This window comes from Adiantum capillus-veneris, chromosome 6 (genome assembly GCF_014529385.1).
Source record: "Adiantum capillus-veneris isolate H3 chromosome 6, ASM1452938v2, whole genome shotgun sequence".
Taxonomy (NCBI): Eukaryota; Viridiplantae; Streptophyta; class Polypodiopsida; order Polypodiales; family Pteridaceae; genus Adiantum; species Adiantum capillus-veneris.
The window spans coordinates 127342405-127630762 of record NC_140936.1 but is presented as its reverse complement, the minus strand read 5'-3'; the positions used below and the strand labels follow the sequence as shown (position 1 = coordinate 127630762).

Sequence of the window (288358 nt, the reverse complement as noted above, 5' to 3'; positions counted from 1 at the left end):
CCTAGGCTACATAAACCCTAGAAGTAGGAACAGCCTATCCGCATGCACATAGGGTTAGGCGTACACGTGACATCCTCCCCTTTTCAAGGTGAGGGACTAGTACCGAGCTGTATGGCGTCCGTAGAGTCCACCAACAACTCCTACGATCCTATGAAGCACTCTTAGCTGGCCCACTCTGCTGCGTGGTCTGCAATGCTTGCTTCGTTGGGCCGCGTCGAAAGCGACACATAATAATCTATTGCGGCTCTAATGCTATAACTTCTTCTATGGCCGCGGTCCACCTTCTTCAAGAAAATCCATCGAGGAATATCCCTAAAACTACTTAAAACACAAAACCATAAACATATATGTTCCATGTCAAGTGACTCGAAAAAGACTATTCTTCCTAAATGATTATAGATGAATCGTAAACGAACAATGTGGCCAAGTCCCAAACCATTCACCAAACACATGCCAAAAGTGAGATCAAAACTTGACTTTCCCGACCTAAAGCTATCAATTGTGGCAAGGCACAACAGAATTGTCAATGTTTGATGGAATTCCGTAATTTGCAGTGACTACTTTTTATGGCAGATTTCAGACCAGATGCTTTTCGAGTTGACTGGTTTTGAGCTTAATTGCTTTTGGGGCTCTACTTTTGGGGCATCCCTTGTAAGAATAAATAGACCCTTTTGGGCCTCACTCTTCAGAGCATCTGGACGCAGAGTCTGAGAGCAGAGGTCCCTCGGGTGTTGTTTTTTTCTCAAGCATTAATATAAAATAAATACCGAAAGGGGCGCTAGATTTTGGGGCCGATACCTCTGGGCACAGAACTACGTCGGACAGGACTAGAGGATAGACGATACGAATGCTGACGTGGACAAGCTGTATGATTTTTTTGTGATCTGCACTAACTGCTAACATGGCTGCCATACGGATTTTTGCATTATGCGTTGCAGCTGATGACATGGCAAGCTGTACAAAATTTCATAATTTGTGTTGGATGCTTTTTGGGTAGATTTTAAACAAGATGCTTTTTGGAATTGATTGCTTTTGAGTTAGATTGCTTTTGGGGCTTTGTGCATCCTTTGTAAGAATAAATAGGGGCCTAGACGCAAAGTCTAAGAGCAGAGGTTCCCTCGGGTGTTGTACTTTGCTCAAGCATTAATCTAAAAATAAATCCAAAAGGGGCACCAGATTTCAGGGTCAATATCTCTGGGCATGAAAGTCGGGCTGTGTCGACTCAAATTTTGAAGTTGTGAAGTAATTCAAGTGAGTATCTCGTGTGTTGTGCCAGATTTTCGACTTGGGGTGCCCAACTCTAACCTATGATTTCAAAATAACTCTAGAATGGCTTAAAAACACATGATTTGAACCTACTCGGTCGAAATTCATAAAACCCATTAATTTAAGCTTGAGATTCCGATGGAATCTACAAATTTGAGAGCAAAAGGGGTGCCTTGTCCCGATCAGCGCCTGCGACGACAGTGCTGGCTTGGTATCCTTGCCGTTCGTCGCCATCATTTGCTAGCGACCATCGCCATCGCGCCCTCCGTGCTCTGCTTTCGTTGCTCTACTACAGTAGGTCGCCATCTCGCAGAACCCTTCTCTCGCTCTCAGCAAGCACTCCCTCTGGTCCCGTTTTGCAGAAGATCGCCATCACAGAACCCTCCTACGCCATCTCGCAGAACCCTTCTCTCGCTCTCAGCAAGCACTCCCTCTGGTCCCGTTTTGCAGAAGATCGCCATCACAGAACCCTCCCATCGCTCTCAGCGAGAGGAGGGTTCAGCGAGCCATGCCAACACTCCCTCTGTCGTCCTGCAGACAATGGCAACACATTCTCTCTCTCTCTCTCTCTCTCTCTCTCTCTCTAGCCTGCTCGTCGTTGCCCTGCATGCAGCTCGTCTGCCTCCTCCTTGCATCTTTGCACGCTCCGTCGGGTCCATCCAGCTCCTGCAAGTAGCTTGGCCTTCCAGTCCACTCGTAAAACGGACAGAGATGTGTTGTGCATCACGAGCAATGAGGAGGGCACAGAGTTTGTTTTCGGCATCTCTCTTTGCATCCGTGGTGTCGGCATTTGTGCCTTTGCCAACTGTATTGGAGCGGATTCCTACGCGAGCCAGCTGGCCCTGTGCAGAATTACCCCTCCACCCCCACCTGTCTCTTGTCGTCGATTCCTCCCCCCACCCACCTCCCCGTGCCTGCATGCATCCAGTCTGCCTGAGAGAGAGAGAGAGAGAGAGAGAGAGAGAGATGCCTGCCTCCATGCGCTCAATTGGGAGAGCGAAAGAGAGTGCAAGCCATCTGCAGGCGATGCTCCTCATAAAAGCTCACTGGTCCTCCCTTTCCTCGTCCCGTCCGGCATAGCCTTCTCTTACGCCTCCTCCTGCCCCTCTTGCAATGCACAGCTTCAACAGAGACAGCCTTGCCTGACTGCAGATGCTCACCGCAACAATTCTAATGCATCTCCATTGCATCCTCCTTCCACTGCCTCTGCATCCTCTCGGTGGCACTCGTCCTTGGTTTTACCTTGCGACAGAGAGAGAGACCGGTAGACACCAAGAGAGAGAAATATCGCCAAAGTCTAGAGAGCGAGAGAGACACGTGATGGTGAAACACTTTTTCCTAACACTTTCTTCTATCCACCTAGTTCTACTTGTTCTCTCCTCTCCTCTCTCCTCCATGTGCCCCTTTCCCCTTTTTAACTTCGAGGAGATGGAAGCATCTGCGCTTGATTCCCCTTATTAAACCCTTATGCAAAATTGGTTGGGCCTACTCACTTTTAGAGCACCAAACAAGTATGAAAATCGTAGAAATAAAAAACGCTCAAGGAGAGAAATTTTTTCTGCATAATAAAGCAAACATTTTACTCATAAAAAAACTTCTTCAAATTCTCATTTGAAAGCGTATGAAACTTATCTGCAAAATAAGTACTCAACAAAGAGAAAAGAATTTAGGACAATTTTTAATCAAAATGAACTTTGCTTATGGACATTAAACATTGTAAAACATGATTCGAAACATTTACTCCATGAAGATATCAAAAAAGTGAGTTATCATACTACTCGGTCTACGCTGCTATTTAAGGGGAATCTTCCCAAATTCGGCCGCCCCTCTCTCTCCTCTCTCCTCCATCAATCCTCCCTTTGCGCCTTGCACACACACACACATAGACGCACGCGCACGCATTGGTCTGCTCTTCTGGCTCCCATGGCGGCATAAGCTAGATTGCTCCTTTCTCAAACAAGCCCATTCGCGTGCCCTGCACGGACCTCTACATCTCCACTATCACCTGAAGCATCCGAAGGCCCGCGGGATGCAAAACTCCAAAAGAGAGAGAGAGAGAGAGAGAGCCCTGAACATGGCCAACCCACTCCTTGGTTGCCAAAAGAATCCTCTTCTGGTTGCTTGCACTTCCTATCAGCAGCCTGGAGCTCGCCCTTGTCGCATTTGCGCTTCTACGAATACTGCAGTGATGCAACCTCTCTCTCTCTCTCATAACACACCTTGAGTAACTGTCCTCGTCGGATATTTCTCACGACGTTAAAGTTCTCGTCTTCTTCTCTCTCTCTCTCTCTCTACCACGTGCCCCCCCCCACCCCTCTTTTCCCTCAAACCCTTAAGAGCATCTACTCATATTCCCTTTAATTCACCCCAAACTAAAATTGGGCACTCCTACTAGCCTATTACGCACACCACTAGAATAAAGTATATGCCATATCTTGGTATATTAGGATATCATCGTTACAATCATCATTCAATATTTGAACTCCTAGTCCAAATTCATAATAGTATCATCATCATATCTTTATCATAAATCAAATCCAAATCTTAATCAATATAATACAAATACTTCTCATCACATACCCAATCATCATATATCCAAATTGACAAAATCATAATAGTAGTAGTGGTGGTTAGTGAATGCAATATGATTTTGTAATCAGTGTTACTTAAACTTACAAATCGACACCAATTAGGTATGCTACCTAAACAAACGACAAGAATCTATGTTGTCGAGAGACCAATCATGCATCTCGCTCGGCTATCAAATTTTGGACTTTTGTAACTACTTGTTACCAAGGACAAAGACATATCTCTGATACCACCACTATAAACAAATGCATGAAGTCCTTGCAAATACACAAAATAACATAGCATACGAGCAATATAATCAATAATCATGCATACTTGGTGAGTCATGTATATACACACACAATTAAATGTTGCATATAATCAGAGAGAGATAGACAGAAAAGAAGCGTGTGCATGTACACATGTCAGAGTGAAGTCCTATGCATATTGTGAGCAAGAAGAGGAGAGAGCAAAACATCAATAGCAAACAAGGGCAAAGCCTACTTCCCTCACATGGGTCTCTCAATAAACTCATGTGAACCCATTTAAAAATTTCAGAAGCCCTCCAAGAATAGAGAGAGAGAGAGAGAGAGAGAAAGAGAGTTTATCTTTCATGAGCATCTGATATCCACCATTAGATAATTTAATGATTTAAAAGTTGCTTCCCACTTGTCATCCATACAACAAATATCTATTAATACACAATAATGAAATACCGTTATGTTAATGGTTCTTCTCTATACCTCGTTGAAAGTATTTATGCATCTCTTGGGATGTCCTTGGTTATTATAATGAGGATATCAATTGAGGATACTATTTATGACACCTCTTCCTCTAACTTTATCTAGATTTTAGATTTTATATAGGGTGCAATCGCTCATTTTCTACCTTTGTGTAAATCAATCCATTCTTATGTTTGCTCAATTCTCCCATCACTAAGTGCATCAACTGGCTCATGATGTGGCTAATACTCATTTCCGTTTGCAATAGGCATATCTAAGATTGTATGTCATATATAATGAGCAACATAGGTTTGTTTTACTTTTAGTCTTGAGAAGGAGAGAGTAATCACAAAAGTTCACGTGATTGTCTTCATATAAACATGCAACGCTGACATTTTCAGTCATTATCTTTACTTGGTAGCCATATATGAGAGTAAAGCTTCATTTGGATTGCATAATTGAAGCTCAATCTTTGGCCCCACATTCCTATGACATTGATTTCTTACTCCTCGTGCTCATGTTTTAGGACATATCTCCTCAATGAATTGTATTTCTTCAATGAATCGTAGTGATAGTGTCTATTGTGGCTTCTCCCTCTCTAAGTGAATTTCTAAGTGAAGACATAATTATTTTTGTCACACTTGTGCATTCTCTAGACTTTCTTGCTTTTGTAATGTATTTTCTAGGCATACTTGTTGTGTGGAGCTGTGTGTCTGTGTGTGTGTGTACACGAGGGGGGTATGTCCAACATAGTAAATATACCATAAAAGAGCTAACATTTCTAAGACATACTTGACCAAAGATGAAGAAACAGATGTACAAAATCTTATGTGCTATGAATTTTTGTAAAATTTGTATTAAAATGGATGTATAGATTATCTTTTTTCTCCCTGTTGCTTTGAGCAATAAAAATATCCAAGCAATAAGAAAGGAGGGTCCTCATTGTTGGGATGCGGGCATTGTTACATCTCATTCGAAATCTTTCCATGTCATGTGGTTATGTGTAAGCCATGTAAACAAAACCCATGTGATTTGTGTAGCCACCACTGATAAATTCTTTAATTTCAATTTTTACATCAACCAAAAGTTTCATTTTGCATCATAGGCGGTTGTGGGTCTTAAGGGCGCAAACCGCTTACAAAGCCAACTCTCAACTATAGCACATGATACTTATCCAAAGCTAGCAAAGCCGTCAAAACCATTGATCAATAATTTTTTAGTATCAAATCACACAAAAACAGAGCTTTCTAAGCCTCGATATCTCCAACAAAATATCTTAACCAATGGCATTTCTTGAAGAAGCTAGTTTCGACAATATCTTCATAGCTCTAGCAAAATTTTGGTGTACTCTCCTTTTTGGTTTATTTTTGTGCATTGTTGTTGTGCTTGCATATTCGCACACCCACAATCCACCAAAATACACTAGAAAGGACTATGCTACTTGCATATTTTGTGCAATAGCAATGTTTTCAAGAAAAAGGTCGATAAAACATTTGCCTAAGAGTCTACAGAAAATTTTGGCCGAACTTATTAATTCAAAACTGCATGTAATAGCCATTGGCATCTTTAACACTATTCTCTCAATCAATTCATCATCTCCGATTCTACGGCTGAACAAGGCATGAATCGATCAAAAACACTAGAGCCAATACTTTTATTGGTTGTGTGCAGAGTGTTTCTTATGATCATTTTTATCACTCTATGATATTAAAAGTCTTGTCTAAGTAAGAAGGCTTTCATACACAATTACAACAACTTGTATAATTTTCTTGGAGAGATTTAATGGAACAAGTGAAATTTAGAAATATTGGAGTGAAGCTCATTATTTGGTGGCTTTTCCCAGCAAGAAACAAGGATCATTATTCAAAGAATTTTTCCAAAGCGGATAGTTGTTATCATTATTAAGTAAGTATTTGTGTTGGTAAGAACATTCTTATTGGAAACACTACTAAGGACATCAAATGTTATGCACACCCTGCCTATCAAGGCATCGTGTGCTATAACACTACCCATGACTAGACCATTAAAAACATCATGTTGGTAAGAACATTCTTATTGGAAACACTACTAAGGAAATCAAATGATATGCATGCCATGCCTCTCAAGGAATGGCATGCAGATGATGACTATCAAGGCATGACTAGACCACTAAAATCATCAACCAACAAAAAACATAAGACATAATTAACAACATGAAGAAAACATTGAACAAGAACCAAGACCTAGCAACAAACCACACCTACTACATGGCAATAGTTCTAACCATAGCAAACAATGAAAACAAGTTGAAGACATTAGTATGAAGGATTCAGCCTACAACAAAAAATAAACCCATGTGTATGTGGAGCACTCTAATGTGTCCAACCCTCATTGTGTAGAGGAGGAATGTGCCCCTCAACCCTAATTATGAGTAGGGGAGGACTATGAGTCCCTTCACCTATTTGTGATCAAGGGGAGACATGTGATAGTGTACCTTACCCTTTGTGTGTTTGAGGGAAAGATTGTTTAGTGCTTACAACAAAACCTACAAGGGAGTATTCTTAGGGTGTCAGCTTTGTTGTATCTCACATGAAACCCATTTCCATGTCATGTGCTGATATGTAAGCCATCTAATAAACCCTAACATGTGAAATGCTTAGAATGTGCCACCTTTTGTGATGTGCAACCACCTATTATACTCTAACTAGCCCTACAAAAAAGCAACCTTTGTACACACAAAAATATGCAATAATCTATTTTCTATTTGGTTGTGAGTTTCTTCATTAAGTTTGTTAAGCTATTTATTTAGTCATATATTATCCATGAGTGTCTCACTATATTATCCACCTATGATTCATATTACTCACCTACATCCATACAGCCAAGAAAAATTAGTTTGTCAAGATTGAAAGTGTGCTACAACAGGTGTCTAGAAAACCTACCAACTGTTATTCATGTCTCCAAATCAACTATTGTACAAATAAAACTAAAAGTGAACTTAGTATATCATCCCAAGTATTAATTTATAAATATAAAAAATTTTAAGGATTAGAAACTCAGTGAAAAAACCTCCAAAATTTGAGAAACTCTTTTCCAAACTTATAGACCCTTCAGATCTAGAGTTGGCCAAAAGCAAATGATGTTGTTCCATTTTGTTACTATGCATTTTTAATCTTTAATGAGTAGTATAAGAGACATTATGATTACCCATTAGCTATAAATTAATGTCCAAAGAACCCTGCTTATTTTCTAAGTGCAAAATTTCTCACAATGGAATAAAATTTTTGAGGTCTCGCTTTAATGAATACGGCAAGACTAGAATGTCCACATATTACCTTTTGAAGTAAATCATTGTGTCTAAAGAAAGGTCAGTTAGACCCCAAAAAGATTTAGATCAAATTTTATTTAAATTATATTGAATTATTATAAATTTACAAGATTTCCATCAAATTTAATTCAAAGTATATTGATTTATTACTAATTTTCAAGAGCGCCATCAAAATTTAGTTACCATCTCCACATTGTTTTTAAAAAACATTCAAAAAGAAAAATTCCAAAAATCATTCAACTTGTAAATTTTCCAAAAACAACTATTTCCAAACACACATATAAAATCTTATACTCATTGGAGAGGTGAGGTTTAATATTCATCTAATACATACCCTGATAGTATCAACAAAATGCAATAAAAGTAATTTAGTTTACATTTAATTTGAAAGAAGAGCTAAAGTTGAAACTAACAAGGTGGCTTGAAGATGGGATCATTTCTCTGAGGCCTCAATGGAGTAGAGGAGGTGAAGGAAGGGGAAGCGGGAGGGGGGTCACTATATAGGATGCTTGAGAAAATATATTCTAAGGAGCTAGGTATGCATGAGGAAAATGGGAGCCCTAAAGGAAATTGGGATTACAAGGGTGGACATGATTTTATGGCAAGCGTTTTTTGGAATTTGACGAGCAAATTTCAAAGATTATTTTTGTGTGGGAGGGATAACAAGGATTACCATCAACTTTGCAAGACATAGACGAACTTATCGTAAATGGAACTTCACCTTAAAACAAGTTACTCTCATGTGTTCAATTTGAAAAAAAACTTTCACAACCTTCAATATATGGAAGAATGTGTAAACAACATTAGCTTAACATTGAGATAGGTAAAACATACCCATATAGTAATGTGAAAGGCCTTTAAAGTATAGTAAAAGGAAGAGTAATGAGTGAAACCGGAGTGAAACCAACCAGTGCAGTGAAACCAAAAGGCTGTAAGTTTTACATCTTTATTTTAATTACATTAGCATAGAGTGGTAAAATGAATTTTTCATTGCTGTCTCACTAGTGTCATTGTCATTATTATTGTTATTGTTATTTCCATTGTTGGCTCCACGAGCCTTTTGTCCCTTTGAAAGAAAACTATGTGCTTCACACTTGCACCTAAGCCTCCACATGCCTTTTAAAGGTTGCACACTCGCTTACACTATGATATCCAAGATCTCTAGTTCATAGCGACATTGTGGGCACGAGCAATAAATTGCAGACTTTCAACACAATTTAGCTCATACATAGTGTAGATAGAAATTTTGTTAACTCTCATGCACATTGTTGTCACCTACGACAGACGCCGTATTATTTATTTGGTAGAGTCAAGGACCGGGTTTGTCGGTCCAATAGGAAAAGGGTAAGAGTGATCGCCGATGAGAGGCGCATTCTAACAGGAACATTCAAGGGTTAGTTGGCTAACTATGGGCGTCCAAGTGTGAATGGGGCGGGCTCGTATAAAAGTCACTTAAACCTAAAAATCATTCATTCTTTCATTTGTGCAATTGAAGAGTGTTCTTGCTCCATCTCCATCTTCTTCTTCTTTATCTCTTTGTGTACGTGTGTATGCGTGAGAAAGAGAGAGAAGAGAGTGTAGGTGATCGACCATTGTGACGACGGCATGGCGGCGGCGAAGCGGTTGAGCACAGCGCAGCGGCGGCTCCTTCTTCTTCGCCGCGAGGAATCCTCCACAAAGGCGGCGTAGGGCGGTGAGTGACACACCCTTGCTTTCTTGAGCTTGCTAGATTCGTTAAGTTGTGTGCTTGGAGCCATTTGTGGCTCGCACACAGTGTATTGGCAAGTCCCTTGCATTGACACGTGCAACAGACGTGCACATTTTTGGCGTCGTTGTCGGCGAATGCCTTGCATTAAGCTTGAGTAGCACTCTACACTACTTTGTGGTGCATTTTGAAATGTAGGAAAGGTAGAGAAGGAAGGTGTGTGTGTTGAGAAGGAGTTTGTTTTGTTGCTGTGTATTGTTTTGTTAATAAGGTATTAAAAGGTACAATGTTTTTTCTGTTCATAAGGTGTTTTCTCTATGATAAGGTGTTAGGATTAAGGTAGTAGATCCATAATGTTAGTTATGTGTAAAGTACAGTAAGTAGTTATGTTAGCTAATGAGTTGTTGTAGTAGTGTGTTAGTGTGTAATGGTAGCTATGTTAGTTGTAAGTAGGTAGGTTGGGTGTGTGTGTGCTCGCGCGCACAGCGCGGCGACGACGACCTTATACAAAAAAAAAATTGAAAATTGAAAATTTTAAAGGTAAGATCGGGATCGGAAATATCCCCCAGACCCAAGCCCAAGCTCACACTCAAGCTTAGGCCTCAGTCACCCTTTAAAATTACATATTTTAGCCTCACACATAGCTAAAAATTGACCTTTTTGAGGACCAACGAAGCTTCAGGTAACTGAACGTTGTGCTGTAAAGCACACCACCACCCTCTGAGTGATATGCTCGTTTTGAGCTATCACACACTTTAATTATAAAAACGATCATTAAAAACATTAAAAAACATCAAAAACGAGTGAAAATGGGGTGCAAGACGCCTAGAAAAGTAAGCGGTTAATCTTCAAGGTTATTTGTCGACGCTTGTAGGGTGCCAAAGGCACATGCATCTGCGCTTTGGTCGTGTGCTAGAGGTTGAGAAACTAGAGAGCATTTCGACTTACGCGAGTTCTCAATATCCACTTACCTTAGGTTTCGGGCCCTCGACGGGAACCCAAGGTAGTACAAACCAAGACCCAAACATAGCGTCTAGTGACTCTTCCTCTGACTACGACATCATGGAGGGTTTCCCAATGCCTAATCCCGATAGCTCAAGCCAAGACATGCATGCCATGGGTCCACAGTCTGGGCCGAGCGTGCTTAGCTTTGAAGGAAACCTTTAGTAGAGCCACTCGCTCCGAACATGGAGCTAACGATGTAAATGAGGGGGGTGGGGAAGTAAATTCACCATTCATGACCAATGTAGACTCTATGCTCTTAGAGAGTGTGCATGTGAATACTCCATTCACTACACCCCCTGACTCTTCAGAGCTATTTCCCTCCGAGATTATATTACCTGATGGTAGAATCCTTGCCGAAGTGCAAGAAGTTGAGCGATATATCATTGCGGCTAGGGAAAAGGAAATTGAGAGCTTACGCAAGGCGGAGCAACGAAGAAAGTTAAAAGCAAAATCTCCTATGTCAATATCCTTGCTAGGAGAGCAATCGAGTGCTCTTGACTTAGTAGCCACTAAGGGTCAAATAGAGAGCCACATTGCATCTAGTTCAAAGGACACCCCTAGCACCTCAAGCCTAGATGGAGCATTCCTAAATGACAACTGGGAGTACAAACTATAAACGAAAACTCTAACCGACCTATATATAGGTCATACCTATCACGTGGGTTGGTTAGATGTTCTAAAATCCACAAAGGGTGTTGTGAGTACGGAGGATCAACAAAAAAGAGTTTGTGAGGTCATCCATAGGGTTATTGAGCTAGAGAGAGAGAACAACGGGATCCACATGCCTTCAATGGGTCTCATGAGATTCTTGGGTACAGGAAAGGCTAAACAACCAACCTTATTGCAAATGGAGACTCCCTCAGTAAGTCTGATGGATCCCCCATATGTTGTTTCGCCAGGGGTCTCAGTGCAATCTGAGCCCACCAGTGATAGCTTTACTTTTCCAAGTCTAGCTCATCTTTCCCTTAATGACACCACGGCTACCATGCCTACCCAAATGATGGGCATGCCAAGAAACACGCCATGGACCTCATTTGTTAGTAAAGCACCACTACATGTTAGCTCAATGCCTGCAACAGTACCTACAAGTACCAATCGTATATACCTATAGGTCCTCGTACTCATGTAGTCGCTACCCCTCCCATTATTTCAACTACCTATGCTCCACAACCACAATACCCAAGATCTTATTTCCATGGGACCATACCGGCTAGCATTAGCATGTCACATCCGACGTCTGCTATGCCTAGGGCCACACATATGAACTTTGGACCGCCACATGGCACAACACCATACCAAACGTGGAATCCAAGGGCTTCCTATGCACCAATCCCAATGCCAATACCTACTCCACATGTAGTCTCTGGAGCACCTCCACCTACGATTCTTGCTCACTTAGGTGACTTGGCAACATTTGCTCAAGCTACCGGTCGATCTATTGATGAGAATATATGTAACACGCCTGATAGAGAACCTAGAAGTAAGGCAGTACAAATAGCCAAGCTCACACAAAAATTTAGTGGAGACGGGGATGTGAGAAATCATATCAAAGTGTTTGAACAAATATGTGATTCTAGGAGAACACAATGACCTACATAAGAGTAATGCTTTAAGCCTAACCTTAAGTGGAAAGGCTGGGGATTGGTATAGAACCCTAAGGGTGGAAGAAAAAATGATTTACCCTACTCTTATGAGACTGTTCTTGAAAGAATACATACGAGAGGGAGTGCTTTGGGGTGTAGCCTCTTAGCTCCAGAAAGCCCAACGAGAGGAAGGAGAGTCGGTGAGAGACTTTATTAGTCGCTTGAAGCATTCGAATTCTCGTTGTAATCCAAATGAGCGCTTCAATAATAATCAATTGCTTGATAGATTCATTAGGGGATTACGAAACGAGGATATCTACAATGGCCTAGTCATTAGAGGTATCACCACTTGGAAAGCAGTCACCACCAATGCGATCCAATTGGAGGATAATTTAATGATTCAAGGACAAAGAGTGTCTGTTGAGCCTAAATCTATTAGCTCGCAAGCATCGGGGCATCAGCCAATGACCCTAAAGCCTATTGCTAAGGAGCCAAAGATATCTTAGATGACTCTAGCAGATCTCACCAAGGCCATTCAAGAGAGTCTTAGAGACAATCATGCTCCGCAAAACAATCATATGTATCCAAGAAGGGAGCAACAATGTTGCTCAGTATGCTATGGACCGCATAGTACCAGCGAATGCCCTACTTTTAGAGTAAAATTCAATGGGAACTGCAATGTCTGTGGGAGGTATGGTCATCAAGCTAAGGATTGCATAGTATTTAAGCGCGCGATGGCCAATAGACCAACTTTAACATGGACAGACACACCTCGAGTTCTTGCATTGATGCCGGCCCCACCTCTTGAACAAACATCACAACACATGGTCCCTAGGGCCCAAAATGTTGTTCAAACAACACCCTTACCACCTCCAGTGCTAGGACCACAACCATCACATCCAAGAATCACTTTTGTGAATCAAGTGGGTTGTGAGTCATCCATTGCTTGTTTGGAAGGCTGTGAGAAAGATATACACCCTAATATTGCCTATGGGATGGATGCGCTTGAAGAAAGTCCACAATACTACATGGAGGACTATTGGGGACAAGTCAAACCTGTCTATCAAGTAGCTGCTCTTGCTGCAAAAGGCCAAAATATCAATTACACTGCTAAGAGACCACCTCTTCAATGCTATGAGTGTGGAGGTCCACATCGTGTGACCGAGTGTCCTATTAGGCTACAAAAGAATGCCACACTAATGCAAACCAATCAAGCGAGCACGTCTACAATGCTGATACTCATGTGTAATCGATGTGGCATAGATCATTTGATTGCCCAATGTCCAAATAATCCAAATGCACCAAAGATCACGCCATTAAACTTGATTGAGGTTACCTAGGAGTCATCACAAAGTACACATGTGGTACCAATAAACGTACTCACACGATCGATGCTCCAAAAATGAAATTATATTCTTGAGGAAAGAGACATGGCATCAATAGCCCAATCTTAGAAAAAGAAGAAAACACGAAGGAAGAGATTGCAAAAAGCAGTGAAGTCAGACCCCAGTTCAAAGACCAACATAGGGACTGGTGACGACCCCGTATATATGAACGCCGCTGAAGAGGATTCTGATTCAGGTGAAACCATGGAGACCAAAACGACCACTAAGATAGAAACCAACAAGGAATATCTTCATGAGCCACAATGGCCAGGATCCAAGAAGAAGATAGGAACTTATCCAAACCCTACAGAGGAAATCGAGCGAGTCAAGCAATTAAGTAGTTTGATCGAAGATACCCAAAGGATCTAGAACTAGCACCTAGGCAGATCCAGATTACAAACACCGTGTTCCCTACGCAACAACAACCTCACCAAGTCCATAGAGCCTTAGCCATACCTAGTGTCATCCAAGAAGAAAGTGACTTAAAGTCATGGGAAAGTGGGCGTACTCACTTCTTGATGGAAAGAATGTTTACAAAGGGACTACCAGATCCTATCGAAGAAATGGAGATCCCATCTTCCCCAGGTCATGGGACTGAAGCCCAGAAGGTGTCGTTAAAGATTTCCAAATTGATGGATTTCATGTCTTCAAAAGTTAGAACCACAATCATGTCCAAACTATATAAAGACCCTGAGCTAGTCTTAGCTCTTTGAGCCTTTCTCAATGGAGAACTGAAGTTTGGGCTACCACAATTTGCACAGATGGATGGTGTTGGGGATATGCCAATAGAGGAGGAACACTTAGATCCACAACCCAACCTAGATGAGAGCCTTGTGATAAAAATACATGTTAACAAGTTGGGACAATACTTTGAGGGTGATGAATCCAATACGACCATACCAATCACTACTAAGGGATTAATTGTGAAGGGAATCCTTGATGGTGGCACTGGGGTTATCATTGTGACTAAAAATTGCTAGGAAACTATGGGAAGACCTCACCTTGTGACCACAACCATAGTAGTGAAGATGGCCAATGGGTCTATTGTCAAACCTATTGGGATGCTAGAAGATCTCAAGATCAAGGTCTTTGGACATAAAATAAGAGTTACCTTCATTGTTATGGATTTCTCCAAGCACACTATGGCATCAGAGATGATCTTAGGACGTCCTTTCATGAGGGAAGCAAAAATGGTGCATGACTGGTCTAAAAACCATGTCTACTTGCAGTTCCAAGATTTTGTCATTCGAGTGGATCTTGTAACAAGTCGAGCACATCCTCTAGGAAACAGGTTTATAATTGATCATAGCTCTGACACCATAGTTCACTCGGCCGCATTGCAGTATTGTTACACATGTAAAGCGGACACTGATGTTGGGAAAGATTCTCCTTATATGGACGTACTACTTGGGATGACTGAGTCAGACAATGTGGATTGGGTCCACCTAGAAGCAACCATAGACACTTGGGGAAACAGGGGAACAACCTGGGTAACACCTGAGGGGGATGAAATGCCACCACTCATACCCTTAAATATGCTAGAAGCAATGCATATAGCTTCTGACAAGACTCATCCTCATATAACAAATAAAGCATGCAAGTGGGTCCCTAAATCTTCTTTAGCGACCATGGTTGATGCTAAAAAATAGAAGCCTTGTAAGAAACGTCCCGCTCGCTCCAAGAAATGTAAGGAAACGTGGCATTGGATTCCTAAACGACTATTGGAAGCCCAAGGCTACTATCAAGGAAATGATCAAATCTGGGTGCCAAAACGTAAATTGTGTTCTTACCTGTCACCTGACCCATGTAAGCCCAATCCTGTAGCTCCAAAATGAATTGACGATCGCGGAAAGAAAAAAATCACAAAATGCTACACACCTGCTCCAGAGCTAGTTTGGGTTCCAAGGAAAAACCAATCTATTCGGCCTACCTCAGGAACAGGGAGGTCAAATGAAGCGTCTTACTCTTTGTGTAGTTCCTATACAGAAATAGAAGCTTTGACACACCCTCCACCCACCATTGTGCATATCCATACAAACAAGGAAGAGTTTGCACCTTCCGTTATAAGTTCACCACCTACAATAACGTTGCAAATAAAATCATGGGAGAGTACCTTACCACCCTTGCAACTAGATGAAACGCATAGGGCGGTCGAAAACTATTGGTTAAAGCCTTCACCCATAACAACTTGGAATAATTGGTTTCAAAAGGTGACGACGTCATTCCAAAAGGTCATGGTGATGGAGGGTAGGTAGGATTAGTACAATAGGAGTGTTTCTGTTTTAGTTTAGTGATTAGCAAAGTTCTTTTTTCCACTGATGTGCCTCCTAGAGGTATTCTTTGTGTTTCCTAGTGTGTATAGGAATGTGTTACTGTGGTTAGGATTTAGACATTCATGGAATCTTTCTCTCGTTCACTCTTCAAACCAAGCGCGATCATCAACACAAACAGGTTTTTTTGTCCATTAGCATTGTCCCTTATCTTTTTTGCATCTATGTTTGTCTGCTTTAATTGTGATTGGTAGCATAATATTCAGCGCATTTGCTTAGTACCAAACATTAAATTCAATGCAAATTTTTTTCATAATCACTTGTCTAGGTTTAAAAAGCAAGCAGTCCAACTAAGCTAGTTTGACCAAGCTAGGCGTTAGAGATCTTGTCTTAATACCATGGGGAATGCCTTTCTAATAATCTGTGGTTACGTAGGTTCTTAATCCCATTTAGGAAGCATTGTCTGAAATGTATTAGGGATTTCTAGTGGGCTTAGTCCCTATTGACCTTTAGCTTAAGTAATATAAAGGGAGTTTACTAATGTGATGAGCCTGGGGAGGGTAACAGTGTTATATGACCCCCAAAGTTACAAAGTTAAAATGCTGGAAACGAACGAACCAAAAAAAAAAATCAAAGTGCCACAATTGAAAATCTTAAGCTGGAAGAGAAATCTCAGCTTGATTTGGTACTTCACTCACATGTATCACCTATGGTATTGGAGCCCTAGAGGTTCCCAATGTGGACGCTTTTCCTTGAAAAGTAAAAAACCCAAGGTTTACAAAATAAGCACACACATCAAAATTGACTTTGGGGAGTCAAAGAAAAGGAAATAAGTCGGGCGATGATTTTATGAGCAATTCCTTTTATCGTAGCTTAACTACAAGGTCTTCTAGGTATAGCCTCTAGTCACAGCCTTCAGACATGAAATACTTGGCTCTCGCAATTAAACAACTTAATTGACCAGAGAAAATTGAGAAGCTTATCTATGGTATTAATAGTCGATCTTTAGTGCCTTTTGATCGTTAAATTAACGATCTTGAACGTGTTTAGTATTTTACCTTTACAAATGTTTATGCGTTTGATTATATTACAATTTAATGTTTATTGTTGTCAAATGGTTTAAAATTCTGTTACCCATCAATTTGTCTGACTACAACTGCATATGCTTTTTAATTGTATATGAGAATGCAATTACTATGCCAATGGTGACTGAACAAGGCTAAGGACGTTCATCTCAAATGCTCTTCCACTTCGACGAATGAGCTTCAATTGAATAGCTTCCGAGGACAGAATCTACATCAGGAAGGGGGGCATGTTAACCCTCACGCACATTCTTGTCGCCTACGACATACGCCGTATTATTTATTTGGTAGAGTCAGGGACCGGGCTTGTCGGTCCAATAAGAAAAGGGTAAGAGTGATCGCCGATGAGAGGCGCACTCTAACAACAACATTCAAGGGTTAGTTGGCTAAGTTTGGGCGCCCAAGTGTGAATGGGGCGAGCTCATATAAAAGTCACCTAATTAGGTAAAAATCATTCATTCTCTCATTTGTGCAATTGAAGAGTGCTCTTGCTCCATCTCCATCTTCTTCTTCTTCATCTCCTTTTGTGTGTTTGTATGCGTGAGAGAGAGAGAGAGAGAGAGAGAGAGAGAGAGAGAGAGAGAGAGAGAGAGAGAGAGAGAGAGAGAGAGATTGTGTGTGTGATCGAACATTGCGATGACGGCACCGTGGCGGTGAAGCAGTTGAGCGCAGCGAAGCGGCGGCTCCTTCTTCTTCGCGGCGAGGGATCCTCCAAGAAGGCGAGCGTAGAGCGGTGAGTGACACACCCTTGCTCTCTTGAGCTTGCTAGATTAGTCTAGTTGTGTGCTTGGAGCCATTTGTGGCTCACACACAGTGTATTGGCAAGTCCCTTGCATTTACACGTGCGACAAACGTGCACAGATTTCATGGTTTAGTTTTCAAGAAAAGCTGCTATGGTGTTGCATGCACTTTGTGTTTCACAAAATTTAACATTATATACGAAGTATCAAGCATACTCTTAGAGTGAGCATTGTTGATAGGGTCGACACATGGGGCATGTCGATCACGGTGAGAAATACATCCACATTTAGCAGCTTGCAGCACGTTGTCCACGGTTGCCTCTCAGCATGGTGAATATATTGAATCATGAAGAATGAAAGAAAAATTCAAGAGATGTTTCTTGTAAATAAGTGCGGAAAGAAATTACAAATGAATGAAATGTGTACCGAATTTTCCTTTTAAATAAAACCAAAGTTCCTTTACTTTTCAATGCCATTTAGACCATCACTTCTAACTTCTTTTTAAGAAAAACATCAGATCAAACAAGATGTCACTTTAAAAAATTTACACCATCAATTGAATTAAATTTAAAAATTCTCACATGCAGTGACAATTAAACCACTCACATGCAATAAACTCACATATCATGAAATTGATAGCAATCTTTCACAAAATTAAAGTACGTCGTGTGACAAATACAATTAGAGAATTTAAATCCACAGGCCATATAAAAGGAGTTTATAAGAAGAACATAATAGAAAGTATACATCATGGTTCATGTGGAGGTCATGATATCTGGGCAGGTGTTGGTGGAGGCCCCATGATAGAGAGAGGGAAAGAGTGGTCTATGGACTGGTGGGCCATGGTATAGCTAATCGGGCACTATTGATGGACATATACTTGGGGGTGGATAGAATCGCAGCAAAGGGTGATGGGGGTGCGATGGTTGTGACATGGGTGGCTGTCTCCATGGATTGTGACATATCACCAAAATGCACAGTCGACCCTAGCTCACTTGAAAGCTATTGTTATGGCATCACACATGCTCTCAACACACTATGCTCTCACTCAATGATGATGTAATGTCATAGTAGACTTTCACACTCTATTGCCGAGCCACTATATCTAGCAAGACAATTGAGGATTGCATCACGAACCCTCATAAATGTCCCTAAAATCCACTTAAAGAAGTCCACATATATCATTGGACACTGCACCGACGACTATAGTTTGTAGCTTGGATTGCTTTGCAACTTACCAAGCCAAGAACTTGCTCTTCTCGATGCCACGCTGAAAGGGTGATCCACAATGGTCGAGAGTCCATGGCACCATTTGGAATGGATCTTAAATCCTATTAGTGTCAGCATGAAAACCATCACCATCGAGTGCACCATCTCTAACATGATGATTGTAGAATGGAACCATTGGGATCCCATCACGATCGGGTACAAATATAGCTATCACCAAAGTCCCAACCTACAATATGATTTAGGGTTGCAATGGAAACAAAAATTTAATTATCTTTAGACATATAGAGGAATGATTTAGGGGTTACTAAATCGGCGAAATCATCGATAATGGTATATGTACACGAGATAATCCAAAGGAAAATGATGCAAAGATGGTGAAAGTGGCGCTTGTGAGCCTCTTAGATGACAATTGATAGATGGTATGCTTGATACACCACCACAACTACACCATCCATCAACAAAAGCTTTGCAACTAGGGCGAATACGCTCTCCATGATCTCTACAAAGAATACATTCCATTTAAGGGAAACAATGTCGATATCAGCACTCAATTCCTTGTGTGTCGATAAGTACACACATAGAAGTCAAATCTCTTTGAGCTATCATTCAGGGTCCATTAGGACAATGTGAGAGAGGGAGCGTTTAAAGTGATAGATCAATAGTAGGCTCTTGTGATGCAGAACATGATGCAATGATAGTCCAAGGTATGAAGTTTAGAAAATAGAAAGTAATGCATTCTTCACTCAAGAACGCTTTTTCAATCGAGAAGTGCCATCCGTAGATAGTCTACATTGACAAGCATATCAAGATATAGAAGAACCACTATAGTAACCCCAAGTTCCAACATGTTTGCATTTGAGTGTATCGAGGCTACGTTACATAAAAAACATAATCACGTTCAAAATCACTTTGGTTTTCATATCATGCATCGCACTCTATTTGTATTTCTTACCATGTTGAAAGGAACCAAGCATATCAGAAGCCCTTCTGCACTGATCGAAAGAAGGTTGGTTGCACTTTCTCTATCTAGTTGCCCTTGAGGTGGTGTGTATTGATCCCTTAGACCTCGACTCCCACAATGGACTCAACCTTTGTGATTCCAAGTGCTACTTGGAATCACGTCGCTCTAAATTTGAACTGCTACCTTGTTGTTGCTTCTCTCAGCCTGTTGCTCTCCTAGGGACTCATCTTATTCTTCAATGACTACTTAACCTCTCTTCTTTCCACTAGATGTTCCTCTTGATGTTGTTTTTGGGTTTGGTTGTGTTACTATACATGTGGTAGTGATGTGTGTGAAAACACTAAGGACCGCTGAGGCATTTTTTCTCTCACTAGGATGTTTTTTTCCCCATGCATTGTATATATGCCCATCACTCTAGGGCTAAGTAACATACTCTTTTTTGTGTGCCTTGAGCTTTGTTCATTCTCTCCAAGTTGTGTGTGTGTTTCCCTGCAACCCTATTTCCAACAATTGGTATCAGAGCAGGTTGTATCCTCTTGGGTTGAGTCACCAACATTTCCTGCACATACCTGTTCACTTTCTCATATTTCTTTGAGCTTTGGTGACGGTCATCATGTCAACAAATACTTTGAGATAGATCATAGAGCCTGGTCTGCTTGAAATGTCCATTTGGGCTCATTTTGGCCTCCGTTTCCACTACAGCCAGTGCTGCGTAGGTAATTTTGTCCTTTTGTGCAAAAAATTTGTCACTGTCGTTTTTTGCATAATAGGTCCCTTCGAGTCTTCTATGGGTTGTGCTATATAGCACGCATTATTTCCACTTTCTTTCTTCGCTTTTGGCGAGTTTTCACATCGTACAGGCATTCGCCATGGCTGCCAACAATGCAGATGTATTCAAGATATGTGTTGCTCATGATAAATTGGATGGGGACAATTACCCAATGTCGTCTTACATGATGCAACATGTTCTTGTGTCAAAGGGCATGTAGTTTCTACTGCTAGAGCTGATTTACCCACGGCTGAGCAGGCTCATTGGGACGTAAGAGATGCTCAGGCTCATGCATTGATTTCATTATCTGTGAAGTGCACTATTACTCCCCACATTCGTGTAGCTAAATTTGAAAAACAAGCTTGGGATATTATGGCTGGTCTTTATGCAAGTCGCAATGAACCTAATATTGCATTGCTACATAAAGAGTTGGAGTCAAAGATTATGCATGAGGAAGATGAAATGGACACTTTCCTTGTTGGTATCAAGGATATTAGCAAGCAACTTATTTCTCCAGGCAAAGTCATTTCTCACAACTCCCTTGTGCACATTGTTCTTGATGCTTTGCCAGATTCTTACCAGACTTTTGCTAGTACTTGGGAGACGTATGACCCAAGGAAATCTTGAAGTTGTCAAGTTTGATGCATTATGCACATTGTTGTTGCAAGAGTCACTTTCTAGGAAAAACGGGGCTAAATAGCGTGCAGTTGAACAAGCCTTTATTGCTGCTCAAAGAAAAACTGGTTCTTCTGCGAGTGAAAAGGCACATGTTCCTAATGACTCTAGTGGCAGCAATTTGTCTGCAAATTCCGGTGAAAAGGGAAAAAAGAAGATGCATTGACATTATTGTAAATCTAATGATCACTTGATCAAGTAGTGTCTGAAATTGAAGGCAAAAGAGGCTAAGAAGAAATAGGTTGGTTTGACTACAATGCAGCAACTATTGAATCTTTTGTGAAAGGAGATTGTGATGCTGATGTAGATGCAAAGTGGGATTTTAGTGTAGAGTGCACTTACAATCCTTCTGTCCATGATGCATATATGTTAGTTTTTGTAGTTGTTCATGTGTGGTACTTTGATAGTGGTGCTACAAAGCACATTACCTCTCATCGTGACTTGTTTACCTCTCTCAAGGATGTCCCTCATGGGAATAAAGTCACTTGTGCCAACAATGCCTCTCATTTTGGTTAAGGGAGTTGGAAAGATTGTGTTGACTGCTATAAATGGCAATTCTTTCACACTTGTTGATGCATTGTATGTACCTGGGATCAAAATGAACCTTTTGTCTCTATCTACACTTGTTAGACTTGGCCTTGTTGTGAAATTTTTGGATTACAAATGTACAATTCATGATCTCAATTTTGGTGATGAAATTGTTTCATCTAGCATTTTATGCCGTGGGCTATATAATTTCACTTTGTATGACATGCGTGGGAAGAATTTTGCAAATGCAATTGTGGAGTCAAAGGCTGTTTTAGATGCAAAACTTTGGCATGCACATTTTGGGCATTTGAATTTTTCCAATTTGCTACGTTTACAAAAATATGATATGGTTTCTTCTTTGCCCCCTCTTGAAGCACTTGTGAAACATGTTTGTTCAATGCTCCAGCTGTGTCTATGGATGTAGGTTCACCTTCATCAAGAATCTCCGAGGAGGAAAATTCTTGAAACCATGTCCAACACAAAGCCATAAACATACCCATTTCATGTAGAATAACTGGAAAATGTTACCATATACATGTGGTAGTGATGTGTGTGAACACACTAGGACCGCCGGGGCATTTTTTCCCTCTTTAGGAGGTTTTTTCCCCCGTGCATTGTATATACGCCCATCACTCTAGGGCTATCCATCTTTCCATTGCACACTAAGTAACACACTCTCTATTGTGTGCCTTGAGCTTCCTTCGTCTTCTCCAAGCTGTGTGTGTTTCTCTGCAACCCTAGTTCCAACAATTGGTATCAGAGCAGGTCACGTCCTCCCGGGCTTAGTCGCCAGCTGCTCCAGCACACGCCTGCTCACTTTCTCCGATTTCAGTGAGCTTTGGCAAGCGTTCGCAGGTCGACAAATATTTTGGGCGAGCTCGAAGAGCTCGGTCTGCTCAGAATTTTGATTTGGGCTCATTTCGGCCTCCGTTTCCACTACGGGCAGTACTGCACAGGTTATTTCGTCATTTTGTGCAGATTTTCTGTCAGTGCCGTTTTCTGCATAACAGGTGCCTTATAGTCTTCTACGGTTTGTGCTATATAGCACAAGTTGTTCCCGCTCCATTTCTCCTATTTTCGGGCAGTTTTCACATCAGGTGCAGCATTTACCATGGCTGACAACAACAACACAGATGTGTTCAAGATGTTTGCTGCTGAGGACAGGTTGGATGGGGACAACTACCCTATGTGGGCTTATATGATGCAACACGTTCTTGTGTCAAAAGGTGTCTGGAACATTGTGCAGGGCATTGATGTACGTCCTGGTTCTGAAGATGTAGGCGATATTGAGGATGTTGCAGGTCTTGCTGCAAGGATTGCAGCTGTTAGAGTTGTTTTGCCTACAGCAGAACAAGCTCGTTGGGATGTTAAGGATGCGCAGGCTCATGCATTGATTGCGTTGTCTGTGAAGCGCACCATTATTCCTCACATCCGTTCAGCAAAATCTGCAAAACAGGCTTGGGATATTCTAGCAGGTCTTTATGCAAGCCGCAATGAGGCTAAAATTGCTTTGCTGCGTAAAGAGCTAGAGTCGAAGATTATGCATGAGGAAGATGATATGGACACTTTCCTTGCTAGTGTCAAGGATATCAATGAGCAACTCATTTCTGCAGGTGAAGTCATTTCTGACAGTTCCCTTGTGCAGACTATTCTTGATGCCTTACCAGATTCCTACCAGACTTTTTCTAGTACTTGGAGACTGATGACCCAAGGAAATCCTGAAGTTGTCAAGTTTGATGCATTATGCACATTGCTGTTGCCAGAGTCACTTTCTAGAAAAAACAGGACTAGGCAGCGTGCAGTTGAACAGGCTTTTATTGCTTCTCAAAGAAAGGGTGGTAACAGTAATGCAGCCACTTCTTATGGTTCTGTTGCGAGTGGCAAAAATTCTGTTCCTAATGCTTCTGCTGGCAGCACTTCGTCTGGCAATTCTGGTGATAAGGGCAAAAAGAAGATGCGTTGCCATTATTGTAAAGCCAATGATCACTTGATCAAGTCGTGTCCTAAGTTGAAGGCCAAAGAGGCTAAGAAGAAAGAGAGTGGTTCCACTGCAAATGCTGGTTCCACTACAAATGCAGCCATTGTTGAGTCTTCTGTGAAAGGAGATTGTGATGCTGATGTTGATGCAGAATGGGCTTTTAGCGCAGAGTGCACTTACAATCCTGCTGTCCATGATGCATGCTTGTCAGTTGCTGCAGATTCACATGTGTGGTATTTCGACAGTTGCATCATTACTTGGGTATACAGTTTAAGCAGTGTGATGGTGGTATTGCCTTGTGTCAGAAAAGTTACATAGAGACATTGCTATGTAAGTTTGGACTTGAGGATTGCAAACCTATTGCCACTCCCATGGAAACAGGTTTGAAGTTGAGTCTACATGATGCTGGCGATCCTGCTGATGTCACTCTTTACCAAACTGCTGTTGGCTGCCTCATTTATGTATGCAACACGAGGCCAGATATTCAGTTTGCAGTCTCGCAGGTCAGCAGATTTATGCATAGCCCAGGGTCTAAGCATTGGCAGGCTGTCAAGAGGATTTTCCGCTACCTTAGTGGCACTTTACATCTTGGCTTGTTTTATCCCAAGGGGGGATCATTGCCGCCAGACTTACATGCTTTTTCGGACTCAGATTGAGCTGGTTGTTTTGACACGCGAGTGTCCACAAGTGGTTTTTGTTTCATGCTTGGCAGTTCATGTATATCATGGTTGAGCAAGAAGCAACCTACTGTGGCCACTTCGAGTTGTGAGGCTGAGTACAGGGCAGTCTTCACAGCTACGGTTGAGTGTGTATGGCTCAGACGCCTTATGGCTGACTTGGGTGTTGGACAGGACACTGCCAACACTATCTACACTGACAGTCAGAGCGCATTGGCAGCTGCGAGGAACCCAGTTTTTCATGCTCGCACAAAGCACATTGAGGTGCATTACCACTATGTCAGGGAGAGGCTCTCAGCAGGAGAGATCAGCTTGGCTTATGTGCCAACACAGGACAACCTTGCAGATCTTTTCACAAAGGCATTGTCTCGTGAGAAGCTTGAAGCTTTCCGCAAAGCTTTGGGCTTACTCCCCTTTGTGGACTGATCCTGTCCTCAGGGCATGGCACTTCCCTTTACTCATGTGCCAGCTCTCGTTCACCGCATCACTCCAGGGGGGATTTGTTACCATATACATGTGGTAGTGATGTGTGTGAACACACTAGGACCGCCGGGGCATTTTTTCCCTCTTTAGGAGGTTTTTTCCCCCGTGCATTGTATATACGCCCATCACTCTAGGGCTATCCATCTTTCCATTGCACACTAAGTAACACACTCTCTATTGTGTGCCTTGAGCTTCCTTCGTCTTCTCCAAGCTGTGTGTGTTTCTCTGCAACCCTAGTTCCAACAGAAAAAGACTATTCTTCCTAAAGGATTGTGCATGCAATGCAAATGAACAAAGTGACGGAGTGTCACACACTATTGTATTCATCCGGTTTTGGATATAAGCAATAAAATACTCACAGAAGGACAATAATTTAGACAATTAAGATGTTCTTTTTGGTTTCATTGAATCTCCTACTGAACAGTATAGGGCTGCACGGATTCTTGACTATCATGGTATCGGTCAAGTAGACAGTGGACCCGAGGGAGGTGCCACTATGGAAAATTTTAGTTTCTTTAAGAAAACTTTTTCACCTTTTTTGGAGGACAAAAACGCTTCTCCACAGGGGGGAGTAATTTAACGCCATCGTTCTCGAATGTTACTTTACTCCCCTTTTCAATTTCCACCAATAGATATGCATTCTCAACCAACACTGCAAGAATGGTTTCTCTTATGTTGGAATCAATACCTTGGTCATTGCAACATCATTCTTGGTCAATATGTCTACTAAATGACATTTCTTAAAAATGTTAAATTGATATAATGCTAGGTTAATTTGCTAAAACATAATCACATTCAAAAGTAAAGTATACTCACTGGTAGAGTTGATATGTGCACGTGCAACCTCAAATACTATGAAGGTGGCCATTTGGCACCCCTTCTCTCCTCAACCCACAAAGGAAATGCACTTTCAGAATAAATATGTTTTGTTCTTTGGTTTCACGATGAAAAAAAATTCCAACCCCTTTCTAACAAAGAAGCTCTTTAGCATTTAAAGCCATGGCATAGCTTACTATGTAATGTTCTTTTCTTGAAAAATACTCCCTTGTGTCTCTTGCTATGAGCAAGTTCTATGTTTTTTAGTGATACATTGCATCAAACTTCTCCTCCATTAGGCAACAAACAGGTAGATTAAAATCATCCCATGCATGTATACTATAAACTACACTCATCTTCCACAAAAGTTGGGTTAGCAAAGACATTGGAAGTCTAAGCTACATTGATCAATTCATGGTAGTGCCATGAAGAGCTCTTTTAGCTTTTGTTATGTCTTCTTCAGTGAATTTGTGCAACAAAGACTATGGTCCGCGAGTGATAACTTTTGCATCATAAAAATATCGTGCACGGTATTAATGCATTAGGAGAAATATGAACCCCAAAGGGGCCTTGTACAATCAGACTTCAATCAACAATAGGGCATAAAAGGGGGGCCATGGATAGCCCATATCTACATACCTTAAAACTATATCATGTAACATATCTATGGAAAGAGCTCAGCAATGCACACCAAATGTACTATTATCCAACAAATTTGAAGTTAAATTGCTCAAGTTATGGCCATTCCAAAAACTGCAAAAATTGTTGGACCGTGGCCACAAGCCCACTCTCATTTTTGTAGAGAGTATATTCCAAAAGCATCTTTGACCTTAAAGGACCCTTTTGGGGTTCATATTTTCCCTAATGGAGGGTACCTGAACTTGGATAACCTTAATTATTATCATAATAGGTATTGTTAAGTGACCATTTAAAGTTAGAGTACAGTGAAGCAAATCTAGAGAAACTTACTTATTGATTACGTTCAGAACAAATAAAAACTATGCTATCTCTTGAGAGTCAAACTTCATGAGTATGGACTCAACCTTACTGGTTGTGAATATATCAATTTGCTCATAAAATGCCCAATCTTTCCATGTGTGAAGCTAGTGGTTCCCATACCACATGATGAATAATTTTTCTTCCATATGACTGAGCTCAATGTCCTTAATCTAATCGTCAAAGTTGGAAGACCTGATGATCAACTCTCTCCCACGAACACTGCAGCTATCGAAAGATATGAAATATTGCACAAGGAATACTTCGGACATGCTAAAACGGGCCATCATAGGTTGATAGCTTCTTTCAACTATTGAAGTGGAGAGCTCTACAATATAGCTATTATTTGTTCTAATGATGGGATTAGCCAAAAGATGATGAAGAGAAATCTTAGGAAAAAGGTGGTTGTATGGCACAATATGTATGTCAATTCATCCAGTCAAAATGTGACTATCAACAACAAAACCAAAGAGGTCATTGAAAGGCCCATTTTCAATATTTTATGACTCTATGATTGTCAAACTCCTTGCACCCATCAATGGAGATACGTGTGCAACCATCACTACAGATGCAGCAAGCACAAGTATCATTGCTTGTGATGAACCACTCTCTTGAGTCATGTTAATTGAAATTTCATCTTGGCGATCAGCTCCGCTAGATATGGGAGAGAGAGAGAGAGAGAGAGAGAGAGAGAGAGAGAGAGAGAGAGAGAGAGAGAGAGAGAGAGGTAAGGGAGGAAGAGTGCAATCGAGAGAGGTGAGATTGAGGAAGGATGTGAGTGTGAGGGAGTTAAATGTTAGGCCAAAGGCTAGAGGCCAGGGGCCAATCTAAATCAAGCTCAATGGTTGCCTATATAAGGAACACAGGTTGCAAGGTGAGACAGATTGCAAACTCCCTGGTCTCGCAGTGGTGTTAGAGCGAAGTTAAGAAAATCAAGTCGTGGATCTATTTTTGGAAAAGCTTGCATGTGAAGGAGCTCTCTCTCTCTCTCTCTCTCTCTCTCTCTCTCTCTCTCTCTCTCTCTCTCTCTCTCCTCTATAATCCTTCTATGTGAAAATTATCTATCTCCATTAAGTAAACTACTCTAATATCTACTTAGCTACGTTTTATTTCTTAACAAATTGGTATCAAAGCAAGGTTTTCTTGGAGTAGCTGAAGTATCTTAAGGAACGGATTCCTCGAATTGAGTGGGAGTAATTCCGGAGGAAGGTAAGCTCAAGATCAGGAAGTTCAACGGTAAAAACTACCAACATTGGAAGATGCAGATTGAAGACTATCTCTATCAGAAAGACCTTTACTTGACACTAGGCGATCTTGCAAAGAAGCCCGCAACATTGGTAGATGAAGCATGGATTTTCCTTGACCGAAATGCATTAGGAACAATCCAGCTAAGATTGGCATCAATGGTGGCCTTCAATGTTTCAGAGATGAAGATCATGGAGGACTTGATGACGTCACTTAACAGCCTCTACGAAAAACCATCCAATAAGGTATTTCTCATGAAGAGCTTGTTCAATCTAAAAATGGCAGAGAGTGGTTTAGTTGTAGAACACCTAAACAACTTTAACACCAGCATAAGTCAACTTCGATTGATGAAGGTAAATTTCGACGATGAAGTGCGAGAACTCCTTATACTATCGTCTCCGATGGATAGTTGGGACAGCCTTGTGATGGTTGTAAGTAACTTTGTCTCTAACACAAAGACTCTTAAGTTTGAAGATGTTGTGGGTGTTCTCCTAAGTGAGGAAATGCGAAGGAGAAGAACATGTGAATCATCAAAGGAAGATCAAAGGAGAGGTTCAAAACCCAAAAGGGTCGTGATCACTCGAGGTGGAGCAAGTCATGCACAAAGTCAGCAAGGCATGCACAAAGTTAGTTCTTGAATGTTGGATCTATAAGAAGCGCCACGTCAAGAAGGATTGATGGTCCAAGAAGAAGGAGTTGGAGTCTCAAGACAATAAGCCACCCTCGGAGGCTAATGTGGCAAGTAAATTATAGAAAGCCGCTCTAATTCTCTCATTAGACAATGTGTCTAATTTTTGGATAGTACACTCCAGGGCTTCATTCCATGTGACATAGCACAAGCAACATTTCCAAGATTACACCAAAGGTAATTTTGGGTATGAGTCTTTTATGCACATAGGTAGAAGCCTAAGGTCAAAGCTAGATGCAAAGTCCAAAAAGTGTTTCTTCATTGGCTATGGAGAAGCTGAATTTGGGTATCACCTATGGAATCCTAAAGATGGTAAAATCTTCTGAAGTAGGGATGTGATTTTCAACAAACAAAATATGTGCAAAGATTACTTGGAAAGAAAACAAAAAATATATATAGGCGATGCGTACACGGAGCTTGAGGGCGGTGAAGACTCAAAGAGTACAAGCAGTGATAAAGTGCAACAACGTCAACCAAATGCGGAGCTTGAATCTATGCCCCAAAGATCTACGAGAGAAAGTATACCTCCAGAAAGGTTTGTTCCTTCCTCAACCGAAGAAGCTATGCAAATCAAATCCAAAGAAGAATGGATGAAGAGCATGCAAGTGGAGATAGAATCATTACATTGCAACCAAATATAGGAGTTGGTTGAGTTGGCTAAAGGTAAGCGAGCACTGCAGAACAAATAGATGTACAAGCTGAAAGAAGAAGAAGGTGGGAAGAAAAGGTACAAGTTCAGAATTGTGGTAAAAGGTTTTCTCTCAAAAGAAAGGTATTGACTTCAACGAAATATTTTCTCATGTTGTAAAAATAAACTCAATTAGGCTTGTCTTAACCCTTGTGGCTTCTCATGACTTAAATCTTGAGCAAATGGATGTAGTATGGCATTCCCTCACGGTGACTTAGAGGAGGAAATTTACATGCTTCAACCAAAGGGGTATGAAGTAATGGGTAAGGAGAAAATGGTTTGTAGATTAAAGGAGAGCTTTTATGGTCTAAAGCAAGCATCAAGATAGTGGTACTTGAAGTGTGATCTATGGATGATGGATCACGGATTCAAAAGATGCAACTCATATCACTATGTCTATACAAAGAATTTGGGAGATGGGAAGTGCATCATCCTAATGTTGTATGTTGATGTCATGTTGATTGCAAGTTCTACCATGTAGGATATCAAAGACCTAAAAGAGGAGCTCTCTAAATCTTTTTCAATGAAAGATTTAGGTGTTGCAAAGCAGATACTCGATATGAAGATATCAAGGGACAGGGCGAAGAAGATAGTAAAGCTATCTCAAGAGGATTACATCAAGAAGATACTAGAAAGGTTTGCAATGCAAGATGCAAAATTGGTTTCTCTACCTTTGGCTAGTCACTTTAAGCTAACCAAGGATATGTGTCCAAAGACACAAGAGGAGATAGCTTATATATCTAGAGTTCCATATGATGCAACCGTAGGTTCTCTAATGTATGATATGGTCTAGACAAGGCCAAATATTGCACATGCAGTGAGAGTTGTGAGTAGGTTCATGAATAATCTAGGTAAAGAGAATTGGCAAGTTGTGAAGTGGATACTTAAGCATCTAAAGGGGACAACCACGAATGCTTTGTATGTTGGAGGCACAGACATTATCTTGCAAGGGTATGCTGATGCAAATGTACGAGGTGACAAAGAGACTAGAATTAGCACTACTAGCTACGTCTTCATAGTTGGAGGCACAGCACTAAGTTGGGCTTCAAAGTTGCAGAAAGTGGTCTCACTTTCTACCACAGAAGCAGAATATATAGCAATGATGGAGGCAAGAAAAGAGATTATGTGGCTTCATAGATTCTTGGAGGAGCTTGGATACAAGCAAGACAATTGTGTCTTGTATAGTGACAGTCAAAGCGCCATTCATCCTACAAAGAATCCAGCCTTTAACTCAAGAACAAAGCACATTGAGGTGAGATATCACTTCATACATACTCTTTTGGAAGAGAGACAACTAAAGCTAAGGAATGTGCACACAAGTGAGGACGTGTTAACAAACGTGATTAACAAGGAGAAGTTGAGCTTTTGTTCATCCTCAATCGGCATTCAAGGATAAGAAGTCAGAATGGAAAGCAGTCGCAGGTTTGGTGTGGAGATCAGTCTCCAAGTGGGAGATTGTTAAGTATGGATCCTTATTTGCCCCTTGTAACTTTTAGTCTCAAAAATGCACATTTGTAAGGCTCCCATTATGAGGAGAAGTCATCGTGCGTAAGAAAAATCACTCACCAGAAAACCAAAAAATCATGCCCAGTCTTGGGCTTTGCTCAAGACTGGGTTCGTCGGAATATTATGGCTGGACAGCGGTCGGAATGCGATCGAAAAATGGTTGATTGAATGGTCGGTTGCTCGGTGGCCGATAGTCAATGGTTGATGGCCGATGGCCAATTTCTAAGTGGACTTATCTTCTCAAGGATGGTCACACATGAGCGCATGGGAGAATTCAACTCGGACTTGTCTACACAAGGGCAGCTACACACGACTGCCTCTCATGAGAGAGGGTAGCCCTTTTGGCCTATAAAAGTAGGCCTCTTCTACACACAAAATGCATTGTAAAGTTGATGAAACAAGGTCTATGTGAGGTGGTGAGAGCAAAGCAAGGCGGGAGTTCCATCAAGGGTATAATCCCTTTGTAACCTACTTATAGTTTGAAGTACTAAAGCCATTGAGTGGATGCTTTCCCGTGGGGGTAGCCCACATTGGGTGAACCACATATATCGTGCTCTCTCTCTCTCTCTCTCTCTCTCTCTCTCTCTCTCTCTCTCTCTCTCTCTCTCTCTCTCTCTCTCTCAATCCTGGATTTAGCAATAAGCAGCCACTTTTTTTTAAAGAAACTCCCACCATCCCTGATGTTGTAACCTTTGTTGAGCAAGTATGCCCAAAAATCCACAAGTATTTGTAAATTACTGACAAAAAATCAAGTGGTCTTGACAAATATATCTCTTTTGCTACATCTCTCTCTCTCTCTCTCTCTCTCTCTCTCTCTCTCTCTCTCTCTCTCTCTCTCTCTCTCTCTCTCTCTCTCTCTCTCTCTCTCTCTCTCTATCTATCTATCTATCTCTAAGATTTGAAAGCAACACCATCGGTTTTAACCCACATATTTTTCTATAGCCAAACTCTCTCTCTCTCATTAGTACAATGGGTTTAGTAACAAGGTTTTTCCCGCTCTCGCCTTTTCCCTGATTCTAGCTCTCTATCTAGGAGATCCTTTGTAAGTAACTGGTAACACAATTATAGACTTCTGTCTATCTTTCTCTCTCTCTCTCTCTCTCTCTCTCTCTCTCTCTCTCTCTCTCTCTCTCTCTCTCTCTCTCTCTCTCTCTCTCTCTCTCTCTCTCTCTCTCTCTTGCATGTAACCTAGCTCTTTAAAATTCGGTAGATACACCGATTTGGGCAAGGCTTAAAAAAGACTAACTCTTTAAAACTCAATAGCTACACCGATTTGGGCAAGGCTTAATATAGATTATACATATGGCTTATACACATGGTAGGCGTAAAGACGCCGCACTGGGCTGAGTGTATAAAATGAAGAGGACAACCTACAAAAGCAAAACAGTGCACGAATCCGTTTTTCTCTCTCTCTCTCTCTCTCTCTCTCACACACACACACACACACACACACTCGCGAGAAGTGTTGATCGGTTGTGTTCCTGATTAACAAATTTTCATAGTAACATCTAGTATCATACAGACACATGCACACTGGAGGGAAGTAGTGCCGGGGTCGTTCATACACAAGCTACACACACACACACACAGTCAGCAAATCTTTACAACAGGCTACCCCAGCACACAAGCGAGCAAGAATCATCAAGGCAAACAGGGCATTGGCAATACTACACGGTAAATAGCATTCTTGACTGTTTTTTAGTATTGTGATCCATACACATTGGGATTGCAGTTTCTGTGGTTTACATAAGCATGATATACAAAATTGTTTCTTGATTGGTTATTCATAATGTCGGAAAAAAGGCTGCTTTTTTAGTATATATATACAATGGTTTGCATAACCTAGATCGAGATAATGAGTCTGAAACAGTGTAAGAAGCATTCTTGACTGTGTTTTCAGTGTTGTTGATCCATATACATTGGGAGAGATTGTATGTTCTTTGGTTTGCATAAGCATGTTATACAAGGCTGTTTCTTGTTGGTTATTCATAATAGCATGAAAAAAATGCTTCTTTTCTAATATATAAGGGTTTACATAACCTAAACCAAGATGTAATACGATGTACTGACTCTGATGATTGGATATAAACAACATGTAGCTTAATCAAATGTTTTTATGCATAAAAGAGAACAGTGTTTACTTGAAGGGCAAACAATGGTGAACATCTTGTCATGGAATAGCATATTGAATGTTTTTTGGCAGCCATTCATCATAGTAACCGACAAGGTGCAGTGCCAACACATATTATGCAAATGACAACCTTGGGCTTTCAGGTACACTTCCAGTCTACTGAGAGAATGTTTAGCCTAAAGTTAGAATAGTTGGTTTTTTTTTTCAAAGAAACACTAAGTTTATAAAGCAAAGTAGCTTGTGTAATTGGTACTGGTAAAAGAAAAAAAAGGGATGGTCTTATACTTTAAGGTTCGATCAAATTACTTGGAAAGGAATTTGTTTTTATGCTTATTGATATAACCTTCGGGAAAGTGTTTCAAAATGGTTTTTTTCCCCTCATGTGAGGCTCCTCAGAGAGGAGGGCATGTTTATTTTTAAAAATAGGTCTAATTGCAAACAGAACTCTGCCAAAATTTTGACAAAAGAGAAAAGATGTTTCTTGATGTCAAAAGTTTGACATAAACGGGTCATTAAAAATGCGTACGTACTTTGTCAAGTAATTCTGGATGATTTTCAAAAACAAAAACCTCATGTGAGGCTCCTAATCAAGGAGGGCAAGCTTACTTTTTGAAAAATGAGTCTACTTACAAACAAAACTCTGCCAAAATTTTTGCAAAATACAGTAGTTCTTATTTAGTAGTAGGATATATCTTATAAACAACAACGTAAACCCAAAATGAAGGTTTATATGTCTTTTTCTGTCTGTCTCTCTCTCTCTTTATCCTCTCAGACTCTCACTCTATCGAATGGTGGGGTAGGTTTTTTTTTTAAAAAAGAAGTACACATATAAACACTATACAAGAAATGATTCAGGCTTAGCGTTCTACAGCTACTCTTAGAGTATATCATCAAGCATAGACCACTAATAGATAATATCTGGTTTATGAACTTGTAATACAGGGTATGATGCTTTCTATCGGAAGCCCAACTACGGGGAATATACCTTCCTTTGAGGATGCCAGCCCTAAAACTCGCAAGAGATGTTACTTATCCAATAAAAAGCCACGTCCCACCGACATACATGATTTTCCAGAAGGATGCAAATCTATCTTCCTCATCAAACCAAAAACAACTATTGTACAACCTCAAGCTTTGGTAGATAAAAATCTAGCCAACAAGCCCATTGTAGAAAACACCGTTGAAAAATGAATCATGCCCGATAGAGAAGCAAAGAAGAAACTCCCTTGAAATGCATATAAGGAGAGTAAAGAGGTTTAGGGCTATGGGACAGCAATAACAAGCAGAATAGACTATTTGGATACCTGTCTTCCCATCAAGGTTTCCCATGTTCTAACTGGCTGCTTGTGTTGGATGGTGACAGGTATAGGCCCATTCTTTCATGGGTTCTGAGGCTCAATTGTTCTCCTACCATAACGGGTTGTACCAAGATAAAGATAATGAAATTTGTCTTCTATCTATTTAATAGTGTCTTTTCTAGTATATTTTGGTCAAGTTTCAATACATGGTTCTCTAAGAGGGGATATCAAATTTAATCTCTCTCTTTTTATTTCCCAAGTTGTCCTTGGTCGAACAACTACCATATATTGAACTTACCTGCATTTTACACTATATATAATATTGTCTTTTAAAACATCCTTCAGGTTGGCTGGATTGTATCTCTTACATGTTTTGGATACTCCAACAATAAAAGGATTCATATGTCACCGATTGGTACACAATGCTTGCCCTCTTGCTTCAAAGGGATGGACTTTCATAAAAGTATTCTCGACTATGAGAAAAATGCAATACAAGAACAAGAGCTTTCTACTTTAAAAACAGCTTCGGTTAATGATTGGTTAAAACTCTTAGCCCTTGCCAAAAAAGATCCTGTACAGCTTATTAATGCACTTAGCTCTTTTTTATTATCACTATGCTTTATTGATGCTCAAGACTGCTTAGATTTAGACTTCTATTTCTCTTCACTACCTTCCATAGTTAATAAGATTTATTTCATTAATAATCTCCCTATCCTTCCTCTTGAAATTAAGCAATCTTGGGAGATTGTGAACCCCCTTTTACATCTAGAGCTCTTAGATCAAAAAGAAAAAGAAGCCCTAGGCCTAACTGACGACCCTTCTTTTCAAAAAAATGAAAGATCTATGCCCATACACTTTGTGAAGTCATTCCACCACTCCTTTTCAGACAGATTGAGCTCGACGTTGTTCGTCTCAAAAACAAACTCTAGGATTTTGAGATATTGAATCAATGTGCTCCATTCACTATTGATTCTTTAGCTCTTCTTTAAAGTCTACCGCCTGATGTAGTTGAACAATGCAAGACATCGGCACTTCAATCAAAACATCTACTATCACAAGATAAGCCTTTTACTCTAAAGCAGATAAAACTGTCAGACATTGACAATAAAAAGTGCTCTAACACTTCCATGGTGGCCCATACAAAGGGATTATCACTCAATGAAAAAGAAAACAACATTCGAAAGTTCTTGAAGAATTGTTCGAACACATACACACCATTCATCAAGTGCACTTGTAAGAAGAACCCTGGTTCAAACTCCCCAGCAACGATCATATGGTTTGACAACCTCCTCTGGTTTGTGTTTCAAAATCTCTCGAGGTTCTTTCCTTACTCCTCTAGACCCGCACAAGTGTATGCTTTCATTGGATGGGTAACATCTTTTCCCATTGAAGTTCGACATTCTGTAGTGGCTTTTTACGCTATTCATGAACACTTGATTGATGCAACAAAAGGTTTAGTACTATATACACCAGGAACTCCATTTCTCTCTGGAGTTCAACATCACCCAATTGGTCTCACCATCGACACTATTTTTAAACCCTTGAGAAGTAGGGAACAACTAAAGTGTATTGCTAACACACCAAGCAATACGGCATCATCATCAAAACAACCTCGATAATATCGTGGATCTGAGGACTTTGGCGAAACTCCAAGAATGTTAGAATACAATACAGATGACAAGGTACAACATTTAATTACTAGAACTAATGATTTACAATGGTTTAAATAAGGTTTAAAAAAGTAGATATCGCTTTATTCACCTAACTTTCATTAATAAATTTATGGAGTTTGTACACCCCCACGCTTTTTTTTTAGGAATTGCTAAAAGATATTGGAATCAAAAATAATCTTGAACACTTTCACATAAAATTTGGATGGAAATACACGAACAATATAGGCCAATATTTATACAAACCATTTGACACTTATGTTGTGCCTTTTGATTTGAATGACCTTGTGTGTGCCATACCCAGAAACGGTTTAAAAACTTCTTGAAAGATTTTGGCCATCTTGCTCTCCCTAGACTGGTAGTTGCCCTTGGGATTATGGTCTCATAAAAATCCCCTCCTTGGGAGGGCGTGAGGCTTTTCTCCTCCTTGGGAAGCAAGAAGCACAATAAGTCTCTTCCCCCCACTCTGTGCGTAGAGCCTACTACTCGCACCCCTCTGTGTGGCTGCACTATGCTCTTGCTCACTCCTAACACACAAACAAACAGGAGAGAGAGAGAGAGAGAGAGAGAGAGAGAGAGAGAGAGAGAGAGAGAGAGAGAGAGAAACAGAGAGAGGCATTCCTTGCGTGCTTCGAAAGGAAGGAGAGAGAGACAAAATCATATGAGACTCCTATCTTTTTTCTCCACACCTAATTCTCCTCTTTCGAGCCATGAGCTACAGAGATGGAACAATTTTCCCATAGATGATGGCTATCTACTCCACAAGGGAAGGCCTAAAAGCAAGAGGTCTTTTGTATCCATTGGAGATTCCTAATGGTAAATGGAAAACTATCTCAATGGGTTTCATTGTGGGTTTACCAACCATTGTACAAGGTCATGACTCCTTATGGATGGCTGCAGATTAGTTCAATAAACTTTGCAAATTTACTCCAACCAAGTCCGCAATTGAAACTTCAGAGTAAGCTAAGTTATTCGTTAACAATCTATATATGTTGTATGGGTTGCCTAACAATATTGTGAGTGATCGTGATCCAAGTTTAACAATCATTTTTGGAGGAGTATGTTTAAACAATTGGATACATAACTCAACATCAGGAATGTAAACATCTAGAAATGGATGGTCACACTAAATGTGTTAATCAAGTGCTAGAGGATATGCTAATAAGGAGATAATAAGAGAATATGCTAGCAAAATTCAATCTGATTGGGAAGATTATCTCTCTATTCTAGAGTTTGCTTACAATAATCCCAAGCATCTGACAATCGGATTTAGTCCTTTCATGCTTATGTATTGTTTTTAACCTAGGTCACCAGTTACTATGGGATTGACACAAGTGAGAAACTTTAGTAGTTCAAGTATATTCTCCAAGACCACATGGATATGTTGAAACTTGCTCGTCAAAATGTTCGACAAGCATAGGATCAATACAAAAGGTATGTTGGTCGACAAGTTATCTTCACGAGAGAGATAGATAGATAGATAGATAGATAGATTTTATTATCGTCCTCGGAGGTCAAATATGACCTATGGGACCAAAGTTACATGTGATGTAGTATGTGTATGGCTAATGAGTGACTCTCGATGCTCCAAAATTGTAGTGATGAGAGTCGCAATGGAGAGCCCACACTTTGGCTGGGAGAGGAAAGTGTGTAGGTCTAAGTTATGGCTGAAAATGTGAGAGAAGCAAGTTCGGATGTGATCAAAAGTTGAGCACTCTAGTAGTGTGTGGTACTCAGACTCTCGAACTTGCAGTGAGCATAATGTGCACAATTGATTTGACTCTTCTCCATTGCCCCAACGTCCTATCTTGCATCGAAGGAAATGGGAGCTAAGCCGAATTGCTGCGATAGTGCGTATCGCGGACAAGGGAATAGGCTCAAGCATGTAAGTGTGAGTACGGTTTCCTCTCTCAGCGAAGAACATGGTTTTTTAGTTGGGGGCAATATAGGTGGTGTAATGTATGAAGCGTGACCCACCGGATTCCTCCCAAGCCGTAATACATTGGCGTTGTAGAAAAGCTTCATTCACTTGAGAGTCAATTGAAGCATCATGTAGCAAGTGTAATGCATCCCATCTCCCAAACCACTTCTTTATGTCTTGCATCCATCCCGTGCTCAAGATCTTGCTTTTATGCGTCTTTTGAACTTTTTTGCTTGCTTCCCATGCAATTGTAGGAAGTCGATGTGAGGGGTTTTAACGCATCTTTATCATGTACTCCACAACCCTTTCCATGCCCATAACCTCAATTGGAAGAGATCCCGACTCAAGAAGTAGGAGCATATATGGTGTTTGTGCCTTAACTTGGAGAAAGTTTGTAAGAAAACGCTTTTGGACATTCTCAAACTCTTTCCAAGTAGACTTTGAGATGCTCCCGCCCCACACTTCAACTCCATAAAGAAGAACCGGTGGCACCAATGCATCAAAAAGATACTTCTTGAGAACCCAACACTTGATGTTTCCCGCATTACACATGTTCTCAAATGCATAATATGCTCTCTTTCCCGCTTCCAAACGAGGCATAGCACATTCATGCCACTTGTGATTGGATGGAACCTCAAGGCCAAGGTACTTAAAGCTCTCAACAACTTCAAGTGTCTCGTTGTTGTACACAATGCATGGCTTCTCCTTATGGTTGGTTTTCACAAGCATAACCTTTGTTTTGGATTCATTTACAATCAGCACACTATGCAAGCAAAAGTTATCAAGGACAACCATAAGCTTTTGTGCATCTTCTAAAGTGTGTGCTATAAGCACTACATCATCCGCATACAACAAAAGCATGATTACCGCATTGCAAATAGTGACCTCTTCAATGCCTTCTTCTTGCATAAATTCAAGTACCATTTGTTCCAATTGATCGATGCATAGACCAAAGAGAGTTGGTGACAATGGACATCCTTGTTTAACCCCAATAGTGCTTACAAAAATTTCTGAAATTTCTCTTCCCATGGGCAATTGACAAATCACCTTCTCATAGATTCGAGAAACCGCAAGCATAAACTCACTTGGCACTTGGAGTTCTTCCATCCTTCTCCACAAATTGTTACGTGGAATCATATCAAAGGCTTTCTTAAAGTCCACAAAACAACAATACAATCGTTTGCCTTTCAACCGACTTTCCTCCAAGCCGTTAATCCTTTGTGTATCATGCTCCCAAGTTTCAACAAGAAGTACAACATCAGCTTTGCTTGTTATTTCATCAATGCCAACCCCCGCATTCCATGGGTATCCACTACAATTCCAAAAGCATATTTTCAATTGTAACTCTGTCTCATAGGTCACGCATCCCTATTTGCTTGAGAGACTTGCCTCCTCCTTGGGCACATTTTCTTCATGAGAGATCTCCTTGTTTTTATTATTCTTTTCCTCATATGCCTTGCGACGCATATTTTGTTGCTTAATAGTGCGATCTTCACATACAAAACATTTTGTATCCCTCAAATAGATCCAACTATTATCAAGGATAATCTTTCGCTTGGTCTCATCCAGCATGGTGCATACAATTGGCCGTTCTCCCGAGCGAGGAGCTCCTTGCTTCCCCGCTCTATGTGATCCATAGACCATAACTCCGGACATGCCAACGTGGGTTTTGAAGAAATCTTCAATAACAATGGCAAGAGAAGGAGGTGTCTCTAACTTCTCTTCGGGAATTCCACGAATAACAATGTTCTTGGAACGTCGCTCCCGTTCCTTCAACTCCTCCACATCCACATTCTCAACATTCTTTGTTTGAACCATAGCTTGCATGAGTGAGGAATTAGAAACCACATTCAGAGTTATGGAAGGCGTTTCTGTAGTAGCATTTCCGAAGTGAACAGGTTCAACAAAATTGATTCTCATCTCCTATTTTACATACAATGTCTTCTGGCACTCGCAAGGGTTCTTCTTCTTCAACAAGGTCCACAACCATTGTGGAAAATGATCCAAAATCCCCTAAGTGTGGAGATAGCAACACAACCACCCAACCAACGACATCGAAAACCATGATCATGGCGTACTTGGTATCATTGCAAGAGACCGTAAACAAACAAGGCGAAGACTTACGAGCACTTGCAATGGAGAATGGCACACTAAGGGTACTTGTGGTTGAGAATGAGAATCTCAAGAGGACACTTGAGATGCAAACAACACGTTTGATGCAACTTGAAGAGGAAGTCAAGGAATGAAAACGCTCTCTTGTGGACTTGAATGCTTTGAAGGAGCGGATGAGCAAAGTAGAGCATGACCATGTATTGAAAGAGGAAAAATTTGACACTATGAGCCGGGATGTATGCGACATGAAAAATGTATGCACAAACAAGTCTTGGGCTGATGTATGTGTTAGCAATGTGGTTTCTAATTCCTCACTCATGCAAGCTATGGTTCAAACAAAGAATGTTGAGAATGTGGATGTGGAGGAGTTGAAGGAACGGGAGCGACGTTCCAAGAACATTGTTATTCGTGGAATTCCCGAAGAGAAGTTAGAGACACCTCCTTCTCTTGCCATTGTTATTGAAGATTTCTTCAAAACCCACTTTGGCATGTCCGGAGTTATGGTCTATGGAGCACATAGAGTGGGGAAGCAAGGAGCTCCTCGCTCAGGAGAACGGCCAATTGTATGCACCATGCCGGATGAGACCAAGCGAAAGATTATCCTTGATAATAGTTGGATCTATTTGAGGAATACAAAATGTTTTGTATGTGAAGATCGCACTATTAAGCAACAAAATATGCGTCGCAAGGCATATGAGGAAAAGAATAATAAAAACAAGGAGATCTCTCATGAAGAAAATGTGCCCAAGGAGGAGGCAAGTCTCTCAAGCAAATAGGGATGCGTGACCTATGAGACAGAGTTACAATTGAAAATATGCTTTTGGAATTGTAATGGATACCCATGGAATGCGGGGGTTGGCATTGATGAACTAACAAGCAAAGCCGATGTTGTACTTCTTGTTGAAACTTGGGAGCATGATACACAAAGGATTAACGGCTTGGAGGATTACAATGTACATTCATTGATGTGGTCAAAGAATCTCAAGCAACGAAGAGGACAAGGAGGGTTAGCATGTATGGTTAAGAAAGGATTGGAAGATTTTGTATCAATTGTGAAAGATGACAAGTACAAACGTTATGTATGGCTGAAAATTATGACACCAAAAAGAGCACCCATTTTTGTACCCGGTTGCTACATTCCTCATCATGATTCTCCCTTTTATGCTTGCATGGATAGAGATCAACCATTTTCTGATTTGGAAGAGGACATTGATTATTTCAAAGGTGAAGGTGATGTTATTGTATTTGGGGATATGAATGCTCGCACAAAAACATTGCAACATGATACTCAACAATTTGATATGCCATACATTTCAAGGGAGTTGGAGGAAGTTCACTTGTATGATCGTACTTCAATGGATGAGAAAGAGCCGGATCACTATGGAAAGTTACTTTTACACATGTGTAATAGCACGGGTATGCTCATTGCCAATGGTGTATCTTTGTGGAGTGGAACCAATGGATTTACATGTAGGAGACATAATGGGGATAGTGTGATTGACTATATGCTACTCTCTGAAGCCATCATGTATCGCATAAAGAGTTTTATGTTTGGTCAATGGACCCCGGAATCCGACCATCGCACCTTATGTATTGACCTTTCATGTGGAGAAGCAACTAAGCATGATAATCTCAGCCAAAGGAAAGAGAAGTTATCACTATGTATGGATTTCAAACGGGCACCAATGTACATTGAAATGGTTGAGCAAAAATTATGGATGACAAAGCTTCAATGTGATGCACCATTGTAAACTAAATGGGAAGCTTTCAAGAAAGCTATTTGTTCTTGTGCGGAAGAATGCTTTGCCATAAAGCATCTCCATGGTATCAACAAAGATAGATCACGCAAAAGGTGGTTTGATAAAGAATGTCAAGATGCTCGAAAGTCCTTGATAAAGCTTGATGCAACTATGGACAAAGACAACTATCAAAGTCATTTGCATACATACAAGGCATTGATTCAAAAGAAGAGAAGAAGATAGGAAGTAAAGCAACAAGAATTTCAAGTCCAAGAAAAGGCACATGCATGTGGAAGATTTTGGAGAAACTTGAGAGGCAAGCGGGTTGAGAATTTTGGTAACTTGAGTCTAGTGGATATGTACACACATTGTATGCAATTATATGAGCAAGCAAATACTGAAAAAATGCCATTTTATGGTTCACTCCCATGTATGCCGTCTTTTTTTACTATTGAGGATGTATGCGGTGGGCTTGAAAAGTTGGCCACTCGCAAAGCGGGAGATCTTCAAGGTATCAAGCCGGAGATGATCAAATGGACGGGAGATTTTATCCATGAGTGGATGTGTGATATGTTCAACCTTGCACTTCAACATGGTATGCCTTATGATTGGAGTACTAATTGGGTTAAGCCTTTGCATAAAGGAGGGGATGTAAAGAATGTAAGCAACTACCGGACTATAATAATTGGGTCTCTTATGGCAAAGTTGTTTGGGTGCATAATGGAGATGAAATTGAGTGATTGGGCTGAAGAGAATGACAAGCGTGCAAAGGGACAAGCGGGTTTTCGTCGATGCTATAGCACCATTGATCATCTTGTCACTCTTCGTGTTCTCATGGAGGAAAGTCGGTTGAAAGGCAAGCGATTGTATTGTTGTTTATTGAAAGGTAGTCATCACCCACCTGGCAAGCCACTCACGTGCAGCCATCACCCACCTGGCATGCCACATGGGTGGCTTGCTACCTATGTGTTGTGCCACGTGGTGATGGCTGCACCCGTGGCATGCCATGGGGCAACGCATCCCAATGGGATTCCATGTGGATTGCACTAGGCACTCATGCCTCATTGGCGCCAATATGGGTGCCCTAGGCTTGGCCTGCCTAGTGTGGCCACCCTTAGCTCACGGCATCCATGGAGTTAGTCCACGCCCTACATGGGTGTCCTTGGGGCCAAGGGTGAGGGGGGGGGGGGGGGGTAACAGAAAGAGGGAGGGGTTAGAAAGGAATAGGAGAGATAAGGGGAGAGAGATGGAGGAAGGGGAAGTTAGAGAGAGGGAAGAGGAGGGAGATTAGGCTAGAGAAAGAGAGAGAGAGAGAGAGAGAGAGAAAGAGAGAGAGGGTGCAAGGAGAGGTGTTAGAGAGAGAGTGAGGAGAGGAGCTTTGTCTACAGCAATAAGCAATACTGCATTAATTTATTCATCCTTTTTATGGTATAGCTAGAGAGGCCATGGTCTTCCCTATTGTTGTATATTTTGAACCAATAAAACTTTTAGAAATCCTATTCCTTTCATGTTATCTAGTATTGTCTAGAAGTAGGTGATACTGATTGGCATTTGAGATAACTTGCTAAATTTTGTGAAACTAACCGTTCATCATAAGTATATGATCTATATGGACTCAGCTATGTAATGTGTTGGTCATAAGATGATGGGTCCATTATGACCAACACAAATTAACAAATAAAGAGACCATGGTACCAAATTGTGCTAGTCTATTAAGACTAGCACAATTTGGTAGTTGTTATGGTGTGACACAAATAAAGAGACCATAGTACTTTATATGCTACATGGTTGTAGGTTTAGATTTCCCCTCATTGAAATTTTTTGCCTATATTCTTGCTAGTTCATGATCTTTTGAATGGACTTTTCTTGAATATATGGAATTTTTATTGGCAAGATGCAACGTCGGATTGATACTACATTCCTAGTACTATATAAGGAATGGGAATCCAAATGCTATACCATCCTAGAAAATTTAGTCTCAAATGTAGGCCTCGCAAGAAATGCCAAGTCATTTTCCTTTTAGGAAAGGGGGCTTCTGGATAACTATCCTTTGTATTGTCATAGCTATTTCATATAGCATATATTTGGAAAGATGCAATAAGAGGATTGTGCCAAACTTCAATGAATTTAGAGCTCATATGCAAAATTTATAGGTTTATCCCCTAGAATTATGAGAGGCCCAAAAGTGAGTCAAAACTTTCCCTAATTCATGGTATCTCATTCTCTTGACAAAATGTGTGATTTTTTATGTTTAAATTATTTTAATATTGATAAGGTTTTGAACATTAGAAAGCTGGACATATCTCCTATATAACTTATTGGTTTTTAATGACATAGTTGGAGAAAAGCCCGTGATCATGCTTTCAGATATTTTACATGCCTTTTTTTAATCTATTACAAACTTTGATTAGATGGTCCTATACAATTGAATGATGGATGGTATCTAGTGTGAATGATAGATGGTACTTGTGAATCAAAACAATAATGTCGGGCAGATACTAGAAAGGTAAAAAGAAAAATATTCTCACAGTTTAGAAATGCCACACAAAGCTAAATAGTTTGACAAGATTTCTTCGAAATCCATGGTCCAAGAGAGTACATCATTTGTCAGAATAGCTGGGGCCAGAACTGGGAATGTGGTAAGGTGCTGGTCGTACAGGTGCTGACCTTCCAAGTCACCACCAATGATGGTCGCACCCTCACCTCCGACAACGTAGCCCCATCTAGTTGGGACCGCTCAGCAAAACTAGATCGCTTAGCAGTTGCTTGAGTTTTGCGAGCTGCTTTTACAATTCAGATACAGGACATGAGCCTCAGAACCTTCCATTTCCGTTCTCATCGTCGTTCTGAGAGTGAGAGAGAGAAATGAAATGATATGTTATATTAAACGTCGTCAAAAGGCCAGAATGACCTATGAGAACAAACCGATACAAGCTTGGTGGATCTAAAACAATGTCTAGGTACAAAATGAAATTGAAGTAAAGTGAAGAACTAAAATCATCATCATCATCTTCTTCAATGCCCGAGGAGCCCGACATCCGGGAAAGTATTGCATCGGTTGCTAAAGAGCATCGTCATGTCAGTCCTTGTAAATATTCGTATTGGACGTCTCCCATGTCGTGCTAGAATAGTCTTGATCCTTTGATTGAGCCTCTCTTGATGTCGTGGTCACCATCATAGACATGGGCACCTAGCTCTCTCGAGCTCAATGGCACTGTCAACTAATATACCTTTGGTATAGGTGGGCTCTGAAGTCTGTTATGAAGCTTGTCCATCTGACTGTCGAGCCCCTGCTCTAGAGAAGTCAGTGATCTCCCTCTCTTAATGTCTCCCACTACTTGATCTCCTCAAGAAACTCTCCCTTTGTCTATGCAGCTCTAGCAAAAACAAACCGAGCATCTCTGATCTCTCTAAATAGACAATGAAAGCAGCCTCATACGATCTCATATATAGTATACCGGACGATAAAAAATGTGATGTAGCTTTGTCTCTGGCTCTATATGGCACAATTGAAAAATCCGGCCTATGTTGGTCCTCTCATAAATTTGTTGTAATCATGTTCACATCTCACCAATAACACATCATATCCCATTGGATAAATGAGTGTCCATATAAGCCGGTTTGATCACATATCCATCATCTATTAGTTGGAGAAGATGCTCTTTATAGAAAACCATCTTTGTGCCCAACTCTTGTGTCGGTTGTATCCATGTGCTCCTGGTATTGAGCTGAATCAGATCCTGACATATGAGTCTATTGATCTCTATCTGTGTGAAAGATAGAGAGGGTGGATGTAGCGTATCCATGGGACTCAAACCATGTCGAAACGATGTGACTGAAACCATGATGTCATCTATCCATACCAGCATGATGCATCTCCCTGTAGAGCTAGCTATCAGGAGGACTCAAGGGCTACTCGAGCATATCTATCTTTGGGGAGGTCCCATAAACAATGCATGAAGGATGTGATCTAGTAAATCCCTCGACCATGAGAGGAGAGGCAGCTAGCTCTGCTCGAATAATTTCATGCGGCACTCACGCCTTAGCCAGAATCATCTGATCATAAAGACTAAAGGCCTCTCCATCCATCCATCCCAAAGATCATAGACCATGAGAGGGAGACAGCTAGCTTGGCTTGAATAATCTCATGAGGCCTCAGCTCAAATCGTCCAAGAGATCATAGATAGTAAAGGCCATCCATCAGTGCTACCAAATCTGCCATGGTGGTCCACTAAGGGTCCCCTGTAAATCTAAACTCTGTAAAGCATAAGTAAAGCTACTATAGTGTCAAAAGGCCAGAGCTTTGTTTGAGGTTCCGCGTAGAGAGAGAGAGAGAGAGAGAGAGAGAGAGAGAGAGAGAGAGAGAGAGAGAGAGAGAGAGAGAGAGAGAGTATTCTTACATTTGCCTTTGCAATTGCTTTGGCAAAGCAAGATAGTCCTCAAGAATCCTGTAAAGATGTAAGAAAATGTATTATAAAAGAAAGGGAGTTTCCAAAGAGAGAAGGGGGGGGGGGGGGGGGGGGGGGGGAAGAGAGAGCGCAAACATGCAAGTGGGTTAAAAAGGTGAATTGAGGTCTTGTGACATGTAGAAGTAGGTAGTAGACATGCAAGTTGGCACACTAGGTAGACATGGGAGTCCAGTGTGGGAAATTAAAGGTGCAGAGTCCACATAGAGATATGAAATGAAATGAAATGATATTTTTACATCTTAGAGCCGAGTCCCATTGATGACTAGTAGCCTTAAACTTTTTCCTCGTAATAGTATGCATTGAAGGACAATTGCTCTTGTCCTAAATGATATTGGAAAATTTCATTATATTAAGTGGACAAATAGCATTACTTACCTATGAAAGACATATCCGGAAAGCAAACGATCTCATGCGGGACCTCTAAATCAAAAATATAGCAGTATTCTTACATTTGCCTTTGCAATTGCTTTGGAAAAGCAAGATAGTCCTCAAGAATCCTGTAAAGATGTAAGAAAATGTAATATAGAAGAAAGGGAGTTTCCAAAACGAGAGAGAGAGAGAGGGGGTCGGGGGGGGGAGGGGAGAGCGCAAACATGCAAGTGGGTTAAAAAGGTGAATTGAGGTCTTGTGACATGTAGAAGTAGGTAGTAGACATGCAAGTTGGCACACTAGGTAGACATGGGAGTCCAGTGTGGGAAATTAAAGGTGCAGAGTCCACATAGAGATATGAAATGAAATTAAACGATATTTTTACGTCTTAGAGCCGAGTCCCATTGATGACTAGTAGCCTTAGACTTTTTCCTTGTAATAGTATGCATTGAAGGACAATTGCTCTTGTCCTAAATGATATTGGAAAATTTCATTATATTAACTGGGCAAATAGCATTACTTACCTATGAAAGACATATCCAGAAAGCAAACAATTTCATGCGGGACCTCTAAATCAAAAATATACCAGTAATACATCAGCACATAGAGGGACTCTGCTCTAATAAAGATCAATCCGTTATAAACTCTTGAATCGTATACAACAAAAAAGAGAGATACTAAGAGTTGAGTCGCACTTGGCGCATAAGGAACTTACAATAATGCTTAACTTTGAACACGGAGTCAAAAAGATGATGTGGAGCCTAAAAAATCGTGAATGGTAGTGCATTGAAGCATTGCATGCATTGTAAGCACTAATTGGGACGTAGTTCTAAATTGAATCTAGAAGTGCTACTATCCAGCGGGAACTATGTGGAATAGGGATATAGGGGCATATGTGATTCTAATTTTTCTTATATCCGCATGCCATTTGTTATATCCCCTAGCCATCAAATCTGACATCCTTAAATCCATCTCTAGCTATGTACTTTGCATTTTTTGTCTCAAGGGTCCTCTTTAGCATGCCTTGATATAATGATGTTTGTTTTCTAACGATAATTAGAACATGCAATACCTTCCTAAACCATTCTCATGAAATAACTCGTACAATTAGTTTGTCTTCATTGATAGAGGGTTTTAGAACTTGGGAATTGCTCAACCATACTTTTGATGGGTTTCTATAAACTATCACTTATAGTTTTGTCTTCATAATTTGTAGAAGTCTTGATAGTGGTATGCTATTCATCTCAATAATGGAGAAGTTCGTTAAAAATGTTAATTTCTCAAAAAAAGCTTGCCAAAGGAAGCTCGCAAAAAAATCAAACCCGTCCAAGCTAAGCTTCATTCAACCATAGAGAGCCACGAGGTCCACCACTTGTCCAAACTAAGCTCCATTAGAGCATAGAGAGCCACAAGGTCCACCACTTGTCCAAACTAAACTCCATTTAAACATAGAGAGCCACAAGATTCACCACTTGTCCAATCTATGCTTTATTGAAGCATAGAGACACATAAGGTCCACCATTAAACATTTTGTGACTTGTGTCATTAGCACTAGGATTATACTAAACATGAATGCTACTAATCCTAAGCCACCCTAACACTAATCTTAATATTTGATATCAAAGCCTTACGAGAGCTAAACACTTCTTAGCCTAATCTAGATCTGTTAGGAAGTATCATTAGCTCTTATGCTACACCAAGTAATCAACTCTCTTATTGCTTGTCCTTAATCCCTTATCACATTTTCATGTAGTAATAATCCCCTAGTTTTAGGGTATTCCCCTTTTGTATATAGGTTGAGAGAGAGAGAGCCTTTTTAGGTCACGGTCACACGTATGCATTTATTGAGGACCCAACTTTGTAAGGCAGAGTCAGTCTTTTTGGTGAGGTGATGAGGTTTCAATTTTTGAGCCTCTTGCATCCCTTTTCTTGAGTGCTTCTCTCCGCTCCTGCGCAACTGGCATCAACGTGCTACACCTACCCCCCCTTGCAGCACTCCAATGCCATACTCCATTGTTCCTCCTTATAGTTTCGATTCCCTAGCTTGCCTGCGTCTACCTCCTGCAAGCTATGGGAGGTGTAATGAGCATGAGGACCCTCTATGTAGCTACAATGTTGTCCCCTGCATCGTCTTCACGCTCCTTGTCTTGCTGCCTTCTCGCGATCAGAGGATCCCTCAAGTAGCAGGGACGCAACACATCTAGTAGCACCTTGCACTACTGCCTTGACCTAAAGCGTTGCTCTAGCCATCGCCTTGTCCGTTATACAACACGCTGCACAGGGCGCTTGCTAATAGCATTTCAAACATAAGCTCCTTCAGATTCGCCCTTACCTTGATTGGCATGAGGAAGGAGCTGGAGCTTGGATGATAGTTAATTTGGGCTGTATTGCAGAATGGAGGTCATCCATGCAAGATAGAGACGATGAATGTGCATTGGCACACGTGCTAGACTTTGCTACCTCTATTGCCCTCGCCCACTTATGGTCATCGATGGCTTCCCAATGTAGAGTTCACACGTTTTTTTTGTTCGGCCATCGTAGGCTTTGGGCTCACTCACAATAATGGCATGTACGAATACCCAAGAAGAATTTAAAATTTTCTCATGTAGGAAAACGGACTTTTCCAATGTTTTTCATACAATGAATAACATCATGAGCTTCTGCTCGAGAGGCACCGCATACCTAGCTAGGTACAATTGGGGGTAGGGGATCGTCGGCCCCTCCACCGGGCCTGCGGTCCCCTGCCCCCAATCGTACCTAGCTAGGTATGTCGTGCCTCCCTCACAGAAGCTCATGATGTTGAGGTAAGTCACAATGTGGGAATTATTTGTCCAAAACTTCTTGTGATACATGCAGGCCAACCGTTGCACTGCTCCACTTTGTGGTTGCTTCAATAGTCTCTGATTGCCTCGAGTAGATGGGTCACCATTGTTGTCGTCGTGAGTATATTTGTTTTGAGACATGACGATCATGTTATATAGGAATCAACAGGAAGCATAATACACACCTTAAGCTCAAAGCTTCTGAAAAGAATAACATACACCTTAAGCTCAAAGCTTATGAAAAGAGTGTTCAATCAACATCAGCCACCAATAGCATTAGGGTTGAAAGCAGATCTTGGCATTCCATCCATTCATGCTCAAAGCTTTGGATTTCTAGGTTTTGATGTTGTTGTTGCAGTGATCCTTTTGTGTAGCTTCTGCATCTTTAGTTCTTCTTTGCTGCTCCTACTTGGCATGGCTCTGTTATGTCGAAGGATTGCATACTCTACCCCCAGTAGTTGTTGGAGCTAGATTTGGCTACTACTTTGGCCGCTCATCTCTCATCAAGGCTTGCAGATTTTGCAAATATATTTTAAGCCAGCTCATTCATGTAAGAACTAGGGGAAACTAAACTGGAGATCCCCCTCCCAACCTCCCATTATATAGGCGGGTTCCTAGCCCCTTGCCCTAGACGGATCCCCTGTCCACACTGTCTAACCCGACCCTTGGCCGTAGTCCATGACCATCCTAGTTCTTAGGTTACAGGACCCTTGTCCTGACATTACTCCCCCCTTAAGAAGAGTTTTCGTCCTCGAAAACAAAAGTGGGAAACTTCTTCTTAAGAACACTAATGTTTTCCCAAGTGGCACCTCTTCAACTCGGTCTTTCCACTTGATTAAGGCTTGTTATCGTACGTGATGTCGTGTACGTAACTCATGATAATCCATAACACGTTCAGGTTCATGCGGTAAGGTAGGAGGTTCAATGTAATCAACCAAAACCTGTTGGTCAATGACGTTGGCGTCCTTATGTAACCGCTTTCATAGACGGCTTACATGAAACACCGGATGAATGCGAGAATGTGATGGTAGTAATAGTTTGTAGGCACGATCACCGACTTGCTTGAGTATTTTGAAAGGCCCACAATATTGGGGAGATAATTTAGGTGTCTGTACTCCAGTTTTCAGACTTTCTGAATGTTCTGGCACACATAAAAATACTTCCTCCCCTTCTTCGAAGGTAACTTGCCGACGTTTCTCATCAGCGTATTTCTTATACTGATCATGTGCTTGCCGGACATTCTGACGAGCAAGTTTCAGCATATCCATGTGGTCTTGGAGAAAATCCTTAACCTGTTGGAGTTTTCGGTTTCCAACCCCACCGTAACTAGTGACCTAGGTTGAAACCCGTACATGAGCATGAAAGGACTAAAACCTGTTGTGACATGCTTGGAACTGTTGTAGGCAAACTCGAGAATAGGTAAGTATTCTTCCCAGTGCTCTTAGCATATCCTCTAGCACCTGGTTAACCCGTTCCGTTTGACCATCCGTTTCTAGATGATCAGCTGTACTGAGGTTGAGTTGTGTACCCAATCGTTTAAATACAGCTCTCCAAAAGTGGCTGTTAAACTTGGGATCACGGTCACTAACAATGTTACTTGGCAACCCATACAATTTGTATAGATTGTCCTCAAATAACTTTGCTAGTTCCGGTGTCTTAACCGTTGATTTGGTCGGAATAAACTTACATAGTTTAGTCAACCTGTCTACGACCACCCATACTGAGTCATGACCTCGTATAGTGGTTGGTAAACCTACAATGAAATCCATAGAGATACTTTCCCATTTTTCATTGGGAATTTCCAAAGGATGTAAGAGTCCTCCTGCTTTCAGGCGCTCTGCCTTGTTCACTTGACATTTTTGGCAATGCAAGACATAAGCTTAATAAAGCCATGTAGACCGGCCAGTAAAACTGTCGTCGTACGAGAGAATAAGTTTTTCTAATCCCCGGGTGCCCTGCACTTGGACTATCATGACATTCATAAAGAATTTGGCATCGAATGTCTGTGTCCATCGGTACACAAACTCTCTCCTTGTGGAGTAGGTACCCATTGTCGATGGTAAAATGCTTCCATCGCTGTAGTTCATCACTTGATAAAGGAGAACTAGGTGTGGAGGTTAACTGTACACTACCTGCATTGGAGTGAGAAGGATCTCTCTTTTGAACATGGCTCCACACTTTGGAATATGTTTCATCATGCTCATATTTGCCCTTGAGAGAATCTAGAAATTCACTACGAAGTTCCGTGAACAAGAGCGAATTGATCTCTGGCATGCGACTGAGAGCGTCTGCCACTACATTATATCGGCCTTTGCAATACCTTAATTTGGCGTCATATTCCTGAAGGATCTCGGCCCGCCTGGCTTTTCAACCCTTTAAATCTGTTTGTTGTGTAAATCATTTGATACTTTCATGGTCAAACAGAATCTCGAACTGATCACTATACAGATAGTGCCGCCATGTCTTTAAGGCAGACACTATGGCATAGAGTTCGCGTTCGTAAGCAGAATAGTTCTGCTGAGCTGCATCCAGCTTCTTCCTTTCAAATGCAATCGGCCGTCCGTCTTGTAACAGGACTGCTCCAATAGCACAATCACTGGCATTCGTTTCCAAAACGAATGGTTTCAAAGGATCTACAATAGCCAATATAGGAGCTGTAGCTAATGCGTCTTTGCGTGTTTCGAAACTGTGTTGTTGAGCGGAACCCCACTGAAAAGCTTTACCTTTGCCTTTTAGTTGGTCCGTCATAGGGACAGCAATGTGAGCATAGTTTTTAACGAACCTTCAGTGAAAACCGGCAAAGCCTAAAAAAATCTGTAATTCTTCTAGATTTTTAGGAGGTGGCCATTTCCGGATGGTATCCACTTTGGATTGATCCATGTATAGGTCATTAGCTGAAATAAAATGCCCTAAATAATGAATTCTCCTTGAGAAAATCACATTTAGATTCCTTGGCATATAACTTTTTTGTGCGTAACAACTCAAACACCTACCAGAGATGTTGTAAGTGTTCTTCTGCAGAAGCACTATAAACTAGAATGTCATCAAGGAACACAATGACAAATTTCCCCAAATATGGCTTCAAGACACTATCCATAAGTGTCATGAATGTTGCGGGCGCATTGGTTAACCCAAAGGGCATCACCAAAAACTCGTAATGTCCTAAGCGTGTTCGGAATGCAGTCTTAGGTATATCGGCAAGCCGAATACGGACTTGGTGATATCCTAACCGCAAGTCGATTTTCGTAAAAATTCGAGCATGAATTAGCTTATCAAATAACTCATCTACCCTTGGCAATGGGTATTTGTTTTTAACTGAAACCGCATTTAAGCCCCGGTAGTCTACGCATATGCGCATACTGTCATCCTTTTTCTTCACTAAAAGGATAGGCGAAGCCCATGGTGAAGAATTGGGTTGTAAAAACCCTCTTCTAAGGTAGTCAGCAAGCTGACATTCCACCTCTGCAGCCTCTGAGTAACTCATACGGTAAGGTGGTTTACTAACAGGTTTACAGCCTGCAGTCACGTCAATGCCATGTTGTACTGAGTGTGTCGGCGGTAATCCTGATGGCAAATCATTAGGAAAGACATCTTGAAATTCCTTTAATAATTTTTGTAATTGATTAGCAACGTTTGCTTGTGTAGAATTAGCAATTGGTGGAATAGAGGAGAGAGAAGCATGCGGCGTTGAGGAATGTTCAACAGACTTAATGTTAGAAAGAAAATGAGACAATGAGTAACACAAGAAAACCTGTTCTATTTCATTATCAGAAATAAGCTACATAAGCTCAGCAGTACAAATCAGTGATGATGAAGGCATATCCTTTTCTCCTAACAACAACACATGTGCGCCATAGGAATCAAACATCAAGCTGTTGTGCTCATAGCTACGCTTCAGTGATGGTCCTAGGCTATGCAACCACTCCCTACCAAGAACCACATCAGCCCTTTCCATGTTCATAACTTGAAAATCCAAACAAGTAGAGTACCCTTGTACTTCCAATGGAACAGCTCAGCATTGAGTATCCCATATTTCAGTATCATGTCCATTCATCAAGCTGTTGTGCTCATATCTACGCTTCAGTGATGGTCCTAGGCTATGCAACCACTCCCTACCAAGAACCACATCAGCCCTTTCCATGTTCATAACTTGAAAATCCAAACAAGTAGAGTACCCTTGTACTTCCAATGGAACAGCTCGGCATTGAGTATCCCATATTTCAGTATCATGTCCATTCATCATTGCTACCTTGTAGCGATGGGTACTCGGAGTTTGAGGCAGTTTGAGCTTTTTCATCAATCCATAATTGATGAAATTGTGAGTAGCACCGTCATCTACCAAGATGCGCACCTTGTGCCCTTGCAGATATCCATGCATACGTACTAACTCATGTGATCCAAAGGTTTGTTGCCACATGGAAGCTGTGAGACAACATTCATGCACCACCTCAGTGTGTGTTACTTCCATTGTGGAGAATTTTGAGTAAGACTCAAGAGGCAGTAGTTGCACCGTGTGCACTGCTTTCTTCTTCCCCTGAGCAACAGATTTCCCCTTGGGACAATCCTTTTTGCCATGGCCTCTTCCTAAACATTGAAAACATAGCTTCTCTTTCTTGGCCTTATCAAAATCCTCAGGAGAGAGAGGACCCCTAGACCCCTTGGGTTTTTCAGATGCATCTGAATTAGCAACTAGAAATTTTCTATTATTGTGCTCGTACTGAGTGCGTGTATTACCATGTATACTAGCAGGCATGTTACTATTATGTGTTTTCTTATCATCAGGGTCATCATGAATATGTGCTTTCACTATGGCTTCCTCAAGTGTTTTAGGGTCTTGGGTCTTGACATACTTCTTAAGTTCTTGAGTCGGACCTCGTATGAACCCTCGTACTTGTTGAAAGGTATCCAAGCCTTCCAACTTGAGGATGACGTCCTGATAGTGAGAGATATATTCAAGGAGTGATGGATATTGGCGCATGGAACATGTGTCCCAAGCGGTCCAATTCCAATCGGCCTCGTTCGTAGGCAAAAAATTCCTTGCTAAAAGTTGCTTCAAAGGCTGCCCAACTCCGTGGTATGATGTTCTTCTCCTTGAGAGACATCCACCATTTGTAGGCCTTGCCTTCCAGAGTTAAGCTCGTTTGCAGAGCTCTGACTGCATCCGGAGTACGCCGTAAGGCGTGAATTCCATGCCATTTACTGAGAAAGATGTTCATTGCATCCTTATTGCGGTCTCGGTCTTCGCCCTTGAAAATTGGTAATTTAAAGTTCTTTAGCAAGTCATCTACCTCTTTGGCAGTGAGAGTATGCAGTGTTTCATTAATTGGGCCTTGCCCTTGTGTTTCAACGTGCTCATGCATGTGGGTGTCAGCAGCAGGACTCTTAGTCTGTTGTTGCATTAATTGAATGACTAATGTGGAAGATTTAGTAACATTTTCATTTAAAGCCTTAAAATTTTCATCCATGATTGTCACACGTGTCTGAAGTGCACGAAATTCTTGAATATCGAGCAATTCATAAGTATCTTCTCCTGCCGTAGCATCGCAGGTACTCTCCTTGAGAGGATCCCGGCCGCAAGCCATCATTGGTAGGATCAGGAGTACTTTGCTAAAATTTGAATGTCATGTTGATATCCGAATCCATGGCAAAACAGTGCAGTGAAAGAAGTACTCAGAAAAAAAAATACCTAGTGTTGGTAGCACTTGCCAAGTATAGCTAACTCCACTTGTGCGTCGTAGCACCTGACTGTCGAAAAAAGAAGAACTTGCACAAGCGGCGTAAAAAACGAACTTCGTAAAATCGCCCGTGGCTCACAAGACGACTGAAATCGTGTAGTGTAGATGGTTGAAGCGCCGTTGTGAAGAAGCTTAATTATTGAAAGCTTTCTTAATCGACGAACGATTATGTTGCATGAACGCTGATTGAAACTATCATAATTGTAAAAATATGCAGGAATCTGGAATTTTCTGCAATACTGAGTTGAACCGTAAGCCATGAAACTCGAGGGAAAAGCCGAGATGGCTTGTTGCTTGCCCCGCACACGAAGGCTCTTGCTTGTGAGCCGCCTTGCTTGTGGGAAGGGCCGCCAAGAATGTCCAAGGCTTAAAATCGAATGTCAATTGGCCTTGGCATGTGAAAACAAACGATTTTTTGTGAGGAAAAAACGCAGGCAATGTGGAGTAGAAACGCGAGGAGAGAGAAGGTTGTGTGCGGCTTTCAGTGGCAGTATTTTGCCACGAGCTCTTGGAATCCCCCCTTCTTCCCCAGGGCGCCCCTGTCAAGCCCAAGCGCGCCGTTTTTCGTGCACCACACCTCCCCCTCCAAAACTGGAAACTTTCTCGATTTAGACAAGCTCTCTTACTAAAATTGGTAAAAGCCCTACAAAAGCCACCGTTCTCACCTCAAGGCCCTATTTTTAGGAGCAAAAAGTGACCACGCCTAGAGAGAGAGTGAAAGAGAGACTTCCTAGCTAACCTAAGCTCTGATACCAGTGTAAGAACTAGGGAAAACTAGACTGAAGATCTTCCTCCCAACCTCCCACTATATAGGCGGGCTCCTAGCCCCTTGCCCTAGACGATTCCCCTGTCCACACTGTCTAGCCTGACCCTTGGCCGTAGTCCATGACCATCCTAGTTCTTAGGTTACAGGACCCTTGTCCTGACAATTCATGCCTTGAATGATTGTATTCCCATTAAGGAGCTTTGCTCAAGGGGGGGATTTGTCTTGTGTTTTTCATTTTATCATATAGCAAGACACTACCATAGACATAGTATTTCTATTTGGTAAGTCCCGCATTGCATATTTTATAATTCCTAGAATTTTGCATCTTATGCATAACAAAGAATGAGCATCACTCTGTTACATGGAGATGATATGCTCTATATAATCTATGACTTATACAAAGACATGAACCAAGGAGATGATGAAGATGAAGATTACAAAGGACAAGAATTTGATGAAGATGTTGAACCCATATGGGACTCAAGGAGGAAGAAGACCACCATGACACATGGAGCAATATAATCTACACCACTTTTATGATTATGATTATTATGTACTCTAGAAATGAACCTAGGCATGATCAAATGGCCACCTTTATGAAACATAGAGTGACGAATCAAATTGAACCACTATGATGTATCAGTGTGCCATCACAAACTCTTGATGAATCACCGTAGAGTATCCATGACTAGTTCAAGGGGGAGTTTGTTGGATTGTCTTAGCCATGGAGTGCTATAGGAATACCCTCTCTCTCTCTCATGACATGGCAATACATATCCATGGGGCACACATGGTGCCATGACTACACATCCATCACCCATGTGACTCCATTATTCTAGAGCCCCATGATTCTCTCTCCCTAGGCACATTAAATGAAGATCAGTATGATTATACCTCATGCATTGCATCAACAGATGCTTCAATATTGTGCTATATAAGCACGCTCTCATTGTATACAAAGATAATTCTTGCATTTAGCAATCAACTCTACGCCTTCATTAGACACCTTGCGACTTGTGTCATTACCACTAGGATTAGACTAAGCATAAATTCTACTAATCCTAACCCACCTTAACACTAATCTTAACAAGAGGTCCATAACATCCAGGGATTTAATTAACGTATTCACGATCGTGTGATTACGTCAATAACTCTACAATTTACACAAGAAAATCACGTGATCATGGTAATTGTTAACGTAACTTTGATTATGACCTGCAAAAACCCATAGAGCCTGTTAGTCCGCCAGGGTTTTTAATTTTCCTTGCAAGGCCCGCCGCGCCTTTTCATTTTCCCGCCGGGCCCGCTGGGAAAATGAAAAATCCCTACGTGAGTAATTATATATAGTAAACAGTGTGCTAATCGTGGTCCTTTAGCTAGCAAATCCTTGGGCAGTGAGTGTCTCCGAGTGCTGGGTATAGTCATCTCCTTGTGAATTGACCTAAGGTTACAGTGTCATAGGTCCTTTTTTTGGGCCAAACGTGATTCTTAATTATGTAACCAATTCTAAAAAATTTTACTTTATTTACCAACATAGGTCCAAATGAGGGCTGTAATTGGTTTTAGAAGATGAGCATATGTTGTAATGGAATTGGCCTATTTAATTTGAGAGTAGCGGAAATTAATGAGAGTACTTTTGAGAAATGACTTTGTGAGCATAGCGGGTGAACATAATTGAAGATAGCAACATAATCATAGCAATTAGTTAACTTGGCATGAACAATACTTTTGCAAGAGAGAGAATTTAGAGAACATGACAACAGTTGAGGATCGGATTTATGTGGAGCCGGTCCCCCCTCCAATAGGCATTTGTATTATGATTTCTCCCATTAAGAGAGACTTGTTACAATACAATCTTTGTGTTCCTTGTGACCTAGGTGATGCAATGAAGATGGAAAGCTTCATGCATCACAAACATAACATAAACTTGAAGAAAGCTTTAACTATCCCAAGCCTCAGTCCCAAGACCTCAAACACCTTCGAACGTGGAGAGAGCTAGCAGGGAATGAGGGTAGGGAAGAGGAAGAAGAAACATTTCGTAGGAGAAAGAATTAGTTTCTCACTTATCATAACTCTTGTTGCTAGCATACATAAGAGCATAGTAATGAAGAAGAAGGAGATAGCAAGCTTAAGCATTGAAGCATGGCTCTTGGTTGGATTTGCTCTCCATTTCCAAGAGTGTTGGTGTAGGCTCTCAACCTCTACTTGCTTGGAGAAGGAGAGGGAGTTCTTGCACTTTGCATAGCACACAATGAGAGTGTTTGTGAGTGTGTGTGGGTGAGTATACCCCCTAAGCAACCCCCTAGCTTACTTGGGTCGACCCCCCCCTTGTAGCTCATGCTTGAAGCTCATTGGACCCCTCCAGGCCTAGCCAATCGCAAGCAGGAGAGAGGGCTAGATAAATGCTAAATCAATTAATTAAATCTCCTAAATTATTATTGGACCCCTTGGGTGGCCAACCAATAGGCTTCAGGCACACCATGAGGGCAACATGAGGAGGAACTTGACAAGTGTCCCTTTTGCTTTCTTTGTACCATGCATGCCTTATGTGAGTGTGTGGGTGTTCTCTCTCATCCCCCCTCATGTAGGGCTCGCCCCCTCCTTGTAGGAATTGAATCTTTGACTTTTTGACACCTCAAGCCCTTCATGCATAGGCCCAGTTCCCACCACAAGCTTGGCTCATAAGCACTTTAAGCTTGGGCTGGGTTCTCATCTCAAGTGCAACCCTAGCATCTCAAGCATGTCAAGCACCTCAAGCATCTCAATAATTAAGCACCTCAAGCATCTCAATCATCAAGAACCTCAAGCACCTTAGTCATCAAGCATGACAAGCAGGACAAGCACCTCGAGCTGGGTCGGGTTCCCGCGCCTCAAGCTCAGCCCTAGCTTACCTAAGGTCAAAGTCCTTTTACACACATTATTGGAGGTCTTCAATGAAGCTAACCCTAAGGTCTTATGCTCCATTGTTAGCCTTGCTCTTTGATAGACCATCTCTCATTTGGGCCCCTTTACCATTGGCCCCGTGTTGAGATAGATCTATAAGCACATGTCTATATCTTAACACTTGTTCCCGTTTATTCTCCCACATTAAGTGATCAATTTAATATGAGAAAATCATTTGGGTTGGTTAGATATTCGATATTAGATTTTATGACATTACCTCTCTCTTGAAATCATAGTCGTCCTCGACTATGAGGTAGAAGAGATAAAGCCTTAGTCATTAGTCAATTTTACTTAGCGGGTAGAGGATCCCTTTTTACCCTACGAAATCTTTCCAAGATGGATGACTAATCCATTTGGTGCTTGGGAGACATAGATGCCGCAAGCATGTCTGCTCTTTAGTTTCATTCTCCCAAGTAGAGTGACAAATTCTACTTGGTGTTTGAGAGACGTCGTTATCACAAACATGATTCTAAGCATGCATAGTAGTTAAATAATTTGTGCACAATTAAAAAGAGGACTAGTCTTATAAGACAAAAACATGAGTCATTTAAAAGAAATTTGTACATTTGCTTACTCTAATGTAGCATTGTAAGCATTGACAAGGTTCATACTATCCTTAAGCTGTATTCCTTGCATCCATCTAGCATCTTCAAAAGGATCATTTTTGAACTTAATAAGATACCGTCGGATAATCTTACCATGTCGTAGTACCTTGTCTTCATGCCGAAGAACAGCTTCGGGTTGTAGCACCTCTTCTTGGTCTTCAACTTCAGGAGGGTCTTCAATAATTGGTTCAGTTGGTGGCTCTCCTTTGTAGGGCTTATGTAGGCTTACATGAAAGGCATTGTGTATGAGCCAATGGTTGGGCAACTTGAGTTGATAAGCCGTCTCATTGATGGGCTTCAAGATTTGGAAAGGACCATAGTATCTTTTTGCTAGTTTAGCATAATACTTTTGATGGCCCGTAGGATTTTTGCCCGTCGTTTTCCTTAATCGAGCCTTAGGAAACTTGAGTAAGACCCAATCATTTTCTTTGAACATTAAGGCTCTTCTGTGCTTATCAGCAGCAGCTTTTTGCCTTTGTTGAGAGATGGATATAGCCTCCTTAATCTTTTGAAAATATTCTTGTAGGTCACGGCTATACTCATCGGCGGCCGGCGAAGATCTCCCCATGTACTTTGAGTAGCAAGGGACTTTTAGGTCTTCCCTCAATGATCTCAAAAGGTGCTTTTCCCATAGAACTATGTACAGTATTATTGTAGGCATACTCTACAAGAGGTAAGTACTTTTCCCATTGTGAGCGTTGATCTACTTCGGTAACATAAGTCTTGAGTAGATCGAGTATCGTAAGATTGGCTATCTCACTTTGGCCATCCGTTTGTGGGTGATAGGCCAAAGAGAAATTCAATCTTGTTCCTAGATTTTCAAAGAGACCTTTCCAGAAATTATTGGTCATTATAGGATCTCTATCTGACACGATGGATGTGGGTAATCCATGGTGCTTGAAAATTTGAGATATGACGAGAGTTGCCATTTGATGTGTCTTAATAGTCTTTTTGACAGGAATAAAATGTGCTTGCTTGCTAAACCTGTCAACTATTGTCCATATTCCTGTATTCCCATGGATAGACTTGGGTAATCCAAAGATGAAATCCATGGATATACTCTCCCATGGTGAATTTGGGATAGGCAATGGCTGGAGTAATCCAGGTTGCTTCCCTCTATCATACTTGGTCTTTTGGCATACTACACATTTTGAAACATACTCTTGTATGTCCACTTTCATGGTAGGCCAATAGAAGTACGTCTCTACTCCTCAGAGAGTAGGTTGAATACCTCTATGCCCCGCATATGGAGGAGCATGGGATTCATACATAACTTTCTCACGAAGGGAATGGGTAACACATAGCCTATTGCCGTGGAGAAGATAACCATCCTGCAAGGTGAATGGTTCCTCTTTCATCCCCAAAGCAAGGGCTGACATTATGTCTCTAAAGTCAGGGTCAGTAGCATACTCATCTATCATAGAGGATAGATCATTGTGAGTAGCTATAGACACCGCACTAACTTTGGGTCGTCGTGAAAGTGCATTGGCCACTTGATTGTGCTTACCAGCTATGTGAGCAATATGGAAATTAAATTGCGAAAGAAAATTTTTCCACCTCATTTGTTTGTCAGAAAGCTTGGTTTGCATCATGAAATACTTGAGACTTTGTTGGTCGGTTCGTAGGATAAATGGAGTCCCAAATAGGTAGTGCTTCCATGTGTCTAGGGCATGTAGAATAGCTAAAAGCTCTTTCTCATAAATGCCCAAGACTCGTTCATCAATATTGAGCCTTCGGCTCTCATATGCTGTGGCATGTCCTTCTTGAAGCAAAACTGCTCCAAGGCAATCACCACAAGCATCACATTGGACCTCAAATGGCTTTGAGAGATCCGGAAGCACGAGGACTGGTTGGGAAGTAAGCTTCTCTTTGAGCTTTTCAAAAGCATTTTGCTCCTTAGCAGTCCATACAAACTTAATGTTCTTCTTAGTTAAGTCGTGTAGTGGTCCTGCTACTTGAGAGAAGTTTGCTATGAAGCGTCTATAGTATGCGCACATACCAACAAAGCTTCTTAGCTCATGTAGATTTCTTGGGTTAGGCCATGCTTTTATTACTTCTAACTTTGATGGATCCATTTGGATACCATCTTTAGAGATATATGACCTAGGTATTGAATCTCTTGAAGGAAGAATTCACTTTTCTTTTAGTTGAGAAAAAGCTTGTTCTCCCTCAATGCTTGAAAAATCACTTGGAGATGTTGCTTATGTTCCTCCAAATACTTGGAGTAGATGATGATATCATCAAAGAACACTCCAGTGAATTTGCGGTATGGTCTAAAAATTTTCTCCATCAAACGATTGAACGTAGCTGGTGCATTAGTCAAGCCAAAAGGCATGACTAGATATTCATAAAGACCAAACGTTGTGCGAAACGCGGTCTTTAAGATATCTTCATCCACTATCCTTATTTGATGATAGCCACTCTTAAGGTCAGTCCTACTGAAGTAGGTAGAGCCTTGTAGCTTATCAAAAAGATCTTCTACCCGAGGTACGAGAAATCTGTTTTTGATAGTGATATTGTTTAGTGCTCGATAGTCCACACACATACGGTATGTACCATATTTCTTTTTCACTAAAAGGACTGCAGAACAAAAGGGAGAGGAACTAGGCCTAACCATCCCTTTGTCTACCAGCTCTTGTACTTGCCTCATGATCTCCTGTTGTTGAGCTTGTGAGACTCGATAAGGAGGCTTGTTAGGTGGTGAGCTTCCAGGAAGGAGCTCAATGCGATGGTCATCATCCCCTCGTTTTGGAGGTAAGTCCATAGGGATATCATCAATGAACGCATCTTGGAATCCTTTTAGAAAATTAGACAAGTCTAACTCTTCTTGATTCCTACCATTTACATTTGATGAAACATTAGTATCTCTTAGAGACTCTTTGACAAAAATCATGTACGCAGAAACCGAGCTCTTCATTGACTTATCAAAAGAAAGAGGATTTACAAGTGGAATAGTGCGACCACGCTCACTAGCATCTATATACATGTTCTTTCCCCTGTAGGTGAAGTAGATTCTCCTTTCAGGTAACTTCATGTTGGCAGCCATGCGATCAAACCATGGTGCCCCTAGGATAACATCCTCATGTTGGAGAGGAGAGATGAAGAAGTCTTCTTTGTCGACATAGATTTGGACATGAAGCCTCAACTTCCCAATCAAGGGAGTAATGGAGGCTTGTTGTCCCTTGAAAGTTCCATCAGCCACTACTATATCTCCCATCTCAAAAGCTTGAATGCCCAACTTGGTGGCCAACTCCATTGATATGAAGTTAAGAGTAGAGCCAGGGTCAAACAAGATGAAGGCATCATGCTCTCTTACCTTTCCCCAAGCATAGGAAAGTGATGATCCTTTGCAATGAGCATCCTCTTTTGGAGCTTTGATGGTGGAAGCCCTAGGAGTCTCATTGCGAGTATTCTTCTTGGGGTAAGCACGATAGCCATGTCCTTGCTCCCCACACTTGAAACACTTATTGTCCTTGCGAAAAGCTTCAAGCTCTTCAGGAGAGAGTTTGTTTTTACCTTTGTAAACTCCCTTCTCCTTGGACCGATTGTTGTTGTTGTTGGAATTGACTTGGGAAGTATTTTGAACATTGGTTTTCCCCTTTGCATCATTTTTGTCTTTGTTTTCCATGGGCTTGACATTACGTCTAGCCCCTTGATGGAAATTGATGCGTGAAGCAACCATGGTGTGATGGATTACTTAGCTAATAGTACCAGGTCGTTGAGAGTTGATGTATTCGGGCATCTCTTCAGGTAATCCCGCACAGAACTGCTGCCTTTGCTCAGCAAAGTCTATCTTTTGAAAGACAGTAGCCTTGAGATGTAAATCCCAAAACTTGTCTACATATTTGTGGATAGACTCATGGGAGAGGAGCTTCAAGCTGCACCATTCGGTAAGCACTTTGTCCTTTGCATCGCTTGCAAGGAATCGCTTCATGATGGAAACTCGTAGAGTTTTCCATGTCTTTGGGGCTTCACCATTTCCACGAAGGCTAGCCCACCATTGACGAGCTGATTTTTGGAAGTGCATAGCTACATGGCGTAGCTTAGAGAACTCTGTGAAGCCCTCATCTCCAAAGGCCGCATCAAATTGCTGCATGAAGGCCAATACTTTGTTGGTAGCACCGAAGGTGCCATCATAGGTAACAAAAGAGATACTCTTTCCTCCCTCCTTGAACTTCTTTAGCTTTTGTGACCTTCGCCATGCAGGAAATGATTTGCGATGTCCTCCCCTCTTGTATTCTCTAGGAGAATAACCATAACTTTCGTTAGAAGAGGAGGAAGGTGAAGAAGAAGGAGAAGAGGGTGACCTCTTCCTAGCCCTTTTCTTCCTTTGTTTCCTCTCTTGCCTTTCAGAGTGATGAGGAGAAGGACTATGTGTTGATCTTTTCCTCTTGGGAGGAGTGGGCGATTGTTTAGACCGCCGTCTTCGTGGAGCCACATCTTCAGAGGAACTTAAACTTTCATTGCTTTCTTGCTCTTTGGATTCCTCCTCTCGAATGGGAGAGAGTCTTCTTTTGGGGGTCTCTTCAAGAGGCCTCCTAAGCTCTCTCTCCTCTTGGAGAGGAAGGGAAATTCCATAGCATGAAGTTGTTGAGTAACTTCGGCTTGCAAAGCAGGGTTGCCCATAGCTTGCTGCAACCTAGTGACAAGATAATTCACAAACATGGGAGCATCATCATTAGCACCTTCATGTGCAAAATCAAAGCTATCAATGTTCATTCTACTCTCTTGCTTATTGTCAGCCATGTTAACAAAATTTATGTATGTACTTAGTGTATGCTTTGGAAATTCAAAACCTTAGTTGCCACTCCTCTTAGCCTTTGAAAATTGGCTCTTAAGTATCTACACCCACGGCTCAAAGTGGTTAATTATAGAGAGTAGAGGAGTAGGTCTAACATAGCAGAGTTGCCAAGGGCTAGCTCCTTTCGGACTTCTTATGGCTCAATAATGGTAAAGCCGTAGGCAAGTCTAAAAAGACTCCATTATTAAGTCCAAAGCTCCCGAGGTGTGCACCATCCCCCACATAGTGGGCTCAACAAAACCGATAATAGATCCTAGTTCCACTTACCCTAATATAATTAACAACATCAACCATTTATAGGCTACTTAAGGACCTCTCTTCTTAAGCAAGAACAGAGAAATGACTTTGTGAGCATAGCGGTAGCGTGAACATAATTGAAGATAGCAACATAATCATAGCAATTAGTTAACTTGGCATGAACAATACTTTTGCAAGAGAGAGAATTTAGAGAACATGACAACAGTTGAGGACCGGATTTATGTGGAGCCGGTCCCCCCTCCAATAGGCATTTGTATTATGATTTCTCCCATTAAGAGAGACTTGTTACAATACAATCTTTGTGTTCCTTGTGACCTAGGTGATGCAATGAAGATGGAAAGCTTCATGCATCACAAAAATAACATAAGCTTGAAGAAAGCTTTAACTATCCCAAGCCTCAGTCCCAAGACCTCAAACACCTTCGAACGTGGAGAGAGCTAGCAGGGAATGAGGGTAGGGAAGAGGAAGAAGAAACATTTCCTAGGAGAAAGAATTAGTTCCTCACTTATCATAACTCTTGTTGCTAGCATACATAATAGAATAGTAATGAAGAAGAAGGAGATGGAAAGCTTAAGCATTGAAGCATGGCTCTTGGTTGGATTTGCACTCCATATCCAAGAGTGTTGGTGTAGGCTCTCAACCTCTACTTGCTTGGAAAAGAAGAGGGAGTTCTTGCACTTTTCATAGCACACAATGAGAGTGTTTGTGAGTGTGTGTGGGTGAGTATACCCCCTAAGCAACCCCCTGGCTTGCTTGGGTCAACCCCCCCTTGTAGCTCATGCTTGAAGCTCATTGGACCCCTCCAGGCCTAGCCAATCACAAGCAGGAGGCATTACAAGCAGCAAGGGTAGCCTTGAGACAAGTGTCCCCTTTCCCCTTTGAGAGAGAGGGCTAGATAAATGCTAAATCATTTAATTAAATCTCCTAAATTATTATTGGACCCCTTGGGTGTCCAACCAATAGGCTTCAGGCACACCATGAGGGCAACATGAGGAAGAACTTGACAAGTGTCCCTTTTTCTTTCTTTGTACCATGCATACCTTGTGTGAGTGTGTGGGTGTTCTCTCTCATCCCCCCTCATGTAGGGCGCGCCCCCTCCTTGTAGGGATTGAATCTTTGACTTTTTGACACCTCAAGCCCCTCACGCATAGGCCCAGTTCCCACCACAAGCTTGGCTCATAAGCACTTTAAGCTCGGGCTGGGTTCTCATCTCAAGTGCAACCCTAGCATCTCAAGCATGTCAAGCACCTCAAGCATCTCAATAATTAAGCACTTCAAGCATCTCAAGAACCTCAATCATCAAGCACCTCAAGCACCTTAGTCATCAAGCATGACAAGCAGGACAAGCACCTCGAGCTGGGTCGGGTTCCCGTGCCTCAAGCTCAGCCCTAGCTTACCTAAGGTCAAAGGCCTTTTACACACATTATTGGAGGTCTTCAATGAAGCTAACCCTAAGGTCTTATGCTCCATTTTTTAGCCTTGCTCTTTGATAGACCATCTCTCATTTGGGCCCCTTTACCATGGGCCCCGTGTTGAGATAGATCTATAAGCACATGTCTATATCTTAAAACTTGTTCCCGTTTATTCTCCCACATTAAGTGATCAATTTAATATGAGAAAATCATTTGGGTTGGTTAGATATTAGATATTATATTTTATGACATATGTAAATGACGAGTCGATAGTCAAGGGTCGGATGTCCTGTGCTAGTGTACAGGACATATAAAGATCTTTGAAGTCTTGCATTTTTCACCATCATAGATTTGAGTTGATTTACACTTGTCACTCCACAATATAAGAGCTATAATCCTTCATTGGGTTAAAATAGCTTTTATATATTGAATTGGTTGCATGGGAGGGCTACAATCCTTCATTGGGTTCAAGTAGTCCTCAATTGAGTGATTATATTGAAGATTTATTTGTGTTAGTTCATGCATTGGTTTATACAGAGAGTGCATTATGTATTATGATAGATTATTAGTGCATGAAATGACCAATCATTTATTTTATTGCTTTTGTTTGTTTTTTGTAGCAATTGCAATTAGATGTGTCTTATTGTTTGCAAATCAAAGTGGACATATAAATAATCATTGCATTGAGAGATTCATAGTGTTGTAGTTATTATGCCGTGCATAGACTGTATTGCAATGTGTATGTTTGTTCACAATATAGGTGATCGTTATGTGGATTGACTAGCATGCATTGAAAATCTCATATTGTGCATCATGGTTACTTTCATATTGAATGGTTTTTAAATTTTAATATATATTGAAAATAAGAAAAATGTTTCAAAAACTGAACATCTTGTCTTTTGTCTTCAGTTTTAATTTAAAAGCAATGGAGCAAAATGTAGGTACAAGTGGTACGAAGAAGCCAAAGAATAAAAAAGCTCCTTGCAAAGAGTGGGATTATGCTCACAACATATGCGGCCGATATATGGAGTGGCAATGTAAATTTTATCACGCAAAAAAATAAGGTGGTGCACCATGTATTAGGGATCGTTTTTTGGGTAGCGTTAAAAAGAGTTGTAAGAAATGTGAACATCCTCAAGCACCTGCAGTTGTAAAGCATTTGAGAGAAGAGCTCGCCAAAAACGGTGGCAAGAGACAACAAATATATATCTCTGAGGCTTCGAGTCAAGAGTTCTCAAAGCCAAATATTAACTCCGTAGATCCTGCAGTGACGCCAACTAACCTTGGAGAACAACCTACCCAGGGAGAGAAAATTCTAGGCAGTGTTCCTTTTAAGCGTCACAATGAAGGTGGACTTAGTCAAATGCGTCAAAAATCATTACATCAAAGCTTTCGAGTACAGTCTCTAGAAGAAGCACAAACTGCACTCGCCAAAGCAATATTCTTTATTGGAAGTGCTTTGGTCATGGTAGACAGCAATCATTGGAAGGCTGCTTGGAAGAAAATCGACAGTGAGTTTGGCCCAGGATTTTCAGCTCCTTCTTATCACACTATACGAAATGTTTTCTTAGACAAATGTTACATCGAAGTCAAAGAGCGTGTTCGCAAAATAATACTTGGAAATATTTCGCTTTCAGGATGTACGATTGTGAGGGATGGCTAGTCAAATGTTCAAAGAAGACCGTTGATCAATGTAATGCTGGTTTGTCCAAGGGGAGAAACGTTTATAAAGGCGATTGATAGTTCTGTGCAATTAAAAGTGGCAAATAAATTTTTGAGGTCTTGATTAATGTAATTAAAGAAATTGGTGTTGAACATGTCGTTCAAGTAGTCATGGACAACACAAAGAATTGTAAAAACGTCAGTAAATTAATAAAGAAGTGCTTTCTACACATTTTTGCCAATGGTTGTAATACGCACAGATTAAACTTGGTGCTGAAAGATTGGTACACTAGCAAAAAAACCACATGGTTCGCCAAAATAATTGATACAACGCGTCAAGTTGTGAAATTTTTCTTGAAACGACAAAGAGTGCTCGATTTGTATAGGATGTGCATGTCAGTGATGTTGAAACTTCCTGCTGAAACTCGATTCTACACACACTTTTATACCTTGGAATCACTTCTCCACAATAAATGTGTTGTGATTGACACATTCAATTGTGCGGCCTTTGATGAATGGCAGCTTGAGCAGAAAGAAAAAGTGAAAGATAAAATTACATGTCTATGTGGCAATGTAAACAAGACTGCTTAGTGGAGGAGTGTAATGGATGCATACCATGTAATGATGTCCGTTATGTTTGCAATCCGCAATCTTAATCAAAGGGCGCCCAACTTGGGTAAAGTGTGGATGACATGGTGGTCAGTCCAGCAGAGTCTTGAAAATCCCGAAGAGCTGAAAGAGTCTATAGTAGAGAAGGAGTGGCGACTACCATTCTCTGGCAAACAATAAAAAAATTTGGCCAAGTATTTTCATGCAAGGTGGAAGAGCGCTCAGAGTCCACTCCATAGTGTTGGTTACATGCTCAATCCAGAGTATTGGAATTTAGATCTGATGTCCAATACAGAGGTGGTAAGAGATTTCTATCACGTGGTCAACACGTTCTACTCCAACGTTCAAGATCTAATTGATTGCACCAAAGAAATGAGTGCATTTAGATTAAAAGAAGATCCTTTTGTGAATGATTTTGTACAGGTAATGGCAAAAAAGCAACCTGCATGGAAGTGGTGGATGATGAATGGTGGAGAGCATTACTCTACCTTACCTCCCCTTGCAATGAAAGTACTGGCACAATTTGCAGCAAACTTAAGTTCAGAGAGAAAGTGGAGTATGTACAAGTATGTTCACAGCACTATTTGCAATAGACTATTAGCAGACAGAGCGGAAAAAGTAGTGTATATGTTTTGCAATGAAAATATATTGAATCACATCGAAAGTGCTGGCTACGAGGAGGAAATGCCAACCTGATTGTATGATTGTCAAAACGAAGACGAAGAAGAGTTCAATGTTGGTGTATCCCAATGCAATATAGAAGAAATAGAAGAGAATTTGATAATAAATGTGGAGGTTGAAATACAAGGAGAACCACAACACTCGGACTTAGAACCAGATAACAACTTTACATATTCAATATAGCTTGAGAGTAGAATGAAGATCGTGTCAAAAGCCATTGTAAAAGACCTTGTATTCAAATGTGTTTTGATCATATACAATGCTTCATATTTCGCGATTACACCTAGTTTGTCGATCTCAATTGTGTTGCTCTGAAGTAGCATCTTGTTCACCAAGTAGAATTCTAATTGTGCTAGGGGTATCTTGGCGGGCTTGCTTGAATTTATACTCATTTTCCATGCCAAACATAATATATATTCATTGTGGAATACCTTGTGAACAGATTGTGCATTGGCTACTATTTTGCATTAAACTAATAAGACAAATGAAGTGATAATAATGACCGCATGTCAATGTATAATATCCAGTCCATCCATCAAAATTCTTGTAGCAAACTCGACATTGGAAAGAAGAGGATGCATCTGAAGTAGACAAGGAGACCAAATCTGGATGCAAGACTAGGTGGCTGATGTGTGTCACTTGTACAGGTGTTGGATTCACTCGTTGTGTCAGATTTTGAACGTCCTGGCTTAAGTGGTGAATGCTTTTCTCCATCCGAACTTGTGAGGGTTGGGGTGTCTGGGTGGCTATAGAAAGCCGTGTTATTTTTGCATCTTTTAAGTCAACTGTGTCGTGTAAATATCCTTCTCTCTCTTTAACTGTAGGTCGGCACCTTCCACTATCAATGCCAGTTCATCTCGGGTGAAAGTGACACAACTCTCCCTTATATCATGAGTGGCAACAGTTGTCTCCTTTGACGAAAAGTCTACTAGTCACTGTTGCACAAAGTGAGCATATAATATTTTTGCAAAATATAGCGCACAATCTGCATTGTGCATGGGATGGCCATAAACTTCCAAGTAAATCCTCTCAGCGTTTTCTTTGATCACATCATGGTTGCACTTCAAAACGTTCCACCTTCCTTTCTTGATCTCTGCGTCCTGACATGGCCATATTGTCTTGATCATGTCCTTCGTCACTTCTTTATTGATCTCTTTTCATTGCATGTGGTTTGGATTTGCCCATTTTGAGAGTCGTTGAGCAGTGCACGTCGCTTGTTGTACCGACATACCATGTGCTAGAGACTTCATGCGCTGAAATGCATTAACAGCCGCTCATTGTTGATCATCGGGCACTGATTGGGTGCCAATATCTTGTTCTTCATTGGCCATTTTCTCTTGGAGCTGCAATCAACATATAGACAGATATTCAATATCAGTGGCAAATATATATTCTCACGATTGAACAGTCTCACAGATGCACAAGATAGCAACTTCTCATCCACTACATTAGACGTCAAAATCCATTAAATCAAACAACAACTAATGCGACTAATTGAACCACAAGGCAACTTTGAAATACCGACACTCAACACGACAAATTGAAATGACAAAAGATAATTGACTCAATTAGGTGAACCGCTTCAAAACAGATAATACACTTCAATAAAAAATAGAATACCCTGGACAAGACATGTATATCATAAAAATGTTTAGATCGGATAAAATGATGGTACAAGTTCAACAAGGGGATGTTGGAAAAGGTTAAGATTTGTCTTTAATTATTCTTTGAAAAATATCAGCACATCAGAAGCATTTCTTCTTTGTTCCCGCTCTTTTAACTTCATTCAACAATCTACTTTAATCCAAATAGCCCTTATAACATCTTCGTCCGGGTGGTGAAAAACTTCTTCTGGAAAATAAACTTTTCTGGCTGCACTCCAAAAATCTGTCAGCATGTCGAATAGATAGCCCAATGTATAAATGTCGCTCGCTTTTGTGTATGCATCTATGCATCGTGGATCGTATAGTTCTGGAGCAATCGATGGTCGCTAAGCCATCCAGCATCCCCTGCTCTCTGTGCCTCCAAAACTGTAGAGTCCGACTATGCACTTGGATGCAGATAATTAATTGTTGCGCGTTTAGCTAGCGTTCTAAGCATCATCCCCCAATCAATGATGCGACGCGGGGTTTATTGGTGCGAGTAAAGTCCAACATTATGTTGAACAGGTGCAGGTCACTGTGCACTATCCCGGTCGAGTGGGTAGCCGCAACGCCATCGATTAAGGCGTGACAAATGGCTAGCATCTACTCGATCACTGCTTTGATCCGCGCCGTGTCTATCTCTTGTATAGGAAGATTTACTGCAGGCAATGACCTCCGGCCGTGTTGTAGCCTGTGCATGTGTCATCTGAACAATCCGTGAGCGAATGGTAAGCGGCACATCATGTCGCCCACGGTACCCCCATTGTAGTATGGAAATATTGTGATCCAAGGAGCTTCGGTAGTAAAGCCAATGCACCTTACAATGGAGGGGTGAAGCGTTTGCATTCCTTGCTCTGTCTGAAAGCTGTCAAATTTCGTCTCACTCCCTCCCTTGTAACATTTTCCCACATATGTAATGTAGTCTGGGAAAAAAGAGATGCCTTTGATGGTGTACAATGTGCACACACCAAAGGACCCTGCTCAAACCCTCATACCTTCTACCAAGGCTTCGTGAGGGATGCCAACAAGATGAGTGCACTTGGCATTCAAAGCCGTGTGCATGATTGTGTCGATGCCGTTGGCATCGAATCAACCTTCCAAAGCTGCTTGCGTATCTTGGGCCATCTTCAATCTCTTGGGTAAGGCTGCTTGGTCCTACACTTTCACACGCTTCATCTTTACCTTCTGTTCTTCCCACAATTTATTCCAGCGCTCTAATTTTGACATGTCGCAAGCAGGCGGCATATCTTCCTTTAAGTCTCTGCAACATACTTTCATATTACCCAACATTGTCCTAACCTTGTGGTGGGGTTCAAATTCTCAAATCCCTGTTGGAATCAACAACTCGCATTGGCCTTCACCTCACAACTTGCGCTCTGTGTTCTCCCATATAGCACTAGTGAGGTCTTTGATGAAGACATCACTTTCACTAATCTGTTGTATGCGACCATTTGCACATGATGAGATTTCCAAAATACATTCTTTACGAATGGCACGCATAATACTTTTCTTTTGATCTGGCACCATATTTGCACTGGACAATAAAAAATAGCATATCAAATATAAATTCATGGTTGCGAATGACACTAACACTCTCACACTATTTCAGGCAAACCCTTAACCACGACTTGAAGACTTTAAGAAATGTGCAAGGAAATATTGATAAAATTTTTAAAACAATCTTCACTTAAAATTGCAATTTGTTACATGTGTAAAATTGAGATCAAACAAGTGGTTTATACGAACTTAATTCAGATCAAACAAGTGGTTTATACGAACTTAATTCAGATCAAACAATACATAATAATAGTCTGGCACATTTCAGCATATATTGAATTTTTAACTTATATTTTTCTCCGTGCGCACATACTAGTTCAAACAAAGCACACACCGACTTAAAGACTTCAAAAACATTTAAAACATTGGAAGTATACAAATCGGACTAAAAAATTGCAAAGAATGTCTTGCTCTTTAAAAAGATAGAAATAAATATTTAATATGCAAATTATGTTCACACACTTTTTTACATAGAATTTATGTAAATGTAGCATTCAAAATAGCGATGATAATTGATGCTCTTTAAAAGGATACAAAAATATATTTAACATGCAAATTGTGTGCAAATTCTTTTTTACAGAGAATTCATGTAAATGAAGAATTAAAAATAGCAATGATGCTTGAGGTCCTTTAAAAAGATAAAAAAGAATATTTAACATGCAAATTGTGTGCAAATACTTTTTTGCATATAATTTATATAAATGGAGCATTTAAAATAGTGATGATTGATTAATAAAGCATTCTTTTGAATATGATTAGATAGTATATAATTTCATATGGACATTTAAAAACAACAAAATTAAACAATTTAAACATTTGTATATGAAATACTCTTCACAGCCGTGTTACCGACCAAGTATTTCATATACTTAATATTTAAATTAATTGCACATGCGCATACAAATTATATGACGTTCGTACGGCCGGGTTAACGACCTGAACGCCACATTTATGCAAAAACAGATGCTTCTAACAAAAGACACTCTATTAGCCGCGTTATCGATAGAGTGTCATCTGAATCTAAGGAGAAATAATGGCTTGCATATGAACATCATATGGCCGCGTTATCAACCGATACCCATATGTTTTTTGGGAAAGGGGAAGGAAAGTTGACTTATCATAAGGATACTAGATTTGCCGCATTACTGGCGTATTACCCAGACAGTAAGCCAATACTTACCACAAGGACACCATCTTCCCTGCGTCACTGAGGTGATGCCCCCGTGGTAAGCATTGTCTGTAGAACAGCTTACACACACACTCCCATTGTGTGGTAAAGTACCTTATGAGTGACGTGCAATACGATAAAACGCACGCTACCACACAACGCATACATACACACACACACACACACACAACACATACCGGGATCGTGTGGTTAGGTACTCCGCTATTGCCGCGCACTGCAATGCAGCGCACGCTCCCACACGACCCCCTCTCTCCCTCTCTCCTCTCGACGTACCTACAAAGGCGATCGACGGGCTCTCTCTCTCTCTCTCTCTCTCTCTCTCTCTCTCTCTCTCTCTCTCTCTCTCTCTCTCTCTCTCTCTCTCTCTCTCTCTCTCTCTCTCTCTCTCTCTCTCTCTCTCTCTCAAGATGAAACAAAGAAATAACACCCAACGGGCCCAATCGGGCCCATATATATATAATTCTACGGGCCCGCCAAGCTTTCCACTATTCTCGACGAGCCCGCAGGGAAAATGAAAAAGCCCGGCAGGCCCACTAGGAATACTAGAAAGCCCAGCGGGATTTTAGTGGGTTTCCAGGTTGCCCTTAACTGGATTCTTTGTGATCATGTTTAGTGTAATCATGTAAATGGTCAATAAGACCTTGTGATCACACAAAATTTGTCGTAATTACGTAAATATTAAATCCCTAATAACATCCACTACTTGTACAAGCTATGCTCCATTGAAGCGTAGAGAGCCATAAGGTCCACCACTTGTCCAAGCTAAGCTCCATTGAAGCATAGAAACAGAGATAGACACACTACATGGCTACAAACTTCCATTATATCTTCAAATATCATCCCTAGTATCAATGATTCATTGATCTCAAGCTCCACTATATGCCTAACCACAAGTATCATGATTTATTTGGTCTCAAGCTCCACCACTTATCCAACCTAAAGTATCATGGATTATATGTTCTAAAGATCCATCACTTCTCTAACCTATAGTCTATTGTAGTACGTATATTGTGGTTTTAAGCTTCAACTTTTCTAACATTCTTTTGTATATAATTTTTATATAATTTCTCTATGATTTTGCATCTAACAATTTCATCTTTTTTATTTGCAGGGACGAACTTACAATTTAGGGAGGAAGTGCACATGTTATTTGACAATGAAATTGTTGGTGTTGGTTGTGTGTGTAGAACCGATGAAAATTCCACTTGTGGTGGTATAAAGTGTAAGAAATGCGGAATACAATAAGTATCTGGTAGCAAGGAGAGTAGAGAGGGATACGATGCAAAGTAAATTAGTGGAAAATTAAAAACTTTAGATTAGCACACTATTACAAAGTGATGGCATCATCCACCCATGCGTTCTCAAGGTAGAGCTTAGGTGGCGATTTAGACAACTAGAGCAAGTAGGAATACAAGGGATTAACAGTCCTTACACAAGGATGTGTTTTGTGCGTCAAGTGTGCACACCATTCTATCGAATTACTCATGAGAAGGCCTCCTTATTTAGATGAAAGGGAGCCTCTAGATGCCCATGTGCTGTCGCCCTTATGTAGCCAAGTTCGAGTTGGACTCTCCCATGCGCCCATGTGTAGCCGCTTTTGGGTAGACAAGTCTTCCTAAAACTCGACCACCGGCCAAAGACCACGGACCACCGGCCACTCCGGACGGCCCATTTTTTATTGTCTTCCGGGCCAAGATATTCCGACGAAAAGGAATATTTTGGCAAAAGGAATAAAAATTCTCGGGGGCTTCCATCCCCGAGGCCCCAAAGTTGGCCCTGAATTTACTTTGTATCATCCACGATCACAAGTAGAGATCTCATCAATGCAAAGTTGGAATCCACCAAATATGTGTGCACCATTGGCTCACCATTGGCTTCTCCTCATATGGGGGCCTTACAAACTGTGCAACATATATTGTGGTGGAAAAACTGAGAGAAGTGGGCATTGCAAGTATACCAACACCCCCCCTCAATGAACACCCGAAGATGCTCTATGTTGGCCGTGTGCCAACTCCAAGTTGATGAAAATGTCGAAGTAGCTGGTCTTTCCCTAGAGCTTTGGTAAAGATATCTCAATATGCTTTGTGCGTGCATGGAAGACGGGTTCTTGGCAATCGCCATGCAACTCTGGTTGTCGCATTGAAATGTTGTTGCTGAATCAAGAGAAACACCTACGTCCATGAGGACTCCCCTTAGCCAAACTGCTTCACAAGCTGCAAAACAAGCAGCTTTATACTCTACTTCTGTTGAAGAAAGAGCGACGGTTGGCTGCTTCTGCTAATCCAAGAAAACACTCCAGAACCAAGTGAGAAACAAATCCAGAAACTGACTTTCTAGAGTCACAATATCCTATCCAATCAGAGTCACAACACCCACTAAGAGTATTTATGCCAATGCCATAGGCAATGCCATGGCCCAAAGTACCTTTGATGTACTGAAGAACTCACATACCTACCTTCCAATGAGATTCTCTTGGCTCGTTGGAAAACCTGTTTAAAACACCTACTACAAAAGAAGTATCTGGCCTAGTGTTGCACAAGAAAATTAAGCTTCCCACAAGTTTTCTGTACTTTTTACTGTCGACTAAGGGAGAAGAATCTTCCATGGAGCGTTTTGCATTTACCTCCATTGGAGTGCTCACAGGTTTGCAATCCATCATGCCAAAAGCTTTATAGGATCTTTGTTGCATACTTTTGTTGAGAGATGAAGATGCCTTTTGAGGATTTCCAAACCTCAATCCGCAAACAATAATGCAACAAACCTAAGTCTGTCATTTCGAATTCACAACTCAAACTCTCACGAGTTTGTTGGATGAGCTCTTTGTGGTCACCCGTGATTATCAAGTCATCGACATACAAGATAATAATGACTTGTTTGCAATTCTCTCTAAGCACATATAAATTTGCTGTAGAAGCACTTCTTCTAAAGCCAAGTTTTTCTAAAAATTTATCAATTCTGACATACCATGCTCTTGGAGACTGTTTCAAGCCATATAAAGCCTTCTTCAATCTGCAAACCTTATGTTTTTAATGGGGCGTCTCAAACACCGGTGGTTGCTCAATATACACCTCCTCCTTGAGAATTCCATTCAAAAATGCAAACACAACATCCATTTGGTAAACAACCCATAAATAGATAGCAAGAGCAAGCATAAGATGAATAGTTGTCATTCGAGCTGTGGGAGCGAAGGTGTCACCAACATCAAACCCTTTGACTTGAGAGAATCCTTGTTCTACTAACCTGGCTTTGTACTTTTGCAGAGATCCATCAGCTTTATGCTTGAGCTTGTACACCCATTTTGTGCCGATGACTTTCTTCTTTGGAGGCCAATCCACTACTTCCCAAGTGTCATTCTTCGTGATGCTATCGTATTCAGACTGCATCGCTTCCTTCCACTTTGGATCGGCCATGATCTCGTCGACGGAGGCTGGCTCCTTCACAGAGCCCACAATTTTTGTCATGAGAGCCATGTTGACAATGTGTTTGGAGGCTCTCCTTTGCTCCTCTATTCTCTTTGATCGTCGCAAACCCCCCTTCTCTTCATGAGGACTGTGAACTTGAGGCTTTCGAGCGTCAAAAAGCTGTTGAGCACACTTTGGTAGTGGCTTTTCCTGTGATGCTGCAACAGGTTGGTTAGATTTATTTGAGTTGTCCTCATAGAAAAACTCCTCCTCTTGATTTTTTGCCCGACTTTGATCTGGCACATGGTGAGTTATTTTTTCATTTGATGAGAAAGTGGACGAACCTGGTTTCTCCACCGTATGTGGCCCTTCTTCAAATACCACATCCCGACTAGTGAGTATTTTCTTTGCCTCTGGATCATAGAGTCTATAAGCCTTAGACTCTTCACTGTATCTGAGAAATACGCACTTCTTGCTTTTGGCTTCTAACTTTGTTCTTTGTGAATCAGGAATATGTGCATAACAGAAACACCCAAATGTTTTGAAATGCAAGACCGAAGGTACCAAGGGAAGAATTTGACCCCATGATTGATGTGCAATAGGGTGACTTCGTAATGCTACTACCAAGTGATACGAAATATACCCTGTTTGGCTTATCATGGCTTTTTTAGACATTGACAAAGAACCTACATCACCAAAATATAGAAAGCTTTTCATTCAATATTGGTCAACTTGTGACAGATGTTCAAGTTTACACTAATTGTTGGAAGGGTTTTTGGGCTATAAACTATAGGGACTACTAAGTGTGGGAAAAGATGTAATTGTTTGGTCTTGGAGACCAAACAAACAAGGGACATTTTCTAAAATTAAAATCCTAAAAGGTATGCTCTAAAAGCCAAAGCAAGGCTGACCCGTGTACATCAACCATGTTTGAATCAAAGGCTTGATATTGCATCAAATGAGGAATAGATTTATGGGAGTTTATTTTCACTGTACTACTCAATTTCATAAACAAGAACGGTGGTTTTATCTTCTTTGATTGAATTAATTCATGGGTTACTTCTAATTCCACCCTATGTATTCACTTAAGTTTTGGTGTTTATCAACACCATAATTCATAGGATTATCATCTATAGCTACCAACCGTAGTTGAACATGATTACCTCATTTTTTCCCACTTTAAGTGGGAAATTCCAAAATTACATGAATATTCTTGATTTGGAGATTCCCATAATGCGAGATTTTTACCATAATACCTAATATGCTCTTAGCTGCTTTGTTGCGAGCAGTCTTAAAACCTATCTAATTGTGATTAATGATAAAGCCACTAGTCAAGCATAAAGGTTAAGGCATGGTCAAAAGCAATATGTTCTTCTATTAACATAACATAGTTTGTATCATGTGTAGATTGTTATAGAAAGAGGTCCTTCCAAGCTCCAACGATGCAAATACCTTTAAAATCTTTGTTCATGTAATCTGACAAAAGCCATCCTAATGCCTTTGAGACTACAACATACAAGAAGGGTCACAATGGAAAACCTTGCCTAATGGACTTCTAGAGAGCCATTAACAAAAGTTGTGGCCATGGATTTACCATGGACTTCTAGAGAGGGATAGGATCTATGAGAGTTCCATTAACAAAAGATGTGGCCATGGATTTATCAAACAAAAATGTGCACAAATATGATAAAAGACTTGACCAACTTCATGTCGTGGGCTCATCTTGGAGAGATTGAAAAATACAATGCCACTTCACTTGGTCATATGCCATATAAAAGGCAATGATAAAGATGCAATCTAATTAAGAGTCCTTTGCATGTTCAACCGCTTCCCACAAAGCAACTATAGAATGAAGGATGAATCTGCCTTCATTGAACTTCTTTTGTTCATTTAAAATGAAGTAGTCCTTCAGGGGAGATAATCTTCTAGCTAGAGAGAGGGAAAATATTTACTCACTTTCTTGTGTGGATGAGTTTCATACCCCCATATGGGATGTGAATAGGAAGAGTTCCTTGTCAAAGAGATTCTTACTAGACAAGTAATATATAAGAAATTGAAAATTCCCAATACATTATGTAGAGTTCATAAGGTAGTCATCAAGAACTAGACATTATTCCAAAGGCTCATCAAGAAGCCTAGCAATTTGAGGAGCCATAGTCTTCTTTCTTAGGCCGGTTACACACTACATCAACAGTGGCTATTGCATAACAACATAACCGATAATGTTCGACGAGCTCGGAAATAGGTGACTCAATTTTACTCGGTGCCAATTTAGGCAGAGTAGGTAGACTTTGTTGGTAGCCACATTAGTGCCAATTTTAGGAACTTTTGGATGGTAGGTCTTGATTGACCAAATGTAACGACTGCCTTGCCATTTGTAGTTGACAATTTCCATGGCCTTGCTGCCTGCATTGCTCTCAAGCTTTCATGCCTTGGCCCTCTGCTTACTATCTGAGTTGTGCTTGAGCTCCCATGGCTGCAACGCCTTGTCTTGGGAGAGTGTAACCCTATGCGGCGGCCATGTTTCATTTGCTACCATATTCTAGGCACTCAATTGTTTTTCACCATCAACACGAGGAAGGTAGCAGGGAGAACGATATACATATTTGTATATTTACAACCGGACTTGCTATACACATCACACCCACAAGCCATACATTGGGAACAAGTCTCCTAATGGATAGTTGGTAGCACCCATCATACACAACCCATGAACTTCAAACCCACAACCTTGGGGTTATATAGCGAAGGCTCAACCAACTCACTTAATGCTCGTTGGGTGGCACCCAAGTTTCATTTTTATTTATCATCATGAGCGTGAGGAAGGGAACAAGGAGAACTTTATACATATTTATTTACAACCATTATTAGATTGTCAAAGTCTAGGAGAGGGGTCGGCCAATCTGGGCTATCCATTTACTGGCAATCAAAATGCGTAATATGAGACCTGCATGCTCCGACGCTTGCCACCTCAGCACTTGGAACGTAAGCCTGCAACAACATGTACTACGTTGACACATCAACACATGCAAGCCCATGTGTCGTTGTCACAAGCCGGAATTTGCTCGAGGGTCATTGTCGCTATAGGGAATCGCTTCAACTGTCATTGTCTGGCCTCCGTCACCGTGGACATTTGACGGCCGGGAAAGGACACCTTCGTTCTTTTGAATTCCATATTTGTTTTTGTATGTCCGGACATGAGTCATGAGATATGGGATTGAGATGAGATTTTTACACGTTGGCAGATTTCAAGGTTACAAGTGTTATGGATCAGACGACTTCCATACAAAAGGGAGCAATTCGCCTATGTGGCGCATATCTCAATTCGGGCAAGAAGGTAGCCATAGCCAACACCAGACAGTTTCGGCATCGAGGAAGCTCTTCTTTTAGTGGGTTTTCAGGAGTCAAGAGTGATTATCAAAGATTAGCGGGTAATTAATCTCTGCATTCCCTGCATCATCATGCAAGGCGCAGCGCTGCTCACTAGCCCCGCTGCCACTGCTGCTGCATTGACTCCCTGTGCTGCATTCCTGCGCTACACCTCCACAAATGTGAGGTGTACCAGTCCCCTCCCCTTGTTTTCTTCAAGATCTCTGCAACAGAAGCGGCGCCCACTTCTTCGTGCACAGCAACAAGATCAGGATTATGTTACCTACGATGCGAAGAAATCGTATGTGATCAGTTTGGGACCATCAGCTCATTTTCTGGCTTTTCTGATGAGGATCCATTATTGATGCCATTTTGCTATGTCTGGCCATGTGTGCGTATTTGCAGGGTTTTCCCTGCTGAGGCTTGTGAAGAGCTCGGTGGTGAAGCATGTGAAGTTGATGGTGTTGGCCCTGAGGTGAAGGGCTCTGCCTCTGCTCCCAAGCAACAATCTTCGTCGAAGGCTGGGAGTGGTCCGGATCGGGAGTACGTGGATTACAAGGAAAACAAGAGGCTGTGTGTGTGGCGCATTCCTGTGTGTATTTTTACTTCGCTTCTGAGTTAGAGATTTTTGATGCAGTGTCTTTCCTGGAGAGGCTTGCGATGACCTCGGAGGTGAGTTTTGCGAGCCAGAGTACCAAACTGGTGTTTTCCCGGAGAAGGCAGCGGCCAAGAAGTGAAGTCAGGAACTGTTTGCTGTTGTTTGTTCAGCTCCTTATCAACAGTTTCTTAGCCAGGCAGATTATGCTGATTCACATACAAGATTGCGCAGCGTTTATGCGTGGAAGCTATCTGGCCAGATCTCTTCTTTGAATTATGAGTGGAAAACATGTCATCAAGGCCCCTTACTGCTGTGATTAAGCTGTGGAAGGGTGTATCATTGTTGTACTAAATGTGTAAGCATTCACTGTACTTGGCATTGGCGTACAGTTATGTGCTGTAAAATTGCCAGCTTGCAAGTTGTGGTGTCAACTTATATGTGCTTCTGTAACAGTTCTGTTTGTTTTCCTTCGACTTGTCGCTTTCGGCTTTGGATGTACTAACGTAGCTTTCTGGTCTCAGCTCTCCTCAATATGAGTCAGATGGTCCCTTTCAAGGTAACAATTAAGACCCCTTAAAGAATTTCTAAGTGTAGATGGCTTGATGAATATATCTTGTCCATAAACCTTTATAAAATGAATTTTTGTAATTTTGCCAAAATGGCAGTTATGTGTATTTTTTGGCGAATTAATCTTGCAAAACCATAGAAATTTGGAAGTTTTGGGCTTATCTTCAACGAATAATTTTCAAAAGAAAGTAACCATAGGGCAATAAGTAGCCCCAGAATTTTCTCTCTTAGTGAAATGCCCAAGATTAGCTTCTCTATGTATGTAGTGAATTGATATGGGTTGATAGTGCTTTGAAGGGGGATGTGAAAATGATCAGGCTTATGCACGAATTACCTTTCAAGGTAGTGTATGTAGTGAATTGATATGGGTTGATAGTGCTTTGAAGGGGGATGTGAAAATGATCAGGCTTATGCACAAATTACCTTGCGAGTCCTAGCCTAGCCAATGCAACAGTCTTGTGAGTTGATGTACTTGCTCCCTCAAAATGCGAGGAGGGCAAGTGCATCTTGCTAATTGTGCTTAAATGAAAATTCACTTGTCAATTAGTTATTCTGCTATTTTGTGTAGATGTAAAAATCTCCTCTATGTTGACATGGCACGTGCTTGTCTAGGTTTCTTTACGACTGGTTGTGTGTCTGATGTGGTATGTCAACCCTTTTGCACTTTGGTTTGTTGAGAAATAACTATCTCAGGAAGACTGGCCTCTTCGGTGGTAGTTGCTTCATAAATTGCAGGGTGTTCTTATCTTGCATTGCGGAATCTACATGTTCTTCCCTCGGTGTGGTGGCATGTGTTGTGGTAGCTACTTGAGCTTTGCTCAAATCCGCTTTAGTCGGTCAATTTTCTTTTGATATCTCTCCTCCCGCTGCATAAATCCGATGGAGAGTCATCTTCTTTGCATTTGCTCTAGCTTTAGCTCCATCTCAAGGTCTTTAACCTTTTGTTCCACTACTTTATATGCCTCACATGTGCCCAGTAATGTGGCTACTGTAGGGTTGTCCTTGAGCTAGTTTAGCAATGTATTTTTGCTCTTGGCATTTAGCTTTTGATTGTGCCAGCTGATTATTTGCAATGTTTAGCTAAATCTATAGTTGGCGGATTTGTGGAAGCAGACTCTTGTAGTGCCGAGGTGGCCACTGTGACTTGTTGCTCTTGCTGTTGATTCCTTGTCTAGAGAGCGTCCAAATCCGTTGCTGACTTTGAGTTAGTTTAGTAGTTCCTTGTCTTTCAATTCCATGGCTTCTTCAAGTACAATTTGACACAAACGTTGGCCATGTCGAGCCTTTCATCTGAGAGCCGCAGTCGTTTATACAAACTATGGAGATGTTGGTGGCGAGCATAGATCGCGTCTTTCATTTTGTCCACCACATCATGTGCATATTGGGCGTATTCATCTATGTCTTTCAGACTCTCCAACCTTCTTGTGTTGCTCACATCAGGTTGATCCGTTGATGCGTCATGAGCCTCGGTTATGATTGGCTCATCTGGTTGGTTGGCTTGAGTACTTGGTGTCTCTATTGGGATGACTCATTCATCCAATTTCTCATTGGTAGTTTCTTTGGGCAGTTCTAATTTTGGTTCCATATTGCTAGCAATGGGAGTGGTCTCCTCTGGTTGTGGTGGTGTTGTGTCCTCCGATTGTGGTGGTCCGCTTGGAAAAGAGAAGTGTGGAACCTCTTTAGCAGGGTTGACTTGTTCTTTAGGTGAGTCCTCTCTAGGCGGTGTATTGTCTTTTTCTTGTGCCTTGGCTTGCTCCCATTGACGTTCTTCTTGGTGATAGAGAAGTTATAAGCCGAGCGGCCCAAGGATCGTCCTTCATATCGAACATGGGGTGTTTGGTTCGAATTTTGATCCTTCTTGTAGATGGTTTCCATTTCTTCTTAAAATCCCCTTTGAGTCCTATCTCCAGCTCAAAAGCCGCCTCTCTCTTTCTACTCTTGCTGCTTTTTGGACTGGTTCCTCTACTACTATTGCAGGGCATGGCCGTTTTGTGGCTTTTGCATCATCTACCTTAGCTTTCCCTTTTTATCTCTTCTTTCTTTCAAGAGGAGTGTCTTCCTTCGCCGACTCTTCTTCTTCCTTGTCGCTTTTCGCAGCTCTTGTTGCAGTAGCTGCTTCATGGATGGGGACATTGACTTGTCTTGTCCTCAGTCTTGTCGCCACAAGTGGAGCTCTTGTCTGCACTTCTTCTTCATCAGCATTCTTGTTCAGTAGCCATAGATTTTGCTCCGGGGTAGGTGGTAGATGCTCTGCCTAGCCTACAGCATGGTAAGCAATCCGTGTTAGCACTTCTGGAGATCCCAAGAAGGTGATGTTCTCTGGCTTTTTCACATGAGTGAGAGTTGTGTAAATATATCGGGTGTGGTCGACTTCTGTCACTCCTTCTCTCTTAGAGGCATGTGTGAATGTGGAAGCCACAACATGATTTGGAAATGTGTACCTGGGAGGTCTTTTAGCAGTGAAATGAAAGTGTTGATGATAGAGCCGAAGTGTGCGCTCTATCTCTCTTTCCTTTAGATTCGAGAAGGAGGTTGACCGACTAGTGAAAATGCCAGATGTGGGAAATCCTCGGTCTCTCATGGGTTTTCCTCCTCTTTGCAGCTTTAGGGCTTCAGCAACTTAGTCCTCTGTGATGTGTGCACCTATATTGGAGAGTCATTTAAGTCTGAGATGGTTGCCCTTCCTTCTTCTGTGATGATATGTATGAGCTCATAATCCCTCTTGTAGTCCACACCACAAGGCTCCAGTTCAAGGTAGTCTTTAAGGCCAATTCTCTCCCATAGTAGCTTGGTTGACTCTTCTTTGACAAGATCTTGAACTTCCTTTGGCAACAATTGAACTTCCACTTTGGATCCTTGTGCTCTTTTGAATGAGCCATGGTATATAGTGACATACTGACTTTCTAGCAATTCTTTTGACAACCTGGTTACTTTTGCTTCCTTCAAGGAGTCTTCCTCTAACTAGTATGGTGAAATCTCGACAAATTTTTCCTTCATGGTTTTCTTCTTTGGAGCTCCTGAGGTAGGTGAGGATGAACCTGGCAAGGCATCATATAATTCATTGGTCAGACCAAGTCTAGCAAGTTCCAATCAAGTAGAAAACCAGTAAGGCAAAAATAAGCTCTAAAAAGCACAATCTTGGCAAAATTCATCTTAGGCACGCCTAAGATACAGATGGGTGTAGGTGCATGCAAATTGTTGTCAGAGAGAATGCATAGGAAGTGTATGGATTGTTGGTGATATGCAAAAAGTTTAATAGCTTTTGGACACTTGTGGTAAGAGTTGTGCACAAAGTTGTGGCCGCATTACCGCTTTTTGAGCTTTTAGTGATTGATAGAGTTATATTATGCCAAACTTGATGAAACTTGTCAAGGTGTTTTATTTGATCATTGTAGACACATTTGTGTCCTCAAATTGCAAGTCAGGTCCCCCCTTTAGAATTTCTATCTTAGGCACGCCTAATATAAGAATGATTGATTTGGGTTCATTTTGTGCTTCTGGCACCTTGATTGGTGGTGGAGGTTGATTCTTGATGGTTTATAAAAATGGGTTTTGATTTGACAGGTCAAATGTCAATTTTGGGCACTTGAGTCTATTTGGTGCAGTAGAGTGCATGTGAAAATAATTATGCATGAAAGGAGTGTACCTGTGTGATGTGGGCTTTGTGAGGGGTAGGGGAATCATGCAAATGTGAAAACGTGTGCAAAATATGCTTCCATCCTAGCATATTATCTTTGGCGCACCTAAGATAATTTTTACAAATTATTGCAATTTAGGCCCTAATCTTGCCCCATATAGCTTCTGCTAGGTTAATTATGAAGACTAAAGCCCTTGGCTGTGTTTCTTGCACTTGTTGTTGTGCTCGATTAGGTTGGTCATTAATCACTAGCTGTATGCTCACTAAAGGTTGGTGAATCTCCAAGTAAGGCATAGAGCACCCCCTTTGAGTTTGAGGTCAAACGGATAAATATTTTGCATTGTGGTGCAAAATGTCGCTTTACAGTAAAGATATGGTCCTTTTGTTGTTCATTGATGACTGGACCTCCAATGCACTTTTGGTGTAATATGGTATGTCTAATGTGGCCGGTGTTAGTGGTTCCAAGCTCAAAAGTTCGCAGATCGGCCTGTGTTGTTGTGCCTCCTATAGCTCGTGTGGTTGACAATGTGATATTCAAAATGCTTCTAGACATAGTTAGGAACTTATCCCTCATGGATGGAGTGAGTAAGAGCCGAAAAATAGCGCGCAGGAGAGTGCGGAAGGTCGCAAAAATCCACAACCCGGAGCTCTCTCTCTAAAGGCTAGAATGTAAATGAGTGGGAAAATGGCCTAAGGGACTATACATACCTGAACTTTTCCGACACCCCCCATCCAATTTCTACCCAATGAGCTTAATAGGCCTTACAGTGTACTCCTAGATCAAAAATCTCTGAAAACTGACATCCATGGACCTTTTTGTCGCAATGTATTCCAGATGATTAGTGAGTCGAAGTGGCTGTCGGGTTTTTTTATCAGAATTGCCCCAAAAAATTTCTAGCTTTTCCATTGAGCTTTGTGATTTGGTGTTTGAAGTTGATATCCAATTTTGACATTCTTGCTTATTATTATTATATTTATTTGGCTTTTATTAGAATTTATTAGCAAAAAGTAAAGGAAAATTAACCAGATTGCTCAAAATATTCCATCCTATACTTAAAAAATAATATAGCACTTCTTATTTTATTATTTGGCCATATTTTTATGGATTGCTCCATTTCGCAATGATTTTGGCTAGAAAACACGCAATATGAGTAAAAACCGCACATTTTATGGCTTTTGGCAAATATGTTTAGTATATACACACCGATGGGTTATCCTATTGTATCTCTGAATCATCTTGTTATTAGCGCAATCGGCTAATTTATTCAAGAAAGATCGTACATTCACACAATTACTTCGAAACATTGCCCTTATCTCTTCCAGATTCATATCCATTTTTAGATTGCCTCTCCCCCTCCTTGCTTCGATCCTCCATGGACATTAGAGTATTTTGTTGTGCAGTGCGTAGGTTATAAAGTCTTCTCTATGCATGACCCTGATTGGCCTTATAATGCTATTGATGTCAATGCATTTAAACACTCTATGATGTGCAGGAGGTGGGTCTTGAGTATTGTACTCAAGGGTTTTTGATGGTGAGGTATGTTGTGATGGAACTCTCTTGAAGAGTAAGTCCTGTAGCAATTGAGTGCGTTCTTTTATGGTGCAATATACATTGTCTGCTGTGTGATGACTGGAACTGGTGGTTTCAATCATGGTGGGTGGTTTCACTTTAGGTATCCACTTGTACCTGATGGAGGTTGGCTTGAGTTGCAATGGGGTCTTTGGTACCCATAGTTGACTTTTCTGCTTTGGGCAATTGTTCTTCTACTTTGAGATGTACATTTATTCTTTGGTTGCCATATCTATTTCATCTTTAGTAGTGGCGGTTTCTGTTGAAAAGGTGGATACGATGGTTTTCCCTTAGGGTTGTTGGAGGTGTATAACAATCTTTTGGGCACCCACATTTGGTGGGGTCGATTGATAAGCACACTTTTGGGTATCCAAACTTGCTTGGTTCCTTGCATTAGTTGAGTAGGAGAAGTCTTTATTGGATCTGTAGTTTTGATTATGTGGCTGATGACTCATGCTTATTTGATTGGAAATCATCAAGAGCTTCTTTCCATTCCTCTTTACTTTATGAAAATGGTATTTTTAGTTTTCCTCCTTTGAGTGTGAGTTCCAAAATTTTGCCATCCCAATTTTGAATTGCTTTGTAGGTTCTCATCCACGGAACACCTAATATTAGGTCCTCATTCATGTGTTCATCCGCTATACATACGAAAATATGAGGGAAAATGAATCCATGAACCATAATATTCAAGTTGATCTTCCCTAAAGTTGGAGTGACACTCTTGTTGCAGCCCTTGATAGTGGCGACAATACTCAAGTGGTTGAGTAGTTGCTTTGCGATAAGTGGAATAGTTGACCGCATAGACTTGGGATCCTATATCTGCTAAAGCTTTGACTTTGTAATCCTCGTTTAGATTCACATTGATTCACATATCAAGACCATCCATCGGTCTCGACCTCATCCTCTGCTAAGGTTGAATATGAATATTACTGAGTGGTACATCTTGGAGAACAGGTTGTCTTGGAACTTTTTGTTTTAGAACTCGAACGCGAGCTTCCTCTTGAGCCTCCTCAATAACCTATTGTTCTTTAAGCTTCCTTTCCTTGGATGCATGCATTCTCTGTAGAAATTCATTAGTCAAGGTAAGGTTGTATTTGCAAAGTGACATCCACTTATCCAATTTTCCATGATTTCTCCATCTACAGTGGCTAACTTGACAGCCCCACTTGGTGAAACATCTTTAATGACAAAAGGACCATGTCCTTTTTTATTGAACTTGGGTATTTTGTTTCAACAAGTAGACTAAGAATAAATCCCCTGGTTTAAAAACTTTAGTCAGCAAATGCAAGTCAAAGAATTGTTTTTTGTTTTTGTGCGTATATGTGGACAATGGCTGCTAAACATTGTTCATCTAGGTGTTCTAAGTCCCCGAGTCGTTCTGACAACTCATACCCTATCCATTCCAACTCAGTTGCAACTCTGAGTGTGGATAATAAGAATTTCATTGGCGATATTGCATCCAAGCCATGGACCAAATTTAAAGGAGTCATGTTCAAAGCCGTTTTGAAGGAAACTCAATAAGCCCACAAGGCAGAGTGAAGATGCATTTCCCAGTCCGTTCTGTCTGAACTAAAAATTTTGGTTAGTACAGAGCTCATAATTTTGTTTGTATGTTTTGCTTGACCATTTACTTGAGGGTGGTAGGGTACTGATTTGTTATGGATTACCATGAACTCATCTAGTAGATATTATATCACCTCATTGAGGAAATGCGATCTGCAATCACTCACAAGCCCAATAGGAAGTCTCTATCTAGTAAAGATGCATTCGTATAGGAATGCAGCAGTGGTTCGAGTGTTGTTCTTCCTAGTGGCTTGTGCCTCTATCCACTTGGTTAAGTAATATGTTGCCACAATAATATATTGTGTCTGAGTTTTGTAAGTTGGTGGTTGTATTGGATCTACGAAGTCTATACCCCATTTAGCAAATGCACATGTTCCCATCATAGGTCGCAGTGGCATGTTATCCATTCTTCTTGGCATCTTTGCTCGTTGACATGCATCGCATTGTCGAACAAATTCTTTCGCACCGGCAAATAAAGTTGGCCACCAAATGCCTGCCATCAATATGGCTTTGGCTGTGGTTTCATGAGAGAAGTGACCCCTGTTAGACCTGCGTGGGCTTGTTCCAAAATAGGAAGATACTCCTCTTCATTGGCGCACAATCTGAGCTGTTGATCTTTCCCTTGACAATAGAGCTGGTTTCCAATCATTGTATAGTTGGCTGCCTCAGTTTCTATTTCTCTTTTGCATCTTTTACTCGTGTCTTCTGAGAACGTTCCATTAGTCAGATACTCAATCAAATATCTATTCCACTGGGGTGTGACTGAAATGTGGAATAATGTGGCATGGGGTATGGCGGCTTTTTCTTTACATTGAGAGCAATCATTCATGTAATGATGAACATCTCTCTTCATGGTAGCCCAGTAAACACCCAACTAGGTTAATCTTTGTGGGTTTGATCTCGTGCAAAATATAGACCTATGATTGTGGTATGAGCTTGACTCAAATAGGCTTCTTGCTCCTCAGGATTAATGCACAAGTGCAGGATTCCATCCTTGTTTTTGTGATACAATCTTCCAATAAACAATTGATAGGGCTGATTTCTCAATCAAACATGGTGTAATAAGAATTAGTGTTTGAGAATCCACTTGTGCTATAGTCATTAAAGACACAAGATCTTTTGACCATCTTGGAATCATTTCCACAGAGAATAGATATCATCAGGTAAGTCATCATATACCCCTTTAGGTGCTTCCCTGTGGTGAGTCTTGACAGGTGATCTACCCACTAGTGAGTAGTGCCTTTTTTTACCACGACTGTGAAGTTAAATTCAAGTAGGATGATAAACCACCTTACTATCCTACCGGTATTGCATGGCTTATTCACCAACTAGAGTAAGGTTTGATGGTCTATGAAAAAGACGAACTTGTTAGCTAACAAATAGTGTCAGAATTTCTTGACTGAATACACCATACCAAGACCTTCTGTTTCCGTGGTTGTCTTGTTCTTTTTCACCAGGTTTGATTGTCTACTAGCATAGAAGATAGGAAAATCCATTGTTCCTTCTCATGGCTGGGCTAGAATACAGCCAATGGCATAGCTTGAAGCATCAACATGTACATGAAACACTTTGTTCTAGTCTAGAGCTTTCAGTATTGGTGCTGAGCTCAAAGCTTGCTTAAGATTTTAGAAGGATTCGTCACATTCATCAGTCCATTCAAAGCGAGTGATAATGCTATATAGAAAGGGCCGAGCAATTACCGCATACATGTAGATAAATCTACGGTAGTAACCGCAATGCCCCATAAATGTCTGCACTTCTTTGATTTTTGTTGGCCTAGCCATTTCTGTGATCACTGCCACCTTTTCCTCGTATGTGGCTATACGATTTTTTGACACGATATGTCCAAAAAATTTGCCTTGTCTAACCATAAAAACATATTTTTTAGAATTTAAGCAAATTTTATATAGACGGCATTTCTCAAAGACACGTTGTAACTATTCAAAATCACTTTCTCGTTTTGTGGAGTGCACACAAAGATCATCCGATCATTCATGTATACTTTCAAAAAAATTCGTAGATACTCCTTAAAGGCATGGCTCATTAGCTTCTGGAATGTGGTTGGTGCATTGGTCAATCCAAAAGGCATTACTCGATAAGAAAAAATTCCCCACTCCGTGGTGAAGGCCATTTTATATTGGTCCTTGGGATCGATAGTCAATTGGTTGTACCTAGAGAAGCCATCCAAAAAGCTATAAGCTTCCTTGCCAGCTATTCATTCTAGCACGTTGGTGCAGCCAAATGCTGTCGACGATAGAAATGGGCACAAGCGGGGCTATGTGGTTGAGCAGATGCGGGCCCAGGTGATAATACAGCTGTGAAGTGCCACTGTGGTTAGGTGGATCGAAATGTATGCACATGATGGATTTTTTAGCCAAGGGTATGCTGCCAAGCGCGCTAAATTGGACGGTGGCCTCATGTGTCCGAAGTGATGGTTTTGTGTGCCGAAATGTGATGCTTGATGTGCTCTAGAAGCAGGTCCAAATGGCTCGTCAAACGGAGCCCGGATATGCGAGATATGGCAAGTTGAAGTGGGATGTGTTTGCAGATCCTCGCCAGATTGGGCGGGCACAGGTGGTTGGTCAAGGCGGATGTGAAATGATACACATGTAGTGCTCGAGTTGTGGAGCATGCCGGTCTTTTTGGTATGCCGTTCGGAGCCCAGACGGGCAAGTTATGGCCTATGGAATATTTGTCGGGGGTCGGGTACGTGCTCATCGGGCCACGTCGATAGGTGTGCTGAGAAAGATATTTTTGAGCTCGCCAGGGTTCTCGAAGATTGCATGCGATGTGCGGAGTTAGCCGAAATCTGTGGATCACCGATCTGAGTCATGGACATCAAGATAGGCCCAATTAAAATTGATAGACAAGCATGGCGAAAAGAGGTGCGCATGGTTTTCCCTATCCTCGGACGTGTTTTCGGACGCCATGGTACGGAACGGTAGGGAAGAGGGAGGATTTTGGGGCCGGCAAATAGATCTCCCATGCAGCATAGCCGGAAAATTTGTATGGCAACCCGGGGTTGGGTTGTGAGCAGGGAGCACCGACAGTGCGGAGGAGCATGTGCCAAACTTTTTCTTGGTTGTAAATAAAAAAGGAAAGATGGCTGGAGTTGGAAGAGAAAAAGAAGGCCCTCAATAGTTAAGCAAAAGAAAAAAGCTTGAGAGGAAGCTAAGAAGAGCAATAGCGCCCGGCGCTATTGCTCAAAAAATGATCTTTTTAGAAAGTAAGAAAAAGAAGGAAAAAAGGAAAGAAAGAAGGAGGCAGCGTTTTCGAGCAAAAACGTTTGGGGCTTGGATTTTGGGGGAAGAAGGAGGCATTTCGTGCGCAGTGTGATCGAAGCACACCCCCAAGGGAGAAGGATCGCTGCGAAGCGACTCATAAGGGCGAGGGCCTGGCAGAGGAGGCAGCTAGTGAGAGTTGCCAAGAGAAAAAGATGTTGTCGAAGCGAAGCTAGAGTTAAATTTTTTCGTCGATGTGTGTGCCGACGTAGTCAAGTGGCGAGGGAGACTTGTGCCCCTCTGTGTGAAGCAGGTGATGGCCTTGTTGCGACCAAGAGCAGGCCATATGATTTTGTACAGGTGTTTTTGTTTTGAAGGAGAAGCTATGATTGCCGATTTTTGGCGTCGTCTTTCTCCCTTCCCCCCTTTCTTCTTTGCTCGTCTCCAGGGTGTGTGGTGCCGGTGTGTGTGAGCGTGTGCGCCCCCCGGGCCCCCTGTGTGTGTGAAAGGGAAAGAGAGAGAGAGGTGTCGAGTTGTGGAAGAGCTGGAAGCGGACAAGATCGCGGTGATTGCTTTCCGAGGATTGTGCAGAGTGTTTGTGCGTTGGGCGAAGTGCAGGCGAGGCCCTGCTAGTGTGAGTTGCTTATTTTGAAGGTGTTTTCGAGAGGACAGGGGTGTTGTGAATACCCTGAGCTATATATGGGCAGTTGTTTGTGTGTCGGGTGTGTTCTCCATTCCCCCTCTCCAACGTGAAAGGTGATGGGAAGAGGATAGTTATCTCGTATGGTGGTGGAGTTTACCTTTTTGAGATTTACGCACACTCTAAGTTTTCCATTCTTTTTTGACACAACTACAATTGGTGATACCCAATCAGTGTGTTCTATTTCATAACTCAGCCTCCTTGAGTTTCTCTATCACTTCCTTGATTTTTTTGGCAAAGGTCTCATTATAGGTGTATGGTTGCTGTTTGCTTGGCTCAACATCATCTCTCATAGGGATAGTGTGTTGGCATATGGCAGGATCCACCCCTTTGAGATCTTTATAAGAGCATGCAAAAACATCCATGTATTCTTTTAGCGTCCTTATGAGAATCTCCTCTTCTTCTTGCAACAGATCCTTGGCTATGTATGTTGGTTTTGGCTCTTCTCTAGGCTCTACAAGGTCAATTTGTTTGGTGTTCTTCGGCCCTTCATAGGACTTTCCCAGTTCTATTGATTGTCGCAAGGGTTGCTCTACAATAATCCTGCGATCTTGTAAAGTGTATTTCTTATAACGAGTTGGAACACTGATGTTTCTCGATTTGTCACTATTCGATTCCATTTCCATGGTCCATACTTCTTTCAAAGTTCGTTTCAGCTCTTTGTATTTTACTTTTTGCTCCATCTCTGTCATCAGAGGTTCTTTCCCTTTGATTTCATCTGGCTTAATCGACCTTGGTTTCGTTTCTTTTGTATCTTTGCATGCTCTATGTTTAGATACCTTCCAGTTATCTTGTCTTTTATGGAGTCTGCTTCGTTCACTTTCATCAAGAATTGAGTTTTGGTTTTCAATGACCATTTTGTAGTTTTCTTTTTTAAATCATGGTCTTGTTTTTTTCGGTATCTTTGTTGGCGTCTTCAATGTTGGTTTGGAAAAAGTCGTTCTTTCCCTCCTCTAAGTAGAAGCTTGGTCATTACTTCTCTTTTTCAGAATCCGGTCCCTTTGTTGTAATCAGTTCTTCTTCCCACTCATTCGTAGCATCATAATAGTGATCAAAGAAGACTTGTTGCTCCTCAATCATCTCAATAAATAGCATTTGGATTGGGACTATATCATAGCCCTCTTTGTCACAAAAGTGTGTAGGTGTAGATTCATTAACACATACATCCACGGTGGCCAAGACTCATTCCATTCAAAGGGTTCAACAAATGTTCAGGGAATGGTCCTGGTATGTAATCTCCATCAATTACATCTTTGTCCCAAACGTAGTCTTCCTTTTGTAAACTACCCAATTGAGAAGCCCCTCACATCCAAATTGGAGTGTTTTTATATACCCATAATGACAGTTCAATTTTTGCACAAGTTTCAGATTTCAATTCCTATATCGGTGTCCTCGGGACCTCCTTGTAAGAATGGTCTTTCAAGTTCACTTGAGTGACTGCCCCTACTTGTTTTAGGTAGAAATAATCATTGCCCCAATCTTGGATTAATTGTATCTGTCTCATGAACAGTCTTTCCAATATGATTTCATAATTGATTTTCTTCCCAAAGTCTACAATGGCAAAAGTGTGTTGGTAGTCAATCCCACAGGAGGTGGTTGTCACATTCTCTAGTAGGCCCATTGGTTTCTCTATGTGTCCATCTAGCAATTGTAATTTCATTCTTGTTTGCCTAATTGCTGGGTTTCCCCCAGCTTCCCAGATAGCTTTGGTTGTTATGGCTATGCCTGCTCCATTGTCTAAAATAGCCATAGTCATTACATCATTGTATTGCACTGGAAGGGTTGTGTTTTTCTCATTTCCTTCACAAGTCCCTGACCTTATTCATAGGTACCAACTTGACAAATCTAATTTGTATCTCCTTGTTTTGCAATTTTTCCAGATTCATTTGAGATGATCCTTTTAATCCCATCCTTCCCATGGTGGTTTTTATGTCTCCCCATAGATGTGGCCTCAATTTTAGTAGCTCACCCAAAGTGATTGTGCACTAAATTGGTGTCAACATAATGGATTGTTGATTAGCCACATCCAAAGTCTACCTTGGCCTTTCTAGTCTTGTTGTTTTATAGACCATTGATTTCTCTTCATTCTCGCCTAAGTAAGACAATAGTGTTCGCAAGGTTTCAACTTTTGTAGAGTCAGACTCCAATCCCCAATCTTCGTATAATGACTTTTCATCTAGCTTTAGGGTGATCTGTCAAACCGAACTTCTTCAATTGGTGCTGATTAGTGGAAAATGCTAGATGAAAAAGGTAGGTCCACTATTTTCTTACACTTAGCGGACTCTGTGTACTTTACCATGGTCAATGAAGCTACCACTAAATCCTTGTGGGATAAGATGTGCAATACTTATGAGAGCAAAAGTGAAAGTAACAAAGTGTACTTGATGAAGAAGCTTTTCAAGCTTTAAATGAAAAAAGGTGAAGTAGTTTCTGAGTACTTGAATGTATTTAATATACTTTTCAATCAATTGGAATCACATGGACTGGAATTTGACAACAAAGTACGGTCCATCTTTTTACTATGCTCTCTACCCCCTTGATGGGACATATTTTGCATAGCAATTACCAACTTTGCACCTGAGGGCAAGTTGGCCTACGATGTGGTAGTTTCCAGTTTACTCACTAAAGAGATACGTAGGAAGTCAATGGAGCATACAACACAAGGTGACGCATATGTTGCTAGTAGCAGAGGTCAGCGAGGTCACACTCATAAATAACCGTGCCAAAAGTAAGGATCACGAGAATTCTCAAAGTTAATCTAGAGGTTCTTTGTGCAATGTCGAGTGCTACCATTTCCATAAGAAAGGACGCTTGAAGAAATATTGTCGCATATGAGGGCAATTACCAACTTTGCACCTTAGGGCAAGTGGCCTACGGTGCGGTAGTTTCTAGTTTACTCACTGAAGAGATATGTAGGAAATCAATGGAGCCTACAACGCAAGGTGATGCATATGTTGCTAGCAGCAAAGGTCAGTGAGGTCGCACTCATAACCGTGCCAAAAGTAAGGATCACCATAATTATCAAAGTTAATCGAGAGGTTCTTTACACAATGTCGAGTGCTACCATTACCATATGAAAGGACACTTGAAGAAAGATTGTCGCACATGGTAGAGAGAGAAGAAAAAGTATCAAGATAACAAAAAGTCTGACAATGATAGTAAGAGAAAAGCTAAGATTGAGGAGCTCAATGTGATAGAGCCTCCTATGATTGTAGATGTGCTTGAGGTCCATAAATCCTCAGATGTTCTCATCTTTACAATAGATATTAGTCCATATGTTCTTATTACACAAGATGTTAGCCTTTATCAAAAATTGGGTCATAGATTCTGGAGCCAGTCTCCACGTGACACTTCATAGAGAATGGTTCTCTATGTACGCACATACTCATGGAAAATTCAAGCTCGCTGATGTAAATGAGCTTGAGGTACACGGTGTTGGAGACATCAAGCTAGTCATGCAAAATGGCATGAAACTCATAATCAAGAATGTCAGACATGTTCCCAAGTTAGTGAAAAGTTTCATAATTGTTGGTCATCTTGATAACTTGGGTTACACAACCATCTTTGGAAATGTATCATGGTCAATTCGCAAGGGAAATATTGTGATTCTCAAGGGTGAAAACATGGAACGCTTTACTCTATGTTTGTTTCGTGTGTAAAAGAGGATTATCTATCCATAGCCGAGCTGTCGTCTATTGAGTTGTGGCATAGCTAGCTAGGCCATATGAGCCAAAAGGGAATGAAAACACTATCTCATTTTGGTTACTTGCCTATATTAAGCTATTCCAACTTTTCTATGTGTGAGCACTACATTTATGGTAAATAAACTAGAACCACCTCATCGTCATTGAATAGGAAACGTTTGCAACCAATAAAGCTTGTCCATAGCAACATGTGCGGTCCTATGCCTACCAAGTTTTTGGGGGAGCTCGCTATTTTGTGAATTTTATCAACAATTCCACTCGGAAGGTGTGTATTTATTCTTTGCGACATAAGGATTAGGTCTTTTCTACTTTCTATAGATTCTTAGCGTTGGTAGAAAATCAATCTAGCAAGAAAATCAAAAGCTTGAAGACTGATAATGGTGGAGAATATGTCTCCAAGGAGTTCGAGAATTTTTGTAGCAAGAGAGGTATTAAGAGGTAGGTTACTGCACCTTACACACCTAATCAAAATGGAATTGGAAAAAAAGACGACTCGTACGATTCAGAAGCGAGTCATAGCCATACTTTCTATGGAAATCTGACTAAAGGCTTTTGGGCAGAGGCAGTACTAACAACATTACATATCATCAATCGGTCACCTAGTCTGCCATTGAATTACCAAATTCTAGAGGAGTTGTGGTCTAGAAAGAAACCACATTATGTTCATTTGCATGTTTTTGGATGTGAGGCATATGCACATGTGCCAAGGAGCTTCGGAAAAGGCTAGACCCAAAGTCACACGAATGCATTTTCCTTGGTTATGGTGTAGATGGAGAGATGGGATATCATCTCTGGCACCCAAAATCTTGCAAAGCAATTAGCACTTCACATGTCATCTTCAATGAGTCCAAGATGCACAATAAACCCATCAAAGAGATTAATTATAGGAAAGTCATATTCGAGGACATTCTCATAGAATTTATAAAAACTCAGAAACCTAATGACGTACCTTCCACTAGCAGCACTCCAATTGATAGGGCAAAGAGCAATAGTCAGGTTTTGAGACAATCTACTGGATACTCACATCCATTTGAGCAGTTTCAACTAGGGTTGGACTATGTCATGTTGGCTAACTGTGATTGGCCATCTTGTTACAAAGAAGCCATGCAAATTGATGACAAGGTCAAGTGGGAGCAAGCCATGCAATTTGATTACAACTTGATTGTCAATAATGAGACATGGGACTTGGTTGAATTGCTAGAAGGCAAACATGTCTTACCTTGCAAATGGGTTTACAGAAAGAAGTTTACATTGATGATCCACAACCTAAGTATAAGACTCGATTGGTTACCAAAGGATTCAAGCAGTAGAAGGGAGCCTTTGACAAAATATTCTCGCCCATGGTCAAGATGCCTACACTACATAAAATGCTTGGCCTAGTAGCCATTGAGGACATGGAGCTTGTCCAAATGTATGTGAAGGCAACTTTTCTTCACGGGGATCTAGAGGAGAATGTTTATAAGAAGCAACCTGAAGGTTTTGAATAGCCTAGCACGGAGGAGCTTGTATGCAAACTTAAGAAAGCACTTTATGGCTTAAAGCAGGGTTCAAGGTAGTGGTATCAAAAGTTTTTACGCTTTTAAGCGGTCCCATGGATTTAGAAGGAGTCAAGAGGATCACCGCTTATATACAAAGAAACTCAGTGATGGTTCTCTGGTCATTCTCATTCTTTGTATGGATCACATGCTCATTGCAGGAAAGTCCACTGAGGAGATCGTCAAATTAAAGCAAATGTTGAATAAAAACTTTGTTATGAAGGATTTAGGAGAAGCAAAACATTTTCTTGGTATGCTTATCAAGAGAGACTCAGAGAAGAAACATTCTTGAATTATCTCAACAAACCTATATCTACAAGGTCTTGCAATGTTTTAAGATGCAAGGGGGAAGCAGTGAGTATCCCACTACCATCATATTTGAAACTTAGCAAGGAAGATTATCCCAAATCAGATGCTAAGAGAGCAGAAATGGAAAGTGTACCATACTCTTCAGGTGTAGGCGGTCTTATGTATGCTATGGTAGCTACGAGGCCATACATTGCATTTGCAGTGGAAGTGGTTAGCCAATTATGGCTAATCCTCACAAGCAGCATTGGATAGCTATGAAACACATCCTTAGATACTTGAAGGGTACAACAAGCATGTGTTTACGCTTTGGTAATAGTGATGCATTGTTGTTGGTTAGATAGATGTAGATTATGAGGGTTGCAGAGACAGTAGGAGATTTACATTTGGCTACATTTTCATATTTGCAAGAGGAGCCATTTCTTGGAGAGAATCTCTCAAAGATTATACATATTCCTCCACTACAGAGGCTGAGTATGTTGCATCATTAGCTGCTAGCAAGGAAGCTATATGGTTGGCACGTTTAGTGGGAGATCTAGACATTCAACAGGTTCCAGTTTTGCATTGTGATAGTCATAGTGCTATTGCTTTGTCAAGGAATCACATGCCTTATTCCAAATCAAAACACATTAAGGTGAGTTATTGTCTCATTCAAGATGCATTGATGGATAAGGAGTAGTAGGTCATATGAGTCATAAGAGAATGAAGCAGTTACAACGTTTTGGTTGTATCCTTATGTTAAGCTATTCTGACTTTAGTTTGTGTGAGCATTGCATGTACGGGAAACAAACTAGGCTTACCATTGTGCCATTGGATAGGAAGTTAGAAAATTTTCTAGATTTGGTTCATAGTGATCTATGTGGGCCTATGCCGCATAAGTCTCTAGGGGGGCATTATATTTCTTGACTTTCATAGATGACTCTACTCAAAAGGTGTGGGTCTACCTCTTGAAGAGGAAAGATGAAGTCTTTAGTGTCTTCCATAAATTCCTAGATATGATTGAGAACCAGTTAGGCAAGGCGTTGAAGGCTTTGCACATTGACAATGGGGGAGAGTATGTCTCCACTGAGTTTAAGGACTTCTGTAGCAAATGAGGAATTAGAAGGCAATTTACTACGCAGTACACACGTGGTTAGAATGGAGTTACTAAGCGAATGATTAGGACCATTCAATGGAGGGTCAGATGCTATCTATGACACATTTACCTCAAGACTTTTGGGGAGAGGAGGTTGTTATGACAGCGGTGCATATAATCAATAGGTCACCTAATACACCGTTGAACTACAAGATTCCACAGGAGATGTGGACATGTAAGAAGCCTAATTATGGACTCTGTGCCTGTATAACATATCAATGATATGCAATTTTCTTGGTAGAGTTGATTTAGGGTGATGTGCCTCTATCCTTTGGGTTGTCGGCTCTCGTGTAGTGGTCATCGCCATTTAGTCGTGCTATGGCCCATATTTTTCCTCCAGTGCTGGTGAGATATGAACGATGGAGAAGCTAATTGATAAAGCGAAGGTAGTGCCCTTGTTGATCCTTGGTTCTTATATAGATGTTCTCACTTGGCAAGCTTCAAGCCCTATAGGCATAGCCTACACATTATGTGTAAGGAGCCCTAACAAATTATCAACAAAATCTCCTCAATAAGCCTCTTTTCATTTTAGCGAAGTGGAGGTACTTACTTAATTCTTGTCATCCAAATAGGGTTCTATGTCTTCCTATATGATTTGTATATTGTGACTTTTGTTGTATCAAAGTTAGGCATAGTTTATGGAACTTGAAAGAAACTTAATCCGGCACATTTCTCAAGACATTAATCCATTTAACAAATGGTGAAATAGACACGAGCATGTTGCCAAATCACAACTACATTAAATCTGACCAATTGCAGTAAATGTTTTTAGCTTGTGATAGACATCACTTCCTTTTTACCATTATCCAAAGCAAGTGATTAGGGTAAGAAGTTATTGACACAACACAGATTATAGCTTGTGTGCGTATTTAGTGTATATCTAGGCAAAAATTAATGCAACATGAAACAACACCCCCACAAACTCAAAGTTCCTTCATTGAAAATTTATTTTCATTCAACTCTATATGCAAAAATATTCAAACTAACTTGGATCATGCCTCTTCAATATTAAATTAAGCATCACTATAAGGTAAGCTTATGCTTTTATGTATCCACCTCAGTTAAGCAAGTTTGAAGCACAATCATGTAGTACTATTATCTAGGAAGAGTGCACATGGTGGTTGAGTTGATGAAGTCATCTTCATTTCTCTTAGCATTATTTGCTTAGCTCATGGCATGGGATATGAAGAACATGTCAAATTGACGTCAAATTTGAACTGGTTAACTCTATACTTGATGTAGACCCTTAACAAATCAAGCTAAGTTTCTTAGGGCTTAAGTTATTGTGCTTATTTTACATTGAGATTATGGAGATGGATATCGACTTCTTATCCACCTCAAAAATAAAGCGACCCCTTCCTTGCGATTAGAGATTACATAGAAGGGAAGAGAGTAAATGCAACCAATGAGGTGTGGGAGCTCGTGGCTTATCATGTGTCTCCATTTGGCAGGCCTCGTGATTTTCTCACTTGTTTGGACTGCAAGAGGCCTTTGGCACTGTTCAGACTGCTCTGAACATCTAAGGGGAAAGCGGTGTGTCATCAAGGTGGCAGCAGTCCATTCGCTCAAGAAAAGAGGTTCAACTTGCGGACCCACAAACGAGACAGGCGGCCTTCCCCCCTCGGAACAACAGGATGTCCGATCGCTTTTCAATGCCAAGCGCGAAGAGGCCTGAATCTCCTACCCTACTCACATCGCGCTCACTGAGCTAACCACAAGGCCAAACTTGGTTGGTTGAAATCTCCTTCACTCTCTTTATGAAATTTTTTAATGCATAGTGTGAACCACCTTGCGCCCGCAAATTAGCTACCCAAGTGCGTGGCTCTCGGCATTTTAGATGTAGCCTTAGTAAAAGGTCGCATTTTGGATGTCATTGTGGACCATTGGATAAATCTTGTTGATTGGTTCCACATGGCAAAAAACTTTCAGGTTTACTATTTCTTATAGGCCCTTGTGAAAGGGTGTTTGCATTTGTGTACCTCTCTCGTTAAAGAGGGACATTGAGCATTGGAGCATACACAATCTTTCTCATCCTCTACGACTCTCTTTTCACCTTTCTTTTTTTCAATTTGTAAAAAGTGTGTGGTGCATGTATAGTGAGAGGGAGAAGAAGAGCGGACACAAAGCGTTGGTGGAGCTCTTAGTGAGAATTTGAAATAATACCTCACTCCTCTTTATTGTTCTATATGATCAAAAGAATGATAAGGTTAGTACGGTCAATGTGTTGGGTGTCCAGCGAGTTGGCATGAACCCTAACAATCTCCCACTTGAAGGCCAACGTGGCACAAGTGGCCTATGTATGTACAACATATACAACAGTGAAGCATCCAAGTGGCTTCACCCTACACCCATCATCTCCATGCAATGTGCAAACTGCTCTGAGGGTAGACTCTTCGTCGTGAGAGCATCTACAGGGTTGTCATCCGTATGAACCTTGACTAGCTCAATGCGCTTGTTAGCCAATATGTAACGTATCACATGATAATGGACTTCTATGTGTTTTGACTTAGAGTGAAACACGGGGTTCTTTGCTAATGCAATTGCACTTTGACTATCATAATGCAACATTGGAGCCTGAGTAATGCCAAGATCTCCCACTAGGAAAGATAACCACACAACTTCCTTGCCAGCATAAAAGATTTCCACATACTCTGCCTTGGTGGTGGAAGATGACATACAGTTTTGGAGAAATGATCTCTATGACACAGTTTCTCTAGCAAATAGAAAAACGAGTCTGAAAAAACTGCCACATACTCTGCCTTTGTGGTGGAAGATAACACACAGTTCTGGATAAATGATCTCCATGACACAATTGCTCCAGCAAATAGAAAAACATAGCTAGATGTGGATCTCTGACTATCCACACAACCCGCATAATCCGCATCCGTGTAGCGTACTATTCCCAAAGCATAAGCACTTGTCTACAATACCTTTTAGATATCTCAAAATGTGCTTCACTGCTTCCTAGAGCTTTCTCTTAGGATTTGCCATTAATTTGCTAACCACTTCCACTACAAAAGCAATGTCTGGTCTAACGGCCATGGCATACATGAGATTGCCGAATACTGAAGAATATGCCACCTTGGCCAATTCTGCTTTCTCAACATTAAACTTGGGAGCATCATTCTTGCTAAGTTTTGTATATGCTTGCATTGGGGCACTCAAAGAGCTTCCCCCCTACATATTCAAACGTTGCAAGACTTTGTGAATATACGTTTTCTGAGACAACTCGAGTGTTCCACGTTTTCTATCCCTCTTGAAATGCATACCAAGAAAGTGACTTGAATCTCCCAAATTCTTATAGCAAATTGCATGCTAAGTGACTTTTTCAAGATGCAAATCTTGTCTTTAGATTCTCGACAATGAGAATATCATCAACATAAAGTATCACGACAATAAGTGAACCATTGTTCAACTTCCTAGTATACAAGCAATGATCTTCTTGGATCCTTTCATACCCTTGGGACTACATTTACTTGTCAGACTTCATGGACCACTGCCTTGAGCCTTGTTTTAGGCTATACAATGCTGTACATAATCGTGACACCAGTTCTATCCTTCTAGGCTTTTCAGGTTTGACTTAAAAACCCTCTAACTGTTTTATGTAGAAATCCTCTTCAAGATCACAATGAAGGAAAGTTGTCTTCACATCCATCTAGACAAGTTCCATGTTCTCATTGGCTACTAGTCCAAGCACAAGATGCAATGTAGTAATCTTGACCACCGGAGAAAAAATCTCATCAAAATCCATGCCTTTTTTTTGCTTGAAACCCTTAGCAACCAATCTAGCCTTGTACGTAGGCTCGAGATCTTCTACCGTGTACTTCTTCTTATACACCCATTTGCAAGGCATAGCTTGTTTGCCCTCTGGCAACTTTGTTGGTTCCCAAGTTTCATTTGCCATTATCAAGTTATACTTAGATTGCATTGACTGCTTCCACGTCATGCTATCTCCCATTTCAATAGCCACTTGGTAGCAGGTAGGATCTCCACACTCAGTGACCAACAAATAGTCTAGCCCTAGCTAAAAACATTCATGGACATGAGAGACACGTGTAGATCTCCTCACCACCTAGTTGTTGGACTCTGCTCTCTCAGGAGCATCACTACCTCTCTCTAGAGCATTACTAGCAGTAGGTACATCACTAATAGGCTAAGTTGCTTGTGTAATTGGAGTTGAGGCTACATCCTCGAATCTCACTTTGCAGCAATACTCAACCTCTTTCAAGGGTTGTCTGTGCATATTTGATTCATTAAAGATAACTTGTGAGTTGCAATTTACTCTCCAATATTTTGGGTGCAAGAGACGATAACCCATCTCTCCGTCTTCACCATAGCCAATGAAGTTGCATGTGTGTAACTTGGGGTCCAACTTCTTTCTAAGCTCTTTAGGCACATGTGAGAATGCCTCGTACTGAAACACACGTAATCTATTCTGGATTTGCTCTACGTCAAGCCGCTTGGAGCCCGTTTCAATAGCTACTTCCGAGTGCTTGAGGATATAAAAACTTTGAAAATAAAGAACACAATTAATATCTGCCATGAGAATAATCAATGCGATCACACCCTCTTGATACTCATCACAACCTCCACCTTGAGGAGCACCTACGCAAGCGAATGCAATCGCAAGTGCTCTGACTCGCGATCATGTTCATCAAGCTTGTAACCTTACAGAGAACCCACCGCTTTAGCATAATCTTGGAGCTCGACAAACCACTCTCCCTCAAACCGCTTGGATTCTTTCTGCACAATATGAACTTCCTTGTAACCACAAAAAGGCTGAAAGATGTGGGCTACTTCTTGTCATGTACATTTAATTGGAATGCCTTCAATGAAAAGCATGGGTGTAGCTTCAAGAGGAAGAGGGTGATAGCCAGCATGGGATCCCGTCTTGCTTGGAAGGTCAGCTTTCAAAAGGTGAGACCTGCACCACCACCTTTCAACAAGCCAACATTCACTCCAAATAATCTAAGGTCATCCAAACCAACCATGCTAGGAACCCTTGTCGCATTTGGACCTAAAAGTGTGGCATCCTCAAGTCCAAAATCTGCTAAGGCATATCCTGCTCCACTCTTTCCATAGTTGAGCCCAAGATCAAGAAGACCTGCATCTCGCTCAAGCTCTACCTAACAATAGCCTAGTTCATCGTGTAACAGAGCATCATCAAGCTTGATCCTAGGATGCTTTGTAAGAGGCCATCCTGCACCAAGTTTGTCTTTATAGCACAAATAATTTGCCATAGCTATAAGAGCAATGCACGACAACCTGCAGCACAACAGAACCCTAGCTTCCACTTGTCGACTACTCTTGAGAATCTTGATGGTGTAAATATCTCTCTCTCTCTCTCTCTCACACACACACACACACACACACACACACACACACACACACACACACACACACACACACACACACACACACACACACACACACACACACACACACACACGTGCACGCATGCACACAAAGCGCACCCTAGGGTCGAAGCTTAGGGAATACTGGAAGTGCAATGTTAATGTCTGAGCTGTAGGCAAAGGCAGTATTGACGGACGTGGAGGAGTGGGAGGGTGCCATTACCACTGCACGTTGAACTCATTGATGGATTCAATAGGTCCTTGCTATTGTAGGTGTTGCCTTCGCTTTAATACCTACCCACGTATTCTTCAAATGCTTTGTAGGGCGTTCAATCAAACCCTCAACTTGTATCACATACAACACCTCATGTGCACGCAATATTCCTCCTCGGCCATGGACTCCCTCCCCATGCCAAATGTGACCAATATTCCCCTTTGATATCTCATTAGGCATTGTTGATTACCGTTCTAGTACGTAGTTACAACATCTTGGTTGATGCAGCTACCACTTGAGTGGGCGTGACACGTGTATGCGCGCGCGTGCACACACACACACACACACACACACACACACACACACACACACACACACACACACACAGAGAGAGAGAGAGAGAGAGAGAGAGAGAGAGAGAGAGAGAGAGAGAGAGAGAGAGAGAGAGAGAATAACGGATGAGAGCCTGACAGACGCCTTGTAAGCTAGCATCTATTGTACATAGTTAATTTTAACTTCAGAACACTCCAACGGGATGCTTCTTGAGAAAAGGACCTCCGTCACTACTCATCTTTCTAATGAATGTCACGAGGAATCTTCTAGAGATCCCCCTTCCTTAGCTTCACTCCCAAGGTAATTGGCCAGCAGAGCAGGAGAATTCATCAGCAACTCAAAAGGGCGAGAGAAGATTTGAACTCAAGTCAACCCGCTCAAAGATCTGCACAGTCTATGGTAACCACTTGGGCTAACCCTCGACGTTGTCTATCACCACTCCTAGCTTATATACATATGAATTGTCTATGCCTGGATGCCTTCCCACTTTGACTGCCTCCTAGCTACTGGCTACTACCTGGATGCCTATCCTACTACGTCGCCTGCCTCCGAAGGGTCTGTCCCTTCCCCCCCCCCCCCCCCCCACGACCTTAACACTTGGCATGAGATCAAACCTCTACTTTCTCCTGGATTTGTGGTTTCTCAAATCGGTACAATCTCACCCTTCCCTTTTCCTTCCACATTTAATGAACCTATTTTTGAATATTCTCTAGCTGGTACCCATTACCTTTTGCAACCAATCAAAATTTGTGCATTTAAAAAAAAAAAACCCTTTCTTTTTCATCAGGGAGGCATCACTAAGGTCTCACTAGCGGATGGTGGATGGCGGAAAGCACCTCGGAACCTCCCAACAAGAAAGTAATGAGCACCCGGATGTGTAGTTGGACAATTTGAGTTCATCAGAGCTCTTTTCATCACACGCTCATTTCCTACTCTGCGGGTAGTACGAGTAGGTCTGCACATCCTCAACGACGTCTGTAATCTCTCCGTCTGAGGCGCAGCTATGGCGAGATTGTGCTAATCCTTTTTCTGGTGTTCAGATACTTCCAAAAGTGAAGAATCATGGAAGGAGACACAGCTAAAGAGAGACGGTTGGGCCTCAATTGTCTTTATTCACACACACACATACGTACACACATGTCTAGCTTGTGCATGGCTGCCCTAAGAACATGGCATATTACAATTGCAAGCTCTGTCTTTATTCTGCTTGGAAGGATTGACACACACACACACACACACACACACACACACACAAAAACACACATTGCCAGGGGTGTGTGGGCTGTTTTGAGATCATGGTGCGTTGTAAATGCAATGTTACCCAATGAAAATGGAGTCCCCTTAGCTTAAATTTTAGTTAGAACCAGTGATATAGTAGAGTTGCCACCACCAAATAGCTTATGTAATGCACAGGGTTACAAGCCCCGCTTTTTCCTCACAAAGAAAAGAAAAACAACAAGGCTTGACATGGTGGATCTACATTGGCTTGCCTTTCTCTCACTTTCCCGGCTTACCATATTACCTTGAAGTTGCTCCACATACTGTCTTTTGAATTCCATGTTTCAGAGCAGAATTTTTCCTCTATTTAATGTCTTTGCGACTTTGGACACGATCATTAATTCTGTTAAGGGATCAAAGAAGGAGCATGCAACAAACTTTGACATATCTTAGTTGCTTTGCAGTGAAAAAGAGAAACTTTCTCCTGGAGATGTAATGAAGGCTGTGATAAGACCCGGGGACGGCAGCAGCACACCCAAAAAGGGTGATTTGGTATTAGTCGTGTCTCCAATCTGGTAGCGTATTTAAAAAAATAATTGCCAATTGGTGCTGAGTGTGGCTTTGTGTTTGCTGGGTTTGCGTTTGTAATATAGATAATTTTTCATCACACGACAAGGACCTCTGCTGGAGTAGTAGTTGAATCTACTCGACGTGAGCATGGAGGTACTCCTAACATGCTTTAGGTTTGCAATCCAATTACTTGTGAGATGCAACATGTTTTGTTGGTGGAGAAAAAGAGGCACTCCACCTACACAGTCCATACCTATTCGTGACACTAGATTGCTTGTACTTGAATTCAACAATTGAACTTTGCACAATCATTCAAGTAATTAAGTAAGACGCACTCCACCTACACCGTCCATACCTAATCGTGGCGCCACATTCACCACAATCATTCAAGTAATTAAGTAAGACGCACTCCACCTACACCGTCCATACCTAATCGTGGCGCCACATTGCTTGTGGTGAATCTAAATGTTTTAACTTTGCACAATTGTCCAAGTATTTTCTTGTCTTTAGTCTGAACCAATTCTCACCTTCTATGTCAATTTATCAAGTGCTCAAACCAATCGCACAAGTTCTATTAGGATCAAACAAGTTCATACAAATTTAACTAGTAACTTCAAATAAAGTCTCAAATCAATCAAAAATTGAGGTTTTGCAAACAAAGTATCAAAATAGTTGGACGCGGAGGACAAATGTTTTTTTTGTCATCATACATATGTTGTAGTGATGTGTGTGAACACATTTAGGACTGTCGGGGCATTTTTTCTTTCACTACAAGGTTTTTTTTCCCTGCGCATTATATATACGTCCATCACTCTAGGGCTAACTTATCTTTCCATTGCACACTAAGCAATACTACTCTCTGTTGTGTGCCTTGAGCTTCTTCACCTTCTCCAAGCTGTGTGCGTTTCCCTGCGACCCTATTTCCAACAATTAATATTAGAGTAGGTTGCGTCCTTCCGGGCTTAGTCGCCAACATTGCCAGCACACGTCTGCTCACTTTCTCAGGTTTCGGTGAGCTTTGGTGAGCGTTAGCATGACAAATACTTCGGGACAACTCATATAGCCTGGCCTACTTAGATTTTCTATTAGGGCTCATTTCGGCCTCCGTTTCCACTACAGACAGTGCTGCGTAGGCAATTTCTTCCTTTTGTGCAGAATTTCTGTCAGTATTGTTTTTATAGATCTCTTACAGTCTTCTTCAGGTTGTGCTACATAGCATGCGTTAGTCTCGCTTCATTTCTCCTCTTTTCTGACAGTTTTCACATCAGGTACAGGCATTCGCCATGGTTGACAATAACACAGGTGTGTTCAAGATGCTTGCTGCTAAGGATTACCCAATGTGGGCTTACATGATGCGACACATCCTTGTGTCAAAGGGCGTTTGGAATGTTGTGCAGGGCATTGATGTACGTTGTGGTTCTGTGGATACAGGCGATGTTGAGGATGTTGCAAGTTTTGGTGGAAGAATTTCTGCTGCTAGAGCTGTTTTGGCTACGATTGGATGTAAGAGATGCGCAGGCTCATGCATTGATTGCATTATTTGTGAAGCGCACTACTACTACTCACATTTGTTCAGCTAAATCTCCAAAATAGGCTTGGGATATTCTGGCTGGTCTTTTTGCAAGTCGCAATGAGGCTAAAATTGCATTGCTACGTAAAGAGCTGGAGTCAAAGATTATGCATGAGGAAGATGAAATGGACACTTTCCTTGCTGGTATCAAGGATGTTAATGAGAAACGTATTTCTGCGGGCGAAGTCATTTCTGACAGTTCCCTTGTGCAGACTGTTCTTGATGCTTTGCCAGATTCTTACCAGACTTTTGCTAGTACTTGGAGACTTATGACCCAAGGAAATGATGAAGTTGTCAAGTTTGATGCATTATGTATGCACATTGCTTTGCAAGAGTCACTTTCACGAAAAAAGAGGGCTTTTCGCTTTGTCCGCCATAATGTAATTCCGAGTTTTTGTGCTCTGCGTCTTTGCCGAAAACGAACCAAGGCTCACTTAAGGAAAAAGTGATTCTGTCCCGGCGACGGAACCACGTAGGCCGGTAGACTTTAGCTTTCACCCGATCTTTACACTTTAACTTTATGACACAGAGGAACTTCACGAATAAACCTGTGAGTGGAAATTACACTTGAAACAAAACATGGCCTGAGAGCTAGAATGCTTCCAAGCAAACAGCGACACCCTGTAGGCCCCCAAAGACTGGCACCCCTTTTGATATTTCTTTATTCTTATTAAACTTGGGAGAAAACCTCCAAATTGCTACGAGCTGTCCCCCTTTTACCGGGCTGAAAATGACCTACTCTAGTCCAATTTCAACAACATAACCGTAGTAGGAGGCTTCACAGACAAAATCCCCATGTAAAAGGTGACTTTCCCCGGCGCATTCGAGCAATTTCCTAAACCTGGCAAGAATCTGCAGCACACTGAATTCTCTGTTTTTTGCCCCAAAAATGCACTAGATACCTGTACAATGATTCCCTAGCTTCCCCGAAGCTCTTGGGGGTATTAGGGATCAATTAAGGTCAAAACCCTAAACCTGCAAAAATACACAACAGGCTATAATTTATTGTTTTGGGTTTCGTTTTGCGTGCCAGTTGCATCCGTAGCAAGCCCTCGAGCTCCTGCACCTGTAGGGCTACTTGCCCTTTAAATCGGACAAGATTTCTTGAGTGAAATCTCTCTGAGTTCATTTGTACTTGCGGGGGATTAGCAATTAGCTAATCCAGTACCTGTGCAAGAGTCTCTTGCCTCGGCAATCGCGCACGAACCCACACAATTGTACATACAGATGAAAAGCCCTCGAGTAAGGCATCACGTTTCTGTATTCAAAGGGAGAGAGGGGTGCACGAAAGCAGAATCATCGTGGTACATAAGACAAGGGAGAAGGCAAGCTTCCATTAACGTTGTGATCACCTGCACCCACTACTCACACACGCCGGAGTTCACTTAATGAAGGAGCAGCAGCCTCCTCTGTCAAAAATGGGCACCCTCTCTTTATGCTAGATTGGCAAAACGATTCGGTGCTGCCATGTGTCCACTTTGCCTCTTTTGAGTTAATTTCCTAGTGCCCACCAGCTTATGTGTCGCGTTGGGCCTAAATGACTTCTAACTGAGTCTAGACATACTTTTACTACTCGAATTTTAGTGCTGATAGGCCCAACCATCTCGTGGCGACCTTTTCGACCATCTCGTGGCGACCTGCCTTCATTGTTGCGGGTGAAACTTTCGGTCATCAGCCGTTTCACACTGTCCATACAATGTCCGACAATTTGTGACTTCAAAAAGAGGGTCCCAAAAATTAAAGAAAAATCGGGGGAAAGAAACCAACAACTAAGGTTAGTGGTTGCCACAGCCTCATGACACAAATTCTCTTCAGAGAGAGCTATACTTTGAAGCTTTTGGGCTATTAGCAGTGTCTATGTCAAAAGTTACGGATGAAACAATAAATTGAATGTGGTGCAGTGTGGATTGCACAGAGGGGAGCCACTCTACTCCTTTGTCACAGATTGTCTATATTGAATAAAGTCACTAATTTTTCTTTGAGATTTTAGGGTACTGACGTTGACAGTATTTTGTGGAATGACTTTATGAATTGTGTGCATTGAATTGGAAATTTCATTAATTGAGTTGGAAACATGTGCTCTTTCATGTGTTTATTGTTAGAGACATGTAGAGAAAGATGAAACATGTGCAACGTTTTGTTTGATGAATGATTTGAACTTAGTGCCTCTAAACATTTGTTAGAGATCAACGAGATTTGGATGTGATGGCTAAGTGAATGAGAGCTGAATGAGAATCTAAGATGTCTATCGGAATGAGATGATTGGATACTGTTGTGAGTGCATCAAGAGTTTCGGAAGGATGAGATGGCTACACATTGATCTAGGTGCATCAAGAGTTCTGGACGGAATGAGATGGCTAGATTGAATGATTGAAACACGGTGTTCAATGTGAACTAAGTGTGTGATTTGGTGAATTACATGCTTATGTGGATGTACGGTCTTGTGGGATGGTCATGGGTATGGTTTGCTTGATTGAAATGTGAAATGAAAGGATATAAATCTGATAGTAACAAGCTTAGTAGATCAAGACATCCGTGAAAAGATCAACACGGTCTGGATGTGATTGCTAAATGGTTACAATGATCAGGATTTGTATTTGAGAGCCTCGACAGAAATGTGATTGATCAGTGTGACTGATGTCTTTATAGAAGTGCTGGATCGGTGGAGTCTGGTGCATGAGTACATAGAGTTTGTGTCTACTGAAGGGAGTTTCTGTCCTTTGGCTGTTTTTGCAGGCGTGGTCGAGGGCGATAACAGATCTTTCAAGAGGGATGAATGTCACAAAGTGATGACGTGGCATGTCTTATTGGAAGAGAAATGGCCGAGTGGACAAGAGGAATTGAACTCAGAAGATGGCTGTCGACTGAAAGAACTTATGAGCATTGGCCGTGGGGCCTAAAGCCCTAAAAACCCAAAGCTTGAATTCTAAAGATGCTTTTTGTAAAACACGTTGACATGTTGACGGGGCATAAGGTACAGATGTTGACGTGGCACAATTGTATGGATTTTTTGCAAATTGCGTTGGTATTGCCAAGTGGCAGGCTGCACGGATTTCCGTAATTTTTGTTGGCTGTTTTGGGAGCTTTTGGATGAAGTGCTTTTGGATCTTTGCTTTTAGGCATCCCTTGTATTGATTGTAAGCACCCCTGGGGCCTCACTCTGCAGAGCATCTGGACGTAGAGTCTGAGAGCAGAGGACCCTCGGGAGTCGTACCTTGTCAAATCAATAATAAAGAAATATTGAAAGGGGTGCCAGTGTTTGAGTCCAGTGCATCTGGGTGCGGAACTCTGCCGTGCCATGTCGACTCTCTCTCTCTCTCTCTCTCTCTCTCTCTGTGGCGAAGTTCAATGATTTTGCAGTTTCTATTCGTGTGTTGCTATTGATTTCTCGCTTGGAGTGTCCAAGCCTATAACATAACCCCCTAGGCCATAGTTCAATCCTCTCAGCCAATCTGTCTATGTTGGGTATGCCACGGCGCAAACTTGTGACACGAGTAGCCGCTTTTGGCAAGCCTTGTTTGAGAATTTAGGCACTAAGTTAAATTTCTCTTTAGCTTATCACCCATAGAGATTGTAAACCTTACTATTTTAGACCTTTCTTATGTTTTAGATATACAATCAAACTAGGAACTGTGCTTACCTTTGGTTGAGTTTGCTTGCAACAATACAGTACACTCTACTATAGGTAAGGCTCATTTCGAGATCATACATGGAAAGCCTATTCTGCCTCCCATCCTTCTTACGAAGGATAAGATACTTGCAGCACATGAATTTGTGAGAGATTTGTACACAGCCTATGGCCAAGGAAGGAGAGCTATTCTTTGTTCTCAAGAAAAGCATAAGAAACAAGCTGACAACACCTAGAATTGACTCTATGCTGGTTGGTCATACTGCAAGACGGGTATGGTCTAAACTCGGCGTCGCTTGGGGTAGTATGGTTATGTTGAAACTCAGCACTCTGTGCCGATACAAATCTCTTACACAGTGAGAGGCTATGCTTCCACTTCATAGCACAAGACTTGACATCGGAGTTTCTTTGAGTTCTGGATGTGGACTATGTACAGCTGGCCACCTGAAAGCACAATGCTGATTTGCTTTTCGGTTTGTGCACCCTCTATGGCCTTGCTTTTTCAGCAATCAAAGTTTGTCATTGTGGGTTTCGCTTTTCCTGTTTCCATAGGCCTGGGGCTGATTTTCAGACAGATGGCTGCCTTGTTAAACCATGTGGCAGCCTGCCACATCAGCCTGCTGCCACGTCATCTGGACCACATTAGCAGCTGCATCAGCATTGTGTCAGCACTAACACCTCTGGCCCTACCAGCTCTGTATCTGGCTATGACATGCCAAGCGTCCAGCTACCAACATGCCAAGCGAAAGCTGCCAATTATGCCGACTAGTTTTGTGATGTTATCTACTGACTCTTAAACGGGTGACGATTAATAACATAACGCAAAAGGACATGGCTCTTCTCATGGAGCAACTTGCTTATTGTATTAACAGTCTCATATCACTGATGTTTATTAACATCGTATAATGCTGTTTCCCCCTTCTTGGATGTATGAGAAGGCGCTATTTCCTTGGCTTGCTTTTAAGTTTTTTATCATAAAGCCTAATAGCTTGAAATGCATTTCTATTAATGTTTCATCTCCAAATTTTTCCAGGGACAGGGATGTCTAAAAGGCTTGTGCTGGGAAAGAGTAAGATGATTCAAGGCTGGGAAGAGGGCATACCTACAATGTCCAAGGGGGAGGTTGCAATGGTAAGAAGGGATGGGTGTCTTGCAAAGTTTGTTCCTGTTATCGTTCATTAACAATCCTACTTGACATTATGAGGTACTTGTTGCCTGTACTACAGTTCAAGTTATCAATTTGACTGCTATCACAAGAAACACAGAAAAATAAAGATAGATTGAAATGCTTATCAAGTGCCATCACTTAAAAAAGAAAAAATACCAATTTTTTTAAAAATGAGAGTTATCTATTTTATAGCTGAATGTTTAATCTGATGGCTAGTTTTAATGAGCTGTGGAAAATACAAAGACAATGGGACTTTGCTCCAATTTCTCACACACATTTAGTGGAGAGGGACAATCACAGCTCATGGATTTTTTTCAGAGAGCTGCCCCAACCCCACCCACTGGCACTCAAAGAGGGTGAGGACTCGTCACTCCCTACCCCCTCTACATGCCATACCACAACCCAAGTTTGGTATCGAATGGAGCTAGCTAGCCCTTTGCATATCATGGTTGTATTCCCCTAAGAATCTTCCACTAGAGCTCCATCCACCTCATCCCTCATATGCATATACATATACATAAATCCCCATGTCAGTCTATTTATTGTTATAATAGGGTTATCTCATCACTTTTGTCCTTTTTGCTGATTACCAAGAGGACACACTCAAGTACATGGCTTTGCCTCATATGCCGAATTCAGCCTCCCCCCCCCCCCCCCCCAAAAAAAAAAGAAAAAAAAAGAAAATAAACAAATTACCTAGTCACATCCACAAACATATAAATACATACACCCATCTTCTGCGCACACACACACACCCCCCCCCCCCCCCCCCCCCCCCCCCCCCCCCCCACATACACTTTCTTGGGTTGGAGTGCTTGCTGTGAGCTGAAGTGGTCTTCTCCTCCTTTCCTGTCCAACGTCACCATGAAACGTGTTTCGACAGGTCAGGACAGGTGAAACGTTTCGGGCCTTGAAACGTTTCGCTCACTAAGTGAAACACAAGCCGTTTCACTAACAACAAGTTACCATAGTTTTAGTTTCAAAGTCGCTAAACGCACGTTTCGTTCTCACGTTTCACTGTGCTCTCATTTTGGACTGAAATGTTTCGTGGTGAAACGCCGCGTTTTAGGGTGAAACGTTTCGGCCTTGAAACGTTTCGCGGTTACGCTGTTTCTGTCCCCCTCCTACGATGGGTGGTGCGATGGCTTTGGCTCAAGACAAGTTATACATGCTTTAAGATGGTGCTGAAGGCCTTCATCGGGGAGAACAAGATGATAACCAGCTCTAACCTCGATGAGGTGGAGAACCAGCTCCAACAGCATATAGCAACGCTTAAGGCATGCATTGTTGCACTTGAGATGAGAACATAGCACTCAAGGTAAAAGCTGGAGCCGTGAAGGTGGAGATGGCTACCACGGAAACTGCTAAGAAAGAAGGAGGAGAGATAAGGAGGTGGACCAAGAGATCAACTAAAGATAGGTGAACAAAGAGGGATGGTTGGACGTGGTTAAGAAGAAGGTGAAGCAAAAAGTGGAGGAGGAACATCATTGCGATAGAACCACCTGGGTTAATGCAACACTGGGGAAGAAAGGATAAGGAAATCGTGAAAGCTCAATGTGAGGCCGTCACCAACAAGCCACTGGTGAGGCAGTGAATCTACAGCAAACACACACATGACTGAATTGAAAATCTGCAAACACTTGAACTGAAAAGAGCATTGGAGACGAGGCACGGTAGATCGTAATTCTCTATTTAGATGCGCTATCCCCTAAGTCATGTGCCCACACGGTAGTGCTTTCTTTATTGATGATCATAGATACAGTTGTCGGGAAGTCACTTTGCAATCTTGCTACCATGTATTGATGTGCTAGAAGCGAGGCCCTAGACCTCCTTAAGAAACGTTTGTGCCTATGAAACTCAACGCTTCCAATAACTAAGTCGGAAAAGCAAGCCCTTCATCCAAATGTCACGTCAGCATCCCGTGGGGCTGTTGGGTGGGTGTTTCAGTCTGATTCGTGCTGTCCGCGGTCGGTCGGCACTAGTCATGCCACGTCATCACTTGTAGACATTGCCCCCCCCCCCCCCCTCCCCCGCCCCCCAAAAAAAAAAAAAAAAAGAGAAGAGTTATTGCCCTCAATTATGTATGCAAAATAGATGGTAAACAGTAAACAAGCTCAGTAGACACGACTTCATGCAGACATGCATTTGACTGCTTAAACCATGCAATAGCACAAAGAACATTGGTCACTGCACATTTAACTATCACATTCACATCATTATGACCCTTGAGATCCCATACATGAGTCGTGATCATGAGGCCTTATTTAGTCACATCCAGATCACACGGATCTCTAGCAGATGTCTAGATGCACTAAATCTCATCATATTGTCACGTGCACATCTAACCCTATGTAAATGTGGACAAGCTGTAACTCCTATTTCTAGGGTTTAGGATTGCCTAGGAAGTGTTCTAGCACCCTTGTGAGCGTGTACGTAGGACGTGCATGTCTAGGCACTTTAGCGTACATACCCTCTGATTCCACACGAGCACTGCCAATGTTTCTAGGGTGTACGCACTAGGGAGTGTTTCCATAGTCTAGTATTAGGACCGGCCTAGGTAGTTAACTACTTGTGGAGCACCTCTTATAACGAGTTATTAACTTATTATGAAATGACATTTTCAGCGAGCATTATTAAAAATTGTAGGGGCTCTTGCAGGCACTGTTCTACTTAGCCTCTTTTACCTATATAGGTGACCTTGGGGTCACCTCTCTAGTCAAGTCATGACCATGCAGTGCAAGTACCCAGTAGCACTAGGGTTTTCCTCTACATCCACCACCATCAGTGTTTTTCACCTGTAATGTGCAGCGGAAGTGATTGATGGTGAACGCTCAGGATGAGTGCTCTGTGCGTACTCAAGGTTCCTTGTAGTGAATGAGATATCTGCAAAGACTAGAGAGAGAAGAGAGAATGATATTGTGAGTGAAGGTTATGTGAGTTAAAGAGAGAGAGAAAGGAGGCTAACACCAAATGGGGTCCCAAACCCCCCTCCAAGGGCCCCCTTCTCTATTGCTAGAGAGGGCCATTCCCTGTTACTATGATTTGCTGTAGATTTCAGAAAAGCGGATACAATGGTCCTAAATGCGGAGATGCTAATGGGATCTTGCTGTAGGTGCTTGGATATGTGAGGCTAAGGGCTGAAAATGCAAAACTCTAGGAATGCTGAATGGGATATGCGATTGTGACAAGGCTATGGGCTGATCTACTGTCGCCGATGTCGGCAATGGGCTGAAAACTGAAAACCGTTGGCTGATCCTGAGCATTCAACATCAATCACTTCCGTTGCACATTACATTGGTATTTTGATTAGCCATATCGCCCACTTTTGGAGGCTTTCGGGATGTGTTTTGGACTCTTTTGGATCGTAAAAATCCCGTTTTTGTCCCATAGAATCGTGGTTGAATCCTTATTGAATTCCGTTGGCACTTTTATAAAATGCATTCACCTTCTGGAACTCTCAAGTCCTAGAATACACTTTACTACTCACTTTACGTTATTAGCCCTTTTACTACTTTTTACTAGAATGGCCAATTCTAAAGAAAGAAAATCATTTTAGTAGACCAAAAATGAAATTTGGTGACAAAAAGAATACAAGCAACATGAACCAAAAGGTGGGACTTGATAACCACATTCCGTTCTAACCTTGATGTTGATGGTACTTGGGAGAGTCCTCTCCCAAGTAAATCTTGAGCAAAAGCCCTTGATCTTACCTTAAACTGAGGGTATGGAAACCCTTTGGGTTCTTCTCGAATGCCGTACTGGAATCTCTTTTAGCAAAGGCCGAATTCTTCTATTACTATTGCTCTTACTCTGGAGAGGAAAACCTCGAAAATACTGAAAGTGGTGAAGTAAATCTCAGATGATAACATCCCTTGACTGAGTCGATCGATGTAGAGTGATCTTGGATGCAGAAGCTTCGCATAGTCTTGCAGTTGTTTGCGGCACAAACTAAGCAGTCTTTTTCAACTGGGCGCCTTGAATCTAATTCCAGAAGCGGGAGAGGGGGGCTGCCTTTATAGGTGTCGGCAGTTGGCAAGAGTAGTGTTACGTCCCCGGACATTAGGATGGGCGTGTGAGCGATGTCCGGTCAATGTGAACCGACCTTGCATGTGACCACAGCCTTAGGTGAAGGGAGTTTAAGAAGGGCGGTTAAGAAGCCCTACAAATAGGACTTGAGTCTCATTTGTGAGATATCTTGTGTGATCACTACACTTGGACTCTTGGCCCTTGGTAGCTCTGTCCGCACACCCGTACTGGTGTGGGATCGGTGGTATGGGACACCGGCCCTTGTGGTAGAGGCTTGTTTGCTTGGCTGCAGGCTCCGAGGCTCGGGGGTGAGCCTGTATTGGCTCTATGGCTGGGAGGTGAGCCTGATGTCCGCTCACTATGTGTATCTAGTGAGTTTGGCTTGTGTGTGTGCAGGATAGATCCGGCGAGGGACTAACAAGTAGGGCACACTTGTCTCTACAAAAGAGGGGGCAGATCTGGGCGGAGAGAGAGAGAGAGAGAGAGAGAGAGAGAGAGAGAGAGAGAGAGAGAGAGAGAGAGAGAGAGAGAGAGAGAGAGAGAGAGAGAGAGAGAGAGAGAGAGAGAGATATGATGAAATGAAATGGTATATTAATGTTTTTAAAAGGCCAAAATGACCTATGAGACCAATCCGTTACAAACTTGTGAATCTGGTACCTTGTTTGAGTACAAAAAAAGAGATACTAAAATTAATCTAGAAGTGCTACTAGCTGGAACTGTGTGGGGTATGTGCGATCACTAATACAATGGGTGCCAATACAAGAGAAAGATACAATGGGTGATGAATTCATCCTCATCTGTACTCTGGATGCCGAGATAGTATGGTTCAAATCCTCTGCTGTTGTCTCCATTGATGCTGTGAAGCTCCTCTCTTCATGCCCAACTGTCAGACGTGTCGAGACACTAAAGAGCAGAGCCAACCTTCAGATCACGGCCGAGGGGCCTAAACCCTAAGAAGAACAAGCAACAGAAGAAGAAGTCCTACCAACTTAAGGGACCGCGTCCGTGGGGCCCAAGTGACATAAAGACATTCAAAATAAAGCAGTCCCCACACACACACACACATGTGGACTGATGACATGGCAGCTGTACGGACATGCCTAAAATTCCGTTGACAGTGCTGACGTGGCAGATTTCCACAAAACGCGTTGATAGTGCTAATGTTGCAGTTGTATGGATTTCTGCAAAACACGCTGGCAGATTTTGGGCATTGCTTTTGGACCAGATGCTTTTGAGTTTGAAGGCTTTTCATGTAAAATGCTTTTGGGGCATAGGGCCTTTAAATATGAGGCCATGGGCTCATTCTATGGCATGCTTCTTGGTGAAGGTGCAGAGTTTGGAGTACCGGCTTGTACTGTGTTGATGCAATATAAAGAAATACCGAAAGGGGCGCCAAGGTTTGGGGCCATTACTCTTTGGGGTGGAATTCCGTCATTGTGTTTTGTGTGTCGTCTCTCTCTCTCTCTCTCTCTCTCTCTCTCAGTTCAATTGTTATTGAAGTGCTAAAAGTCTGTTCAGTCTGTTCTTTTCTATCGGCACGTGGAGCCCGTCTTGTGACAGTGGTATCAGAGCATTGGGCGTGTGCTTTTCTGAAAGCATATCGGTCCTACAAAAGAGCAGACAGAGCTATTGGAATTTCACTTGAAGTATCTTCGGGTCCCGACCCCGGACTTATTAGCCACTGCCACCCTTACTTCATCGCGCATTGGGCGCGCTCCCGTCTTCATCGCTCTGTCTTACAGGGCATAAGCCATAAAGAACCCAAGACATGGAATTCATGGATTCAGTAGAATATTGGAGTTTCCGCTCAATGAGCTTCACGACATTCTTTTGCGGCATCCTCAACAGAATCTTTCGATGCTGCAAAGTTTTCAACAATTTTTGAACTACGTGTTACCCCCTCTGATGCCCCAGGTGGTACCTCCTTCTCTGGCATCAGAAAGTACGAGAGCTTCCAACCGGCAACCTTCTCAGCCGTCTGTTTAGATCAAGAGAGTTTTCAGGAATATGGTGCAGCCATCTGACCCTGATCCAGTGCAACCGCCTTTGCCACTGCCATTGCCCCCACCTCCACCACCACCACCGCCACCAGGCTACAATCGGTGGAGCCCATATGGATACGCTTATTATCCATACCCGGGATATGCGCCTAACCAACCCAGAGATTTCAAAGATGGCGGCACGACAGTCAAATTTTTCACTTTTTCCGGGGTGAAAGATCGCAAGAAAGCATTGGAGTTCCTATAGCAATTCGACAACATCTATGCTTTGGGGAACTATACAAAAGAATCCAAGATTTCTCGAGCAGCGTGATTTCTTAAAGATAATGCTATGCAATGGTGGAGTTCAATCGCGACACACGCATGCTCCAAGGACCTGGCAAGCTTTCAAGACAGTTTTTCCACGTAGTCACATGACTTCGATGTTTGAAGTCCGGATTTTGGTTGAGTGGGGCAACTTGAAAATGCTTGCCATCGAAACCATGGACAACTATAACCAAAGGTTTCTCGACGTGTACCTTCCGGTGTCCTTTAAGTTCATTTCCTTGGAGGACAAGTGTGAGCGTTACACCATTGGACTACCTTCACCATTGCAGATTTATTCTCTCCAAGCAAGTCTCTACCATGCAAGAGCTTATGGACCATGCCGCGGTCGGCTACAAGCTCACGAAGGGAAAGTTGGAGTTTACCACAGAAGAACCTCCGGCTACTAACCAGAACTCTCGACAACAACGAACAAATTCTCGGGAATCCCTTGAAAACCAACCTCAACGGCCTTGTCTGACACACCGTTATGGAGACGCCTTGTTACAAGAAGGCCGATGCTTCGAATGTTTCCAAACAGGGCATACGTTCAATACATGTCCTGAGCGAGCCTCGACGTCCTCAGTGCAACTTTCTGCTCCCACGTCAGACAGATCCCCGGGGCCACCTCCGGCCAAGAGGGCTAGACCTGCTATTGGACTAGTACCCGATATTTATGGTATACATCTCGAGAGTTTTAATGAATTATGCAGAGCTGATGGAAAAGTCAACGGCTTGAAAGCCCTTATTTTCTTTGACCCCGGAGCTATGGAGAACTTCATCCATCCAGAATTCTTGAAGCATATGCACTTTGATTATGATGCAGAGGGTGGAGAAATTGAAGTTGAGCTAGCCACGAGGCAAACTCAGAAAGTGGTACCGCTCATTGCGTGCTCTTCCAGTGACTATACAAGATTATCATGGAAAAGCCGATTTCCACATTATGAAGTTGGGCAATTGCGACGTTCTCTTGGGCATGCCCTGGCATGATAAGAATGATGCAAGTCTCCAGGTTCGGAACCAAAACGTCACCATGATGCAGAAGGGCAAGCCAATTGTCCGAACAAAGCCTTGAATGACCTCTCTAGTTGTTTTCTAGTTAGATACTTTTGGACATTGTTTGAGAAAGTATTGTTTGAAATGGATGCTATCTGCTTTAAATCTGTCTTGGTGCTGATTTGAATTGTTTGACTCTGGTTTTAATATTGGTTTCAATGGTTGGTGATTTTACTCCCGGGTGGAGAAGTGAGAAATACTGTTTTGGTATTGTTTGAACTTCGGAACGACGCAAGCCGATGCCTGGGGAGCGTTTCGTTGTATGTTTGAAAACCTCGGAACGACGCAGGCCGATGTCTGGGGAGCGCTCCGTTGTATGCTAGAAAACCGCCAAACAACCCAGGCTGATGCCTGGGGAGTGTTTGGTTGTATGCTTGAACCTCCAAGCGATGGAGACTGCGGTCTGGGGAGCGTTTGGTTGTACAGTCCTCTGAGCTCATGGCCCGAACCTTTTTAGGTTATTTGTGGGGAGAGTGACGAGGTAGTCGTTGAGTAGCTTCATACTGCAGACTGTTTGTCTCGGGGAAGTGCTCAACGACGCTGTTTGTTGTGTCTTGTAGCATGCATATGTAAGCATTTGTGTTGCATAGTGATGTGCCAACTACTGAATATTCCTAATTGGATGCTTGGGTATGTAATTTTAGTGCATCAAGACACCTGTGGAAGATCAATGCGGTCTGGGTGTGATGGCTAATTTTAGTATGCCAGCATATTAAGAGTTCCTAATTGGACGAAAGGAGAAGCCAACTCCTTAAAAAAAAAGCAAATTGAGTGTCCCTCGGAATGACCCTCGGATTTTGTGCTAACTTGAGTTGTTTTGCAGATATGCTGTAATCGCGGACGATTACTCTCTTTCAAGAAGGGGGGATGTCACAAACTGTTGACATGTCCAAACACTGAAGAGCAGAGCCAACCTTCAGATCACGGCTGAGGGGCCTAAACCCTAAGAAGAACAAGCAACAGAAGAAGAAGTCCTACCAACTTATGGGACCCCATCCGATGGGGCCCAAGTGACAGTACATTTGCATAGGCAAAGCTGGGTCTAGTCTTTTCCACCTGTCAACTGTAATAAATCATAAAATATCATTTCTATGACAGTACGGACATGCCTAAAATTCCACTGACAGTGCTAACGTGGCAGATTTCCGCAAGACATGCTGAGAGTGCTGAGGTGGCAATTGTATGGATTTTCGCAAAACGCGCTGGCAGATTTTGGGCATTGCTTTTGGACCAGATGCTTTTGAGTTTGAATGCTTTTCATGTGCTTTTGGAGCCTAGGGCCTTTAAATATGAGGCCATGGGCTCATTCTTTGGCATGCTTCTTGGAGAAGGTGCAGAGTTTGGAGTACCGGCTTGTACTGTGTTGATGCAATATAAAGAAATACCGAAAGGGGCGCCAAGGTTTGGGGCCAATACTCTCTCGGGTGGAATTCCGCCACTCCGTGTCGCGTGTCGTCTCTCTCTCTCTCTCTCTCTCTCTCTCTCTCTCAGTTCAGTTGTTATTGAAGTGCTAAAAGTCTGTTCAGTTTGCTCTTTTCTATCGGCACGTGGAGCCCGTCTTGTGACACCAACTCTTGTGTTGGCTCTATCCATGTCCTCCTGGTGTCCAATCGGGTCTGTCCCTGGCGAATGAGTCTAGTAATCTCCATCCGTGTAAGAGACAAGGATGGTGCATCAAGGGAGTACTGGAAGGGAGGCAAGCTGTCCATGCTGAAGACATAAGGCCGCATACGCTCTGGTTAGTCTAGTTTGCTGCTATCTTCAAAGGGCCCAATGAAGACTACCCCAAGATAAGTGTATGCATCTGTGTATTCCATAGTCTCCTGACCGTAAGTGAATGTAGGTGCTGATCTCCTAATCCATTGCGGTGTCGTGATGCTTCGCGTTCACTAGGAAAAAAGCACAGGATTCATATGTTTTTTTTAAAAGTTTGTTGACAAAAGCATGTTGGGTTTTTTAAGCGGTGTTCTGGAGTACCGTTGATGACAGATAAGTATGCGAAAAGCAGTGAACTTCATGATTTGAGGACTTTATTGCTTAGGATGGTGTTATTTGGAGCTCATTGATTATGCAATCATGACCAATAAGGCAAGGCAATTGTATTTTATAATGCATTGGCTATTGATTTTGGAGTAAGAAAGCTTAGGGGGAGATGCTCGGTAATGTTAATATATTTGGTTACCAATGCTTTGGTAGATATGTGTATCGAGTGTTGTACTTAGCAATGCTTGGTCGGTATACAAGCCAAAGGAGGAGAGCTCATGAAAGCTCAAAACTTCTTGAGGAGCTTCATATTCACGATGTTGTTGCTTGGAGCACATCGATTGTGGTATATGCTTAACAGATTGGGAGGGAAGGTCGTTCTCAAATAAATTTCCCTATGCCTGCACCTTGACAATTGTGTTTAGTAATTCTTTGGTTGATATGCGAGAGGAGGCTTTGATCATCTGGTGTTTTTTGTATGGTTGTGGGAGAAAAGTGAGGTATGTCGCAATGCTTTGGTTATTATGGAAGTGATCAACGCTGTCATGGATAAGATGAAAATCAAATTTGTTGGGAGTTTGAGCAATGACCGCCACTAAGGCAATGTGAATGGCCGCTTAAAATATTGGGGAGTCAGTTATTTTAAGGGCAGTTGATAGCTTTAAAAGAAAACGAGGAAAAATGTTCAGGGCGGTATGTAGCACAGCGCGAAGAAGAGAGCCGCTGTGGCCAAAAGGGGCAGGAGAACAATGTTGGGTTAAAGGCCCAAATGGCTCCCTTTAATGTATATTTTAAAGGTTACTAACCTTTGGCCAAGTTCACATTGACTTGGCCACTAACTTATAAATTGGTCCTATACAAATAATAAAGGGAATGTGAGTTTTAACAACTCACTCACTTATTCCCCTGCAAAATATCGTGCGCTCTCTCTCTCTCTCTCCTCTATCGTTCTGCTAGCGCCCTGCTTCTTGCTGGCTTTCGCCACCTCTCCTTGCACACACTGCACTTCCTCGCGTGCTCTATCACTTGCACACACCGCCGCGCGCTCATCAACTTGTATCAGAGCCCAATTAGGGTTTGCTCCCAAACCTGCAAACACTGATTTTCAGCCAAGGAGGTCAACTTTCACGCGAGATTTTGCAATTTCATCGCCAAAGGATTCGTCCCCGGTCACTAGAGAGCTCCCGGCAAGTGAAATTGACCTAAAACAGGCTGAAATTAGGTCAAAATCAGCAAATTACAGGTTATGACAACAAAATACAGGTTTTGCAAATGATGTATTAAGGTGTGGGAACACTCTTGCTAAGTCCCCGCTACCCAAAAACACTGAAATTGCCGAAAAACAGGTCCTAAAACGGGTGTTTTCAGCAAATTTCAGATTTACGCAGGTTTTTGCAAGTGTTTTTATGATGCGACTACATTGGGGAAAGTGCAAATTGATGCAATTTACGCACGTTTGACAAATTTTGGCTATGTATGACCATTTGTGGCTCAATTTCATGCAATTTTGATGCTACAAATTGGGGCTTTTGCTCTTACATGCTTCTAAAGGCTGTGTATTAGCCTTATGTATGTTCTGTGAGGCTACAAACAACTAAATTTGTTGTTTTTGAGCACAAATTCGCTCGCTGAAATTTCCTGCGCATAAATTTCAGAAATTGATTTTTGTGCCTAAATCGATCTATTTTGTCCCAAATTGCTCCTGTGACCATTTGGAGCTGTAGTGCACATCTCTGTGAGGCTATACTCCGGTTTTTGCGCATTTTGCCCAAAAATTCAGCGTATTAGCCCTCTTATTCGTGCAACTATGGCCTCATCTTCTTCGGATGTGAAGAATCTCTTCAAGATTAGAGGTTCGATGGAACAGGCTTCGACCTTTGGAAAGATAGGATTAAGGGAATCCTATTTCTTAAGGATTGTGAAGGGGCACTTGAACAGGTAAAGCCACAGAATATGACGGATGAAGCATGGGTTAGCCTAAACAGGAAGGCTGTTACATACATTAAAATGGCCATGACCGATGAGACAGTCATTGATGTGAAGGGTCTCACAACTGCGTTTGATGTGTGGGAGAAGTTAAAGGGAATGTATGAAAATACAACGCCTGTCAACCAAGTGCATTTGATGGGAAAACTTGTTGGCATGCAACTGGATGAGTCCAAGAGCGCTGCAGAGCACTTGTCGTTGTTCGCAGGTACTTTGTCGCAGTTACAGGATTCAGGCTTGCCCCCTTTTGATGATAAGCTGAAAGCTATCTTCTTGCTTATGACCTTACCTGAGTCATGGGAAGCTTTGGTGGTTTCATTGTCCAATAACCCCAATTTGACCTTTGATGGTGTTAGGGGTTCTATCTTGAATGAGGAAATCAGGAGGAAAGCAAGCGGAGAGGGAGACAGCTCTGCCAACATGGTTAGAGGCAGGACAGAAAAGAAGAATGCTTATGCACAAAGGAGTAAGAGTAAGAGTAACGAAAGGGGAAATGCCAGCAAAGGCAAGGGTGATGTGACTTGCTATCAGTGTGGCAGGAAAGGTCACAAGAAACCCGATTGCAGGTACTATAAAGCTGAGGTAGAACGGAAAAAGAATGGCGGAGACAAAAAGAAAGAGAAGAAGGAAGTCAAGGCAGATGCACAGGATAGCTCAAAGGACAAAGAGAAGGCCAATGTGGCTTCTAGTGTTGTGATTGAGGAGCTGTCAGATGTAGAGGACATCTTGTGTGCCACTTTGTCAGATGATGATGCTTATGACATTGATGCCTCTCTAAATGTTCATTCACAGGACATGCAGATCACCAAGAGTGATCTTATTGATGCTTTGTTGACTGTAGACTTGGATTGTTGATTCCGGTGCTTCATTTCATGTGACTCCTATCAAGGAGTGTTTCTCTACTTTTGATGCAGGCAAGCGTTGCCATGTATACCTTGGAAACAATCATGCATGTTTTGTTGAGGGTATTGGCACTGTGCATCTCTGCATAGATGACACAAATGAGCTTGTCTTGCATGATGTTAGATATGTGCCGGGAATCAAGAAGAGTCTGCTTTGTGTTGGTCAGATGGATATGCATGGTTACAGCATCTTGTTTGAGAGAGGATCATGGAAAATGACTAAAGGCTCAAGGCTGATTGTAAAGGGCACAAAGAAAGGGACACTTTACTGCATGCATGGAAAGGCCGTGTTGGGCAAGTTTATTGTATTGGCTGAAATTAACTCTCACATGGAGTTGTGGCACAAGAGGCTTGGCCATATGAGCCAAAAGGGCCTTTCTAAGCTTTGTACTTTGAACAAGCTTGATGCTAAAGGCACAAAGCTTGACTTTGTAATGAATGTCAATATGGAAAGCAAGTAAAGCGTTCTTATTACTTTGGTGTCTCTCGTAAATCTTGTGTGCTTGATCTTGTACATTCTGCGTATGTAGCATGCCTACTAAGTCTATGGGTGGTGCATGTTATTTTGTCTCCTTTGTTGATGATCATTCTAGGACAATTTGGGTTTATTTGCTTAAATCTAAGGATGAAGCCTTTGCTGCGTTTAAGAGATTTCATGCATTTGTGACCACCCAAACAGGTACAAAGCTAAAATGCTTGCGTACGGATAATGGGGGGAATTCACAAGTGCTGAATTTAACAAATTTTGTGAAAATTTGAGCATTAAGAGGGAGCTTACTGTGCCATACAGCCCCTCTTCTAATGGTGTGGCTGAAAGATTCAATAGGACACTTTGTCAGAGGGTGAGATGCATGCTGTCCACAACTAATCTCTCTCATGGATTTTGGGGAGAAGCTTTGAAAACTGCAGTGCATATATGCAATCGATCCCCTCACATGTCTTTGAAAGGTGACATCCTTGAAGAGGTTTGGTCTGGCAAACCTGCTTCATATGATCACTTACGCATTTTTGGTTGCGAAGCTTTGTGCATATTAGACCTGAGTTGAGGAGTAAACTAGATGCGAAGTCCATTAAAGGCGAAGAGTCATGGGATATGATGAAGAAGGCGAAATGGGCTACAGTATTTGGTTACCTCAACTCAAAAGGGTTGTACGCTGCCGGGATGTTGTTTTTAATGAGGCAAGGCTGCTTCAAAACAATTGTGCTTCAAAGCATGACCATAAAAGGGTGAAATTTCAGCATGACCAACCACCTGTTAGGCCTATTTTTGACCCTCAGGATGCACCACAAATGGCTGAAAATGTAGATGATTCAGTGGTGTTTGAGCCAGATGATGTTGGACAACAAATTCTGTCTCCTGAAGGGCATTTGCAGCCAAGAAACAATGCTGAAAATGGTGCTGAAAATGATGTATAGCAGCCCATTGTTGATGATTTTATCATGCCACCTGATGTAAACCCATTGCCGGATAATGTGGATCATTGGGTGAAGCGGTCTACTCATCAAAGACGGCCTGTGAGCAGATATGATCCCTCTTTGCATTACATTATGTTGACAGATGAGGGAGAGCCTCTTACGTATAAAGAGGCAAAGACATGTGAGCACAGCGACAAGTGGGAGCTTGCTATGCAGGAAGAGATTAAAGCTTTGCATGCTAATCATACTTGGGATTTGGTTGAATTGTCCAAAGGAAGGAAGGCTATTCCTAACAAATGGGTGTATAAAATCAAGATTGTTGATGCAAAACCCAAGTATAAGGCAAGGCTTGTTGCAAAGGGATATGTTCAAACCAAGGGCATAGACTTTCAGGAAGTGTTCTCTCTTGTTGTGAAGATGACCACTTTGCGCGTATTGTTTGCCATAGTGGCTGCTGTTGATTTGGAAATGGACCAAATTGATGTACATACCGCTTTCTTGCATGGTGATGTGGAAGAAGAGCTTTACATGAAGCAACCCGAGGGTTTTGTTATTCCTGGCAAGGAACACATGGTATGTATGCTCAATAGAAGCTTGTATGGGCTGAAACAATCATGTAGACAGTGGTACAAGAAGTTTGATTGCTTCATGCTTAAACATGGTTACAAAAGAAGCCATGCAGACCATTGTTTGTATACCAAACGTGATGAGGATGGAAGCCCTATCATTCTTGTGCTCTATGTTGATGATATGTTGATAGTTGCAAAGAAAAGAAGCACTGTTGATGCTCTTAAAGGGCAGCTGAAATCTGCATTTTCAATGAAAGACCTTGGGGCAGCTGAACATATACTTGGAGTGCGTGTTACAAGGCAAAGAGACAAGCGCCTATTGTATTTGTCGCAAGAAAAGTACATTGAAAAGGTGCTGGACAGATTTAACATGGCTGAAGCAAAGCCTCTTGGTGTGCCATTACAGCCATATGTCAAGATCTCCAAGGATGATTGTCCCAAGTCAAAGGAAGAAGCCAATGACATGCAAAGTGTGCCTTAGGCTTCAGCTTGTGGTTCACTTATGTATGCTATGGTTGCTACTAGGCTTGACATAGCCCATGCAGTGGGAGTTGTGAGTCGATTTATGGCTAATCCAGGCAGATTGCATTGGGATGCAGTGAAGTCTATTATGAGGTACTTGAAAGGGACTAAAAACAAATGCCTCTGCTATGGTAAAGGACCAATGGAGTTGAAGGGATTTTGTGACTCTGACATGGCTGGTGATGTGGATACTCGGAAATCCACAAGTGGCTATGTATTTACTTTTGCGGAAGATGCTGTTTCATGGTGTTCTAGATTGCAAAAGATTGTTGCATTGTCTACGACAGAGGCTGAATATATTTCAGTCATTGAGGCTTCCAAAGAAGCTATTTGGTTAGCACGCCTATGCAGTGAGTTTGGCTTGCCTGCCAAGGCACCTACGCTTGGTTGTGATAGCCAGAGTGCCATATGTCTGGCAAAGAATGCCATGTTTCATGCACGCACAAAGCATTTTGATGTGCGGTATCACTTCATACGAGAAGTGCTTGAGAATGGCCTTATTACATTGGTTAAGGTCCATACATCACAAAATCGAGCAGATGCTCTTACTAAGTGCTTACCCAAAGCACACCATCATCTATGCATAGAGATGGTGGGAGTCACGTAGCTTAAAGGCGCCATTTATGCCTTTAAGTGGGAGGTTGTTGGGTTAAAGGCCCAAATGGCCCCCTTAAATGTATATTTTAAAGGTTACTAACCTTTGGCCAAGTTCACATTGAACTTGGCCACTAACTTATAAATTGGTTCTATACAAATAATAAAGGGAATGTGAGTTTTAACAACTCACTCACTTATTCCCTTGCAAAATATCGTGCGCTCTCTCTCTCTCCTCTATCGTTCTGCCTGCTTCCTGCTTCCTGCTGGCTTTCGCCACCTCTCCCTGCACACACACTGCACTTCCTCGCGTGCTTTATCACTTGCACACACCGCCGCGCGCTCATCAAACAAGGCCGACGGGGTGGCCAGTTTGCAGGAGCTCCACAAAGGGGAATCATCATCGCCATTGAGAAAGCTTTTGATGAGGGCTTCTGCAGAAGTTCAAGAAGGCCAGCTTGCAGCGTGGTGAGAAGACGAGAGCAAGCATCGCAAGAAGCTGCTGGAGGCATGGGAGAGCAGAGAAGTGGGTGCGGGGTCTGCAGCGGAGCAATCGAAAGGAGGATTATAGAGCTGGGTGACCCACTTAGAAGACTTTGAGGCTCTGTTTGATCCAACTGCCACATCATCATGAGATCATCCCCACGCAAAAGCAATCTCAGCTTTAAAAGGGCGATCCACATTAATTGGATAGAGCGATCGGTGAAGAAGGAGAACACCTACAAAAGGGCAGGGCGAACATATTTAGCATCAGCCTTGGCGGCTTTAGCAGTGATGTTCACCGAGTTGTCATGTCATTAGTTGACGTTTCCACAGTGCTTTTGATGTCGGGCTTCGACTGAAGGAGAATATGTTATTCGAGCAAGGTGTGAGTTTTGACATGAAGCGAGCCGGGGTGGGACTTTGGTAATGGAGGATGACGATGTCTCAAGTAGAGATGATGCAAGAGATGTTACATCTTGCTTCGTCTCCTGCAGCCGCCCTCGATCATGGCCCTTCAATGCCATGCTATGCTCTCCAAGTCTTGGCGGCTCTGCACCCTTCCTCTCTCGGCCTTCCTCCCCTCCACGTAATGGGCTGCCCTTCAATATGGTCACCCTCTCTCAGGCCCGCTCTCTACCCCTGCTCTGCTCATGCACCAACCATACATCCGGCTCTCAGTTTTTGGCACGTGCTCTTCTCCATCCACATGGCGTCGCCACCCCATGGAATCTGCAGTGTACTGCAGTAGCGCCACCCTGTATTCATTTTTTAAAAGGTTTTTTAGCCAAAAAAAACCCTCAAACTTGGCCTTGTTACACACGTCCGCCATGGTCGACTTGAATGGATGATATTAAAAGAACTGCTGCTCAGCTTCCTATGGCAATGCTCGCCCGCCGATCTCACACCACATGATGCCCGTAAAAAAAACTCCTCTTGTACTGTCCATGATCGTTGGCCAACAATCGGCTATAGTTCTTTGCACACTAGATCTCTGACCAAAAGCACCACATCGAGAGTGGTATGATTGCTATGTCACCAAATGGAAGAGTTGACAAATAACGACCTTCAAGCTCGCAAAAAGCTTTGAACTCGCCCAGCTTGAGCACCCGCTCTGCATACACCATGGTGCCACCACACCACTTGACGATACCCACTCACCCTTTTTGGCAAAGCTTCGGAATTGCGTTTGACCAATTAAGAGCCACATCTGGCATACACATCCCAATCACATTTGCCGCAATCTACATCTAGCACCTGTTCAAGCATTCCCCCATCATGCTACTGATTTCCACACACCTGCTATTGGCTCCTCCCTTGGGTCGACCAAATCTGGCTGCACCATCATTGCCCACCCCCTCGTTGAGCATTCATGCTCAACAACAGTATTATTTAGGTAAAATAGGTATTTATAGAGAGAATGATATAACATAGATATATAGACTGCATAAGGAATAGTGGCTATACAGATAGGATAGATATAGAGAGAAGAGTGTCTGCTGTATCATCCTCCAGGATCGAATGGAAAGCTCAAAGCTTCCCCAAGCATGGCATAGAGTCCACCTGGATCAAAAACAAAACAATGGCCGTGGCCATCCACCTGTAAAGCATGCATCTTCAAGCCTTCCTTTGCACTTGTAGGCCAATAGACACGCCACCCTTCCAGCTCTTTATAGCACGGAGCTTCGTCACCCTGTATCCACAAGCCTTTCTGCCAACCATAAGCATACTTTCGAACACTTGAAGCACCGGTACCATAAGCCGCTATCATGTCATCGCTAGAGAACCCTCCATATGATCATCTTTATCACATGATCAGTGAAACCTACATAGTACACCTTGCAAAGCAACCTGGAACAACATAGCTATCAACAACACAACACATAGCTTCAATGCCTTGCCATTTGCTTCCACTTGTTGCATAACCAAGCAAATATGTTTGCCTTGCTAACCTGTATCCAAACCCTCTGTAAATGGCTCCAAGGCCAACTTTTCATACTCAGTCGTATGACTTGCTAGAGCTTCAACCTGTTCAAATACCTCATCACCTGCAAGGTTGGCGGCACCTTCCTCGTAGCATGGAGCCTCACTCTTATAGGCTGCACATGTATCAGTTTCCATAGAGTCATGTGCCGGAGCTAGCTCTCCATGGCCACACACAAACTCCGAAACATCAAAGTGCACCTCGACATGCCCACCAAAGCAAAGTTGCCCCACCCCCTGCATAGACAAATTAACTTGACCTACCACTGCTTCTGTTCCTAGTTCCTGCAAGTCATCCTCAAAAACCTGCTCTTCAATTAAGTCGGATGCACAATCAAACCATACCTCTTCCTCCAATAGGGACTCACCATCACGGGACACAAGGTAGCTCGACTGGCTGGTTCACACAAGGTGCAACACTATACTTCTCTTCGACCTTTAGCTGGGTGGTAGGCAACTCGTATACATCTTTCTCCACTTCATCTACTTGAAAAACATCATAAGTTTCGTACCTAGAAGAGATGGATTCTGTCTCCCACATGCTATTTGTGTCCAAACTGCTGTTGGAGCTATGAGAACTGTCGGACTCCTCTTCTGATCTTGCCGGTTCTTGCACCTTTGCTGTCAGCCTCGTTGTTGGCTCTAGAACTGACACCTCTTCTTTAAGATCTTCTATCACCTCGTCCTCTTGAGCAAGCAAGCTGAATGGCACTCTGAATATGCCTCTCTGCACCTTTTGAGCCCTTACTGGTACTTGTTCTACCTTGTCTAGCATCCCGAGAGAGAAATGAAATGAAATGTTATATTAACGTCTTCAAAAGGCCAGAATGACCTATGAGACCAAACTGATACAAAAGTGGTGAATTTGTTACAATGTCTGGGTACCTTAGTACTAAAGTACTAAGTGTGAAAAGTGTGAAAATAAATGTGAAAAACTAAATACAAAGTATTAAATAAACTTCTTAGGAGCATTCTGGGTGTTTGGCTAGAATGCTTCTAATCCTTTGTTGTAGTCTCCTCCGGTGAAGTGTGCTTCTGCATCTTGGTCGTGGTTCTCTCGATTTCCTAAGCTCAATCGCTCTGTCAATTAGGGTGCCTTTGGTATGAATGTGGGTACTCCTTTGTGCTGGCTGCTGGCCTCTTGCTTCTCCTTCCACTCCTGCTTCTCTCAATCCGAAGAAATCTGTGATCTGCCTCTGAGGTTGTAGTGCTCTTTGTCTTCTCATTAGATTATCCCTGTGCCGATGTAGTTCCGATAGGTACAAGCCTAAGCATCTTTGATCTCGGTATTACATGATTCTATCTAGAGGTCCAAAGCCTTCTTTAAATAGGCAATGGAAACGCCCACGTATCTCATAGTAAACTGTGCAGTGGCATATGTAGTGTAATTCTGTCTCCGGCTCCATTCCGCATAACTTGCAAATTCTGCTCTCAGGTGGGATTCCCCTAAATCTGCCAAATTCAATTTCCAACTGGTGTGAAGATGTACGAATCTGACCAATAGCACATCTCAAACCATGAGACAGGTGGGTATCCATGTAGCTCGGGCGAATCACAAATCCATCTTCAGATAGCTGTAGGAAGTTTTCCTTGTAGTCGGCCATCTTCGTGCCCAATTCTTGTGTAGGGTCTACCCATGTCCTCTTAGTATCCAACTGTATAAGATCTTGTCGGATGATTTTATTAATCAAAGCCACCACAGTATCAAAGAGCCAAAGTTTTGTTCGTGGTTCCTGAAACTGCACTTGTGAACACATCCTCTCCAACCCTCCCAAGGCCGCAGAGGCTCTGGATAATCTAGCATCCGCTGCTTTCTTAAGATTAAACTTCGGTCTTGCAAATACCACACCAAGGTATGTGTATGCATCTGTGTACTCTACATAGAGAGAGAGAGAGAGAGAGAGAGAGAGAGAGAGAGAGAGAGAGAGAGAGAGAGAGAGAGAGGAGGAGGAGGAGGAGGAGGAGGAGGAGAGAATTTTTAACATAGTGGGAAACTATCCCAAGAGACCTCAAAGATCTATCCGACGAGAGAGAGAGAGAGAGAGAGAGAGGGACTCTAAAACAACAGAAAACACAACTAATCCTAAAAATAAGCAAGAAACGCTTGTGAAACCCTAAAAAACAGAGAAAATCAGCATCGAAACCTTAGAAAACAGAAATAAACAGTGGCAAATTCCAAAAAAACAGCAAAAACAGTTTCAAAACACCAATAACAGTGACAAAACTCTAAAAACAGCATGAAAACAGTTCCAAAACCCTAAAAAACAGCAAAAAAACAGTTTCGGAACCCTAAAAACAGTAAAAAAGTGGTGGCGAAACCCTAAAACAGTGAGAGAGAAGTCCAAACCCATGAGAGAGAGAGAGAGAGAGAGAGAGAGAGAGAGAGAGAGAGAGCTTGACATGGAATAGGTGCTTTTGCAGCCAGCAGCGCTGGTTTTTCTCAAACACAGGTGCCCTTCTCCAGGAGACGGTTTTCCTTTCGCGTGAGACCATTGGTTTTTTACATCAGATTCCCAATTTCATAGATTATATGCTATGACCAGCTCTTCAAGAGCTAGCGTAGTAGTAGAAGCCTCACTTTGCTTTCAAATCCCAAAGAGTTACCATGCAAACTATAGCAGACTTTCCAATCAACAAAGAGAAGTCGAAAAGGGGCAGCCGGTTCTCCCACTCAGACATCCACCCCAAAACACACGCATGCACACACACTTATGTACGTATCATGTATGCCATGGCATTTCTAGCCCCATTTTGGTTTCAGGTTCATAAACATTTCTATTGCCTTGGGGTTTTTTATTTCGGTGTCTTGGCAATCAGTAAATATACTCAATGATGTTGTACTTGGAACTCTGAATTCTACTTTCCCTGGTTTTACATAGAGCAAACAGTCACCAATAGCTTTGATCATTGTGAGGCTTAGCTTACCTCATCATCAGTGTTTGTTTCTGGAGCTCCAATTCATACTGAACTGGCCGTGGGGTTTAGGTGCAACGCCTCCAAAGAGAATGGGGAGCCTACTGGCGGTAGCCCGCAAGGGATATTGGGGCAATGCCACTAGCTTTGGGGCCTGCTGATGGACACTGGCCATGGATGCTAAGAGAATCTGCGAGTTTACTTGTTGAACCCACCAATCGCCTATGCAAACAAGTTCCAAATGCAATAAAGTCAGTAAAACAAGTATTGCAGATGTATGCCGGCCACAAATTGCAGGACTATGCCCATTCTGTACAACCTTTTATCTCTAAGTTGATAGGGATCTAAGGCTGAAAATACTGCACGGTGGGCTTTCATGCCTCCATCCTATAACTATCTCCAAGCATCTGACTATTGTTCATGATCTTCAAACCTAAGATACTCTCCCTTTGAATGGAACCACCAATAGAGCGAAATTGTAACAAATCTACTGCTATCTGAAACCAAAGTCAGTGAGGAAGCACCTCTAATTACCAAGGAGTAAAGTGGGAATTTGTTGGTGCAAGGTGACATATGTGCATTACTTGTCAGAAATCTGTTTTCAAATCGTTCCAGTGATTATTGGAGGCAAATACTGAACGTTTGGCATCTGTTGCAAATGCAGTTCAAAGTAAAACCCGAGTTCCATTATGGAGATACAAAGTATCAAGAAACGGTACCAGACAGCTATCCAAAAAATGAAGAGCTTATGTTTGAAGTTGAGCTTATGGACTTCTTCGCTGTCAAGGTGATGATTTTCTACACTTGCATATTCAGAAAATTTCTAAGATAGCAATTCTTTGCAATGGCCTAGACTGCTCCTTGTAAAGAACTATGAAGGGGATTTTGAAATGCTATGACCTTCAATTTTTGAGGTTCAAAAATAAATTTCTTTTGAATTGATTCTGATTTGTTGGTACTTATCATCTTTCAGGTTGTTGCTGACGACCTCGGTGTGCTTAAAAGAGTGAGTGTTTTTCTTGATCTGTAGATAGATGTCCCCCGAGTTTTCTTTGCCATGAAGCATCAATTCCGAACTGCGTCCACTTGACAAGCCACTTCAATGTTTCTTTAGCCAGAACTGCGCGTTTAAAGTGTTGTAGTGCACCCCTACATAATGTGAACCATTTAACCATAGATTGTGGATATTTCCATATTCATGTTGTCACATGCACACCAGGCAGTTATGAATTTCTTTGTAGCTTAATTGTTTCCTTTTAAAACTTAAATTAATGAGCACAAGTATATATTTATAAGACACAATACTATTCTTGGAAGTCTGATAGTTCAAGCATACCTCGCTCTACATTTCAACAATTGCATTTGCATATCGGATGCAAAGTGGATAGTATTTAGTCAATACTATGCGTGATGGAGCCCTATATTATCTTGTGGATGACAACCACGAGTCCCTACCTCACAATTTTCTTTTAATGTGATTTTTTTGGGTATATAATTAGTCTTTGGGGTTGCTGTTATGGAAATTGCAAGTATTTTTTGTGAAACACCTGTGCCTGAAACACCAAGCTGCTTCCTGTTTCCTTACAGTAGTATGCGAATCTCGCCAATAATTACTTTCCAGCTTCTTTCACTTCAACCAGTCAAGTACAGGTTTTGCATTGATGCCGTCAAAAGTTTGTTGTTGCAGATATTAATAGAGGGTGAAGGATGGGAAACTCCAAGGCAGCCATACGAGGTTAGACTCTGGTGAGCCATGCTGAGAATGCAAATGTTACTTATTTCAAACACACACACCATCTACTTTTCCATCTTTTGTTTGTTTATCTCTTTAATGTCAATGGGAGACACCTGATTCTGAGTAATCTTGCTGTGCTTAAAGTATGAATTCCAGGTTAGCATAGCCATTGTTTTCTTGTTAATATCAACTACGGGTCATTTATTTAATTGTTATTTCCATCTGCGGCACACGTTTAGTTTGGGTAACCCACCCCCCCCCCCCCCCCCCCCCCCCGCCCCAACAGAAAGACTGCATGATTGCAATTATTGCTAGGTTAGCATAGCCTTATTTTCTAGAAAACAACAATTTTCATTAACTCAAATATAAATTTTGAGGCTACACACTGATATATCTCCCACAAGGTGGCATGATTGTGTGGCATTTGGACAACGCCAACTAATAGAAGCTTTCTTGTTTCAGTGCCATACAAAGGGCTTTTAGTTTGGTATATTATGTCAAATCAAGAGAAATGCCAAGAGATAATGTTCTTGAAATTGGCTGGCACCACTTGAACAGGTTTAGTACTGTACATACTTGCAGTCATAAAACTTGAAAGGATGGAACTTGAAAACACCCTCAGATAGAAACAAAAATCACCTGCACAAAGGGGAGCGGAGTGCCCCTCGGAGAAGTGCTGGCCCCTGGTCGTCTTTGTTTTCGTATTAATGGGAGAAGAGAGAGAGGTTCTCAACAAGAGAGAGACAAAGAAAGAAAGAAGAAAAAAGAAAGAAGAAAGAAAGATCTTTTTACGTCTATTAGAGGCTGAAGTTGGCCTATGAGACAAATCTAATGTACATGTGTGTCCGCCATCTATTGAGAGGGAGAAATCTAAACTCTCTTCTGATTACAAACTGAGCACAGCAATCTCCCTTTTATATCTGCAGATTTGCTTTTAAAATAGCTTGACTAATGTTTTTTGATCAAAGTCAACCTAAAAGCTTTCACACTGAGCATGTCAGCATGTGTAGACAAAAAGCTGGCTCTGGGCATAAAAGCATCTGCATTTGGAAGTTTGGTCGTTGCTAGAGAGCACTACCACGTCAGCAGTCTGCCAGGGAGTGCCAATTCAGCAATCTGCCATGCCATCTGGCCAGCCATGTCAGCAGCTGTTGCCACGTGATAGTTGATGACATATCCACCTTGTAAAAGAAGAGTAATTGTCCTCAATTATACGGGTCAATATAAACTCAACCAGAGAAATCAATAGGCATGGCACCATACAAAATTGCTCACGGCTATCTTGCCTTTAGTTCTGTCGTGAACCTGTATATGACATCAATTTCATCCAGATTTTTTGCAATGCACTAGTCAACCTGGGATGGAATGTTCTAGACAGCCATCCCTCAAAGTCATACAAGCCATGAGTCCCTGGAGGTATCATGGTCATAGTCATCCAAGCTTACATAAACTGTTGCAATAGATTTCACATGTACATGCTTTCACATACTTCGACCTACAGATATCAGACAGCATTACACAGGATTTTCTGATAAATCAATCCATGGATGGTTGGCACAAGAGTGATTTGTGCGTTTGACATATCATTCCAATGCCGGTTTGTGTTAAAAAATTGCCTTTGTGTGTTGACGGACCAATTTAAATGTTGGATTCTACCACCGTATGCGTGATTCCATAGTGGATCCAACACGCATGCCTATATGCTGCTGATTTGGTACATTAATCTGGTGTTGGTTTGTGCCGGTTATACATGGGCCCGTAGCTGCTATGCACATCAATAATGTAAAAATATATGTACATCTTTGCACATAACTTTTCATGCACCGTGTATGGTACATCGTAAGTTCCATTTTGCATGGTATGTCATTAAATAATTCCATGGTTGAAAGTTAGCCTCCTTGAAAATTGACGGTTGCCCAATGAATGGACCTTCACCACTACAACTCAATTACTTGTCAAACCATGCGTGTATGCTATTAACACTGACACATTGATCCAATTTGGTTTGTGTTAGTCACTTTATTTCCAAAATTATTAATAAAACAAAAGTACATTTCAAAAGAATGAGATTGACAAAAAGGGATCCCTAGGTCAAGAATTAGTGGAATCGACTTCAATCTTCACATCCAGAGCGATGGACTTTTCAATTATGTAAATCATTTTCTTTTAGGAATCAAGAATTGTGGAACGCTTATAAAACCATGGCATTTACAAAAGAACATTGGAGGTTTTATAATCTGTAAGTCAACAGGTTCGGAGTATGCTTGTACTTTGGTTGGTAAAGAGCCAATCAATGGTGAAACAGGAGTCATATTTGTAGTTCGCGAGTTTTGCTTCAGGGGGAAGACCAAGTTTCGCATAATCAATCTCAATTGGTCTTGCAAAATTTTTAGTTAGAAATTTTTCATAAGCGCTTGGATCAAACAAGATAAATATTTTTTTGGGCATTGAAATGTCTACAAACTTTGTATCATTGGCAAGACTCATCATGAGATAAGAGTCCCAATTGTATTCACAATTAATCCTATGATGAATTTAGTCTATTTAGGAGATGATTGATTAGAGAAGTGAACAAATAGAGAAAGCTTGACCAATTTGAAAAGAGTGATAATATAATTGTTGTTTTTCAAAGCTTCTCTTTGTCATCCATCTATTCCGAAGAGGCAGTGGATCGTCATTGATGTGTACATATCTTTGGTAGCACATTGGGTCCACACCATTCGCATCTTCTTTGCAATGAGGAACCACTATTCTGGAGTCAAAAGGTTCCAATCCGAGGCAATCACCGCAAGAGTTTACAGGTATATAGAGCCTACATTCGTAGCCACATCTCTTGCAGATACGGAGATCATCTAGAGCTTTCATCATTTGGTAATCTAGTCAAAAGCCTCAAGAGGAGCCTCTATCTATGAGGAGTTATTCTTCAGTTTCCAGAGACTTAAAAAGACATGGTTTGTAGGCATTCCAAAGGACATACCCAACGTCATCATCCATTTGGTGTTTCTCAGCCAATCTTTCCACATAGGGGTAAGGCTTGTTGGTAACCTTCTTGGACATTGGCGTTGGCATATCTATCCATTGCTCTACTGACCATATGAATATATGGCTGTGGATGTAGCTCTGTCACAATAGAAAATGACTACCTCGTGCTGAGTGAAAGTAAAAGTATGAGGGCATACCCGTATCAGAGCTGGCTAGTAGTGTGTAATGGGTGATGGGTATAAAAAGTGGTACATGGGGGGGAGGGGCTGAAAAACCCAATGTAAGTGGGTGCTCCAATGTGTGGTGGAGCGGGCCCTCTCCAGCTGCTGCTCATGAAGTGTACGGATCCTCAGTATATCCTGCTGGTATAGACGGGGCCGTCGGTATCCTGACTCTCGGGGTCAGCGTCGTGCTCGCTGTGCCTCTGCCTGCTCGAGTGTCAGCCCAGTCGTCGTCGGCGGTGTGGGATCCCCTGAAGTCATTCTCCGGAAAAACTGAGTGATCGTCTGCTGAACACCTCCAGTGTCATGTGGTCGTGGTCGTGTAGACTCCTCACGTACGTGGAGTGCTCCTGTGATGAAATGGCCCACATGAGTCTGGTCTCTCCTCCTCATGCATGTTTGGAGAGTGCCCTCAATCCCAAATCTCTGTCTAAGCTCTGAGTAAGCTGGGCATCGTAGCATGAAGTGCTCCTCCGTCTCCACCTCTGTCTGACACACTGGGCAAGTCCGGTTCTCTCGTGGTATGCCTCTGGCTCTGCCTCGCTCAATCTCAAGCTGGTGTGATGAGACTCGGAGCTGGTCGATGGCTACCCGTAGGTGATGTGGCATGTACTGCTGCATATACTGAGGGGTGTCTATGAAGCCCTGATCTTATATCTGGAGAAAATGCTCATGGTAGTGGAGCATTTTCGTCGGTAGTGGCTGCCTGGGGCTGATCCATGTCCTCTCAATGTAAATATGCGAAATCTCCTGCCTGATGATCCTATTCCTCTCCTGATGAGTGAGAGTATAAGTAGGTGCATGGATGTCATACTGGAGGGGTGGTAGTCGATCTATATCAAGCCCATGTCTAGTGAACCACTCACTAGTCTGTGCATACCAAGAAGAGGCATCTCCCGCCAATGCTATAGACTGTGATGCCTGTAGTGCTCGATAGGCAATGCGGTCCCTATCCATACTCTGTAATCTATGTAACAAGCAAACTGTCTGAAACAGTGCCTCTACTAGCATAGGTGGGACTGCTAGCTCTGCTCTGACTATATCATGTGGAACGGACGGCTTGCTGCGGATCATCGTGGAGATCATCAGTACCTGTGGGCGCTCTATCAAAGGCCAGATCGAGTCTGCCAAGCCAGGTCCCCATATGGCTGCCCCATACATAAGAGCCGGTGTAACCAAAGTGTCAAAAAACCACCCCTTCGTACGGGGCTCGTGAAAGTGTGCCTGGTGGCACTGTCTCTCCATCTGTGCGAGTGGGGAGTACCCCGTGGTCAGTCTGTCTCTGGCTGCCTATGTCATGGAAAAGGCCCCTGATGCCGCGGTAAAAGTCACCCCCAAGTAGACATATGAGCCTACAACCTCGATACTGCCCCTTGCTGCTGTGAAAGAGCTCTCTCGTCTGATCCGTGCTGATGTATGAAAGATGAGAACCTTGGTTTTCCCAAGGTTCACTGAGAGCCCTCGCTGCGCACAAAAGTCATCAAGCCCAAGTAGATGCTGATGCAGCCCCTCTGCTGACTCTGATATGAGTACAATATCATCGGCATATAATAGTATATGGACTGTGGTGCCACCCATCTCCACCCCATCACCTCCTCTATGCTGAATAAAATCCACTATCTCATCAATGTAGAGCCCAAAGAGTGTAGGGGAGAGTGGACATCCTTGTTTCACACCAATGGTGCTAAACAAGGTCTCTGTAGTGCCTCCTGGACATCGTACTCGCCCACATACCTGCTCATAAAGTGTATATATGCCCCATATCATGTCCTCCTCAAGCCCAAGTGAGAGTAGTCGCCTGAAGAGTCGCTAACGTGGCACTGTATCAAATGCTTTGCGAAAGTCCACAAAGCAACAGTAAAGCCTCCTCTTCCTCACTCGTGCCTGGTCGATCAAGTAGCGTAGCGTGAAGATATGATCGATGGTAGAGTATGTGCGGCGGAACCCAGCCTGTCCTGCAGCTCGGATGCCTATTGCCTCTGCTTTGGTGCTAAGCTCCTCCTCTAAAACCGCGCCATAGAGCTTGGCCAACATGTGGCCAATCATAATAGTCCTGTATGTGTTGGGATCCATGGTGTCTCCAGACTTGTGTATAGGTACAATGATGTGCTGTGTCCACGAGTCTGGAAATCCCTCCACAAGTGCGCGGTTAAAGAGATAAGCTATGAAAGGTGCCAAGGTCTCTCTCCCATAAATCAGATGCTCGGCCTGTAGCTCGGTCTGGTCTCGAGCTCTACCATGTTGTAGATGCCGGATGGCTCGAGCTACCATCTCTGATGTGAAGAAGGACGAAGTGGTGGGCCGTGGTCCCTGTGGCAGGGGTATCGGTGGCTGTCCTGGTATCTGGTAAAGGTCCTTTGCATAGCGGTACCATGTGTCTGGGTCCTCGATCGATGTCGGTGGCCTGCGCTCGCGGATGCGGCGCCATGCCTCTGCACTATCTCGGCTCATGAGCAAGTGATATAAGTCCCCGTATTGCTGCTCCTCCCATTCCCGCTTTTTACGGCGGGTGAGAGACTGCATTTGGCGCTGAGCCTGGCGGTGTGTGAGTACCCCGCGGGCCTTATCCTCTCTGAGCTGACGTCGTAATGCTCTGCAATCATCGTCATACCAGCTGTTCCGTGGCATGGAACCTGTGCGGGGTGCATGTGTGCGTGTGTGGTGAGGGAAGCTCTGAATGGCAGATGTGTGAATCATGGAGGTAAGATCTGATGTGAGTGATTCTAGGGGGGCATGTGGGTCGAGAGATAGGAGATGTGTGCGGAGATGGTGTGCATAGACATGAGAGAGCTCGTATGTAAAATGAATAGTGGTATGTGGTTGTGTGAGTGGGGTGGGTGTGTGTGACAAATGGGAGGTGAGTGTGAAAGTGAGGAAAGTGTGGTCTGCGCCGATAGGACGTCTCCCGACACTGAAAGATGGGAGAAGCTGGGCCCCTGGAAGACTCCCAAGAATGTAGTCGACAGTACTCTCTTCCCCCCCGTGAGGGAAGCAAGTGAGCCCGCTCGAATCTGGCCACCTCTGCATCCCGTTATAAATAACGAGATGATGTCGGCTACCAAGCTCCAATAGGTGACTGCCGTACCCGGTGGTATCCAGCCCTGAGTCTGCTGACAGTCTGCTAATCCCCATCTTCTGTGGGTCTAAACTGCTCATAATCTCTGGGTGGTCCATATCATAGAGCTCGCACTGCTTGGTCTGGGTGCGCCCGTTGAAGTCTCCCATAAGGAAGACCTCTCCGAGTGCTGAGTAGCGGAGTATGTCATCTGAGAGTGGTGTATAAGGGGAATCCCCCTCCCGTGCATGCCCATCGGTGCTCGCATATGAGGAGCCTCGTGGTGGAAAGTAGCAAATGGCGATATAGACCCAATGCTCGTGGTCTATCTCCAGGCGTACCCATAGAAAACGTGCCTCCTCATCTCGGCTCACAATCTGTATATGACTGCTGATGGAACGGCGAAATAATATGGCTATCCCACCGGATCCTCGTGAAGTGCTGCGGCGAGTGGTAGCTCGAAAGACTGACTCCCATCTGAAGCCTGCAATGGCTGGTAGCCCCCTTCAGGTCTCTCATGGGTCTCAGTGATGCAAATGAAGTCGTGGTCCTCTATAAGCTCCTCCAGTCTGTCGGGGCGAGTCCACAATGACCCATTGCAGTTCCACACTGCTCCTCTGAGAAGTATCTCCGGTCGCAACGGCGTCCTATAGGCCATACCACCACACATTACCATCATACCACCACACTGCACATCCCGGTTCTAGATTAGCTTTCATTTCAGCATTTTATTTTCAGTATTTTCTTTTCCGGACACCCGGACTACCACTAGATGTACATTGATTTGTCTCATAGGCCGACTTCGGCCTTTAGAAGACGTAAATAAAGCTTTCTTTCTTTCTTTCTTTCTAAGAGCATCCATTTGGTTTGCATTTTGGTTCACACCATCTGAGTATTCCAAAGGAGGTACCCAACGTTGTCATCCATTTGGTGTTTCTCAGCCAATCTTTCTGCATAGGGGTAGCATAGGCTTGTTGGTAACCTTGTTGGACGTCGCCATTGGCATATCTATCCATTTTCTCTAAGAGCATCCACCTGGTTTTCATTTTGGTTCACACCATCCGAGTTGGAGCAGCGAAGGTTAGTATTTGCCGGTAACTAACAAGGGCATTGTTCATCCACATTGCAGTCCATTGTTTGCAAGTAGAGGCATCATGGCCATTATCCATGTCATTTGGATATTTCCACATCACTTGGCGGAGCTTCTATCTCTTGAAAGTAATAGTGGAGGACATCATCTAGGAGGCCATTTATTGGAGATCATCTTGTGGTATGCATGGAGTTTGGTACCCTTACCTCACATGAAGTAGAAGGGGATGTCACGTGCATATGGTTGTATGTGCCACATGGACATGCTACTACTACATCTTTGGAGCCAAGGTTTGCCTACAAAGCCCAAGGGATCAATCTTGTGAGCCTATTCGCAAGACATGCGTGCCGGGAAAAGGCCATTAGATTAGGCTTTCTAGTTTTGGAACCCTCTTGCATAAATTGTTTGTACACACGTTTTCATAGATGTTATTACACTTTAGTGGGCATCTGACATCACGAGCATGTGGATTTAGGTTAGAGGAACCTATCAGGTGAATTCCCACATCAATTAGATTCTTGAGTTGGGAGATGTGTGGCAGTTTCACCAAAAAACTGCCCTGCACATAAATTATTAACAAGTAACTTCAGGTGATTTATTATAAATCATGTCAAACACATTGCCATTGAGTCCTCTCACATATGGTGTGCAAATCAGCCCTAGATCTCCTTTTTGGTGGCCATCTGCAATCCACATCAAGTGGGATTACAAAGGTGCTTCAAATTAGCCCCGGAGGCTCTTCATCTTGAAGAGTTATCGGAAGCAAATATCACATCGGTAACGTTGTGGGCAGCCCTTGAGAGGGTTGGTTGGGACCCCATCACTACGTCTTCTCCTCTCTTTGTCTCTCTATATCTCTACTTCATCTGTGTGACTCTCTCACTCAAGTATCTAAACGGAACCATCAATAACACAAAGTTACAGTCATTAACGCAAGGAAAGAACAAAGGATTGTGGAAGCATGAATACTTGATTTTACCTATTCTATCAATTCTGTTGTATTTGGCATGAGGCTAGTAGCAGTAGCTCTTGAATGTGACCTTTATTCCTTCATGCCGAACATAAGGTGGATTATGGCACTCTGCCAACACTTTCTACTGCAAAGCCCTCGTTACACACAACTCGGCCCTACGCATCAAGTAACTGTCTTTGAGTGTATCCCGATATTGACTTCCAAGTCAGCAATTTGTCTAAGGTAACATCAAAATTTGGATCCGAAGCATATTGCTCCCTCATACCATCAACTCATGATGGAATACGGTCATGACCGGTGAAATTTGTGGCTTGTGAGATTGTCACAAACTAGTGAGCTAGCCCCGGGCACACACTCACACGCTGCATGGATAAGGCGCGATAGGCTGACACGTGTTAGATTGTACAGACCCCCACAAATTGCGTTGACTGTTGATGTGGCATTCCGTACAGATCTGTGCAAATTACGTTGGCCAGCTTTTGGGGCTTAATGATTTTTGAGTTGAAGCTTTTAATTTGAAGCTTTTGAATTAGAGGTTTTTGGGGCTCTGCTTTTGGGCATCCCTTGTACCAATAAATAAGTGGGCTAGGCCTTACTTCTGAGCGCATCTGGACGCAGAGTCTGAGAGTGAGCGCCTGCCTACTCTCTTGTACTTTGAACACAAATTAATATAAAAAGAAATACCGAAAGGGGGGCAAGTCTATGGGGCCAATACCTCTGGGCATTGAACTACACCGGGCCATGTCTTTGTGAACTGTTTTGAAGTGAATCTCTATTGTGTCGCGGTAGAATCTTGAGTTGGGGTGTCCAAGTTTGTTACAATGGTATCAGAGCGCGGCCGATTTCTCTTCTACCGGGAAATCCGATCCTTTTTTCGCAACACTCATGGATTCCAATGAGAATCCGTCGACTTCTTCTGCATCTGCTAATACAGAGGAAGTGTACGGGCCACCTCGGCCTACTAATACGAACTTGAAGAGATGGAACGTCGACAGCAGGTTGATGAGGCAACAAAGCAGATGATTAAAATTGTGAAAGATCCGAAATTTGCAAAATTTTTGTCTCAGCAATCCATCGCAGAATTGCACACTCAGTAGCAGAAAGCCACATAACCATCCATCAAACCGGCAATCAAGAAACCTCCTTCTCCGAGGATGTTTACAGAGCAAGAATTACAAGAGGTGGTAAAAATACAGATTAGTCAGCTTTTGGACGTAAATAACAAAATCCAAAAAGCAGAAGAAAGGGAGCGACTTCCCGAGTTATTTGGGTCGTCAATCTTCTTTTGCATCGGCAAGAAAGCAGAAGAAGCGTGTACGATTTGAAGGACTACCCAGTTCTTCTTCTTCTTCTTCTGACAGTTCTTCTAGCTCTTCTCACTCGAGCGAGGAAGACAGAAAAGGTAAAAAGCGAAGCAAAAAGCAAAGCTTTGGAAAAGGTAAGAGAAAGGCAAAGAAGCCGAGATTTTGTCCAGTTTCTGACAGTTCTACAGAGGAGCCATCCTCAGACAGTTCGGACTCTGACGATCACATGTTTTATGCAAAGAAGAGCATTTTTACAGAGCCAACCAATATGACTTTCTCGAAGATAGAAGCAAGAAAGTGAAAGAATTCGAAGGTGGACAGTCGATTAAGTTTGAATCCTTTTCTGGGTTCCGAGATGCTCCGAGGGCTTTGGCCTTCATTCAGCAGTTTGACATAGCTTTCTTTGGGGGGCATTACTTAGAGCACTCCAAGTTTGGAGGGCTACCTCTTTCTTCAAGGGAAATGCTCGAACATGGTGGTCCATTCTTCTTCTGAGGAAGGAAGCTCCAATTAAATGGTTGAAATTCAAAAGGCTCTTTATTTCTTCTTGGCTGACTTGGGAGTACGAACGAGATATACGACTGCTTGGAATCATCTTCGGATGACCAAGGGAGACTCTTTGGACGCTTATTGCGAGAAATTTTGGAACTCTTTTCTACCAACCTCTTCATTTAAGAAGGCCTCGTTTAAGGAACAAATTGCGCGGTTTTGCTGCGGACTTCCTACAAAGATCCGAGATTACTGCCTAGAACAAAATTCTATTCAAGAATTGATGGATCATGCGAAACGGGGTTTAGCGATACATTTGGGAAATTGACCTACTCCACTGATGAGATCTTGACTCAGAGAACTCAACAGACCTCTCACAATGAAAGTAGGAAGAAAAAGAGTTTCTAAGAAAAGAAAGACAAGGATACACGACCCCGGCTCACTCTTCGAGAGAGGGCCAGTTACATCAAAGAAGGGAAGTGTTTCGGATGCAGAGAACATGGGCACGTCTCTGCGAAGTGCCCCAAAAAGGCACAACAAGAACAACATGAAGACAGGCCAGAGAGTTCAAGAGCAGCTGAGGAACGTGGCAGAAAAGGCAAGATGAAAGCAGGACTGGTTTCAGATTGCATGGGTATTGACCCAAGCACGATTGATGAAAGTACAAAACTTTGCCGAGCTTGGGGCAAAGCGAAAGATCAAGAAGCCCTGATTTTCTTTGATGGAGGAGCCGGGCCAACTTCATTTCACCTGAATTGGCGGCGTGGCTCGAGATTATACCCGATCGGATGCGACCACCAGCAGAGGCAGTTCTAGCGGCACCCGGATGGGACATAGCCATTACACGTGTCTTTGGCAAACTTCGGTTGCATTGTCAGGGGTATTTGGGACACGAGGACTTTTACATAATGCCCTTGGAAGGTTGTGACGTCCTCCTTGGAGTCCCTTGGTACCATAAGAACAACACCGTGGTCGATTATCGGGCGAAGAAAACGACTTTGACAAATGAAAAGGGCTGAAAAATTGTACTTGATGTGAAACTGAAGGGCGAGTCTGTCCCTATTGTATCGACATCGGTCGTTTCCAAATTAATAAAATCCAGTCTGTTTACTCGATCTATTTGAAAGAGTTAAATGATGAACACAAAACGAATATGTCTGAACTTGATAAAGAACCCCTAGATTTTCTCCACACTCATGCCGATTGCTTTTCTGAGGGCCTGCCAGGTGAGTACCACCATCTCGTCCTGAGGATCATTCTATTGATCTGATACTTGGAAGCACACCACAGAACTGACCACGTTACCGTGTTAGCCGAGGCCAGAATGAAGAGATTATGAACCAAGTGAAAGACCTCTTGGAAAAGGGTCTTATCCAGCCGAGTACTTCACCCTACTGCTCTCCGATTTTATTTGTTTTAAAGAAAGACGGATCTTGGAGACTGTGCATTGATTACAGAGCTCTCAATAAAATCACCATTAGGAACAGATTTTGGATTCCGAGGATTGATGATATTCTTGACCGCCTACAGGGATCCTTTTGTTTCAGCAGGATCGATTTGAAAAGCAGATATCATCAGATCAGAATCGCGCCGACAGATGTCTACAAGACAGCTTTTCAGACAAGCTTCGGTTTATATGAATTTTTGGTGATGCCTTTTGGCCTTACCAATGCTCCAACGACTTTCAACCGAATGATGGATAGGATTTTTAGAGAGGACAGATCTTTTGTCGACACTTTCTTTGATGATATTATAGTCTTCTTTGAGGATGAGGCAGAACATAAACACCATCTGCTTCAGGTCGTTCAGGCATTGCGAGATCACAAGTTAGTTATCAATGCCAAGAAGAGTGAATTTTTCTTGCTGGAGATACACTTTTTGGGACACATCGTCTGAGCAGTAGGAGTACAAATGGATCTGGCCAAGATTGACACTATACGTGATTGGCCCGATTTGAAGAATGTTCATGAAGTTAGAAGCTTCTTGGGCTTATGTTCTTACTACCGGCGGTTCATTAGAAAGTTTGCAGAGGTTGCTTCCCCTTTGCATATTCTGACATTTGGAAGGCTATTCGGGAGAACATTGGCACACGGTTGCAGTTCTCGTCATCTTTCCGCCCGCAAACAGATGGGCAATCTGAATAGCAAATTCAGTCGTATTGGATTTATTGAAGTCTTACATTTCTGATCAGAACTCAATGGGAATTTTTTTGCCCTTGGTGGAATTTGCCTACAATAACATGATCCACTCTTCGACGGGGAAGGCGCCATTCGAGATTATTGATGGTGCTACGAAGGTTTCATCCTTCCTTAGCACGAAAGATAAGATTTTGAAGCCGACCAATACACGAGGGACTTGGACACTGCTTTTGCCAAGGTTCGGGAGGCTTTAGCGAAATCTCAAGAAAGTCACAAGAAGGCAACAGATCGACACCGTCGCGATTTGAAATTAAAGGAAGACGATTGGGTGCTCTTACGTTTTGAGAAGGCACGCCTAAGAAAGAAAAAGGGAAAGGAGCGGCTTTTTTCAAAGCTTACCATGAGATACTATGGACCTTTCCAGATAAAGAAAAAGATAAATGGTGTTTCCTTTAGACTGAAGCTGTCCGATACTTGGAAGATTCACAGTGCTTTTCATGTGAGTCTCTTGAAACATTTTGAAGGCGATGTGCCCGATGATGGGGAGCCAGATGAGCAACCCGAAGTGGAGGAAAGCGAGGAGATACTCGTTCTAGAACAGGTATTGGCACACAAGGATAGAAAGATTAAAGGTAAAGTGATTTGGCGGTTCTTGGTTAAATTCAAAAACTATCCTGCATTGGATGCGAAATGGATGGAGGAGGAGGACCTAGCAGATACTCCTCAGATTTTGGAACTTTACCTTGAAGCATTCGGTTTAGCATAGTCTACTTCGATAGAACCCCGATTTCAGCATGGGTGAATCTAGTACAGCAGGCTTGCACAAGAGGGGAGTCACTCCGCTTCTTTGTCAACAGATTACCCCGATTTTGATGTAGAGTCACTGATGTCCCTTTGGGTTTCAGGGATATTGCTGGGCTGAGAATATTTTGCTGTATGACTTGATGAACTGGAATTCCCGAAAATGAAAATGAAACTGATTGATTTGTACTTCTTTGAGTGTAGGAACTAAAAGACGAAATGACTACAGCATTTCGGTCTCATAAATCTCTATAGACATGATTGCAATAAGGATTAGTTAATCGGGCATTTGTGAGGTCCCGACTGGATCTAGATGTGATTACTAAATATGTTGCTGATTAATCATGGTCTGAGATTTGGAATGAATTTGAATGTGAGTTGTCATGTGATTTCCTGTGATGTCAAGTGATGTCGTGTGATGTCCGGTGATGTGACTGTCGATTGGTACATGAGCTAGATGTGTTGTGTCTAGTGCGTCGGTACTAATAGTCAGTGTCTACTAAGACAGTTTAAGGCCTCTGTCTGTTTTGCACGCTGCTCGGATAAGGCGCGATAGGCTAACACGTGGCAGATTGTACGGACCTCCGCAAATTGCGTTGATTGCTGACATTGCAATTTTCGCCCGTAAAACGCGCTGACTTTGTTGACTTGGCATTCCGTGCGGATCTGCGTAAATTACGTTGGCCAGCTTTTGGGGCTTAATGCTTTTTGAGTTGAAGCTTTTACTTTAAAGCTTTTGAATTAGAGATTTTTGGGGCTCTGCTTTTGGGCATCCCTTGTACCAATAAACAAGTGGGCTAGGCCTCACTTCTGAGAGGATCTGGACGCAGAGTCTGAGAGTGAGCGCCTGCCTACTCTCTTGTACTTTGAACACATATTAATATAAAAAGAAATACCGAAAGGGGCGCAAGTCTTTGGGGCCAATACCCCAGGGCACGGAACTACGTCGGGCCGTGTCGTCTATGTGAATTGTTTTGAAGTGAATCTCTGTTGTGTCGCGGTAGAATCTTGACTTGGGGTGTCCAAGTTTGTTACAGAGATAATGCATTTGCAACCACGTTTTTCCTGCCCTCAATGTATATAGTTTGGAATTAAAAGTGCAACAACAAAGTTGCCCATTTCATCTATGTTGGGGTTAAAGGCGCCGTGCCTTTGCTTGGGGTCGGACGTCCAGTGTCCGGTTGCCCATTGACCTTATTCTTATACATATACAGAGAATAAGGGACAACTCACTTTGAGACTTGCTCCACCCACACAACATCTTGCACTCTCTCCTTCTCCCCTTTCCGCACGCACACACCGCACCGCACCGCACGCACGCACGCATTCTGTGCACTGCACTCTTCAACCGGTATCAGAGCTTGGCGATCGGCATGTGTGCGATGGCTTTCCAGCTAGGTGCGGAAGCGACGGAGCTTGGCTATAGAAGCTTGAGCTTGGTGGTGGTAGATCCGGCACGGCGGCGTCGGATCGGAGGGAATCTTGAGATCTTGAGGGCATCTCTGCAAGAAATGGGACACAATAAGTGTGCAGAGAATAGATCTTGTGAGCTAATTTGGAGAACTTGAAATCTACAGGTGAAATTGCAATAGAGCTTGAGTACTTGAAGGAGGCAAGCCAAGCAAGGAGTGAAAAATTGAAACCTCAAAGGGAAAGGTAGCAAGCTTTGTCAAATTGTCAAATCAAATGTGAGCTTGAGAGCTTAAGGAATTAAGCAAAGCAAATTGAAGGACTGTGAGCAAGGAAAAGCTTTGAGTAAAGCTTTGCAAAGCTTGAAGAATAAAGCTTTAACAGAAGCGCTGCAAGGGAGGAGATAGAGAAGAAGGAAACTGTGTGGTGGTGCGTGCACGCGCGCGCACACACACACACAGTTCTGCAGGAAATAGAAATTGATTTCTTTTTGGTTTCCATCTAAGAGTGCGTACACGGTCGGTAGCGAGCGAGACTGAAGAGCCGACATTGACAACGGAAAGCTAGAATGCTCTTGGCTGCATATACACATATGAGGAGGGCTTGTGCTCGGTCTTGGCCCTCGACGACGACGGCATCCTCTCTCTGGTTTGTGGCAGTGGCATCCGCTTTGCTAGTTTCTTCCCGCGACTGCAGTTGACTCTCACATTAGCTCTCTGCATCGGAGAGCTAGGACATCCCGGTAGAGAGAGCTTCTCCCGGACGACATCTTCTTGGCATTGGCTTCGAGCAACGACGGCTATGGCATTGGCAATCACTGCCGTCCGGCGGTAGAAGGCAACATCGACCGCTCTTCTCGGCTTCAACAAAGCGAGAGCGAGAGAGGGCATTTTTGGCTCCCCTCTGGCGTAGCCTCGCCACCGACTCCCCTTCCACGCAAAATGCTCCGACGGTTTGTCCCTTGCAACGCGGTTCCCACATTGCAAGAGAGAGCGGCATCGACTCTCCTCTAGCCCGCATCCCAAAGTGGCTTGGCTCCGACGAGGTCTCCTCGGCGATTTTAACATCGACTTGCTCCCCCCCCCCCCCCCCCCTTTTGGCCACACACACCAATGCATAGTGACTCCAATGGACCATTCTAGAGTAGTTTTTCTCGCGAGCGTGGCGCTGCGATGATGTTTATGACCATAGGTTGTGCTTTGTGTTTGGTTTCCGGTGGACGTGCTTTTCCGACCAACGAGGTAGTGTGCCAGTTTCTAGGCGGTTTTCTCTCAGGTTGCGCAGTCCTTCCAGTGCACGTTATGCGGCACATGTAGTGCTCATGTATGACTGTGGGGGGCATTCTAGAGAGTGGTTTTAGTATAGTGTTTTTGGACAGGTTCAAGTCCATGGAGCCACTTGTTTAGGAGTGAGCTTGTTTGACAGGGTTTTGGCCGTTGATGTATACTAGATTGTGGACTTCGCTACTGAGTGCCTATTTTTTATGCGTTTTTTGGTGAGTCTTTTTAGTTTATGCTCAAAATACAGGGGAAACTCTATCCATTTGCCCCCAGATTCTTGCCATGTTTTGCATGTATTCGCAATATACTCTTTGATGGTTTAGTGGCCGAATTTTGATTCCCACTTTGACAGTTTTGTTAGCTTGGACACGGACTAGTGTTCTTGTCCTCACTCTTGCAGGAGTGAGGATTACATATGCTCGTGTGGCTACAGACAGATAGCCATAGGTTCTACAGAGTTTTTGGGAGATCTTTGCTGGCCTACTTGGGATGTGTTTTGAGCACTATTTGCTCACTACTTGTGCATATGGTTATGCGCTTTACGCTCAATTGAGCTGTTTGTTCCAGACTTGGCTCACTTGGTTTAGTGATGTTGTTTATGCTTGCTGATTGTGGACGTTTTATAGAGCTGTTTTATGCATATGGGAGTGTCGTTTTTGATGCGATTGATCATGGGTTTCATGATCGTGTAGTGGTCGAGTGATCTCCCACTTTGTTGCCAGTTTGGTACGATTTATGGTTGAGATTGTGCTTGAGTTTTTTGCTCAGTTTACAAGGGAGACTGTGCCAGATTTCTCCCAGGATTTCTCGTCTTAGTTTGGTTTGTTGGCATATAGCTAGTAGATATGTGTGACAGTTAAGAGTCGACAATGATGACTCGTGAGCGATGGCGGTCTCGTAGTTGCCGATGCATGCGATGTTGGCATTGTGGTCACACAGGGCACATTAGACATTGCAGTTTCAGACATATGAGGTAGCAACAGAGATGTATGTGAGATGCAGATGAGGTTTTAATACATTCTAGAGCGGTGGCTTCATATGCCAGTGACGATGATATCACGTTTCCCTCTAGCGTTCCTCCTCGTTACATGTCTTATAGAGGTGACACACCTTCCCGTTGGTTGCTAGATGAGGATGCAGTTTTCCACGTCACACCGCATCGTAAGTGGTTCAATAGTTTCTCTAGTGGGAGCTTTGGTTGTGTGCACTTGGCGATGGTTCGGCGCGTTGTAGGAGATATTTGCTTGTCATTGCCCAATGGTGCATCATATACGCTACAGCCTACAACATGTGCGCTATGTTTCTCAGCTGAGACGGAGCTTGATCTCAGTGAGATAGTTAGTAGATTTTGGATGTCAGACACTGCTTAGAGAGCAGTCTTTCCAGATGCATTGCGGTTCATTAGTGATTGCCAAAGGAGCTCGCAGTGGCTTGGTAATTATATGCATGTATCTGAGATTCGAAACGGTATGGTCTCAGTTTTGTTATTGGCATGCTTTGAGAGACGAGACGTCTCTTTCGCGGGTGAGCTCCACCATGCTCACGAGACAGAGCATTTAGGTGTGCAGGACGTGCCAGTAGACTCTATAGAGATAGAGATAGAGCGACAGTGCTCTAGTGAGACACAACAATTGTTGTCAGAGTCTGTGCAGGTAGAGGTAAAGCGGGTCTGCTCCCTAGCGACACAGGGAGAGATGCCGGACATGGAGTTCTTTGATATGCTCATGCTAGAGGGTGATGAGTTGATGCTAGGAGACGGAGTTCCGCCTATGGGTGAGAGGGACGTAGCCATCCCAGTGTCGTTGACACATCCATATGCGATGAGTAGTCCTGATGATGGAGTGCATGCAGATAGCACAGGGGGGGCTAGGACAACCAGGTTTGCGCAGATTTCGTTAGCGTTTGGGCGTCTCATGTATGATCTACTAGTGTCGAGGTCCGACCTAGTAGCCGCAGTGGGAGCATTTGCAACAGGGATTGTCAGTTGTACGATGACTGACACTAACATGATGCATAGTGGAGTTTTGCAGGCCATATAGAGTTGTCTGCGGGATGTACATGCAGGCTCTAGCGTGGGTACGTACGCTCGCCTATGCCTAGAGCCTATACGATTGCATGTAGATTGACTGAGTGAGCCAGTGGGCATAGGTTGAGAGTGTCACCAGTTTTCCTGTACATACTAGTAGTTTAGCTAGTAGCACCCACTTATTGACACATTTACCTTTAAGTGGGAGGTTGATGGGGGTAAAGGCGTTGTGTCTTTGTCTGGGGCCGGACGTCGAGTGTCCGGCCGTCCACTGACCTTATTCTTGTACATATACAGAGAATAAGGGGAAGCTCACTTTGAGCCTTGCTCCACCCACACAGCACCTTGCACTCTCTCTGTCACAAACTGATGACATGGCATGACTATAAAGTCGTTCCAACTTTTGGACAACTGCCGAGGGGTCAAAAAGAGACACTAGGCTTTAAAATGAAGGGAAGAGCATCCTGACGTGACTGTTGTACAGATGACCGCAAATTACGTTGACTGTACGAGACTGTCAAAAAATGCACTTACTGGCCGACGTGGCACTGTACGGACCGCGTTTTACGTTGGCTGGCTGTACGGATTTTCGAAAACGGTGTTGACTGCTTTTATTGGCAAATTTTACCCAAGATGCTTTTGGGAGAAGTTGCTTGCTTTTGGGGGCTCTGCTTTTGGCATCCCTTTGTAACCTTTATAATGGACCCAAGGGGCTCACTTCTCAGAGCATCTGGACGCAGAGTCTGAGAGCGAGCAACTGCGGGCAGTTGTACTTTGCTCAAAGATTATTATAAAAGAAATACCGAAAGGGGCGCAGTCTTTGGGGGCCTATCTCTCTTGGCATGGAAGTACGCCGGGCCGTGTCGACTCTCTCTTAAATTTGTGAGGTGTTTTGAAGTGAATCTCTACTGCGTCACGATAGAATCTTGACTTGGGTTGTCCAAGTTTGTTACAGTGGTATCAGAGCTCGGCCGATTTCTCTTCTTGCGACACTTATGGGATCTGAAAAGAACCAATCAACCTCTTCTACAACCGCCGAGGCGGGAGGAGGCAACGCACAAAATTCAAACGACTTAACAGAAGATGAGTACAAGCCACCTCGGCCTACACAATATGAACTTTTGGACATGCAACGTCAACAACAGGTTGACGGGTGCACAAAACAGATGCTTCAGTTTGCTAAAGATCCCCAATTTGCAAAATTCTTGACTCAATAGTCCATGGCTGAATTGCATACTCAGTGGCAGAAAGCGACGGAACCACCAATCAAACCGACAATCAAGAAACCTCCTACTCCGAGGATGTTTACAGAAGAAGAACTTTAAGAGGTGGTTCAGACCCAGATCAGTTAGCTTTTGGACCCGAAGAATCAATTGAAAAAGCAATTGAAGAAGCGCAAGAAGGGGACTGACTACCCCGGCTACTTAGGCCGTCAATCTTCTTTTGCATTTGCAAGAAAGCAGAAGAAGCATGTGCGTTTTGAAGGACTACCCCGTTCTTCTTCCTCTTCTTCTGACAATTCTTCTAGCTTTTCCGACTCGAGTGAGGAGGACAAAAAGGGCAAGAAGCGAAGTAAGAAGCAAAGAACAAGAAAAACTCAGATTTCGACCAGTTTTTGATAGCTCTACGGAGGAGTCATCCTGTGACAGTTTGGACTCCAACGACCACATATTTTAAGCGAAGAAGAAGCACTTTTACAGAGCCAACCAATACAACTCCCTCGAAGAGAAGAGCAAGAAGACAAAGGAATTCAAAGAGGGTGGACAATCGATAAAATTTGAATCCTTTTCTTGATTCCGAGGTGCTCCAAGGGCTTTGGCCGTCATCGAGCAGTTTGACATAGCCTTCACTGGAGGGCATTACTTAGAGCACTCCAAGATTAGGAGGGCTGTCACAAGGCCGGGCACCACGTGCCAATAGAAAAAAACAGACTGAACAGGCTTTTAACACTTCAATAACAACTGAACTGAAAGAGAGAGAGACGACACGCGACACGGAGTGGCGGAATTCCACCCCAGAGAGTATTGGCCCCAAACCTTGGCGCCCCTTTCGTTATTTCTTTATATTGCATCATCAAAGTACAAGCCGGTACTCCAGAATCTGCACCTTCTCCAAGAAGCATGCTAGAGAATGAGCCCTAGCCTCATATTTAAAGGCCCTTGGCCTAAAAAGCAGTTTACATGAAAAGCTTTCAAACTCAAAAGCTTTTGGTCCAAAAAGCAGTTTACATGAAAAACTTTCAAACTCAAAAGCGTCTGGTCCAAAAAGCAATGCCAAAAGCTTCTAGTGTAAATCATGGAAATCTGTACAGCGTGCCACGTCATCATGCCAACGTAGTTTTCGGAAATCAGCCACGCTGTTGTAGTTTTAGGGTTAGGATTTCTAGAATTAGGGTTTGCAGGTTTTAGGGTTAGGGTTTTCAGAATTAGGGTTTCAGCAGTTAGGGTTTCTGGCAGAAATTAGGGTTAGTGTTTTTTGCTCTCGGGTAACCACGTCATCACTTTGTGACACTTCTTCTGTTACTTGTTCGCTCCCCGGTCACATCTGTAAGTTGGCTCCATTCTTTAGGCTTTGACATGTCAGCAGTTTGTTACATCTCCCCTTCTTGAAAGAGAGTAATCGTCCTCGATTATAGCATATCTGCAAAACAACTCAAGTTAGCTCAAAAATTTCCGAGGGAGTTGGGACATTCTGAGCGACAATCAGTTTGCTCTTTTTATTAAGGAGTTAGCTTCTCCTTTCTGCTCTTTTGATCAAGGAGTTAGCTTCTCCTTTCGGCTGTTTTGATAAGGAATTAGCTTCTCCTTTCGGCTGTTTTGATCAAGGAGTTAGCTTCTCCTTTATGCTCTTTTGATCAAGGAGTTAGCTTCTCCTTTCGTCCAGATCGGAACTCTTGATATTCCGGCGTAGTAAAATTAGCCATCACACCCAGACTGTACTGATCTTCCATGGGTGTCTTGATGCACTAAAATTACATACCCAGGTAATCTCATCCAATTAGGAATATTCAGTAATTGGCACATCACAATGCAACACAAATGCTTACATATGCATGTTACAAGACACAACAAACAGCGCCGCTGAGCACTCCCCCGAGACAAACGGTCTGCGGTATGAAGCTACTCAACGACTACCTCGTCACTCCCCCCGCAAATAACCTAAAAAGGTCCGGGCCATGAGCTCAGAGGACTGTACAACCAAACGCTCCCCAGACCGCAGTCTGCATCGCTTGGAGGTTCAAGCATACAACCAAACTCTCCCCAGGCATCGGCCTGCGTCGTTCGGAGGTTTTCTAGCATACAACGAAACGCTCCCCAAGCATCAGCCAGCGTCGTTTCGAGGTTCAAACAATACAAAAACAATATTTCTCACTTCTCCACCCAGGAGTAAAATCACCAATCATTGAAACCAGTATCAAACGAGAGTCAAACAATTCAAATCGGCACCAAAACAGGTTCAAAACAGATACCATCCATTTCAATCAAACTTCAAACAGGATCACCAAACAAGTTCTCAAACAGATTTCAAACTTAAAAAGCAATCTTGACATCAGTCGAGCTCGAAAAGTCGACTGACTTTCCATCTTGAAACTTGTACCAAAAATTAGGGTTAGGTTCCTTCCATGAGGTCGTAGCCGAGCACAGCATGGTCCATCAACTCTTGGACAAACAGTGTTTCTTTAGCGGCGATGGTAGTCCCAAGAGATAGCAATCACACCGAACCTCCTAGGTAATCTGATCGTGAAGAGACATCTACTGAGAGATGTCGAGAAATTTCAAGATATAATATGCTAGGGTTTCCATGGCAAGCATTTCAAGATACCCCACTCTGCCAGAAGTTGCACTCCGAAGGAAGATGTCAGAAACCATATAACTTCATGCAAAAATTTTCTTGAAAGCTTGCCAAGTACTTGAGTATGCTGCATGGTAGTTGTAGACATCAACATCTGCATAGCACTGCTTATGAGAAAAAAAAACAGTGACTTGAAACAAATCTGGATCCTTCTCTTGCAAGTGATCTTAATTGGCTTATGCCCTGTAAGACACTGCAGTGAAGACGTGAGCGCGCCCGATGCGCGATGAAGTAAGGGTGGGAGTGGCTAATAAGTCCGGGTTGGAGAGCGAAGATACCTCGAATCAAATTCCAATAGCTCTGTCTGCTCTTTTGTAGGACCGGTATGCTTTTAGAAAAGCACATGCCTGATGCTCTGATACCACTGTCACAAGGCTGGGCACCATGTGCCAATAGAAAAAAACAGACTGAATAGGCTTTTAACACTTCAATAACAACTGAACTGAAAGAGAGAGAGACGACACGCGACACGGAGTGGCGGAATTCCACCCAGAGCGTATTGGCCCCAAACCTTGGCGCCCCTTTCTGTATTTCTTTATATTGCATCATCAAAGTACAAGCCGGTACTCCAGACTCTGCACCTTCTCCAAGAAGCATGCCAGAGAATGAGCCCTAGCCTCATATTTAAAGGCCCTTGGCCTAAAAAGCAATTTACATGAAAAGCTTTCAAACTCAAAAGCTTCTGGTCCAAAAAGCAGTTTACATGAAAAACTTTCAAACTCAAAAGCTTCTGGTCCAAAAAGCAATGCCAAAAGCTGCTAGCGTAAATCACAGAAATCCGTGCAGCCTGCCACGTCATCATGCCAGTGTAGTTTTCGAAAATCAGCCACGTTGTTGCAGTTTTAGGGTTAGGGTTTGCAGGTTTTAGGGTTAGGGTTTCAGCAGTTAGGGTTTCTGGCAGAAATTAGGGTTAGGGTTTTCTGCTCTCGGGCAACCACGTCATGACTTTGTGACACTTCTTCTGTTACTTGTTCTTCTTAGGGTTTAGGCTCCCCGGTCACATCTGTAAGTTGGCTCCATTCTTTAGGCTTTGACACGTCAGCAGTTTGTTACAAGGGCTGTATCTTTTCTAAAAGGAAATGCTCGAACATGGTGGTCTACTCTTCTTCTCAGGAAAGAAGCCCCAGTCAAGTGGTTGAAATTCAAACGGCTCTTTTTTTCTTCTTGGCTGACTCGGGAGTACGAACGAGATGTATGAACCGCTTGGAATCAGCTTCGGATGACCAAGGGAGATTCTTTGGACGCATATTGCGAGAGGTTTTGGGATTCTTTTCTACCAACCTCTCCGTTTAAGAAGGTTACCTTTAAGGAACAGATTGAGCGGTTTTGCTGCGGACTCCCTACAGAGATCCGAGATTATTGCCTTGAACAAAAGTCGAACTCTAATGGGTCATGCAAAATGGGGATTCTCGATACATTTGGGGGATATGACCTACCCACTGATGAAATCTTGAGTCAAAGGACAAGAGAGACTTCAAACAATGAAAATAGAAAGAAAAAGAGTCCCCAAGAAAAGAAAGATACACGATCCCGCCTGACTCTTAGAGAAAGGGCTAACTATCTTAAAGAGGGAAAGTGTTTTGGTTGCGGGGAACAAGGGCATATCTCCGCAAAGTGCCTGAAAAAGGCACAACAAGGACAGACTGAAGACAAGCTAGACATTTCTAGAGCAGCAGAGGAACGTGGCAGAAAAGGCAAGATGAAACCAGATTGCATGGGAACCGACCCAAGCCAGATAGATTAAACTACAGAACTTTGCCGAGCTTAGGGCAAAGTGAAAGATCAGGAAGCCCTTATCTTTTTTGATGGAGGAGCCAAGGCCAACTTCATTTCACCTAAATTGGGGGTGCGGCTCAAGATTACACTCGACAAGCTGTTATAGTTTTCTCCAAGGATGAAGCAGACCATCGACACCATCTGCTACTGGTCTTTCAGGCATCGCATGATCACAAATTAGTTATCAATGCCAAAAAGAACAAGTTCTTCTTGCCTGAGATACGCTTTCTGGGACACATCGTCTCAGCAGCAGGAGTACAGATGGATCCAGCGAAGATTGAGACTATCCGTGATTGGCCAAAATTGAAGAATGTTCATGAAGCTAGAAGCTTCTTGGGCTTGTATTCCTATTACAGGCGGTTCATTCGGAAGTTTGCAGAGGTAGCTTCTGCTTTGCACATATTGACTCAGAAAGGAGTCCCTTTCTCGTGGGGATCGACAGAGGTGACTGCCTTTCGGACACTTAAGGAAAAACTGACTATAGGACGAGTGTTGGCTTTGCCAGACTTGCAAAAGCCATTCGAAGGTTATTGTGATGCTTGTGGTCGTAGTCTGGGAGCGGTCTTAATGCAAGAAGGCCATGTGATTGCCTATGAAAGCAGATTGTTTTCAAGACCAGAATCGATAGCACAGATTTATGAGAAAGAGCTATTGGCAGTGATCCATGCTCTTACTCAGTGGCGACATTACCTACTCGGAGCCGATTTCACATTCTTTACTAATCATCAGAGTTCACGCTACTTCTTGTCACAGAAGCAGCTTTTGGAAAAGCAGATGCGGTGGGCTAATATCTTGTCACAATTTCACTTCCAGATTGTTCATGCTCAGGGACAAAAAAACTTAGTGGCAGATGCATTGTCTCAGAAGCCCCTAGTCTTGGCTATTTCCGCGATTCATCATAGAAGCTTCGAGGATATGGTTGATCAGTACGCCACCGATCCAGATTTTTTCGATGTTTCACTCGCATACAGAATGGGGAGATAGTGCCAAGATATCCTATACGGGATGGCTACTTGATGAAGAAAACGATGTTGTGTGTTACACAACCGTTGAGGGAAAAGGTTTTGACTGAGTGCCATTGTTTACCTTTTACGGGTCACTGCGGCATTGACACCACCTTGAAAGGTGTGGAGCGTTATTTCTTTTGGTCGAGACTCAAGAAGAATGTGGACGACTTTGTTTGCATTTGTTTAGTATGCCATACGGTCAGGTTTAACAGGCATAAGGCACAAGGATTACTACAGCCTTTACCCATTCCCTGGGAAAGTATTGCAATGGATTTCATTTTTGATCTCCCGAAGACACAGACTGGGCACAATGGCATTTGGACTGTCATTGAAAAATTTAGCAAGCAAGCTTGCTTCATTCTAGTGAAGAAAACAGTCAAGCCGGACCATTTAAGGAGATTGTTCATTGCACAAATATTTCGAGTACATGGCATGCTTGAGACAATAGTTTCCGACAGAGCTCCCCGATTCACGAGTTTGTTTTGGAGGGATATTAAGAGAACATTGGCACACGGTTGCTGTTCTCGTCATCATTTTAGCCGCATATAGATGGGCAATTTGAGATTGCAAATTCAGTTGTTCTGGATTTATTGAAGTCTTACATCTCTGCAGAGAAGACTCAATGGGAACTTTTTTGCCTTTGGTGGAATTTGCCTACAATAACACGGTTCACTCTTGGACAGGGAAGGCACCATTTGAGATAATTAAAGGTGCTCCGAAGGTTCCACCCTTTCTCAGCACTAGAGATAAGATTTTTGAAGTCGACCAGTACACGAGGGACTTTGACACTGCTTTTGCCAAGGTCTGGGAGGCTTTAGAGAAATCTCAAGAACGACATAAGAAGGCAGCAGATTTTTGAAGTCGACGAGTACACGAGGGACTTTGACACTGCTTTTGCCAAGGTCTGGGAGGCGTTTATTGAAATATCAAGAACGACATAAGAAGGCAGCAGATCAACATCAACGAGATTTGAAATTAAAGGAAGACGATTGGGTGCTCTTACGTTATGAGAAGGCATGTGTAAGGAAACGAAAGGGAAAGGAGCGGCTTTTTCCAAAGCTTAGCTTAAGGTATTATGGCCCTTTCCAGATTAAAGAAAAGATAATGATGTCTCCTTTCGACTCAAGCTGCCCGATACTTGGAAGATTCACAATGCATTCTATGTGAGTCTCTTGAAAACTTTTAAAGGTGATGTGCTAGTTGATGGGGAGCCTCATGAGCAACCGGAAGTGGAAGAAAGCGAAGAGATACTCGTTCCTGAACAGGTTTTGGCACACAAGGAAAGAAAGATGAAAGGTAAAGTGATTCGGCGGTTCTTGGTTAAATTCAAGAACTATATGGCGTTAGATGCGAAGTGGATGGAGGAGGAGGACTTAGTAGATACTCCTTTGATTTTGGACCTTCACCTTGAAGCATTTGGTTTAGCATAGTCTACTCCGATAGAACCCAGAACTCAGCAAGGATGAATTTGGTGCTGCGGGTTTGCACAAGAGGGGAGTCACTCCGCTCCTTAGTCAATAGATTACCTCGATTTTGAATAAGGTCACTAATGTCCCCTTTGGGTTTCAGGGATACTAATGGGCTGACCAATATTCTGCTATATGACTTTATAAGTATTCTGCTGTATGACTTTATGAAACGGAATTCCCGAAATTGAATATGCTTGATTTGTACTCTCTCACTTGACTTGTTTGAGTGAGGAACTGAAAGATGAAATGACTGCAGCATTTCTGTCTCATAAATCTCTATAGGCATGATCGCAATAAGGATTAGTTAATCGGGCATTAGTGAGGTCCGGAATGGATCTAGATGCGATTACGAAATACGTTGCTGGCAGTCATGATCTGAGATTTGGAATGATTTTTTTTGGGATTTGTCATGTGATGTGACTGTCGTCTTTGTACAAGTGCTAGATGTGTCGTGTCTAGTGCGTCGGTACTAACAGTCAACGTCTACTAAGACAGTTTATGGCCTCTGGATGTTTTGCAGGCGTAATCAAGGGCGATTACAGTTGTTTCAAGAGGGGGGTATGTCACAAACTGATGATGTGGCACGACTATATAGTTGTTTCAACTTGTGGACAACTGCCGAGGTGCCAAAAAGGGACACTAGGTTTTAAAATAAAGCGAAGAGCATGCTGGCATGGCTGTTGTACGGACGACCACAAATTACACTGACTTTACGGACTGTCGAAAAACGCACTGAGCAGCTGATGTGGTATTGGACGGATTCTCCGCATTTTACGTTGGCTGGCTGTACGGATTTCCAAAAACAGCGCTGACTGCTTTTACTGGCAGATTTTACCCAAGATGCTTTTGGGAGAAGTTGCTTTTGAGTTTAATGCTTTTGGGGGCTTTGCTTTTGGCATCCCTTTGTAACCTTTATAATGGACCCAACGGGCTCACTTCTCAGAGCATCTAGACGCGAGTTTGAGAGCGAGCACCCGTGGGCAGTTGTACTTTGCTCAAAGATTAATATAAAAGAAATACCGAAAGGAGCGCCAATTTTTGGGGCCTATCTCTCTTGGCACAGAACTACGCCGGGCCGTGTTGACTCTCTCTCTTAAACTTGTGAAGTGTTTTGAAGTGAATCTCTAATGTGTCGCGACATAATCTTGACTTGGGGTGTCCAAGTTTGTTGCACTCTCTTTCTCCCTTTCCCTCACGCACACACTGCACCGCACGCACGCATTCCGCACACTGCACTCCTCAACAATCTGCTCGTCGGATAACTTCGGTTTAGACAAGAAGTAACACAAACTTTGATGGCAATGTGTATTGTAAATGCACCAAGCAAATAATACTTCCACGAACTCAAAGCATGTATCACCGCTAAGAGCTCCTTCTTGTAAATATGTGCAACCTTCTTTGACTTTAGAAGTCAGCTCTCATAAGCTAGGCCATCCTACATCAACACTGTTCCCAAACTGCGAACATGGGGTATAGACTGATTGGTATGTGTGCAGGCGAGCTGTCAGGTGTAGATCTCAGTCCCCTCAATCTGATACAGATACTGGGTTACACAGCCAACCAAATCTGATGTTCAAATATCATTTATTTAGTACTTACCAAGCTTAGATTTTTGGCTTTATTTAGAATTTTATTTCTGAGCATTGTTTACTGCTTGGCTGCTGCTTGAGGTCACTCCCAAGGTGCTTGCATATGTTGGTGTAGGTCTTACTAAGATCCGTACTTGTGATGGTTAGGTCTTGGAGTGGTCAAATTGATTTGTTTGTTCATGATCAAATGAATATCTCACAACTTGGAAAAAAAAATTAAAGCTGCAACACTATTCCCAAACTGCGAACATGGGGTATAGACTAATTGGTATGTGTGCAGGCGAGCTGTCAGGTGTAGATCTCAGTCTCCTCCTCAATCTGATACAGATACTGGGTTACACAGCCAACCAAATCTGATGCTCAAATATCATCTATTTAGTACTTACCAAGCTTAGATTTTTGGCTTTATTTAGAATTGTATTTCTGAGCATTGTTTACTGCTTGGCTGCTGCTTGAGGTCACTCCCAAGGTGCTTGCATATGTGGTGTAGGTCTTACTAAGGTCCGTATCTGTGATGGTTAGCTCTTCGAGTCGTCAAATTGATTTGTTTGTTCATGATCAAACGAATATCTCACAACTTGGAAAAAAAAAAAAAGTTGCAGGATAAACTGAAAGGTTAATTTGAGTAAGGTTTTGAAAAGTTTCGCTGTTAACTTGGTGCAGATTTAGAGGGGTTCCATCATAGTTGACAGAGATGGTAAACAGACTTGGAAGTGGGACCCTTAGGAAGTCGTGATGGATAGGAGATGGGAAGCAAATTGTTATTATGGTGTTTTTCCTATTAGAAGGAACTAGACAGCAAGAAGGAAACCTACACAGCAGTCTCATTAAAACATACAACTAAAAACTACCGGGGCTACTATTTGCAAAGAAGTTTTGAAAGATGCATACTACTAAACTTATGCTGAGCTTTTGGTGTTCAAGAGAAAAATCAGCCAATGTCCATCTTTTAAATGGCACTTTGATTTCTCAATTAATTGGGACTTTGATACAGACCTGTGTTTTTGAGGAATTGTCATCTATCTGTGTGTATATATGCAGTTTTTCACTTTATGTATGTTTTCAGCTGACGGCTCTGGCCTTTTTATTTTAGGTTGCGATGGAGGATGTCTGCAGATGAAGAGTTTGTACCTTTGCAAAAAGATGAGCCTTTTCATTTTACATTAGGACAGAAAGAGGTATGTGAAGTTCCTTTTTTTCGTCCTGTGACTATGGTTTGTATTGCTAGGATTGCTTGTAAAAACCTTCCAGGGAGCTTATTGATGTAGTCTTAACACCATAACTTTTGTAGAAGGAGATGTGATTCAAGAAAAGTCTACTTATTTTTAAAAACATGTTACTAGGTTATACACTGTTGTTTAAAGGATAATGATCTGAAACTTTCCTTCCATAAAGCTCTAAGCAAGATGAGATGAATTGCTCCCAACTGCAACTTGCAGAGCATTTAAGCCTTGAAGAGTATCCTCAAACTAGTGTACTTAGCTTTGTAGACTTGGGAGGAAAATGTTCAAAACAATGTGCTCTGACATGTATCAAGCAATGTAAACTTTTTGTTTCAAAAGAAGAAGACCAAAGTTATCTTGGGTGAGTCAACTGCTACTCCTTGAGATCGCAACCTTCTTTACTTACTGGCTTGACTCCTTGCACTAGGATGGAGTAAGTGTTTTCTATAAGACGTCACTAATCTTTTGTGCGGGTTGTATCTGAAGTGCTAGTAGGTAGACGATTTCTTTCACATATATTACGATTAGGGTTCTAGGGATCTCTGGCGTACCACTGAGGGGCAAGCTTCCATAATCCTAGAAGGGCTACATGGCACCTTTTCTAGCTACGGAACTGTAGATATTTTGCACAAGATTTGCTTGATGTGTTAATTTAACTTGTGTTGGATTCACTTTATCCAATTCGCTTTCTTTTGATAAGGTTTCTTCTAAATAGTACCACAAGTTTGGGCAGAGATAGGTGGTATTTATGTCCTTGTAGACTTTCCTCTTGTTATTTGTTGTATCGGAATAAGGAAATAACCCATGGATGCGCTGACTGAGTGGATTACAGCCACCGACTCTCCCCTTGTGTTGGAGTACTCTAGCTCCCTATATCAAATTCTTAAACTGTGGCCTATTTTTCAATTGCGCTTACCCATGAAGTCTTGTTGGCGATGCCCACCAAAGTGTAAAAACATTCATCTATGCCATGTATGGAAAGAGAGGTATGCATGGCCTCATGCTACTATTTAATGGACTTGTCTTGCAAAGAGGCCCTGTAAACAGGCTCACAAGGTTACCCAACATCATCCCCTAGGCATTCCTAGACTTACCTTGCGCTCTTCTTTTTTTCTTTCAGCGCATGGTCTCTCTCTCTCTCTCTCTCTCTCTCTCTCTCTCTCTCTCTCTCTCTTCAGCGATCTCCCTCTCCCTCTCTTGGTGCCCCTTCCCCTCCCCTATCCTTACCGGCAAGACCCTCCCTATTCTAAAAGCTCTCTCTCTCTCTCTCTCTCTCTCTCTCTCTCTCTCTCTCTCTCAGATGGGCAGAGAATGAGGGCATAAGGGCAACAGGACAAGCTGGATTCAGAAGGGGTTATTCCACTTTAGATCATATTCTTACGCTCAGAGCCATTATTGAGGAAGGAAGAGCAAACGGGAGAAGGATGTATTGTTGCTTTGTGGATTTTCGGAAAGCTTTTGATACAGTACCAAGGGCCAGACTGATGCGTAGGATGCAAGAGTTAGGGGTCCCCAAAGAGATTATTTGGGGGATCATGGCCTTATACGGATCAGTAACTGGTTATGTACGTACTCCAGAAGGGGATTCTGACGTTGTTCATTCCACCGTTGGAGTAAAGCAGGGATGCCCACTGTCCCCTACTTTATTTGGTATGTACATAGATGAGGTATCAGATTACATTGAGAGAGAAGGTGACAGAGGTGCTCAACTTGCAGGGTCATGGATCCCTTTGCTGTTGTATGCATATGATATTGTATTGATAGCAGAATCACCAGATGGAATGCAGAGGCAGCTAGATGCTTTACATAAATTCGCGGAGGACAGTGGATTGTCGGTAAACTTGGGTAAAACCAAAGTTATGGTGTTTAACACCACACCGCAGTGGGTTAGGAGATCGGCACCTACATTTGCATATGGCCAGGATACATTAGAGTACACAGATGCATACACATACCTTGGGGTGGTATTTGCAGGACCGAAGTTTACTCTTAAGAAAGCAGCGGATGCTAGATTATCTAGAGCCTCTGCGGCCTTGGGAGGGTTGGAGAGGATGTGTTCACAAGTGCAGTTCAGGAACCACGAACAAAACTGTGGCTCTTTGATACTATGGTGGCTTCGGCTATGCTTTATGGGGTCCAGATTTGGGGACCATCAAGATAATTGGAAGTCAATGGAGAGACCTTTGGTATCTATGATTTCCCGATTGATTAGAGCCAAGGCTTCCGCACCACACGTGATTACCCGTGCGGAACTAGCGGCCCCTCCGATAGAAATTGAAGCTCTTACCTGATCAGTGTCCTTTATGCATGGTTTGTGGGATACAAATAACTGCCGATATACTAGATTGGCCCTCGAATCATCTCAACAATTGGCAATGAAAGGGGATACATCATGCTGGTATGCGCAACTGTCATTGTGGTTTCAGAGACACGGGTTCAGTATGGAAAGATTACCCCCCTTCCAATACTCACTTGAGGCTCCATCACTGGCAATTTCACGAACGGAGATTAATAAAATCATCCGACAGGATCTTATACAGTTGGATACTAAGAGGACATGGGTAGACCCTACACAAGAACTGGGCACGAAGATGGCCTACTACAAAGAAAACTTCCTACAACTATCTGAAGATGGATTTGTGATTCGCCCGAGTTACATGGATACCCACCTGTCTCATGGTTTGAGATGTGCTATTCGTCAGATTCGTACATCCTCACACCAGTTGGAAATTGAATTTGACAGATTTAGGGGAATCCCACCTGAAAGCAGAATTTGCAAGTTATGTGGAATGGAGCCGGAGACAGAATTACACTACATATGCCACTGCACAGTATACTACGAGATACGTGGGCGTTTTCACTGCCTCTTTAAAGAAGGCTTTGGACCTCTAGATAGAATCATGCAATACCAAGATCAAAGATGCTTAGGCTTGTAACTACATCGGCACAGGGATAATCTAATGAGAAGACAAAGAGCACTACAGCCTCAGAGGCAGATCACAGATTTCTTCGGATCGAGTGAAGCAGGAGTGGAAGGGGAAGCAGGAGGCCAGCAGCCAACACAAAGGAGTACCCACATTCATACCAAAGGCACCCTAATTGACAGAGCGATTGAGCTTAGGAAATCGAGACGACCAAGACCAAGAGGCAGAAGCACACTTCACCGGAGGAGACTACAACAAAGGATTAAAAGCATCCTAGCCAGACACCCAGAATGCTCCTAAGAAGTTTATTTAATACTTTGTATTTAGTTTTTCACATTTACTTTCACACTTTTCACACCTAGTACTTTAGTACTAAGGTACCCAGGCATTGTAACAGATTCACCACTTTTGTATCAGTTTGGTCTCATAGGTCATTCTGGCCTTTTGAAGACGTTAATATAACATTTCATTTCATTTCTCATTCACATGGCAAGAGAAAAGGCCAGTGCTAGTAAGAAGGATGGGCTGCTGCAGATTTCAGCGGTGAAGATGACACCGCCGGTGAGTCCACGGCTGCTCCGAGTGCACCAGATGTGGCCAAGACCAGTTAGGCGGGTACTATTGTGAAGGAGCGCCTACAAAGGTCGAATCCATCGAGACAAGTTGCTGTTTTTCTCTGTTTTTAGCCCATAAATGATGAGGATGGGGCTGATTTACGAGAAGGAACCCGAGAGTACACCTCTTTTGTGTGCAGGATTTGGAGAGAGGATTCTCTGCAACGAGAACTTTTTCCGGAAAATTGCTTTTTGAGAACCGAACTACGTTTCGAGCGTCGAGATTGCAAAGGTAATGATTTTCATGTTGTGATCTCTGAGTATTTGATTGCAGGTGTAATTCCTCTTCGTGAGGGAGTAGGAATAGAAAAAGGCACGAGCCTGTGAAGGAGAAAAGTGCTATGAGGAACTAGAGCCAGGTCAGCCCAAGGGTTTCGTACCCGAGATTGGGAAGTAGATTCACGAACCTGAGAGCGATAGACTCTCGAGTGGGATTAGGAACTTGAGATTCCCAAGGAAGGACTTCGTGTCCGAGAAAGCAGAGCTATTCTGTAGGAAGAGGACTCTGGGAGCAGAGCCGGAAAAGGGTTGCAGGGATACCATGCCCTGAGTCTGGAAGGTGAGATCCAGAGGGGAGTACTTAGATTCTTGAGGATTCAGAATAAGGAACGGAAGTTCCTAGGAATAGAGCTTTGCCCTGAGGATGGAAGCTGAGGCTTCTGGGAACCATCAAGTCTTATTCTAGAACGAACGTGGTAATACGTTTGGTTCAAGTGCTTGTATAGACTTCTCTTGAGTAATAAAGATACTATATTGGGGGGGGTGGACCAGCCCATCTTCTGGTTCCCAGTACTGTGTCGATCTTCTCACTCTCTATCTCTCTCGCTCTCTCTATTTCTCTCTATATCCTCTGGCTTCAGTATTAAGTGATAAATTATATTTATCCGAGTATATTCTATATTGCTATGCGCTCTCGTTTGTGACAGTGGTATCAGAGCATGGTCTCCTCTCTTTCTCTGTAAAGGAGGATGACTCTGGGAAGTTATGGGAAGAAGTCATGACAAGCCAAGAGAGTAGTAAGCAGGCGGAACCCTAAGCCCTGTAGAAAAGCTTGCAGAGTTGGGAAAATTTCTCTTTGCAAGAAGTCGACAAGACTTGGGATTCTCTGAGAAGGTGACAAGAGCATGATGCTCAAGAACCTAGAGAATTTGAGGAGCGGAATGCTCAAGATCCTTCAAAAACCAGAAAATATCCATTAACATCAATCCGGAACCATAGCCAAGAAATCCTGTCATCTTGGGAAGGATATGAAGGTCTTTAGACCTCGGAACACTCTAGTCAAGTTGGATACTTTTGACGGAAGGGAAGATTTCCCGAAAGCTATTGCTTTCATTCGACAGTTTGAAGTTGCCTTTGCAAATGGCAATTTCTGAGAAGCTTCGAAGATGAGGCATGTGATCAAACACCTCAAGGGGATTGCAAGTTCTTGGTAGTATACCAAAGCTCTGCGAGGAATTCAAAACACGACTTGGATTCAATTCAAGGTTGAATTTTCCGACAAATTTTTTTTCCTCTACGCTTTCGAGAAAGGCATCAAAGAAGATTAGGATCGGTTGTTCAATAGGAGCACGAGCGAGTCTCGGATTACGTGAACAAGTATTGGTTCACTCTTTCAAAGGTGGCTCCACTCTTGAACCCTCTCTGAGGAAGAAAATATGAAAAAATTCAACGAAGGACTTTTGTTCGAATTTCGTAGACGCATCCGCGAGATACTTTGCAGCCGATGGTGGAGTGAGCAATACAAGCTGAAAGTGTACACCTTAGTGTACATAGAATCTAATCCCCACAGTGGGACGGGAACCATTAAACACAGAAACAAGTAATTTTTGTTACCTCTCCTCAAAGGATACGTTGCTATGCGGAGAAATTTTTGGGGTGCAGGAATTCAATCTAACTCCTAAGTTTTTGAACAAAAGACCCTCAAACTCTAAGTGAGAGGACATGTCTTTGATCAAATTAAATTTTTGAGGGACTCGTAAATTGCGTATTGCTTTTACGCACAGGTATACACATATCTAACTAGGATCGATCACTCTCACGTGTTTATGAGAGTAGAATCGAATTGAAACATTGCTTTATGCAAGCTCAACCATCCGGAAGGATACCGATTGATCTAGTATCCGATAGTTTCCTAACAGATTACCTGCTATTGTGGGTAGGACACTATGAAGGAACCATTTCGAGTTTTCAAGAAAAGAAAAGCTTTTATCAAGCTTGGGTACCCTATAAGCTTACACTCCTTACTTGGTAAGGGAAGATATGGTAGTGCCTTTCGCACAAGTGAATGCACACTCTCTTTATGTGGGAAGGAGCAAGAGCCGGCTACGGCTTGTGCTCGCGGAATTCCAAGTTTGAATCCCAGTTTACTTGATGAGCGGGTTTGCTCTGGAACCAAGTTGACAAGTCGAGGAATCATCTGGTTGAGAGTGTTCACTCTGAGAATCTTACAAAGGGAAGGAAATCTTTCGAGTTCATTGATGCTCTAACACAGCATGAGTATTATGTACACTTTTGGGTACATGGATAACACGTGAGGATGCAAACCTTGTTGTCAAGGTGAGTTGATTACCATTCAAATTTTTTTCTCCTAACCCGAATGAGATGTCAATTCTCTTTTCAGGAAGTGAATTGGCATTTGAGATATCTCACTCGAGCGCCTTTTTGTGCGCATTGATATTCCGACATGAGAATCTCTATTTCAGATGTATTCGGTTGCTCTGTGTTTCTCTACTGAGAATGGGTATTTTGATAGTCGACGATCATCAAGTATGCTCATTGCTACGTGGATTACCCACTACAGTAGCAAGTTATGGTTGTAGCATACGCTTCTTCATAAGTAGTCCTCTAAACTCATGGCCCGAACCTTTTTAGGTTATTTGCAGGGGGGAGTGACGAGGTAGTCATTGAGTAGCTTCATACCGCAGACCGTCTGTCTCGAGGGAGTGCACAATGGCGCTGTTAGTTGCGTCTTGTAACCTGCATATGTGAGCATTTGTGTTGCATTGTGGTATGCCAACCACCGAATATTCCTTATTGAATGAGATACTTCTGGGAAGCCAATGACCCACGATATCAAGAGTTCCGATATGGAATAAGCTCCTTATTGGATGAGATTCTTCTGGGAAACCAACGACCCAAGAAATCAAGAGCTCCGATTTGGAATGAGAAAACGGATTGTCCCTCAGAAATTTCGAGCTAGCTAGAGTTGTTTTGCAAATATGCTGTAATCACGGACGATTACTTTCTTTCAAGAAGGGGGGATGTCACAAACTGATGACGTGTCAAGTCACTGAAGAACGGAGCCAATTGGTAGATCCTGGCCAAGGGGCCTAAACCCTAAGAAGAAGTAGAAGCAGCAGAAGAAGTTTTACCAACTACAAAGTCTTGCTGGGTGGCTATTTTTAAAGAAGAGTTCCCACCAACTTATGGGACCCCGTGACATAAAGGCATTAAAATAAAGTAAGCCACACACACACACACACAAACATACACAAACACACACACACACACACACGAAGAGCTGTTGACGTGGCAGATCTGTATGGATTTCTGCAATTGTGTTGGCTGTGATGACGTGGCAGCAGTACGGATTTTCGCAAAACGTGTTGGCTGTGCTGACGTGTCGCTTGTACGGATTTCCGCAAAACGCGTTGGTAGCTTTTGAGCGCTAGTGCTTTTAGGGCCATATGCTTTTGAGTTTATAGATTTTCATGTTAAGTTGTAAACTGCTTTTCATAGGCCAAGGGCTTATAAATATGAGCCAAGGGCTCATTCTCTGGCATGCTGCGAGAGGTGCAGAGGATGGAGTACCGGCGTTGTACAAAGTTCAAAAAATATAAAGAAATACAGAAAGGGGCGCCAAGGTTTGGGGCCAATGCTCTCACTGGGGTGGAATTCCGCCACTCCGTGTCGCGTGTGCTCTCTCACTTTCACTTCAGTTGTTGTTGTTGAAATGCTAAAAGTCTGTTTAGTCTGTTCTTTTCCGTTGGCACATGGTGCCCGTCCCGTGACAGCGGGTTCATTGAAATGGCCTTCACAGCCATCTTGGGAGTCTCAAACTCGATTTGATATTACGCCCGCCCGAGAAGGTGTATGTTCAATGTTGATGATCTTTCCCACCTCTGCTAGGAGACGAGCCTGTAGGAGGGTGCGCACCTCGCCTCTGCTAGGTTTACTGCCAATGATCTTGCAGATAACAGAGGTTTCCTGGAGGCGCTCCAGCTCTGTTGCAAGGCTCACTTGCTCTGTTGGCGACAGAGCAAGTCGAATGGTGGGCACTGCAGTATCGGTCGAGGGGGACTTCGTCAGAGTCCCTCTGTGGCGGAGCATGAGCCTCCATTTGTATTTGCTGCTGTGAAGGGTGACGAGGGTGCTGAAACAGATGCTAGTAGGCTTAGAACAACCCACAAGCAGAGAGAGAGAGAGGGGGGAGCGATGGCGAAGGGGGAGTCGCAGGGCGATGGGGAAAGGGGGGCGCGTAGGTGAACGAGAGCAGCAGCGAGCGTCGATGTTATACAAGAACTGACGAACATGCTTCTTGGATCCACTAGCGGCCTTGAAAGTCCATTTCGGACCCAAGTAACGAGGAAAATCCTTCGACTTACTTTTCTTTCGAGAGTGCTTTCTAGATTTCATCATGTGACCGATCTTCTGCTCAAGAGCTTTGTCAAACTCTTCTTGCGAGTACAATTTTTTCTTTTTTTGCACTGGCTTTCCTTTAGTTTTCATGGCCGACTTGATAGATGCGTGGATGGCCTTCTTTGCCATTGAGAGTGAACTCATCATGCGGGTGATTCTTCATTCTTCACATAGTTTGGATCCTTGGAGTACATTTGTTTTTTACACCTGTCAAACTAAAGTAACACTTGTACTCCTTTTTGTCGAGATTCCAATGCCGTTGTCCTCTCTTGATTCTTCGGAAGGAGGTTTGCTTCCATTTGAATCTCTATTGTTTCCTTCCATTTCTCTACTAAGAGTGGAGTGCTCTTCACCTTCCCATTCAATCGGTGGATTGGTGTCTTCTTTGTCGGATTCATTGCTAGAACCTGCAAGAAAAGGATCGGATATTCGTAGGAGAAGAATCGTTTGAGCTCTGATACCACTCTAATAGGCTTGGACACCTAATCGAGAAATCAATAGCAACATAGGAACAGAAAGTGCAACAATTGAGCGCAGAGAGAGAGAGAGAGAGAGAGAGAGAGAGAGAGAGAGAGAGAGAGAGAGAGAGAGAGAGAGAGAGAGAGAGTCAACACGAAGCGGCGAAGTCCCGTTTCCAAATGCACTGGCCCGAAAGATGGGTGCCCCTTTCGGTATTTCTTTCGGTTTCATTAACTAATAGAAGGATCTTTTTCTCGAATTTTTTTTTTTATGAGCACAAGCCTAGATAAGCGTCAAACCTCATGAACATTCTCCAAATCAGGCCAATAGTCTCAATTTTGGCCGGGTTCATCTTTACCCCTTTTGTTGAGACGATGTGTCCCAAGAACTGTATCTCAGGCAAAGAAAAAAACTCGCTCTTTTTCACATTTATAAGCAATTTATGCTTCCGTAGTGCCTAGAAAACCTACAACGTGTGGTGTATGTGTTCTGCTTCATTCTTGGGGAAAACGATAATGTTGTCAAAGAAAGTACCCACAAATGATCGGTTCTCTCTAAAAATGCAAAAAGTCGTTGTGAAAGCTGTCTTGTAGACGTCTCCAAGAGCAATTCAGATCTGATGATAACCACTCTTCATATTAATTTGGCAAGTACAATTTTGAAAGCTGTCTTGTAGACGTCTCCAGGAGCAATTCAGATCTGATGATAACCACTCTTCATATTAATTTGGCAAGTATAATTTTGAAGTTTGTCGAGTATATCATGGATCCTCGTAATGTGGAAATCTGTTCTAGTTAATTCTTTCTTTATTCTAACAGTACCCTGAGCTTGCAGAAAAATCTTGTCGTTTCTTTTTGAGATTAAACATATTTGACCTTCTATCGTCATCGAGTAAGGATTTCATTAAGTGGGACGGACTTGCCTTTAATTTTTTTTTCCCGTCAAGTACATTTTCCGTCAAGTACAATCTCTTTGCCCTTCTCATTTGTCAAAGTCGCTTTCTTAGCCCGATAGTCAACGACGGCGTTGTTCTTGTGGTACCAAGGGATTCCTCAGAGGACATCACACCCTTCCAAAGGCATGATATAAAGTCCTCGTGTAACGGAATATGGCTAATAACATTGATTGTAGCGGAATTAAAGTAATATTAGTGAGAATTTCCTTAAGAGAATTCTTAAATGTTGGGTTAAAGGCCTAAATAACCCCTTTTTGTACATTTTTATACTTTGTCTAGGTTCAATATGAACATGGACACATTTTTTAAAGGTCACTTATAGTAAAAGTGGGAAAACCCAAAACTCACTTATTGAGTTTTCCCTAAAAACGTGAGCCCTCTCTCTCTCCCTCTTTGTTTCGCTAGCGCTTCCTCTCCTGTTGGCTTTCGCCACCCCTCTCTGCACACACACTGCACTTCCTCGCGTGCTCTTTCACTTGCACACACCGCCGCGCGCTCAACAATTGGTATCAGAGCCAGATTAGGGTTTCAGAAGCTATGCGTAGGTGGCTGGACAGCAGGCAAAAGGCTTCTCTCGCGTCAAATTTCCGCTTTCATCACGAAGCCCCTTGCTTCCAATGTCACCTAGGGTGATTAGGGTTCCCAAAACAGCCTAAAACAGGCTGAAATTAGGTCAAAACAGGTAAAAACCAGAAAATTACAGGTCAAAACAGCAAAACGCAGGTGTCCTTGCTTTTCCCACTCAAAACAGGTCCATTTGATGCAAATTGATACGCCAAAACAGTAAATTTGCAGAAAATTCAGAATTGGACTGTTTTTATGTACACAAATTGAGGTTTATGTACGCCTTTTGTGGGTTTATGCAAGTACGCATTGGGGATACTTGTGAATTGCTGAAATTTTCAGCACATTGTATGCAACGTGCGGTACATTGTGATCACTGAAAATTTTTAGATTGTGTAGACACTTTCTGTTGCATTTTTATCCGTGCAAATGGCCTCTACTTCCTCGTCGTCTGATGTCAAGAGCTTGATGGAAATCAAGTGATTTGACGGTACAGGTTTCGACCTATGGCAGGACAGGATGCAGTGGATTTTGTTCCTCAAGGATTGTGAGGACGCCCTTTTGGCTGTAAAGCCTGAGGATATGCTGGATGAGGATTGGGCCAAACTCAACAAGAGGGCAAAGGCCTATATCAAAATGGCTGTGACCGATGACATTCTGGTGGACATAAAGGGCTTGGACACTGCACATGCAATTTGGCATAAGCTGAAGGCCACTTATGAGAATGCCACCCCTGTGAATAAGGTGCATTTGATACGCAAACTGGTGAACATGATGCTTGACGAAGCCAAGTCGGCTTCTGAGCACTTAAGTGCTTTCACCAGTGTTATGAGTCAGCTACAGGATACTGGGCTTCAACCTTTTGATGACAAGTTGAAAGCCATATTTTTGTTGATGACTTTGCCAGACTCTTGGGAAACACTTGTGGTTTCTTTGAGTAATAGCCCCAACCTCACATATGATGGAGTGCGAGGCTCCATCTTAAATGAGGAAATTAGACGCAAGTCTAGTGGTGGGGAAGGTGGCAGTTCTGCTTACAATGCGAGAGGCAGAAGTCAGAAGCAAAATACAGGTACCAAGACTCAAAACAAGAGCAAAAGCAAGTCTAGGGATAAGGATGGGACTTGTTATCAGTGTGGCAGAAAAGGCCATAAGAAGCCAGATTGCAGGTATTTCAAGAAAGAGCAGGAAAGAAAGAAGGAATCACAGGAGAAGAAGAAGACAGAGGATAAGAAAGGGGAAAAATCAGCAGGTACCTCCTCCAAGGATTCGGAGACTGTCAATGTATCCTCTAGTGTGGTTATCACAGAGTTATCCGACAGTGAGGAGATCTTGGTTGCAGCTTCATGCCCCTCAGATTTTGTTGTAGCAAATGCAGAAGACATGCTTATCTCACGTAGAGATGTCATTGATGCATTGCTAAGTGCAAATGATGGCCTTACACAGTCTTGGATAGTAGACTCGGGTGCCTCATTTCATGTGACTCCATCTGTGGAGTGTTTTGCTTCTTATCATGTAGGCAAGTATGGCAAGGTTTACCTTGGGGATAACCATGCTTGTGACATTGAAGGAATGGGCACTGTGCGCTTGGCATTAAACAATGGCCAAGAGTTTATGCTTAAAGATGTAAGGTATGTACCAGGCATCAAGAAGAGTCTATTGTCTGTTGGCCAGATGGATGCACAGGGTTATACAACCATTTTTGCTGGGGGTTCATGTAAGTTGCTTAAGGGATCAATGCTCATTGTCAAGGGATGCAAGAGTGGTACATTGTACTATTTACATGGCAAAGCTTTGCCTGGCAAGTTTCTTGCAGTGGCCGAAGTTGCTTCTCATTTGGAGTTGTGGCACAAAAGACTTGGCCATATGAGCCAGAAGGGACTTGATGTGCTCTCCTCTTTGAAGAGGGTTGATGTAAAGGGCACCAAGTTAGATTTTTGTAATGACTGTTTGTATGGTAAACAAAAGAAGTCTTCTTATTATTCTGGTGTCTCGCGCAAAGCTAATGCTCTTGATTTAATTCACTCCGATGTATGTTCAATGCCTGTTAAGTCTTTTGGTGGTGCATCATACTTTGTTACGTTCATTGATGATTGCACTAGGAAAGGTTGGGCATATTTGTTAAAGAATAAGAGTGAGACATTTAATGCATTTAAGAGGTTTCATGCTTTTGTGACCACGCAAAAGGGTAGTAAGCTTAAATGTTTGAGATCTGACAATGGGGGGGAGTACACATCTACTGAATTTCAGCGTTATTGCGAAGAATATGGGATTAAAAGGGAGTTGATAGCCCCTTATAATCCATCTTCTAATGGTGTGGCTGAGAGGTATAACCGTACTTCATGTGAGAGAGTGCGTTGCATGTTGTCCACGGCTAATCTCCCTCATGGGTTTTGGGGAGAGGCTTTGAAAACTGCAGTTTATGTATGCAATCGCTCTCCTAACAGTACGCTGAAAAATGACATTCCAGAGGAGGTTTGGTCTGGCAAACCTGCCTCTTATGATCATTTGAGAGTGTTTGGTTGTGAGGCTTTTGTCCATGTTCGTAATGACTTGAGGACAAAGCTAGATGCCAAGTCCATCCAAGGACTCTTCCTAGGTTATGGGGAAGAGGGTGAAATGGGCTACAGGATATGGTTGCCTCAGTTTAAGAGGGTAATATGCAGCCGAGATGTAGTGTTCAATGAGGCTAAATTGCTGAAAAATGCTACATCTTCTGAAATTGACAAGAAATCGGTCAAATTTCAGCTTCTCTTGCCACCTATTGATGTTGAAAAAGAGCCTCAGGATGCATTACCGCAAGTTGAAATTGATAATCAGCCGGTTAACCTTGAGCCAGAAGAGGTAGGACATGATTTAGATGCTCCAAATGAGGATGGACAGCCACCTGTCATGGCTGAAAATGATTTTCAGCAGCATGAGCATGCTGAAAATGAGTTGCCTCCTGATGTAGAACCTGTGCCTGAGAATGTAGATCATTGGGTACGCAGGTCTACTCGTGTCAGAAGGTTGATACAGCGCTTTGACCCCTCTTTGCATCATGTTATGTTGATAGATGAGGGAGAGCCTCTTACATATAAGAGGCAAAATCATGTGAGTTAAGAAGTAAGTGGGAGCTTGCGATGCAAGAGGAAATCAAATCTTTGCATGCAAACAATACTTGGGATCTTGTGCCATTGCCTAAAGGAAGAAAGGCTCTTCCTAACAAATGGGTTTACAAGGTCAAAATGTGTTGATGGAAAGCCCAAGTATAAAGCAAGGTTAATTGCCAAAGGGTATGCACAGAAAGAGGGGATTGACTTTCCAGAGATCTTTTCTCCTGTTGTAAAGCTTACGACATTGCGTGTCCTTTTTGCTCTCGCTGCAGTGCTTGACTTAGAATTGAATCAAATGGATGTAAAAACAGCTTTTCTTCATGGTGACATTGATGAAGATATCTACATGAAGCAACTTGAGGTTTTGTAGTTCTTGATAGAAAGGAACTTGTATGCAAACTAAGAAGGGCACTGTATGGTTTGAGACAGTCATCACGTCAGTGGTACAAAAAGTTTGATACTTTTATGCTGTCTCAAGGCTTTAAACGTAGCCATTCAAACCATTGTTTGTATACAAAGCAGGATAATGATGGAAGTCCTATAATCCTTGTGCTATATGTAGATGATATGTTGATTGCTGGGAAGCATAAGTCTACCATTGATGCTCTTAAACGTCAGATGAATTCAGATTTTGCAATGAAGGTTTTAGGTGATGCTGAGCAAATCTTGGGCATGAGAATCAAGAGAGATAGAAAGCTGAAATTGCTCTTCTTATCTCAAGAAAAGTACATTGCTAAAGTACTTGACAGGTTTAACATGGCTGAAGCTAAGTCACTTGGAGTACCTTTACCTCCACACACAAAACTTAGCAAAGCCGATTGCCCAAAGGATGACGTGGCAGTGAATGCTATGAAGGGAATCCCTTATGCATCAGCTTGTGGTTCTCTTATGTATGCTATAGTTGCCACTCGTCCTGACATTGCCCATGCGGTGGGAGTTGTTAGTAGATACATGTCCAATCCCGGCAAAGCACATTGGGAAGCTGTGAAATGCATTCTGAGATACTTGTTAGGTACACAATCTAGGTGTATATGCTATGGCAAAAGTGACCTGAAGTTGCAGGGCTATTGTGATGCAGATATGGCAGGTGACTTGGATACCAGGAAGTCCACTAGTGGCTATGTGTTTGCTATTGCTGGTGGTGCTGTCTCTTGGTGTTCACGACTGCAGAAAATTGTGGCATTGAGTACTACTGAGGCTGAATATATTTCAGCCACAGAAGCTTCTAAAGAGGCCATGTGGTTGGGCAGACTTGTCAAAGAGCTTGGTATGCCTGCTAGTACTCCTGTCTTGGGATGTGATAGCCAAAGTGCTGTCTATTTGGCCAAGAATGCCATGTTTCATGCACGGACAAAGCACATTGATGTGCAATACCACTTCATACGACAGATATTGGAGGATGGTCTAGTCACCTTGACTAAGATTCACACACAGGATAACCCTGCAGATGTTCTCACCAAGAGTCTTGATAAGGCTCAACATGAGCATTGCATACAGCTGGTGGGAGTTGGTTAACTTAAAGGCGTCATTTATGCCTTTAAGTGGGAGGTTGTTGGGTTAAAGGCCTAAATAACCCCTTTTTGTACATTTTTTTACTTTGTTCAGGTTCATATTGAACCTGGACACATTTTTTAAAGGTCACTTATAATAAAAGTGGGAAAACCCAAAACTCACTTATTGAGTTTTCCCCAAAAACTTGAGCCCTCTCTCTCTCCCTCTTCGTTCTGCTAGCGCTTCCTCTCCTACTGGCTTTCGCCACCCCTCTCTGCACACACACTGCACTTCCTCGCGTGCTCTTTCACTTGCACACACCGCCGCGCGCTCAACATTAAAGAGCATAAGGAGAGTACTTGATTAAAGGTAGCACAATGAACATTGTTCCTAGTTAGCTTGGCATGAACAATACTTGTAAAAGAGAGAGAATTAGGGAAACTGACAAAAGTTGAGGACCAGATTTACTCCTCCAAAAGGCTTTTGTATTATAGATTCTCCATGTAGAGAGACTTGGTACAATACATACTTTGGGTTCCTTGAAACCTTGTTGATGCCATGAAGATGTTAAGCTTCATGCACCGATATTATGCTCGTAACTAACTTGCAAAAGCATTAACTTGTCCCCGGCCTCAATCCCAAGACCTCAAATACCTTTAAAGGTGGAGAGAGCTAGCAGGGAGTGAGGAAAGGGAAGAGGAAGAAGAAGTAACATACGAGAAAAAAGTACTTTCCTCACCATAGCTTACTCTTGGAGCTTTAGCTTAGCATAGTAATATAGATGGTAGAGAAGATGAGCATGCCATTGAAGCTTGGCTTTTGGTTGGATTTGCATTCCATAGCCAAGAGATGTTGGTGTAGGCTCTTAACTTCTCAAACTTGGAGAAGGAGATGGAGTTCTTGCTCAACACGATGAGAAAATGTGAGAGTGTGCGTGTGTGAGAATGAGTAAAAAGCAAGTTCTCTCCTAGCCTTGGTCGACCCCTCTCACTTGCTACTCTTGCTTGCCTCTCATTGACTCATGCCATGCTTAGCCAATCAAGGGCCTTGGTCATAACTAGCAATAGAGGTAGCATTTGGACAAGTGTCCTCCTTTCCCCTTTGAGAGAGAGGGCTTGAATAATGATTAGATAATTATTTTATTAATCTAAATTCTCATTGGACCTCTCTAAAGGTCATCCAATAGGCTTTAGACACATTATGAGGGCAACCTTGCTAAGGGCTTGACATGTGTCCTATATGCCTCTTGTGGAACGGGTGACCCTTGAGAGGGTGCATGTGTGTTCTCTCTCCTCCCCCTCCTTTGTAGGCACCTTTTTGACTTCAAGCACCTCAAGCTTCTCAAGCATCTTAGTCATCAAGCATCTCAAGTACCTTAGTCTGCTCAAGCACCTCAAGCACCTTAGTCAGCTCAAGAATGACAAGCACCTCAAGCACATGCCTAGCTTGTCTAAGGTCTAAAGTACCTAAAGGTCCTAGGTCTAAGGACTTGTAACACTAACCTTTGGAGGTCTTTAATGAAGCTAACCCTAAGTTCTTTTAAGCTCTATTATCTGCTCATTGCTCTTTGGTAGACTATCTCCCTTTTGGACCCTTCATGAGATATATGGATATAGCCTCCCTAATCTTTTGAAAAGATTCTTGTAGGTCTTGGCTATACTCATCAGTAGCGAAGATCTTCCCATGTACCTTAAGTAGCAAGGGACTTTTAGGTCTTCCCTCAATGATTTCGAAGGGTGCCTTCCCTGTAGTAGTATGGACAGTGTTATTGTGCGCATACTCTACAAGAGGTAGGTACTTCTCCCATTGTGAGCGTTGATCTACTTCCGTGACATAGGTCTTGAGTAGATCTAGAATCGTAAGGTTAGCTATCTCACGTTGGCCATCCGTTTGTGGTTGCTAGGCCGAAGAGAAATTTAGAGATTCTCAAAGAGACTCTTCCAAAAATTATTGGTCATTCGAGGATCTCTATCTAGCACTATGGATGTTGGTAAGCCATGGTGTTTGAAAATCTGTGATATGAAGAGGGTTGCCATTTTATGTGCCTTAATAGTCTTTTTGACAGGTATAAAATGTGCTTGTTTGCTAAACTTGTCGACTATTGTCCATATTCCCCTATTCGCATGTATAGACTTGGATAATCCAAAGATAAAATCCATGGATATACTCTCCCATGGTGAATTAGAAATTGGCAATGGCTGGTTGCTTCCCTCTATCATATGTGGCCTTTTGGCATACCATGCTTTTTGAAGTATGTTTACTTTCATGGTACATCAATAGAAAATACGTTTCTACTCCTCGAAGAATAGGTTGAATCCCTCTATGCCCTGCATAGGGAGGAGCATGGGATTCATACATTACTTTCTCACGAAGGGAGTTAGTAACACATAGCCTATTGCCATGGAGAAGATAACCATCTTGTAAGGTGAACGGTTCTTCTTTCTTCTCTAAGGCAAGGGTTGACATTATATCCTTGAAATCGGGGTCAGTAGCATACTCATCTATCATAGAAGATAGATCATTGTGAGTTGCTATAGACACTGCATTTACTTTTGGTCGTCGTGATAGTGTATTAGCCACTTGATTGTGTTTGCTAGCAAAGTGAGCAGTATGAAAATTAAATTGCGAAAGAAAATTTACCCACCTCATTTGTTTGTCGAAAAGCTTGGTTTGCGTCATGAAGTACTGAAGACTTTGGTGCTCCGTTCGTAGGATGAATGGATTCCCAAAAGATAATGCTTCCACGTATCTAGGACATGTAGAACAGTCAGTGTTGCCTAGAAACGCGTTTCTTGACTCATGAAACGTACGAAACATTTTAGAAATGTTTCTGTATGAGTTTGGACGTTTCAAAGGTAAAGTCAAGGCTACTACTAGTGTTGCACCGCAAGAGGCCTTTCATGAATCTTCAGCCAGTGATAATGAGGATTCAGAAAATGAGGATGAGGAGGAGGAGGAGGAGGAGGTGGGGGAGGAAGAGAAGAATTTGACAGTTGATCTTGTTTGATTTGTTGCTCGTAGAGCTCATGTTACATGTAAACCTTGAAGCCTCTTGTTCTTTGTTTCGGTCATGAAATCCTTAATGTCATGAATGTAGCTTATGTCTTGCTTCTAATGATGAAAGTTAGTCGTATTCTCCCTCTTTTTCATGTCTAATTGTAAGGTAATGCTTAAAACATAGATCTCAGCTTATACCACTTAAACTTACGTACATTTCTTTAGTTTGCACGAGACTTATGTTTTGGGATTTCTTTCTCGGACGAAAACCGTTTCGAAACTTCTGAAACTCATTTCAAACGAAATGTTTCGAAACTCCGTGGCAACTATGAGAACAGCTAGTAGCTCCTCTTCATATATGCCCAACACTCGCTCATCGGAGTTGAGTCTCCGACTCTCATATGCTATGGCATGCCCTTCTTGAAGCAAGACACCACTGTAACCACTGATACCACTGTAATCGGCTTGGACATTGCAAGCGAGAAATCAATAGCAACACATGAATGGAAACTCATAATCGCTGAACTTTAATAGAGAGAGAGAGAGAGAGAGAGAGAGAGAGAGAGAGAGAGAGAGAGAGAGAGAGAGAGAGAGAGAGAGAGAGAGAAATGAAATGAAATGTTATATTAACGTCTTCAAAAGGCCAGAATGACCTATGAGACCAAATTGATACAAAAGTGGTGAATCTGTTACAATGTCTGGGTACCTTAGTACTAAAGTACTAAGTGTGAAAAGTGTGAAAGTGTGAAAATAAATGTGAAAAAAACTAAATACAAAGTATTAAATAAACTTCTTAGGAGCATTCTAGGTGTCTGGCTAGAATGCTTCTAATCCTTTGTTGTAGTCTCCTCCGGTGAAGTGTGCTTCTGCATCTCGGTCGTGGTCGTCTCGATTTCCTAAGCTCAATCGCCCTGTCAATGAGGGTGCCTTTGGTATGAATGTTGGTACTCCTTTGTGCTGGCTGCTGGCCTCTTGCTTCTCCTTCCACTCTTGCTTCTCTCAATCCGAAGAAATCTGTGATCTGCCTCTGAGGCTGTAGTGCTCTTTGTCTTCTCATTAGATTATCCCTGTGCCGATGTAATTCCAGTAGGTACAAGCCTAAGCATCTTTGATCTTGGTATTGCATGACTCTATCTAGAGGTCCAAAGCCTTCTTTAAATAGGCAATGGAAAAGCCCACGTATCTCATAGTATACGTCCCCCGTCCCTAGGGTCCAAAGTGGAGAAAGTGGAGAAAGTTGAAACCCCTCCTGAATCCAGCCTGCCTTGCTGCTCGTATGCCCTCATTTTCTGCCCATTTACTCAGTTGCTGTTCAAGAATGGATGCATACAACCGTGCCAATGTGTGCCCTATCATAATAGTACGGTAGTTCCCTGGTACCGTGGGGTCCCCTGCCTTGAAAAGAGGTACAATAGTAGATAATCTCCAGGACTCGGGTAGTCCCTCACATATGACACGGTTAAACAACCGCGCAAGAACCTCTGACAGTAAATCTCTAGCATGTAGTGCTCTGCCACCAAACCATCATGATCATATGCTCTCCTAGTCCTCATCTTGTGAATGGCGTTCTTCACCATCTCAGTGGTAAAGAAGGTACTAGTGGCTAGACTTGGCTCTAGAGGGTCTGGTAATGGTGGTTGCCCAGGTACTGTATATAATGATGCTGCATATTGACCCCAAATCTTGGGAGAGGTAATCACTGGAGGAGGTGAGTGCTCATGGAAGAGACGCCAGGCCTCACCTGAATCTCGGCTCAAAAAGAGCTGATACAAATCACGTTCCATCTGGGCTAAAAAGGCCCGCTTCTTCCGTCGCACTAAACGCCGAAGGGCAATCCGAGACTGTCTATATGTAATGACTCCAAGTATAAGCTCGCTCTGAATCTGAACTCTCGTCTCTCTGCACTCTTCATCATACCAACTATTCTGAGGCATGTTCCCAGAACGTCTTCTCTGATCTGGTTGAGTGTGTGGGTATGCCTCTGCTGCTGCCCCATGCAAGATCTCCGTCAATAAAGTGGTGATCTCCTCCACTGTAGATACAGGCTCGGCTGCTCCCATCCGTCTGTAAATCTCTTCCACATAAATTGAATCCTTCTCTGGTGTAAGAGAGAGAGAGAGAGAGAGAGAGAGAGAGAGAGAGAGAGAGAGAGAGAGAGAGAGAGAGAGAGAGAGATGAGATGAGATGAGATGAAATGTTATATTAACATCTTCAACATGCCAAAATGACCTATGAGACCAAAAAGTTACAATTGGTGAATCTGATACCATGTTTGAGTACAGAAATTACAAAGTTACAAAGAACTAACACTAAAACACTAAGGAGAAAGGAAATTGGGGGGGGGGGGGGGTTGTGGGTTCAGATGAAATGTCTCATCGGTCGTTGTCGGATCTCATCGACCTCCTCCATGGTCAGTATTCTGGTTGGGCGTCTTGCATGTCGAGCTAGAGTGATCTATATCTTTTGTTGCAGCCTTTGACACGGCCCCGAAGTCAAAGCCTAGAGATATTGGCCCCGAAGTCAAGCTCCCCTTTCGATATTTATTTTTCATTAATCATTGCAAAGTACAACTCTTGCGGGACCTTTGCTCTTAGACTCTCCGTCTAGATGGTCTGCAGAGTGAGGCCCCAAGGGCTCTTATAAATTTACAAGGGATGCCAAAAGCAGAGCCCCAAAAGCAGTTAAACTCAAAAGCAAATAGTTCCAAAAGCAACTGGTAAAAAATCTGCCAGCAAAAAGCACCAGTGCAAAAAGCGGGATTTCGTACAGTTCTGCCACGACAGCAGCCAACTTGAAAAATAGAAATCCGTACAACCACATCAGCAGCCTCTCAGCGCGATTTCGGGATGTTCGTATTGTCTGCCACGTCAGCTGCTCGTACTGCCATATCAACACATGTCCGTACTGTTTTTGCCTGGGTGTCACAAACTGTTGACGTGTCAAAGCCCTGAAGAATGGAGCCAACTTGCAGATCCTGGCCAAGGGGCCTAAACCCTAAGAACAAGTAATAGAAGAAGAAGAAGTCCTACCAACTTATGGGGACCCCGTCCGATGGGTCCCAGTGACATAAAGGAATTAAAAATAAAGCAAGACCCACACACACACACACAAAGGCTTGCGCAACCCAGGACGTGACAGAACTGTACGGATCTCCGCAATTTGTGTTGACATTGCTGATGTGGCAGATTTGTGCAAAACGCGCTGACAGTGCTGATGTGGCAGTTGTACGAAATTTCATGATTTACGCTGGCAGCTTTTTGGCAGTGCTTTTGGACCAGAAGCTTTTGAGTTTGAAGGCTTTTCATGTAAATTGCTTTTGGGGCCTAGGGCCTTTAAATATGAGGCCATGGGCTCATTCTCTAGCATGCTTCCTGGAGAAGGTGCAGAGTCTGGAGTACCGGCTTGTACTGTGTTGATGCAATATAAAGAAATTCCGAAAGGGGCGCCAAGGTTTGGGGCCAATACTCTCTGGGGTGGACCAGTCCGTGTTGCGTCTCTCTCTCTCTCTCTCTCTCTCTCTCTCTCTCTCTCTATTTAGTTGTTATTGAAGTGCTAAAAGTCTGTTCGGTCTGTTCTTTTCTATTGGCACGTGGTGCTCGTCTTGTGACACCGGGGGTGGTCATGCCATGTCATCAGTTTGTCACATTTCAGACTTCTAAGCCTCTAGTTGCTTCGGTTTGATTGATCTAACTAGAATATCACTAGATTATTGTAAGAAAAAGCTTTTTGCACATTCTCCTCACCGCCATAAAACAAATCGATATAAGATCAAGGACACAATAGCAAGCAGATATTCCAAAGATTGATGTTGCACAAATGGAATTACTTTGCTCCTAGTTCAATACCTTATACTGTTCATGGCACTCGATGCGGCTTGATTTTTGAATTCTTTTCACGTATTTCACTCTATTGGAGTACGATATGAACTCTATATGCCTTGTATTAGATTCATGAGCCTTTATCAGGTCATAGCTGTCAAGAAACTTGTTTCTCCTACCCACTCAACCACGAGCTTTTCGCAACAAGCAAAAACAATTTTCTGATCCGCATGGATAGACCTAGCATGTAGCATCTGGACCTAAGCAGCCTGGGACTTATATGTATTGAAAGAGCAAATAGCTCAGATTTCTTTGCTTTGCCTCACACCCAAATTGATTTATCGGACATGATTCCTGGCAAATATCTCAGGCCTGTCACATAAACCATCCGACTCAATTTGGTCTTCTTCTTGCCAAGCTTTTACTGGGCTGCAATACATCATTAACCATGTCACATTTATCATTTGGCCCATGTTGTCCTTAACCCTCAAGATCAGACACATCGACTATCGTCTCCACATGTTTGCATATGCACCATCTACGTAAATTCAATACACTCCTCGCCAGGTTTTTACTGGCCCTTAATTGCACCATGAACATGAGACGTTGTCAGGAGTTTTTTGGAGCAAGGGATTGCTCATATGTACATACACATGCACGGTGCATCGAATAAAGGATAGCCCATTTTCTTTAGCCAGGTGGTTATGTGGGGCCCACATGTGTACAGGTAGGACAGGGTGTACACAGTGCATCGATTTTCACTATTACCAGTACCACTGTGTTTTTCTACAATAATGAGGAGTTTGTAGCGCGTAAAACTTCTCGAGGAAGCTATCCGCGGGCCAACGAAATGAGGTAAGCAGGTGCGTCAGATGGCATCTAGTGGCGTCAGGAGGGCGAACGAGGTCAATATTTGCACGCGGATGAGGACGGACCCAACGTGGGTGTTTTCTTGGGAGAGTTATGCAGAAAGGTCATCATTAGGACTACTTTTTGGGGCCACTTCACGTGGTGGCGAGATGCATTATTGGAAAAAAGCTGAGTGCCAGGTGTGCGAATGCTGCAAAAAGGTGACAACTATGCACTGCGAGGTCAGTTTTTGGCCTGTTCGGGGTCCGTTTGAGGTCATCTAAAAGGCCAAGGGTGCCCAACTAATAAATCTAAGTGTGGGAACTGAAAAAACAGAGAGAAGACCAGAAAAAACGTGGAGAAGAGAGGAGGAACAGCCGCAGGTGTGTTTTTGGTGTTTTTGGAGCCTGTTTTGGCCGTAAACTGCTCATCCGAGGTCGGATTTGAGCACTTTGACATTGTAGACTGGGGTTTTGGGCCGTTCCGGACGCGATGGCGCTGTCCATTTTGCCAAATTCCTCACTCTTTTCCTGCTGTTTTTCTGTGTAAGTTTCTCCTATGAGCGAAGTTTCTGCTCTAGTTTGTGATTGTATCTGGCTTATTTTACCCATATTGTGTGAGCTATTTGCTCCATTGGTGTTGGCCCAAGCTCAATTGTATCTAAACATCAGAAATTCTCCTCTTTTGAGCTGAGTTTGTTGGGTGTGTGTGTGTGTGTGAGTGTCTGTGTGGAGTGGGCAAGTGGATAGTCTCTCTTCTCTCACTCCAGAGGTGTGTTCCCTGTCTCGGCCAGGTGTGTTGTCTAAGCCGAGTGGTGCCCCATAGTGTGTGTGTATCTTCCCAAGAGTGTGTGTCGGGTCGTTATAGAGGCGCTGTGTGTGTTTTTATCCCGCTCATATTCTTTTGGCGCCCCCACGGAGGATCTTCTTCGAGTCCCTTCTGCTTCGAGCTTCAAGCTTCGAGATTCGGGATTACAGGTTGCAGACTACAGGTTACAGGTTACAGGTACAGGGACAGGTACAGATACAGGTGATTCACACAGGTACAGGTAGCTGGAGTACAGTGATATACTAGCAGTGGTGTCACTTGCAGTTGTTGTGGGTATGCATCCTTTAGCGCCTGTTTGAGCGCATTGTCTGTTGGATTGTACGTTACTTGTGGAAACTTCCATTGTATGCATTTGTGGAGCCATACTTGGTTGTATTTGGCAGTCCCAGCCATTTCTGAAACTTGGTCTGGAAGATAGTCATTTCTGAGACTTGACTATATGCGATTTGCATTAACCTTCGTGTGAGGGTCGATAGCGTGAGGTTTTTATTGAGCTGGGGGATTCTCAAATGTGGAGATCCTTTCGGTGATACAGGTAGCTGGAGTACCCTTTTTGTGACCTCGCCATAGGTGTACTAGTGAGTCCTATTTGATGCTCGGGTTCTATTGTTGACAGCACAGTCTATATTTTGGGTTCCTACTGCTCTACTTCTGGGGAAACTCTGCCAAAATTTTTCCAAGTTATGATGGCTGGTTTTTTGGTCTTGTGAGCCATTTATGCTGTGATGCTGTTGAAATTTTGGCAAAATCAGAGGATAAGTCAGGTGTGCCTTCTTGGGAGCTGCATGGTTGGGTTTAATGGATGATCAAAATGGCCCTCAATTCACTCCTTTTCATTTAACTCAAAGAATCCAGATAAATGTTCATGTGTCCAGGAAGATTTTTTTCCAGCAGCGCATAGTCTTTATGTTCGGGCCAAGAAGATTAAGGGAGATACTGGAATGTCCTTTGCCTGTTGTAATTCCGATGATTAACTATGAAAACTCATTTGATGTGCATGTGTTTGTCCTTATCTAAAGTTGAGCTCCATTGAAGTTTCTGGGGACTGGGTAGTCAAAAGTTTTGGGTTCTTGCACGTGTGTTCAAAGGGGTTCTCAAAGCATTGTAACTTGGGTAGCCATGGCTTTCTCTTATCCGGAGTTTCATGGAAGAAGTGGTGAAGATGCGGAAGACTTTCTGGAGCAAGTCGAGGTGGCATGCATAAGCAACAATATGTGTGATGAGGAGAAGATTTTGAGGCTGTTTGGATTGCTTTTGAAAGATGAGGCCCGTGTTTGGTTCATGGATTTGGAAGCTAAAGAAGCAGTGGCTTCTTCTTATGGTTTGAGTCTTGACAAGTTTATAGAAGCTTTTTTAGAGCGTTTCCAGGTTTTTGAAGATGCAAATGTAGTATGGAATGAGCTCAATGCTCTTAAGCAAGGTTCTTGTCAAGGTGTTGATGCCTATATACAAGTTTTTACAGATTTATGGACTTGTTGGTGTGTTGCTCTTAAGGATGAGACCCCCCCTTGTTCATTGAAGAAAAGTTCTTTTGTTGACGGTTTGTCACCTTGGTTGCGGTTCGAGGTTGAGTTGAAGAGGCCCGAGTCTTTTGAAGATGCGGTATGCATTGCAAAGCACAAGGAATGGAAGTTTAAGCGTCTTGAGGAACATGGTATTAGTACAGGTATGCATGTGCAATATGGATTTGACATGGAAGATGAAGTTAAGCCTAAGCAGGTGAAAAGTAGCCTATCCTATGATGTTTCTCGTTTCTTCCCAAGGTCTATTGTGAAGCGTAAAGAGGTCTTGCAGGTTGACAGGCTTCTGGAAGAGCCTAAAGAGGTGAGTAATGCTTTGGATACAGGATTGAAAAGTCTTGAAGAGGATGCATTGGCTACTTGTGTACCTTGTGATTCTGGGTGTGAGTGTGAGGTTGAGGTTATTGATGATGAGCATGTATCTTTGGATACTAGTTCCTTGGAAATTACGGAAGAGGGCAAGGTTGAGAGCCATTTTGTGGATTTGTTGGATGTGGAGCCTGTTTTGAAGCCAGATGTTGATGGATGTGCAGTGATTGAATCGATTTGTGAGCATGATTGTGGTTTAGAGCAGAGATCTGTATTCTTGGAGACTGATGAACCCATGCTGGAAGCTATGGATAGTGATGATAGCCATGATTATGATGTGGATGAAGTTATGTGTGATGATGAGTATGCTTATGATGATGAGAAGGGGTTTGGCATATATGAGTCCAATCTCAGCTATGTGGATGCCTATGCTAGGGATATGTGTGCTGCGGGGATACTTTTGTGCTTTGGATATCAACAACTTTACCTTCACACAATTCTTTTAGCTACTTGGGTGCATGATTTGCAGGTTGTTGCTATGGCTGGTGAAGCCAAGATGCCAGGTGATGAGTCACTTGAGTTGTCTATATCGGTTGGGTTGAATGTGGCATGCAATATTTATGCTTTTGGAACTCCAGGCAGGGCGGATGTGTTAGTTGAATATGCCTATGGTGCATTTTGGTTGATTGTTGACAAATGTAGGTGTGGTGTTATGATGCTTCTTGTGAATCAGGCGATATGCCTTTGGCCTTTTGATCCAGGTGGAATGAGCATCTACTAGTGCTGCTGCTGAGCATGAATGCTCTAGCAGGCTAGGGGGTGGGCAAATTATGTCAGGAGTTTTTTGGAGCAAGGGATTGCTCATATGTACATACACATGCATGGTGCATCGAATAAAGAATAGCCCATTTTCCTTAGCCAGGTGGTTATGTGGGGCCTACATGTGTATAGGTAGGACAGGGTGTACACAGTGCATCGATTTTCACTATTACCAGTACCACTGTGTTTTTCTACAATAATGAGAAGTTTGTAGCGCGTAAAACTTCTCGAGGAAGCTATCCGCGGGCCAACGAAATGAGGTAAGCAGGTGCGTCAAATGGCATCTAGTGGCGTCAAGAGGGCGAACGAGGTCAATATTTGCACGCGGATGAGGACGGACCCAACGTGGGTGTTTTCTTGTGAGAGTTATGCAGAAAGGTCATCATTAGGACCACTTTTTGGGGCCACTTCACGTGGTGGCGAGATGCATTATTGGAAAAAAGCTGAGTGCCAGGTGTGCGAATGCTGCAAAAAGGTGACAACTATGCACTGCGAGGTCAGTTTTTGGCCTGTTCGGGGTCCGTTTGAGGTCATCTAAAAGGCCAAGGGTGCCCAACTAATAAATCTAAGTGTGGGAACTGAAAAAACAGAGAGAAGACCAGAAAAAACGTGGAGAAGAGAGGAGGAACAGCCGCAGGTGTGTTTTTGGTGTTTTTGGAGCCTGTTTTGGCCGTAAACTGCTCATCCGAGGTCGGATTTGAGCACTTTGACATTGTAGACTGGGGTTTTGGGCCGTTCCGGACGCGATGGCGCTGTCCATTTTGCCAAATTCCTCACTCTTTTCCTGCTGTTTTTCTGTGTAAGTTTCTCCTATGAGCGAAGTTTCTGCTCTAGTTTGTGATTGTATCTGGCTTATTTTACCCATATTGTGTGAGCTATTTGCCCCATTGGTGTTGGCCCAAGCTCAATTGTATCTAAACATCAGAAATTCTCCTCTTTTGAGCTGAGTTTGTTGGGTGTGTGTGTGTGTGTGAGTGTCTGTGTGGAGTGGGCAAGTGGATAGTCTCTCTCCTCTCACTCCAGAGGTGTGTTCCCTGTCTCGGCCAGGTGTGTTGTCTAAGCCGAGTGGTGCCCCATAGTGTGTGTGTATATCTTCCCAAGAGTGTGTGTCGGGTCGTTATAGAGGCGCTGTGTGTGTTTTCATCCCGCTCACAACGTATGCTGGCGTTGTCTTCTGCAAGCCAATTGCAATTTCAACTCGGTTAACTTCTCATGCAGTGCATTTGACTTCTGCTCTTGCTGGCACTTATCATAAGCATTTGTGTGTTAGGATCTTGGCTTTTCAAGTCTCATCCATGCTGAACGAACTGCTTACCATTCAGCTTTTTGATCATTCATTCAGTCTTTATCTACTTGCATCTGGTATCTTTCTGCATCCAGATCGCGCTCATCAAACAGACAATTGGCTGCCATAACCGATTCATGACTATTCACTCGCTTCGCATGCTGTGTGCTTTTTACATTATTCAGTAATTTTTGATAGGCATCTTCAGCTTCGCTAAGATCTGCACATCACTCTCTACGAATTCACTACTTCACTACTTTGTTTGCGTATCAACCATTCCAATTGAGCAAAATTTTATGCAGTCTTTGTTTCGACCAATGTCCATCAAACAATATGCTTTCTGCTTGCTTCATTGTAACTGAAAGCTCTGACACCATATGTAACAACAGAGAATGTAAATGGCATCAACCTGGCATGAATGTACACACATATACCAGGCACAGCCTCAAGAACCATACAAGATTGGTGGTCTCAAGCCCACACATGATTTGGTACATATCATAATAGGCTCAATGTCTTGTAACATACATAGAAAGAGAGTGATTCTGTAGCCTCATGGCTCCTCAATCTAGATTCATCAAACAGCGATTGGTTGACTCAAAAGGCATGGGGGAATTGCGCATATGCCTTCTCTAAACGACACAAACTGCTAGCTAAGGGCCAGGTAGAAAGGCCCTCAAGGGAACACACACATTCTTTCCCTGGCTGTCACTTCACTTTCACATTCTGAGTTGGAACATACAAATGCGTGCATGCATACATATCAATTTAATAGCTTGATGAGTTTATAGCCTGAATTCAAGCTGAAATGCCTTGTATCCAGGTGCCTACTGGGCTTGAGTTAGGAATCAGCACCATGACAAGGAAGGAGAAATCACTTATTTATGTGTGTGGAGCCCATCTGACAGACGCATCTTCAATCCCAAACCTTCCCACGGATGTAGAAGAAATACAGTTTGAAGTTGAAATTGTACAAATCATTCAGGTCAGTTCAAGAAAAGTGTTGACAATTTACCTGCCTCCACCCATGGCTACAATCACAGGAAGCTTAAATTGCTGACATCTCTTGGTTTGGCTTAATAACAGGTGAGGGATGTGGTTGGTGATGGTCGAGTTGTTAAACGTCGCATACAAGATGGCAGAGGTATGTCAGCGTAAGAATCTTCTGTTGAAATCCTCCACTTATGCTTTTGCATTGAGTATGAAGTGTTTGAGCCTATATAGACTTTGTCTTCTGCAAACCATGTCTGTTGCTTTGCTCCTGTGACTTCAGGCCTCTTGGCATCTCAAGTTAAAGCTACCCTTACTCTGGAAGTTTGCGCTACATTATGACATTGTTCTATTAACCGTGTAATGTGGGCAGGTGAATTTCCCATGGACTGTCCATTACAGGATTGTGTATTGCGCATTCATTACAAAGGGTATCTCCCTAGAGCTGGTGGCTTGATATTTTTTGATTCTCGGAAAGATAATGAAGGGGGTGAACCTGTTGTTTTTGGATCCGATGAAGGCCTTGTAAGTCTCATGTCATAATCGCTTCATGTGCTGGGTCCTATTTCTTTGACTTAAATCAAGCATTTTAAATAGTCTGAAGTATTCTCCATCATTGGCCTCTTCTACCTTATTATAAAATGAATGTGTTTTATCGTCATAATCATATAAAATGAATCCATACCTATCTCCTAATGGCTTTAAAGAAAATATATTCACTACCTATATAGTGTATAGTGCAAGGGCACTCTAAAGTGAAGAAAGCCCTAAAGGGAAAATAAGAAAAAGAAAAACACAAAATGTATCAATGTGCACTCGACCATCTCTTTATATGGACACAAAAAGTCTTTTGACTCTCCACTTTCATAGGTTTTTTCATTTCCTAAACTCACCCTGCACTTATGCACTTAACATCTTTTGAAAGGCTTTTTATTTTTTCGAGATTGTGGAGACCTAGTGGCTCTACTTTTGAAAAATATATGATTCCTTTGGGGAATGGCTAAGGATATTGCACTCAACACCTAGGGAATGTGACTATTGTTGTGAGATAGAAATGAAATGTAATGAAATGATATATTAACGACTTCGAAGGGCCAAATTTATGAGACCATTCCATTACAAAATTGTGAATCTGATACCATGTCTGGGTACAAAAGAAGAGATACTATTATGAATCTAGAAGTGATACTAGCTGGAACTGTGTTGGGTATGTGTGACCACTGATACAATGGGTGCCCAATTGATATAATGGGTGATGAATCCGTCCTCATCTGTACGAGAGAGAGAGAGAGAGAGAGAGAGAGAGAGAGAGAGAGAGAGAGAGAGAGAGAGAGAGAGAGAGATGAAATGTTATATTAACGTCTTCAAAAGGCCATAGTGACCTATGAGACCAGAAAGTTACAAGGTGGTGGATCTGATACAAAGTCAGAGTAACAAAATAACCTAATCAACAGTACAAAACAAAGATATATATTATAGGATTCTAGATAGGTCGATGTGAGCTAAGCCGAAAAACTAAGCAAGAATGGGCGGCTAGTTGGGATAGCTGAATCACAAAAGATCTAGCATCAGTCGTTGGCGGATCTCATCAATTTCCTCCATGGTTAGTAGTCTGACCCGGAGTTGTGCATGCCTGGCCAGCGTGCTCTGAATCTTTTGACGTAGCCTCTGTCGATGCTGTGTAGTCCTGCGCAATTGTGGGCGCCTGGATTTCCCTAGTTCAATCGCTCGGTCAATCAATGTGCCTCTGGTGTGAGACGGGGGGGGGGGAGCTCTGCTGTGGGAGTGGCTCTTGCGGCTGTCCTGTGTCTGCTCTGAAGAAGTCTGTAATCCGTCTTTGAGACTGGTTAGCCTCGCCATTCATCAGGCTCTCTCTGTGTCTGCGCAGCGCGAACAAGAACAGACCCAGGCATCTTTGATCTTCGTATCCCATTACTCTTGAGAGTGGTCCAAAACCCTCTCTGAACAAGCAATGGAAGCGGCCTTGTATTTTGTAGTACACGGGGCAGCGGCATGTATAATGCAGCTCTGTCTCAGGTTCCATGTCACACAAGGGGCATGTCCTGGCCTCTGCTGGTACTCCGCTATATCTCCCGGTTTCAATCCGCAGCTGGTGAGACGATGTGCGTAACTGGCCAATAGCACACCGTATCCCATGAGACAGGTGGGTATCCATGTATCTGGGTCTCATCACAAAACCATCTTCCATAAGCTGGAGAAGTCTCTGTAGAAAGCCATCTTTGTGCCCAGTTCTTGTGCTAGTTGTATCCATGTCCTCCTGGTGTCTAGTTGGGTCAGGTCTTGGCGAATGAGCTTGGTGATCTCTGACTGTGTAAGAATGAGAGATGGTGCATCCAATGCATACTGGAATGGTGGCAGCCTGTCTATGCTGAACCCATGCGCCTGAACCCATGCGAGAGAGAGAGAGAGAGAGAGAGAGAGAGAGAGAGAGAGAGAGAGAGAGAGAGAGAGAGAGAGAGAGAGAGAGAGAGAGAGAAATGAAATGAAATGAATGTTATATTAACGTCTTCAAAAGGCTAGAATGACCTATGAGACCAAACTGATACAAAAGTGGTGAATCTGTTACAATGTCTGGGTACCTTAGTACTAAAGTACTAAGTGTGAGTGTGAAAATAAATGTGAAAACTAAATACAAAGTATTAAATAAACTTCTTAGGAGCATTCTGGGTGTCTGGCTAGAATGCTTCTAATCCTTTGTTGTAGTCTCCTCCGGTGAAGTGTGCTTCTGCATCTCGGTCGTGGTTGTCTCGATTTCCTAAGCTCAATCGCCCTGTCAATGAGGGTGCCTTTGGTATGAATGTGGGTACTCCTTTGTGCAGGCTGTTGGCCTCTTGCTTCACCTTCCACTCCTGCTTCTCTCAATCCGAAGAAATCTGTGATCTGCCTATGAGGCTGTAGTGCTCTTTGTCTTCTCATTAGATTATCCTTGTGCCGATGTAGTTCCAGTAGGTACAAGCCTAAGCATCTTTGATCTTGGTATTGCATGACTCTATCTAGAGGTCCAAAGCCTTCTTTAAATAGGCAATGGAAACGCCCACGTATCTCATAGTATAGGGTGCAATGGCATATGTAGTGTAATTCTGTCTCCGGCTTCATTCCGCATAACTTGCAAATTCTGCTCTCAGGTGGGATTCCCCTAAATCTGCCAAATTCAATTTCCAGCTGGTGTGAGGATGTACGAATCTGACCAAGAGCACATCTCAAACCATGAGAGAGAGAGAGAGAGAGAGAGAGAGAGAGAGAGAGAGAGAGAGAGAGAGAGAGAGAGAGAGAGAGAGAGAGAGAGAGAGAGAGAGAGAGAGAGAGAGAGAGAGAGAGAGAGAGAGAGAGAGAGAGAGAGATGAAATGTTATATTAACGTCTTCAAAAGGCCAAAATGACGTGTGAGACCAAACTGTTATAAAATTGTGAATCTGATACCATGTCTGGGTACAAAAAGGCTAGAACAAAAATACTACTACCACTACTAGAATCCATCCTCATCTGCACTCTAGATGTCGAGAGAGTATGGCTCGAATCCTCTGCTGTAGTCTCCATCGATGCTGTGTAGCCCCTCTCCTCAATCGTGGCCGTTTGGATCTCCGTAGCTCCAATGCCCGGTCGATGAGAGTGCCGGTAGTGGTCGAATGAGTGTGGACGCAGCTCTGTAGTGGTGGCTGCTCCTCGAGCTATCCCATATCTAGTGAAAAGAAATCTGTAATCCGTCTCTGAGACTGTCTCTCTCTAGCTCTCCCCAGTAAAGTGTCTCTATATCTGTGTAACTCAAGTAGATATAGCCCAAGACATCTCTGATCCTCATAACTCATGACCCTAGAGAAAGGACCGAAACCGTCTCTGAATAAGCAGTGGAAACGGTCCCGAATCTCATAGTACACTGTGCAATGACATTTGTAATGTAGCTTTGTCTCTGGCTCTAGCTGGCATAAACGGCATATCCTGTTGTTTGCTGGTATCCCTCTGAATCTACAGTCTCAATCTCCAGCTGATGTGACAACGTGCGTATCTGACCAATGGCACACCGCAAACCATGAGACATATGTGTATCCATGTAGCTGGGTCGAATCACAAACCCATCTCTTGTGAGGTGGAGAAGATGCTCTCTATAGAAAGCCATCTTCATGCCCAACTCCTGTGGCGGCTCTATCCATGTCCTCCTGATATCCAACTGGATCAGGTCCTGACGAATGAGTCTAGTAATCTCCACCCGTGTAAGAGACATCGAGGGTGTCTGAAGAGAGTACTGGAAAGGGGGCAGCCTGTCCATGGTGAAGCCATGCATCTGAAACCATGATGTCATCTGTGCATACCAGAAGTGTTCCCCTGAAGAGCTAATTGTCTGGAAGACTCAAGGGCCAATCTAGCATATCTGTCTCTAGTAGTGTCCCACAAGCTGTGCACAAAGGAGACTGATCTGGTAAGCGCCTCAATCTCCATAGGAGGGGCAGCTAGCTCTGCTCAAATGATAGCGTGGGGTACGGAGGCCTTGGCTCTCATCAGTCAAGAAATCATAGATACCAAGGGCCTCTCCATACGTCTCCAACCATCTTGGCCTACAGAAGGTACCCATATCTGCATCGCATACAACATGGCTGAGGCTACTAAAGTATCAAGGAGCCATAACTTTGTCCGAGGCTCTTGGAACTGAACCTGCGAACACATCCTCTCCAAGCCTCCCAAGGCCGCATAAGCTTTACTCAGTCTAGGCTCTGCTGCTCTCCCCAAAGAAAACCTCGGCCCAGTGAAGACAAACCCAAGGTAAGTTTATGCATGTGTATACTCCACAATCTCCTGACCATATGTGAAAGTCGGTGCTGATATCCTGATCCACTGTGGTGTGGTGTTAAACACCATAACCTTGGTTTTACCAAGGTTTACAAACAATTCACCATCCTCTGCAAAGCTGTGTAATGCATCCAACTGTCGCTGGATACCCTCTGGTGAGTCAGAGATCAAAACAATATCATTAACATATAACAACAATGGGAGCCACGTCCCTGCGAGCTGGGCACCTCTATCACCCTCTCTGTCAATGTAATTAGACACCTCATCAACATACATACCAAATAGAGTAGGAGACAATGGGCAACCATGTTTCACCCCAATGGTGGAGTGAACTAAATCAGATATCCCCTCCGAGGTGCATACATGTCCAATCATTGATCTGTATAGAGCCATAATCCCCTAAATCAACACTATGGGCGCCCCCATCTCTTACAGTCTGCGCATCAATCGAGCTCTCGGTACCATGTCAAATGCTTTGCGGAAATCCACAAAGCTACAATAAATCCGTCTCCCATGTGACCTGTCGTCCTCAATGATGGCTTTGATTGTCAGAATATGATCAAGAGTGGAAAAACCCCTCCTAAAACCGGCCTGGCCCTTTGCTTGTACACCCTCACCCTCTGCCCAATTACTCAATTGCTGCTCAAGAATGGATGCATACAACCCTGCCAATGTGTGCCCAACCATAATAGTGCGGTAATTCCCAGGCTTTGTAGGATCACCTGCCTTGAAGATATGCACAATAGTAGGCAACCTCCAAGTCTCAGGTAACCCCTCACACATGGCATGATTGAACAACACTCCAAGAACCTCTACCAGCATATCTCTAGCATGTATAAAGTGCTCTGCTACTAGACCATCATGATCATATGCCTTGCTGGTCCTCATCTTGTCAATGGCTCTCTTTACCATCTCATTGGTAAAGAAGGTGCTGGTAGGTGGGCATTGCTCTGTAGGATCTGGAAGGGGGTCCTGTCCAGGAACTGTATATAACGATGTCGCATACTAGCCCCACACATTAGGAGAAGTAATCACGGGGGGAGGGGAGTGCTCATGAAAGAATCGCCATGCCTCTCTTGAGTCTCTACTCAAGAACAACTGATACAAGCCTTGCTCCATCTGGGCCAAATAAGCTCGTTTCTTCCGTCGCAGCGCCGGGAAGCAATCGGAGACTGTCTGTAAGTGATGACTCCTAAAAGAAGATCTCTCTGGAGCTGGGCTCTCATCTCTCTGCACTCCTCATCATACCAACTATTCTGGGGCATGCTCCCAGAATGTCGCCTCCGACCCCGTTGAGTGTGTGGGTATGCCTCTGATGCTGCACCATGTAGTGTCTCAGTCAGTAAAGTGGTGCACTCCTCCACTGAGAGACCAGGACTAGGTGTGCATAGACAGCTATAGATCTCCTCTGTATAAATCGAGTCAGTCTCTGGTGTAAATGTATAACGGGTATGTGACCTGCCCCCTGATGTCTGGGCTGTACTATACTGAAATGAAATGGACAATGTCAAAAGAGCATGATCCACTGCTACACCCACTGGTCTAGCTCCCACTATGAAATCTTGAATACAATGAATAAAGCTCGGCTGTGCCATAACATAGTCCATTGTACTGGCCCCGTGTTTGTCTGGAAAGCATGTGAAGCTGGTTGCTCTAGGAAATCACTGTAAGCCATTAAGTATGGCTAACCCATGTGTGGTTGTCATCTCCGTGAGGTATCTCCCATACTCCGTTTGCTCTCTATCATGTGAGCATCTATCAAGCCCCAAGTCACCCAAATCCAGCTCTCTAAGCATCTCATCTAAAGTGTTGTAGAAGACTGTCTGAGAGTTACCCGTTCGGGCATTGAAGTCCCCTAGGAGGATGATATCACCATCCCTAGAAAACTCCCATATATCGTCATCTAATAAAGAGAAAGGCGATTGCCCTTTGGGTGCAGCATATACTGACGTACTAGGGGGGAAGTAACATATGGCAATGTATAGAAATCGGCCTGTGTCAGCTCTCAACCTCACCCACATGTATCTAGCATGATCATCTCTCCGTACAATATGTAATAGTGGCTGTAACTTCTCCCTAAAGAGCACTACTCCTCCTCCTGAACCTCTACTCCCATGCTCAGATCTCGCGACTGTCCTGTGGGCTGTCTCCCATCTGTATCCCACCACATGTGGCATAAACTGTCGAGGGGCCTGATGAGTCTTTGAGAAGAAAACAATGTCCCTCTCTCTGAAACTATCCTCAAAGGCACCAACATCCAACCTCATAGATTCATTACAATTCCAAGTAGCCATCTTCAGTGTGGTCCCATATGTCTCACACCATCATGTATTGTGCCGCTCTACAATCACCACCCGACCATCTCTGTAAAAGGCCGTCTTTCCCTTCTCCCTTGCCGCCGTAATCTCTGGCATTACCTCTCTCATACACGCAAGCTGTGAGAGAGTGAGATCATCACCTAGGAAAATACCTATCTTCTTGAGAGTAGGCCTCTTTTTCAGAAATTTCTTCTCCTCTTCCAAGGAGGGGAAGCGTAGTATGAGAGCTCTCTCTTTTGAAGATTCTCCCGAGCCACCACTCTTCTTGCCCACTCTCCATGCCTTTGTGTGTGAAGGCTTGTCCACCCCCATCATGGATGTGAGGAGTGTGACCTCTTTTTCCACATTGTTTATGTCCTTGAGGCCAGTTACCCTCACATGTAGTGTCCGCATCCTCCTCCTTTGTTCCTCTTCGAGGGTCATGTTTATAAGAGTGGGTATACAAGAAGCTTCCTTACCTTTCCCTTTCTTGGTGACCTCAATCCATTTTTCGGCCTCTTCTACTTTCTTTTGTGTTGCGAGATGACCGCGGCCCATGACTTCTTCTCCTCATCTTCCTTGATAAACCGTATTTCTTCTCTCATGGTATTCAATTCTTCCATTATGGATGGCTGAATTTCGCCTTCTTCGAGCCGCCAAGAAACGAGGTTGGGTGAGATTGGGCAACGGTGTCTTCCGATCAGAGCTACACAATGGAAACGGTCTGCAGGTAACTTAAAGGCCCAAAGAGTCGCCTTTAAGCTATGTCACTCCCACCATCCGTAGGCAATGCTCATGCTGTGCACTGTAGGGTTTTAATGTGTATTGATTTTGATCAATGAGACCAAACCATCATTAACAGATAAATGGTACAAGCACATGAATATGTTTGATACGCCATGAAACATCTTGAAACATGGCATATTTAGCCAAACAGACTGCACTTTGGCTATAACAATTGGCGTGTCATTAGGGAATTCAAGCTCATTGAGTAGGCGGGCTAACCATATGGCTTCTTTGAAAGCCTCAGTGACTGAAATATATTCTGAAATATATTCAGCTTCAATAGTAGAGTGCAACTATTCTCTGAAGTCTAGAGCACCATGAAACAGCACGTGTTGTAGCAGGCTTGGACACCCCAAGCGAGAAATCAATAGCAACACACGAATAGAAACTTCAAAATCACTGAACTTTAATAGAGAGAGGGAGAGAGAGTCGACACGGCATGGCGGAGTTTTGCGCCCAGAAGCATTGGCCCCAAAGATTGGCGCCCCTTTCAGTATTTCTTTATCATTGATCATTGAAAAGTACAACTCCCGAGAGACCTCTGCTCTCATATTCTATGTCTAGATGCTCTGCAAAGTGAGGCCGCAAGGGCTCTTATAAACAGTACAAGGGATGCCCAAAAGCAGAGCCCCAGAAGCAATCAGTTCAAAAGCACTTTTTCCCAAAAAGCATTTGCTCTCAAAAGCTAGCGCTGAAGACTCCCAAAAGCAGCCAACGTAATTTGCGGAAATCCGTATAGTGTCACAAACTGGTGGCGTGGTTGCCCGGTACACACACATCCTCCCCGCAATGGACAACCCCGGAAATGATCTAAAATGCTGACGTGGCTGGCTGTACGGCAGCCCCGGAAATTGCGGCGCCAATTGCGGAAAGCTGACACGTGGCAGGCTGTACGGACACCCGCTTTTTGCGGCGTTTTTGGCGGGCAATCTTACGGCAGATTTTGGGGATTGCTTTTGCTTTATTCCACGCAAATTGGAAAGAGAGAGAGAGAGAGAACTCTTTTGCTTTGTTTCCTCTCAAGAGAGAGAGAGAGAGAGAGAGAGAGAGCTTGTGAGAGACAGAAGGCTTTTGCTTTATTCTAAAAGCTTTTGATTTTCAGCTTTTGGGCTCTGCTTTTAGCATCCCTTGTAAACTCTTTAAATAAGTAGTTTGGGCTCTCACTTCTCAAAGCATCTGGACGCAGAGTCTGAGAGTGAGTCCCGGCTACTCGCTTGTACTTTGAGTTGCAGATTAATACAAAAAGAGATACCAAAAGGGGCGCCAGTCTTTGGGGCCAATATCTCTAGGCACGGAACTCCGCCGGGCCAGTGTCGAATCAATTGTAAACTGTGAACTGTTTTGAAGTGATTATTTGTGGTGTCGCGGTAGATTCTCGACTTGGAGTGTCCAAGTCTATTACAGTGGCACTTATGGCTTCAGGCAAAGATCAGTCGACTTCCTTTGCATCCGGAGATGTGGGAAGAGATCACAACGAAGATTCACGTGAGGAGTACGGTCCACCTCGGCCTACTCAGGCGGAGCTCGAAGAGATGGAGCATCGACGATTGATCGGCGATGCAATAAAGATGATGCTTAATTTTGCGAAGGACTTGAAATTTGCAAAATTTATGAGCCAGACTTCTTTCGATGAGGTGCATGCAGAGTGGCGGCAGACCACAGAGCCACCCCTCAAACCGGCCCTGAAGGAACCTCCTACTCTGAGGATGTACACAGAGCAAGAATTAGAAGAGGTGGTTGATGCACGAATTGCTAAGCTTTTTGACGCGCAGAACAAAGCTAAAAAGCATGACAAAAAGCAGAAGAAAGGCGCTAACTTCCCGGGTTATTTGGGTCGTCAGTCTACATTTGAACGGCAAGAAAGCAGAAGAAGCGTGTTCGATTTGAAGGAGTACCTAGTTTTTCTTCTTCTTCTTCTTCTTCTGCGAGTTCTTCTAGCTCCTTTGACTGGAGCTAAGAAGACAGAAAAGGGAGAAAGAGAAGCAAAAAGCAACGCTTTGCAAAGGGCAAGAAAAATGCAAAGAAGCCTAAATCTCGTCCCGTGGTTGACAGTTCTACAGAGGACTCGCCTTCAGATAGTTCGGACTCTGACGACAACTACTTTTATGCAAAGAAGAAGATTTTTATAAAGCCAGCCAGCATGACTTTCTGGAAGACAAAAGCAAGAAAGTTCGAGAGTTTAAGAAATTGGACAGTCAATTAAATTTGACACGTTTTCTGGTTATAGAGATGCTTCGAAGGATTTGTCTTTTATATGGCAGTTTGATATAGCTTTCTCAGAAGGGCGTTACTCAGAGCACTCTAAGATTCGGAGAGCACTCTAAGATTCGGAGAGTTGCCGGTCCACGCTTCTATTAAACAAGACAGCGCGAATTAAATGGCTGAAATTCAAAAGGCTTTTTATTTCTTCTTGGCTGACTCGAGAGTAAAAACGCGACATACGAACTGCTTAGAACCATCTACGGATGACCAAGAAGGACACAGTGGACGCTTATTGCGAGAGATTCTAGAGCTCTTTTCTACCCGCCTCTTCATTTAAGAAGATCTCGTTCAAGGAACAGATTGAGCGGTTTACCTTGGGTCTTCCTACAGAGATCTGAGATCATTGCTTGGAACAAAAGTCAGTTTCCATTCAGGAGTTGATGAGTCATGCGAAACGGGGTTTTGCCATTCACTCAGGCAGTTTGACCTACCCCACAGATGAGATCATGATGCAAAGGGCCGAACAGACTTCGACAAATGAAAGTGGGCTGAACAGACTTCGACAAATGAAAGTAGAAAGAGGAAGAGCAATCCAGAAAAGAAAGAAACGGATGCATGACCCAAACTTACTCCTCAAGAGAGGGCGGGCTACATAAAGGAGGGAAAGTGCTTTGGATGCGGGGAAACTTGGCATATCTCCGCGAAGTGCCCTAAAAAGGCACAGAAAGAACAAAACGACAAGGACAATGAAAGGCTTGAGAGTTCGAGAACAGCTGAGGAACGTTGAAGAAAAGGCAATATGAGAACAGGACTGGTTCCAGATTGCGTGGGTACTAATCCCAGCACGATGGACGAGAGTACTGAACTTTGCCGAGCTTGGGGCAAAGTGAAAGACCAAGAAGCCTTGATTTTCTTTGATGGAGGAGCCAAGGCAAACTTCATTTCACCGAAATTGGCGGCACGGCTCGAGATGACTCCTAATCGGATAGGACCACTTGCAGAGGCAGTTCTAGGGGCACCCGGTAGGGACGTAGCCATTACACCTGTCATTGGCAAACTTTGGTTGCATTGTCAGGGGTATTTGGGGCATGAGGACTTTTACATAATGCCTTTGGAAGGTTGTGATGTTCTCTTGAGAATTCCCTGGTACCACAAGAACAACGGCATGGTCGACTATCGGGCGAGGAAAGCGACTTTGACCACAAAGAAGGGCAGAACCATTGTACTCGATGTAAAACTTAAGGGCGAGTCTGTCCCTATTGTATCGGCTTCGGCCATTTCCAAATTAATGAAATCCAGTCTGTTTGTTTACTTGATCTTTTTGAAAGAGTTAAGTGATGAGGATAGGATAAATATGTCTGAACTTCATAAAGAACGCCAAGATTTTCTCCACACTCATTATGATTGCTTCTCAAAGGGCCTGCCAGGAGAGTTACCACCAGCTCGTCATGAAGATCATACCGTTGATATGATACCTAGAAGCACACCACCGAACCGGCCACCTTACCGTGTGAGCCGAGCCCAAAACGAAGAGATTGTGAACCAAGTGAAAGACCTCTTGGAAAAGGGTCTTGTCCAGCCTAGTACTTCACCATACTGCTCTCCAGTGTTGCTGTTTTTGAAGAAAGATAGATCTTGGAGAATGTGCATCGATTATAGAGCTCTCAACAACATCACCATCAAGAACAGATTTCCGATTCCTAGAATCGGTGATATACTTGACCGACTTCAGGGATCCTCGTGCTTTAGCAAGATCGACTTGAAAAGTGGATATCATCAGATCCGAATCGCCCCGGGAGACGTCTACAAGACAGCCTTTTGGACGACTTTTGGGTTATTTGAGTTTTGGGTGATGCCTTTTGGCCTAACCAATGCTCCTGCGACATTTAACCGGATGATGGACATGGTTTTTCGAGAGTATGGACTATTCATTGGTACTTTCTTTGACGACATCATTGTTTTCTCCAAGGATGAGGCAGAATGTAGAGTACATTTTCTTCAGGTCTTTCAGGCATTACGGGATCACAATTTGAAGAATGTGTTAGGAAATATGACGTAGCTAAGTAGATAATTGAGTAGGTTACTTAATGGAGAGAGAGAATTTATACACACAAGAGATTATAGAGTAGAGAGAGAGAGAGAGAGAGAGAGAGAGAGAGAGAGAGAGAGAGAGAGAGAGAGAGAGACGATATACGTGGTTCACCCAATCTGGGCTACATCCACGGGAAAGCAGCCACTTAATGGCTTTAGTGCTTCAAACAAGATGTAGGTTACAAAGGGATTATACCTTTAATAGAGCTTCCGCCTTGCTTCACTCTCACCACCTCACACCCACCTTGTTGCATCAACTTCACACTATGAAATGTGTGTAGAAATGGCCTCCTTTTATAGGCCAAAAGAGCTGTCTCTCATGAGAGAGGCAACCATGTGTAGATAAGTCCTAATTGGACCCTCCAATCCACCCATGTGTGGCCGCCCTTGAGAAGATAAGTCCTCCTTTGAAATCGGCCACCGGCCATTGACTTCCGACCACTTGCCACCGGTCAACCGACAAAACGACCGGCCGTTTTCCGACCACTTTTCGGCCGCTGTCCGGCGATAATAATCCGACGAAAAGGAATATTTCGACTAGCCGTGAAAACTTTGGTTTCCGGCGAGTGATTTTGTTTTTCAGCGAGTGATTTTTCTTCACGTACGATGGCTTCTTCTCATAATGGGGGCCTTATAAATGTGCGTTTTTAATACAAAAAATTACAAGGGGTAAATCAGGCTCCATACTTAACAATCTCCCACTTGGAGATTGGTCTCCAAACCAAACCAAACCTGTGACTGCTTTCCATCCTGGCTTCTTATCCTTGAATGTCAATTGAAGATGAGCAAAAGCTCACTTCTCCTTATTGACCACCTTTGTAAACATGTCTGCAGGATTTTCACTTGTATATACGTTTCCTAGTTTTAGTTGTCCCTCTTTCAAAAGAGTGCGTATGAAGTGATATCTTACCTCAATGTGCTTTGTCCTTGAATGAAAGGCTGAGTTCTTCGCAAGATAGATAGCGCTTTGGCTATCACTATACAAAACACAATTGTCTTGTTTAAATCCAAGCTCTTCTAAGAATCTATGAAGCCACATAATTTCTTTGCTTGCCTCTGTCATTGCTACATACTCTGCTTCCGTGGTAGAAAGTGAGACCTCTTTCTGCAGCTTTGAAGCTTAGCTTACTGCTGTGTTTCCAACCATGAAGACATAGCCAGTAGTGCTCCTTCGAGTGTCTTTGTCACCTGCCATATCTACATCAACACACCCTTCTAGAAAAATATCAGTTTCTCCAAAATATCCCTACTCCTAAAGATTTTACCATCTTCAGGATTCCATAGGCGATACCCAAAGTCACCTTCTCCATAGCCAATGAAGAAACACTTTTTGGACTTTGCATCTAGCTTTGATCTTAGGCTTTTATCTATGTGCATGAAAGCCTCACACCCAAACACTTTGAGAAATGGATAATTCACGAGTTTACCTGTCTATGCCTCTTCTGGAACTTCCCCATCCAATGCCGTTGAGGGTGATTGGTTGATTAAGTATACAGACGTACTTACAGCTTCCGCCCAAAGCTCAAGCGGTAGGCTTGCATACAGCCACATGCTTCATGCTCGCTCCATGATTGTGCTATTCATCCTTTCTGAAATCCCATTTTGTTGAGGTGTCCTTGGGGTTGTCTTTTGCCTCCGAATACCATTGCTAGCACAAAAGCTTTCAAAAGCTTGGCTGTAATATTCACCTCCATTGTCGGATCTGAGGCATTTAACCTTGGTACCTACTTCATTCTCCACAAAGGCTTTCCACCTTCGAAATATGGAAAATACATCGGATTTATTCTTCATGACATAAACCCATGTTTTCCTAGCTGCATCGTCTATGAATGTTACATAATACAATGAGCCACTAAGTGATGGTGTACTTGCAAGACCCCAAACATCAGAATGAACCAACTCAAGTTCTTAATTTTTTCTTTCATTTCCTGATTTTTGAAATTTTATGCTCTTTTGTTTACCATAAACACAATCTCCACAGAACTCTAAGTCCACTTCTTTTAAACCTGGTAGAAGCTTCTTTGTGAAGGATTTGCATTCCTTTGGTACTTATATGCCTAAGCCGATAGTGCTATACCACACTGTCGACTTCCGTAGCTATTGCACAATTTGAAGAATTCGTTCTAACAGTACACAAGTAAAGTGTACCGACTTTTCTCCTTTGGCAACCACCAAAGATCCCTTTGAGATCTTCCACTGTTTGCTTCCGAATGCAATGTTGTGACTTTCATCGTCCAATTGTCCTGTAGAGATCAAATTTTTGTGAAGAGAAGGAACATGCCTAACATCTATAAGCTTCCATTCATTTCCGTTAGCAGTTTTGACACAAACTGTACCTTTGCCGACAATTTTACAAGCTTCATCATCTCCCAAGTATACATACCTAAAATTACCTTTGCTTGGAAATGTTGCTTGTGTGGTGTTGCATGGAATGAAGCCCCGGAATCTACTATCCAAGAATTAAACACATTGTGTAATGTGAGAATTAGAGCATCTTGCTCTACTTTACCCGCTCAAGACGGAGCAAGTCACGCACAATGTCAGTTCTTGAATGTTGAAGCTGCAGCAAGAAGAGCCACGTCAAGAAGGATTGCTGTTCCAAGAAGAAGGAGTCGGAGTCTCAAGCCAACAAGCCAACATCGGAGAGAGATAATTTACACACACAAGAGATTATATATATATATATATATATATATATATATATATATATATATATATATAGAGAGAGAGAGAGAGAGAGAGAGAGAGAGAGAGAGAGAGTACACATGATATACGTGGTTCACCCAATGTGGGTTACATCCACGGGAAAGCAGACACTTAATGGCTTTAGTACATCAAACAAGAAGTAGGTTACAAAGGGATTATACCCTTATTAGAGCTCCCGCCTTGCTTCACTCTCACCACCTCACACTTACCTTGTTGCATCAACTTCACACTTTTATAGGCCAAAAGGGCTGCCTCTCATGAGAGAGGGCAGCCATGTGTAGCCGCCCTTGCGTATATAAGTCCAAATTGGACCCTCCAATCTGCCCATTTGTGGCCGCCCTTGAGAAAACAAGTCCTCCTTTGAAATCGGCCACCGGCCAATTGACTAAACGACCTGCCGTTTTCTGACCACTTTTCGGCTGCCGTCCGGCCATAATATTCCGGCGAAAAGGAATATTCCGATTGGCCGTGAAAATTTTGGTTTCCAGCAAGTGATTTTTCTTCACGTATGATGGCTTCTTCTCATAATGGGGGCCTTACAAATGTACGTTTTTAATACAGAAAATTACAAGGGGTAAATCAGGCTCCATACTTAACAGAATGTCCATGAAGTTAGAAGCTTCTTGGGATTGTGTTCGTACTACAGGCGGGTCAGTAGAAAGTTTGCAGAGGTTGCTTCCCCTTTGCATATCTTAACAGAGAAAGGAGTCCCTTTCTCGTGGGGACCCACAGAGGTGACTGCCTTTCAAACTTTGAAAGAGAAATTGACTACGGGACCAATTTTGACTTTGCCGGACTTGCAGAAGTCATTTGAAGTATATTGTGATGCTTGTGGTCGTAGTCTGGGTGCGGTCTTGATGCAAGAAGGCCATGTCGTTGCTTACGAGAGCCGATTGTTCCCAAGGCCGGAATTGACAGCACAGATTTATGAGAAAGAGCTTTTGCAGTTATCCATGCTCTTACTCAATGGCGGCACTACCTACTCGGAGCAGATTTTACTGTCTTTATAGACCGTCAGAGTTTACGCTACTTCTTGTCACAGAAGCAGCTATCGAAAAAGCAGATGCGGTGGGCAAACACCTTGTCACAGTTTCACTTCCAGATTGTCCATGTGCAGGGACAGAAGAATTTGGTGGCAGATGCTTTGTCTCGGAAACCGTTGGTTCTGGCTATTTCCGCGATTCGTCATAGGAGCTTCGAGGATACGGTCGATCAATATGCCACAGGTACAGATTTTGCAGACATTTTCGCATAGATACGGGATGGGGAGACAGCAGCAGGATATTCCATTCGGGATGGCTACTTGATGAGGAAAACCATGTTGTGCATTACACAGCCGTTGAGGAAAAAGGTTATGACCGAATGTCACTGTCCGCCCTTTACGGGTCACCGCGGCATTGCTACCACCTTGAAAGGGGTAGAGAGATACTTCTTTTGGCCGAGACTCAAGAAGGATGTGGACGAGTTTGTGCACAGTTGCTTGGTATGCCAGAAGGTCAAGTTTGACGGGCATAAAGCACAAGGATTGTTACAGTCTTTGCCCATACCCACCCGCCCTTGGGAAAGTATTGCAATGGATTTCATTTTTGATCTCCTGAGAACACAGAGTGGTCACGATGGTTTCTGGACTGTTATTGACAAATTCAGCAAGCAGGCTCATTTCATTCCAGTGAAGAAAACAATCAAGCCGGATCACTTAGCGAGACTGTTTGTGGCCCAAATCTTTAGATTACATGGCATGCCCGAGACGATTATCTCCGACAGGGACCCCAAATTTACGAGTTTGTTTTGGAAGAAGGCAATATGGGAGAACATTGGCACGCGGTTGCAGTTCTCATCATCTTTCCACCCGCAGACTAACGGGCAATCTGAGATTGCGAATTCAGTGGTTTTAGATTTATTGAAGTCTTACATCTCAGATCAGAAGACTCAATGGGAAAAGTATCTAACTTTGGTGGAATTTGCCTATAACAACACGATACACTCTTTGACGGGAAAGGCGCTATCTGAGATTATTGAAGGTGCTGCGAAGGTTCCCCCCTTCTTAAGCACGAAAGATAAGATTTTTGAAGGTGATGAGTACACGCGCGACTTGGACACGGCTTTTGCCAAGGTCCGCGAGGCTTTGCAGAAATATCAGGAAAGACAAAAAAAGGCAACAGATCGCCATCGTCGCGATTTGAAATTGAAGGAGAATGATTGGGTGCTCTTATGTTTTGAGAAGGCACGCTTGAGAAAGAAAACTGGAAAGGAGAGGCTTTTCCCAAAGCTTAGTATGCGATACTACGGACCTTTCCAGATCTCCGAAAAGATAAATAATGTCTCCTTCCGACTGAAACTGCCTAACACTTGGAGGATTCACAATGCATTTCATGTTGAGTCGTTTGAAACCTTTTAAAGGTGATGTGCCCGAAGATGGGGAGCTTGATGAGCAACCCAAAGTGGAAGAAAACGAGGAGATCCTCGTTTCTGAACAGATATTGGCACATAGGATAGAAAGAATAAGGGTAAAATGATTAGGCGGTTCTTGGTTAATTTCAAGAACTATTGTGCATTGGATGCAAAGTGGATGGAGGAGGAGGACCTAGCAGATACTCCTCATATTGTGAACCTTTACCTTGATCCTTTTGGTTTAGCATAGTCGACTCCAAATGGAACCCCGAATTCAGGTTGGTCGCAGATATGGTGCAGTGGGTTGCACAAGAGGGGAGTTACTCCGCTCCTTTGTCAACAGATGCTTCGATTTTTTTGAATACTAGAGTCACTGATGTCTCTTTGAGCTTCAAGGATACTGAGAGCTGACAGTATTCTGCTGTATGACTTTATGAAATGGAATTCCGGATTATATGAAACTGATTTGTTCTTGACTTGTTTAAGTGCAGGAACTGATAGACGAAATGATTGCAACATTTTGGTCTGAATGATCTCGATAGACATGGTTGCAATAGGGATTAGTCAATCGGGCATCTATGAGGTCTTGAGTGGATCTAGATGCGGTTGCTAATTGCATTGCCGATAAATCATGGTCTGAGATCCGAATGAATGTTGAATGTTGAATGTGATTTGTCATGTGATGTGAAGTGACGTCCTGTGATGTCGTGTGATGTGACTGTCGATTGGTACATGTGCTAGATGTGTGTTCCTAGTGCGTCGATACTAACAATCAGTGTTTGCTAAGATAGTTTATGGCTTTTGTCTGTTTTGCAGGCAAATCGAGGGCGATTACAATGCTTTCAAGAGGGGGGTATGTCACAAACTAGTGACGTGGTTGCCCGATACACACACATCCTCCCGCACTGGACAACCCCGGAAATGATCTTAAATGCTGACGTGGCTGGCTGTACGGCAGCCCCGAAAATTGCGGCGCCAATTGCGGAAAGGTGACACGTGGCAGGCTGTACGAACACCCGCTTTTTGCGGTGTTTTTGGCGGGCAGTCTTACGACAGATTTTTTGGATTGCTTTTGCTTTATTCCACGCAAATTGGAAAGAGAGAGAGAGCTCTTTTGCTTTATTTCCGAGAGAGAGAGAGAGAGAGAGAGAGAGAGAGAGAGAGAGAGAGAGAGAGAGACAAAAGGCTTTTGCTTTATTCTAAAAGCTTTTGATTTTCAGCTTTTGGGCTCTGCTTTTAGTATCCCTTGTAAACTCTTTAAATAAGTAGTTTGGGCTCTCACTTCTCAGGGCATCTGAAAACGCAGAGTCTGAGAGTGAGTCCCGGCTACTCGCTTGTACTTTGAGTTGCAGACTAATACAAGAAGAAATACTGAAAGGGGCGCCAGTCTTTGGTGCCAATATCTCTAGGCACGGAACTCCGCCACGGCCAGTGTCGAATCAATTGTGAAATGTGAGTGTTTTGAAGTGATTATTTGTGGTCGCGGTAGATTCTCGACTTGGAATGTCCAAGTCTGTTACATATAGCCTGCCACATGGCACCAGCAACACAAAATGCGAAAATCCTTATAGCCCTACCACGTCAGCATCCGTACGATCTGCCACGTCAGCATGTTAACGTATTTTGCGAAAATCTCTTTCAAGGTTCAAGCTTTTGTTTTTTAGGGTTTCATACCCCACGGCCGGTTGTCACGAGGACGTGGCAATTGCTAACCTTCGTTGTTGGTTTCTTTCCAATGAATTTTGTTTAATTTTTGAGACCCTCTTTTTGAAGTTGTAAATGGTCGGACATTGTATGGCCAATATGAACGGTAGTTTCACCCGCAGACGGAAAGTTGGTCGGCACTGGAACTCGTAAAGTAAAAGGATGTCTAGACTTAGTTCAAGATCATGTAGGTCCCCTCGTCGCACTTAGCAAATTGGTGGATACTAGGAAGTGAACTCAATAAAGGCATAAAGTCAAGGTGGGATCACCAACAGAAAGTATCCGACAGTTGGGCCACATTGCACTTTTGGATGCGGTCCCAATGAGGATAGATGGTCAGATGATCAGTGGGAGCCCAACGGAAGCATCTCCTAAAAATTAGGAAACTCCTAAAAATTAGGAAACTGCTATTTTGGGCCATGAAATGTGTTCGCATCATTACCTCCGGTATGACAAGGGGAACATTTTAGTACTTTGCTGCAAAGTCAATTGATGCACCAGTTTTGAGAGATTTTTAAGCAAGAAGCCCAATGCGGGGAAATTGCATGCATGAGTGCCAAGTGGCACTTTACGGTCAATTTACCAAGTTTGGGAGAAGAGACTCGAGAGCTCGTAATTGACTTTCTGGAGAAGTTTTGGAGGCTGTTAACTATGATTTTCAGCCATTTCTCTCCATTTTTTAGCTTCCCATGACTTTGCCTAGGTCCAAGGAGCTCATTTTCAGCATTGGAAGGCGTCAGATGCGTGTTTACAGGGCTGTTTTGCTGCGTTTTCAGCGATACGCAGGTTTTGGCAGCCATGGAAATCTTCCCCTTTTTGCATCTATTTGTTCACAGATGCATTACAGGTCAAGGGCAGAAGAGGGGGCGCTCAATTTATGCTGGGAGGATGCTTCATTGAGAACCTGTCATCACAGGTTAAGAGCTATGGAGTGCTTCCTTTCCCTCTCATGTACAGTGTGGTGCCAGGAGTGATGCCTTGCACGCTACGCACTGCCCTCTCTCTCCCCTACGAGCAGTATGTTATGCCCCACTAGTGGGCTTTTCATTTGACCAATGTACAGTTATGTGAGTTCATGCGCGATTGCCGAGGCAAGAGCCTCTTGCACAGGTACTGGATTAGCTAGCGGCTAATCCCCTGCAGGTACAGGTGAATTCGGAGAGGTTTCACGCCAAAAATCTCGTCCGATTCAAAGGGCAAGTAGCCCTACATGTGCGGGAGCTCGAGGTCTTGCTACAGATGCGACCGGCACGCGAAATGGAGCCCAAAACAGGGAATTACAGCCTGCTGTGTATTTTTGCAGGTTTAGGATTTCGGCCCCATACGGACCCAAATACCCCCAGGAGGTTTGGGGACGCAAGGGGATCGTTGTACAGGTGAACTGGCGCATTTTCGGGGCAGAAAACAGAGAATTCAGCGTGCTGCAGATTCTCGCCAGGTTTTGCAAAGTGTCTGTATGCGTCGGGAAAGTCACCTATTGTGTGGGGATACTGACCGTGAAGCGTCCTAGTACAGTTATGTTGCCGAAATCGGGCCAGAACAGGTGTTTCTTAGTCTAGATTGTGCGGGGTAGCTTGTGGGAGATCACAGGTTTTATTCCCTTTGATAAAGAATAAAGAAATACCGAAAGGGGCGCCAATTTTGGGGCCTACAGGTTGTCGGTGTCTGCTCGGAGCATTCTAGCTTCCGAGACGTGTGTGTGATTAAGTGTTAATCCACGTTACAGGTTACCTTTGCAAAGTGCTCAGTGTGTGTGTTTAAAGTAAAGAATTTCGGGTGAAAGCCAACGCCTACCGCCCCACGGGCCGGTTTCACTGGTGCTTCATAAGTTCTTCGAGTTAGTCCGTTCAGTTTCTCTTGTCCACTCGGCCATTTCTCTGCCAGTTGGTCATGCCATGTTGTCACGAGGTTGTGGCAACCAACTAACCTTTATTTGTTGGTTTCTTTCCCTTGATTTTTCTTTAAATTTTGGGACCCTCCTTTTGAAGTCACAAAGGGCCGGACATTGTGTAGCCAGTCGACACTTGAATCCGAGCAGTAAAAGGGTGTCTAGGCTCAGTTCAAAGTATTCAGGCCCCCTTGCTACATGTTATTAGTCGGTGGGTAGTAGGAATTAACTCAAAAGAGGCAAACTGGACACGTGGCGGCTCCAGGAAAATTTACCAGACTCAACATGAAGAGGGGACGCCCAAATTGAGAGAGGAGGCTGATTTTTGAATAACTGAGCCTATAGTGTGTGTGTGTGTGTGTGTGTGTGTGTGTTAGAAGTGGGTGCAGGTGATCATAGCTTTAATAGAAAGCTTGCCTTCTCCCTTGCCTTATGTAGCGTGACGATTTGCTCTCGCGCATCTCTCTCTCCCCTTTGCACATATGGTAATGCCCCATTAGTTGGGCTTCTCAGATGACCATGTACAGTTTTGGGGGTTTTATGTGTGTTTGCCAAGGCAAGAGCCTTCTGAACAGGTATCGGATTAATCCCCCACAGGTACGCACAATTCCATTGTGAAGTATTGCGAAAACGGAGAGGAAAACTCGTCCCTTTCAAAGGGGATTTGTCCCATTGCGTGCAGAAGCACCCGAGACATGCGTAGAAGTGTTCACTCCGCCCAAAACGATCCAAAACAGAAAATTACAGGTTGCTGTGTTTTTCTGCAGGTTTAGGGTTTCTCACCTAAAGTGCAGGACATCGCCATGTTAGCCTTGGGAAAGCCTTCGGATGCGTAAACAGGGCTTTGGGCACCCGACAGTGTCAGAACAGGGAATTACAGCATGCTGAAATTGACCCGCAGCTCATTGGAAAGCTTCTAAATGGCAATGGAAAGTGTCCTTGACATGTACTTTTGACCTACAGAGGTTTTTGCGTCAATATGTTGGTGAAATTGGGTCAAAAACCTGCAATTACAGCCATGGACATGTTTGGACAGCTTGGTGAGAGTTAGGTGAAAGTGTTCGGATCGTCTATTCACAATAAGAATAAAGAAATACCGAAAGGGGCGCCAGTCTTTGGGGCCTATAGGGTGTCGTTGTCTGCTTGGTAGCGCTCTAGTTGCCAGACCGTTGTTTGTTTGAAGTGTTAATTCTAGTCAGGTTTATTCGTGATTCGTGAAGTTCCTCTGTGTCGTAAAGTTTAAGTAAAGGTAGGGTGAAAGCTTAAGTCTACCGCCCTACGGGACGGTTACACGTCATCACTTTGTGACATTTCCCCCTCGTGAAAGAATTGTAATCGCCCTCGATTACAACTGCAAAAGAAGCCAAAGGATAGAAACTTTCTTCATTAGACACTGACTCTATGTACTTGTGCACCATACTCCAATCCAGCACTTTTACAAAGACATCGGTCACTAATCAATCACATTTCTGTCGAGGGTCTCAGATACAAATCTCGATCGTTGTAACCATTTAGCAGTCACATCTAGGTCTGGCTTACTGATCTCTCGCAGATGTCTTGATTCACTAAATCTGGTTACTATCATGTCCGTCTCATCTCTCCGGAGAACAAGACCGAAATGCTGCAGTCCTTTCGTCTTTCAACATGCACTCAAAACACTACTCACGTGAGAGAGCACATGTAACAGATTCATTTCGGAATTCCCACTTGGAAGTACTTCTTTCATAAGGTGGTTCAACAAAATACTATCAGCCCGTCAGTATCCTTGAAATCACGGAGGAAATTAGTGGCCTTATTCCATCATGGTTATCTGTACAAAGGTTCGGAGTAACTCCCCTCTTGTGTAGTTCCGGGCTGCACGAGATTCAACCCGCTGATCATCGGGAACTCTTGAAATAGTCGAAGCTAGACCAAAAGCCTCAAGGTAAAGTTCCAAATCCGAGGAGTATCTTCTAGGTCCTCCTCCATCCACTTCACATCCAATGCCGGATAGTTCTTGACTAAGAACCGCCGTTCACTTTACCTCCCACAAAGTGGTGACGTAGCATGTGGTCGAACAAACCCTAGTGAAACTGAGAAACTTAAATGTTACAAGTTGTTCCAACTTATGGGGTCCCATCCGATGGGCCCATGGCACACTAGCCCTTAAGAGTAAAGCAAAGAGCGTAAATCACGAAGACCTGTTGACGTGGCGACACTGTAAGGATTCCCGGAATTCCCGAAAACATGTTGACGTGGCACAGTGTACGGAATCCCACGATCTGCAGTTCGTTTTACGGAGGACAACGTCGGCAACTTTTGAGGACCAGATGCTTTTGAGAACCTGAAGCTTTTCATGTACTGCTTTTAGAAGGCCAAGTGCTTCATTCTCCATTAGATTGGCTTGGGAGCACTAAGTAGAGAGAGGACCCTCGGACATTGTACTTTGCCAATCGTTAATATAAAAATAAATACCGAAAGGGGTGCGAGACTTTGGGGCCAATCTCTTTGGGCACGGAACTACGTCGGGCCGTGTCATCTCTCAGTTGTTTTAAGGCAAATTCTCTACTTGGGGTGCCCAAGTCTGTTATACGTGCCATGTCAGAATCACAATATCCTTGCAATTTTAATGGACCTTTTCCATGACACAGGCATTTGCTTTTGGTCCCTTTCAAGTACCTCTTTATGGACTTTACAGCATCCCAATGTGCTCTTCTAGGATTTGACATAAACGTGCTCACTACTCCCAATGAATGAGCAATGTCAGGTCTAGGGGCAACATAGCATACATGAGAGAGCCGCAAGCTGAAGCATACGGTACTCCCCTCATAGCGTTGGTTGCATCATCGGTTTTTGAGCAATCACTTGCGTTCAACTTCACGTGTGGTTGCAATGGCACACTCAAAAGGCCTAGCATCAGCCATATTAAACTTGTCAAGTACTTTTTCAAGGTACTTTTCTTGAGACAAAAACTACAGTTTCTGCTGCCTATCTCTCCTTATCCTCATGCCCAAAATATGTTCAGCTGAACCCCCAAATCTTTCATGGCAAAAGCTGAATTCAGCCTGTTTTTGAGAGGGTCAAGAGGTTCTCTTATTCTTTACGGACTAACAGCATGTCATCCACACATAATACAAGAATCATTAGATTGTTGTCCAGGTATCTCTTTTGATGTATAGACAATGATTTACATGGCTACGTTTGGACCCATGCCTAAGCATGAAAGTGTCAAACTTTTTGTACCATTGTCTAGAAGCTTGTTTTAGCCCGTACAAACTTGTTTTCGACATGCATACAGGCTCTTCCTTGTTGCTAGGGATGACAAAACCTTTTGGCTGCTTCATGTACAACTCTTCTTCAAAATCACCATGCAAGAATGTCGTCTTTACATCCATTTGATCCATCTCCAAATCCAAAATAGCAACCAGAGCAAAAAGAATGCGAAGGGTGGTCATTTTCACAACAGGAAAAAACACCTTCTCAAAATCAATTGCCTACCTTCTGTGCATATCCTTTGGCCACGAGCCTAGTTTTGTACTTGGGTTTGCCATTAAGAGTTTTGATTTTGTACACCCACCTGTTAGGAATGCCTACCTTTGGGTAATCTAACAAAATCCCAAGTATTATTGGCATGCAGTGCCTTGATTTCTTCCTGCATAGCCGTCTCCCACTTGCTCTTAGAATCACGATATGGCCTCTACATATGTAAGAGGCTCTCCCTCATCAGTCAACATAATGTATTACAAAGAGGGGTTAAATCTTTGAATTGGTCTCCTCATCTTGCTAGATCTCCGGACCCAATGATCTACTTTATTTGGCATAGGCTCGAGATCAGGCGGGATGACATCATCCTCGTTTATGGGCTGTTGTATTTCATCTTCAACCCTTTTTTTAGCATGTTCTCTTGGCTGTAAATGGCCTTCAGTGCATGCAATGGTTGTCCAACATCTCCTGGCTCAATAACCATTGGCTCATTAAGAATTTCGGGCCGTTGTGGTGCATCCTCATGCTCAATTTCAGAACTAATAGGTGGCTGTACATGCTGAAATTTGACCTTTTTAGAGTCAAGACATCAAAGACAACATTGTTCTTAAGCAGCTTTGCCTCATTAAATACATCTCGGGTGCGTAGAACCCTTTTAAGTTGAGGTAGCCAGACTCTATAGCCCATTCTTGCTTCATCTCCGTATCCCATGAAGATTCCTGTCATGGACTTAGCATCAAGCTTACTTCTCAACTCAAGCCTTACATGCACAAACGGCTCACAACCGAAAATGCGTAAGTGGTCATATGAAGCGGGCTTGCTAGACCAAACCTCTTCAAGGATGCCAGCTTTCAATGCAATGTGGGGTGAATGATTGCAAATACGAGCTGTAGTTTTAAGTGCCTCTCCCCAAAATCCTTCATACATTGGACCCTCTCACACAATACCTGTTATATCTCTCAGCCACACCATTAGACGAAGGACTATAAGAGACTGTTAGCTCTCTCTTGATACCATTTTCTTGGCAAAACTTAACAAAATCAGCAGATGTGAATTCATCCCCATTGTATGTACGCAAGCATTTCAACTTCCTACCTGTTTTGGTAATCACAAATGCATGAAAATTTTTCAAAGAAGCAAACATGTAACTTTGATTCTTGAGCAAATAAACTCATATTTTCCTAGAGAAATCATCAACAAAAAAAAACAAAATACGCAGCACCACCCATACTCTTGACATGCATGCTACACATATTAGAATGTACCAGATCAAGACGATTGGATTTGCGAGAGACGCGAGAGTAATAAGAATTTCTCACTTGTTTTTTATGTTGGCATTTATGACAAAAATCAAGCTTTTAAGCCTTTAGGAGAGGAAAGAACATCAAGTTCATTCTTGCTCATATGGCCTAATCTTTTGTGCCAAAGCTGTAAGTGAGACCCAATCTCTGCTATAGCAACAAACTTGCCTAGCAAGGCTTTGCAATGCAAGAAATAAAGTGTCCCCTTCTTTGTACCCACCCTTTTTGCATAGCACCTTATGTGAGCTTCCAAGTACCACCACCGAAAATGATGTTATGGCCATGCATATCAAGGTGTCCAATAGAGAGTAGACTCTTCTTGATGCCATGAACATATCTAACCTCATGCAAAACAAGTTCTTACCCATTATCAAGGGCCAAAAGAATAGTGCCTATTCCATCAATCGTGCAAGCATAATTATTTCCAAGATAAACTTTGCCATAATTGTCTGCATCAAAAGTGGCAAAACACTGCTAAGAGGAGTCACATGAAAAGAGGCACCTGAGTCCACTATCCAGGATTGGGACAAGCCATCACTGATAGACAGTAAAGCGTCAATGACATCACCCTTGGTGATCTGCACGTCGTGTGCATAATAAACCTGGGCATCCATAAGAGACATAGTGTCACTCAGAATATCATCTATGTCAGACAGTTCCTCAATTACCACATTGGAGGTTACGTTGACCTTCTCCTTGTTCTTGGAACCATTGGATATATCTGCCTTTCCATCGTTTTTCTTTTTGTGCTCCGCATTCTTTTTCCTTTCTTGCTCTTTCTTAAACTACCTGCAATGTGGCTTCTTATGGCCTTTCTGACCACATTGGTAACAAGTGACATGACATTTCTTCTTATGGCCTTTCTGACCACATTGGTAACAAGTGACATGAGATTGCTTTCCTTTGCTCTTGCTCTTGCTCCTTTGACTAACATTAGCATTCGTATCATCTGTCGTGCCTATAACCATGTTAGCCGAGGCATTAGCCTCATCACTTGCCTTTCGTCTAATTTTTTCATTGAGGATAAAATCCCTTACTCCATCAAAGGTAAGACTTAGGCTATTAGACAATGAGACCGAAATAGAAATTCCTTACTCCATCAAAGGTAAGACTTAGGCTATTAGACAATGAGACCGTAAAATAGAAATTAATAATTGCTGAAATTTCATCGATTTTTGCAAAATTTTTGCAAATGTTGTGCCACAAAAGGTTACACAACACTTCTAGCAGTCCCACTTCGAATTTTGTAAAAATCTTGAATTTATTAATTTTTGAAATTTTCTGCAAAAAATTAGAGCAGCTGAATTTTTCGAATTTTTGCCCAAAAATTTGGAAATTTTCATAAATTCAAGGTGCAAATCACAAAGTGATACATGGGGCAGCTATGTGCATCAAAATGCCCAATTTTCATTGCTGAATTTGACTTGTAAATGCTGAAATTCGTCCAAAATTTGACAAAAATCACTTGCTGTTCACAAATTTCCAGCAATTTTTACAATTCTCTAACACGAAAAAAATGCTCCCACTCAAGAGTGAAGCATACTTAGAGGTGCAATTTTGATACGCACTTGCTGTGAAAGAAAGGAATTGTAATAAGAGAGTCGAAGAGGAAACTTGTTGCCGGAAAGACTTCTTGCGATAAAACTTCCTAAAATGAGAGAGAAGGCTTCTCAAGGGTGTAGGGCTGAAATACTCAGCTGTTTGCGACGAACTCCTCGCAAAAGAATTTACACAAGGCTCTGATACTAGTTGAAAGAGGAGGTTTGCGAACCGAGGTTGGGTGAGATTGGGCAGCGATGTATGTGTGTGCAACTCGAGTGGCTTAGCATTGGTTTGCGAAGAAGAGCTACGATTTTATAAGTCCAAAAGACCTCGGAGTGATGAGGTTTTAAGGCCTTTTTTAAAATGGGCCATTTGGCCACTCGGACAACGTGAACATTGAAAAAATAGTCCAAGTGGCCCAAAGGCCAAAAAATGGAGTAAAATGCCTGTACAAGACCAAAATAGTGGGCCAAACATATACAAAAAATATGTATGTGAAGCTTTCCATCAGAGCGACACGGTGGAAACGGCCTGGATGTGACTTCTGGGCATTTATGTCCAACACTCGGATCAGCCTAGAGATCATGGATACAAGTGGTCTCTCCATGGATCTCCATCCATCATATGTATGGCCTGCTCTACTATGATGATCCAGGCTAGGTCCCCATATCTGCACTGCATAAAGCATGGTGGAAATGACCAATGTGTCAAATAGCCATAACTTAGTGTGTGGCTCCTCAAACTGCATCTGTGAGCATATCCTCTCTACTCCTAATGTTGCATATCCCCTCGTCAATTTCGGCTCTGCAGCATCTCTCATAGAGAAAGTAGGTCCACTGAATACAACACCAATATATGTATAAGAGTTACATACTCCACTATTTCTGTCCATATGTAAAAATAGGTGCTGATCTTCGGACCTATTGCGTTGTAGTATTGAATACCATCACCTTGATTTTGCCAAGGTTGATGGAGAGCCCACTGTCATGTGTATAAGCATTTATAGCATCTAGATGTCTTTGCCTACCCTTTGGAAAGTATGAAATAAGCACAATATTATCGGCATAAAGCAATAGAGGTATCCATGTACCTGATAGCTGTGCTCCTCTATCCTCTGCAGTCTCAATATAGTCAGAAATCTCATCGATAACCAATCCAAACAAAGTCAGAGAACGCGGGCATCCCTGCTTGACCCCAATAGTAGAGTAAACAGGGTCTGAAAGATCCTCAACTGTCCGTACCCTCCCTATAACCGTCTCATACAATGCCATGATACCCATATAAGCTCCCGAGGGACTCCCAAGTCATGTAGTCGTTGTATCAATTTGGCTCGCAGGACGGTGTCAAAGGCTTTGTGGAAATCCATAAAGCCACAATAAATCCTTCTCCCATGTGTTGTGCCCTCCTCAATGATCGCTCTTAAGCATGAAGATATAATCAAGTGTAGAGAATCCCCTCCTGAATCCAGCCTGCCCCGAACCTCATACACCCTCTCTCTTTGCCCATTTGCTCAACTCATGCTGAAGTATAGATGCATATAGCTTGACCAATGAATGGCCAATCATGATAGTGCGATAGTTAGTTGGCAGGGTTCAATCTCCAGACTTATAGTGGGACAAGTGTAGATGTACTCCAAGTCTTAGGAAACCCCTCACACATGGCCCTATTGAACATGAAGGCCAACAAACCATCAATATGATCTCTAGCATGTGTGAAATGCTCTGCCACTATACCATCATGATCCTGTGGCCTCCCTATGTGCAATCTTTTAATGGCTCGCCTCACCATCTTTGCTATGAAGAAAGTAGAAGTGGGAGGACACGGCTCTTTTTTTTTTGAGATCACACCTCTTGGGTGATCGGCTTTGTGTGCCCTCAAGCTGGGCGAAAGAGAACTGTACACTTCGGAGTGTGGCAATGGGAAAATGGGATGATTGGGAACAGATATGAGCAGGACTTCTGGACTTGAAGCTCTTTCTTAATTAATCTGCTCAAGCCACTTTATTTGGCAGCTCTAGGTGGTAAGTGAGCAATGCGGCAGGCTGGAAGCTCACGGAGGCTCATTCAGGCCCTATAGTCTCTATTATGGTTAGGCTGCCATTCTGGCTGTCTCAAGAGAGTCTGCCTACAGACCTAGAACGCGCACTCAGAGAACTCTACCTGCAAATTGTTTTGTCGATAGTCAGTATTGTACTTCAGTTCCTACTCCAAGGTAGCATAGTGTCTTTCGTCTAGTCATTTCAAGTTTTAAGCATGGAGTAACACTAATTATACCTCAGTTTTAAGCTTTTGTCCAATACAGCTACCAAATTTTGGTTATTACAGGTACCAGAGGGACTTGAAATGTGTGTAAAGTTAATGCTTCCAGGGGAGATAGCACTAGTCAGCAGTACATCTGAGTATGCCTATGACAAATTCAAACGGTATGCATTGTGAGGGTATTTCTTTGTGTTTCATGCTATTTAGGCTAGTCTCTAATATTGCTCATAATGTTGAAGTATAGACCAGATCTTGTTCCAGAAGGTGCAGATGTTCAGTGGGAAGTGGAGCTGTTAGATTTTGAAAAAGCCAAGGTTTGTCTAGTGATTCATGACTTGTCAACTCTCAATCAATATTATTGCTTCTTTTTGGGGGTGATAGTGTTCTTGTTTCTATTGAAAGTAACATCTTAGACTAGATTAACAGCTGTTTTTAATTGAAGATTGGCAAGGTTTCTGATATTTGGCAGAAGTTTTCAGTTTTGAATAGCAAGTTGGAAACGCTTTTTTCTTCACTATAGGATTCCAATTCTTGTGAAGGGGGTGTTTGGAAAATTCTTGTGACAATATTAAGGTGTTCACATCGATTGACTGCTGAGAAGATTAAAGGCTTTTACCAAATTGAAGTCTGCTCAAAGAAAAGAAAAATTTTCTTGGTTTTTTTTTAAAAGCTGGCATATGCCCTTTGTGATATGCCCTTTGTGACTTGATCTTTCATGACTTCTGATGTTTTCCAAAGGTGAAAGGTATTTAAATGCACATTGTGGACTGCGGCATGTCTCAAAAACATCATGATTATTATGTTCGTTTGCGTGTGTAGAGCTTCAATTATGAATGTTTTATTGCGTTTTTCCAGGATTGGACTGGCTTGACATTTCAAGAGATCATGAATGATGCAGACAAGATAAAAGCCATTGTGAGCACATTGAAGACTCACAATCTTTTGCTCTGATGATTTTTCTTTCTGCCCTATATTTTCTGGATCACAGAACTCTTGAATTCTTGTTGTATGCTCATTTCTACACGATCTCAGTTGAATATTATCTGTTGGTTCTATGTTTCCAGGGTAACAGGCTCTTCAAAGAAGATAAATATAATCTTGCAAAGGCAAAGTACGAGAAGGTTTGAAGCTCTAAAACCTTCAACCCCCCCGGCTGCCCCCCCAACCCAAACAACAAAAAAAAAACCTCTTTATTATTTCTCTTGGTGTTGCACAATATAATTGTCACATCCTTCTTAGCGAGTACATTTGATTTTCTTCTTTCATATACCCATATAGACGCAACTGGAATTATACCAACTCTGCTGTAACTTTTGACTTTAGTCATTTTGGCCATTGCTATCATATCTCTTATGACTCATAAGAGTCTTTCAAAGCGAGTGGTCAAATTTGCCTCTTGAAGCAGGGGGATTGCTTGCCGCATGTGTTATTACAGCTGCCCTCCTTAGGGGCTTGGTACACATGGAGGGTACCCCGTCCCTAATTCAGCCCCCACTGCGGTTCAGGGGGAAACCCCTTGGCAGTCAGCCCTTTCAAGCTCCCTCTCTTTTATACATCCATATCCAGATGGCCAGTAGCAAAAGAAAACCGTCACTGACGCTTCGACTCAACTAGATCGCATCCCCCTGCCCATCACAAGCCTATGACATGGAAATCCTTCCTGATGCAGGAAGTGAAGAAACTCTATTGAGTTTTTTCCCCCCCCAAGAAAAAATCCTTCTGTTACTTAATAAAACTGCCCATTGGACTACAAACTGCCCCAACAAGAGGGGGGACTACATCAGCATGAGGGGAGACGTTCCCAATGAAAAAAAGAGATGTGTACAATGATGGCTAAATCAGGATATGGGAGGAGGAAACAACCACACAGGTGGCCTGTAATACCATCTAGGAGCCCCATGGACCATGGTGTAGAAAGGCCCTGGACGCTAAAGTCGTAGGAATGCCTCACGGTCCGCTCCCGCATACGGTCGGAGCTGTATTGTCTCCACCGGAGGGATGGGGCGGGTGTCAAAGATGTGGAAGCAACGGGCTCTCCATATGAACCAGAGAGTCAGGCTGCAGATAAGCTCCCAACAAAGCTCTCTATCATTGCTCCACTCCTGGGGCGTAAGCTCTGTGACGAGCTAGAGTGTAGGCCGGCCCTCTTGTATCACAATCATCCTGCTAGCTAAGGACAACTCAAAACGAAGTGCTGGCCATGTGAGGGTGGACCAAGCAAGAGTACCTCAATTGTATTGGCTGGCTGATGACAGGGCTATCATCAACCATAGAATCCGAAGCCAAACCTGCTGCGCCATGGGGCAGTTCCATAAACAATGCCTCTGACTCAAGTGGGTGGTCACAAGCGGCACAACCCGCTGGATGGCCATTGTAGACCAACCAACTCCCCAATGCAGTAGCTCGATGGGTGACAAGCCACTGGAACATGATGACTCTCCTCTGCTGTCTTCCGTCCCACAAGCGCTCCCAAAAGTTTGTCAGGAACTCAGCTGTGAGGCCCTTCTCCTGCCAGTGACCTGCCACAACAGAGCGGGCCTCTCTCCGAGCAGCCAGTATGTGGCATCCCAGTCATGCTGTGTACTAGAGAAAAGGAATCCCTGGGTGATCAGCTGAAGCAAAAGCGTCCTGCCAAAACCACTCCCTAGGGTCCCACTGCTCTTGCAACAGAGGGCGACTCTCCCAAGCCCAGAGCCTCCAATGTCCAGTCTCAAGATCTGTCAGGTTGGGATCAAGCACACGAATCCTCCCTCTGATGCCCACAACTTGAATCCGCTGAAAGCAACACTCTACTACCTCTGGAGCAACTCTGTGGAGGCTACCCTCTCGCTGAACCTCAAGAAACATGCGAAGCCCTGAGTCGGAGCAGGCCCGAATTGCGATGAGGACCTCAAGGCGATTAAAGGCCCCCATCCAGCTGGGAGCCGCCGGTTCGAGAGGCATGTGCCACTCTGCTGGTATAGCCTCGACGATGTCCTGACACATGCTCTGTACCCCCCTCATGCAGCGAAGCTACATGCTTTGACTCTCCTCTTCCTGATCAGCCTCTCTAGCTCGCTGATAAAAGAACTCGAGAAGATCCAGCAAGATGTGATGTATCACATGGTGGCCAAGAGCACTTGGTTGGCCACCACAGCTCTGCCAGCAAGAGAGAGCCTCGCCGAGCTCCAATGTAACAACTTCCTCCTGATGGCTAGGAGGAGGGGGGTAGTCTGCTGCTCTGATGACAAGCCCAAGCCAATCTGGCAGCCCAATTAGTGAACGGGAGTCCCTGAAGGGATCCAAGGAAAGCCCTCTCCAGGCATCTAGTTAGGCGTTGGAGCATCACCAACCCAAAAAGAAACTGTCTTTTGCGAGTTGATCAATGCTCCCGATGCATAAGAAAACACCTCCAGAGCCTGCTCACACCTGTGCAAATTGGCCTCGCAGTCCTCCAAAAACATGCCTGAGTCATCAACAAACTCAACGTCCAGAAGCTCCTCTCCGTGAATGGGTAACTATAGGCCTTGCGAGCCAACCTCCTGTGAGGCCAAAAATCTGCTTATTGCCTCTGCGTAGAAAAGAAACAGGAAGGGGGCAAGAGGGCAGCCCTGCCGTATTGAGCGTGTAAGCATGAGGCATTCCCCTTGAGCACACCTGTAGAGGGTAGACACCCCTCCGATCCATGCATCTGAGAAACCCATCCAGTGCAAAGTGCCCTCTAGGAAGTCCAAGTCAACTCTGTCGTAGGCCTTCTCAAAGTCGAGAAGGAGCACCACAAGATCCTCTCCTCGCAGGCGGACAAGGGGAGTCGCCTCCCAAAAGTTGAAGATGTTGTCAAGGATACTACGCTCCTTGACAAAGGGTGTTTGACTCTCATGTATGATGCTCTCAAGTAGTGGCTGAATTCTCAAACTCAGAGCCTTTTCAAAAATACAAAATGTGTTGGTATGCACTACATAGGTCCTATCCAGCACCTCCCAGTACTCCAAGGAAAAACTAGGGATCAAACCATCCTCTCGAGGGGAACTACCACGAGGGAGTGCTCTGAGAGCCTCTTGAATCTCCTCTGGCAAGAGAGGGCTCTCAAGCATCTGTCTCATCTCCTTAGTGACGAGGCAAGGCATTTGTGCCCACACCCGCTCTTTGAATACATCCCTGTGCTCTGACTATGGCTCAATTGAGAGCAGCTTCGATAAAAGTCAGTAGCTATTGCCCGTATGTCTTCAGGCTTTGTGGAATCTGTCCCATTCTGTCTCCTCAATTGGCGAACACTCGTATGCGCATTGCGGGGACCCATTATCTCAAAAAACTCTCCAATAACAATGCCACCCACTGAGATGCCTGTCGGTGGTCGGCAAACTCATGGCACTGCTCCTCAATGGTGATCAACTCCTGCGAGCTTGCACCAGCTGATCCTCCATCCAGGGACTACTTGGGTGTTGCTCCTGCGTCCTCTGTAAGGAGGCAATGCCCCGACGTAGCCGCTTCTCCTCCTCTCGGGCCGCAACCCGTCGTGCTGGAGAAAGAAGCGACTAAGCTCCCCCGAGGCCATTGGCCACTCTAGCAACAAAGTCCCCTTGTGCATCCAAACTCTCGGGCTCTGTATCTAGCAAAATCCTCTCAGGGATGCGTAACATAACATTGCCACACCTCTACCTGTGAGTCAAAGTAAGGATCAGTGTCACATGATTATGGGCACCTGCCTCGGACGAGGTACCTGCCTGTGCTCCCTACGTCTCTGCCTCTGGAGCTTGAGCAACCTTAGGAGGCTGGGTCTGTGGCCTTTGCACGATGGCCCGTCTGTCTGCAAATGAAGCACTAATTCAGGAGGCGTGAATACTCCACACTCTGATGGATCCAACCACCACTCACCTGAGGTAGTAGAACGACCTAGGGTGTGGGTGTAACAGACTTGGACACTCCAGGTCAAGATTCTACCGCGACACGACAAGAATTTCACTTCAAAACAGTTCACAATTCACAATTGATTCGACACTGGCCCGACGGAGTTCCGTGCCTAGAGATATTGGCCCCAAAGACTGGCGCCCCTTTTAGCTGTGTTTCGCTTTCTTTGAGCTCCGAAACGAAACGTTTCAGAAACCTCGAAAACCTGAAACGCACGAAACCCCGAAACGTTTCATGTCACACTGTGCGAAAGTACACTAGACTGGTTGGGTCTCACTCTCAGACTCTGCGTCCAGATGCTCTGCGAAGTGAGAGACCAACTTCACTTATAAAGAATCACAAGGGATGTTAATTGTAGAGCCCCAAAAGCTCTCCCAACAGCTTTCAAAAATAAAGCATGGCTCTCTCACAAGCTCTTTTGAGTAAATAAAGCAGAGCTTTAGAAAAAGTAAGGCGCTCTCTCTCTCTCAAGCATTGCATAGACAAAAGCAAGCCTAAAAGCTGCCAGAAATACCGCACGCACGTCAGCATGCTGCACAAATTCCGATGCCGTGTCTCAGCCAGACTGCATTTTCCCCGAGCTTGTCCATGCCAGTGTGTGTTTGTACACATGGCAGCCACGCCACCAGTTTGTGACAGTGGGTGTCTCGAACCAAAACACGTACCATAGGTATGCTTGCTGTTCTGGCAGCAACAGAAGTTGCCGTGCATGGCGTCTTCAACACGGTCCCAATCTTGGAACCTATCCTAGAAAGTAGCGGGAGGTTACTCTCTCCTCAAGCTAGGGAAGCATACCGAAATGGGCAGGTCTGCCTCCTCGGCAAGAACATGGGTAGCCGGATGGAAGCCATGGCGCCACAGTCGATAATGAGCTTTGACTGCTCGGATGGCAAGGGGGCTCATTGCAATGACCTTGGACGACATCTCTGGAGTCTCCAACTCTATCTGGTAGTAGCGGCACCCAAGAAGCTGAACATCGATGATCTTTTCCACCTCTGCTAAAAGGCAAGCCTGGAGGAGGTGGCACACCTCTCCTCTGCTAGGTTGGGTGCCGATTATCTTGCAGATAACTGAGGTAGCCTGGTGTCGCTCCACCTGTGCCTCTAAGCTCACTTGCTCTGTTGGCGAAAGAGCAAGTCGGATGGTGGGTTCTGCGTTGTTGGGCGAGGGGGCTTCAATCCCTTTGTGAGAGAGCACAATCCTCCATGTGTGTCTGTTGTTGTGATGGCGTACGAGGGAGAAAAGGGCGCAATGTAGATGAGTCAGAAAGTGAAGAAGAGTCTGCCAACTCCTCCAAAGGAGAGGATGAGAAAGTAGTGCAGCGCGGGGGTGGGGTGGGTGGGGGGGGGGGATGATGAATGCGATGCGCGAGCGATGGCGAGGAGCAACAACGAGCCTACGACCGGGTTTAGAAACACCTTGCTCTATCTTCTTCTTTAACTTGTGACCAAACTCTATTCAGAATTACGGTGGTAAACTCCTTGAGTTCATTAGGGTAGCGCACATGCGACCTAGAATAGTTACGACATCATAGACATGTTATTGCCTCAAACTTCCATGGCCTAGATGGCTTTAGCCCCGCTAAGAAGTTGGCCACGAAGAGGATCCTTTGGGTAACTAGGTAGTAGACTGAGATATGGCTCCCTTACGGAATTAAACTGACAACTAAGAGCAGCCATGTGCCGTCCCCACCCATAGAATCAAGAAAGAGCAATCTATCAATCCTCACATTGTATGGACTTGGTAAGTTTTCTTGTGTTAAGTCAAATTAAGCCGGAGGCTCCAGTCCTAGTGGTGCCCTTTTGTCAATTCTGTTGAGATAACCAACTTCTGTGCGCATGCTTCTCTCCTATGGTAGTTGTCACTGTCACCTTCTTGTGTGGCCTTTTGAAGACATTTAATATAACATTTCATTTCATTTCATTTCATTTTCTGTGTGTGTGTGTGTGTGTGTATGCGCGCGCGCACGCTAGTGCACAACATACTATGAGATCGCAGGCGTTTTCATTGCTTATTTAGAGAGGGCTTTAGCCCCTTAACCTACATCATTAATTACTATGATCAGAGGTGCCTAGGTATCTTTTTGCTGGAGATCCGTAGACTCAAAGAGGGCATCCTTTGTGATGAGCCATCAAGCTTTGCCGCTCACGACGCTCGAGGATGCAAGGATCTTCACATTGTAGACGAGGTCTATATATTATCTGTGTGTGTGCGCGGCGCATGATCAGAGGTGCCTAGGTATCTTTTTGCTGGAGATCCGTAGACTCAAAGAGGGCATCCTTTGTGATGAGCCATCAAGCTTTGCCGCTCACGACGCTCGAGGATGCAAGGATCTTCACATTGTAGACGAGGTCTATATATTATTTGTGTGTGTGCGCGGCGCGCGCGCACACACACACACAGATAATATATAGACCTCATCTACGATGTGAACACTAGATTATCTATACATGACCATAGAATGGATCTTTTATTAACATGTAAGATGGTTTGTATGGCCTACCCACATCATGTAAACATGTAAGCATAGCCTATAAGAGGCATAGATTAGCTTAGAATTGCGAATAGTAATTTGTACAGCTCATTCATGAGCACCAAAACTGAAATCAGCAAATTGCTTCTATTGGAATCCATAAAATTGTATGGTGGTTGCAAATCAGCCATATAAAGTGTTGATTTGCACCAAAATCCTGTATATCCATAATATAAAGCATAAACTGCTCGTATTTCGGCCCATACGTTGCATCCACAAGCACCAATGCCATGAAAAACAGTTCATAAAGACCACAAATCTGTGCTAAAACATGCGTATTACTGAATGATGCTTGGTTCCTTCTCTCTACTCTTTCAAGTGCCCACATTCTATTCCATTTGCTTGCAATTGTCTCCCAGGCAAGGAAGCCACAATCTATACAAGCACATAGGAGAAGAGAATGCTACACAAGTAGATTCAACAAAGTCTTGGCAATGAAAATCTCTTGGATGGTTGAATTCTTTAATTCCAATGCAATTCTTTGCAATGCAAGATTTCCATTGTAGACATGGTTCATGAGAGAGATTTTCCCATGATCTAGAACACACAAAGATGACTGAAGTTGAGAGAGGGACACTGAAAAATAGAGAATTCAGCAAGCTCATGGATTGTTTTGAACAAAATCAGCCACGCACAGTAAGATGTGGTGCAGAACGAAGAAAAGAGATCCCCCAAGGTTGGGTAGGGCTATGGAAAACTTCGAAGTGCAAAGAAATGTTACAAAATCTGAGTTTTCAGCCTCCAAAAGTGCTGCAGAAGCTCAATTACGAGTTCCCTCTGGAAAATAAATAACTATGTGCCGCGGAAGCCAAGTGTGATGGTGCAAGTCTCAATATAAGGCTCTTCTTTGCCACTTCTCATCAATTTAGAGGCCCTTTTTTCATAAAATTGTAGGTCTAAAAGTACCTCAAATGCTCAATAATTTGATGTGGAACTTTTGGCAAGCTTGGATATCTGGTAGATTCTGCACCTTTTGACATGTACCAATTCTCATCGGGAGTCATCAAAAATAGAAACCTGCCCTATATTTTTGGAGTTGAATTTTTTGTGTTCCACTCGTTGAAAAATACATGCAAGCAAAAGTAGAGTTTGCAATTGTTTCGTATGGATGTGGATTATCCCCCATACAGAGTTATGTATAGTAGCAACATATCCTCTGAAACTGTAGCGCAGATAGTGTGTCGTGCTCTTTATAGTGGGTGCTCCTCAGTGCAATGTGCGTGACAATCTCACTCAAAACAGACTGAAAACAAGAAATAATAGACAACAACCCAGCTCACAGAGACACAACAGCAACAGTAGACCACAACAAATGACTTGACTATCTCAAAGTATTGATACAGACTCTGGCGTGGCAGCACACTCAGCTCCAGCCCAGGACTCTCAGGTACAATGGGGTGTCGAGGCTCAGATGTGCAGGGATGGTGAAGACGTGCTCTATGTATAGACTCACTCTAGACGACTACGTAAAAGATAATGATGACCAAACCGCTACTACTCATATATACAACCATAAAGAGCCACCAACAGCTCGTAAATGACAGCATCTAAGTCCATCTCCACTAAGTGGTGGTGGTGACCTGGCCACGATGTCCACTAGACCACCGTATCCCTGCCACGTGTCACTGCCCAGCGAGTCCGTCCAGTGTGAACCGACCAACCAAAGACCAACTGTAAAGTCCAAACTGTACTAACTTTCCTGTGAAAGTGACATTGTAGATTGCTACAGAAACCCACTTTGTTGAGCACTTCAGCAATTTTAAGTTTAAATTGTATGCAACAATTGATTATGCTCTTGAATTGTCACTGACTTGAACCCATGGACCCAGGCCCATAACGTTATGATGCTTGTATGAGATTGATCAGCCTTGTTAGAGATAGCAATCCTAGTGCGAGAATCAAGATTCACCCACCTTAGTACTCATTTAGGGTTATTCTTCTGCGATAGTTACCTTTTTGTCTCTAACCCTTTCGATGTTCACTAGACAACGTTCCCCTCAGGGAGGTGTTGAAGGTCAATAAGCCATGGTACAGTCTATTGAAATTGAGAGACATGTAGGTGTCAAACTGCAAAAACAAGGGTTTAATATGATGTCGATCCACAGAGATCATATTTTATTCAGACTCCTTATCATTATTGGGTGTCCTAATTTTTGTGTGTTGTTCATTCTTACTTGCCATTCGATGTTGTGAGCTGATATGGGTGAAAACAATCAATGGTTGTTGCAGGTCTTGCGAGAGTTCAATCATGTGAACCCACAGGATGAGGAAGAGACGGATACATTTTTACAAAGCCGGGTATTTTTTTTTATCACAGATGTAGATTTAGGGTCCTTGTATGTACATTTGATTTAGTATTTTTTGTGTGTTCTGGTGCATGTAGTATCTTCTGCACCTCAACGTAGCTGCTTGTTACCAAAAGCTTGGCGACCATGTGAAGGCTATTGAGTCTTGCAACAAAGTATGGCACTGCAATTTTGTGAAATATTCATGTCAGGTTGATGGATTTATGGTTGGTCTCATGAGATTTGACGGTAGGTTAATTTTTATACAGGTACTCGAAGAAAGTCCTAATCATGTAAAAGCATTATACCGGAGAGGAATGTCACATATGGCTGTTGCAGACTTTGATGATGCAAGAGCTGATTTCAATGCGGTAATCTGAGGATTAAGCTCACTTAGTGTGGGAGGTCTGCTTTGTAGTTAGACAAGAATATAAAAGTAGTCAAAAATTATGAGAAGTTTGTTTCAAAGTGTCTGCTGTTCAACCTTGTGCTGTGTTCATGTTCATTTGCAGGCCATCTCTCATATGTGCTGCTTCCATTCACCACCTTTCTCTACATAGCCACTTTCTAATATTCACCCCAGATTTGGCTCTCCTCTTTGAATCCTTTGTATACGTCCATGTCTTACCTTGAGAGCACATGAAGTTCACATGTTCAAAGAGCATTTTTCTGATGGCTATCCGTTGGTAGTTGTGGCTTTTCTGAAGGAAAAGTTTACTTAAGCCTGGCTTTTGGTTAGACAGATTGCGGGCTTCTAGAGGATTTGAATTCACGTTAGCTCACATTCGGACCTTTTGAACAGTTTGTGATTGCTTCGTGCTTCCTTATAGTCTTAGCAGCTCAACTTGTCCTCTTCTCTATACTTACCATCACTCTGCAAGATGATGATATGTCATTTGTCACGGAAGGTGTTTGCAGCATGCCTTCAGCCCTTTGCCTCCCTGGATCTAGTCTTTTAGCAGTGGCAATAACTGGGGTATCATTCAAACTCGAGTCCCTGTTTTTTTTCTAGTGGCTTGGCATTTGCATCCCACGAGTCTGGCTGAAGGCTCTGGTAAAGTGTTCGCTTTAGCAGTGCCCATAGTTGCTACACAGTACAAATACTATGCAGTAATGTACTTATGGCACAATCGAACTAGGAAAGTTTTGATATGCTGTATTGTGTGTTTGGCAGTTTTCCAAAACTTATTAATTAAAATTTCAATTCTTGTGTATTTGCATGATGTTCTTGTAGTGTAAAGAGAGTGTAAGTTTAGGACTTAATAGAACTAGATGGCCCAGACACTATTGGACAAAAGTTAAATTTTGTTATCATCATGTCTGTTGCCAATCAGCTGTATGAGCGAACAAATGCTCCATACGACCGTGTAGAACAATTTGCTTGTACCAATCACGACGGTAACCATGTCGGTGCCAAATTGGATGCAGATCTTCATGTAATAATTTAAAGGTGTAGGGAAGGGACTACTTCTGTCCTCTCCCAGTAATGTGGGTGAGTGGTGAATGCCAGGTGCACACATTACAGGAAAGTACAGTAGCTGTCCTTTCCCGCCTGTCAAAGTTGGGGGGAGGGCGGCCAGCACTGTTGCCTGTATTGTTGACTGCAGAAACACATCTTTTGACACGTGAATTGTGGAGTCCTTCTGGTTGCTGAGATGGTGTCGATTTCATGATTGCATGGCTGCATGCAAAAATTCTGCATGGTTGTATGCTGCAGATTGCCTGCCCCTCAACCTCCGACTTTGATGAGTACGGCAGTGCTTGCCAATTCACCAATTCTGGCAGCAGCAGAACTCCATGGCTCATCCTGGGTACGTGTGAGTGCTGTGACTTAGGCTTGAAAGCTGAGCTTGTTGGTGGTCTCAGTTTGGACTTTGTTTCCAGCACAAAAGCCAAGTCACAGATTGAGGCATAATTTGAGAAAGATCTATCCTGGTGGTGCCTTGATTGTGTAAAGAGTTCAGATATTTTGTTTCTTGGTTTTTTTTCTGTTCAGCAGTGCCGTTTTTCCTGGCAGTTTCCCAATTTGGGATCAGTTATGAAAACTGAGTTGGATTTGTTTGCTAACTAATGACAGATGTTGACAATCGACAACGCAGTGGAGGCTGATGTGAAAGCAGCGTTAGCAAAATTGCGGAAAAAACAGCAGGTTCTTAATTTTGTGGTGTGGAAAAGAATCTTAAAACTGTTCAGCCAGTATATATCTTAAAGTAAACGTGTAGGTGCGTAGGCCTGCAAAATGCGTATATGAGAAAATATGCCACTTTCCACTTCATAATTTAGTGGTTCTGTGCTGCGGGCCGTTTATACCGAAAGTCCATGACAACACTTGATTTTTTTATGCAGGAAGCTGAAGTGAATGCACGCAAACAATTCAAGGGTCTGTTTGATAAGAAGCCAGGGGAGCTTTCCAAAGTAGATGAAGAAGAAACAAAGGAGCAAGTGGTGACTGGAGAAAGTTCTAGAGAACTCAATGCAGATGCGACAACTGATGGCTCTTCGAAAAACAAAGAGAAGGTGGAGCAAACTTCAAGCTCATGGCTTAGTTGGAGGTACTGGTTGAGAGGGTTTCCTACTACAAAATGCACCATTCTTTGATAAAACCCTGTGGTCGAAGCTCAGCTGCTTGGTTCTGGGGAGTTTGTATTGCAACAGCAAATTTTGTAAGTAAACTACCCAGACCTGAACATTTTACAATGAGGAAAGTTTCAGCATATCACCCAAGGGCCCCTTTAAGCTATATTTCTCTGCAACATAAGTTCTGCTTGAAGAGGCCAACTTGCACCAGTGATTTCCGAACATGCTCTCCACTATCTTCAATTACTAGTAGTTGCCGAGTTTTGCATTTGCCAAGGTGGATAGAGATGTTAAATACGATACATAAAGTATGAAGTGAAAACAAGGTGTGGTATTGGACCAGAGTTTAGAAGTAAAAACAATAAATTTGTTGGTAATGGATGACCAATACATAATTGAATGAATTAAACGTCTTAGATGATAAATTCGCCAAATCTTCATCGGTTGATTTGGGTCTGTGGCAAAGGGGAACATAGAGCATTTGAAGGGCATATCTATTATACCGCACCAATGTAAGCATTCTCTATTTGTAAGTTGATCTTCAAACAAGAAGGCCAGCTTTTCTGGAAAAGGCAAATGGAATGGTACCCCAACAAACCTAAAAGAAATCTAATTGTCCTCCAAGCTAGATGGAGGTTTGCTCTAATTATCAAGGTTAGGTTATGCTTGACGATGGATGTTTAAGGTGCCTAAAGGGAGAGTTTCTTTGATAGTGGGATCAAATACTTGGGAATAAGTGGATTCATCGACGGATATTTTGATCAGCTTATCTTATCAAAGGAATGATATTTGCTAGAGATCTTGAGCTCAATTCTTCATGTATCCTCCTCCCTCTCCTCCATGTTACTCTCACATTTGACTAGTAATTGACATATACAAAAGGCCAAAATGGCTTTGGCTTCTACGACAAATTTGAATGAACTTGCACTTGTGCAATACCCACGTGATGGCTTGTAATATCACTACCATCATAGCCTGCATGCCTGTGTCCTACCTCTACATGCTTACAGGCATTCAACAAGCATGCTTTGTAGATAGACAAGCACATACTTGCATAGAACCTATGATGAAGGCCAATGGTGGTTGATATACCTAGGTGAATTTTTTAGATGAATTTCTTCATTCCATTCTTACGCAATGGAGTTAGGTGATTTTCTTGTGTAGATTTGTGTAATAAGGGTTTATAGAGCTAGGTGAGGTATTTGGATGAAAGTTCATTCCGTTTCTAATTTTGTGTTGTGGGTTTCAAATGTTCTATGAATTGGGATTATTTTTTCGCGGTATTCACTAGTTTGGTGTACAAACTAATATGAGTACTTGAGTGATGATGTTTGCTAATTCGGTGTAAAATTTCATAACATAGCATGAGTTTCAATTGAGTGAAAAAAAAATCTACTTAAATTCTATTTTGATACTCTACACATCGCCAAATTGTGATTTGGAAAAGTTCTAATGTGAATGAAAGTCAAGACAAGTTCATGATTTGTTTTATAGGCAGTAAAGACTCAAGTAGTTTTGTTACTATAGTTACTCAATGTGGTTTCAGAACATGACATGTACATAATTATTAGTATGTTGCAAGTGCAGAAGGGACAGGAAAAAGTCGATGCAATTTGAATGCAGCATGAAGACTCATGCTTTGCTTTGCATGCCTAGAATACATTCTACATCCTACTGGCAACAAGAGACTGTTGTGGTCTCAATAGACTATTGAGACTTAAAAAGTACAAGTTCACAGCAACATGGGTAGTTGTGGATTAGTAAAAAGATATAGATGTTACCATATACATGTGGTAGTAATGTGTGTGAACACACTAGGACTGTCGGGGCATTTTTCCCTCTTTAGGATGTTTTTTCTCTCGTGCATTGTATATACGCCCATCACTCTAGGGCTATCTATCTTTCCATTGCACACTAAGTAACACACTCTATTGTGTGCCTTGAGCTTCCTTCGTCTTCTCCAAGTTGTGTGCGTTTCTTTGCAATCCTAATTCCAACAATTGGTATCAGAGTAGGTTAGTCGCCAGTAGCTCCAGCACATGCTTGCTCATTTTCTCCGATCTCAGTGAGCTTTGGCAAGCGTTCGCAGGTTGATAAATATTTCGAGAACGCTAGTATAGCTCGGTCTACTCAGATTTTTGATTCGGGCTCATTTCGGCCTTCGTTTCCACTACAGGTTGTTCCACACAGGCTATTTCATCATTTCGTGCAGAATTTTTGTTAGTGCCGTTTTCTGCATAACAGTTGCCTTACAGTCTTCTACGGTTTGTGCTACATATCACGTGTTGTTCCGCTTCGTTTCTCCTCTTTTTAGACAGTTTTTACATTAGGTGCATCATTTACCATGGCTGACAACAACACAGATGTGTTCAAGATGTTTGCTGTTGAGGACATATTGAGTGGGGACAATTACCCTATGTGGGCTTACATGATGCAACATGTTCTTGTGTCAAAGGGCATCTAGAATATTGTGCAGGGCATTGATGTACGTCCCGGTTCTGAGGATGTAGGAGATGTTGAGGATGTGGTAGGTCTTGTTGCAAGGATTGCTGCTATTAGAGTAGTTTTGCCTATGGCATAACGATCTTGTTGAGATGTAAAGGATGCGCGGGCTCATGCATTGATTGCGTTGTCTGTGAAAGCGCACCATTGCTCCTGACATTCGTTCAACAAAATCTACAAAACACGCTTGGGATATTTTAGCTGGTCTTTAAGCAAGTTGCAATGAGGCTAAAATTGCTTTGCTGCGTGAAGAGCTAGAGTCGAAGATTATGCATGAGAAAGATGATATGGACACTTTCCTTGTTGGTATCAAGGAAATCAATGAGGAGGTTATTTCTGTAGGTGAAGTCATTTCAGACAATTCCCTTGTGCAGACTGTTTTTGATGCCTTACCAGATTCTTACCAGACTTTTGCTAGTACTTGGAGACTTATGACCCAAGGAAATCGTGAAGTTGTCAAGTTTGATGCATTATGCACATTTCTGTTGCAAGAGTCACTTTTCAGAAAAAACAGGACTAGACAACGTGCAATTGAACATGCTTTTATTGCTTCTCAAAGAAAGGGTGGTAACAACAATGCAGCCACTTCTTATGGTTCTGCTGCGAGTGGAAAACCTTCTGTTCCCAATGCTTCTACTGGCAACAATTCGTCTGGAAATTCTGGTGATAAGGACAAAAAGAAGATGCGTTGCTATTATTGTAAAGCTAATGATCACTTGATCAAGCAGTGTTCTAAGTTGAAGGCCAAAGAGGCTAAGAAGAAAGAGGGTGCTTCCACTGCAAAATGATGGTTTCACTACGAATGTAGCCATTGTTGAGTTTTTTGTGAAAGGAGACTGTGATACTGATATTGATGCAAAATGGGCTTTTAGTGCAGAGTGCACTTACAATCCTTATGTCCATGATTCATGCATGTCAGTTGTTGCAGATTCACATGTGTGGTATTTCGACAGTGGTGCTACAAAGCACCATTACCTCACATCGTGAATTGTTCACCTCTCTCGAGTTTGTCCCTCATGGGAATCCAGTCACTTGTGCCAACAATGCCTCTTATCCGGTCCAAAGAGTTGGAAAGATTGTGCTTACTGCTGTAAATAGCAGTTATTTCACATTTGTCGATGCACTTTATGTACCTGGGATCAAGAAGAATCATTTGTCTGTATCTGCACTTGCTAGACTTGGACTTGTAGTCAAATTTGTGGATGACATATGTAAAGTTCATGATCTCAGTTTCGGTGATGAAATTGTTGCATCTGGGCTTTTGTGCGGTGGGCTATATAAGCTCACTTTGTATGACAAGTGTGGACAAAATTTTACAAATGCAGTTACAGATTCAAGGGCTATTTCAGATGTAAAACTTTGGCATGCACATTTTGGTCATCTGAATTTTACCAATTTGCTGCGTTTATAGAAATCTGATATGGTTCCTTCTTTGCCACCTCTTGAAGCACCTGTCAAACATGTTTCTGAAGGCTGTATTTTGGGTAAAATGCAGCATTCTAAGTTTCCCAAGGATGGTTCACTTAGGGCCACATGCAGGTTGCAGCTTGTGCATAGTGATGTTTGTTGGCCCATAGAAACTCTCTCCTTGGAAAATTACCTTTACTTTGTGACTTTCATTGATGATTACTCCAAGCATACATGGGCATTTCCGCTTAAAGCGAAGTCCGAAGTTTTTATGTGCTTCAAACAATTTCTGGCTATGGCTGAAAATGTCTCGAAATGTACTATGGGCACCCTCCTTTCTGATCAAGGGGGGAGTATACGTCTCATTAATTTAATGCATTTCTGGCTAGTCGTGGGATAAAACACCAATGTACACTGCCTTATACGCCTCAGTAAAATGGTGTTGCTGAGAGGAAAAACGGGTCACTTACAAAAATGGCACGATATATGGTCAAAAGTCAAGCTTTGCCACATTCTTTTTGGCTTGAGGCCATCATGTGTGCCACTTATGTACTTAACAAGAGTCCTACGAAAGCTTTGCAGTCTATTACTCCATAAGAAGCATGACATGATAGAAAGCCTTCTATTGAGAACATGCGTGTTTTTGGCTGTTTGGCATATGCTTTGGTGCCACAAACACAGCGCAGAAAATTGGATGATAAGGCTGTCAAATGTATTTTTGTTGGTTATAGTGCTGAAAGAAAAAGTTACAAGCCGGTTGTATCATCTGGAAACAAAGCGTATTTTGGTTTCACGGGATGTAGTGTTTGTGGAAGATTTTGTTCAACCCTTGCTGTCATATACTAGAGACAGTAATGTAAGCTCACATGACATTTATGAAACTTTGTTGCCTCTTTTCAATGGTGGAAATACGAATGTAAATTCCAATGAGGTACAAGATGTACTTGATGAGGAAAGGGATGAAAATGAGCACGCTAGAGGTAGGCCAAAATGGCTGGTGCATACATTGCGTGACAGTAAATTGGATGCACCTTGAGTCTAGTCGTACTCGTTCAGGCTCTCGCCATGCATCTTATGCATCAGATTGTTATGCTTTGGCTGTGTCTAGCTTACATGATGTTGATGAACCTCTATCTTTTGATGAAGCACATAATTCAAAAAATTGGATGGCTGCCATGCAATCAGAATATGATGCACTTATAGAAAATGACACATGAACTTTATGTGATTTGCCTCTTGGCAAAAAGGCCATTGGTACGAAGTGGGTTTACAAGTTGAAACGCAAGCCGGATGGTGAGATCGATGGCCATAAGGCTCGACTTGTTGCAAAGGGTTATGCACAAAAAAAAGGCATAGATTATGAAGAGACTTTTGCTCGCACTTGTCATATGACTACCGTGCGTTTTCTATGTGCATTGATAGCTCATTTTGGTTGGGATGTACATCAATCAGACATTTTTACTGCTTTCTTGAATGATGACATATTTGAGGAAGTTTATGTAACGCAGCCTCACGGTTTTGTCAAGAAAGGACAAGAGCACAAAGTGTGCAGATGTAAGAAGGCTTTGTATGGGTTGAAGCAATCTCCTCGTGCTTGGTATGAGAAAGCTTACACCTCATTTGGTCAAACAAGGTTTTCGTAAACAGTCCAACAGAAAGCACATTGTATGTAAAGCGTGAGGGTGATGTACTTCTCATTGTGGTTCTTTATGTCAATGATTTGCTGTCACTGGACCAAATGAGAGACATATTGCTGAATTTAAGGCTGATTTGAATGCTACTTTCAAGATGAAAGATTTGGGGTTGTTGCATCATTACTTGGGTATACAGTTTAAGCCGTGTGATGGTGGTATTGCCTTGTGTCCGAAAAGTTACATAGAGACATTGCTATGTAAGTTTGGACTTGAGAATTGCAAACCTATTGCCACTCCCACGAAAACAGGTTTGAAATTAAGTCTTCATGATGCTGGTGATCCTGCAGATGTCACTCTTTAACAAACTACTGTTGGAAGCCTCATTTATGTATGCAACAGGAGGCCGGATATTCAATTTGCAGTCTCACAGGTCAGCACATTTATGCATAGCCCAGGGTCTAAGAATTGACAAGCTGTCAAGAGGATTCTCCGCTACCTTTGTGGCACTTTACATCTTGTCTTGTTCTATCCCAAGGGGGATCATTGCCGCCAGACTTACATGCTTTTTTGGACTCAGATTCGGCTGGTTGTTTTGACACGTGAGTGTCCACAAGTGGTTTTTGTTTCATGCTTGGAAGTTCATGTATATCATGGTTGAGCAAGAAGCAACCTACTATGGCCAGTTCTAGTTGTGAGGCTGAGTACATGGCAGTCTTCAAAGCTATGGTTGAGTGTGTATGGCTCAGACGCCTTATGGCTGATTTGGGTGTTAGATAGGACACTGACAACACTATCTACACTGACAGTCTTAGCACATTGGCAGTTGCGAGGAACCCAATTTTTCATGATCGCACAAAGCACATTAAGGTGAATTACCACTATGTCAGGGAGAGGCTCTCAGCAGGAGAGATCAGCTTGCCTTATGTGCCAACACAGGACAACCTTGCAGATCTTTTCACAAAGGCATTGTCTCGTGAGAAGCTCAAAGCATTCTGCAAAGCCTTGAGCTTACTCCCCTTTGTGGACTGATCATGTCCTCAAGGCATGGCACTTCCCTTTACTCATGTGCTGGCTCTTGTTCACCGCATCACTCCCGGGGGGATTTGTTACCATATACATGTGGTAGTGATGTGTGTGAACACACTATGACCACCGGGGCATTTTTTCCCTCTTTAGGAGGTTTTTCCCCCGTGCATTGTATATACGCCTATCACTCTAGGACTATCTATATTTCCATTGCACACTAATTAACACACTCTCTATTGTGTGACTTGAGCTTCCTTTGTCTTCTCCAAGCTGTGTGCGTTTCTCTACAACCCTAATTCCAACAGCAGAAAGAGAGAATCAAAGCTGCAAATTCAATCCTAGGTTGTTGTTGTGATCACGGTCCAACAACTATAATTGTGGTAGTAAACGGTTACATAACCATGTATACTATTACGTCTTTATTGCAGTTATTTCACAAAAAAGAGTGCCTATTGGATGGCCTACCAAGGTGAACCATCCTAACATACATTATTATTTTAAAATCTCATGAGAAATTTGCCACATTGCAATTGATACAAAACTTATCGGCACAAACTTTAAACACAATGCAAAATAAATTGTTATGTTCAAAACAAAGGCATAGTTCAATTGTAAGATGACAAGTTATGTATAAGTCTCCCCCATCACATCGCAACAAAAACTAGGTGAACATCACAAAAACCTAAATCCCCCCAAAACATCATACGGAAGAATGTCATCCCCCTCATTGCGTGTATGGACGATGTCAATATTTTTTCAAATTATATAAAGAATAATGGAGCGAAACACAAGAATGGTGTAACCAAAATCCTTGCGGCAAGTTGTAGTTGTTTTTGGGTAGCAATGAATGGTGTTGTGCTCCGTATGCTTTATCATAAAATTGGCCCATTCCTCAATAGTCCTAAGCTTGTGATGTTTTGTAATTGTTGTAGTGCTACATTTATGAACTTAGATGCAATATTAACATAAACTTGCAGAAACAAATGTTAAGATCCATACATGTTTGTCCTTCTAGGAATCTTTGTCTCGCTGCACTTTTGATGGCATGGAGAATGCCTCACATGTGCTTCTCTCTATTGTTGGTGCCCCTAGCTTGTCATTACCAAGTGTATCTTTTCATAATACAACACCTTATCACTTGTGCCCACACAATACATCTTAGCTTGGATTACAACTTTCTTCATTGTGGATTTCTTCCTTTCCAGAAACTCCTGAATCTTTCTCCCCAGTCACTACAACGTGAAGCACTCATGGTTGGGTTTAAAAAGTAGGTTTCCCCCAAAATGGAATTTAAAATCTAGCAGGCATAATATACATCCATGTAACCAACATTAGATGCACCGCTGTTACTGAAGCATAAATATCTGCTTGCTATACACTTCAAGTGTCTGAGGATGTGTTTCACCGCCATCCAATCCTGGTTGCGAGGTTTATCCATATACCGACTAACCAATCCCATTGCAAATGCAATGTCTAGCCTTATAGCTACCATAGAATACATAAGACTACCAACTGAAGAATATAGCACACTTGCTATTTTTGCTCTCTCATTATATAATTTTGGAGAATCTTCCTTGCCAAGTTTCAAATATGACGGTAGTGGGGTACTCACTGTCTTCCCTCCTTGCATATTGAAACGCCCAAAGACCTTGTAGATATAGTATGTCTGAGATAACTCAAGAATTTCCTTTTTTTGTCCCTTTTGATATGCATACCAAGAAAATGATTTGCTTTACTCAAATCGTTCATAACAAAGTTTTTGCTCACCATTTTGGCAATCTCCTTAGTGGATTTTCTTACAATGAGCATATCTACATATAAAATGAGAAGGACCAAAGAACCATCACTGGGTTTGTTTGTTTACAAGATCTTGACTCCTTCTAAAACCTTGGGACCACATAAGAGCGTCAAACTTTTGATATCAATGTATATCAAACCCTTCGCTACCTTGGGAACATGTCTACCACTCTTGACTATGAATTCCATGCCATTATGCATGCTAGCTTACTATCTCCCACACCATGTATCTAAGAATCACCAAGCTTCACTTTTTCATGAGTATGTGAATATATAGAGAACCATTCTCTATGAGGTGTCAGATGGAAACTGGTTGCAAAATCTATGACCAATTCTTATCAAAGCTAGCATCTTGTGCAATAAGTGCATCTGGATTAATATCTGCTGTAAAGACTAGAATATCAGAAATTTTTTTGACCTCAAGCACATCTACAATCTTAGAAGACTCTAGTACATTGAGCTCCTCAATCTTAGCTTTGCCCTTGCAACCATTATTAGACTTTCTGCTGTCCTGAATTTTTTCCTTGTCTCTTTGCCATGTATGACAATCTTTCTGTAAATGTCCTTCCTTGTGGAATGATAGTGCTCAACATTGCGCAAAGAAGATCTAGATTTCCTTTAAAAAAAATTGGAATCCTCACTTTTGACATGGTTATGAGTGCCATTGGCAACATATGCATCGCCTTGCTTTGCAGGCTCCGTAGACTTCTGTGTATCTCTTCATTGAGTAGAGTGGAAACTACAACATTGTAGGCCCAATTTTCCTTGGATAAAAAGCTGTTAATCGTTGTGCAAAATATGTTCCATGAAGAGAGCAAAGAGTATAATAAGAAGATGGACCGCAACATGTTATCAAACCCTAGTTCTTTTGATGTCAATCGATTGAAAAGTACATTTTGAACGCATTCATGTCACCCTCTTTCAAGCAAAAATCTAAAAGATTCTTCATCAAGTAAACTTTGTTATTTGCATTTTTTCTCTCATATGTATTGCATAGCTTGTCCCATAAGGGTGTAGCAGTAGCTTCATCCACTACTGTAAAATACACAGATTCGACTAAGTGCAAAAGCAGATTCGACTAAGTGCAAAAGCAGATAGTGGACTTGGCTTTTGCATCTAGCATCTTCCATTATGCTTTGTATAGCCATCTCTCTTTTTACGCTCAAAGATTGTCTCTAATTTAACTTTTTAGGTTAGCATATCCTGGATTTTCTATTTCTACATAGAAAAATTCATGACATCAAACGTTTGAATATTATAAATGTCCTTCTTAGCAAAAAAGGCCAAAATTATGGAAAGAAGACCTGGCAAGATTTTGATAGAACCTCCTTTGTAAGAAGAGTAGAATGTCAAGACAAAATGGTGCTCAAAGAATCATAAGATGCATAGATAGACTCGTGGAAAAAATTTGGCAGAGTCTCCTTTGTACGGGGAGTGAAAACTTGACCCAAATGATACATAACATGCATAAAATCAACTCAAATGAGTAAACTTGGGCATAAACTATCAATTATCATTGAAAAATGACTACCATACACCGAGACAAGAAAAACATCCCATCGAATACATAACTTATGGCGAGGCTATCAAAATGGAGAACTCTGACAACTAGTATCACCGAAGGTATCTCAACATTCGAGAATACCCCAGCTCAATAAAACCTCACACAAGACCCTACAAAAGGCTAAGCATACACAAAACACTAACCATAGTTTCAGAAAGGACTCTTCAAATTCAAGTCTTAGAAACAACTAGGACGACAAAAAAAGGCTCCACACAAAGTACAATGGGCAATATCCACCGTAACTCAACGTACAAGAGTAAGAAACCTCACACAAATGAGCAACAAAAACTAATACAAACAGTTAATGAGATCTCTATGGTGATACCTACTCTTACAAAGGCCTCGATGGAACTCTATGTACTCAAAAGAGACACAAGTGTCACACCATCTACACTAAAACACTAAAATACGACTAATACTACTTATGGTGGAAAATCCAGGCGATTCACATGCTCCCTAGAACTTCCCTAGACCTCAAGATTCCAACTTTTGGATCCTACCTAAAATAAAATAACAAGACTCTGGCAAACCAGAGGGACTTCTACTTTGTAGGACTAGTCTAAGGTCACCTACCTAGGTCTCTCGTTCCCGACAGTGGTGCCAATGTTGGCAGATATGCCATGAGAAAACACTAGCATAGTGAGAAATAAACCAACTTACCAAAATGTCATCCAAGGATGTAGCTTGACCTACAGATGCATGGAAGCAAATAGATGGTTGTCAATCACCTACTAGACCTTTTAAGACAATCACTACTCGAGCAAATCAAACCCACGCATCCTATGTGCTTGTGATGACTGCAATACAACCTACGATGCTTATGCTACCAAAATCAAGACCAAAAGTCCTTGAATCGTCTTGAAACTCACTCTAGTCCAGTTAGAGGGTTTCTATGGTGTCCATGTAGGTGCCCTTGAATGGCTTAACATATATTTGAGAGTTTTTACATCGACACATAGGCCACCCTTTGAGAGATCCCATGGCCCAAGGGACATAGGGTTCCAATGTATAATCTCAAGGGCAATATACTTCCCTCTTGTCCACCAATTAGAGATCCCATGGCCCTACGGCCATAGGGGTTCCATGATGCATATGTAGGTGCCCTTGAATGGCCTTAATGCTTATTGACATTTTCTACATTAACACCTAGGCCACCCTCTAGTCTTAGGGCCATAGGTTTTACTCTACTATAATGAGAGATGCTATGGCCTTAGAGAAATAGGGTACTAATGTATAAGCTCAAGGGCCATAGGTTGTTGCTCTCTATTCCAATTAGAGATCCTAGGGTCATAGGGTTGCCATAGTGCCCATGTAGGTGCCCTTGAATGGCTTAAGAGATCCTTGAGAGATTTTACATTGACACATAGGCCACCCTATGGCCCTAGGGCCATAGGTTCCCCTCTATCCTGATGAGAGATCCTATGGCCCTAGGGCCATAGGGTGCCAATGCATAAGCTCAAGGGCCATAGGTTGTTGCCAATGCATAAGGTCAAGGGCCACAGTCTATTGAGAGACACATATGATCGTAGGGCCAAAGGGCTGCATGGTGCCATGGTGCCCCCGTAGAGCATTTTCATCAGCACCCTATATGGTCGTAGGGCCAAAAGGTGCCCTCTAATGTTGGTGTCTATGTAGGTTCCCTTGAGTGGCTTCAACGCCTCTATGGAGATTTTACATTGACACACCATGTCCCTAAGGCCATAGTGCAGCCAATGAGTCTCTTTTGGTCATGTAGGTGCCCTTAGGAGCTTTTATTTAGGTGCCTTGCCATAGTGCAGCCAATGAGTCTCTTTTGTTCATGTAGGTGCCCTTAGGAGCTTTTATGTAGGTGCCTTGCTAGAGCTTCTTTCCCGGCACCATATGGCCTTAAGGCCATAGTGTAGCCAATGTGTCTCTTTTGGTCATGTAGGTGTCCCTGTGGAGCTTTTTAGTTAGGTGCCCTGCTGGAGCTTCTTGACACCCTATGGCCTAAGGGCCCTAGGGTGTGCTCATGATAGCTATTACATTTTAACAAAATTATTATTTTTAAGATTCTTAAATGATTAGTTTTTAAATATAGCCAATAAGTTATCAGTTCTTTCCCTTTCCCACTATGTGATTCTTTATTTTGCACTTTATTATCTCACCTTGTACTCGACCTCCTTCAACGTCACCCTCTCTCTGTCCTCCTGGAAAATCACCCTCTACCCGTCCTCCTACAACGTCACCCTCTATGTGTACTCCTAGAATGTCACCCTCTACCCATTACAGGTATGCCTTAGCCGACCATGGATCTTGGTTTTCTTGTTTTCCTTGTTTTAGAGATTTCTATTTTTCTTGTTTTTGTGTTTAGAAAGAGATGAATTTGATTCTAAATAGAATGTAATTAGAAAGTAATAAGCTTATAATTAGAATTTCCTTTGAATATAATTAGAAAACAACAAGTTTAACGATGTATCTAATAGCGTACTTGAATCGGATTCTAAACGGATGAGCGTGGGAGAGGAACCTTGGTGAAGAGCGAGACAGGGAGGCCAAGAGAGTATACTCGATGGCAAAAATCAGGGGAAATTGCGCGCAGATGAAGAGAGATCTAAGTTGCACAAAACTGTGAACATAGATTTGTGCAAGGAGAAGAAAGGAGAATGGGTGCAGGGAGAGCGTTTCTAGTAGCAACAACAACCACGATGAGTTGTTGGAGGCTGCGGTGATGTTTACATGGAGACCTATGCGAAGATCTTTCTGTGTCACGATTGGTCTGTGCAACAAGAGCACTGTGTCGCGACGACGACATCGACAATGACTGTGGCGGCGACGGCTTTGTGTGTGTAGAAAGAGAGAGAAGGAGGCAGAGCTTTGTTGTGAGGCTCTGTGTAAGAGAATGCTACTAGCTCAAAAAACGGCTGTGTTTTTTTAGAGAGAGAGAGAGAGAGAGAGAGAGAGAGAGAGAGAGAGAGAGAGAGAGAGAGAGAGAGAGAGAGAGAGAGAGGAGAGAGATACGGAGAGAGGGATAGATATATAGGGAAAGAGAGAGAGAGAGAGAGAGAGAGAGAGAGAGAGAGAGAGAGAGAGAGAGAGAGAGAGAGAGAGAGAGAGAGAAATAGAGAGAGATAGGGAAAGAGGGAAAGAGAGAGAGATAGGGAGAGAGAGAGAGAAAGAGGGAGGGAGAGAGAGAGAGAGAGAGAGAGAGAGAGAGAGAGAGAGAGAGAGAGAGAGAGAGAGAGAGAAGTTAAGGAGATGAAAATTGGGCTCCAAAGGGATACCTGAGCAACCAGCACCAAGATTACCTTCAAGGCGAGGACGCTTTGTTGAACGAAGTGCTTCCTTTAGATGGAGGCGCAAGCATGACTCTGGAATGGAGCTTCCGCTTCATAATTCAACTACATGACCGAGAAGGGGAGAGCGAGAGGGATAGAGAGACAGAGAAACTCAGTGAGAGAAATGGAATTACTTATTGCATTACATTAGAATTGTAATGTAACAATCAATTGATCACTTAGACATTGAATTTAGGTGTAGCCAACACAAAACGATGGCTACATTTACAACCAAAACATATATATGTGTGTACATATATATTATTTTATGCATGTATGTAGGCACTAAGTACGGGAGCATAGCACCCGAAGGTTAGAGGGTGAAAGCATGTATAGGTGGACCGCTTTTGCCACTATATAGTATATGGTTTTTGGGGTTGAGAAAATGGGTGGTTTAGGCGTTTGAAACAGTGGGATTAAATTCAAACTTTATGGAAAAAAAGGGTTAAAATTTGACGTGTACTAAGTGAAAGCGCTTACTCATTAATGATCACCTCAAGGTACGTTCAAGCACTTAATGCAAATATTCTCTCGAGTCTCGTCCCTCCCACTCTGCCTCGCTCGTTCCTCCCCCCTCTCTCTGTCTCGCTAGCGCCATTCAGGTTTCTCTTTCCTCCCTCCTTTGCGTTTCTCTGCTAGCCGAAGCAACAAGCAGCAACATCACAATAACAGCAAGCAAATTCAGGAGGAGTACTTTTTGTTGGGCTAGTCATCAACTTCAGTAAAAATCCCCTGCAGCAGCAACAGGTATGTGTCATCATGTAGCTTGAAGCATTCTATCTCGAATGTTGGTTGAATTTGAATGTGGCTGGTTTTCCTAGGTAGCATTGATCCATGTTTTAACATGCTTCATGCAGATGTAGAAGCGTTGTATGCTTGTCTCTGAATGTGTGGCAAGATAACCAAAGGGGGCTTGGCCTAGTGGTTAAAGTGAATGGGTGGGTGCGTAAGGACCCAGGTTCAACCCCTGGCGATATGGTCTGCCCTCTGTTGGGTGGCAAGATAATCATGGATTGTAACTATTAATGATGCATGTGTAAGTTTAGAATTTATTTCTGGAATGTATATGCATTGTGCACATCTAATTGATCACCCTTGTGAATGCTTTATAAGAATGCATCATGCAGCTTGAAGCATGAATGCAGATTTTATCAACTGTGTGTGCATGCTTATACGAATGCATCATGCAGGTTCAAGCATGAATGCATTTAACTATTGATCTTGTATCTATGTGGCATTTGTGATTTTTTCAGGATGAAGAACCAAGCTACAAAAGGACCTTCAGACTCTGACAAGGGTACACCTAGGAAGGGAAAGAGCTCTACGCAGGAGTCGCTTATCAAAACAGGTTAGATGCATCATGCATGCATTTCTGAAATTGGTTTTATGTCTTGTAAAATTTCTGAATTTTTTGCACATGCATGCTACAAAAAGAACTTCCGAGTCCCCCAAGGGTACACCTAAGAAGAAAAATGTTCAGCAGGTTAGATGCAGGTATTTCCCCCATGGATTCAATTAAAGTGTTGCTTTATTAGGAAAAAGTAGTGTGCACACCACTAGTAAATATCAAGTGGGTGAACCCCACTTTTTATGGGTACAACACCACTGATAGGCTGTGTTGAAGGGGTGCACCTGCAGCACCCTTTAAAGTTGGGCAGAAACCATGGTTGCATCACTACATAGTTATGCTGATATGGTGCACCATCTCTTAAAAGTGATACTGGACCACTTTAAAGTACTGGGCAGCACTAAAAAGAGGTAAGGTTCTAGTAAAAACGGGCGATACAATGGGTGCATCACTTTCCAATGGAAAACCCTAACTATTTTGTGGTGAAGCATCACTTTTAAGCGAAGCATCACGATGGTGCACCACTTTTTAGTGGTTTTACACACTTTTAAGGTACCGAATAACGTTCTAGTTAAGAAGCACCACTTTCTAGTGGTAGTTTTACACACTTTTAAGGTACCGAATAACGTTCTAGTTAAGAAGCACCACTTTCTAGTGTAAGGGCTTCTTAACTAGAACGTTATTCGGTACCTTAAAAGTGTGTAAAACCACTGCAAAGTGGTGCTTTTTAACCTGAACGTTATTTGGTTTAAAGTGGTAAACACCAATAAAGTGGTGCTCACCACTTTTTGTGGTTCAAATCACATTTAAGTGGTGTTTATAGTGGTGAAGACCACTATAAAGTGGTGAACATCACAATAAAGTGGTGATCCTTAACTAGAACGTTATTCGGTACCTTAAAAGTGTGTAGGACCACTGAAAAGTGGTACTTCTTAACCTGAACGTTATTTGGTATAAAGTGGTAAACACCAAGAAAGTGGTGCTCACCACTTTTTGTGGTTCAAATCACATTTAAGTGGTGTTTATAGTGGTGAAGACCACTATAAAGTGGTAAACATCACTATAAAGTGGTGCTCCTTAACTAGAACGTTGTTCGGTACCTTAAAAGTGTGTAGGACCACTGAAAAGTGGTGCTTCTTAACCTGAACGTTATTTGGTATAAAGTGGTAAACACCAATAAAGTGGCGGTCACCACTTTTTGTGTTCAAATCACATTTAAGTGGTGGTGCGTGATGGTCAACCACTTTCAGTGCTGTAGAACCACTTTTTAGTAATGCTTTACAAAAGTGCAATAATCGTTAATTCTGCATCTTTGCTAAAGGTGGTGGTTAAGTGCTTTTAAGTGATGAAGCTTTACAAGGAGATACCACATTCTATTGGTGTAGCACCACTTTTTAGGAGTGTAGCACCAGTTTTAAGTTGTGTACAACAATTCACATCGGTGTAGCACAACTGAACAGTGGTTCAACCCACTTTTATGTGCTGGTGCACCACTTTAAAGTAGTGAAGAAACACCAAAAGGGGATGTATCACTAGAAAATAGTGGTGTAGCAGGACTTTTTAGTGTTACCTAACTAGTTTTAAGTGGTTGAGAACCATTTAGTGGTACACCACCACTTAAAACTTTTGCAGTACCAATGAGAATGGTGCAGAAATCATTTCAACCACTTCTTATTGTTGATAAAAACAAGTTTAATTATGGCTCATTACATACTAACATGCATTCTTATATGTTTTTACAGGGAGGTGGACAGTACCACGAGTGGCCTTACCCACTCAAACAAAATTTTGCTTCACCAAGGAAGATTTTCATACCGAATATGGGCTATGCTTGGTTGGCCAGGATCCGAAGCTCCTATGTGATGATGATTTCTTAGATGAGGAGTGGCTTAGTGTATGGCTTTACAAGCGCCACCAAAAGGAGAAGATGCATTGAAAGGGACTGAGGCCTGAAATGTATGAAGAATGTCTCATGCTATACCACAAAGTATATCAGGGAGCTCCCCCAAACAACGAGGTAGGCGTGCATTTTGCACATGGATTTACTTGGCAGAAGTGCAAGGCCGCTGAAGATTCTGAAGGTGTAGTTGCATGGGCTGTGTATGCTGAAGGTGTTATCAAAATGTTACGACGACAGAAAACTTTAAATAGGAAATTGGGAGAAATGGAGGTCCACAAACGGCGGCCCATGTCTTGGAAGCGAGTGGAAATTTAATGCAGAAAATATGCCTAATTACACTAACAGTACTGGCACAGGCTTTGACTAGAAGACATACTCAGGTGGACATCAATTTTCAGGGCTGGCTAAGGAGGAATTTCTAAAGAAGCGGGCCTTTGGCTCGATGGGAACATTTGGAATGTCAAATGTTTCCTCGACTACATTTTCTGCGTCAACGGTTGATGTAGCAGCTATTTCTAACATGAAGGCTAATGCTGCTGAAAAGCTAAAAGAGAAGCAGCAATGTCTCAAAGCAATAAAAATTGCTTTAGATCAATCAAAGACAAAGAGAGATGAGCAGGTTGGTTTGATGCGAGGCGCTGCCAAGATCGTAGAGAGAATGAACAAGGATATGGAGGAACTCAAGTTGCATAAGGCTGGGCTTGTACCAAACGAGGAAGCAATGGCAAAGCTTGAGACCTTGATTCAAATCAGAAAGGAAGCTCTCAAAGACATGGGACTTGATATTGAAGTGCACAATCTCGATAACCTAGGTGAAGAGGCAGCACAGTTACATGTATGTAAGCTTGATTGATTCACCTAGTAGTAGTTGATATTACTTAAAAGTGGTTAAACTCTAATTAGGAAAAAATGGTTAGAGACCGTTTTATATGGTAAAAGACCACTTAAATGTGTTTATATAACACTCTTAAGTGGTACCACATAAAGTGATGAAGACTCTTGAAAGTAATGCACAAACACTTATACTGTTTTATAAAGTACGCAGTGCTATTTTTTTACAGGGTCAGCATGACACTTTGTTATGGGAAGCAGAAGTGGCGACAGGGCATCTTCGATTTGTGGAAACGATTATTAATTTGTTCAAGTCAAGAATGCCTATCCTTCCTGTCAGGCCGCCTGTTCATTTGGGATCGGACAATAGCTGTGTGCAGTTAGGTGATTGTGTTGCTTGTGGGATGTCTATCATGCAGACTGTTGTTACCGGTGTCTACATGCTCCGGTGTCAACATCCGTATCACCCACTTTGTTTTGTAAATGCCTGTAAGTCTTCCGGCCAGTGTCTATTTCATGGATGTGAGGAACCTTTAAAAGATGCTTTGAAGCTGCTAGCACCTGGAGAGGCAAACATGGATGAGCATGTTGGTACAGGTAATCGATGTTTTTATACCTTATGATATGAAGCTGATTGTAGATTCATTTCTTGACCATTTTGTTTCTTTTCTCCATGTAATTGCAGAGAAAGATCCAATGGAAGGCATCTTTGGATCTCTTGTTGATGGAATTGGTAATATTCTGTGGAACATTCTTCTCTTTGAATGTTCACATAACTTAATATTGAGTATTATTACATTGTCTTTTATGTAGCAGACTCCCAAGCTGGGTCATCACGCAAGCCCAATATTGATAGCATGTGTGGTGGGTACGGGGATAAGAATGCATCGCAGAAACAAGCAGGTGAAGACACTCCGGACCAACAAAAGGCAGAAAAAAGAGCTGAAAAAAGAGTAGATGTAGTGGGAGCTCAAGGTGACGCATCCAAGGAGTCAGCCGAGGTGCCTCTGAACCCAGAACCTGCAATGAACAAGGACGTAGAGGACGCTGAAAAATCATCTGAGAAGCCAATTGAAAAGGATACAACAGTGAACTTGTCTAATGAGGACTCAGAACTTCTTATTTCACAGGTTTGTGTAGAGATTTTGGGGCGTAGGAAAAAGAGGAGCAACACTGAAGAGCGCGCCACACCAAAGAAAAAAGCTAAGGTTGCATCCGAGCCTCCAGAGCCTACTCCAGGAGGTAAAAAATCCAAGGAGCCTTCATCTGCTCAGAAAAAGACTAACCTCCAAGCACCCAACCTTAAACCTCCCAAACCAAAGTCCCGCAAGAAACTTCTGTAGCCCCTATTAACCTTTTGTGCTTTGTAGCCTCTTTGTAATTTTGTCTTTGTACCCTCATTTTGATGATAATGAAACGACGGCTTTATTTTTCGTTCACTAGTTGTTTATTGCTCATTGATTGTCTATTTATTGTACTCATATTGTTCATTGACTGTCTATTTATTGTACTCGTATTGTTCTTTCCGACATCATCATGACCATCTTCAAGTAGAGCTTATTTTTTCTCTTCAGTATCTCCTGCCAAGTGGACTGTTGCCATAGAAGTTCAGGAAATTAATGAAATGGAAATCAATAGCCTGGAAGGTATACTTTTCAAGTGTATTTTGAAAAGGTTAATATGTCAGTCTGATTGAGGTTTTTAAGGCATGCTACTTGTCTATGGCAGAACTTAGCTGGATTGGAGATGTTCAAGAACCAGATGAGAAGGTTGAATACATAGCAGCTAAGCACGATGTAGAGCAGGATGCAGATGTAACACCAGATAAAGTAGAGGAAGACTAGGAACCAGCAGTTTGCCCCGAAATTGAGGAGATTTCGCCAAACTGCCCTGGATGGGGATATCTTGTTTCGAATTTCTGCAAGATCAAAAAGCTCATCATCCTTGATCTCGATGGACTATTCGTGAAACGAGATGTAACCAAACGTGATCCAAAGACTAGACAACTTAAACACCCTCCACATCGAGCTTCCGACAGAGTTAAACTAAAAAGAGTGGACGAGAAGTTGTGGATCTACTACCGTAGAGATGTTGAGCAATTTGTTTGGGATTTGAGGCAAATAGCAGATGCAATGATTTGGAGCACTTGTAATGCTGCTAACATTGAGCTTATCCTCAGTACATGTTGACCAGACATATGGGAACATAGGACTTATTACTTTAGGGATCTCTTCTCAAACTGGCAATGTGAAAAGTGGTCGTATTTTGAAGAGATTGCTGGAGCTCCAAGAGACCTTGCAAGTGAACCTGTGTCTTTGAAGCCCCTTTACCATGTTTGGAACAAGTTTCCAGAATACGACTCCTCTCGAACATTGATGGTAGATGACTCCAGATATAAAAATCTGCACAATGTCTGGGACAACTGTATATGTCCACCCACCTTTGATCCTCTTGATGAAGAACAAGACCCTGATTACCTCACGCGCACACTGTTGCCATGGCTGTGCAGATGGACACTAACCCCCAATACCCTGGAGCATACAAAGGCAAACCCCATCAGCAATCCCAAAGATGAACTTTCAAGTCTAGTCTTTGAGCACTTTGTTATAAATGGAGATGAATGAGATTGTACATCCAGAAGTGCCAGAAACCTTATATATTGTACATTCTTGGTGGATATGTAGACGTTTCTGGATAATTGTTGTAATATACTTTTTGTAATATACAGAAGTTCTGGCACTTTACTGTCTCTGCACTATACATGTCTCTACACTTCTGAATGTCTCAGAACCACTTTTTAGTGGTGCTAAACCCCTAAAACGTGGTTAAATTTTTATTATGTTATTGCAACAGTTTTTCTGGAACTGCAACACCATTTAATGGTGATGTTTGGGGGGAGTGGTGAAGCATTATTAACCACTTTTTAGTGGGGCTAAACCACTTTTTAGTGGTGCTAAACCACTTTAGTACCACTAAAAAGTGGTAAATTTTTATTGAGTTTTTCTGAAACTGCAACACTTTTTAGTGGTGATGTTTGGGGGAGGGGGGGGGGGGGGGGGAGGGGGGAGTGGTGAAGCATTCTCAAAAACCAACATGTCAATTCCATCGTACGTTTACACCAATTCCATCTTGTTCAATCTTTCACTAGATGATATAAAATCAGATTTGATTTACAATTCAAAGGGCATGCTATTGTATATTGCCTCATGGTTTTCATTGGAAAGTTCGAACACTTATCCTATGCCATCGAGAACTACAGGCTCCATAGGGAACTTTATTTCCCTTATCAAGTGGGAATATATGAAAACTACTGGCTTGTTATCCCATAGCTCATACAAGTTTGCTTGTAGGGATTTATACCAATGGCCCGTGACCATATAAGTATGCTTCTCTACCTTGTTTCCCCATGCATCAATTTGCTCGTTAGTTGTTAGGACCTTAGCTACTACACACTTCAAAATGTAGAAGTCAACAGCCTCCTCATTATTCTCTTCAGAAGAGACAGCAAAATTATCTCCAGGTGTGAGAGCATCGCTTAAGGAGTCATAATGACCTGCATAAGTGGCACCATGGAACTCCTCATCGTCTGAGTCTCCGTATGACTGGGAATCATTAGCAAGTGGCTCCAAAGTGTGATATTGCCACGTCTCCACATGTGATATGTTCATAAACTTTCTCCAATGGCCAAGCCTGCAAGGAAAACAAAAGCATGACAACCGTTTTGATCGCAATGCACAAGTGTTGTTCTCAGAATACCCATTCACACAATGCATTGCTCTTGAGCCCTTCAATGGTTTGCAGTCCCATTGATGGTATCGTTGAACATCGCCTAGCTTGACCTCCCAGAACACCCTACTGACCTCCCTCTTTTTCTTGTCATACATAGTAGTTACTCCAGTACTGAGATGCATTGTCAAAAAAGAGACAACTTCAACTGCACAAGTCAACCGCACACTATTTTGCTTCAATTGCTCATGAGTTAGAGCCCTTTTAATGACAGCCCCATCCCCATCATGTTCCCCCTTTCCATGTCCTGAGCAAAAAAAATTCCAATTCATTTCCATGCCAGTAAGGCTCCAATATCTAGCAACAAAGTAAAACGGTCGCTTTGCTTTAAATTGTGAAGTTGCGCCATCTGACCAAACCCAATGTTTTTTAAAGCGTAGCCCTTGATCTCTCAACCATTGAGCATGTAAGAGAAAAGCATGCTGCACAAATAAGGTGTCATGTTGTTTATCATCTGAGACAAAAAAGTGCATGGTCTTCTTTATTGCACCTGATGCGATGCGGAAATAAGTAATCAGGACAAAGATAGTGACCTGCTTAGGGTACCAATGCATTGGCTGGATCTCATTTTGCTCCTTGAAGGAGTAGTTCTCTGCAAAGTCAACGACGGAGACAACCACATCATCTGGAAACAATGAAATGCAGTCCTTGAACTGTTGTGCTTGCCACCTAAATATAAAATTGTGAGTGACATACTTCTTCAAGTGGTCTTGGTACACTCGCAAAAGTTCTCTAGGCAGCATTTTCTTGTGGACAATGTCTTTCACAGTGCTCTTTCTAGCTTCATTGTTTAATCCAGTGGCACCCACTATATTTTCAAAAAACTTCACAGATACTTGCTTACTCTGCTCAACTTCTTCTCTTGGATAGATCTGAATATTACCTACACCGCATGCATTGCATGTTCCCATTAAGCATTGGTAGCTATGGAAACTATGTTCTGCAAGTATAGGGCAGAGTATAGACTCCAACAGTGAAGTGGTGCTCATACTTGCATTTTTGTATGCAAGACATCCATGGTTGACAACTTCATCATGATGAAGGCATATAGGGCAGCTGCACATGCAACAAGAACCATGAAGATCAAAACTTCGAGTCCGCATGTGATTTACTGTCTCTTTAAGGAAAATCATTTGTACATGCACAATACAACAGTAGGTGTAGCGATCCCTCAATTTTTGGACAAAGAACGGTTTCATAGACTCGAAGCAACGCTGCGAAATCTAAATATCTGCATACTTTGTCTTGAATCTTAAATAAAGCTCCACCTGCAATATACATGTATACAAATGTTAAAAATAAACTTAGCATTCAAAACTGGTTAAATTGTTTCAAAACATTAAAAAGTGATTCTATATCACTAAAAACTGGTGTGCACCACTAAAAACTAGTAATGATACATTCAGTAGTATTGTTTTACCTGTGAAAATAATGCACCACAAATACAAATTAGTGTAGAAACTAGTAACCATACAAAAAGGTAGAACATTAAGAGGTTGTGTGAGGACAACTTAATAGTGGTGAGAAACCGCATTCAACGTAACTAAAAAGTGGTTTGGCACGACTTAAAAGTGAATTCAAACCACTTGACGGTGATGAACCGCCAATAAAAGTGTTTGATGACCACTTTAGAGTGGTGAGCGACTAGTTCAAAGTGGCCAGTCACCAATTAAAATCTAGCACTTAAAAAGTAGCTGGGAGGGACAAAATACTAGGCGACATACCAGCATCAGAACTAGATAGTGGTCCAACACAACTTGGAAGTGGAGGAGCTCTTGTGAAAAGTGCTTCATGACCACTTGAGAGTGGTGAGCAACTACTTCAAAGTGGGCAGTCACCACTTGAACGCGGATTCTAGTCACTTGAATGCAGTTTCTGGACACCTGAAAGCGGGAACTTGCCGCTTGATTGCGGTGACAAGGTTTTAGATACCACTTGAAAGTGGTGTCTTGCCACTTGGGAGTGGTACCTCATCACTTGCATGGAGTGATGACTGACGTAGTGACTTAGCACATGAAAGTGGTGTCTCACCACTTGAACGATGATTTTGGTCACTTGAATGCGGTGTCTGGCCACTTGAAAGCGGGAGCTTGCCGCTTGATTGCAGTGACCAGGTTTAAGCTATCGCTTGAAAGTGGTATCTCACCACTTGACGACCACTTGATAATGGTGAGAAGCTAGTTCAAAGTGGGCAGTCACCACTTGAACGCGGATTCAAGTCATTGGAATGCGGTGTTCGGCCACTTGAAAGTGGTGTCTCACCACTTGGGAGTGGTGTCTCACCACTTGCATGGAGTGATGACTAACGTAGTACTTTGCACATGAAAGTGGTGTCTCACCATTTGATGACCACTTGAGAGTGGTGAGAAACTAGTTCAAAGTGGGCAGTCACCACTTTAACACGTTTTCTTGTCACTTGAATGCGGTGTCTAACCACTTTAAAGCGGGAACTTTCCGCTTGATTGCAGTGATAAGGTTTTAGTTACTACTTGAAAGTGGTGTCACACCACTTGGGAGACCACTTGCATGGAGTGATGGACTGACGTAGTGACTTAGCACATGAAAGTGGCTTCTCACCACTTGAATGCGGTCAGACACCACGTGAAAGTGGTTTTTATACGTGTAAGTGTTGTGTCCACCGCTTCATTGTGGTGTGATAGCACTTGTAAGTGTTTACTAACAAAATGTGTTCAAACTCCACTAATATGGTTTTGGTTACCATCATAAGGTGGTGGGCACCATTCGTGTAGCAGCAGTAAAAAGTCTATGGCACTACTATAACTGTTTCACCATGACTAAAAGCTGCTACATCACTTGGAAAAAGTGAGCTGCACCACCAAAAACGTTTGCACTTGTAACACCCCTACGATTTTGTAAAACACGTCTGTTAGCATTGGGTAAACAAGACTTTTTAGTGGGTGAACACCACTTTGTAGGGTTTACGGTGAAGCGTTGGTGCATTTCTAGTAAAAACTGATTCTTAAACATTAAAACCTGCTGCAAAACATTAGAAACGGGTTCAAAGACACTAAAAAGTGGTGTGGAAACACAAGTAAAAGTGCTTCAAAAACATTCAGAACTATTGATCAAATTTTAGAAGTGGTTCAAATACAATTAGAGACCGGTATAGTAATGTTTCACCACTTTTTAATGTTGCAGCACCACTAGAAAGTGGTGCAAAACACCAAAACAAGCTGTAGCACTAATAAAAAGAAGTATAGAAACATAATGTTATGGCAGTAATGAGTTGTAGCACCAATAAAAAGTGGTATAGAAACATAATGTTGTAGCAAGAATATGAGTCGTAGCACCAATAAAAAGTGCTAAAAAAATATATCAATTACCTGAGGCCCTCAAGAAGGTGGATTGGATGCTTTACATATGAACATCTAGCTAGTCTCTTACTGCAAACATCTTTCTTGTTGGGGGACACCCTCGTCTCATCCGTCCAAAATTGAAAGACTATGTCTTTAATAGTTTGAGTGATGTGAGTTCTCCGTGCATCATCTCTATGACACGCAGATGCAGGGAACGAACCATCAAATTCACTTGACACTATTAAGTGATGTTTGGCTGAATATAAGTTTCTTTTGTGGATCCCCATAAGCTTGGCAGCTTGCGGTATGCTCATGTCAGTGTTTTGCTCCTTGCTTCCACCATTCACCAACATCATCATTGCTGATTTCTTCACAAAAAACTCGTCTGAAGATCTTGGGACCTTCACATGATTCAAAGTGTTGCGGATGTTTCTCAACATAATTGCTTCCAACTCTTTGGATTTACTCTGCATAGTACGGAAGCAAGGATGTTGAAGAAGTTCATCAAAGATTTCCTTCCTACCACTTGCATCCATTCCCACGGTTAATGTATCAAAGTGTTGTACCATAGATTGACATATCCTTCATTTCTTTCTTTCATCCATCTCCCCTGTATTGCTTTCCGTCACAAAGTTGACCGTTGCCTGACGCTGCTTTCGTTTCTGAGCAGCCCAATATTCCCTCATTAATTTTCTGCGCTGAAGTTGAGCTTCTCTACTCAATGACGATGAGCTGATAGACAGTTCTTCACTGTGCTCCATTGTTGCAATACTTTCAAAGGATTGCTCTACAAGAAATACAATACAAATCATAACTACACGCTATACTTTTAATTAATACATGGCACTTCTTGCACTAATTAGCAAGATACTAACAAAGCATAATAAGTGTTTACATACCTCAAGAATCATCAAGTAGAAGAGGAACCTATAGAGATAGAGTTCGTGAGAGAGAGAGAGATGAGCATGAGCTCAAACACAAGAGGAGCCATGCTTAGAGAGAGAAAGAGAGAGAGAGAGGGGGCTGAGCGATACAGAAAGCTCAGCAAGAGCTCTGTGAGAGAAAGACAGAGAGAAGCTAGATAGAGCTCCAAGAGAGATCTCAGAGACAAAGACAGCTCAGACATGTTGAAGCGGAAAAGAAGCGGCCCAGCGTTCAGCAGTAAATTACATTTAGTCTCATTAATTGTGGTATGTTACGTTAGGAGACTTAATTGACGTACCTTAGGAGAGTGATATTCTTTTTGAAATTTGAAGCACTTTTAAAACACCCACTTTTAAGCGCAAAAAAGCAATGTCCTTGACATTACTTTCCACGCCACCTATACATGCTTTCACCCTAGACGCTTCCTCTTGGGTATAGTTTTTTTTTTATCGTGGTGTTGTGGTCATTGATCCACTCATGCATGGATTACCGCAATGTACCTTTGGTTTTACCATGGTTGAGACTACGATGATATCTAAAGAGGTGCAGTTGACCTTTGACACTACTAGCCTCTACTTAGGTCTACTAGTATGTATATGTATCTATGTGTTTGTGTGCTAATATATATATCCTCTGGGAGAGAATTGTAATGTTACGATTAATTGATCACTTAGACGTTGAATCTAGGTGCATCCAGCACAAAACAATGGCTACATTTACAACCATAACATATTTATGCATATACATATATATTTATTTATGCATGTATGTAGGCCCTAAGTACGGGAGCATAGCACTCGAAGGTTAGACGCTTCCTCTTAGGTATAGTCCTTTCTTAATCGTGGCATTGCCGTCATTGATCCACTCATGCATGGATTACCACAATGTACCTTTGGTTTTACCACGGTTGAGTCTGCGATGATATCTAACGAGGTGCAGTTGAACTTTGGCACTACTAGCCTCTACTTAGGTCTACTAGTATGTATACGTATCTACATGTTTGTGTGCTAATATACTTGTGTACGTATTTATAGATGAGTGAGTAGGGTGAAAAGATTAATCTTATATTGCTCTTTGTAATGTAGATGTCAGACGAGAGACCAACTGATGAGGAACAACCAGCTGACTCTCCTGTTGATTGGTTCACATCCCAGGTGGCCTCCCACCTCGGGTGGACGTCCCCTCTAGTGGACCCGAGTCTTGAGTCGGTGAGAACAAGCAAAGAAATAAAGAATGTTTCTACGTAGTTAACATAGGTATTTTTTTGTTATTTGTAGGCATGGCCATCCTACACCTACCCTTCTAGGGTTCCTCCACCGATCGTACATCTTGACTTATAGCGAGCTATCTCTTTACGAGAGTAGTACCTCCGTTCGACGAAGGATTTGTTTGGCCGCTACACTCCGCAGCAACTTGCGACCTACGGTATTTCTCCGTAGACTACACCGTGGGAGAGTCAGGGAGGGACTCCTTACCTACAGAGCCTCGTACCGACGGCACCTCCCTCTACTCTCCCTTCCCATCGTCCTACTTCTATTGCATCGCAGGGTCCTACTCCCCTTGCATCGCAGGGTCCTACTCCCATGGCATCACAGGGTCCTACGCCACTCCATTCCACTACTGCCTCGCCAGAACATCGTCAACGGATTTCCTGTAGCAGTGCGTGTCGACGCTCGTCTCAAGGCACCACGTGTCGTGAGAGACGAAGCGGTGGCGGATCTTGTGGTTTCGCATGTTTTAGTAGTGGTGGGGAACGGAGTCCCCACTCTTAAATCATACAGCTCCTGACGCAGAAGATGAGGATACTGACGCACCCGTGCCAGACACACATGTGTGCTACTACAAGGTTAAATATGGCGGGGAGTGGATTTTGGCACAGTGCAGGGCAAGGCATTTCGACGCCATCTACAAATTCTTATACATTCAACGTATAAGAACTGTTTTATAAAGTTTAGAGACCAACTGCTCGATCATGCACGGTACATTGAGGACACTCTGTTAGCTAGATTTCCAAACGCCCCCGATCAAGTGTACATAAAGACATTTCTAAAAAACAAGCAGTCTAGTGTGCGACGCGCAGCAGCCAACCAGGTCAGAGATCCAGACAAGAGTTACCGCGGTGGCAATGACGGGAGCAAAGCGAACCCCGAACCCCGACGGCCTCTAAAACACCGGGGACCGAATGGCGCGCCTCGAGCCTGTCATGGTAAAGCAAACAGGGGGCACCACCTAGCTTCAGTGGCTAGGACGCAAACAACACACCACCATAACAAAGTTTTCATCCAAGAGAGATGGATGCTTGGGAGTAATGATGAAGAGGAAAGGGAATGAGATCAAGTGAGAGAGAGAGAGAGAGAGAGAGAGAGAGAGAGAGAGAGTGAGGGAGGGGGTATAGCGGCTTAGTACTTAGGCACCACAAAAGGATGGCGAATCCGCACACCCTTCACACATACACAAGCTCACTCCAAAACACAAGACTAGGTGGCGATTCCGCACACCTCACATGGGCAAAACATTGCAAGAAAACATACTCACAAAACCTCAAGCTTTATTTAGAGAATAAGGCGATGAAATGGGGAGCATAGGGTAGGGGAATGAGAAGGGAGAGAGTGGTAGAGCACATGGCGGATAGGTGGGAGTTGATGGCGAAGACTCGCACGAGGATTATGGCCATCATCCTTCATTTAGTTGCCCTTCATATTCCATAGCCAAGGGTGTAGAGGTCATGCTCAAGACAAGCATGGTGATTGCGGTGCTGGTGCTGGTGATGGTGTGGGTGTGTGTGTGTGCACTAGGCACACACACACAGTGCATAGTGTGTTCTTTGGTGATTTGTGTGTGTATTTAGTGTGATGGTGACCCCTCTTTATAAAGGGGAGAGGGGGGAGGAATCTGAAGAAATCATTATCTACATAGGCCATGTGACTGTGGGCCCCACTTGTCTGGCTGTGTGTATATGTGCCAGAACAGCAGTCTCATGAGAGAGAGACTAAGAGAGAGAGATGGATTGATGAAAAAAAGTGAGAGGTGACATGGAGAATAAAGTAATTACAAGAGGGTAAAGAGGGGAGTGTGTTCAGAGGTGAATCTGTGTGCAGATGTGTGTGAACACAAGAAAAATCAGGTAACCACCGGGTGGGGATGGGTCTGTGGGCACCTTTTTCAGTGAAACTGAGTGTGTGTGAGTGTGGGGGAGGTTATTTAGCTACAAGACAAGAGACATGGAGCCCTTTAGAGAGAGAGGGGGGTATTTGGGTCATGGGATATGATAGGAGAGAGAAAGAGGGGGTGGGGTATACTATTTTGGAAGATAGGGTAAGTTGCATGTGAGTTGGTGCATTATTGGTGAGTTATAATGCATTATTGGTGAGAGGTGGGGTAGCTTGAGGGGAGAGAGAAAGGAGAAAGGACAAGGGGAAGAGAGAGGGGGTTGACCTTTTGAGTGGAGGAGAGAAAAAGGGACACACGGCGAGGCAACAGTGAAGAAAAAGGAGGCAAGGTGGGGATGGGCTACCCCGCAGGCATGAGGTGGCCTATTTTACCTTTCTTATATATTTACATAATCATACTTTATTTTTTTCTTACTTTTTCCAATGCCTTTTATCACTCCCTCCCTAAGAGGGGGTTTTCATGGGGTGGGGACAAGAGAAGAGGGGTATGGGAGCTTGGCTTGTGAAAAGCCCCCATCATTAGCCCTCCCCTTTTGGCTAGAGGCATTCATGTCTCTAGCTCATCTGTTTGATCATTATCGTCGGAGGTGGCGGCTGATGGTGTGTCCTCATCTGGAATGTCAATTGGTGGAGCCTGGTCAAATCGAAGAAAATAAGGTTTAAGTCGCCAACCATTTACCCTGGTTTTATGAAGTTTTCCATCAGCCTCCATAAGCTGGTAGCTTCCATTGGCATACTTTTTCCTGACGATGAAAGGACCTTCCCATCGGAATAGGAGTTTCTTATCCTTGCGCGTGTCAAAGCGATTGTCGTAGCGGAGCACCAACATTACTTTCTTCAATTCTTTTTTCAGGAGATGCTCGTTACAGCTAAGCCGTCTATGCTCTGCTTGTGCTGCATAATAATTTATTGCTTCTTCTCTGTCCAGCTGCAGTCTTTCCAAGTTGATGATGTGATCTCTCAAATGCATGTTGGGCTATTGAAGCTGGCTTGCCATTACTCTGAGACTTTGTAGTTGCACTTCAATGGGCAAGATTGCTTCCTTACCAAATACTAGATGATACGGTGTGAATCCCAAGGATGTACGAAATGAAGTTCTGTAGGCCCATAAAGCTGGTAGTAGATACTTATCCCAGTCTCCAGGATGATTGTTTACTTGCTTGGTAATAATTTTAGAAACCATTCCATTTACCTTTTCAACTAGGCCATTACATTGAGGGTAATATGGTGAAGAGTGCCTCCTTGTAATGCCCAGTTTCTGCATTAATTCTCCTACCAAGTCTGCTCTGAAACCTGGCCCTCTATCAGAGATGATCTCTAAAGGTGTGCCAAACCTACAGCATATGTGCTCGTAGATAAATTTAGCTACCTCTACCACTGTGATTCTAGTGGTGGCTGTAGCCTCTGCCCATCTAGTCATGTAGTCGACCCCCATGATGATGTAGAACTTTCTTGAGTTGGCCCTAGGTAATGGCCCAATGGCATCGATACCCCATTTTTCAAATGGGCCATATGAGAGAATAGGTGTCTGTGGTTCAGGCATAAGTGACCTAGTGCCGGCCTTTTGACACAACTTACATGTTTTGCACCAGTGGTGTACATCACGGTTGAGGCTAGGCCATATGAAGCCTGCCTGCAAGATTTTCCTACTTGTTATGTCTAGGGCAAAGTGACCACCACAAACCCCGTCATGACAGCTAGCAGTTACTCCCGTGATTTCCTGAGAGAGAGGGACCTTCCTGAGTATTTGGTCCTTACCCTTACAATACAAACCGTCATTGATGAGTCGATACCTTGTGGCCTTCCGCGTCATCCATTGCTTCTGTCCCTTTGTTAAATCTGATGGGCATTCCCCTGTTTCCAAAAAATGCATGATGTCAGGCAAGGCATCACTTCCTTGAAATAGAGGGAGCTTTAGTTTTATTGCTCCAACCACCACTTCCTGTAGTCTTTCACTTGCTAGGGCATCTGCTTCTTGGTTTTGAGCCCTTGGGATATGGTGTATTTGAACTTCTTCAAACTTACCCAACAAGGTTTTTACACCACTTAAGTGAGTCCTTAAACTAGGATTCTTGCATGTCCATTCTCCATTTACTTGCCTTACCAGAAGTAGAGCATCCCCAAATACATTAAGGCGTTGTACACCTTGCGAGACGCACCATTGTAGACCCTTGGTTAGTGCTGCATACTCAGCTTCATTGTTAGAATGTGAATCTAACAATTGGCCCAACGAAAATACCTTTGTCCCTTTGTCATCAAAGACCACTATGCTTGCAGCTGCTTTGTCGGACGCTCGCTTGTAGGCTCCATCAAAGTAGAGAGAATATGCTCCTTCTACCATCGGTGGTACTGGAGGTAATCAGACTTCTCCTTCCTTAGATTGCTTCTCCTTCCCTTCAAAGACTTGGTAGGTCATGAGTCCCCCCAAACTTGCCCTTGTCGTGCTTTCTACCTGTACCGTGTAGTCAAACTCTTGCAGACGAACTAGCCATTTAGTAATTCTAGCGGACACATCCATGTGTTGTACAACGTAGGGAAATATTTCATCCGTGGTTAGAATCACAAATTGCTTAGGCAACAAATATGACCTAAACTTTGTAGTTGCAAATCTAAGAGCTAGGACTAAGTGTTCCACATGGGTGAAACCTTTCTCTCCTGCTGTCATCATTCGACTAGAGAAGTAGATTGGCCTCATGAAAGATGTCGTCGTATCCTTTTGGAGTAGCACAGCCCCCAATGAGTCATCACCAACACTTGAGGTGACATAGAATTTTTCATCCCACTTAGGTGGTGAGATAGTTGGCAGAGTGGCTAAGACCTCCTTTACCTTGTTGTAGTGATGTTCACTTTCCTCGTCCCAAGTGAAAGTTGATCTTTGAGTGAGTTGTTGCAGTGGTAGAACAAGTTGTGATAGTAGATTTATGAATCTACTTAAGTACCTCACCTTCTGTAGAAAAGAGATCAGTTGACGTGCGGTCGTTGGTGAAGGTAGGGCTATGAGTGCGGACACCTTACTTGGGTCGGCGTTGACACCTTTTGCTGAAATTTCATGGCCTAGTAGAATGACTTTACTCTCCCCAATGTGGCATTTATCCACATTTAATTGCCCACCTAGGCTCTGCAACCTGGCCAAACCTTCAGTTACCTTTTCTAAATGTGAAATACGGGAGCTATATATACAAAAATCATCAATGAACACTCTTATGGATGTTCCAAAGAACGGTTGAAAAACATATGTGACATATCTTTGGAATGTGGCAGGTGCATTTGTGAGACCAAATGGCATAACCTTGTATGCAAAACAACCCCATGGCGTGATAAAAGTGGTTTTTAGCTGATCTTCCAAGGCTATGCGTATTTGAAAGTATCCAGAATAACCATCACAGATGGTATAGCATTCAAAACCCGCTACTTCATTCAGAATTTCATCCAAGAAAGGGAGAGGAAAGTGGTCTCTCTTTGTAGCTGCATTTAGTGGTTTGTAGTCAACACAGACCCTCCACTTACCATTCTTTTTAGGCGTCACCACTACGGGTGACACCCATTCTGAGTTTTCTACAGGATAGATGAATCCCGCCTCCAGCAGTTTCCTTACCTCGGCCAAGAGTGCCTTTTCTTGTATGACCCCCAATCGTCGTAGCTTTTGCACAACTGGTTTTACCCCTTCCTTCAGCTTAATATGATGTTCCACCACTGTAATGCCTGTGATTCTTTCATAGTTGTCAATGAACAGGTTAAGAAATCCCATCAACATTTGCAAAAAACTATCTTTCTCCTCAAGTGTTAATTCCGTAGACAACATACCCTTCAACCTACTTCCTCCTAGGCCAGGTGATTTTCTCTCCTCTTCATTGGGTTTCCCTTTTGGTGATGGATCACCAGTTGTGCTTACCCTTTGTGGATCCTTCATAATGATACCCATCACATCAATGGAACTGTCACTTTCTTCGGTGGATGTGGTCTCCTCCTCTGAACTGGAAGATTCGCTAGTGGTTTCATCTGTCGATGTTTCCAGATTCATTTGCTTCTGCTTGCCAATCCTCATGTCGTAGTAGATTGTCTCCCCTTTCTTACCGGTCATGCGTAGAAGGCCAGTACCCCAGTCCTGTTTTGCCTTCATGGCCATCAACCATGGCCTTCCCAAAATTAGTGGATAGCCCTCCCCCTTAGTAGGCATTACAAAAACATCTACCTCTACCTCAGTGTTGAAAGCTTTTATTTTCACGGCACTTACCACACCCACACACTTTACTTTTGCGTTGTTTGCCATCTTTGCCTTGCATGGAGAAGGCCTGTCAACCTCGAGCCCTAATCGAAACATCATAGCTTCGCTCATTACACAGATTTGTGCACCTCCATCAATGTAGGTGTTTCCAACCCTCTTTCCTTTTATGTTTACGTCGACAATTGGAAGGATGTCATCCATGTTGCATCCCGAAATTGCTCCGGCTACCTTTGTTTTGGAGCATCTTGTACTTACCATTTTAGACCATTGTCGCCTTACTTTTGGTGCAAGATGTAGCAGCTGTGGCCATGTAATCTTCGGTCCTTGTTCTGCCACATCCAATGTTAGATCATAGGGCTTAGAACTTTCCCCTAGCTGGAAGTCGGTGATGCCCAATTTCCGTCGTGGCCTGGATGGCCTCTTGCTAGTTTCTCCTCTCATGCTTCTCTCATCATCTGATTGTGTAGCTTTCTCCCTCCTAGCTCTTTTTACAGTCATGGCTTCAAGTGGTTCTAAAAAGGTTACCTTCTCCTTACCCTTGTCCCTCTCCTTTGCTCTGGGTGGATCCACTATTATGGCTTTTCCTTTCTCTTCTAGCCTTATGATGTTTACAGGGCGATCAGGTGGTGGGGCTAGTGGAAGAGGTGGGATGGATGCTTGTAGTGGTGTCTGGGGTGGACGTAGAATTTGTGTTGGTGGGGGTGGTGCTCGGGGTGGGGGTGTTCTTTCTCTAGGGGGTGACAATTGGTTCCTCCTACCTCCTCTATTATAGTTTTGTCGTGGTTTGGGACAATAGTACATACCGTGACCGTCTTCTCCGCAGTTGTAGCAATGATACTCCCTGTTTTGTCGTCGTTCTCTTCCAGGGTCTTGATCTCTTTCTTGACTCCTCCCTTGCTGTATTAAGTGGACAGACAAATTCTGCAGTTGGTCAGTAATATGGGCCAACATATCTTGTTGGTCATCTCTTACCCCAAGAGCCGGTGGTGGTGGTATGGTGGTTGTCGTAGTTGCTGGTCGACGCGATGTTCCTGATTCTGTTGACTCGGTTTCTTTGGCTTTCATTCGCAGCTTCTTGTCCTTAAGGCGAGCAATCTCAACGGCTAACTCGTACGTAGCCGGGAATCTACCTTTCACCTTCTCCTTGAGAAGCGGCCATAAGCCATGCGTGAACCGATCTTTTTTTAGGAAATCGGGTGCGGCTTCCCCCCTTGCCAGTGACTCAACCCACCGTTCCCACAAATCCACAAATTTGGACTCATAGGTGGCATATTCTAAAAGACCCTCCTACTTCAAGTCTCTCAACTTGTCCCACAACTTTTCTGAAGTGGTACCTCCCCCAAAGCGCCTCTTAAAAGCGGTTTTTAAGGGTTCCCAGTCATCCTTGGTTGCTTGTGGAAGTGCATTGTACCATGATCTAGCTTCTAGCTTCATGATATGCTTAAAGATTCTAACCCGGGATTCATCCGTATCTTTGTTGCTCACTACACATGCTACTTCAAAGTCATCTAGGAAGTCTGTTACCAAATCCTCCCCCTTCTTTCCTTTAAATGTTGAAAATGCTACACTTGCCATGATTACTGAGAGAGAGCTAGAAAGACACACTGCTTAACTTACAAAAGTTTTTTTCTTCTTTACAAGGAGGCGTGTATACCCTCTTATACTAGGACATAGATTAAAACTTCAAACGGTACATTGCCTTGTACCAAAGGTAAGACAAATGGTTGATCTGATGCCAGAACCTCAAAAAATCGCTCCCCACCAAGCATGGTGTCAATGACGTGCTGGTAGTGAGCCTTCAAATCCAGTATTACCTTGATTGAGCGTACACGTGTTGGTATGTGTGATCTGTCTTGAGGTAGGTTGTACTGATTCATGTGAAGCTTAGAGGTGCTTAGTCACTGTCCAAGCTTGTGGAAGGGGGTGGTGTTCTTTCCTGAAACAAACTCAGTAGATCCCTAGTTTCTCTAGTGAGAGTGTGAGCCAATGATTCCGTTATCTGTGCTGCAGCATCAGGTGCGACTTGAAAACTGACTGTGATAATTACCTCGGTGACTTGAGTTACCCGATTCTCAAAGTAGAATAGTGTTGATTCTCTATTGTGTAGAGCTCCTTCCATTTTGTTGTTGTGGGTTGGTTGTAGGTTGCGGACATGGTTTCGACCTTCTCCTTCTTCTTCTTGGCACTTGGCCTATGTATATCCACTGGGTTTGGCGTGTTGGTTGACTCTCCCACTGCAAATCGATTACCGTTATGCCTGGCACTCGAGCTTCGATGGAAATGCGGAGTTCGTCTAGTTGTGCTTTGAGCTATTCTTCTTCTGTCGTCCAATTCGCAAATCCTGCTAGCCATTCGTCCATTCACAATAGTTTAGGGGTTTCAGTCTTGTAAACTGAAGGGTTTCATGAAAAGATCCTCAGTGGGGGCACCAAATGACGGGAGCAAAGCAAACCCCGAACCCCGAACCCCGACGGCCTCTAAAACACCGGGGACCGAATGGCGCGCCTCGAGCCTGTCATGGTAAAGCAAACAGGGGGCACCACCTAGCTTCAGCTGCTAGGACGCAAACAACACACCACCATAACAAAGTTTTCATCCAAGAGAGATGGATGCTTGGGAGTAATGATGAAGAGGAAAGGGAATGAGATCAAGTGAGAGAGAGAGAGAGAGAGAGAGAGAGAGAGAGAGAGAGAGAGAGAGTGAGGGAGGGGGTATAGCGGCTTAGTACTTAGGCACCACAAAAGGATGGCGAATCCGCACACCCTTCACACATACACAAGCTCACTCCAAAACACAAGACTAGGTGGCGATTCCGCACACCTCACATGGGCAAAACATTGCAAGAAAACATACTCACAAAACCTCAAGCTTTATTTAGAGAATAAGGTGATGAAATGGGGAGCATAGGGTAGGGGAATGAGAAGGGAGAGAGTGGTAGAGCACATGGCGGATAGGTGGGAGTTGATGGGGAAGACTCGCACGAGGATTATGGCCATCATCCTTCATTTAGTTGCCCTTCATCTTCCATAGCCAAGGGTGTAGAGGTCATGCTCAAGACAAGCATGGTGATTGCGGTGATGGTGATGGTGTGGGTGTGTGTGTGTGCACTAGGCACACACAGTGCATAGTGTGTTCTTTGGTGATGTTGTGTGTGTATTTAGTGTGATGGTGACCCCTCTTTATATAGGGGAGGAGGGGGGAGGAATTCTAGAATTTAGAAATGAAGAAATCATTATCTACATAAGCCATGTGACTGTGGGCCCCACTTGTCTGGCTGTGTGTATATGTGCCAGAACAGTAGTCTCATGAGAGAGAGACTAAGAGAGAGAGATGGGTTGATGAAAAAAAGTGAGAGGTGACATGGAGAATAAAGTAATTACAAGAGGGGAAAGAGGGGAGTGTGTTCAGAGGTGAATCTGTGTGCAGATGTGTGTGAACACAAGAAAAATCAGGTAACCACCGGGTGGGGATGGGTCTGTGGGCACCTTTTTCAGTGAAACTGAGTGTGTGTGAGTGTGGGGGAGATTATTTAGCTACAAAACAAGAGACATGGCACCCTTTAGAGAGAGAGGGGGGTATTTGGGTCATGGGATATGATAGGAGAGAGAAAGAGGGGGTGGGGTATACTATTTTGGAAGATAGGGTAAGTTGCATGTGAGTTGGTGCATTATTGGTGAGTTATAATGCATTATTGGTGAGAGGTGGGGTAGCTTGAGGGGAGAGAGAAAGGAGAAAGGACAAGGGGAAGAGAGAGGGGGTTGACCTTTTGAGTGGAGGAGAGGAAAAGGGACACACGGCGGGGCAACAGTGAAGAAAAAGGAGGCAAGGTGGGGATGGGCTACCCCGCAGGCATGAGGTGGCCTATTTTACCTTTCTTATATATTTACATAATCATACTTTATTTTTTCTTACTTTTTCCAATGCCTTTTATCACTCCCTCCCTAAGAGGGGGTTTTCATGGGGTGGGGACGAGAGAAGAGGGGTATGGGAGCTTGGCTTGTGAAAAGCCCCCATCAGCAACATGGCAGATGCAGAGTGGGAGTGGCCAATTCAAGAGAAGAGCGATCAAGCTGTGATGACGGGCTCATCATACAGACAACAATGCGAGGCTCGCGCAAGACAAACTTCCATGCACTATGGTTCAGGAGGCAAGGGAGCTTGGAAGGATAAATATGTAAGATTAATTGAATTATAACGTCGATCGGTGTTTATAAAGATTGTAGTTGATGATTTGGTGTTGTTATTGCTAACTTAGGAAAATATCACTCTCTCTCGACTAACCGAGAGATGGTTAAGTATCGGAAGCGACATACAAAATTTGATACTTGGCGATGGTTGTTCGAAAACAACCACATCTCTCACAAGCAATTCGACGCTGTAGTTGGACCACTACAAGCGGTAAGTTTAAAGAAGTAATTTTGTATTAATTGTTTTGAGCTGTTGATAATTGTTTAATTTGGTTTGGGTTTATGTAGAGTCAAAGTGATCCAACATACGTGCCTCTGGACGACGACGAGATAGAGGAGGATTAGATAGAAAAATGTTTTGTCCAAACTTTCGTAAAGTGTCAATGTGGCACAATGTATATACAACTAATTACTTTTTATTGTAACCTTTTTAAATAGTTGATCTTTTACATTTTTAATTGTCAAGGTAAAGTTAATTCAATTTCAGTTCTTTGGTATTTTTTCTACTCTTTCAAAAAACAAATGATGTTTCATTTTTTTAAGCAGGTCAAAAATAAAGGTGCTCATTTGAGCCACCTAAAATTGGATGGCCCAAATGAGCACCTTTATTTTTGAATTAGCGTGTGGCGGCAATAAGCGCGGTAATAAACTCGGAAACTAACGCTGTAATACCTGCGGGCTGGCCCCGCAAATTTTTCTCTCTTCTTTTTGCTTTGTTTTTCCGCGGCAATGTTAGCGGTTATAGACAACTCCTCTTATAGTGTACCCCATAGTCAAGAACGACTATGATTTCAAGGGAAAGATAATGTCATGAATATTCATTCCTAACCTTTTAAAAGTATTTTCCAACTTAAATTGGCCACTTTATTTTCAACTTAAAATGTCTAAATTTAGCAGGTTTTGGAAGCAGCTTCGTGGCACTTCCAAAGCAATGTGCTAAGGTTTTGCACAAGAGGTGAAAGTTTTAAAGCCCAAAGGGTGAGTTTTATTTTTATCCAAAATTATCCTAATTTAGCAGGTAACACCATATTAGAGAGTTTGAGACTTTCGAGCCAATTTGAGAATCAGCAATGTCGTACATATTTGGCCATATTGACAAATTTCAAACTACCTTTTAAGGCCAAATACTTTCACAAGGTAGTACTTGAAAAGCTCTTCCTAGCCATGCTCTCAAAACTTTGGCTATGTGGTTAAATCTTAAGCTCATTTTGAAAGTGGAAATTAAGAAATTCTCAGATTTACTAATATGGTATTAGGTCCTAAATTAGCAAGTAGGTTGTAGCCCCGAATCAACTTCACAGACCTCCAAAGTTTGTGCAAAGGTCTTGCACCTAAGCTAAATAAGAAAAGGGTAAGTTTATGGTTTTTATTAAGTGAAAGGGAAAAGCTAAAGACTAAAGCTGGATAGCCCTTCCTCCTTTAGTAAGTTGACTGCAGTTTTTGTTTACTAAATTTGGCTAGGCCACATGTCCAAAGGTAGCACATGCTTGCTTTGTATGGATTTAAATAAGTGTGTGTGGTGGTCTCCACTTGCCAAGATGAGTCCCAAGAAGGGGGGGGAGGGGGGGGGGAGGGGTGGACAAGTGTTGTGCTTGAGCTACATTAGGAGGTGTTCCCACCTCATTGGTCAAGTGTAAAGCATTCTAATCTAGTTGCATATAAGAGAGGGCTCATTGCATTTTTGAAGCTCTTGCTCCTTTCACACTCTCTCTCAAGTGCCCAAGTTGGCAAAGCAAGCTCTCTCTCTCTCTCTCTCTCTCTCTCTCTCTCTCATTTTCTCATGGGAGATCTAAAGACGGACTCTATGCTCAAGTTCTTGGCTATGGATGCAAATTCAAGCCAGTGAAAGTTTCTTCTTCCCCATCTCTACTATGCTATTACTAAACTATGCTAAGAGCTTGCCCATTAGCAAGTGTACCTGGAATATTGATTCTCTTGCTTGAAAAATACTTCTTTCCACCTTCATCTTCCTCTTTCCTCGCAGTTCTTTTCTCCCTGTGTGATATCATGGAATCTTGAAGACACCATCTTCTTGATTCAAGCAAGGCTCCGCAAGAGCACAAAAACGTATTGTAATACAGCTCTCTTCTGAGAGGATTATAATACAAGTGTTCTTGGAAGGAGAACCAGCTCCAAGTAAATCCGGTCCTCATCGAGTTGTCAATCTTAATTGGTTATTCTCTTTGAATTATGTACATGGTTAAAGTGTTTTCAATGTGTACTTGAGTTAAATTCCGTTGATTCTAAAAGTAAGTGTTAAATTCTTTGACAGTTTGAAGACTCTCCAATCTTCTACCCTGCCAATTGTATGTGACTCCCTTCCCATCTTCTATGTTCCTTTCCTCTATCCTCTCATGTGTAAGGACACATGCCTTCAAGGTGATAAAGTGGGAAAAGGTCTTCCCTTCGCGTCTGATGAAAACGACATAGAGCTTATGATTTGCCGATGCTTTTGTGCACACTTGAGTGATGCTTTAGCCTGTGGTGTGTATGTGTGTGTGTGTGTGTGTGTGTGGGATGGATGGATGGATGAGAGAGAGAGAGAGAGAGAGAGAGAGAGAGTTGAGCAAGGCATGCAAACTTGTAAAGGTGGCAATTATGGGGGGGACAGAAGAAGGCGTCGTAGTAAACAATGAGAGGGAGAGACATCTCCTTATTTTCCTCTCCCATCTTTTTGCTACATACTCGTAGATTTTCCATGGGTATACAACACCATTTTCTACTTATGTGTGAATTGTTTCCCTTTAAATGCTACCTTTTTACATTCAAAATTGAGGCTAAAAGGACTTCCCGTGCTATGCTTACAAATTTGCAAGGAGGTTACTACCTTTTGAGGTGAAAGTAGGCCCAATGAGAGAGAGAGAGAGAGAGAGAGAGAGAGAGAGAGAGAAGAGAATTTTAACCTTGAAGGAAACTATTTCAAAAGACCTTAAAGATCTATATGACGAGGAGACTTTTACTCAATACCTGTTATTCAAGAGGGAAATGGCAATCTACCACACTTGGGTGAGAGAGTGGGAGTTTTGAACTCATGACCGGGTGCTTATGTGTGTGTGTGTGTGTGTGGAGAGAGAGAGAGAGAGAAGAAATCATAGAAGTTTTGAACTCAAGACGCGTTGAGGGGGGGCAAACCAACAAAACTGTAAGTAACATGGATGCATATATAAACCATAGAATAAAGTAACAGAAGAGGAAAAGGCCAGCGACGACGTTGACAGCGTTCTTCTACGCAGCACCAAAGCAACAGCAGCAGACTCGCACACACAGACAGAGAGAGAGAGAGAGAGAGAGCTGGGCATCAAGTCCTTGTGCACGGCAACCTTTTTCATACACACTGGTCGCCATTCGTGCCAACAACATAACATGGCTGGCACCAGCTCATCACACACTAATTTGCTGGCCATCATCATCATCAACCTCCCCGCTCATCAACAGCTTGCCACCGCCTGGCGCCCACTCGCATGCCCGTCGGTGGAAAGCCCACATCATCACCACATTTGCCAGCTGCATAACTGCTTCCTCTCTTAGAAACAACCAGACTATAATTAAGTAGCATGTGGAATGTAAGACGTGGTTATGAGGAGATCAAATGTACGGTGGCGTCGATCTTGGCCTGCGAGGCAGCTACCGGGCATGTACACTACTAGCCCCCTCTACACACATCATTTGAGACCATCTATGAGGTGTGCCTCACAAGTCAAATTGCCTCTCTACAATGCACTCAATATGTAGTGATAAATCAGCAACATGCTCTTTGTGCATTTCTCCAAATCACTTTGCGTCTTCATATGGTGGTAGAGACCAGAGTGTGGTCAAGATGCCAAATATTTTGCTTGCAATATGTCGCACAACGGTGCTGCGGGCCTGATGCTCCTTGAAAGACATGAGAAAATTGCTCAAAATGCCAGAATTTGCCTGCATTGTAAGTAGACGCAAGCGACCCCTCGAAATTGTCCACCCTCAGTTGATCATCAGTAGGGAGCATTGCACTTGAACCCAGAATGTGATGTACAAGTGCTCTACGTTGGCCAAACAAATTAGTACATATGCCAAAGTCATGAATCCGTGCGGATTCACGACACCGGTTCCATGATGTTGATGGGAACATACACATTACTCTGTGGCTCTGCCTCATGCACTTCCCTTTGATGGACAGCCCCCGTAATGCAATGTTTTCCTTGCAATGGCATATTCAAAGAAGGTGTCCTCTCCACCTTAATGTCAGATGCCTGAAACCCGGCAACCTCCCTCTCCAAGTACGAGCAATAGCTCTCAAATACCTGCACCGTGACTTGCAGCCGAAAACCAAGCCGAAAAAGGAATTCCAATTCCAATCTATTCATTTCGTGCGTGCTCACACCGCCCACTTTCGCATAGTATGCATTGTTGTAATATCTGCAAAATCATGCACTCACATGTCAGCTAGATGTTAAACAATCAATTTTGCTCAAAATTTGAGCATCACAGCTACATGATTAGTGCTTCTAAACTAAGCAAACAATCGAGGAATGTGATGATGAAATCGAGCTTAGTCCGACAGAAAAATCGACAGTGGCAATTCAGAAATTTAACAATACTTACGCATCATCTAAGAACTTTGCCGCAACCATGACGCTGGTGATGAGGAGCCGGTGGACATTCAAGGACGTTAACGGCATCCCGGGCTGCTGATGAATGAAGCGATCCAAATACACATATGCCACCACAAAGCAAGAAGGGCTACAATTTGCATACTTGAATATCCTCTCCACATATTTTGGTACACTGATAGAAGGGGCTCTGAGGCCATGGAAAAGGGTGAGCCGATGCAGAGGACTGAGCGCGTAGCCGTAATGGGCAACGTAGACGTCGTTCTTCGCCACCATCCGTTCTAGCAAGGAGGAGAGGACCGACAAAACTCGAGGACTTTCTTGCTGTACTGATTCAAGCATGTCTTCCCCGCTGCCATGCTTTTGAGCATCCGCTAGCACGTGAAAGAGGTTTCCATAGGTGTGCGCAAAATTGGTTGTTTTGGAAGGGCTAGCTACATACACAATTCCCTCCATTTCGTCCTGACTCCTCAGATTGGAAGAGAGAGAGAGAGAGAGAGACTGTCTGTGCGTGTGTGTAAAAGGTGGTGAATGTACCTTCTCTGCTAAAGGGCGGATGGCTATGGAGTGGACTGTGGGTTGGATATGTAGAGAGAGATGTACAAGGCAACAGCACACAGAAACGCAAGCGGTGGGATTATATGGTTTAATGCAGATCACGAGGTGATAGTGTACTTGAGAGAGAGAGAGAGAGAGAGAGAGAGAGAGAGAGAGTTTCCTGTGGGCTTTAGCAAATACGCAGGCGGTCAGAATTCGACCTACAAGAAGTACGGGAGTGAGACGAGCGTGTGCTGCGTCTGTGTGTATGTATGTGAGAGAGTGAAGAGGGAGAGAGAGACAGATCAACCTCGGGGGATGCAAGTGAGCAAAAGAGAGAGAGAGAGAGAGAAGAGAGAGATAGAGAGCTGCTTAGCAACCGGGCGAAAATGAGTAGCAGGAGAGGGACTGGTAGGCCAATCTTTATAGCAAGGCAATTCAGAGGGTAAAGAGAGAGGATTAAGGAGTACACACACAGTCACTCTCTCTCACCACACACCCCTGCGCTTCACAAGCTGCACCAATGAGTGGGTAGAGCGATGGATGAGGCGACAAGCAGCGAACTGATGGGAGCTCAGAGCGAAAAGCCTAGAGAGAGGCTGAGAGCGTGTGGGTGACACCGTGACTGTGTGTGTGGAGAGAGGGAACGAGAGAGAGAGAGAGAGGAGGCCATTGAATGAGAGTGTGTGTATATTTGCTTGCATATTGAAGTAGCCTGCGCAAGTAGCTGGTGTTTGGAAGCTGCAGAGCATGTGACGTTCTTGTGAGCTTGCCAAACCATGTGATGCTCTTCCGATGAGAAGGTCATGTGTGTGTGTGTGTGAGAGGGGGTATAGAATATGTATGCAAGGCTTGCAAGTGGTGCTTACTACAAAAAAATAGCTATATAAATCCCTCCTGAACAAAAGCAGAGCTCCTGGCCTACACCCCTCCTCACATGTGTGTTAAACTATAGCTGCTTAAATTATAATGGGTTGTATGTGTGTGTCTACGTTTGTGAGTGTGCCCTCACATGTGTGCATATATTTGTCTAGCTGCCCCTCCAACTTGCAACATGCACATTTCCCCCATCTCACCTTCTCTCCCTTATGTGATGCCCATGTTGCATGCTACTTCGTGCCATGCCGCATGCGGTTTCGCAAGCTCTCATGCATTTCCATATTCACATGTATAAGTGGTGCATATCCACGTTTCCATCCTGAGGGGTGCATAATTAGACTTTAGTCGTGGAGTCGGTTCCCAAAAGCCACGTATGTGGCACTATGGACAATAAAGACCCTAATTTAAGGCCTAAGGCCTCATTTTGATTGTCGGCTCAAGTCACCTTCAAAGGGATAACCTTTTGTTATGGCATCCACAAGTTGGTCAGCTCAGTTGATACCCTTTTTCAAACCCACCATGCAATTGGGTGGCACTATACCCAGCTCGAACACAAGACTCCATGAACAAAAAATCCATCGATGCACTCCTCATGTTGCCACACAGTCTACTAGGTGTCCGACCTCACTATGTCAGCTTTTACCGCAAGCAGATACAAGTGCGCAATGTGAATAGTCTTGCTTACTTGGACATTAAGGTCTGGGTTGTTGCTACAGAGGCTCAAAAGTCGATATCTCATGTTATGCCTCCCCTTTGCTCGATTCTATGTTTGTCTTCTCTTACCGAGCCTCGTACACACAAATATCATCTGATTTACTAATGGGAAGCCTCAAAACGAGGAAAACCCATGGAAAACATTACAAGCGGTAAATTAAAAAAAGTCAAAGTGGAACTCATAGTGAAGAGGGGAGAGCTCGTCCAAATCCACAGCAAATTTAAGAGACTGTCGAAGGGAGGTTTTGAAGAGGAATACATAATCCATCTAAACCTGCTGGAACATGAGATAAGTACGTGCTTTCCAAACTGTCCAAAGCATCCAGAATCTAACCCAATCAAAAAAATATGCATACAACCGAAGCAGCGGTGGAAGCACTACAAAAATATCGGCCAAAATGTATCCGAGGAAAATGATTTGTGAAGACATGTAGAGATGTAATCCACAAACCGTTGCATGTGAGAACAAAACCATAAGAATTGTGGAATATTCTCTGTACCGACACCACAACGAACACATCTCAAGGAGGTCATTCCTCTCGTTTGAAGAAATTTACCAGTTGGGAGATTTCCACTATTACAACTCCACATGAATAATCGCTCTTTCAAAGGAAGCTTAGCATCCCACACTTTCATAACTTTGTTCTGCCACCATGTAGTACCTTTATCCATATCCCATGATCTTGCATAATGCCGATCACAAAGTCGATCCTCAGACAAGCGACGGAATGGGAGATCTAGAATCAACAATCTCCTTGGTAATCTTCCACGTGTTTTTGTAATGCATCCCAAGACCAAAAGTAAGAGCAGCTTGTCGAAATGAGAGTACATTTTCGTTAGCATCGATAACATCCATTATCACATCAATGCCTTTCTGGGAGAGAAAATTTGCTTGCCTTTGAGACCGTTGTTTGCCTAACTGAGCTGCTAAGAGAGGTAGTAATTGTTTCCATGTGCATGGAAATCCCACTATTTTCACCCAAACTAGACAACTATGGCGGATCAAACTATGGTAATCCTTCAATGCATGCGTCATTTGCATATTGGAAAACAAAGGCGACATTTCCAACAATTGCGAGCGAGCGTCCATATCTGACAACAATGCCTCATAAAAGCCTTGCACACCCAAATACACCCTCGAACAGCTTCTCTTTTAAGCAAAACATCGATCCAATGACCTACATCTTATGCAGAGGGCAATTTACTTGGAAAACACAAGATACTCAACATTTAAAGCATATTGGGCAACCAGATCCATAAGTTCCTGCAAAATCCTCGGAGAGACATTCGTTTATGATATTCGCAACATCCATTGAGGTGAAATCCACCTGTTTCTTGCAGTTGTAAACTGCTTCTTTTCCCATGAGGAGAACACCCTAGCCGAGTAAGAGAAATAGAACTCTGACTACCAACTCTCTCTCACAAATGCACACTCACTCACCACTCAGAGCAGCATTGATATATACACAATTGTAGAGAAGCTCACAAAGCTAAAATGAACGCAACATAGACCCACCACACACACACACACACACACACACACACACACACCTATCCACACATACCCACTGCCCATGCAAACAAAGACAGGACATTCTGGCTACCATGCATATTTAACAGAATCTACCGACCACTCAATACAGCAGACTAGGAAAAAACCTAAGCAGCGGACCACTATTGGAGTAGCAAGGACTGTCCGCACATGCAGCACACGCTCACGATAGAAACAAAGCAGGATCAGGTGACCTCATGAGAATTCTTTTCCACCACACACACACACACACACACACACACACACTCGTACACACACACATGTGTGCACACATCATCATCATCATCATCGTCCTGCTTGTGGACAAACAATATTTAGCAAACCACAAATTGCAATGTGTGGGGGTGAGCATGTGCTCCTCCTACTATCTTTCTACACACCAAAAGGTAGCTATAACATTTGGCTACCCTATATTTGTGAATAGAGGACAATAGAGAGAGGAATATCAGCTAGTTTACAGCACAAGGAAGTGTGAGTGTGCCCTCCACACACACACACACACACACACACACACACACACACACGCGACAATTATCACATTTAATCACTATAGTTAGCTCAACATTGTGTCAATACCCTTCTTTTTTCCCATTGCAATATGCCAACAAAATCATGGATGGTTTGGAATGTGAATTTGAGGCAATGAACTTGTTTGATTAGCACTTGGAGCATCTTTGATTGCATACAGTAGCTTGGAAAGATTTGGAAGCACATGTGTTTTGAAGTGGGAGACAAGATGGACCTTTGGAGCCCCAAAACCTGAGCATTTATGTAATTCCATATGGCCTAGAGAGAGTGACACCTAATCATGTTCCTCAAGGGGGTGTCCCCTTAGGACTAAGTGGCACGGCCATGGGAGGGTGGGATCTACGGTGGGGGCATTGTGGGCCGTAGATCTCAGTGGCGGTGCCGAAACATGTAAATTAGGGTACCCTAATTTATAATGAAAAGTAATCTAGGGTACCCTAATTTACTTTCGACGCCCGTCTCTAACTTACATGTTTTAAGTAAATTAGGGCCCCCACGTTTCACTACGCATGCATGGCGTAGTGGTTAGGGTAGGCACCTCTCATGCCTGAGGTCCTGGGTTCAAACTCGACGTCCCAAAATGGGGGTACCTTAGATTACTTTCGAAATGCGGGTACCCTAGATTACTTTTGTAATTTAGGGTACCCGCATTTGGGATCTGCGGCCCACAATGCCCTTGCTGTAGATCCCACCCTGCCATGCCCGTGCGACTTAGTCATGAGGACGGTGTCCAAGCCATGACACTCCCCAAGAAGGACTTCCTACTAGGTGAATGATTGGGGGTGCAGGGATAAGAAGGCCTGCTGTAGAAGACCTTTGGAGTTAGTAGGGCAGAGGAAAATTAGATGAGCAAGTGTTTCTTCATGCTTGTGATACCCTGAACACGAAACGTTGCCCAACCCAACCTTCTTTCCTTTGACTATGTACAATTGCATGATGAAGGGTTAACCAAAGCAAAATAGCATGCTTGTTCTTAACTGAAAAAGCCAAAGCTTTTTTAAATATATAACTCCATTATTTGGAGAAATCAATATATGTGCCACCTTTTGTTGATTTTATCCTTGATTGCACCGTCCTTCAAGTAAGATAGTCTAAAGTGCTTGTAGAAGCCAATGACCCCGGGAAGTTCATTATTAAAAATTGCATATAACACGTGGGAACAAGAGGTACTTAAATAATCCCTTACTTGTATCTTTTAAAGTATTATATGTATCCTTTATGTATGCATTTTTGTGAAAAAGCTAGTCCTTATGTATAAAAATTTCACTTTCTCACTTAAAAAATTCTTTATATAAAGCACAATTTTTTGTAAATGTACCTAATTGTAAATCCCTTGTTTTGTTTGCACGTGCTATCTTACATATTTCCTAGTGGACGCCCCGGGTTGATGACAATGACTTTGATTTAGTTTTGACTATCATCCTTAACAAAATTGAGGTTGTACTTTGGGAGAGAAGGACTCATCTTTCCCTAGTTAATTTAGATACCCTACTTGAGACACCAAAAGTAATAACAATATCAACAAAAAATAGACATTGACCCTCCATGAGTAGATTTTGCTAGCATTGAATGCTAGGTTCGAAAACCTTATGAGCCAAAATGAAATGTTGGTTGCTGATGGGGGTCAACTGGGTTCCAAACCATACATACCAGCTTCTTGAAGAAATCTTCCTTACTATAAGATTGTGTGATGTAGAGTTTCAAGACTTCTTCTTGAACTACATCCTTGCTAACCAAAATTGCATGTCAGAGTGGAGCCTCTTGGCCTAAAGCTAGACCTAGAAAGGAACAATTTCTTAGTCTAAACTCTTTCCGTGCTCTATAGCCAGACAATGAAAAGAGTGAGCACTTATTTTCTATTAACAAACCCCAATAGTTTGACTCAATATATTTGAGTATCCACTTAGAGAGGCCATTTTGTCTACCATATGCTCTAGATCAAGAAGACCTAAGCCACCACGCTCTTTAAGTAAGATGCATCATAGTCAACTTTAGGTATCCTCCTCATTTGATCCATGCCCCCAAAGAAACTTCTTGAATAAAGAGATTACCTGATCAACTTGCCTTTCATCAGTACGTCAACCTCTTCTATTGAAGCAAGCATATGCAAATTTTCAGGAACTGCAAGAGAGATGGGAAGGTCCTGTGGTGAGGACTCTCAAGTTTTGCTCGATGTATTTTCTCTCTTTCCTAGTGATATAGTTTTTTTGCATTAGAAAAGATTTTTACAAGGGGTGTAGAACAAAAATGTTCATTTAAGAGGAAGAATCTTAACAACCAAAACTTGCAAAATTCAAGAGAAAATGAAATAATTCTCATTAAAATTTGAGATAGACAATTTCAATTGCAAACAATTCTAGATAAATATGAAAATTTTATTTTTGAACTAGCATTGAATAAACATATATATATTTGTGCATGTGTCCACCTCGGTGTCCACACTAGTTTAGTGGAATGAGTCCGAGTTTTACAAGTTGTGTAGCTATGCCAAAACTTAGGAAATTGCTCCACCAAAGAGGGCTGTCTTTTCTTTTTGGCAATACTCTCTCCAATTGGAGAGAGTATATGAAAAAAACAGTATATATAGGGACTCCATGCTCAACATGAGCCATGGAGTCATTAAAAAAGAATTACAAGAAGTCATAACAGTCCATGACCGAGGGTTTTACAGGGACCCACAGCCCGCCACCCATCAAGAGACCACAAAAACGACTCTACATGGTAGCCACATGACACCAAACCCTTGCCACAAGCTTGGACCTTCCCATACAAAGCCAACATCACATCAACCCAAAACAATACAGGACTCGCCAGAAATATTCAACAACATTAGATGGAGGAGAGATTAACGCCGCCTAAGGGGGCAGCCGCATGCTCCATCACCATTCGAGGCTCCATTCAAACAATCTACCTCGGGTGGAGCAGACCCGAGCTGGAGAAGCAAGACCGCAGGCTTTTGGAGATGCTAGCTTTGATAACCAAATCGGGAATAGAAAGCGAAGGGTTTCCACATAAAGGGGATCCGCTGCCACTCAAGTCCCATCACCCCCCCTAAACTTTCATCCCCAACCGAACCAGGAAATTGATGCAGACTCCAGCACTGGCCACCATTTTCTCCACAAGGGGAGAGGGGAAGGATGACCACTCCCACAAACAAAAAATTTAGGGGCGCAACAGAGGTAGAAAGTGTAAGCGGGAGGAGCAGCCGACGCCCCCCTTCGGGGCGAATCCTTGTCCCTCCGGTTGAAGCCTCAGAGAACACCTTCAAATGAAGCAAACCATTCATCAACCTTCGACTATGCCAAAACTTGGGAAATAGTTCAGATCACCACTATTCCTTTAAAGATGGCTTTGTTTTCATAACTCCTGTGTGAGAGCTTGCCTCATAGAACACCTTCCAATGGAGTGAACCATTTATCAACCATCAATTGCCCTTAGAGTGCTTTTGCACAAAAGGCAGAGCATAGTTAGCTTCATCACGTCAACAAAACTCTGCCTTTGCTAGCGTGCGAAACGTATCTTATGTGACACAACATGGTTATACATAGGAGAGAGTTGCATATGTGGCATGTGTATGTATGGATGTGACAAAGCATAGGAGGGAAGTGCATATGTGATATCATGTAACATGTATGTGTGTTTAATGCATAAAGTGTGTGTGTGTGTGTGTGTGTGTGTGTGAGAGAGAGAGAGAGAGAGAGAGAGAGAGAGAGAGAGTGTATGTGAGAGTGATAGAGAGAGAGAGAGAGATAGAGAGAGGGGGAGGGGGGTGAATGAGGTTGCTTTCTACCTAGTGGGCCAAATAGGTGAGTGGTGGACCATGAGGTTACAATGTTGCAGTCAGCTCAAGAAACCAGTGGGTGGCAAAGGAAGGACTTTTCTTGGGGAAGTGGGCCGTGAGCTTCAAGTGAAGTGAAAGCCTTTTTTGTCTCTTTAGCGCCAACTCACATTCACAAACTAATTCCCCCAAACTCTTTGGTTGCGTTGGTTTTGTCCCTCCCATCAAGAGCCTTTAGGCTTTGCCATTTCTACATGGACATTGTTCACATGCATCACGCCCCGTTGCCGTAAAGTCCCTTAAGGTTTAAGATTAACCACTCAGTCCTTCAACATTGGCGCAAGCAGAGAGTTGTCTCATGAGGGACATCATCCAAGTTAAGAAGTTGATGAGCTCCTTTAAGTGCTCATGTATATTGATTACATATCATCATTACGAAAAACGACGACCATTTGGTCATGTTTATTGGCATCATTTGTAGCTACGTATCTTGTCGCCTTCAATGACCCCCCCCCCCCCCCCCCCCCCCCCCCCCAAAAAAAAAAAAAAAAAAAGAAAAAGAGAGGAAAAAAAAAGATTTAAAACCCTAAAATGTTGATGAACAACCCATGTGAATTTTACCTCCTATAGCATGTGGAATGTTGAGAAGTAGGTTGTGACTTTTAAATATAAATGTAAATAAAGCATATATATAGATTCAATGTTTGATTATAACTTGTCCGGGGCATAGAACCTTTTACATGGTGAAAATGGGCAATGCATTGCTAAGCTCACTTCATCACACATTTACCATGATGAAGTAGTATACTTGTACCATGTTAAATGCCTAGGAGGAGGTTTCCCTGGTTGTGGGAAGTTGTAAATTGGTTTCTAATGCTTGTCATGCTTAGCTTTAAGCGATGAAATTACCGACGAGCCGAAGTGCCACCGAGGGGACAAAGAAGCAGAATGGTAGTATACAGATGAGATTTCAGGAACATAGTCCTTAGACCATATTTCCTGTCTCTTTAGGAGAAGTCCTCTCATTCACATTGTAGGCAATAAGAAAAATGTCATTGAATAATTTACAAAAAGGAGAGTTGTTGCAATTGATTCTCAAAAATGTTTGAAATGGTAGTGTACTTCAAAATGCACCACTACCTTGTCCCTTGCCACATAGCATTTTTGAGGGTACTACTCAAGGAACAATTGCAAGCAATCAAAAGAGTCCTTTCATTGTTTGCTTCTTGAGAGGTACTTTTCTACTCCTCTTTGTTGCTTGTTGTTCTAGCCTAGTATACTTTTGGTACTCATCAAAAAGCCTATGTAGTATGGCCCTCAACATTGATCTTTCACACTCCAACCTTTCATTAATGAGCATTTTGGCATATGTGGCACTCATGAAAAAGACTTGCTCCTTGCCCAAAGTTGCACTCATCAACAACTCTCATAAATTGAATAGAAAAGGGGACCTTTCTCTATTGATGATTTACACTAGTGGGGAAGGCCAAGAAGTGTGTCATTTGTATAGCTATACAAACTACAAAATCCCTATATAATCATTTGAAAACCATTTGTATAGCTAGAAAAACTACAAAATCTCTATAATCATATGGAAACCATATGATTTATGATGCAAAAGAGAAAATCCTGCATACAGCAAAACAAATTCTCTAGACAATATTTAGTAAGATTCAGTGCTCACATATCTTCGTTTGCAGTGTAAAATTTTCGTGTGAGAATGAAAAATCCCGGTTATAATTTCATCAGAACTTGATTCTCAAGGTGAAAGTTTGGGCGTTCTATTCATTAAAAACACAGTTTTGGGCATAAATCCGAATTGTCTCGTTGAAATGACCTTAAAAAACAAGCCAAGGAAATGGTTTGTTTTCAGCAATGGCGAGATCACCACTTGAGGTGCTCTCTGTATGTGAACCTTGTACATCACCGCCCACCCTTGTATGTAAATTACCTTGTATGTAATTTGAGGACTATTTGAGTAATCCTTGTATGTACATTACCTTGTATGTAATTTGAGGACTATTCGAGTAATCCTTCATTTGTAGAATTTTCTAATTAAGTAAGATTTGTTGATTAAGTCCCCCACCCTTGCTTAATTTTTAATCTATTTGAATCACATGTGTGATCGAAGGAGTTAAACAGTCCACACCTTGTGCATCACATGCATTTAAGGCCTATATGAATAATCTTTTATGTGTAAAATTTTACACTTAAGTTCCCCCCACCCTTGCTTTATTTCCAATCTCTTTGAATGACTTGCTTTACCAAAGGATTCAAAGAGTCTCTCTTGTTGAACCCATGAGTTTCCGGATGAAGGACGTTCTGACGTGTGGCACGGAAGGGGGGGGGGATCCCTCCCCCCATTATAGATAGGATAGATCTTTTTGAATGACCATCCGGACGTTCTGACGTGTGGCAGGGAGGGCAGGGGGGGGATCCCTCCCCCCCATTATAGATAGTATAGATCTTTTTGAATGACTGGCTTTACCTAAGGATTTAAACAGTCTCTCTTGTTGAACCCATAAGTTGCTAATGACCGCTCTAAGGATTGTGTAAAAAGCTTTGCAATTTCTCATTAAATCAATGGTAACGCTTGCTATGCATGTCTCCTTGATACCTTGCACCTCTTCAGCATGCTCTAATTTGAACACACATCTAACAACAATCACTTAGAAAGGGCATCGCCTTTGACTTGATTTGCAGGGATTGATTAGTAATTATGTATTAGAAGTTCAGCATATTCAATTTTTAAGCTTGTTTAAAGAGTAAAGCATTGCTCCTTTCTTATGAGTGGCAATGCTCCTTGTGCATACACTTACCATCAATACTTTAGAAAGAGCACCATCTGATTATGTTGGTGCTTGAAAATAATTATATTTTTTTTTGCGCAAAAGCTCGGAAAACCTACACATGGAAATTTTCAGGAAAATTTGACTATATTTGAATATTTTTACACTAATTTTTTCTACGCAACGTAGTTTTCATCACCTTCAAACATAAAATCTAGAGATAAATTTCAAAATTTGTAGGTGTGATCACACTAAACCTAGGTTTTTTTAGCATTGGATCATCATTATGTGTGGAAGTTCAACATGTGTGAGTTCAAATCTTGTTCGAAAACACCATTGGTTTTTTGTCATGATATTATGATGAGGACTTGATTTGTGAGTCTTAAAGGACTACCATGAGATTCTTCGGGAGGTGTATAAGTACTAGGTCTTGAGTTCAAGACTCTTTAGATAGATCGTTAAGGTCTCTTGGGATCATTTCTAGGTAGTAAATTTTTTCTCTTCCTTCTCTCAAAAGATTAACATTCAGTAGAAAGATTGAACTGTCAAGGATGATGCCAACATGTATATTCAAGCTAGACATCACACAATTGCAAATCAAAGAGTTTACAACAATAATCTGAGTCTAGAACAAAAATCTAAGTCTAAAGTTCACCGTTATTATTCAACGTCCAAGCCACAATTAGCCTACTTTTTAATTAGATAATCCAAACTTCATGCTCTACTAGTATTCAATGCATCTACAGTGTTTGCCCTTCTCTATCACACACTTTTGGTTTGATTGCATGCCTGCTGTCAAGCGCATCCTTTTTCTTTGGTTCCGAAGATACCCTCTAATTAGACCTGTTTCGAAAATTTTGGCCAACTATTTGGGTTTTGTGTCAATTAGGATTACTATAAACTCATGAGCTCATTGCATGTTACAATGGAATTTGAACTCATAATAAATAATGGTGTTTGTTTGATGAGTCAACTTGGAATACTTTAACTTCAAAGGTAAAATTCTTTGAAAATTTTGCTTTAAAAGGGTGTAAGGTTATCTTGTTATGGACTTCTTTTGTAAGGTCAAGGGGGGGGGGGGGGGGGGGGGGGGGGGTCACTTTATTAATAGGATCATGGTATCAAAAGATTAATCCAAGGTTTGTTTACAACTTTATACATGTGGTGGCTAGGGGTGGAAATGGTTGTGGCTTTTGTGTTAAGAATATGCCTTTTGCAAAAAAGCACCTTTCCAACCATGCCCACATCAACTTTTAAGGGTAGAGTGTGGCGAAGATTAAATGGTTTTTTCCCCTTTAGCATTTACAATTTGCCTTATGTGCCAATGCAAGGTTCAAAGCATGTAGATTCTTTTTCCCTAAAAGCTTCTAAGCTATTGCTAGAATTGTCACCTACTTGTAAAGGGAAAAAAAAAATTTGATATGGTGACACACCCACATGGTCAATTTAGATTTATTATATGTAGAATGGAAATCTTGAAGTAGACTTCATTGAGCAATACATAGAGAAGTGACTTGCCAACCTACAAGTTTACTTATAGTTGTCAAAGTATTTGTCAGGGCTTGCCATTCTTTTCAAAACCTAAGAGGAGAAGGGAACACTTACCCACAAAAAAAAGGGGTCGTTCGAAGCTTCGCTTCGACTAGTATTACCGGATTACATGCACTCACCCACACCCACATGTCTCAAAGGTTGAACCATAGTGGGTGAACTTAGATCCCCTCATCTTTACCACTAGGCTAAAATTGAAGGATTTGCTCGCTTTTACACTTAATTGTCATAGTTTTTAGGTTAAAATTTGAAGGATATGCTCTCTTTTACACTAAAACTTGTAAATATTATCAATTTTTTTTCACAACAAGCTTAGAATCTAGCCGAGATTTTACAAAATTAGCATGCTAGCGGTATGCTAAGCCCTGGTTCTTTCCAAACACTTGTATTGCTCACATATCTGGGTTTATAGTGCAAATTTCTCAGCTCAAAACAAAAAATCTTGGCTACAATTTCATTGAATCTAAAATTTTGCGGCTTAGCAATACAAAATTCTAGTAAATACTTTAGCATGAATTTTGGTGGGACATCTTATCGAATTTCCTTCAAAAAGTTGAGATTCATTAAGAAATTGTTCTTTAGAATTAAGTAAACTTAAATTGTAAGCAAGGGTACTTGAATTAGTCAAAATTAAGTAGTAATTTACGTGAAAGGCAAATAGCCCACAGTGGGAATAGGCTAAGTGAAAACTTTAGCATTCCAATTTTGTCGCATGTGATCTTCATGTTATCTCCTCGAGGCTAGAGAAAGCAAGTTTTATATTAAAAAGTTTTGGGAAAATTACCAAAATACCCCTCTAATTTGTGGAAATTCCAAAATACGCCTCAAATTCAAAAATTCCCAAAATACCCCCAATATTTTGTTGTAAATTTCCAAAATAC

At 42.7% G+C, this 288358-nt stretch overlaps 4 protein-coding genes and 5 pseudogenes across 7 annotated transcripts; 3 read left to right on the top strand and 6 right to left on the bottom strand.

Annotated features, from left to right (window-relative positions):
- The first annotated feature begins 1130 nt into the window (after nucleotides 1–1130).
- On the top strand, nucleotides 1131–2571 carry LOC147456251 (uncharacterized; annotated as a pseudogene).
- Nucleotides 2572–79976: 77405 nt separating this feature from the next.
- CCL (CCR-like protein) lies at nucleotides 79977–81100 on the top strand. The gene is made up of 3 exons (XM_086514782.1): nucleotides 79977–80336; nucleotides 80441–80578; nucleotides 80673–81100. The coding sequence occupies exons 1-3, from the start codon at nucleotides 80128–80130 to the stop codon at nucleotides 80770–80772; spliced, it is 447 nt and encodes a 148-aa protein (XP_086370908.1). The 5' UTR covers nucleotides 79977–80127; the 3' UTR covers nucleotides 80773–81100.
- A 24156-nt stretch (nucleotides 81101–105256) lies between these two features.
- PAS1 (FKBP-type peptidyl-prolyl cis-trans isomerase family protein) lies at nucleotides 105257–234080 on the top strand. 4 transcript variants are annotated; one of them, XM_086514779.1, is made up of 21 exons: nucleotides 105257–105421; nucleotides 105513–105563; nucleotides 106155–106242; nucleotides 106344–106413; nucleotides 112492–112589; nucleotides 134024–134146; nucleotides 134333–134365; nucleotides 135047–135105; nucleotides 163650–163734; nucleotides 191768–191929; nucleotides 192031–192088; nucleotides 192308–192459; nucleotides 221431–221528; nucleotides 221609–221678; nucleotides 222220–222279; nucleotides 222429–222485; nucleotides 231014–231082; nucleotides 231168–231245; nucleotides 231339–231440; nucleotides 233147–233218; nucleotides 233416–234080. In XM_086514779.1, the coding sequence occupies exons 2-21, from the start codon at nucleotides 105535–105537 to the stop codon at nucleotides 233665–233667; spliced, it is 1815 nt and encodes a 604-aa protein (XP_086370905.1). In that variant the 5' UTR covers nucleotides 105257–105421; nucleotides 105513–105534; the 3' UTR covers nucleotides 233668–234080. The 4 variants fall into 4 exon arrangements, with proteins under 4 accessions (XP_086370905.1, XP_086370904.1, XP_086370906.1 ...); XM_086514778.1 differs by having other exon boundaries at nucleotides 105257–105425; XM_086514780.1 differs by lacking the exons at nucleotides 105257–105421; nucleotides 106344–106413 and having other exon boundaries at nucleotides 105503–105563.
- LOC147456249 (uncharacterized) lies at nucleotides 129926–132295 on the bottom strand (annotated as a pseudogene).
- On the bottom strand, nucleotides 138289–140064 carry LOC147456248 (uncharacterized; annotated as a pseudogene).
- LOC147456247 (uncharacterized) lies at nucleotides 140107–142010 on the bottom strand. Its single transcript, XM_086515176.1, has 2 exons — nucleotides 141777–142010; nucleotides 140107–141729 (listed from the first exon to the last, which is right to left on the bottom strand). Exons 1-2 carry the CDS (start codon nucleotides 142008–142010, stop codon nucleotides 140107–140109), a joined length of 1857 nt encoding a protein of 618 aa, XP_086371302.1.
- Nucleotides 197717–199858, bottom strand: LOC147456246 (uncharacterized; annotated as a pseudogene).
- A 24119-nt stretch (nucleotides 234081–258199) lies between the features above and the next one.
- Nucleotides 258200–258815, bottom strand: LOC147456244 (uncharacterized; annotated as a pseudogene).
- A 14886-nt stretch (nucleotides 258816–273701) lies between these two features.
- LOC147456243 (cyclin-U4-1-like) lies at nucleotides 273702–276514 on the bottom strand. Its single transcript, XM_086514777.1, has 2 exons — nucleotides 275142–276514; nucleotides 273702–274955 (listed from the first exon to the last, which is right to left on the bottom strand). Exons 1-2 carry the CDS (start codon nucleotides 275603–275605, stop codon nucleotides 274634–274636), a joined length of 786 nt encoding a protein of 261 aa, XP_086370903.1. The 5' UTR covers nucleotides 275606–276514; the 3' UTR covers nucleotides 273702–274633.
- Nucleotides 276515–288358: the final 11844 nt, after the last annotated feature.

Coding starts and splice junctions, on each gene's coding strand:
- CCL (XM_086514782.1), top strand. CDS start 80,128: ATGCAAGGCGCAGCGCTGCTCACTAGCCCCGCTGCCACTGCTGCTGCA. Junction 80,337..80,440: donor ACCTACGATGCGAAGAAATC/GTATGTGATCAG, acceptor GCGTATTTGCAG/GGTTTTCCCTGCTGAGGCTT. Junction 80,579..80,672: donor GGGAGTGGTCCGGATCGGGA/GTACGTGGATTA, acceptor TTTTTGATGCAG/TGTCTTTCCTGGAGAGGCTT.
- PAS1 (XM_086514779.1), top strand. CDS start 105,535: ATGGAAGGAGACACAGCTAAAGAGAGACG. Junction 134,147..134,332: donor TGGACTTCTTCGCTGTCAAG/GTGATGATTTTC, acceptor ATCATCTTTCAG/GTTGTTGCTGACGACCTCGG. Junction 192,089..192,307: donor TCGCATACAAGATGGCAGAG/GTATGTCAGCGT, acceptor TAATGTGGGCAG/GTGAATTTCCCATGGACTGT.
- LOC147456247 (XM_086515176.1), bottom strand. CDS start 142,010: ATGGCCTATAGGACGCCGTTGCGACCGGAGATACTTCTCAGAGGAGCA. Junction 141,730..141,776: donor CAGCACTTCACGAGGATCCG/GTGGGATAGCCA, acceptor AGTCATATACAG/ATTGTGAGCCGAGATGAGGA.
- LOC147456243 (XM_086514777.1), bottom strand. CDS start 275,605: ATGGAGGGAATTGTGTATGTAGCTAGCCCTTCCAAAACAACCAATTTT. Junction 274,956..275,141: donor GCAAAGTTCTTAGATGATGC/GTAAGTATTGTT, acceptor ATGATTTTGCAG/ATATTACAACAATGCATACT.